Source organism: Acinonyx jubatus, chromosome D1 (assembly GCF_027475565.1).
Source record: "Acinonyx jubatus isolate Ajub_Pintada_27869175 chromosome D1, VMU_Ajub_asm_v1.0, whole genome shotgun sequence".
NCBI classification, from domain to species: domain Eukaryota; kingdom Metazoa; phylum Chordata; class Mammalia; order Carnivora; family Felidae; genus Acinonyx; species Acinonyx jubatus.
In genome coordinates, this window is record NC_069390.1 from 75,067,470 (window position 1) to 75,355,827 (window position 288,358).

At 42.6% G+C, this 288,358-nt stretch overlaps 6 protein-coding genes and 1 long non-coding RNA gene across 12 annotated transcripts; 4 read left to right on the forward strand and 3 right to left on the reverse strand.

Annotated features, from left to right (window-relative positions):
• Window positions 1-327: 327 nt before the first annotated feature.
• CWC15 (CWC15 spliceosome associated protein homolog) lies at window positions 328-11,377 on the reverse strand. Of its 5 annotated transcripts, none has more exons than XM_015085215.3 (7): window positions 11,252-11,377; window positions 9,839-9,977; window positions 9,245-9,357; window positions 8,290-8,378; window positions 6,812-6,925; window positions 2,432-2,550; window positions 328-1,221 (listed from the first exon to the last, which is right to left on the reverse strand). In XM_015085215.3, exons 2-7 carry the CDS (start codon window positions 9,967-9,969, stop codon window positions 1,092-1,094), a joined length of 696 nt encoding a protein of 231 aa, XP_014940701.2. In that variant the 5' UTR covers window positions 9,970-9,977; window positions 11,252-11,377; the 3' UTR covers window positions 328-1,091. The 5 variants fall into 5 exon arrangements, with proteins under 5 accessions (XP_014940701.2, XP_014940689.2, XP_014940684.2 ...); XM_015085203.3 differs by having other exon boundaries at window positions 11,191-11,313; XM_015085198.3 differs by having other exon boundaries at window positions 11,169-11,299.
• Window positions 11,340-45,457, forward strand: KDM4D (lysine demethylase 4D). Of its 2 annotated transcripts, none has more exons than XM_027040057.2 (3): window positions 11,340-11,808; window positions 13,392-13,485; window positions 42,951-45,457. In XM_027040057.2, the coding sequence occupies exon 3, from the start codon at window positions 43,292-43,294 to the stop codon at window positions 44,867-44,869; it is 1,578 nt and encodes a 525-aa protein (XP_026895858.2). In that variant the 5' UTR covers window positions 11,340-11,808; window positions 13,392-13,485; window positions 42,951-43,291; the 3' UTR covers window positions 44,870-45,457. The 2 variants fall into 2 exon arrangements, with proteins under 2 accessions (XP_026895858.2, XP_026895857.2); XM_027040056.2 differs by having other exon boundaries at window positions 11,341-11,769.
• A 12,327-nt stretch (window positions 45,458-57,784) lies between these two features.
• LOC106987083 (lysine-specific demethylase 4D-like) lies at window positions 57,785-60,980 on the forward strand. The gene is made up of 2 exons (XM_053202540.1): window positions 57,785-57,829; window positions 58,483-60,980. The coding sequence occupies exons 1-2, from the start codon at window positions 57,785-57,787 to the stop codon at window positions 60,424-60,426; spliced, it is 1,989 nt and encodes a 662-aa protein (XP_053058515.1). The 3' UTR covers window positions 60,427-60,980.
• On the forward strand, window positions 60,564-69,125 carry LOC128311645 (lysine-specific demethylase 4D-like). Its single transcript, XM_053202541.1, has 2 exons — window positions 60,564-60,626; window positions 68,304-69,125. Exons 1-2 carry the CDS (start codon window positions 60,564-60,566, stop codon window positions 69,123-69,125), a joined length of 885 nt encoding a protein of 294 aa, XP_053058516.1.
• A 19,178-nt stretch (window positions 69,126-88,303) lies between these two features.
• ENDOD1 (endonuclease domain containing 1) lies at window positions 88,304-115,683 on the forward strand. The gene is made up of 2 exons (XM_027040060.2): window positions 88,304-88,733; window positions 111,401-115,683. The coding sequence occupies exons 1-2, from the start codon at window positions 88,434-88,436 to the stop codon at window positions 112,601-112,603; spliced, it is 1,503 nt and encodes a 500-aa protein (XP_026895861.1). The 5' UTR covers window positions 88,304-88,433; the 3' UTR covers window positions 112,604-115,683.
• Window positions 104,801-111,404, reverse strand: LOC113593804 (uncharacterized). The gene is made up of 3 exons (XR_003414167.2): window positions 111,264-111,404; window positions 110,475-110,626; window positions 104,801-105,990 (listed from the first exon to the last, which is right to left on the reverse strand). It is a non-coding gene; the product is annotated as an uncharacterized LOC113593804 (long non-coding RNA).
• Window positions 115,684-154,951: 39,268 nt separating the features above from the next.
• SESN3 (sestrin 3) lies at window positions 154,952-226,854 on the reverse strand. Its single transcript, XM_027040062.2, has 10 exons — window positions 226,496-226,854; window positions 183,472-183,537; window positions 180,442-180,639; window positions 178,805-178,987; window positions 174,682-174,918; window positions 174,016-174,190; window positions 167,919-168,037; window positions 166,901-167,091; window positions 164,115-164,259; window positions 154,952-162,791 (listed from the first exon to the last, which is right to left on the reverse strand). Exons 1-10 carry the CDS (start codon window positions 226,571-226,573, stop codon window positions 162,705-162,707), a joined length of 1,479 nt encoding a protein of 492 aa, XP_026895863.1. The 5' UTR covers window positions 226,574-226,854; the 3' UTR covers window positions 154,952-162,704.
• Window positions 226,855-288,358: the final 61,504 nt, after the last annotated feature.

Genomic DNA, 288,358 nt, shown 5'->3' on the forward strand with positions numbered 1-288,358 from the left:
TACATACAACCCGTGTCCAAGCTTCCACTGGGGAAATGCTGGAGTAGTGAATATGCTCTCAAAGGGTTGGAATAAATAGTCAGTGATAAAAGCATGTTATTTTTGCTTTCTAAGTTTTATCTTTAACCTTATCAAGCTATCAGTTACAACTGAGGAATCTTAGGACGGAGTCTCTGTAAATGGCTCCATTTCTGATCCCAATTTTTCCACCAAAGTGACACCCTTAAATCAGAGCCCAGGCTTAGGGAAACTTAACTTCCCAGCTGTGTAGAGACGTTCCCACTTCCCACGTGCATATCCTCGAAGGTAACAAACAAACAAACAAAATCCTATTTCCAAAGGTTTTATTTCATGTACTGTTTGCTGTTTAGAACTTTCCTACGCTCTGCATCCTAAAGTCGATCAGTGTGCAAACTCTATCTCATTCAAAAGAGACATGGCCGTTGAGTATCCAGGAAAACACAGGTGAGTGCCACATGCTTACTGGGCATGCTTAAGGAGCTGTTTTGGGCCAAGAGAAAAAGAAAGGAGTGCTTGCAGAAGCGAAAGATACCCCATGCACCCTCAGACACACACTCAGGGAGCTTAGAGGTTGAGGACACTCTTCTATACCAACATGTGGGCCAAAACAGAATTCTTTTCATCTTCCATCACGCTTTTAAAAAAGCAGAGAAGACATTACACATTAACTGACCTTAAATCAATGTCAAAGAAATGAGGAGAAAAAATTAATGCACAAAGAAATACAATTCACAAAACAAAATATGCAATGTTTTAAAAGCTGCATACATTTCAACAAAAAAGTTGGGGACACAGATTTGGTTATATAGATTTTTCAAAATATTTATTATAAGAAGGCTCCCTTTCCCATATTAGAAGGAAAACATATGACTGGAAATATTCCAAGAATGGAAACTAGGTTAAACCAATTCCCAAGTCCTTATCAAATAATGGATCCATAAAGAAGAGTATATTTTGGAACTTAAAATTAGGGAAGCCTATGCATAATGTAGATGGGGAAAGAGAAAACAGAACAAAGTCAGAATGATCGTTTACATTTTACAGTCTTTAATTAAGCACATAAAACTGTACTATTTAATATATTTCTCCATGAACTTTTTGTGAAATTCAGATCGCAGTGTATCATTTACAAATCTTTTGTCTTTCTTCTGATCATCTACACCTTTTGCACAGTTCTTGAAAACAACATCATCATCCCACCTAAAGGAAAAAAGCAAACAGAACGCTTACATGTCTGTATCAGGAGACATGAAAAAGTGAGTTGCAAAGCTCAGTCATTACCCAGAAATATGTTCAACATATACATCATCTGATGCAGCAATTACACCCAAAAGAATAAAGTAATTCTTAATAGGTTGTAATTTTGCTTTATTACAGCAGAAAAGGCAATTCCTATTTAGAACATACATTCTTATGACTTCTCCTGTATGAGAAACTCTGAGTGAAAAAGCAGAAATACACCGGCTTAATTGCATAAATATTTAATGTTTTCAGGTCTGAAACAAAGAGGCAGCCCTGGTATTACCCTGGTTACTGTAGATGGTTCTAGATGATAATAACTGGTCAATTTACTATAGTTCGGATTACCAGATTTTATGCTCTTTGATCAGTTACCACTTAGTAATCATCCACTATAGTATGTGCATTTTATGGCAACAAAAGAAGAAACTACTGGGGTATAACCAGTAAGGCTCATGTGCTGGCCCATGTCCACCTGGCACTGCTAGAGTAAAGAATATTCTGGGTGACCCTCAGAAGAGGGACAGAGCATGAGGAAGTGTGCACATGGATTCCTCCTGTAGCTTTCCCCCTTATGACCTGGCTGTGGCTCTGTTAGTACGAGGACAACTATATGCAGAGTCCTCTGTGTCCTTCTGGCAAGCCTCTGAATGTGAAGGGTGAGCTTGGGACTCTTCCCACACAGATGTAAAATGTAACCTCTGTAGGGCCAACGGCTCAATGCACTGCTCCATCCCTAGTGCTTGGAACAGTATCTGGGGGCGCCTGGGTGGCTCAGTTGGTTAAGCAGCCGACTTCAGCTCAGGTCGTGATCTCACGGCTCGGGAGTTCAAGTCCTGCAGCGGGCTCGGTGCTGACACCTCAGAGCCTGGAGCCTGCTTCGAATTCTGTGTCTCCCTTTCTCTCTGCCCCTCCCCAGCTTGCACTCTGTCTCTCTCTCAAAAATAAACAAACACTAAAAAAATTAAAAAACAACAGTATTTGGTACACAGCTAGTTATCAGAAATATCTACTGAAAGTAAGTACACGTTCATTCCTTCTCCTTCTGTCATTCTAATATCTGACGGAGAAGATGACCAGTGAAAAAGGGGTTTTTAGAGGCTTCACATAATATAGCTTGGTATAAAACTCCCAATCTGCAATATATATCCAACTCATTGGTGTAAAGTACCTTCTTTTAACTTTGAAGTTGGCCTGAGGCTGGGATGGGCCAGTGAGATTAAGGAGAGGGTTTCCACTCAATATGTTTTCCATACGTATTCTTTCTTCTTCAGCTTTTTGTTCTTGTTCCTGTCAATGACAGAGGAGGGCTCATTTATTTACATTAATTCTGGGATCAATCTTCTTGCATAACTCCTATTTTAAAAGACTGTTAGGATTTTTATGAGGGAGCTGGAGTAAGAATCAAGGTAGCCTTTTTTTTTTTTTTCTTTTTTAAAGATGTAAGATATACCAGAAAAGTCTCACTTAATCCAAACAATTTGGCTTTTTTACTATAAATATTTCATGCTTGTCATCATACATTCATTAGTCCGACTCTGAAATTCTAGAATGCATATTTAAACCTATTTTCTTTCTTGAAGTACATACAAAATTCATCGCTCATTCTAAGAGAATACACCAATAAATATATTCTAATAATTTCAGAATATGTTAAACATCAAAAAGACACATTTAGCAAAACTATTACCTTTATTTTTAAAGATGGGCTATATATAACCACAATTAAAAAATAATTTTATTTTGAACTATTAACAATGTAAACTTGCAGCTCCAGGATTAGTGACAAGTTATTATTAACCAAGTAGTAGCTCCTAAAATAAAACAAACTATCATGTAAAATCTTATATTCAGTTAACATGCATTTCTACTAATTCACCTCAGGTTTTTCCATTTTGTTCTTATCATTTATTGTTACTAATTCTCCATTTTTACACCTCTCATTTTTCATCAGCTACAAGCTCGTCCTTCTTCACTTTTAATTTAGCATTAACCTCTTTAAACCCAAATCACCCTGTTTCCTTCCTAAAAATATAAAATGCCTAGAATTCTTAGCCATAGTAACTGCTGATCTATCTGTTCAGGCTATTTTAAACCAAAGATAAATCCTACTTTATTGGATTTTAGGGATGACAAAAATTGATCAAGGAAAAAGAGACTTTCAATTTAAAATGAACCTAATAGTGTTTTATATCACTTTAAAAAATAACTTAATTTTTCATACAGGCTAATGATTATTTCATTTTAATATCCAAGTGTGAACAACAGATTTCATTTTTAAGAGGCCAAATAACTGGGAAGTGACAAGATGTAACTTTCAGGGAAATAAACAGGGAAATTACTTTAGGTCACTTTCAGACCTTAAGCAAACAAAATTAAAAGCATCCATCATAGATTAAGAGCAGACAGCTTTCTAAAAACTATGTATTTTTAACAAATTATATTGATGTTGAAAGTGAAAAGATATTTCTCTGAGATGCTATAAAAAAAAGAGCTCAAATATACAATGTATCCAACTTATAATAATAATGTATGTGATATGATAAAGTTATGGACATTTTATATCTGCATTATTTTTTCTTTCACAGTCCTGGCTGATTGCCAAACACAGCACTGGAACAAAGGTGCCCACCCTTTCCATACTCAAGTACCAGGCACATTATGGTTCCCACACATAGGCTAATAATGGGTAACAGCCTGCATATCAAATCCAAACTGCTCCATTTTTATAAATAAAATGTTACTGGAACATGGATAGTCAACCTCATTCATTTTGGTATTGTTTGCAGTGGCTTCTGTGCTACAGAGAGCACTAGAGACTGCATGGTCTGCAAGCCTGAAATGTCCTGAAATATTTATCATCGGGCCCTTTACAGAAAGCTTCCTAACCCCTGACATAGGGTGACTGGTTTGAAAATGTTATTTTGGGACACCTCAAAAACCAGCCACTAGAAAACCAGACAGGCAAACAGGAAAAAAAGAAATAACTGTCATTCAATCCCAAGAAACATCAATACATTTTTGTACAAAGACAGTAGATGAGCCCCACAAAATTCCAAGATCTTTGTCTAAAACGTTTACTCTTGGTGTGCCTGGGTGGCTCAGTTGGTTAAGCGTCCGACTTCAGCTCAGGTCATGATCTCACAGCTCATGAGTTCGAGCCCTGTGTGGGGCTCTGTGCTGACAGCTCGGAGCCTGGAGCCTGCTACGGATTCTGGGTCTCCCTCCCTCTCTGCCCCCCCCCCAGCTCGCATTCTGTTTCTGTCTCTCTCTCAAAAATAAACAAACGTTAAAAAAATAAATGAAATGAAATACATTTATCTTTCCTAACAGTCAACCAAATGCATTTGAATTCTATGTCTCTTTACATATCTAGAGCTGTTAGGCAAGCTGAAAGATTCTGGAATAGAACAACTGCCCTCTAGTGGTGTGCAAGTGATATCAGGAAAGTTCTTATAATTCTTTGATTTTTAAAAATTAGATACAATTATAGGCTATTATGGGAATTATGCCAAACTTTGATGAGAACTATCCTCAAAATATTCTTCTTCCGGGGCGCCTGGGTGGCTCAGTCGGTTAAGCATCCGACTTCGGCTCAGGTCATGATCTCACGGTCCGTGGGTTCGAGCCCTGCATCGGGCTCTGTGCTGACCGCTCAGAGCCTGGAGCCTGTTTCAGATTCTGTGTCTCCCTCTTTCTCTGACCCTCCCCTGTTCATGCTCTCTCTCTGTCTCAAAAATAAATAAATGTTAAAAAAAAAAAAAATTCTTCTTCCAATTTGAAATCCAGCAATGTTCTACTTCCCTAGACTCCTCACATGAACCCATGTCAATCTTTTTCCCCCCTTTAAACAGAACAAATTCTTGGTTCAAGCTTGGTTCAAGCTTGCACAGAGAGAGGCTCATTAAAAAAAGCTGAGTTGTTTTGTTTGAAAGTGGAAGCAGATATCTTCATCTGAATGTCTCGTAATGAATCAAATTCAACCTGTTCCAGAGTTCGTCATCTCTTTTCTCTCCGTCTAAACACGCTCATCCTTCTGCCATCCCCTGTATTAGTGACTGGCAGCAACATCTCCCCAGAAACTGGGGGGTCATCATGGCTGCCACATTTAATCAGCCACTTTATCTGGTCAATTTTTCTTCCTCGACAGCTCTATCAGCATCTACTTGCGTCTCTCAATTCCAATTCCTATTATGCAAAATGATCATAATTGCATGTGAGGATTACTGGAACAGCCTCCTCAATCAGTTCTCTCAATACAACCTCCATACCTCTGCCAGAGTAATCTTTCCAAACTGCGTATCCAATAATTTTATTATTCATGTTTCCCGGTGTTACTGAAATATTTCATAATAAAATAAACAAAAAAATAAAATGCATATCCAACCTTATCAATCTCCTGCTGAAATCAACTAGCTCCTCATGGCCTTCAAAACCCGAGTCCAAACTCCTTTAGCGCTGGCTTGTGAACCACTAAAGCTGTGACCTGTTTGAGCTCACCTGTTTCTTGTCTTATTTTTATTACTATGGCCAATTCATCCAAAGTTTACAAGTATGTACTATGGGGGCGCCTGGGTGGCTCAGTCGGTTAAGCAACGGACTTTGGCTCATGTCATGATCTCACAGTTCGTAGGTTCGAGCCCCACATCAGGCTCTGTGCTGACAGCTTGGAGCCTGGAGCCTGCTTCGGATTTTGTGTCTCCCTCTCTCTCTGCCCCTCCCCCACTTGTGCTCGGTCTCTCTCTCTCTCTCAAAAATAAATAAAATGTAAAAAAAAAATTAAAAAAAAATATGTACTATGGATCCTATGTAATCCTTGTAACTCTCACTGAGACAGACATTCTTTTCTTTCACTGTATAAATGGAGAGAATATGGGGACCCAGAAGTTAGGTAAATTGCCCTAAGTTATATAAAACCTATTGACAGACTATATCAACATATGCCTGGAAAGAAGGCTGCAAAGAGGAGACAAAGATAGCCTCATTATATCCATGGGTTCTCGGTAGGCCATGATTATATATCGTATTCAACTTTGATTCCTCTGACACTTACTAGACAATGACTCAATGTCTGTTGAACATATGAACAAGTATGTGAACGAAGAGCAAACTGGTAGTATTATTAGGCATGTCTGAGCTATTTGGAAAGAATTTTTTTTTTATTTTATTTTTGAGACAGAGAAAGACAGGGCATGAGCAGGGAAGGGGCAGAGAGAGAGGGAGACACAGAATCGGAAGCAGGCTCCAGGCTCTGAGCCATCAGCACAGAGCCCGATGCGGGGCTCAAACTCACAGACTGTGAGATCATGACCTGAGCCGAAGTCAGATGCTCAACCGACTGAGCCACCCAGGCGCCCCTGGAAAGAATTTTTAACACAACCAAGGAAGTTAGGATGTCATAAAAATAATAGGACTTGTAGACCTACAAGTGCTGTAATATCTAGACATGGCACGATTTCTAATACAAGATGATATTACTTACATCAAAAAATATTTCTAGTTTAGCACAGAAGATGGAGAAAGATGTAAATATTTAGTATTTCCATTTTACCTTCCTGGCCTGCTCTTCAGCTCTTTCTTTTTTAATTTTTTCTAGCTCTGCAAGAAGAGCTGCAGTATCATCATCATCACTCTCCTCTTCAAAATCTTCATCTTCATCTTCCTCCTGAAAAAGAATGACAACGGCCCAGGAGATTGGAAAGAAAATGCACATTATTCATTTATTTTTCCATAAAAATCACACTTATCAAATCTCTGGGGCAGTGGTCAGTTTCCCGTTGGGGAAGATAAATGTACTTAAATATAATTAAAATCAACAAGCAACCAAAAAATAAAATAAAACCCCACAAACAAGCTTACAGAATACTTACTAAAATGTCCCTCATATGTTTGAGATTGTAACTTCAAATAGGGTAACAAAATATCTTTCAGATTTACAGGGTCAAAAGAGATTTTACATATGAAAATAGTTCTAAAATCAGAGAAGAAATACTACACTGATACACGCAGTACATATGTACACGGTGTATCACGCTGAGAGTCAAATAATTTTATTAGCTCAAAACAACTTTTAAGCTAGGAAGTAAGGATAATCAAAAGTACAAAAAAGGGCGCTACATTCTCAGAATAATTTCAAACAAATAGTTATTAAATCCCATTTAAAATTGGGTTCCCTTTATTTAATTACTGAGTTCACTACTGAATTCAGTCTGTCAGGTCTGGAATTAATTGTTGACATATACATTTAGTTTGATGCTCCCCACGAAAGGCCACTCATGTTTTCCCACTGTATGTAGAAAATTGCAAGTTAATTACAGACTATAGGGCCCCACTGAATTTTAATGTTAACTGAAGCATTAATTCTAAAAACCTTCCACTTAGATCGCTTCCCTTCCTAAGCAGAGGAAGCCATTAAGTTGAAGTGCACATCTAGAGAGGGCACCTTTGGTATCTAATGTGGAAAGGCCCCTGGGTTCAACTCTTGGGGGTGCTGACAGACACCCTAGGATGAGGAATGCCCTCTGGGGGTACAGAAAACATGGTCAACCTCCAGGATTTAGTACAGAGAATTCTTTTTTAGGGAAGCTTATTCTTTAATAGAACACTTCCCTGGAGATCAAACTTGCCCTTGAAGTTTGATTACTCTTGTGATTAATACTTTTCATTTAAGAATCAACCATGGGGCGCCTGGGTGGATCAATCGGTTAAGTGTCCAACTCCTGATTTTGGCTCAGGTCATGATCTCACGGTTCGTGAGACCAAGCCCCGTGTCCAGCTCTGCACGGAGCCTGCTTGGGATCCTCCCTCTCTCTTTCTGCCTCTCCCCTGCTCACGCTCTCACTCTCTCAAAATAAATAAATACACTTAAAAATCAACCATAAAGCTTAACACTGATGTCAGGGCTACATGTGAATAACAGGAAGTAAATAAATACAGGTCACCTCTCAAAGTCAAAGAACAAAAAAAGCATTTCAGAAAACACAATAAAAAAATGATCACGTGGAGATCAATGGAGGAAATAAAACATACATCTGTTAGAGGATCATCTGCATCAAGGTTGGCAGCAGGAATCTGGTCTAACCGAGGTTTCTTTGACACTGATGAGGAGGTTGTATGTTCTGGGGGAAAACAAACATCATTTAGCTTACTAAAATAAACACTGCGTTTCTTGTAACATTTTAGGGACGTGTGGGCACAAAGAGCTTACAGGAACCACAGTGCCTGGAATGTGCCCTTGGTTAAGTATTTGTTGAATGAATTAATGAAAGTATTGATTTGAATAGGAGAACTATATAGCCTCTCTCGGGAAATTGAGGAAATAGTTTACATATACTGAAAATATAAAAAAGCTACTGTAACTGATGCCTGTAAATGCCTGCCAAAAACTAGCGACAAAACTAAGAGACCCTCACAGACAGAACCTTATGGGGGCTCAAGGAGTGTGGCTATTCTCAACAGTAAAAACCTTTATGTGAGGGGCGCCTGGGTGGCTCAGTCGGTTAAGCGTCCGACTTCAGCTCAGGTCACGATCTCGCAATTTCTGAGTTCGAGCCCTGCATCGGGCTCTGTGCTGACAGCTCGTAGCCTGGAGCCTGCTTCAGATTCTGTGTCTCCCTCTCTCCCTGGCCCTTCCCCTCTCAAGCTCTGTCTCTCTCTCAAAAAATAAACAAACATTAAAAAAAAAGATTAAAAAAAAAAACCAAAACACCTTTATGTGAACTGAAACAACAGCTGCTAGATATCCCCAGGTCATCCTGTTCCTTCTACCACAGAAGCACAGATGGAATTAGAACCCAACCTCATCAGCGCTAATCTAATCGCTTAAGAAAGTGTTACTGACGTCTTAAAGCAAACAATATTTTAAACTGTTCACACCAATATTTTAAAGGCAAACAAAATACTGATCAGTTCCAATTAGAACATGAAATAAAAACCGTTATTGACCTAATTTCAGGAGACAAATGTCTGGGGGTAGTGTTAGTACCTCGTGTTGGACGATCTCTATTTTTTTCTCTGGCGGCAGCTCGCTCTCTCTCCTCCAGCTCTCTCCTGAAGTCACGGTTGCGAACCTCTTCAGGGGCATCCTGAGTGGTTTGTCTAAAGGAGAAACAAATGAGGGCAAAAATGTTACTTAGGCAACATGGATACAAGTTACGTCCTTGTGATGTTTCCAACATTTCAAAAAGCACAAGGTGAGTCACACATATTTTCCCATAAGGCTGCAGATGAATTAAAATGTCTTTACTTTTTGTTAGCCATGTCATCTCAGGGCTCATTACCGTGACACTTTTAATCTCATAATGATTAGTGTAGACCGTGCACAGGCCCTCTGAGGTAACTATTACTGTGCCACCTACATATGGAAATTCCCAGTTAACAGCAATTTCTGCATCAGTAATATACAGTAGTGCATTATAATCAGAGCATAATGTTAATGTCAAATACTCTATTGCATTCTACGCCTATGAAAATAGATGACTTAAGCGATCAATCCTCAAACATGCTACAGTCTCATGACCATGCCATTTAACATTTTTAGTCTTGTTTTCTGAACAAGAAAATAAAAAGTCTTCGTTACCTATATTTTATCTTTGTATGAGAAGGTAGGTCTCTACTTGAATACTGCTTTGAGAGTTGGCTCAAATCACCTTCTCCTTTTCCTCTCCCCCCTCTCGCAGGTTCAAAAGTTGGCCTAGCTGCTGTTGTCATCTTTTATGCTTTAAAGAAAAACAGTATCCAGTTAATTCCAATATGATAAACTCTCATTGCATAAAGTATTCATAAATATCCATCTTTGTGAAATAATTTCCAAAACTCATTCTCCAAAATTTACCTGAAGAATCTCAAACAAAAGTTTTGAAGAAAACAAATTATGAAGCTCAGGGTGTATAAGGAATACAGCTTCTTAGGCAGCTCTTAGTGCAAAAAATCTCTCATGAAGATCTGAGTTTGTGTTCCTGTTCTCCTGTCTCTATGACCTTGGGCAAGTCACCGGGCTTAGGTTTCTGTGAAATGGGCTAGATATCCCTCAAAGGATTATTATATGAGAATTGAAATGTCAAAGTCTTGTGAAATTTAGCACTGCCACGATTAAGTTTTAAAAATTCTCAACTCAACATTACTCCACCAGACACCCTAACTAAACCTCGTACAACAGAAAATAGGCTAGTGACGACAAGAACAAAAATTACTTTAAAATCACTGACAAAGTTAGTGAGTGTTCTGGAGAAACGTGTGCTAAAATTTAATGACGGTTACGTGGGCAAAATTCTCTGACAACCTTTTGTTGATCCAGTTTTCTCCTACAGCCACCGTTGTAAGTCAGATCTTTTGTAGGTTACAAAGCTCAAGACAGGACACTCCCCCCCAAAGGATTCTGATAAGCAAAACTCCGGGACCCATTCCTTGCGTTACTTTTGGTTTTGAGCTGCCAAGAGTGGTGCCTGGCAGATGTGGCTCCTAAAGCCCCGTTAAGGGTCCGAAAAGCATGAGTGTGGGGACGCTGGGGGAACCGGTATACTGTTCCAGATTTTCAAAAAGGGAAAAGGGGTGTATGCAAAGGGAGAAACTGGGTTGTCTGCCGCTGGGGGCGCCGCCGCCTCCCACACACCCCCGGATCATCGTCGCTCCCACCTCCCGGGGGCTCGCCTTCAGGCTGTTACCAGAAACTCGCTGACTCTTCACCCAAGGCCCGACTCGCAGGGGGTTGGGGGGGTTGGAGGGGCGTGGACCCTATTTAACGCCGTCTGCAAAGCTGCCTTCCGCTGCGCGCTCCGCGGCCAGCCTGGGATTCGCCGGGCTCTACCACCGCCCGCTGCTCCGCGGCCTCCTCCGCCCGCGCCCGGTTCTCTACTGCCGACTCCGGCCGCAACCACCCTTTCCCGCCCCTCTCGGACAACAGAGACGACCTGCTACCCTCCTGCCGCTCACGTCGGCCGGGGTCTAATGCTGCAGCCTCCGGAAATCATACAGACACCATTACGACTCGTACCTCCCAGGAGCCTCTGCGCCCAAAGCCAGGGCCCAAGACCCGGAAGCAAACCCTAAGCTCTTTAGTCGCAATTTAGAGGCGGAGGCGGAGACCAATCCGCAGCAGGCAAGGTGGAAGTCGGCGTGACGACAGAAAGGGGCGGGGCCGAAACGGCCCAGGGGGCGGGCGTTTGAAATCAGTGCTTTAGGGTAGACCCTAAACATCATTTTATACCTTCGAGAACCAATTACTTAATGTCTCTTCCGTCTTTCCCTTCCCCGACCCCCTCCCAGACTCCTTCATTCCGGTGCTGCGTGGACGGAAAGCCCCGGGTAGCCGACACCACGTCCCCGGCTAGCGAGAGAGAGCGTAGAGAAGGATTACACCAAACTGTTTAAATCCAACGGCTCCAGCTTCCTCTCTCCTGAGCTAGACCCAACAAGCCTAGAGAGTTGGGCTACGGAAAAACTAGTGTTTTCATTTAATTGGACATGAAGAAAGAACAAATATGTACGGGGGCAACCACGATCTTTATAAAGGTACCATTCCTGCAAAAATATTAGTCTTCAAAAGCAAAGGTTGTATTCGTATTGTTTGTTAAAATTTCTATTTTTTAGAAAAGTCTAAGTTCTAGTGGGAGGGGAGATGTCACTATTCGAGATCCATTTATGAACCCGATTACGAGCGTTTAGAACGGTGGGCCCAACTGCCAGAAGCACGAGATGCAGTTATAAGATGGCTACTCAAGCGTTAGGTGAACTTTTAATGAGACGACGAACGAGGCGGGGGGGCGGGGGGGGGGTGCCTCACCAGTCGTCTTTCCTCCCTTTCCCAAGCAGCACTCTGGGAGCAGGGCTCTCGTTTGCTTAGCCCATATTGGTATCTCCTCACATAGTTTTTGGCCACAGTAGATACTCAATATTTATTAAACAAATGAAAATTCAGCTCCTCCAACTTGGTTTCAAATGTAAAGAGCTCATTAAATTGAACAATTAAAAAGCTTTATGTTCGGAACTCTTTCTTTGAAACTTATAAATGAAAAAAAGTAAAAGAAAAAAAAAAGCCCCTTATAAAGTTCAAGATGAAGATCTTAGTTCTTAATGGAGGTGTTTCTCCCCTAGTTTTGCACATCTCCGTAAAGGACGCTACCATGTAGGAGTTATTAAAACCAAATCTTGAGGATCCTAATTGAATTCCTTTTTCTAAACCCTTCACATTTAGTTCATTTGCAAGACTTGCCAGTTTTACTTCCAAAATGATACCCCACATTCCAGTCCACTGCCACTACCCTAAGTCTAAGACACTATTTTTCACCGACATTTGTAATTGTTCCCTAATGCGTCTTCTTGCTTCCACTTTTGTCCAACGTACAGTTAATTTTGCATATAGCAGTGAGAGTGACCTTTGAAAATTACAAAGCAGGTAGTGTTACTCTCCTGCAGAAAAATCCACTGCACTTAGAGTAAAAGTCAAATTCCTTAATGTGACCTGAGACCTTGTGTAGTCTGGTTCCTGCCTAGCTCCTTGACTTCACTTATAATCAGACACTTCTTACATATTAAACTTTAGCCACAGCCAACAGGGCGTTTCTGTTTCACAAACGAGGATAAGGTTCCTTTGTACTAGGTTTTCTCTGTTGCCTGTGCCCCAAGACGACTGTTAACATCCTTCAAGTCTCTGCTCAGATGTTACTGTGTCAGTGAGGCTTTTCCCTGACATCTTCTTTGTCACCCCCAAGCCCCGAACATGCAAATACCATCACATCGCCCTACTTTATTTTTTTTGTAGTACCAAATGCTGCCAAATTTATTCTGCCATTGTTTTTTCGCCTTGTTTTTTGTCTGAGAGGGAGTATAGCAGAGTCGTTAAGAGATAAGGGATCTATAGCCTATCTTGGTGCTAAATTCCAGGTCTGCCTTTGACTAGCTGTTTAGCCTTGCCCTAAAGGGAAAGTTATTTTCCCTTTTTGTGCCCTCAGTTTCCATTATATAAAATGGGGATAATTCTAGTCTTGACCTCCTATTGTTATGATAAGGATTAAATGAAGTAATACTTGTAAAGTGCTTAAAACAGTCTCAGCAAACAGTACTTGCTAAATTAATGTTAGCTATTATTATTATTAATATTATTTTTATTATTATTGTCTATCTTCCTATATTAGAACGTAAGTTCCAGGAAAGCAGGAACCTTGTCTCTCTTGTTCACTGGTGTATCCTCTGCATGTAGAACAGTGCCTGGCACATAATAGGTGCTGAGTAAGTATTTGTTGAATGAATGAATGATTGATGCACTATGAAGTGGAGGAAAGAAGTAACAATGACAGGGTGGTGACACAATTATAGATAATACCCCTGGTTTCTATATCCCAGCTGCCCTTATCAGCCCTGAGTCCATCACCCTGATTCATTTTGCTCTTAGCCCACCACCATGGGCTAATCTTTGGATCACCATGATTAATAACCACCCCTGTAATTAACACCCACATACAATATCATCAGTCCATGAAGTTAAAAGCTTTGACCTAAATGGTCTGAAAGTAGTAATTAGAAAACACTAAAAAAGTGTTTGCTTAAGTGAGTTTAAAGTACTGATAAATGAAACCAAAAGCTTTTGACTTAAGTGGTTTGAAAGTATTAGAAAAAAAAAAACCTAAAAGCAAGTTTACTAAAAACTTAAAATATACCTTATCAGTTACCTTTGCTGGCAAAAGTCATGTATAACCTCCCAGGAGTTCTCATTTTAAGCCCATTACCACAGAAATCCAGTTGTGCCTCGAATTCTGCCTGCCAAACCTCTTATGCTCTTCTAATTGCTTATTTTTCCACTCTGCAATGATATGATTTCCCACAGTCCCCTCTTTCTTCAAATCTACACACCCTTTCCACCCTCTTTTCCCTTCTCATCCTCTTTCCCAGGAATGGATGACCTTCTGACTTCTTGCAAAAACAAAAGCTCTTAAACAAGGATTTCTCATGTGCCCTCCAGCAGATCTACCAAACTGCCCATGACTGTGCCCATTACCCTCAGCTCTCTATGGGTTAGTAGACATGAGATGACCTAAGCCCCCTTCCTTTGTGGTCTGGATCCTAATCCCTCCAACCTTCTTTGTAACTGACATCCTGCTGTATTTCTTATCTCTCATAATCTATGAATCAATCCATTCCTTGTAGATCATTCTTATCAGGTTTTGGATATATGTAGTAGATCTTAACCTTTAACAATGCTCCTTCATTTTAATATGACAAAGGCAGTATTTTAATTCAATGTGTAAGGGATATTTTACATAATAACTATGACTGTAAAACCGACTCTTGTGGCTGGATGTAATGTGGAGTTCTAGCTTCAGAATTTACACAAATACTATGTCCTATTGAATTGAATAGCCAAAAGGAAAAAAGAAACCATAAATATCTAAGAAGAAACCTTAAGAGACTATTTGCACAACCTAGGGTTTGCAAAGACCTTTTGAGCAAGGCAGAACACCTAAGAGCTGTGCAAAGAGTAAATGTAAAACTTTATCTATATAAAAATTTTATTTTATTAAAGAAGGTGCTTAAAACAAAGTCAAAGATAAATGCTAGATTAACAGGTGAATTTTGTAATACCTATAACATAAAAGGTTACTACTACTATACATAACAAAATACAAACGACCCAATTAAAAAAATGGGCAAAGAATATAAACAGGCCATTCAGAGATAGCAATTCCAAAGAAACAATAAACATAAAAGACACACAACCTCCCTATTAGGAAGATGAAAGTAAACTAATAATTACCACATTATAGTATCAGATTGGCAATAATTTTGACAAATTAACAAGACAATTGGATGGGATTGGGAGAAAAGGGGATCCAGCTAGACAATAGGCATTGGCTCCTGATTTCTCTCACAGTAAAAATAAAAGGTGCTCACAGTGACCTACAAGACTCTCCCCTACATAATTGATTTCCTCTCTTGCTCATGTCTCTCTAGGCTACATCCCTTCCTGGTGTTATGTGATCATATCTCCTGCCTTAGGGTCCTTGCAGTAGCTATTTCCTTGGCCAAGAACACTCTCACTTGTCTTTTTCAGGTGTAGGTTTAAATGAGGTCACCCAAACATGACAGTCCTATTGAAAGTTGCAACCCTCCTCCCCGTTGGTCCCCCAGCATTCTGTTCTCCTTATCTCCCTTATCCTGCTGTCCTTTTCTTTTTTACATAGCATATGTCCTCTTACATGATCCTATATAATTTAGCTATGTTTATTATTTCTTTCTCTACTTATTCCATGCAGTATATAAATTCTACAAGGGCAGAATCTTTGTTCATCCCAATGATGTAAGCCAAGCACCTAGAACAGTGCCTGGCACCAAGAGATGCCCACAATTTTTTTACAAATGAATTAATGAATAGATGGATGGATGAATGAATGAATGAGTGATTGAGTGAGTGAGTTAACAGGGAAAGAAATCACATTTTGGTATAAAAAGCTATTGCCTTAATCTCTTTTATATTTTAAAGGAGAGAAAAGTAATTTAACATTCTGCTAGTCTGGAAATAGATTTGAAATGAAGATACACCAAGACCCAGAAAGATTTCTTTTCAGGAAAGAATCACTAAATGAAAAATCCTGTGACTATCAGGCTCTATAGGCACCATCAAAATTCTAATTCAGTCAGCCCCACCCCCATCCAGTCACAGCTCTAATTTAATCCAACCTTCTTTCAATTCCTCCAATTCTAGTAAACCCTCTCATTTTTACAAAGTTACAAAATGTGAAAATTTTGCTTGAAAATGTTTCTTTGAAGCTTTGAATAAGAAAATGAAGAAAACCCCCCAGTGGTCACAAGTCAGAAATCACGTTAAAACAAACAAACAAACATAAACAATGGCATCTGTTTAAACTGTTTAACTTGAAAATGCCCAATTTTCTAAGATTAAAAAAACAAACTGGTCCTTTGTTTTGACAAGACTAGATGCCCTGAAGCCCAGAGAGATGATTTTCTGGAGACAACTTCAGAATGAAATTTGTGATGGTTCAGGCTAGATTACTGGATAATAGTGTAATTTTAACACCTTTTACTTAATATAAGCACATGGCTACCTCATCAGCTGGCCAGCCCATAATTACCAAGACAATTAAAAACAAACATATTAAAAAAAAAACAGTTAAAACTAAACAAGTGATGTGGGGAAAATAAAGAGACAGACATACTGGGCAAATTCTAAGCAATGCCAACAAAAGAACTGTAGCAACATTATCAAAAGTATTTTGGGGGCACTTGGGTGGCTCAGCTGGTTAGGCATCTGACTCTTGATTTTGGCTGAAATCATGATCTTGCAGTTCACGAGATCAAGCTGTGCATCAGGCTCAGTGCTGACAGCTGGAGACTACTTGGGATTCTCTCTCTCTCCCTCTCTCTCTACCCCTCCCTCACGTGTGTTCTCTCTCTCTCTCCTTCCCTCCCTCCTCAAAAAATAAATATTTAATAAAAAAAGTATTCTTTAAATAGAATAGCATTAAGAAGGACATGAATAGGGCCATCGTATCATATCATAAAGAAAAATACTCTAGGAAAATATTCCAATCATGAACATGCAACTAACTACGTAGTCGGGAAAAATATAAAGCAAAAGTAAAGAATTAAAAGGAAAAACTGACATCCATAATTACAATGAGAATTTTTTTTAACGTAAGTTTTCTCAGATTAATAGATCAAGCAGACAAATTAACAACATTGAAGCATTGAGTACATAGATACATATGCTCATTGCATTTATATATGCATGTGTATTTATATATTATGTTTATATGTGTATAAAATCCTTGAAAACAAGAGAATACACATCATTTTTAATAAACATTGAACATTTACAAATTTTAATCAAATATAAAGCCCTCAAATTTCAATAAATGCTTATGTATTTCTAAATGATAATATTTAGTCTTGCCAATTTTTGAGCTTTATATAATGTTAAAAATGTTATATAAATGAATCATGTGTTCATTGTGTTTTGCTTTTTTCCTTCGACTTAATGTATATTTTGTGTAGCTGTAGTATACTATGTGGAATTCCATCGTGTAAAAATACGCAATATGTGTTATTTTTTCTAATAACTATGCTTTCTGATGTGGGTGTTACAAATAATGCCACTATGAACACTCTTATAAATGTGCAAAGGTGTATGTGTGTACATTTTATTTATATATATCCTGTCAGCAGGGTGAGGGTTCTAGTTCCATACTTTCACCACACTTGATATTGTCCAACTTTTCAATTTTAACTCACCTGATAGATGATAGTAGTATCTTATTGAGGTCTGAATTTGCATTCTCTTGATTACTAAACAACATACATATGTTTAATGTCCATTTGGACTTCTTTTGTGAGGAATTGAGGTCTTTTTTTCTATTGATTCCTCTGAGTTTTTAGTACTTAGGTACCAGCTCTGTTGCTTATTTGTGCTACATGTGTATTTTCCATTTCTTGACTCCTCCTTTTGGTATATTTTGATATACAAAAAGTCTTAGTATTTGGGTAGTTCAGCTGATCAGGCTTTTCCTTTCTGCTTTGTGCATGGTATTTATTGATTGAGAAATTCTTCCCTACTTGAAGTTATAAGAAATTCCTGGATATTATCCAAAAGTTTTATAGTTACAGCTTTCACAGTTCCGCTAGGAATTCATTTTTGTGCATGCTGTGATAGAGAGGTCTTGAAATCTGGTAAAGCAAGCCATCTTATCTTGACCCTCTTTTATGAGTGCTGTACTATTCTTGGCCCTTTGTGCTTCAATATAAAATGTGAAATGTTATATTCTACAAAAATACTTTTGGGATTTTGATTACAATAACATTGAATCTATAGATCAATATAAGAAGAATTGACAATTCTACACTATTGAATCTTTAAATCTATGAACAGTTATGTCTTTCCATTTATTTAGGTCTACTTCACTTGCCTCTAAGTAAATTTATATTATTTTCTTTTTAGAAAACTTGCAAGATTTTGTTATCTTTGGCCTTATGTGCCACTTAATTTTTAATACTATTGTAAATGGCATCTTTCTTAAATTTTGATTTCCTAATTGTTACTGATATATATAAATTTTTTTATATATTGCTATTTTAAATTCAGAGACCTTGCTAAACCTTCTTATTAATTAAAGTAGCTTATTTATAAATCTTTTGGATTTTTCATATGTGCAGTGATATTTGTGAATAATGACGGCTTTGTTTCTTCCTTTCCAATCTTTCCCCTCTCCTCTCTCTTTTTCCTTGCTACCTTATGTTGGCTAGGACATCCTGGGCAGTGTTTAATAAAGGAATCACAGGCATCCTTATCTTTTTCCTGATCAGAAAGGGAAAGCATTCAACTTTTACTAGTAAAGTGAAGGTTTTAGGTAGATGCACTTTACTCAATAAAATTTCCTTAAAATTTTTAGTTTACTAAATGGGTGGTGAATTTTATCAAACACTTCTACATCTAGTGGGGTTCTCTTTTAGTTTGTTAGTGTGTTCCTGTATGTATTTATTTAACTATCAACCTTTCATTCTTAGAATAAACCCACCTTGATCCTGATGAATATATTGCAGGAATCAATTTAGTCAAATTCTATTTAGGACTTTTGCATCTATGTTCATAAGTGAGATTAGCTTGTTATGTTCCTTTCTTATAGTGTCCTCATTAGAGATTTGTGTAATAAAATATGTTGGAAAATATTCTTTTTTCTGTTCTCTGAAAATTTGTCTAAGGTTGACATTGTTTCTTCTTTGAATATTTGATAAAATTTGATGGTTAGACCATCTGGACTTAGAATTTTATTTGTGAAGAGAGTTTTGAACTACTGTTTCGGTTTTCTTGATGTTTATAGATATACTCAGTGCTCTATTTCTTCATGTGTCAATTTTGCTATTATGTTTTTCTAAGAATTTGTTTCATCTGAATTTTAAAATATATTGGCTCAAAGTTATTTATTCTGTCTTTACTTGATGATCTTTTAATCTTTCCTGATATTGGTCACTTGTGCCTTCTATTTTGGGTCTTTGCTATTTTCAACAGAAGCTTTCGATTTTATTTGACTTTTCAAAAAAACAACCTTTGATTTTGTTCATCCTCTCTATTTTATATTGGTTTTCTATTTCATCCATTTCTGGTTGTATTTTTATTATTTTCTTTTTTCTACTTTCCTTGCTTTTTTCCTAAATTTCTGAAATGGATGCTTAGCTCATTTAATTTTTCAGACTTCTTTCTTTTCCTTTCTTAGATATTTATTTAAATATATAAATCTTCTTTTTAATACCTTTTACTACATCCCACAAGATTTGAAATGTAGAATACCCCCCTCTAATTTAAAGTATTTCCTAATTTCCATTTTTATTTCTTTCTGATTAAAAGTTTGTTTAGAAATTTATTTTTAATTTTATAAAATTTGGGATTTTCTAGGTGTCTTTTTAATATTGATTTCTAACTTTGTTGTTTATAATTATGGCCTGCCTGCTTTTAGCCCTTTAACATTTGTTAAAACTTGTTTTCTGGCCACAGGTTTATGGTCAATTTTGTAAGGTTTCCATAGGACTTGAAAAAAAATTCTATTCTGTATTTTTGGGAGTACAAAGTTCAGTATATGACCATTAGGTCAATTTTTATATTTCATTGCTCAAGTATTCTATATTTCTTTACAAATACTTGATCAATTAGTAGAGTCCTGGTCCTGTTTTTCTTGATTCCCTGTCACTCTCAAAAGTGTGTCAGATTGGTGTTAAATGATATGATGTAACTTAAAGTTTAGAACCACTCTTATTAAATTCTGAAATGAATGTAGAATTTCTACTAATCAGTCAACATTCAGTATTTTACTGGAGATCATATCTAATTATATAAGACTTCCATTCCTGCCCAGCTTCCAAAAAAAAAAAAAAAAAAAAAGGAAAAGAAAAGAAAAAAAAAGAAGCAATGACTACTGGAAAGAAGAGATATGAGTTTTGTATTTTTTTCAGAAAATATCTATATGGAAAAGTCTAGAGTCAATGGTCAGGCTGGTTTAACTAATAGGAAAAAGAGGTGTAAAGTTTGAAAAGAGATGTAGATCAATAAATAATGAAAATTAATAGAAAAATGTCTATCATAATACACTCAAAAAATTAAGAAGTTCCTAAGAATATATCTAAGGCAACAGATACATTATCTTTATGGATAAAATTTTGAAGCTTTATTGAAATACATATAAGATCTGAATAAATGGAGGAATACCAGTTAGTGAATGGGAATGCCCCGTATGGGAGTTATGTCCACCTCAAGTTTTTCTTTAACTCATGCAATTTCAGTTGAAATCAATAATATTTTTGTGGAACTTGAAAAATTTATCCTAAAATTAATACTGAAGTTTAACTCTACTAATCTACCCAAATTAATTCTGAAAAAGATGAATAAGCACATAGGGACTTGACTTACCAATTACCAATACTAAGCATAAAGCTATCATAATTAAATAGTATAGATTCAGCACAGAAATGGACAAATCAATGGACTTGAATGTAGAGTTTAGAAAGAGATCCATGTTTATATTGGAACTTGGCATGTGAGAGTGGAAGATTCCAACTCAGTGGGAAAATGGGGATAGACAGATTTCTACAAACAACGACAGCAACAACAACCAAAACGGCAATATAGATCCCTGCTTCCCAACAGCATTCTAAATGGATGAAACAAAGAAAACAAAAGAAAATAAAATCTTTGTGACTTAAAGGAACAGTATGTTACTTAAACAGGACATAAGGGAACAGATCATAATGGAAAAGATAAGTTTGATTACATTTAATTTTCAAAATACCTAAAAAAGACACCATGAACAAATTTAAATGGAGGTGATGGAGTGAAGTGAGCTCTTTACAACACTGTGACAGACATAGAATTAGCATCACAAACATTTAAAGAACTCTTACAAATCAGTAGAAAAAGAAAAACTAATTGAAAAAGCAAAGGATATAACTGGTAATTCATAAATTGAAACCCACATAAAGGCAATAATCAATGAAAAAACCTGCACCTCATTAGGAAACAAGCCACACAATCATATAAAAGGAAATAAATAATTTTGCCAATCAAATAGTTAACTAAAAATTTGACATTCTCAAGTGCATCTAGGGGTATGGAGAAAGAAACTTCTATTCAGTGCATGTGTTAATTAGGAAAATCACTAGGTAAAGCAACTTGACCTTGCGTAATAAAATGCAAAATACAGTTTCTGTATCACCTAAAAATATCTACCCTAGGTAAATTCTCACATATAATTACCAGAACACACATAAAAGTTTTTAGTGTAGCATCGTTCATAAAAAACAAAACAAAACGAAAAACACTTAAGTAATCTAAATACCCACTAATAGAGAAATGCATTGAATAAAGTATATTCTTATAAGAGACTCTTTATGTATATTTTTGTGTATTATGAGTTGAGACAGTGTTGAATTCAAAAACTGAAAAAAATTAGCATATTATAAAATCATTTATATAAAATAAAAGTAGTAGATACACAAAACAATAGTCCATATTTTTAGTGGATACACAACACATAACACACATACAAATGAAAAGACATCCACCAATCAAAAAATGCACCAAATTCATAATAATTGTTTATGAGGCTGGGAAAGAAAAGGAGATTAGGATTTGCAGTTTACATCTAAAAGGGACTTCCACTTCATCTGAAATATTTATTTCTTCTATTTAAAAGTACCTGAAACAGGAACAAGATCCTTCAGGATGTCTGTTCTCACTACTTCTACTCAATATTACACCGAAGATTCTAATCAGGGTAGTTAGGCAAGGAAAAAAAAAAAAAAAAGAACAGCATCCAAATTGGAAAGGAGGGACTAAAACTGTCTTTATTGACCGACAGAGGGCATGATTTTATGTAGAGAAAATCTTAAGGAACCACTAAAGGACGACTAGAACTAGGTAAGTTTGGCAAGATTTCAGAATATAAGACCAGTATACAAAAATCAGTTGATTTCTGTACGTTAGCAATGAGCAATGTGAATTAAAAATGAAGTTAAGAAATCAATTCCATTCTCAATAGCATCAAAAAGAATAAACTGTTTAAGAATAAACTTAACAAAAGAAGTGGAAACTACATTGGAAACTACAAAATGTTGTTAAAGAAGAGCTAAATAAATGCAAAAGCATTCCATATTCATGGATCAGAAGACTTAATTTTGTTAAGATGGCCATACACCCCAAATTGATCTATGGATTCAGTGCAATTCTATTTAATTACTTCTGGCTCACCCCTCCCCCCCCCGGAAAATAAAACTTTATGCTGAAGTTGATATATAAACACAAAGGACCTGGAATACCAAAACAATCTTAAAGAACAAAAAATTTGGAGGACTCACACTTCCTGATTTTAAAACTTACAGCAAAGCTGTAATAATTAATACACTGGTATCAGGATAGCTATATAATTAACTGGAATATAATTGAGAGCCTGAAATAAACCCTGAGATCAACCCAGTTGATTGCAACAAAAGTTTCAAGAAAATTCAACAGTTAAAGAATAGTTTTTTTTTAAACATATGTTGCTGGAACAGTGGATATCCACAAACAAAAGAATGAATTTGGATCCCTACCTCACACCATATACAAAAATTAAGTCAAAATTGACCATGGACCTAAATGTAAGTAAATACTGTAAATGTCTTAGAAGAAAACAGGAATATATCTGCATGACCTTGGACTAGGCAATAATTTCTTAACTACAACAGCAAAAGCACAAGCAATAAAGAATTGATCAGTTGCACTTAATTAAAATTCAAAATTTGTACACTTCCAAAGACATAATTAAGAAAGTGAAATGGTAATGCACAGACTGGCAGAAAATATTTGCAAATGATATACTCAACAAGGGACTTATCACCAGGACATATAAAGACCTCTTGCAACTCCATAATGAGAAGACAAAAGACTCAAAAAATGAGTAAAGAATTTGAATAGAAATTTCTTCAGAAAAGATATGGGCAATGAGATAGGAAAAAAAAAATGCTCAACATCAAATTAGTCATTAAGGAAAGACAAACACAAACTGCAAGATAATTCACACCAACTAGTAGAAATACTATTTTAAAAAAAGGCAATAATAAGTATTGGTGAGAAGGTTGAAACATAAGGATGCTCCTATATTGCTGGTGGAAATTTAAAATTTTGCAGGCACTTCAGAAAATCAGTGTAGCAGTTTCTCTGAACATTAAACATAAGAGTTACCATATGATCCAGCAATTCCACTCCTAGGTATCTACACAAAAATAAAAACACATGTCCCCACAGAGACTTGTACATGAATGTTCATAATAGCCAAAGGATGAAGACAACCTAAATGTTATCAATGGATGAATGGACAACTAAAATGTGGTATATTCATAACAATGGAATATTATTTGACCATAAAAGGAAGCAAAATATTGATACTACAACAGGGACGAACCCCAAAAACATGCTGAGTGAAACAAGCCAGACACACAAAAAACTCATTATATGATCCTATTTATATGAAATTTCCAGACTAGGCAATAGATTAGTGGTTTCTTGGAGCTGAGGGTGGAAATGGGTTGTGACTGAAAATGGGCATGAAGTTTCTTTTTGGAGTGATGGAAATGTTCTAAAACTAGATTATGATGATGGTTGCACAGCTTTGTAAATATACCAAAAATTATTGAATTGTACATTTAAAATGGGTGAAATTTTTGTTATGTAAATTATATCTCAATAAAGCTGTTTTTTTAAAAAAAACACTTGAAGCAAATATGAAAAAATGCTAAGAATGTCAAGTCTGGCTGTTTGGAATGCAGGTTTTTGTTATATATGCAATTTTCTCTATTATTTAATGTTTCTAAAAAACAGAAAATTAAGACACCATAAATTCCTGAGCCCCAATTTCAAATGAAATAGATACACAAATCTAAAGCCTTTTCTTTTTTTTTTTCAATGTTTACTTACTATTTTTGAGAGAGAGAAAGAGACAGAGCATGAGCGGGGGAGGGACAGAGAGAGAGGGAGACACACAGAATTGGAAGCAGGCTTCAGGCTCGGAGCTGTCAGCATAGAGCCTGACATGGGGCTCGAACCCATGAACTGTGAGATCATGACCTGAGCCAAAGTCAGACACCTAACCAATTGAACCACCCAGGCACCCCTAAAGTCTTTTCATTATACTCTCACCCGCAGGTACTGACAGTTGCCCCCAGCCCCAAAGGAAATGACTGGATACTTGTCAGAGCACTCTCAATGAAACTTAACCAGTCATATATAGCAAACAAAACTCTTCAGTGCCTGGCTCTTAAACATAAGCCAAGAATAATAGATATATGAGGAAAGCACTTAACGTGAATGACAGAAACCAAAGCGTCCTGGAAGAGTGAATTCAGGGGAAACAGACACAATGTAGAAAGCAAATGGAACCTTAAAAAAATCCCCAGAATTAATACTTCTAGAGAGAGAAAAAAATCTGAAGCCATGGAAAATATCAGAAATCCATAATGAAAGGAATATTCAGAAAGCAAAAAAGAATTTATGGAAATTAAAAATAATTGCTAAAAGATTTGGAAAATAAAGTGTAACAAAAGAACAAAAAGACGGAAAATAGAGCAAAGATAAGAAAATTAGAGGGTAAGTCCAAGAGGTTTCATAACCAACTAATTGTATTTCTAGAAAGAGAGAACTGAAAATATAGTGGGAAGGAATATATTAAAGAAATGATATCAGCCTCACAGCAACGAAGAACATGAGTTTCTATATCAGAAGGTCTAGCTCAGTAGTTGACAAAAAAGACTTACGGATCATGTCCTAATGAAATCTGTGAAAATCAGGACCAAAGGAATATCCTAAAAGTGTCAAGAGAGTAAAAACAGGATGCACAAAAAGGATCACAAAACACATTGGTTTTGGATTTCTGGAAGCTAGAATTCAATGGAACAATGTCTTCACAGTCCTGAAAGAAAAACGTAAAGGTAGAACAAAGACATTTTCAAACATGCAAACTTTGGTAGTTAATATACTTATGACCAACTTTGAATTTCCTTTTTAATATTTAGGAAAATTCCCATATTAGGTCTCCTGCCTTGCCAAGGTTGAAGCCAGAATTCAATCATCCAGCATCTGTTTTAGCAAAGACATAGACATATGACTTAGGCTCTTCCCATCAGACACTTGATTGGAACACCTCAATTTGAAGAAATGTGAGGAAGTTGGTTTTGTACAGGATTTGTTCCTGGAGGAGGTGGTGAAGGACAGTGAGCTTTCAGAGGCAGCAGTGGCATAGACTCTAGTTGGTAATGTCTGTTGCCCATGGTCTTTAGTACCTTGGACAAAAGAAGGTATAGGAATACTTTAATATAGATTGTTCAATAATTTGGGTGTTGTTCCTAGATGCACAGTCTAAAAACCTATTCTCTGGTCCTTCCAAAGATTCTGTAAACTACTTAATAATCTATAATGTAACCTCCAAGGATGTGCCTGGTGGACATGCTCCATCAACACAAGGGAGTAAACCAGGAAAGAAGACTGAGGTGGGAGGAATCAGGGATCTAACATAATAGAGAAAGGGAATCTCTAGGATTATGATAAGTAGAAACTCTAGCCTGCAGGCTATGCAGCACCCTAAAGACTAACCAGTCCAGATTCAAGAAAGCATATGGAGGGCTCCAGGAAGGATATTTCTGAAGAGAGAAATCTGATTTGGTACCTGATGTGTTTTATGTATCTACAAGATATTTACACTACTGGAAATGAATTTGGGAATGAATTAGTATGTATAAAACCAAGCAAATGAAACAATGAGACAATTATTAACTACCTGATAAATAAAATTTTGTATGTGGAAATGCAGTCATAGTGTACTACGTGACTCAGCTGTAACGAGTTTTGCATGGTAAAAATATAGACTTGGTTTAACCAAAAAATTTGATACAGCTATAGGAGAGGATGGAGTAGGGGAAGTCTGTGTTGGGATGAAGCATAAGAGAACTAAATCTGTATCTTTTATAGTATGACTGTCCACAATATCTAAAACTGAAAAGTCTAGAAATGTTGGAAAAAGAGAACACAAGAAACAGCTAAAATACCTAAGAGTGATTACTCTTGAGGAGTGGAAATGAGGGACAGGAAGTGTATTAGTTATTGGCCAGGGTTTTTTAGCTGCATATTATAGAATTTACTCTAGAATTCACTGTAGTCTAAGGCAAAGGAGTTTTGTGTTTTGTTTCTTTGTTTGTTTGTTTTTAGCATTAAGTAGTTTAGAATCTCTGGAAAAGTCCAAGAACCAGACTTACATGCTACTCAAGAACTGTATTGGCAATTCAAAGAAACACATGTTAGAAGTTGCCTCAATTCAATAGAGTGGCTGTGTCTTGGAGATAATGGAGTTCAAAAAAGACTTCTGGCTCTTGCCTCTCTCTGCTGCTAGATACCACCGTGACTGCCACAGTATCCATGTAACAGAGGAAAGTAAATAGAAAACTCTAATGAGGTTAATATTCCTGTGCTCAGTTTATTATATGTCACAACAAAATCATAATGTGACATTTGAATTGCTGATTTAAAGGCCAAGTCCTCCCTGCAAAACAAAGTAAAACCAAATAAAGGCCAAGTCCCAATCTTTGTTACAATTTAATCTATGCTGTTCATGCCCGACACTAACCACCCAACTCTTGGATGTTCCTAAAAAAGAAACTGACACCAAACATTGGCATTTGAGGCACAAAGTGTACAAGAAAAAAATCACTTTTTTATCTTCTCTTTTCCATGCAGCTAATAAAGAAGAGTATGTTGAAATTTGTGGGGCAGAAACATGCAGATATCTTGGGGAGAGAAGCAAGCACATCTCATGGAAGGGATTTATAGCTTTAGACAAGTACCCATTAGAGGTGAAAGCTAACTGTCAAGTAAAACATTCTGGATAGCTCCCACTTCAACAGTTTCTGCTAAGTACCAAATACGTGGCCCAGACAAATAGTTGGCAGGGAGGCCTAGGGTTGGTGGGGAAGAGTCTCGAGGAGGTTTGTCTGGAAGGTAGGGATTATAACTTAGAGAAGTGAGAGAGGAAGATTATAGAGTCAGGGACAATGACAAAGAATTTGGAGCCCAAGGTTTGGGTTAGGTACTATTGAGAGAGATATTTGAGGAAACAAGATATAAAGATGGTGGTTTAAGTACAATCGCTTACTTTGTTTCCTCCAAAACTCCACTCAAGTAACAATAATAGGATTTTTGGCTTACAAAAAAACAGTAGACAAGTAGAAACTGATTTACCAAACCCTGTAAAGTTGAATCCTAAATTGGCAATGAGGAAAGCCAAGAAGCAATGCAATTGTCTCTACAGAACCCAAAGACTTAGGCTTTCATGGCACTAGATACCTCTGAACGTGGCAGTTAAAAGGAGGCTAAGGAGGATTTCTTGAAAATCTAAGAAGCAGTCAGAGCCTAAGATCCCCTCCCTTCCTAAACTTCTCTGTTGCCCTGATGGAAGACTAAATCTAAGAATCAGTTAGAGCCTCAGATCCCCTCCCTTTCTAAACTCCTCTTTTGCCCTGATGGAAGACTAAGCTTCATTTTCTAGAGTAGGTGAAAAAGATGGCCTCTGGACTGGGAATTTCCAGCACCTCTTGAGAGAGTGGCTGTCATAGGGAAAACAAACTGGCTTAGTGAACTTTATAAGTTGGATATTAGAAATTTCAGGGCCCCTTTTCCATATATTAGGGAAGTCAGGCCTGTCCCCTCCAGGAGGAAGACTAGAAGATCCATCACTATTGAATATGACCAGCCCCAGAGATACATCAGAGGCTCACCCAAGAAACAGCCCAGACAGATCATCATTTAGGGAAACATAATCACCATACACCCTGAGCTTCTAAACAGTTTTTTGTGTTATAGTCCTATATGAACCAACTACTAAGGATCACCAGACATTTGAGGAAAGCCTTAAAGCTGAAAGATAGAAACTGAAACAGAAAATTAATAAAAGGAAATTTCAAAGAAACAGACCATACAGGCGGAAAAGAACCTTCAAAAGCCATTGACATGTTAATATTTTCAGAGAGATAGAAGAAATGTACCCATGAAACAAGAACAGGACAATAAGACACGGGGTGGGGGACAAGGAAGCTACATACACACAAAAAAGCTAAGGGATCAAAAATGCCTTGGAAATTAAAATTTTGATAAAGATGGAAAAGACAACTGAAGGAGTTTGGGAAGGTAAAGATGAGGACGTTTTTCTAGAAGAGCATAGTGATAAAAGGATAGAAAACTGGGAGAAGAAAAGTTACAAAAGTTAAAGGTCCAATCCATGAGGCCTGATATCCAAATAACAGGAGTTAATAAACAGAGGGAAAAAGTAGAGGAAGTCATCAAAGAAGTAAAAAGTTTTTCCTTAAACTAAAGAACCTGAATTTTGAGACTGAAAAAAAAATTTAAGAACACTGGGATAAAGAAAATCTATAAACTTGAGAGGAAGAGAGAAAACACACAACAAACAGGACATATTTAAAGGACCAGGCATTAGATTTACATCTTCCTTATTCCTCACATCATCCCCACAAAACAAAAAACAAGTTAACTTAAAAAAAAAAAAAAAAGAATTATAGGTACAATTAACATATAAAAGGGAAAAAAGCAAGATACTACTTAACCTGCCTCTGAAAGGGAAATAAACTTTTTAAACAGATGTGAAAGACATTACAAAGCAAAAGACTCACCTTAAAACACTGAAATATGTGTCAACATTTTAGATTAAATAAAATTAAGGAACTATAAAGAAGTGGGAAACTGGGAAAAACCTATGAACATATCTAATAAAGGGCTTAATATGTAAAATTTTCATATGGCAATATGTAAAATGGTCATATAAGTAGATGAGAAAAAGCACTAGGACCCTAAAATGGTCCTAGGAAAATGGGCAAAGGTTATGAACCAATACATATGATGAAATGCAAATAGCTCATATTCATGAAAGGAAAAAAAAAAAAAGGCTTAGTGGTACTCCAAGAAATGTAAATTAAAACTTGAGCTCCACTTTTTCGCTTACCAAACAAGTAGTTTGTTTTTCCTTTCCCCTCACCCCCCAAAGTAAAGTTACTTAATGGTGAGGATGTGAAACATTCTTTCTGAAGAGTTTTGGAAATAACAGGTTAAGGACCTTAAGATATTTAAATCCTACAGTGCAATCATTCCATTGCCACATATCTAAGGAACTTTGTTAATTTCACCAGTATTTTACTGTGCATACTGTTCAAGGTACTGAAATTAGGATACATATTTATAAGTAATAACTGTCCAATAGTACAAAGTTCAGTCACTTGTATCATAAACAGAATTTATTCAACCATCAAATCCATTTCAATGAGTGGTCAGTAGAATTTGTAATTCAGGAGGGAATCTTTTATTAAACACAGAATTTAGATACTTCCAGCAGAAACAGTGGCTAATGTGTGAGGCGGACAGTGACTAGGGTAACTGTATTATCATTTGTAGAAATAAAGACATCTAAAGGAGGAAATTAATTTTAGGAGAAAGATGATCAATTTGTACTAAAAAAGTTGATTTTCAGGGGCCCAGTGGGCTGTCCAAGATCAAGAAAAAGGTTAGGAGCAAGTCGGTATGATAGAAAATTATGACAATAAATAATATCTTTGAAGAGTGAGAGTGCAGTGCTAAAGAAAGCCATGAACATAAATGGGGAATTTAAAGAAAGAAAGAAATACACTTACGAGAGTGGAGCTTTGAGGTTAGTTTGCTTGCGTGTGGTAGGAAGAGGAAGTGGAAACAGGGAGGTGAAGAAGAAGAACCAGAGTTAAGAGGAATTAGCAGTGCCTAGAGGTCAGAGTTTTAGGACGAAGAAGGGGGTGCTCCGTGAATCAGTGATGTGGAGAGATAAAGTATAACCCCTGGAATAGCATTTGGGAGGAAGCAATTCGATGATTTACGGAGATCAATTCCAGTGGAGAAGTGGGGGCAGAACCAGAAGATGAGAGAGATGAGGAAGTGGGTTTGTGAACAAAGACTGTTTCTGTTTGTGCTTTTGACATGTTAGGTACTGAAAGGAAAGTGAGAGAAAGGACAATAACTTAAATTAAGAGACAGGTGACTGAGATTTAACAAAGGCAAAGGTGATAGTGATTATGTAATTGACCATCCTGGAACAGTGGGAGGTATTGATTGAAGGGGTTTAAAGGGAGAGATTAGCCAGAGAGGAGTATGTCCTCTTGAGAAAGAAGAGCAGGAATAAAGCATGTGACCAAGAGGAGAGAGGCTGCAGGTGTATACCAAATAGCCTCACTTAATTATTTCTTGAATAAATTTTTGGAGTGCACAATATAGAAATTACAAGATCCCTTGGAAACTATAATAAAGAACAGGACACAGACCATGCTTTCAAAATACTTTTATATGGAAGACAAGTACAAAAATAGCTCTGGAGATTGGGACCACAAGTTCTTGGGTTAAATATGAATTTTTCTCCTCCATAAATTGGGGACAATGATGGCACCAACTTCATACATGGGCCAGTTGTGAGGTTTGAATGAGACTCTATTTAGGAAGTGTTTAATATTTAATAAAAGGCCTGGCAAAATGAGATACTAAATAAAGGTAACTCTTGATGTTCATAGTATATCAAGTATGAAGGATAAGTGCTAAGAGAGAACTATAGGAGATGAGAGAAGAGATGGTGTTTTTTTTGGGGGGGTGGGCATAAAGGAAGAAAAGGGGTCAAGTTCATGTACTTGAGAAGGGGTGGAATTTAAGGACTGAGAAGGAAGGAAGAAAATTTGGGTGAGATAATGTGGGTAGAGGCAGACAGTTTGAAATTTCATAGCGTAAAGTAAAAAGGATTTCAAGACATCAATAAAATGGACACTCAGTTAAAAAATACCTAAGTTAAAAAAAAGTCCATTTCAAGCATCCCCGTTCTCTTTCCAGCTTACATTTCCTAGTGTTCTAACAAGATTGTTTGACCCACTGGAGAAACTGAGCCCACAAGTCAAATACTATTTCATTCTCCATCACCACCCTCATGTTCTCATTTCTTTTTTTAGCCAGGATAGATTTAATGGCCCATGATTATCATCACTCCATCTACCTAATCTAATCCATCAGTGCCCCTCTTTGCATGAGACATACTTGCCTGGAAAAACCTAACCCTGATGGAACCTTACTATTTGCTTTCTTCCCATCTTTTGAATGCCCCTTGTTCATGGGGAAATTTTTTGTCCCGCTGGATAGTCCTTGTGGGGGCTGCCACCAGTTTTTCAAGGCCTGGGGATAAATACTTCAAAGTTACACAGTATGAGTTAAGGAAACACATCAAGTCCAAGGTGCACACAGTCCCCCTTTTTCTTTAGCATTTCCACAGAGAGGCATCTCATGTTCAGGAGGCAGGCTGGATATGACTTTCGTTTTGTTCTTGTGGAGGGGCTCCTTCCCCTGTTCTTCCTTCTTATAGGGCTCCAATGGCAGCAACTTTATCAGGAACAGTACATACAGACTGCTGGGGGAATCAGTCTAGATGTCATACTAGCTATTTGGGGCCTGCCCTTTAGGAGGCAGCTGGGGACCTTGGGTCCATTTAGATGGTACAGTCCTCTAGCCACGGGAAGCAAGCCATTATTCCCGTGGGAAGCTGTACATAACCACTTCCCATCAGCTAGGGGAAGGAGTTTGGACTAGCCTATTGTTGAGGCATTCTAGGGTAAACATCTGGGGTCATTTTTGGACACTGCTTCATAACCATCTATCCCCAAGACTCTTGAGTGCTCTCAGTTATATCTGGAATAAGAAGAGAGAGATGTTATTTGACATCCACCCAGAATTTAGAGTCTAAATTAATTGTATTTGTCATGTTCCCTCAAGGATGAGCCAGGTCGTTATCTGGTCCCCTCATCCACATTTATTAGCAATAAGTTCTGTAAAGACCGAGAGGTTGTTTTACCAGCTATAACCTTCCTTTCGTCCTTGGACACTAAAGTTGGAAAAGGAGAGGAGTGTACTGATCCTTCTTACCCCACCTCTGCAGATTCTTTAGTGCCTTAGGGTCCATCTAAAGCAGAGGTGCCAAGAGCTACCACCGCTTACTCAAAGTGCCTCTGCCATTGGCATTTGAATCTGCAGCATATGTTTGTTTGGGTACTTTTACAGAAGCCACCAGGTCACAGAAAGCAAACCCTTCCTTGGCTATTTTTGCTCCAGATCCCAGACCCAAAGGAAAAAGAGTTTATGTTTAATAAAGAAGCCAAACTATGGTGACCTTGTTGTGGAATGGGATGGCATTGAATTGGGCATGCGTCCTAGCTTCCTCTTGTCTGGATGGACCTTGAATAAGGTGGAAGAACCTAGGGTGCCAAGACTCTCGGGAACCACAGGAGATGTGAGGAGTTTCTATTATTTTGAGGTAATCTTGTGTAGTCTTATTGGGGAGACTGTAGGGTGAGATAAAATGCCTCAATCTCTAACCATAATGTGGTTGACTCTTCCCCAGGAGCTCCTCCTCACCACATTTCTTTGGCAAGGTTTTCTTTTCTTCCCTATAGTTTTTGGGCAGACCCAAATGCTAATATGTTTTGTTCCCTAACAACTGTGCTATTTTTCCTATACTATTTTCTTCCCGTCCTGTCAGTATTCCTAGGGAAATCTTTCTGTTCCTAGGAGGGTTCTACAATTTATATAACCTCCAGACCCCACAAAATGTGCTTGTGCTCTTGGTTTCTGGCAAACTTCCAGGCAATTTGTCCAGAAAAAGTCAGAAATTTCCAATAATTTTCTAAGGTGACTCCAAGTGGAATCAGAATCTCCAGGAGGTCCACTCTGATTTCAAACACCAACTTAAGATAGTAGTAAGCTAGGGGCACCTGGGTGGCTCAGTTGGTTAAGCGCCTGACTCGATTTCAGCTTAGGTCATGATCTGACACTCGTGAAGTTGAGCCCCGCATGGGGCTCCACACTGAGTGTGGATCTTGCCTGGGATTCTCTCTCTCCCTCTCTCTCTGCCCCTCCCCAACTCATGCGCCAATGCTTGTGCTCACGTTTTCTCTCTCTCTCTCAGTAGAAATAAATAAATAAACAGTAAAAAAAAAAAAAAGATAGGAGTAGGCTTACTTGTCCCCCCCATAGGTACATCTAGGTAATTTATCTGGAAAGCCCAGCATTAACTGCTCTATATCATCTTCCACCCATTCCTCCTTACTCAGTCCTTGGCAGTTTCTCCAGTCACAGTAGCTCTGGCTGTGGAGAAAGCTGTTTGACTTTACAAATTGTTTTTATTTTGATTTTTAAACACAATTTCAGATTTGTTGAGGGTTGGCCGTCATTTCCCGTCTTTATTTTCTTGTAAGAAGTCTCCAAGAAAAAAATTCAGGCAAAACACGCATGCTTTGTAGCTGGTAACATTGAAAATGAGGGTGTTTACTAAAACAAAGAACATTGTGAGTTCAGTTGGAAGAGGTGTTTGGATAGCTAATTGGATTCAGTGGTGATTGGACTAGGGATGATGGACTTGGGGTGGGGCCAATGTGATTAGAATTTTGAAAAGACATATAAGTTCATGTTTCGTTGGGAGTTGTTTTCTTGAGAGACTGTTTTCTTGAGAGAAAACCATCTCTAATTTTATCCCAAACAAGGCAATCAGAGAAGGTGATATTTGAACTGAAACTCAAGGGAGGTAAGAGAATTGCTTGTCTGCAAAGACCATCAGGTAGGCGTACTCCAGGCTTTTCTGAGACACAGCCTGGGATGTGGTTGGAAGTGAGAGAGCAAGAGGTAGGTAGAGTAGAAAGCAGTGATACTGAGCATCAAGAGGTAGTGGGGTACCAGATCATGTAGGGACTCTTAGGACATTTGAAGGATTCTAAGTGAATGGAGTAGGCATGCCCAAATTTGAAGACAGGGAAGATAAAATAGAATATTTGGAGAGCAGGTAAACAGAAATTAGGAGAGTATAAAAGGATTAGCAAACAGTATTAAGGGACCTCTTGAGATAATGTCAATGAAGTAGTTAGCATCTTTTTCTCCTTAAGAATGTTTCTTTTATTTCACTGCTAAGAATGATACTTGCTGTTCATTTTTTACATTGAAACCCTTCATCTTACTATAGAAATATTTTTTAATGGTTTACAAGTAAAGAATTTAAAAATCATGAATAAGTGTTGAATTTCATCAAATAGTTTTTCGGTACCTACAAGATGATGATAGTTTTCATTTTCTTTGTTAGTATTCTGAATTACTTCATTAGATTTTCAGATACTGAATCATCCTTATATTCCTGGAATGCATTCTATTTGGTCATGAGATATTATTCTTTTAATATGTGTCTTTATTTGGTTGGATAACATTCTGTTTAAGCTTTCATCTATGTTTATAACTTAAAGATGGCCTATAGCATAATTTTCTGTTGTTTTAATTTTCTGTTGTTTTCTTATTTTGCTATCAGACATTGTAGCCTCATCTGAGTGGCTTTCTAACTTTTTCTCTGAAAGAATTTGCATTAATAAGATCTAACTTTCTTAAAAATTTGCTAGATTCACCTATAATATGATGTATCTCTTGGGCTTTTAGGGGTCATACTTGGAACCAGATTCTTATGCTTCTGTGTTCATGCTTCCTAGTTTTTCTTGGGTCCATTTTGGATATTTTTTCTCTGTAGAAAGTTGATCTCTTTTGAAAATTTTGCTAGCAAGATGCTGATACGATTCTCTTAAATTTTTTCTACTGTATTATTAGATTTGTGGTCTGTTAATTCCTATTACTACTTGTTGTCTTCTCTCTTTTCTTATGATCAGTTATACTCACGGTTTGTTAATCTCTTCAAAGAACATTTTTGGTCTTCATACCGGTTGTATATGTATTATCTTTCATTAATTTCATCTGTATTCCTTGTCATTTCTTTTTTTTTTTTTAATTTTTTTTTTCAACGTTTATTTATTTTTTTTGGGACAGAGAGAGACAGAGCATGAACGGGGGAGGGGCAGAGAGAGAGGGAGACACAGAATTGGAAACAGGCTCCAGGCTCTGAGCCATCAGCCCAGAGCCTGACGCGGGGCTCGAACTCACGGACCCCGAGATCGTGACCTGGCTGAAGTCGGACGCTTAACCGACTGCGCCATCCAGGCGCCCCCCTTGTCATTTCTTTAATCCTCTTCCTTTTGTCTCTATTTTCTAGCCCCTTTAATTAATTCAGTGTTTAGTTCATTTATTTCTGTTAATGTAATGAAATATGTCTCGTAGTCTTTAATGCTAGCATAATGCCTAAACTCTATCTTTATTTTATTTTTATTTTTTCATTGAGGTATAATTAACATACAATGTTATATTAGATTCAGGTATACAATATAATTTGGCAATTCTATATATTACCCAGTGCTCATCATGATAATGTGTAGAAATTGTTGAATCACTATATTGTACATGTGAAACTAATACAACACTGTATGTTAACTATACTGGAATTAAAATAAATTTTAAAAATTAAAAAAAAATTTTAAAGAGTGCTTTGTTTCTTTTATTTGTTCATTTGTTTTGTTTCTTAAATTTCACATTTGAGTGAAATCATATGGTGTTTGTCTTTCTCTGTCTGACTCATTTCACTTTATATCCTCTAGGTCCATCCACATTGTTACAAATGGCAAGATCTCATTCTTTTTATGGCTAAGTAATATTCTATTTCTTCTTTATCCATTTCATTTATTGATGGACACTTGGGTTACTTCCATATCTTAGATATTATAAATAATACTTCAATAAACATTGGGGTGCATATGTCTTTGCAAGTAAGTTTTTTCATATTCTTTGGGTAAGTACCCAGCAGTGGAATGACTGGATAATATGGTAGTTCTATTTTTAATCTTAGAGGAATCTTCACACTGTTTCCTACAGTGGTTGCACCAATTTGCATGCTTACCAACAATGCGCAAAGGGTTTCTTTTTCTCCACATCCTTGCCCATGCTTTTTGATTGTAGCCATTCTGACATAAGTAAAGAGTTATCTCATTGTTGTTTTGATTTTCATTTCCCTGATGATTAGTGATATTGAGAATATTTTCATGTCTGTTGGCCATCTGTATGTTGTCTTTGGAAAAATGTCTATTCAGGTCTTTGTCCATTTTTTAATCAGATTGGTTTTTTTCAGTTTTTGTTTTTGTTTTAGGTGTTGGGTTGTATAAGTTCTCTATGTATTTTGGATATTAACCCCTTATTGCATGTATCATTTACAAATATTTTCTCCCATTTATAGGTTGCCTTTTTATTTTGTCAGTGGTTTCCTTGACTGTGTAAAAGCTTTTTATTTTGATGTAGTCCCAATAGTTTATTTTTGCTTTTGTGTCCCTTGCCTGTGGAGACAGATATAGAAAAATGTTTATATGACTGATGTCAAAGAAACTACTGTCTATGCTTTCTTCTAAGAATTTATGGTTTCAGGTCTCCCCATTTAGGTCCTTAATTCATTCTGAGTTTATTTTGTGTATGGTATAAAAGAGTAGTTCAGTTTCATTCTTTTTTTTTATAGCTATCCAGTTTTCCCAACACCTTTTGTTGAAGAGACTTTTTCCCATTGCATATTCTTGCCTATTTTGTTATAGATTAATTGACCATAGAAACATGGGTTTATTTATGGGATCTCTTTTCTGTTCCATTGATCTATGTGTCTACTTTTGTGCTCATAACATGCTATTTTGATTACTATAGCTTTGTAGTATATCTTGAAATCTGGGATTGTGATACCTCCAGCTTTGTTTTTCTTTCTCAAGATGGCTTTAGATATTCAGTCTCTTGTGGTTCCATACAAATTTGAGGATTATTTGTTTTAGTTCTGTGAAGAATGTTGTTGGTATTTTGATGGGGATTGTATTAAATTTGTAGATTGCTTTGGGTGATGTGCACATTTTAACAACATTGGTTCTTTCAATCCATGAGCATGGAATATCCTTTCATTTGTGACTTCAATTTGTTTTTTTATTTTAAATTTATTTATTTATTTTTGAGAGAGAAAGAGAGAGAGAGTGAGCATGATCAGGGGAGGGGCAGAGAGAGGGGGAGAGAGAGAATCCCAAGCGGGTATCGTGCTGCCAGCATGGATCCCAGTGTTAAGACTCAGTCCCACAAACCGTTAGATCACAACTTGAGCGGAAATTGAGAGTTGCACGCTTAACTGACTGAGCTACCCAGGTGCCCCAGCTCTTCTTTAAATGCTTGGTAGAAAATGAACAAATCAGGAGACTAAAGATGCTGGAGAGGATGTGGAAAAACGGGAACCCTCTTGCACTGTTGGTGGGAATGCAAACTGGTGCAGCCACGCTGGAAAATAGTGGGGGTCCCTTAAAAAATTAAAAATAGACTTACCCTATGATCCAGCAGTAGCACTGCTAGGAATTTACCCAAGGGATACAGGAATACTGATGCATAGGGGCATTTGTACCCCAATGTTTATAGCAGCACTCTCAACAATAGCCAAATTTTGGAAAAAAACCTAAATGTCCATCAACTGATGAATGGATAAAGAAATTGTGGTTATATACACAATGGAGTACTACGTGGCAATGAGAAAGAATGAAATATGGCCCTTTGTAGCAACGTGGATGGAACTGGAGAGTGTGATGCTAAGTGAAATAAGCCATACAGAGAAAGACAGATACCATATGGTTTCATTCTTATGTGGATCCTGAGAAACTTAACAGAAACCCATGGGGGAGGGGAAGGAAAAAAAAAAATGAGGTTAGAGTGGGAGAGAGCCAAAGCATAAGAGACTGTTAAAAACTGAGAACAAACTGAGGGTTGATGGGGGGTGGTGGGAGGGAGGGAAGAGTAGGTGATGGGCATTGAAGAGGCCATCTTTTGGGATGAGCACTGGGTGTTGTATGGAAACCAATTTGACAATAAATTTCATATATTAAAAAAATAAAATAAATGCTTGGTAGAATCTACCTATAAAGCCATCTGGTTCTGGACTTGTGTCTTTTGGAAGTTTTTTGATTACCGATTTAATTTCATTGCTATTAATTGGTGTGTTCCAATTTTCTATTTCTTTCTGATTCAGTTTTGGAAGATTATATATTTCTAAGAATTTATCCATTTTCTTCTAGGTTGTCCAGTTTGTTGGCATATAGTTTTTCATACTATTGTCTTATAATACTTTTCACTTCTGGGGTGTCAGTTGTTATTTCACCTCCTTTACTTCTGATTTTAATTATTGGAGTCCTCTCTCTTTTTTCTTGATGAGTCTGGCTAAAGGTTTATCAATTTTGTTTATCTTATCCTGGTTTCATTGTGCTATTCAGTTTATTTTTTTAGTCTCTGTTTCATTTATTTCTGCTCTAATCTTTACTGTTTCCTTTTTTCCATTGGCTTTGGGCTTTGTTTGTTTTTCTTTTTCTAGCTTCTTTAGGTCTAAGGTTAGGTTGTTTGTTCGAGATTTTTCTTGTTTCTTTAGGTAGGCCTGTATTGCTATAAACTTCCCTCTAAGGACAGCTTTTGCTGAATCCTAAAAATTTTGGGCCATTGTGTTTTCATTATTTGTCTCCATGTAGTTTTTCATTTTTTATTTTTTACTTTTTAATGTTTATTTTTGAAAGAAAGAGAGAGTGAGAGAGCAAGTGAGGGGCAGAGAGAGACAGAGGCAGAATACAAAGCAGGCTCCAGGCTCCGAGCTGTCAGTACAGAGCCCGATGCGAGGCTTGAACTCACAAACTGTGAGATCATGACCTGAGCTGAAGTCAGACACTTAACCAACTGAGCCACTCAGGATCCCCTGTCTCCATGTATTTTTTGATATCCTCTTTGATTTCTTGGTTGACCCATTTATTGTTTAATAGTATGTTATTTAACCTTCATGTATTTTAATTCTTTCCAGATTTTCTTGATTTCTAGTTTCATACTGTTGTGGTCAGAAAAGATGCATGATATGATTACAACTTTTTTAAATTTATCGAGACTTGTTTTGTGGCCTAATGTGATCTCTTCTGGAGAATTTCCATATGCACTTGAAAAGAATGTGTATTCCACTGTTTCAGGATAGAATGCTCTGAATATATCTGTTAGATGTATCTGGTCCAATGTGTCATTCAAACCCACTCTTTCCTTGTTGATTTTCTGTCTGGATGATCCATCCATTGATATAAGTGGGCATTAAAGTCCCCTACTATTATTGTACTAGTGTCAATTTCTTCCTTCATGTCAATCAATAGTTGTTTTATGTACTTAGTTGCTTCCATATTGGGTGTATATTTACAGTCGTTATAGCTTCTTGTTGGATTGTTCCTTTTGTCATTATGTAGTATCCTTCTTTGTCTCTTATTATAGACTTTAAAGTATATTTTGTCCAATGTAAATATTGCTACCACAGCTTTCTTTCCACTTCCATTTGCATGGTAAATGTTTTTCCATCCCTTCAGTTTCAATCTGCATGTGTCTAGATCTGAAGTGAGTCTCTTGTAGCAGCATATAGATGGGTCTTGCTTTTTTATCCATTTAGTCACCCTATGTTTTTTAATTAGAGCATTCAGTTCATTTACATTTAAAGTAATTATGATAGTTATGTACTTATTGCCATTTTGCTACTTATTTTACTTTTGTTTTTGTAGTTCTTCTCTGTTCCTTCTTTCCTTGTTCTGTTCCCTTGTGGTTTGATGGCTTGATGTGATTGGTTTCCTTTCTCTTTATTTTTTATGTATCTATTACACGTTTTGATTTTTGGTTACCATTAGGTTCAGATGTAACATCTTATGCATATAGCAGTCTATATCAGGTCATTTACGTTTGAACTCATTATAAAATTTTTGTTCCCCCACCCCATGTTTTATGTATAAGATGTCATACTTTATATCCTTTCATTTTGTGAATCCCTTGACTGATTTGTATAGATTTTGTTGATTTTACTGCTTTTGTGGTTTAGCCTCCATTATGGTTTTATAAATGATTAATCTACTACTTTATTATATGTTTGCATTTGCCTATGAAAATTTTTCCTTTCATAATATTCTTATTCCTGATGATGGCATTTTCTTTCCATTCAAAGAATTCCCTTTAATGTTTCTCATAAGGCTGCTTTAGTGGTGATGAGCCCTCTAACTTTTGTTTGTCTGGGAAACTCTTTGTCTCTCCTTTTATTCTGAATGATAATAAAGCTGAGTAGAGTATTCTTAGTTGCAGGTTTCTTTCTTTCAGTACTTTGAATATATCTGGCCTGCAAAGTTTCTGCTGAAAAATTAGCTGATAGCCTTATGGGGTTTTCCTTGTAGGTAACTCTTTTCTCTGGCTGCTTTTAAAATTCTCTCTTTATCACTACATTTTCATTTTAATTATTATGTGTCTTGGTGTGGACTTCTTTGGGTTAATTTTGTTGGGGACTCTCCGTGCTTCCTGGATCTACATGTCTGTTCCCTTCCCCAGATTAGGGATGTTTTCACTTATTCAAATTAATTTTCTGCCCCATTCTCTCTCTCTCTTTTTCTGAGATCCCCATAATGCAAATGTTATTACCTTTGAGGATGTCACCAAGTTTCCTTAACTGATTCTCATATTTTATTATGCTTGTTTTCTTTTTTCTATTCAACTTGATTGCTTACCATTACCCTGTCTTCCAAGTGCTAGTCTGTTCTTCCACCTCCTCTAATCTGCTATCGATTTCTTCCAGTGTATTTTTTATTTCAGTTATTGAGTTCTTTATCTCAGATTGGTTCTTTTTTATATTTTCTCTCTTTGTTTAAGGTTTTACTGAGTCCATAAGTATGTTTATGACCATTACTTTGAATTTTTATCAGGCATATTGCTTATCTCAGTTTTATTTAGTTCTCTTGCTATGGTTTTGTCCTGTTCTTTTTTTGAACATATTCCTCTGTCTTCTTATTTTGTCAAGCTCTCAGTGTCTGTTTCTATGTATTAGGAAAGTCAGCTATGTCTCCTGATCTTGGAAAGTTGAGGCTCTATGAAGAAGAGGTCCTTAGGTGCCTTACAGCACAATGCTCCCTGTTCACCAGAACCAAGCACTTCAGAGATGTATACTATGTGGCCTGCATGCACCCCCCCATTATGGCTGAGCTGCACTTAAAGTCTATTTTTTGATAAACATATGGAAATTTGTGAAAATCATCATAGCTTGATGAATTATCACAATTAGCTCTTCTGATGGCTGTGTAACCAGCCCTAGGTTAAGAATATTTCTTCAGAGGCTTCCTTATGCCCCACTCACAATCTCTCTCTTTCTCAAAGGTAACTACTACTCTGACATCTAATATAGCTAACTTTGCCTCATTTTTATCTTTTCTTTAAGTTTTTTTATTTGTTTTGAGAAAGAAAGAGAGAGAGCAAGTGGGGGAGGGCCAGAGAGAGAGGGAGAAAGAGAATCGCAAGCAGGCTCCACACTGACAGCACAGAGTCTGATGTGGGGCTCAAACTCATGAACTGTGAGATCATGACCTGAGCTGAAACCAAGAGTTGGATGGTTAACCGACTGAGCCACCCAGGTGCACCTCATTTTTATCTTTATAAAAATGGAATCATGGATTATGTTGCTCAGTATGATGTTTATAAAATTATTTTTTATGTTTCTATGTGGTTTTGTTTATCGTCATTCTATATTATATTCGACTGTATGAATATACCATAATGTTCATCCATTCACAGTTGATGGGTATTTAGGTTGTTTCCAGTATTTGGCTACTAGAAGTAATTTTGTTATGAACATTCTCAGGTACCTTTTAGTGCAGAGTCATGCATGTTACCTAGGCATGTTTCCACATGTATGCACGTGTATGTGTTCAATTTTACACATGCATATGCTCAGTTTTATTAATACATACTATCCAAATAGTTTTCCAAGGTGAGTGTAATGATTTCCATTATCTTTATTAGAGTATGACAATTCCCATTGTTCCACATCCACACCACCTCTTGTTTTATCATCTTATAAAATTTTAGCCTTTTATGTGGTATATATATATATAATGGAATACTACTCAGCAATGAAAAAGAATGAAATCTTGCCATTTGCAACAACGTGAAAGGACCTGGAGTGTATTATGCTAAGTGAAATAAGTCAGTCAGAGAAAGACAGATATCATATGTTTTCACTCCTATGTGGAAGTTGAGAAACTTAACAGAAGACTGGGGGAAGGGAAAGAAAAAATATATATAGTTATGAAGAGGGAAGAAAAGAGCTTTTAAATACAGAAAACAAACAGGGTGAAAGGGGGTGGGGGTGGGGGTATGGGAAAAATGGGTGATGGGCATTGAGGAGAGCACTCATTGGGATGAGTACTGGGTGTTTTATGTAAGTGATGAATCGTGGGAATCTACTCCCAAGAGCACACCGTATGCACTGTATGTCAGCTAACTTGACAATAAGTTATATAAAAAAATAAAAATAAATAAATAAAAATAAAATAAAATTTTAGCCCTTTGGGTGCCTGGGTGACTCAGTGGGTTAAGCATCTGACTCTTGATTTCAGCTCAGGTCATGATCTCACAGTTCGTGGGATCAAGCCCCGTGTCTGGCTCTGCTCGGACAGAGTGGAGCCTGCTTGGGATTCTCTCTCTCTCCCTCTCTCTTTGCCCCTCCCACTCCCCCCGTCAAAATAAATAAATAAACTTAAAAAAATTTTTAGCCATTCTTTGAGCGTTCAATAATGTTCCATGGTGGTATTTTATCTGTAACTCTCTAATACTTTTCCTACATTAACTTTCAAAATTTTTGTATTTTTTCTTTTAGGCTTTGTCTAAACACTGCCCTGAAGACACTACCTTTAGGATACCCACCCAAGACTGAGTGATTCAACAAACCTCAAGAGGACAGAACCAGGTGCCAACAGAGGAGCATCACAGAATTGCAGGCACGGCCACCCTCATTTCTGGGCAAATATTCTACCACGAGTGCTGTTCCCTGATGAATCAGCAAGCCTAACAAACATTATCCTTTAATTTGCATAGTAATAGTAGTCCACGGTGTTTCCAGCTGACACAGACACTCATTCATTTTTGAAAAAGTAGCATTTTCCAGCATCCTCGAATATCCAGAAGATACCTAAAAAGTTTGGGCTTTGGTGCTTATTAATGAAAACCATGAAGTCTAAGGCCAACTTTGCGCAGAACCCAAATTGTACCATAATGATATTTCATCCAACCAAAGAAGAATTTAATGACTTTGATAAATACATCGCATACATGGAATCCGAAGGCGCACACCGCGCAGGCCTGGCCAAGGTGATTCCCCCCAAGGAATGGAAAGCCAGGCAGACCTATGATGATATCAGTGACATCTTAATTGCAACTCCCCTCCAGCAGGTGGTCTCCGGGCGGGCAGGTGTGTTTACTCAATACCATAAAAAGAAGAAAGCCATGACAGTGGCGGAGTATCGCCAACTGGCAAACAGCGGAAAGTATCGGACTCCGCCACACTCGGATTTTGAGGATTTGGAGCGGAAGTATTGGAAAACCCGGCTGTACGATTCTCCGATTTATGGCGCTGACATCAGCGGCTCCTTGTTTGCGGAAAACACTCAACAGTGGAACCTTGGCCACCTGGGGACCATCCAGGACCTGCTGGAGCAGGAGTGCGGCGTGGTCATCGAGGGCGTCAACACGCCCTACCTGTACTTTGGCATGTGGAAGACCACCTTCGCCTGGCACACGGAGGACATGGACCTTTACAGCATCAACTACCTGCACTTCGGGGAGCCCAAAACCTGGTACGTGGTGCCCCCGGAGCACGGCCGGCGCCTGGAGCGCCTGGCCACCGAGCTGTTCCCGGGCAGTGCCCGCGCCTGTGACGCCTTCCTGCGGCACAAGGTGGCTCTCATCTCGCCCACGGTCCTCAAGGACAACGGGATCCCCTTCAATCGGATCACCCAGGAGGCTGGCGAGTTCATGGTGACGTTTCCCTATGGCTACCACTCTGGCTTCAACCACGGCTTCAACTGCGCAGAAGCCATCAACTTCGCCACCCCGCGATGGATCGATTATGGCAAAGTGGCGTCTCAGTGCAGCTGCGGGGAGGCCAGGGTCACCTTCTCCATGGACGCCTTCGTGCGAATCCTGCAGCCTGAGCGCTATGAGCTATGGAAGCGCGGGCAGGACCGGGCTGTTGTGGACCACACGGAGCCCACCTCGCCAGACGAGGGGGAGCTCAGCGCCTGGAGGGTGGCCCAAGCTCCCCGGAGAGCCCTGCTGGGCCTGAGGCACCTCCCACCCCGCCGGGCCACGCGCACCCCTCGGCCTGTGGCCGCTAGTGGTGGGACTGGCCGTCGCACCCCAATGTGCCTGGCCTCCCCACGCTCCTTGCCGGCCCAGAGTTCTTCCTCTGATGCCCAGTCTGGGCTTGTCCCCGCCTGCACTTCCCAGGAGGCTGGCCCCACCCGACCACCGACCCCGATTCCCTCTGCCCGAGATGTTCATCCCTCAATGGGCAGATGTGGTCCTGGTCGTCGTCCTCGGAAACAAGGGGACCGGGGGCCCAGCATCCAGGCCCGGGCCAAGAGGCGTCTCTCGGTGGGAACAACACACACAGCCCAGTACCCTGAGGCTCTGCCTGGTCCTGTGGATGAACCCTCAGTGGACAACCCTGTACCACTGAGCCCTGGGCTCCAGCAACCTGCGGAGGCTTCTGGGTACAGTTGTGCCCTTTTCCCCTAAGCCCAGGTAATAATGTTGTAACCTACTGCTCTTGTGTGTGGAGGCTCCTTGAGACCCACCACATTTACATCAGAGCTTTGGGCCAGCCTGCAAGTTACTGGTCTTCAGAGGCCAGTGATGTTGCCACTGATGCGTTGAGTCCATGTTCTTTATCATGTTCGCCATAGTTTGTTCTTCCTGCCAGACTCTGGAGTGTCTTTGGACACTGCTAATTCCTGTGTTGCCAACTGAGGTTTCATCCACTAGACACTCTTGTGTCTCTGTAAGCTAGGTCCTGCTGAGGTCATGAGAGCATAATCTTCCCCAGACTCCTCTGGGCCAATGCTTCTGGGTTTTGATTCTCCTCCAATCTCCCTGCCTTTTCTCCAACCCTACCCCTTCCCCCCTTTCTTGCAAAACAAGGCCGTTTTGACCAAATGGGTCAGTAGAGACTCAGAACATAATTTATGATCTTTCTGAGTCTTGGATGTATTCAAAATGTGTTATGGCCAGTATTTGTTCACAAATGTATTAAAGGTAACCACAATGTTAAAATCTAAAATTTGTTTCTAATAAATATTGTGCATTCAAATAATTGAGGGGTTGAGGTTATTCTTTTCTGCACTTGATAATTATATCAGAACATTTCAAGCAAGGCTGATTTTTGTTGGCTGGCTGCATTGCGTGATGTTGATGAGGAAGCAATTTGGCAGATGGTTATTGGGTATGAGCTGACCGGGTGGGTGAGGGGATTCGGCTTGCAGCCCTATCTTAAGGGTGACTTGGTGGAAGTCACCTGGTACTTTTCTGGACAGTAGGACCACAGCTGCTGGGAGGTGAGCATGCAGGGGACCAAAGTGCCCCATCCCCAAGTCTGCACTGCGTTTTCAATACTTTGCATGGCTCATTCATTGACTCATCCCAGGAGACACGTGCACAAAGAAATGGACAAGAGAATTCTACTTGTTAACATGTGCTGTGAAGACAGGAAAGGGGTGGGATGCTGGAACACACTGGGCAGGGCTGGCCTAGGTTGGAGGAATCACGGAGAGTTTCATTGAGCAGGAGACCTCTGCCAAGACCCAACTAACAAAAAGGAAGCTGCATCCAGAGCTGATTTCCACTTAGAGGAAACAGTAAGTGGAATAGACCCAACATGGAACTTCTGTTTTCTCAGGAATGGAGAGGAAGCTCATTTGTGTCTGGGCATACAGAGGAAGAAAGAGAGAGGCAAGGTGTAGGATATGAGGCCCTTGTAGCTCATGTAAAGTATCAGGGTTTTTTCACCTTGAGAGGAGAAGGCATTGGAAGTTTGACACAGCCCTTGACATGCTGGGATTTATGGATTTAAGCAGCAAACTGAGTTGTGGTGTGACGATGTGGGGGCAGGAGTAGTTAGAAAGTCCAAACAATAGTGTTGAGAGTCAATGGTTATTTCAATGTCGGAATTGAAAATACACACAAGTGGAACAACTCAGAATCAGTCTTGGAAATTGCAAGTGAGGGTTGGGTACAGAAGGAAACATTTCAGAGAAGCAAAGCGCCTCTCCCCTCCCTCCAGCTCTCCCCTAAGAACATCACGAAAGCTCTGGCATTGGAAGCCCCACGTACCCCCGAAGGCAACAGTAATGAAAACATAGTGTTGGGTGGGAATTCTGATGCAGGAACGTGTGTCTCATTCTACACCATGCAGCTGGGCACCTTGGTCTTTCCTAATGTGACAGGAGATGGAAGTAGACTCTGGAATGCTGGGCTTGGGAAGCTGAGCTCAGGGACACCTGGTACAGCGGGGGGGGGGGGGGGGTGGGGGGTGGGGGGGGGGGTGGAAGCCCCGGATGGAAGCGGACTGGAAGCATCTGGAAGAGAGCAGCCCTAGAGAGCAACTGGACCCACAGCGTATCTTACATAAGCAACGAAGACACTTCGGTGTAACGCGTTACTGAGAGCTTGAGGGGTTTTTTTTGGTCCTTCAATTGAGATCAGTTGTGGATACAGCAGTGTAGGGGAATGCAAGAATTTCAAGGGCAATCCCTGGCTCATGTTCCTATTTTAAATGTTAGGAATTGAGATTCTCATTACGTTTCAGGAATCTTACAAACTCTTCTCTGGCGGATAGATGTCCCGGGCAGCTTAGCATAAGCTCAAAAAAGGGTTGGGTCTTAAAGGGGAAGAAACAAAGCTGATTTCCAGAAAATATCGTTCCCATTGGCATTCTTCTGTTTTCAGCCAGTTATTTTCACATATTTGTTTTAATTTGTCTTGCTCAATAAGGACAAGAAGTATTAAGAATGTTGTTCAGCATACTCAATAAACCTTTCTAAGCTTTTTAATGTTTGTTTGTTTGTTTGTTTGTTTGAGAGAGAGAGCAAGAGAAGAGAAGGGGCAGAGAGTGAGAGAGAGAATCTCAAGCAGGGTCAAAGCTGTCGGTGCAGAGCGGACACAGGACTCGATCTTATGAACCATGAGATCATGACCTGAGCCAAAATAAACAGACTGACGCTCAACTGACCGAACCACCCAAGTGCCCCTAAACTAGTCTGCTTGAAAGGACTGGGAGCCGAGGGTGGTATTGAAGGGGCTTCAATCCTATTTCATTTCGTGGCGACACCCTCAGTGTAGACACTCAGTGTTGACTACTCTTCTCAGTAAAAGACACCCATCTCCAGCTGTCTCTCATGTCCACTAAGGTTTTCCTATGCTCAATCTTGGTAAAGCAAGGGGCATTTATCATGACAATTATATAAATTGCCACTTTTGTTCTCACTGCCATGATCTCTTCTAGACGTTTCTTAACCTCTGAGAGAGACCAATGGTGAATTCAGTGTATATTCAAGTTTATAGACAAAAGTATATGCGGCCACAGGTAATATGGTGTGCGTGGTCTTACGCACACCATATTACGTTTTTATTTTTTATTTTTTTTAACGTTTATTCATTTTTGAGAGACAGAGGCAGAGCACGAGCGGGCGAGGGGCAGAGAGAGAGGGAGACATGGAATCCGAAGCAGGCTCCAGGCTCTGAGCTGTCAGCACAGAGCCTGAAGCGGGGCTTGAACCCACAGACTGCGAGATCATGACCTGAGCTGAAGTCAGATGTTTAACCCACTGAGCCACCCAGGCACCCCCCATTAGGTTTTAAAAACCCAATATTACATTTACAAGCTCTGAAGACATTGCTTTATATAGGTCTTAGTCCAACAAATTAAACGAGGTCTGTTGTCAATTTTTATCTTATTCACTCCCCTTCTGATGGACAACAGGATTATTTCCAAATCTTTGTGAATTCAAACAACGCTTTCCTGAACAGCTTTGTATAAAGAAATAGAAATACCATGTTGTATTTAATGATCATTTTCAACTTTCCTAGAACAGTCAGATCGGCTTCCAATTTATATCTCCACTAGCAGCGAGGGAGTTCTAGCTTCTCTATATTTTGGCCCATTCTTAAAAATCACATGAATTTATGCCTCCTAATATAAATGAGTAAAAACTAGAATCTCATTGTGTTTGCCTGCACATATTTTCATACTAGCCATTTGGATATAATTTGTTAATATTGCCTAATCTGAGGTTTTGCCCTCTTTTGGGGGGCTAGGGGATTGTTTTGTTTTGTTTTTTTGTAGTTTTTTGTTTGTTTTTTGCCTTTGTGGAGGTTTTGTGATATTCAGGATACTAATTCATTGTGGGGTTGGTGGTTTGTTTTTTTTTTTTTTTTTTTTTTTTGGCATGATGACAATCTCCTAGAATGTAATTTTTAATTGTTTTTATATCATTGAATTAGGGTTCTAAAGGTAAACTGAACCAATAGAATATATAGAGATACATATAAGAGGAGCTCTTATTATAGGAATTGGTTCACATGGTTGCAGAGGCCAAGAAATCCAGTGATTTTCTAGATTAATGTTCTGCAAGCCTGACAACCATAAATATGGTGATGTAACTCAGCATGAGTCCAATGGCCTGAGAATCTGGGAGCCAATGGTAGAAGTCTGAGTCTGGGTCCCATCACACTTAAAAGTAAAAAAAAAACAGTAAGGGCCTCTGGGTGGCTCATTTGGTTAAGCATCTAACTCTTGACTTCTGCTCAGGTCGTGATCTCGCTGTGCTGAGAAGGAGCCCCATGTCTGGCTCTTCGCCGAGAGCACGGAGCCTGCTGGGAATTCTCTCTTTCTCTCTCTCTCTCTCTCTGTTCCCTTCTGTTCATGCTCACTCTTATCTCAAAACAAATTAAAAAATGTTAAAAAATTAAAAAAAAAACAATTTTCCAGCAAAAGATGGGTTTATTCTGGAAAAGGAGAATCACAGGGTGAGACAAAAAAGCTAGGGCAAAACTGTACACGAGTCCGGGGAACAAAGGGCAGATATGCTTTTTTAAGGAGACCAGGGGTAAGTTGGGAAGGCTCTTTTAAATTAAATGTCCACTGCAGTGAAGTGGGAGTTTCAAATGTGCTGGTTTTTCATTGGCTGAGCTGTTGCCCGAGATGAGGAAAGCACCTCTTCCTCCAGCTATTATCCAGTAGTAGCCACCTGCAAGATCAAGTCCACGTAAGGTTGAGTCTGTCGCTTCCTGTTGGGTCCGAAATTGACATGAGAGCTCCCCCTGCCAAAAGCTCCCGGCTCCACTTTGGCGAGGTTCTCCACCACCAATTTTCACAGGCCAAACACCTGGGAACCAGAGGCCCTACGTCTGATGTCCCAGGGCAGGCAAAGACGCTGTGTCAGCTCAAACCGAGAGGCTGCATTGGCCTTTCTTCTTCTTTCATTCTGTTCCAGCACTTGATGACTTGGATCAGCTCACCTGTATGGCTGAAAGTGGTCTTTACTCGGTTTACTGATGCAAATGCTAATCTCTTCCTGAGACACCCACGCAGACACACCCAGGAATAACTTCTTTAGCAGCTACTGTGGGCAGCTCTGAGCCCAATCAAGTCCATGCATAAAACTAACCATCAGAGTCATTACATTGGAATGAGTTAAGTATATCAGACATTGCCACCGTGGTGCTTTTGGTTCTTTAAGGCCTTTTTTTCCACCCTGAGTTCAAAAAGACAAATTCTTCAGTATGTTTTCTGTTAGTCGTCAAGCTCTGTTTTGAATCTTCAGCCTGCAATCCACCTCAAATTTATGTAAGTGGTGTGAGGTAGAGCTCTACTATTTTTTTTTCTCTCAAAAATAGTCCATTCTCCCCCACCCCCAGTTTGGTGTTCCCTCCCCATTATATAGAGATTCCCAGTAACACAGTATGCGTGTCTATCTCGTCTACAGACGTGTTTGTTCATTGCAACTCAACAATCACAGCCTCATAGTGGAGAAGTCAGCCTTCTTTGTCCTCCTTTCAAGGAGTAATCTCGGAGATTCTTTGAATATCTGACTCCACCACTTGCTAGATCTGTAACCTTAAGAAGTTTGCCTAATGTCTCCTTGACTCAGTTTCCTCACCCGGCCAACATGAGGATAAGGAGGAGGACTTCCCTGGAAGGGTCGTTATGAAAATTAAACCAATAATTCTAGGAGCGCCTGGGTGGCTCAGTCAGTTAAGCTTCTGACTGGCTTATGTCATGATCTCACGGTTTGTGGGTTTGAGCCCCGCGTCAGGCTGTGTGCTGACAGCTCAGAGCCTGGGACCTGCTTCAGATTCTGTGTCTCCTCCTCCCCTACTCGTGCTCTGTCTCTTTCTGTATTTCAAAAATAAATAAATGTTAAAAAAATGAATTATTCTATGCAGACTATTTTGAACATGTCTGGCATTGGTAATCTCCCTATGTGTTAGCTAGCTACTTTTTAATAATATATGCCCTATTAGTTGTAAAGAGGGACTGCTATTCATCAAAAGGTATGAAAGAGAGAGTGAAAAGGCAAATCAGGGAGAGGAAACAGATATCGTATTACTTATATCCAATGCAGAGAGAATACCCAGAATATATAAAGAACTACTTCAAAGAAAGACTGACAACCCAGCAGAAAAATGGAGAAAATGCTTGATTAGGCACTTAACCAAAGAGCATATCCAATTGGACAATACACTAAAGAAAAAAATCTCTCACCCTCTTTAGTGATCCCCTGGGAAACACAAATCATAATGGGATACTCCTGCACGGCCATCTGATTAGCTAAAATAAGAAGGCTGATAAATCATCGAAGGTTTGCAAAAGTGAGGAACCACAAGCATCCTCATATGCAGCTAGTGAGTGTGTAAATTGGTAAAAACTCTCCAAAAACAGTTTGGCAGGACAAGGTTTGAATTCACGTTCTGTGACCAAGAAAGTGATTTTTAGGTATGAATGCACGTGTGTGCTTCAATGAACGTGTGTGAGAATTTTCGGAGCAACACTGTAAGAGGCCAAGGGTGGAGGCGACCCAGAGGCCCCTCGACAGTGTAACGTTTATATGGCTGAACCCACGACTGCCCTGAAACAGAACAGAGTCCAGCGATGGGCGACAACATCAAAATGATCAAAAAAATACACAGAAGGGTACATTAAGGCACACAAAGTAGGATTGTATTGATATGAATAAGGTTAAATAAAGTTTTCAAAAATGGGCACAATTTTAATTTTATGTTGTTTACCAAAATTACTACGCCCAGTGTCAGGATAGGATTAGTGTCAAAGGCAGTTGGGGCAGTAATACCAGAAGGGACGGACAAGTCACGTTCCTGGGTGTCTGGTGAGGTTTTATTTTCTTGACCTGGGTGGTGCTTGCTCTATAGTTATTTGTTAACAGAACATATAAGCTTTATACATTTCTGTAAGCACATAGTTCATGGTTTTAAAACGTTAAAAGGAAACCCCCCCTGCTTTCTGTTCTAAAACTATTAAGACCTATAGTGATTCATGAAATCATTTGATTTGTGTGGTGTTTTGTAGACTGTTTGAAAAATCTAGATTATATTTCTAATATTTTTCATTTGAATATCACTTATTGGTGTCTTCTCTTGTTTATGTTATTTGATTATATTTAGTAATGCTTTCCTTTTTTGGAACAGTTTTAGATTTCTGAAAAATCGAGCAGGTAGTTCAAAGACTTCCCATTCCTCCCAACCCCTCCCACTCCCATTTCCCCCTAGTATTAATGGCTTCATTTCAATGATACATTAGTTCAATGAATGAATGAATACCAATGTTATTTACTAGAACTTCCTTGTTTTTCACAAAAATGCTTATATAGAAACTTGACAATTTTGGGGAGTAGCAGTCAGTTATATTGCAGGTTGCCTCTCTGTTGGAATTCGTCTTTATTTATGATTACCCTTGGAGGAAGATTACAGAGTTACAATGCCATTTTTGTCACACTATATCAAGGGCAGATACTATCAACATAAGTTATGACTCTCGGTGTTGACTTGGCTGAAACCATGTTCATTTCACGACCTCCATTGTAAAATGACTACCCCCACCCCACTTGCCACTCTGTACTCCTGAAGGCAGTCAGTATTCACAGCCTGCATTCAGGCAGCAGACTGTTATCCTCACCTCCTTTAGAGTGGAGTATATGCAATGTATCTGGAATCTTCTGCAGGACAGATTTATTGGTCCTTCTCAATTTGTTAATCATTTATACCAGTGTGGACTCATAGATACTCATCTTATACTTTGAGTTGTCATTCAATAGCACTTTCATTATTTTGTTGGCCAGATTGTTTGAGTTCTGGCCATTAGGAGCTCTTTCCTGTGGTTCCTGTGCCCCTTTGCGGTGACTCTCAATGTCTTTATTGGTTTAATGGGTCCTTAATTTCAAGATTTGAAGAAGCTCCAGGCTCAGGTCACCCGTTTGCTGTCCCAGTCCTAGTAACTTCTTTTCCTTCATCAGATTTGCCACTTTTTTTTTTAAATTTTTTCCTAAAAGTATTTGTTTTCTGGGACACCTGGGTGGCTCAGTGAGCTGTGTCCTACCCTTGATTTTGGCTCAGGTCGTGATCTCATTGCTCCCGAAATCCAGCCCCTTTTGAGGCTCTGTGCTGACAACATGAGCCTGCTTGGAATTCTCTCTCCGCCCCTCTCCACTCACACTTCCTTTCTCTTCTCTTTCTCAAAATAAATAAATAAACATCTTAAAAGTATCAGTTTTCCATTTTATTAGTCATCTCTCTTTTTGCAGGTGTTCGTTTTCCCCTTCGTTTATTTATCATGGTATCATTATTCTGATTTTTTTTCCTTTTCTCTTGCATAATACCGTTTTGGTTTTCACTGAGTTGAACATACAAATCAATAGCATTTTATATGGATATTATTGTAGGCGTTATGTGGCTTCTAATTTTCAAATAAATATAGTTGTGTTCAGTTTTTTATTGCTGACTTTCAATTGTCTTTCACTGTGGTCAAGATTATGCTCAATATGTTGGTTCCATGGAAATGTTATTGCTATTTATTTTGTGGTCTTATATCACTAATATTTTAAAAGTTTCATTATTTTTGAGGCAAAGAGAGAGAGGCAGAGAGAGAGAGGGAGAGAGAGAGAATCCCAAACAGAATCCTTGCTGTCAGCACAAAGCCCACCAGTGGGGCTCACACTCACAAAACCGTCAGATCATGACCTGAGCCAAAATCAACAGTGGGTGCTTAACTGACTAAGCCGCCCAGGTACCCCTTATATCAGTAAATTTTTATAAGTATTTTATATGTATTCAAAAGCATTTTCCATTGTTATTCTTTGTGTGTGTGCTTTACTTCCCAGTGCTGTGTGGTTAGGCACATAAAGTACATCACTGTTACATTTTCCTAGTGAGTGTTTCTCTTTGATAACTCTAAACTTTCTTGTATCCTATAAATATATTTGATGTTAATTACAGGTATCTTTTGTTTAATGTTTGCATAGTTTGACTTTCCCACTCTCCATTTTCAGCCTCTTAGTTTGCTTTGTTTAAAGATTGGTTTAAAAAAAACCAAACAAACAAGAGATTACACAAAGTCGGATGATTACTTAAGACCCCAGCCCCAGGATTCCGTTAGATGGGCACTGATACAATTAAAATCAGCTACTGGCTGGGTATAAAGCCAGAGCCATCAGGACGTGAGCTGCATTTGGACGTGAGCTGCTAAGAGTAGTACGAGGTCTCTCCAGGCCCTGGAGTACCTTCAGCTGGAATCAGGATTTTGTTGGTGGAAGGTAGGTCGCTTTATTTGTGCTATTTGCTCTTGTGAGCAAGAGTTATTTTTCTGTTACAAGTTTAAGTTGCTGACTGTAGTTTTATATATATTTACATTTGAGAAATACACATTGGGACCTCATCTCCTTGGGTTAAAAGAAAGCAGTAAAAACAGTTTTATTTTTAGGGGTTCTTGGGTAGCTTAGTGGGTTAAGCATCTGACTCTTGGTTTCAGCTCAAGTCACAACCTCAAGGTTCATGAGATTCAGACCTGCGTCGGGCTCTGCACTGATGGCTTCGGATTCTCTTTCTTTCTCTTTCTCTCAAAATGAATAAATAAACTTAAAAAAAAAACAGTTTTACTTTTAAACTGTGTTTTCAGACTTGTGGAGTTAATATTCTTCTTAATAACTTCTTGGTAAAAATCATAGATTTTCAGGAAAAAGCCCTGCATTCAGCAGGCTGGTATCCACTAGAATTAAGACGGCTTCTAGAACTGGCTACTGGTTTCTAGAATTGGACTACTACCCCTGCATTAACTAGTTGCAGAATGCTATAGATATTTCTCTATGCTAACCTGTGTCTGCAAACTTTGTTGAGCCCATCAGTTTTAATAATTTGTCTTTTAATGCAACATGATTAGGTTTTAATTAGATTGCTTCAAGTGTTTACCCATTAAGGTTGAGAACATCCGGTATAAAATTAACATGAGCATTTATGTTCTGTATTTTGTTGTTTACATAAATCTTTGCTTCTATCATGGCACTTCTTTCCCTTTTTTAAAAAAATTTGCATTTGGGGCGCCTGGGTGGCTCAGTCGGTTGGGCGGCCGACTTCGGCCCAGGTCATGATCTCGCGGTCCCTGAGTTTGAGCCCCGCGTCGGGCTCTGTGCTGACAGCTCAGAGCCTGGAGCCTGTTTCAGATTCTGTGTCTCCCTCTCTCTGACCCTCCCCCGTTCATGCTTTGTCTCTCTCTGTCTCAAAAATAAATAAACGTTAAAAAAATTTTTTTAAAAATATGCATTAAAATAATAAAATAGGTGTTGAGTTATTTCAAATATTTTTCTGCATGCCATCAGATGATAATTGTTCCATTTGATTTGTGAAGGTTTCAGTAATACTGGTAGTGTTTTTAAACCATCCTTGCAACACTTTATCATGATGTGGGTTTTTTTTTTTTTTTAATGCCGTTTCTGGTAAAAATGGGATAAAATTTTATTGGAGACTTTTGCAACTTTTACCCTCAATAATGTTGGCCCTAAAGGGCGCTTATCCATTGTCAGTCCCTCTAGGTTTAGCTCCCAGGTTATGCTGGTAGCCTCACAAACAAACTGAATATCATAGTCTAGAAAATTTGTATGAGGCAAGAGTTAGAATCCACTTGTAAAATGGCGTATTAGGTTTTTATGGGTCATACTTAAACAACTTGTTTTATTTTTATTAAGTTTATTAGTATATATAAATATTCTAGTTTTTTCTTGCACCCATCTAAGATATTTGCACTTTTGAGAAAATTGTCCATTTTTAGTTTTCAAAGTTAGTAGCGCCAAGTTATTTATAAAATTCAATTATAATTTAAAAAATTCTCTACTAGATACTCTGCTGTACGTCCTCTTATCAAAATGTGGGCTATTTGTATTTTTCATGCTTATGTCTTTTCACTGTTAATTGTCTTTATTAGAATCAGGTTTTGGTTTTGGTGATCACTTCTACTTAAGTTTATTTGTTTATTTTGAGAGACAGAGAGACAGAGAGAATCCCAGGTAGGCTCCAAGCTGTCGGTGTGGAGCCGGATGCGGAGCTCGGTCTCATGAATCACGGAATCATAACCTGAACAGAAACAGCGTAGGATACCTACCCCACCAAGCCCTTGGTGATCATTTCTATTGGGTAAAATGTTTCATTCAAAATTGTTTGAGCTCATATCTTTGTTTTCCTTTCCTTAATTTACCTTTGAGGTTAACTCACCCAGGGCTTCACTCATTTATTTACAAACTTGCTGCATTATTCTTGGTTCAGTTAGATGTTTCTCTTTTTTCTGTCTCATGCTGCCCTCAATTCCTTTTTTTTTTAATCTTAACTTTACTGAGGTATAATTGACATTAAGAGTTGTGAAATACTGAAAGTGAACATTGTGGTGATTTGATGTATGTACACACATTGTAAGAGGATTCGCCCATCGAGATGATTAATACAACAATCAGCTCACATATTTACTTTTTTTAAGTGTATTTTTTGGTGAGAACGTTTTAAGTTCTATTCTCATAAAATTTCAATTCTACAGCACAGTTTTATGAACTAGAGTCACCATGGTTTACATTGGATCCTCAGAACTTAGTCGTCTTATACCTGAAATTTTGTAGCTTTTTACCAGCCTCCCCCTATTTTTCTCACCCCCAACCCCCGGGAACTGCTATTACATTCTGTTTCTGTAAGTTTCACTCTTTTTTTTTTTTTTTAATTTGTTGATTCCACACATAAGTGATACCATGCAGTATTTGTCTTTCTCTATCTGGTTTATTTCACTTAGCATAATGCCTTGAGGTCTACGTTGTCCCCAAAGCCAGATTTGCATCTTTCTCAGGACTGAATGGTATACCCTTGTGTGTGTGTGTGTGTGTGTGTGTGTGTGTGTGTGTGTGTATCACATCACATCTTCTTTTTTTTAATAGGGAGGTTGAGAGTTATTTTTTATTAAAGATTAATGACCATATAGTATTATACTGGTTTCAGATGTACATTACAATGACTCAACAATCCTTTTTCAAAATAAGTTTACTGTCAAATCGGCTTACATACAACACCCAGTCCTCATCCCAACAAGTGCCCTCCTCAATGCCCATCACCACTTGCCCCTCTCCCCCACACCCCATCAACCCTCAGTTTGTTCTCTGTATTTAAGAGTCTCTTATGGTTTGCCTCCTTCCCTCTCTGTAACTTCTTTTCCCCCACCCTTCCCCCATACATTATGTTTCTCAAGATCCACATATCAGTGAAAACATATGATATCTGTGTTTCTCTGACTGACTTATTTCATTTAACATAATACCCTCCAGTTCCATTCACATTGCTGCAAATGGCACGATTTTATTCTTTCTCATTGCCAAGTAGTATTCCATTGTGTACTTTATCCATTTGTCAGTTGATGGACATTTAGGCTCTTTCCATAATTTGGCTATTGTTGAAAGTGCTGCTATAAACATTGGGGTACAAGTGCCCCTCTGCATCAGCACTCCTGTATCCCTTGGGTAAATTCCTAGCAGTGTTATTGCTGGGTCATAGGATAGTTCTATTTTTAATTTTTTGAGGAACCTCCACACTGTTTTCCAGAGTGGCCGCACCAGTTCGCTTTCCCACCAAGAGTGCAAGAGGGTTCCTGTTTCTCCACATCCTCGTCAGCATCTACAGTCGCCTGATTTGCTTGTTTTAGCCAATGACTCAACAATTCTATGCATTACTTAGTGCTCATCATGGTAAGTGTGCTCTTTAATCCCCATCACCTATTTCACCCATCTCCCTACTCACCTCCCTTCTGGAGACCACCAGTTTGTTCTCTGTATTTAGGAGTCTGGTTTTTTTGTATATCTCTTTTTCCTTTGCTCGTTTATGTGTTTTGGTTCTTAAATTCCACATGTGAGTGACCTCATATGGTATCTGTCTTTGACTTATTTCATTTTACCACAGTTCACTCACTAGGCCCATACACATGGTTGGAAATGGCAGGATCTCATTCTTTCTTACGGCTGAGTAATATTCCATTGTATATATACCACTTCTTCCTTATCCATTCATTAATGGATATGCACTGGGGAGCGTCCATATCTTGCTATTGTGAATAACGCTGCAGGAAGCATGGGGTACAGACGTATCTTCGATACTGTTTTCAGTTTCCTTCAGGTATATACCAGGAAGTGGATTGCTAGATATCATATGGTAGCTCTATTGAATTTTTTGAGGATCCTCCATACTATTTTCCATAGTGGCTACATCCGTTTACATTCCTACCAACAGTGCAGTTTTTGCACTGAAATTCCAATTTGAAGTTAACGTCGCTACACCGATTTTGTTTATTTTGATGCTACGTTAGTGTTTCTTTTGTCATTCCTTTATTTTCAAATATTTTGTGCTCTTTCCTTTAGATTTAGCCTTCAAACTTTCTCGAAGAGGCTCTCTGCTCCAGTGAGGTGAGGCGCCACGCATGCACTGAGGCACGTGCATCAGGAGAAGCCTCAGAGACGCGCGGCTCCAACTGAGGAAGCCTCAGAACCGCAGGCTGAGCCAGGACTTGGTGCAGAGGGCGTGCGCCACTGGGAAACACTCTATTTCCTTCCAGCGGGAGATGCTGCCGAGAGTGGCATCCCCCACCCCGTGAACAGGCAAGCCTGGAAGAGATATCACTTCATTTGTTTAAAATTTCAAGTCCCAACTACTGCCTCACACACATGACACAGCTTTTTTTTTTTTCTTTTTTTTAAATAAAGAAAGACTAGAGAAGGTATTATATTACCCCCCTGCTTCCTCGGGTATCTAAAACATACCTGAGACCCCAGGAGTCAGTTACTTATTACATTGCAGCCATGAAGCAGCCTAAGAATCCAAGTTATACAATCATGACCTTTCACCCAACCACGGAAGAATTTAAAGATTTCCCTAGATATATTGCGTACATGGAATCCAAAGGGGCACACCGCACAGGCTTGGCCAAGGTGATTCCCCCCAAGGAATGGAAAGCCAGGCAGACCTATGATGATATCAGTGACATCTTAATAGCAACTCCCCTCCAGCAGGTGGTCTCCGGGCGGGCAGGTGTGTTTACTCAATACCATAAAAAGAAGAAAGCCATGACAGTGGCGGAGTATCGCCAACTGGCAAACAGCGGAAAGTATCGGACTCCGCCACACTCGGATTTTGAGGATTTGGAGCGGAAGTATTGGAAAACCCGGCTGTACGATTCTCCGATTTATGGCGCTGACATCAGCGGCTCCTTGTTTGCGGAAAACACTCAACAGTGGAACCTTGGCCACCTGGGGACCATCCAGGACCTGCTGGAGCAGGAGTGCGGCGTGGTCATCGAGGGCGTCAACACGCCCTACCTGTACTTTGGCATGTGGAAGACCACCTTCGCCTGGCACACGGAGGACATGGACCTTTACAGCATCAACTACCTGCACTTCGGGGAGCCCAAAACCTGGTACGCGATGCCCCCGGAGCACGGCCGGCGCCTGGAGCGCCTGGCCACCGAGCTGTTCCCGGGCAGTGCCCGAGCCTGTGACGCCTTCCTGCGGCACAAGGCGGCTCTCATCTCGCCCACGGTCCTCAAGGACAACGGGATCCCCTTCAATCGGATCACCCAGGAGGCTGGCGAGTTCATGGTGACGTTTCCCTATGGCTACCACTCTGGCTTCAACCACGGCTTCAACTGCGCAGAAGCCATCAACTTCGCCACCCCGCGATGGATCGATTATGGCAAAGTGACGTCTCAGTGCAGCTGTGGGGAAGCCAGGGTCACCTTCTCCATGGACGCCTTCCTGCGCATCCTGCAGCCTGAGCGCTATGAGCTATGGAAGCGCCGGCAGGACCGGGCTGTTGTGGACCACACGGAGCCCACCTCGCCAGACAAGGGGGAGCTCAGCGCCTGGAGGGAGGCCCAAGCTCCCCGGAGAGCCTTGCTGGGCCTGAGGCACCTCCCACCCTGCTGGGCCACGCGCACCCCTCGGCCTGTGGCCGCTAGTGGTGGGACTGGCCGTCGCACCCCAATGTGCCTGGCCTCCCCACGCTCCTTGCCGGCCCAGAGTTCTTCCTCTGATGCCCAGTCTGGGCTTGTCCCCGCCTGCACTTCCCAGGAGCCTGGCCCCACCCGACCACCGACCTCGATTCCCTCTGCCCGAGATGTTCATCCCTCAATGGGCAGATGTGGTCCTGGTCGTCGTCCTCGGGAACAAGGGGCCCAGGGGCCCAGCATCCAGGCCCGGGCCAAGAGGCGTCTCTCGGTGGGAACAACACACACAGCCCAGTACCCTGAGGCTCTGCCCCTCCCTATGAATGGACTCTTCATGGTCAATCCTGAACCACTGAGCCCCGGACACCAGTTTTATGCTGAAGCTTCTGGGTGCTGTTGTGCCCCTGATCTTCAACCCTTAGGGCCTCCATTGGATCCTGAGAATGCGATGCACCCTGGCCCTTGCCTGCTATCCCTTGACAATATCACAATCAACTTCTCTGACAATGTCCCACTGACTTTCCCCAATGTCACTGGGACTCAGAGAAGATTCCCCAAGGACTCTGATGGGGATTTCAAGGCCCCAGTGAACCTCTCTGAGGTTGTAATGATGGACCACACTTATGCCTCTATGAATCTGACCCCAGCTCCAGTTGCCAGACCTTCCTGCACCCCTGACTGTGATCCTCTGGGTTCAAGTCTGAGGCAGTTGCCCTCTTTGAGCCCTGGGATGTGTTCACCACCCATAGAAGATCTCCAGCCTTTGAGCTCATGACTATTGAAGATTTTGCCCAGTATGGTTGTATCTGACCCTCAACCCCAGGAACCACAGAAGCTCTCGGGCCCACAACAATTCTGTGCTGGGCCTGTCCCAGGGGTGCTTTATTTTCTAGAAAAGACGCATCCCCAAAGATGCCAGATACTGTCTCCTGCTATGACAACCAGGACGCCCAGGGGCTCCCAACAGCTGTTGTAGTACGTTGTAGTACTTCTCAGGGAATCTCAGCTCACTCCTGAGCATGGAAAGATCTTTGGTCTGTGTGTTGGCCTAGATGTCATGGTGCTGCTTGTTTGTGATATCGCCCTAAGGATATTTCGCCCACAGTAATTTGGGGCAACATTGGGTGATTGCTGAGAATCGGAGCCCTTTCATCCCCATATTGTATCTGGGCCTCTGAATCATGATGCTGGCTTCCACTGGACATGCTTCATGCCACTGCTCATGTTGAAACTAGACCTAATTGAGTCTGTCAGCCAATTCTGCCTCAGGGATCTTTGTAACTTTATTTTCTTAAAGTTGCATCTGCAAAGCAAGGAAAGTCTAAAATCCTTAACATATATTTTCAGTATCAAGATTATTTATGAGATACCTTCTTAAAAACAAGACAACAGGTCCTAAATGGAGTGTCTTATGCTAAACGCCATGTCACTAAACAGAGACTTCATTTGTGTTTAAATGGAGAAATGGAGGTTTCATCCAGTTAATCAGGAATCGTCTGATCAGTATCAGTTAGGTTATCTGCTGATAGACTCCTTCCATCCTCTAAAGGAATGTAACCCCCATAATCAACTCAATTTTTTTTTGCCTAGTATAATTTCCTTCTTCCTCTTGCTTTCTGCCTATAAAAGTCTTTCATTTTGGAGCTCCTTTCTATTGGCTAGATCGGACGCTGCCTGATTCGAATTGATTTTTTGCTCAAATAAACTTTTACAATTTTTACTCTGCCTCCAGTTTTCTTGGAACAGTCTGAAACAAGAGTGTCTAGAAGAGTTAATAGTGAAAGAACAAGCAAAACAATACCAAGTAAAATACAAACAGAAAATAGGGGTCATGGATCTTTGCATCAGACAGATTAGACTCAAGGGCAAAAGGTACACAGAAAGGCTTTTTATGATGCCTATGGCTAAATTTCACCCAGAAAATACAGCAGTCATGAATATCCATGCAACTTTGACAAAGTATAAATTACTTTCTAGATGAAAGGTAAATTTAAAAACATAGCTTAAAAAAAAGTTGAGAGAATCGCATTAAAATACGAGAATTTAAGTTACCATAGTTATAATTTATAATAATAATAATAATAATTTATAATAATAGACATTTGGTCTTCATCCCTGCCTCTGGTATAGAGCTCCTAAAACCCTTGGAATCTCCTAAGAAATACGAGTGATAAGGTGTCTTTTGTTGTGTTAATGATCCAATTTTTGGAAAGTCCCAAGTCATCTTAATGTGACTGACCAGAGGAATCAACCTTGTGAATGGATGGTTGGAACTTTCACTCCCACAGCCTTGACCTCCAAGGGAGGGGAAGAGAGACTGGAGGTTGAGTCAATCGCCAATGGCCAATGATTTAACCATTCAGGCTTATGTAATGAAGCCTCCCTAAAAGCCTGAGCAGAGTGGGTTTGGAGAGCTCCTAAGTCCGTGAACACCTTGGGGTGCTGGGAGAGCCATGCGCCTGGAGAGGGCCAGGAAACTCTGCACACGTTCCCTCTACCTTGCCCTGTGCGTCTTTTCCCTCCGGTTCTTTCTGAGTCCTATCCTTTCATAAAAAATGAAGATCTAGTAAGTAAAATGTTTTCTGAGTTCTGTTAGCCATTCTAGTGAATTAGTCAAACTGAAGAAAGGGGTTGAGGCAGCCTCTGATTTATAGCCAATTGGTCAGAAGTATAGGCAAGTATGGGGTGGGGTGCAAGGGTTGGGGGTGGGGGAGCGTGGCAGTCTTGACTCTTTAACCTGTAGGGTCTGACACTATCTCCAGGTAGATAGTTTCAGAAATGAGCTGAATTCTCCGACATGGTAGTGTTCTGAGCATTGGTGGTGGTGCTGGTGTGGGGAAACTGGAACACATATTGTAATTGGATGTTCAGGACCCCTTACTTAGTGCAAGACAGAAAAAATGGACAAACTTAATGATGTTGAAAACTTAACATTAACAATAAAGGCAGACTTATGAACCTGGTAATAGACAATACTTGCTTTTGTGAAGTGCCAATGGATCAATCGCAAAAACTGACATATATTAGTGTGAAAAAAATCAATAAATTCCCTAAACAAAGAAAAAAAATCAAACAGTAATTATCATGCAATAAAACTAGAAATTAATTAAAAAAAATTTTTTTTAATGTTTATTTATTTTTGAAAGAGAGAGAGACAGAGCACGAGTGGGGTAGTCAGATATAATATATAAATATATATATAAATATATATATTATATATATAAATATATAATATATATTATATATAATATATATAAATATATATGTTATATATTATATAATATATATTATATATATAAATATATATGTTATATATTATATAATATATATTATATATAAATATATATGTTATATATATTATATAATATATATTATATATATAACATATATATAATATATATAATACATATAATATATATAATAGTCAGATGTTATTTATGAACACTTACGCAAAAGTTTTGAATTAAAAATTAGCTAAGACAGTGTAACTATATTATAAAAATAACCCAATGACTAAATGGGATTTATTGCAGGAGGGTAATGACAGTTTAAACTAAGAAAATCTGGTAATATAACTTACCTAATTAATAGATCCAAGAAGAAAAGTTGAATGACAATTTTCATAAATGTTGATATGCATTTGACAAAATTCAACACTCAGTCTTGTTTTATTTATTTATTTGTTTGTTTATTTGTTTATTTATTTTATTTGAGAGACAGTACACATGTCTGTGAGCAGGGAGAATGGGACAAAGGGAGAGAGAGAAACTTAAGCAGGCTCCATGCTCAGCATGGGTCTTGATCCCACAACCCTGGGATCATGACCTGAGCTGAAATCAAGAATCAGATGTTCAACGGACTGAGCCACCCAGGTGCCCCTCAGTCTTGTTCTAAGCACACCCCCATGTAAGAATCAGTGAATAACAATTCCTTAAAATGAAAACATTGTCTCTAGCTAGTTAGCTATTTTAGCCCCAAAGCCAACATTTTACTTAAGGTAGAAATATTCGAGACATTTCCACCAGTAATTAAAATAGAGTTAGAGGTATTAACCAATGCAAAATATTAGAACTGTAAGTGATGGAAGATAAGTGATAAAATTACTTTTTTTTTTAAGTAGGTATGATTAAATACCTGGAAAACCCAAGGAGGAAGCTAGTTAAAGTTTTCTTTTTTTTCCCTCTTACTCTACCCTAGCAGGGCTCTGTGCAGCCCAGATTTTAATTCTTGCAAGAAGTCAATCAAAATTTTGTTGTTCATCTACAATGAGTAGCAAAAAGGAGAGAACTTAGAGAGCCCAACATTTGGGGATTTTCAATTAGGTAAAAAAAAATTGTTGGGTATATATTACACAAACTGAAAGGATAGTCAGCATTGGTTAAGAATTCTTAAAGTCAAGATTTTACAAAAGGTGAGATCTCAGGGTGACTAACTTGGGGTGAGGATAAAGATCATTTAATAAAAGGGAGGAGGTGAAGGAACTGAGTGATCAGTTTGCTGAAGGATGCTAAGGAAACTCTTGTGACCAGGGCACCTGGGTGGCTCAGTGTGTTAAGCTTCTGACCCTTTTTTATGTTTATTTTTATTTTCTTACTGTTTTATTTATTTTTGAGAGACAGAGAGAGACTGAACTGAGCAGGAGAGGAGCATAGAGAGAGGGAGACACAGAATCTGAAGCAGGCTCCAGGCTCTGAGCTGTCAGCACAGAGCCAGACACGGGACTTGAACTCATGAACTGCGAGATCATTGCCTGAGCCAAGGACGGACACTAAACCAACTGAGCCACCCAGGTGCCCCAAACGTCTAACTCTTGATTTCGGCTCCTGTCATGCATGATCTCATAGTTCTGTGAGATCGAGCCTCGAGTCAGGCTCTGCGCTGTCAGCTTGGGATTTTCTCTCTCTCTCTTTCAAAATAAATAAATACACTTAAGAAGAAAAGAAAAGAAAACTGTTGTGACCTTTTATGCTTTTCTTGTTTACTTCAGTGGTTGCCCACATGCAGCCAGTACAATTGCTCCCGAACAACACGGGTTTGAACTTGGAGAGTCCACTAATACATGGATTCGTTCCGAAAAATACAGTACAGTACTGGAAATGAGTTTGCTCTTCCTTTTAACTCTCTTAATAATATTTTCTTTACCCTAGTTTACTTTATTGTAAGAATTCGGTACATAAAACAAACAACACAAAATACGGGTTAATTGGCTGTTTATGTTATCAGTCAGGCTTCTGGTCAACAGTAGGCTATTAGTAGTTGAGTTCTGAGGGAGTCAAAAGTTATACACAGATTTCAACTGTGTGGGGCATTATCACCCCTAACACCCGAATTGTTCAAAGGTCGGCCGTATTTTAAACTTGCAGCTGTTCCCAGAACTTCCATTTTATCATTCCTCTCATTTTTGGCAGATGACCTTAATCCCTACTTACTGATGAAGTTTCCGAAATGATCCCAGACCTCTCTCCTCTGAACTCCTGTAACACTCAATAACACTTTATTGAGCACAGACAATATGCCAGGAGCCGTAGGCACCAAGCATCAAGGTGAGCGGTTCATTTAATGTACAAAATCACCGTATTGTCATTCTCATCACATAGATGAAGAAATAAAATTATGAAAAAGTTGGATACAATGCTTGAGGTCACCATTTAGTAAATATTAGGGTCAGTATTCAAATCGAGCTTGTCAGTTAGTGCTAATTCTACACTTGTCTTACCTTCCCCATGGGAATAAACATCTTTTCAGGAAGGTCTAAGACTTGACTCATTTTTGTGTTCTCCATTAATCCTATCTCAATAACTTCAGCATTGTAGTCACTCAATTCATGTTGATTTGGGTCAAGGATTTGGTGAAATCATCTAGCTAGCTTTCCCTCTTTCCTGACTAAAAGTTTCTCTACATCCTTGTTTCTACCTTTTTTGTGGCTTTCGATTTTAATTCTATCTTGAATTACAGTGAGGAGCCATGGGATTGGATTAGCATATAGCTGATTTAATTAAAACGCTATTATTGGAGGGCACCTGGCTGGCTGAGTCAGCAGAGCATGTGACTCTTGATCTCAGGGTCTTGAGTTCAAGCCCCTCTTTGGGTGTAGAGCTTACTTAAAAAATAAAAATAAAGTAAGTAAAATGTTATTGGCTTATCAGCCCATTCCTTTTCATTTTGAGGATGGCTCCATTAAGAAAGCACTTTATGCGGCTGGGATTGTCTCATTTGAAATCAGGATTTCGGATCAGTGTAAGACAGGTTATATATTATTATGTTCTTTTTTTCTTGTTAAATGTGTGAAATTGGTAGAAAGGAAGAACTTTCTCTGTTACAAGTTTAAAGCTTCTGTTTTTCAGTTGTGGGACCAGCTTTATTTTTACATTGGAAATCTGATAGATAGAGTTTCCATTTCTCCTTGATTAAAAATGAATATATATAGGGGAGCCTGGGTGGCTCAGTCAGTTAAGCATCTGACTCTTGATATGGGCTCAGGTCATGATCTCGCGGTCATGGGATCAAGCCCAACTATGGGCTCAGTGCAGAACGTGCAGGCTGCTTGGGATTCTCTCTCTCCTCCTCTCTCTGCTCCTACCCCATGCATGCTCTTTCTCAAAAAAAAAAAAAAAAAAAAATATATATATATATATATATACACACACACACACACACACACACATATATTTAGTTATTGTCTCATGGGTGGTAACTAGTTTTGCTATATTGTCATGTTCAAAGTTTTAAAGACAGATTTTTATCAGGTAAAGTCTTCATTTTATGGGAAACTAAAGGAATAGACCAGAGTTGGACATGAATGATTTTGGAGGATACTGAAGGAGTAGATAAGAACAGTGCTGAGAAGATTCAATTTTTGATGGCACACGTAGAGCCATCAATCCATGCTGCTTCATTGTGAGGTTGCATTCAAGGGGGAAAACATATTTCTGGATCTTAGAAAATGCTCATGTGAAATCAGGATCACATATTATTGGACAGTTGCCTGTTTACTTCCCCACCCTTGTTCTTAGAAACAAACAAATAAAGGTAAAAGAGATTAAGGCAAGAACTATTTACATTTGAAATAGTTTCAAATTTTTAAATCTTTACTTTTTATTTTAGCGATTAAAAACATTTTGGGGGCGTCTGGGTGGCTCAGTCGGTTAAGAGTCCGACTTCAGCTCAGGTCACGATCTCACCTTTCATGAGTTGGAGCCTTGGGTCGGGCTCTGTGCTGAGAGCTGGGAGCCTGGAGCCTACTTCAGATTCTGTGTCTCTCTTTCTCTGTCCTTCCTCTGTTTGTGCTCTGTCTCTCCCACCATCTCAGAATAAATAAACATTAAAAAACAATTTAAAAAACATTTTAAAAAATTTTATCAAATCTTCAGACTATTGCAGCATGTGGGTTTTTGCATCTTTCCACGTTCAGGTTTCAAACACATATTTTGACCCCAAATAGGTTTTATTTTAGGGGGATGATAACAAACTGAGGTTACTAGCAGTGGAAAAGAACATTTTAGAGTCCGATTGATCTGCTGACAATGGAATTATATTGGAGCTGATTGGATAAAAATGATCTTCTCAATTGCGTCTACCTTCAACAATTGGTTTTGATTGAAATGCCGGTCAAAAAATACCCCATTTCCTTTGTGCAAGAACCTACTGAAAGTAGGGTTTCCATTCCTGAATGAATTGGCAAGCTGGGAGGTATTCTTACAATGCCGGTCAAAAAATACCCCATTTCCTTTGTGCAAGAACCTACTGAAAGTAGGGTTTCCATTCCTGAATGAATTGGCAAGCTGGGAGGTATTCTTACAATTTTAGTTGCTTAAAGAGTTCAAGTGAGAACTGGTGGTGATGTGTGACATATATGAGAGGTTTTATCATTATAGTAATTAATACCAATGTTTATATGATTGTGGTTTCGTGTGGACCCTTCAGCTGTATATATCCAGACAGACCTTGGGATTTGGGACTTCGATGCTTATTAATTTAAAACCATAGTGTCTCAGGACATGGCATATAGAATCTAAGTTCTTTTTTTTTTTTTTTAATGTTTTTATTTATCTTTGAGACAGAGAGAGACAGAGCATGAGGAGGGGAGGGGCAGAGAGAGAGGGAGACACAGAATCCGAAGCAGGCTCCAGGCTCCGAGCTGGCAGCACAGAGCCCACGCGGGGCTCGAACTCACGGACCGTGAGATCATGACCCGAGCTGAAGTCGGACGATTAACCAACTGAGCCACCCAGGCGCCCCTCTAAGTTTTTTTACAATAATGACATTTCATCCTGTAGTGAAAAAAAAAAAAATTAACATTACGGAAATAATGTTGCCTCCATGGAACAAAGACAGGCACAGAACAGGCCTGGCTAAAGAAATGGAAAACCAGGGTATCGGATACCGCTGCAATAGCCACTCCTTTCCAGCAGGGGGCGAGGGGGAGGGGAGCGTGTCTACTAAATTTGCCAAATGAACAGGCCCGGCTGCGGGGGGGGGGGGGGGGGGGGTTGTAGTACCGCCAGCTGGCGGGAAAAGTTCAAGTGTCAGATCCAAGCATAAAATTCGGAGCGAAAATATTTGAAGACACCCTTATACATATGACCAAATTGTGGCATTAGAAATCAATGCTTCTTTACATGATCAAAACGCTGACACCTGGGGACCATCCAGGGCCTGCTGAAGCAGGAGTGCGGCGTGGTCATCGAGGGCGTCAACACGCCCTACCTGTACTTTGGCATGTGGAAGACCACCTTCACCTGGCACACGGAGGACATGGACCTTTACAGCATCAACTACCTGCACTTCGGGGAGCCCAAAACCTGGTACGTGGTGCCCCCAGAGCACGGCCGGCGCCTGGAGCGCCTGGCCACCGAGCTGTTCCCGGGCAGTGCCCGCGCCTGTGACGCCTTCCTGCGGCACAAGGTGGCTCTCATCTCGCCCACGGTCCTCAAGGACAACGGGATCCCCTTCAATCGGATCACCCAGGAGGCTGGCGAGTTCATGGTGACGTTTCCCTATGGCTACCATTCTGGCTTCAACCACGGCCTCAACTGCGCAGAAGCCATCAACTTCGCTACCCCGCGATGGATCGATTATGGCAAAGTGGCGTCTCAGTGCAGCTGCGGGGAGGCCAGGGTCACCTTCTCCATGGACGCCTTCGTGCGAATCCTGCAGCCTGAGCGCTATGAGCTGTGGAAGCGCGGGCAGGACCGGGCTGTTGTGGACCACACGGAGCCCACCTCGCCAGACGAGGGGGAGCTCAGCGCCTGCGGGGGGGGGGGGAGGTCTGCCCGGAATCTCCACCCAGTTGGCAGACATGAGTTGTCATCATCGTCCTCAGGAACAGGAGGCTCAGGAGTCGACTGCCCATGCCTGGGCCAAGACGCGCTGCATACTCCGGACCCGAGGCTAGTCCTGCCCCAGGACAATGCTGGGTATCAGACCCCTGCAACCTGCCATCGTTCTATGGCTTCCGCAGCTCAGAGTCCTTGAACGGACCTTGCTTCCTCCGGTCCCTCCCAGTCCTTCCTGGTTGCCTCAGATATGCCACCACTTGACACTGTTAACAATCGTTGGAGCTCTGGGCCAAGGTGGAGTTTGCAAAACGCTGTTATGTTTCTGGTAGAGCCCTCCCCAAATGCTGCTGAACTCTGAATCTCCGGCAGTAAATAGCATCAGTTCCTTGGTTTCATTTGCGACTTGAGCTTGTGGTGGTTAAGAAGATGAGGTTTGGCATCAACCAGATTCAAATCCTAGCTCTGTCACTCACTAGAGGTTATGGGAATCTAAGCAGGTCAATGCACCCTTTCAGAGCTTCAGAGCCCTCTGGAAAATGGGACACTGCACACTAGGCAGATTGTTGTGAGGACCTTATTAGCTAAGGTGTGAAACCATCTTTTTTTTTTTTTTTTTCTTTTATGTAGGCTCTACACCCAAGTTGGGGCTTGAACTCATCACCCTGACATCAAGAGTCAAATGCTCTACTGACTGAGCCAGCCAGGCACCCTGCATTAAACCATCTCTCTCTCTCTTTTTTTAAGTGTATTTATTTATTTTGAGAGACAGAGTGTGAGTGGGGGAGGAGTAGAGAAAGAGGGAGGATCTCAAGCCAGCTTGGCCCAGACGGGGCTTGAACTCAAGAAACCATGAGATCATGACCTGAGCAGAAATCAGGAGACAGTCGCTTAACCAATTGAGTCACCCAAGTGCCCCGCATTAAACCATCTTTTAACAGTGCCTACCATGAACTACCCTATACTCAACCAACAGTAATTAACATTTTTATCTTGATTGCCTCTTTAGGGGCCACCTGGGAATATGGGCTCTGCCTAATCTTCAGAAAAGACTGGGTCAGAAGAGGAAAGATTTTACATGAGCACTCTCAAAATAAAAATAGAAGAGAAAGTCCAAAGGAGACTTATAATTACTTTTTGGGAAGGGAGCTGAAACTCAGACTAAAGACATTAAGAGGGGAGTCTGTAAGGTGCTAAGAGCGTGTGAGTGTGTGTGTGGGGGGGGGGGTGTGCGTGTTGTTTCCTTCTGTTCTCCTGCAGCTGTAAGGAGTGAAGCCTTTGTTTTCCTGGAGCAGCAAGGAAATAGGGAGGTAGATTTTCTCTTTCTCCAGCGAGGCTTGGGGATAGAAGAAGGAGATAGGTGTGGCCATAAAGAAGCCGGGAAGATGGGCCCTAGTCCCCAGGATCCACGGTAGACAAGAAAGGAGACTTGGGGAAGCCTGCCTGGGCCTAGAGAGGTCTGGGGAACTCAGCTACAGCAAGGCTCGTTGCTACTGCTCATCAAATGCTGGCCAGGACATTCCGAGAGGGACTTGTTTCTCTATCCGGGACAACCGGAACTGTGGAGGGAGGTTCTGATGCCTGGAAATGCCCATTGTAGGGAGCTGTGTGGGCTCTGCCTGCCTCCTCACGGACCTTCTGATGGAAGATGTGCCTCAGGACAGTGGGTCATGTGACATCATGAGATTTGCTGCTAGCCAAGGAAGAACAGTCCGTCCTGTGGGTGAAGAAACCTGTAGTTATTGGGAGTTGTGTGGGACCTCTTGCAACACGTGAGACACAACTTGAAAAGATGAAAGTCACCGCAGCGAGGGCGCCAAGAAGTTAGAGCTGCTGGACGGGGGTCCTCAGCCGGGCCGCTGTCAAATAGAGGCGCTGCGGTTAAGCCCTAGTTCTGGAGAGCGCCGAGCTTTCTCTCTGGCTTCTCCCGGCTGCTGGCCTCTCCTGCCCCTGTGCATCTCTGCACCTCGTGGCCTCTCCAGCCCTCCCGTCAGTAAACCCAGCTGATGGGGCCTGCTGCACAGTAGCAGCTGTAACCACCATCGAGCCAGATTTCCCGGGGCCCCGGCCACTCCCCACAGTGTCGCTCGGCTGTGAGGCAATCTCCCGTGGCCTGACTCCAGAACGTTGGAGGCTTTCCTTTCTCACCTTCACAGAGCCAGTGACTGACTCCCCAGGGTGACTCCCGGGAGAGTCTGACTCTGCTTATCTGCTACAAATGGCCTTCTGTCCTCAGTATGGGAAATTCTAGGAAGGCCGTCAGTCTGGATGGTGATCGTGATTCCCTGTTGATTCTTCTTCCCCCCCTCCTCCCCTCAAGCTTCTTACTTTGAATGGTCAGGCAAAGAAACAATCATGCTGTTTGACGTGGTTTTATGTTTTCCCTCTACCCACAGACTCGGTTCCTCGATACGTCCGCCCTGCATGCTGATGCGCAAAGTTGATTCCGGGGCATGATATAGTTAGCAAAGCAAACCTTTCTGTGATCACTGTTTTTGCCTTTCCGGGCGCTGTTTTCGCCCTTACTCAGAGACGAGAAGTGGACTTATGGGAGAATAGCATTTGAACCTGCGCTTTGCCACTTTCTAGTCGCAGCAAAAAATCGTTGATTTTCTCCGAGCCAAAATTACGGTGCAAGAGTTCTGGGCAGTGCTGTGGGTTGTCATTGTGACAGGCACGTAGGAGGTGCTCAGTTCATCTGGATGTGCCTCTCTGCACCCTAGCTGCCTCGAGGGCAAGCACGAGGCCAGGGACACGCTCTTGGATTCTCTCTTTCTACACTGCTCAGTTCTACGACAGCCCTCATCACCACCCTCACGGGCTTCCCCGTGCCTTTTTCTTTGTAATTAATGGACTTTATTTGTTGGAGTAGTTCACAGCAAAATTAAGCAGAAAGTATGGGGACTCCCACATCCCCCTCCCCAGCCTCCTCCACCAGCATCCACACCTATGTGGTACAGTTGGTAGAGTTGATGACTCCACACTGACCCATCATTATCACCCAACGTCCCTAGTGACACGAGGGTTCATTCTTGCAGGTGTTCCTTCTGCGGGCCTGCCAAATGTATAAGGACACGTACCTACCCCTATAGTTCTGCGCAGAACGGGTTCGCCCTGACCCCTCCCAAACCCCGGGCAACCTCTGATCTTTGCACTGCCCTCATAGTTTCGCCATTTCCAGAATATCGTATAGTTGGCCTCATACAGCAGGTTGTCTTTTCAGATGGGCTGCTTTCACTTAGTGATATGCATTGAAGTTTCCTCCATGCCTCGTGGCTTTAGAGCTCATTTCTTTTTATTGCTGAATAATATCCCATTGGATGAATATACCGTTGCCTATTTATCCTCTCTCCTACGGAAGGACATCTTGGCTGCTTCCGAGTTTCGGCAGTTATGAATACAACTACTATAAACCTTCGGGGGCAGGTTTGTGCATAGATGGAAATTTTCAGCGCATTGGGGTAAATACCAAGGAGTATGGTTTTGCTGTATCACATGGCAAAAGTATATTTAGTTTTGCAAGAAAATGCCCAACTGTGCCTCACCCATTATTTTTACTGGTAGAAAACTTATTTTTTTTTCCTCCTGATCTACCACATATTTGTACAAAAGGTCACATAGGCTTGTTTGCAAATTCCACTCCTGGTCGTGTTTGGCCTTGTTGTAATGTTACCAAGGCAAGGTCAAGATTTCATACAGAGTCAGGAACCAGAAGATCCAACCTTTATGCAGCCTCCTACACTGATTTGTTGAGTAATCGTTCAATAAATCCGCTCTTCCCTCTGGCCCTCCACTTCCCTGTTTGGGCAAACAGAGCCCTTAGCACATCGCACCTGTTAGAGTTTGCACACAACGAGTTCAGACCAGGGCAAACATAATGTGTGCCAAATAAATATTAGCTATTATCATTATGACTTAAAAGCCAGAACTTGTGAGACGGTCATAAGAAACCGTACTTGACTGCTACTTGTAGAGGTTGGCGTTTGGGTCTCGGGACTCCTGTAAGAGTTATAATAAAATGTTTCAGTTAGGGATTCGGCTATCTGGCCACTCTGAATTATTCAGAACCATGACACCATTTCAGTTTCTGTGTGTGTGAGGAGTCCTTTCCAGATATTTAGAAAGAACTTCAGCATGATAGTTATATCACTGGACTGTGGCTATCTATGGACTTGAAGTTGCTTCCCCCCCCCCCCCATAAGTTTGTGTTACCTTTCGTCATTTTAAGTAGGAAACCACAAACAGTTGGAAGGAATTGGTGACAGAGATAAGCCGAAAGGAAACCGATCTGAGTCGAGCAGAACCCTGGTGAGGCTCAGCCCTTCAGTCCAGCTGCCTTTCCCATCCCACACTGCACACCAGCCTGTCCCCCTGAAATTCCTCACACGCTCTTGTCCCTCAGTGCCCCTCACAGCGGGGTAATAGTGATGCCCTTCTCACGTTAGTGGTGGGTATTGCAGGGATAAGCAATTTCAGGGAGGACAGAGGGAGGCAGCACTGAGCACTGCGGGGGAAGTTATCACTCGAAGCGCCAGTCTACAAAAACTTAACATTTGCGTGGTGGTCGAGTTTCTGCGTTTTCTTCTTCTTCTTTTTTTAGTGTTTAAGGTGGGGGGTGGGGCAGAGAGAGAAGGAGATACAGAATCTGAAGCAGGCTTCAGGCTCTGAGCTCTCAGCACAGAGCCTAATGCAGGGCTTGAACTCACAAACCACGAGTTCATGACCTGAGCTGAAGTCGGAGGCTTAACCGGCTGAGCCACCCAGGCGCCCTGGGTTTCTGGATTTTCATACCTCACCTGTGGTATCCTGGCATCCTGTGTCCTAATTGTTCAGCCCTCAACCCCCACCCTAACAAGCTCTATATCCAGGCCTGTAGACCTCAGACAACATCTTTTCTCTGTCCCATCTCCCAGAGCCTCTTTTCAAAAGATTCACATCCTATCTGTGCATTTCAGGGCTCCTTCACTCATTCATTCAGCATGTTTACTGGGCACTTACTATGTACCAGGCACCGTTCTTGGAATCAGGGAAACAACAGTGAAAAGGGAAAACTTTCAACTCTCCTGGAGCTCAGATTCTCATCATCAAGAGTGACATATAGTAACATGTCAAGTAGTCACAAGGGCTATGAGGAAAAATAAGCAGAGTAAAGGGTTACAGGGTGACAGGGCTGCTATATTTGATAGGGTGGCCTTTTTAGGGATGTGGGAAGAGACTTTGAGAAGACTGCTTGGGGATGTGCCGTGAGGACAGGGGAAAGGGGGTATTGTTATGGGCAGAGGGACAACAGGTGCAAATGTCCTGAGGTGGGAGCATCCTTAATGCACTTGCAGATTAGCGAAGTGGGTGGAAGGCAGAAGTATGAGAGGGGGTGCCTAGTCAGGGATCTGGACTGGGGGAGAGGCACAAAATACAGTAACTCAGTTAATGAACGCTGCTCTGTACAGCCACTGAGTGGTTGTGGTGGTTGGTGTTTTAGGTAAGCTGAGGAAAGAGGAATTTGGGGACCAGAGAGCCTTTGAAATCACACATAGTTCACAGCCAACCCTGGAAGTGGCTCTGTCTTTCCTACGAAATGCAAATGCTGAGAGCAGGAGTTCTATATATTTTGGTTCCCTGCTGCATCCGCTAACATGGCGTGTGTTGGACACACAGTAGGTACTTTAGACTTGTACTGAATCAGCTGAGACTCCAGCAGACACAGCAGGTTCCTGGCACTCACCAAGTTAACAGCTATTTCAGCTATTTATGAGCAACTCAGATCAACTGTGTGCAGTCGATACTTTATGAGGCCAAATAATGCAGAAGGCTATGAACCTAGTGTGAAGGAAGGAGACCTCTTGCTCCTGGGAAGTCTGCAGTAGGAATTCTCTAGCAAAACAGCTATCAGGCGAATGATCAGGTGTGAGATGAACAGGCAGTAGATTTAGAGTGAGACTGTGCAGGGGCACCTGGGTGGCTCAGTCGGTTACGCATCTGACTTCGGCTCACGTCACGATCTCACGGTTCGTGAGTTCAAGCCCCACGTCGGGCTCTGTGCTGACAGCTCGGAGCCTCGAGCCTGCTTCAGATTCTGTGTCTCCCTCTCTCTCTCTCTCTCTGCCCCTACCCCACTCATACTCTGTCTCAAAAGTAATTAAACATTAAAAAAAATTAGAATGACACTATGCACAGGTAAATCCCAGGTCCAGATAATAATATTCAGGAAAGTGTCATTAGGAATTGACAAAGATGTCAGGATCCCCTGTGAATGTCAAAGGTCTAATGAGTTTCTCCTTGCTGAGAAACTCCTGGGAACCAACTGGCCTAACCTTACTCCTCTTGTGATTATATCACCTGGACTGTCGTTCCCCATGACCCTCTGGGACCCTAAGCACTTTATCTTACCTCTGGTTTAGCTTGTGGATTACACCAGGTTAATACAATTGATATATATCTCTCTTGGTTTTCTGTGTGTGGTGACAACTCAATGCATATTGTTGGTTGAATGAATAAATGACTTGCAACCATCAACAGAGTTGAAAAAAGGATTAGCATCATAAGAAACAGCTAAAATAAGTCAACAGTCTCTATTATAGCATTATCGCTTTTGCATTAATTGTTTTAAAATAAGATATCCAGGGGTGCCTGTGGCTCAGTCAGTTAAGCATCTGACTTCCCCTCAGGTCATGATCTCACGGTTTGTGGGTTTGAACCCTGTGTCTGGCTCTGTGCTGACTGCTCAGAGCCTGGAGCCTGTTTCAGATTCTGTGTCTCTCTCTCTGTCCCTCCCCGCTCGTGCTCTGTTTCTCTCTCTCTCTCTCTCAAAAATAAACATTAAAAAATTTTTTTAAATAAATAAATAAATAAATAAATAAATAAATAAATAAATAAATAAAATAAGATATCCAGCTCTAAGCTGAGGGGTTGAAATAACTTGCAGGGGGTGCCTCCGTGGCCCAGTCAGTTAAACATCTGACTTCGGCTCAGGTCATGATCTCACAGTTCGTGAGTTCAAGCCCCACGTCAGGCTCTTCGCTGACAGCTTGGAGCCTGGAGCCTGCTGTAGATTCTGTGTCTCCCTCTCTCTCTGCCCTTCCCCCACTCACCCTCTCTCTCTCTCTCAAAAATAAATAAACATTAAATTTTTTTTAAAAAAAGAAAGAAAGAAATGACTTGCAGAACCAGAGGAACACTCTGTTTCTCACATTCCAAATGCGATTCATTCATTCACTCAATGAACATCATTAGGCACCCTCACAGCCCAGCACTGTACTAGGTGCTTGGAATATGACATAATATGGAGTTTATGATCTGCTTGGAGACACAGATAAGCTGTTAGGCAATTTCACCATGCCACAGCTTTTCAGCAACCATAACAATACCCAGGCTCTCCCCAAGCCACTGGTTTTAGAGCCCCTAGAGAAATGTATCGTTTTGGGGGAGCACTCAGCCTTAAGTTCAAGGCCCAAGCCCCATGGGGCTCTCAGAGCTGTTACTGGCTATAACTGGGCTCATGGCAGCCTTCTTGCTTGCTTTTTTCTCTATGGTGGCTGAGAAATGGATACGTGCCATTTTTCGGGGAGAATGATGACTGTTCCAGACATCTCTATTCCTTCCTCGCCAGTTCCGCAGGGGGAAGGGGGCTGGCTTTGAGTTCCCCCAATGGCTGTTTCACTCTGGAAAGTGAGTGTACCGTACTGTCAGATCCCTCCCTTGACCTCTGCCCATGGCATTGACGTTCCATGGCTCCTTTAGGGAGCATTTGAATTCCATTTCCTGTGTTCCATTCTGTCTTCCCGCTATCTGCCCCCCTCCCCTCAGCTGTGGACTGAATGTGTTCCCTCAAAATTCATACACTGAAACCCTAATCCTCAGTATGATGATGTTTGCAGGTGGGGCCTTGGGAATTGGATTGGTCATGAGGATTAATGCCCTTCTAAGAAGAGATCTGAGACCAACGATTTCTCTCTCCACCATCGGAGGTTACAGCAGGGTCTGTAAACCAGGCAGTGGCTCTCACTAAGAACATGACCGTGTTCGTACCCTGATCTCAGACTTCCAGCCTCTAGAACCATGAGAAATAAACGTTCAGACAGCCAGTGTATAGTATTTTGTTAGAGGAGCCTTAATGGACATAGAAACCCTCCACCCTGCTTGTCTAGAGTTCCCACCGGTTACTCCAGGAGAAAGGTGAAAGAAAGAGCTAAAGAGACGGGGAAACACAGCTGCCGTATCGAGTGTGTGCGGCGTGCCAAGAACGCTGACTTGCAATTTATACACAGCATTCATTTTGCCTTCCCAGAGGTTGGTCTGGAGAGTCAAGCAGATGGAGATTTGAAGCCCAGCTCTGCCATTTGTTAGCGTGGCCGTGGGCAGGTGACTCCCATCGCAGAGGCCCAGCTCCCTGGAAAGACGGTGTAGAAGAGTGGTTACCCACACACATTCTGTGTTCAAACCCCAGCACCCCGCTCACAAACCGTGACCTTGGTGAGCTGCCTCGTCTCAGCTTCAGCTTCCTCTTCCCTACAAGGGAAACGATAATAACAGTACCCACAACAACAAGGTGGTTGTAAAGCTCAAGTAAGTTAATATAAGTGAAACACCAAGTAGTAACCAGCTCAAAGTGAAAAACAGGCCATTCGTTCACAGCTGCTTGTTGACTATTTTTTTAAAAAGTGTAATTTCAGCACAGTGTTTGGCAAAAAGCACACAACAGAGTCGCGCCATGACCGATGTTTTTATTATTATTATTTTGTGTTGCTTTGATAACATTATTGTTACCTTTATTCGGTTTTTGGTTATTAACTATTATTTCAGACGTCAAGGTGACAGACCTCCAGTCTTCCTTGCTAAAGTGCTTGAAAAAAAAAGAATGACAAAGGAAAAGGACTGTAGCTGTCTGTCACTCAAAGCGTGGTCTGGATCGGCAGTATGGACATGGCCTTCGAGCTTGCTAGAAATGCAAAAGCTCAGCGTCCAGCCCAGACCTATAGCTCAGGAAGCCCTGCTCCAGGACACCGGCTCTCAATGCATTGGAAGCACATTTGTAACATACTGATGTCTGGATGCCCTGCCCCCACGCTCCCCACCTCATTTTAATGGCAGGAGTACAAAATCCGGAAAGTTCCCTGGGTGACGCCCACGTGCAGCCAAGTTGAGGACCACCCATCTAGCATGTGGCCCATGGGGAGTTAGGCCGCAGGGGTGGATGGGAGCTTAGTTTTTTCAGCAAGTGCCAGTGAGAGTTCTGGTTTGTTTTCTTGCTCTTCGGGCCCAGTGGAAATAGGAAGGGACACAGAGAGGACACATTCCTCTCTCCCCGCCCCCGCCCCCCCCCGCCCCGGCCATTCCCGCCTTCATTCCAGGGAACAGGACACGTGACAAGGCTCTGTGCAGGCTTCTTGGCCAACATTTCTGCTTCTCTTTATTGTGGATCACGGTGTCCAGGCTGTGTTGGCTCCCACTGTCTCTTTCACTCAGGTCACTGTGCACATGGGGCTTGGCTTTCCAGCTGTGGGAGTTTGTATTTCTTTGAAGTGGGGTCCTTCTCTTTCCATCCATTCCTGTCCACTGCTCATGTCACTCAGAGGCTGCTTGGTTGGAGAAAACCTGGCCAGAGACTTCCTGACCTTTCCTGTGAGACCTTTGACCCCTGGTGGAAAATTCACATTCCCACCGGGCTCAGGCGAGTTATCTAAGTGAGTGTTACCGTCGAGATGTTGGTTTATGCCCCACAGTAAGACCAAGGACTCTCCCTGGGGCCAGCCTGCTGTCTCGCTTTGTGGGAATGAGGGTCACAAGGAGGCTGTCGTTTTCTGCATTTTCCAGAGAAGTTGGCAACTTACAATTTTAGGAAGAAAACCTCCAGATTTTGAAATGTTGGCAGCTAACTGAAAAACTTAAAAACCCTATCAAACACTTCTGGAGACCAAATTCAACATTTCTGGCGGCCAGAGTTGGCCCATTGTTCTCTGAGACATGCCCCCTGTTGTAAACAGCCAGTTTGGGTTGCCAAGATGCCACAGTCATGGAGACCAACTTATATGATCTCATTCTACCTTTGGAGCCAGTAAAAAAGGGAAGATACTCGGAGTCCTCTAAGTCACGTGACCAAAGGTTTACAGTCCAGGCGGCTTGTTAGTTCAGTAGACCCCCTACATGCCTTCCGTAAGCAGGCTAAGTGTGGCTATTTCTGACTCACACCCTCACATGTCCTCCTATGGTTGCAGGGCACCTCCCTGCCTGACCTGGGGCCAGATGGCGTAGGAGTTGTGCCAAGAAAAAGGCCTCAAATGTCCAGGGACTATAATAGCAGAACTTGCTGGAAGAGCAGGGGGCACACACAGTGGTGGGCAAGGTGAAGAGGACAGGCCTGTGGGAGACCCAGGAACTGAGTCCATAGTCTAAATGTCATTGGAAATGTAGTCAGAGCTCTTGGGGGAAGGAGGCAGGGGCATAAAGCATCAAGAGGGGGCATCTTCATGGGGAGATAAGCATAATACTGTCTGGTAAAAATGACGTCATCTAATCACCACTGGTGGCCCAAATCAGGAACCAGCTAACAAGTCAAGGGAGAAAGTTCAATGAATATGGCCAATGTCATGGTTTCTTCTGATCCTTTCCATTTTCTTCAGTAAAGCCTTTTTAGACAAATCAGAGGGTGGTTTCATACCATGAACCTCTTGGGTTTTAGCATGAATATGCAATGACTTAATTGCCTTCGTGGCATGTAAAATAGTGGTGCATCTTACAATCAGTGGTATCTTAGGGGCACCTGGGTGGCTCAGCAGGTTAAGTGTCCGACTTTAGCTCAGGTCATGATCAGGGTTCACGAGTTCCAGGCCTGCATCGGGCTCTCAGCTCTCAGGGCAGAGCCCACTTTAAATCCTCTGCACCTCCTGCCCCTCTCTCACTCTCAAGCACATGCACTCTCTCTCTTTCTTGAAAACAAATGAACATTGAGAAAAAAATCAATGGTGTCTTAGAGGTGATGAAACTCGTCCACCGAACCTCTTGGCACCTTGATCTTGGACTTCCGAGCCTGCAGAACTGTGAAAAGCAAATGTTTGGTGTTTCTACCACCTTTTGGTGGTATTTTGTTATAGCGCCCGGACAGATCACTGCAAATACTAAATAGTATTAATAGGGGTTAGGCAACACAACCAAGCCAAGCAGTTTATCCGTATCTATAGAAAGCAGATTTAGGTCTTCTGTCTCCATCAAAGCCTCCCCATCATGTTTGTATTATAAGGAAGAACGACTAAGTGCCTGGTGTTCTATGAACAACTAATGGAAAGGAAATCCTCTTGAGAGTTTTTCTAAAATTTATACTTACTAAATTTAGTGGTTTCTAAACTTCAACTCAATTTAATATTATTTGCTTTAAAAAAGGTGTGCCCCTGGGGCGCCTGGGTGGCTCAGTCGGTTAAGCGTCCGAGTTCAGCTCAGGTCATGATATTGCGGTCCGTGAGTTCGAGCCCCGAGTCGGGCTCTGGGCTGATGGCTCAGAACCTGGAGCCTGCTTCGATTCTGTGTCTTCCTCTCTCTCTGCCCCTCCCCCGTTCATGCTCTGTCTCTTTCTGTCTCAAAAATAAATAAACGTTAAAAAAAAATTAAAAAAAAATAAAACAGACAAGCATAGAATGAAAAAATGTTACTTATCCTGTCACGCAGAGATAATTACTGAACTCTCCTCAGTCTTTTATGGTTTGCATACGTTCACACAGTGTGGTCATGCCAGGTGTATGATTGTTTATTCTAGGTTTCTAATTTTTCTTGCTCTAATAAACATGTTAATAGCACTGCAGTTTCTTTTTTTCCTGCAAAGTTTTTTTTTGTTTTGTTTTTGTTTTTTTTGTTTTTTTTTTTAACTATAGTGTCGTTAACCTACAATTAGTTTCAGGTAGACAATCTAGTGATTTAACACTTCCATACAACACCCGATGCTCATCAGAAGTGCCCTCCTTAATCCCCATCACTTATTTCACCCATCGCCCGCCCACCTCCCCTTCAGTAACCATCACTGTGTCCTCTATAGTTAAGTCTGTTTCTTGCTTGTCCCCCTCTCTCTTTTTTCCTTCCTGTCTTCATTTGTTTTGTTTCTTAAAGTACACATATGAGTGAAATCATATAGTATTTGTCTTTCTCTGATGAATTTCACTTAGCATAATTAATACTCTCTAGCTCCATCCATGTCACTGCAAATGGCAAGATTTCACTCTTTTTTGTAGTGACTTTTTTGTATTGACTGAATAATATTCCATTATAAGTATCTATCTATCTATTTATCTACCTATCACATCTTCTTTATCCGCTCACTTGATAGGCCGCTTCCATAACTTGGCTCTTGTAAATAATGCTGCAATAAACATAGGGGTGCATGTATCCCTTCAAATTAGTGTTAGGGTAAATACCCAGTAGTGTGATTACTGGATTATACGTTGGTTCTATTTTTAATTTTTTTCTTTTCATTTTTTGAGGAACCTTAGTACTGTTTTCCACGGGGGTTGCACCAGTTTGCATTCCCATCAACAGTGCATACACAAGGGTTCCTTTTTCTTTGCATCTTTGCCAACGCTTGTTTTTTGTGTTTTGATTTTAGCCATTCTGACAGGTAGGAAGTAACATCTCTTTGTGGTTTTGATTTGCATTTCCCTGACAATGAATGATGTTGAGCATCTTTTCATGTATCTATCAGCCATCTGGATGTCTTGTTTGGAGAAATGTCTTTTCGTGTCTTCTGACCATTTAAAAAGCTTTGTTTTTAATGTTTATTTATTTTTGAGAGACAGACAGACAGACGCTGAGCGGGGGAAGGGCAGAGAGAGAGGGAGACACAGAATCTGAAGCAGGCTCCAGGCTCTGAGCTGTCAGCACAGAGCCCGAGGTGGGGCTTGAACCCACAAATCGTGAGATCATGACCTGAGCTGAAGTCAGATGCTTAACTGACTGAGCCACCCAGGTGCCCCTTTTGCCCAATTTTTAATTGGATTATTTGGTTTCTTTTGGTGTTGAGTTGTAGAAGTTCTTTATATATTTTGGCTACTAACCCTTTATTGGTTATGTCATTTGGTTATGTCATTGTCATTCAGTAGGTTTGTTAGTGTTTTCTTTTGCTATGCAGAAGCTTTTTATTTTGATGTAGTCCCAATAGTTGATTTTTGCTGTTGTTTCTCAGGGGACATGTCTAGAAAGATGGCATTATGGCCAGTGTCAGAGAAGTTACTGCCTGTGCTCCCTTCTAGGATTTTTATAGTTTCCTGTCTCACATGTAGGTCCTCAATCCATTTTAAGTTTATTTTTGTGTATGGTGAAAGAAAGTGGTGCAGTTTCAGTCTTTTCTATGTTGCTGTCCAGTTTTCTCAACACCATTTGTTGAAGAGATGTTTTCCAATTGCCTATTCTGCCTCCTTGTTTGAAGATTAGTCAACCATGTAATTGTGGCCTTATCTGAGCTTTTTCTCTGGTCCATTCTTTTTCTCTGGTCGATTTTTTTTTAATTTTTTTAACGTTTATTTATTTTTGAGACAGAGAGAGACAGAGCATGAACGGGGAAGGGTCAGAGAGAGGAAGACACAGAATCCGAAACAGGCTCCAGGCTCTGAGCTGTCAGCACAGAGCCTGACGCGGGGCTCAAACTCACGGACCGTGAGATCATGACCTGAGCCGAAGTCGGCTGCCTAACCGACTGAGCCACCCAGGCGCCCCTATGTGTCTATTTTTGTGCCAGTATCATGCTTGTTTGATTACCGGAGCTTTGTAATATAACTTCACATCTGGAATCGTGCTATCTCTAGGTTTGTTTTTCATTCTCAAGATTGCTTTGGCTCTTCAGTGCCTTCTGTGGTTCCATACAAATTTTAGGATTGTTTGTTCTAATTCTGTGAAAATTGCCATTGGTATTTTGCTAGGAATTGCATCAAATCTGTGATTGCTTTGGGGAGTATGGATATTTGAACAATATTGGTTCTTCCAATCCATGAGCATGGAATGTTTTTTTTCCATTTCTTTGTGTCATCTTCAATTTCTTCCATCAATGTTTCATAGTTTTCAGAATATAGGTCTTTCACCTCCTCAGTTAATTTTATTTCTAGATACTCTATTCTTTTTGATGCAACTGTAAATGGGATTATTTTCTTAATTTCTCTTCGTGACTCTTCATTATTAGCGAGTAGAAACACAATAAGTTTTTTACATTGATTTTGTATCCTGTGACCTTATCGAATTCATTTATCAATTCTAGTAGTCTTTGGGTGGAGTCTTTAGGGTTTGCTATATAAAGTATCACATCATCTGCAAATAGTCTGAGTTTTACTTCTTCCTTACCCATTTGGATGCCTTTTATTTCTTCTTCTTGACTGATTCCTGTTGGAAAGTGTTTTGTTTGTTTGTTTTACTTTCTTAATACAAAGGCAATATACATTTTTTTCTAGATAAGTCGAAATATATAAATTATTCAAACTGAAGAAAATTTAAAATATCAAAGTTTAATACAGAATGTTCCGCATTCTCACATTGACAGTGGAATCAATATTAAAAGGGAACATGTAATCGGCAAGAAACAAAAAGCCAGAGAAGCTGCTTCTGGTCCCCTCTCTAAATATACAACACCTACTTCTGTCTGCATGCCTGTCTGGGCCTTTTGGGGCCCAGAAGTTGAGCTAAATTACAGCTGGTACAAAGAGGTCTGGGAGTCACTCATGAGATGAGCCTCCAAGGTTCACTAAAGCATTACCAGAAATGTGATGATATTTTAAACATTTTATTTATTGAATCTTCTCTTGGGGAGAGTGATTGGAAGACAATACTTTGATTAGCTACTTGGGGAGGGGTGTAAAGTCTCCAAAGGGCCCTCTTGAGTAGCCAGATGGTCACTATCCTTCTAAAAGTGGTAGGTTAGCTGCACAGTTTTGGTTTGCTCCCTGGCGGATGGAGGTTTGGGGCAAGAGCCAGATTGCTGAGCCCCATTGTCAGAGATCCTACTTCTCTGCTGTGTCTCAGAGCACCCAGACTTTCTGATAAATAATCAAAGAATATTGATCCAGAGGGACACCATATTATTAGCCCATCCAAGGTACCTGTCTCAGCAGCTCTCAGTTATATATTTTTCTGAGATCTTGCTGAGATACAGGGACGGATACCAGATGTCTCCTCCAACCTCAAGCCAGGTGTTGAGAGCGGCTTCTTTCTTTCTTGGCAAACGGGTCAGTCATGTCATTAGCTGCCATTGTCAACATAGAAACATAGACAGTTGTTTAAAACTGAGCAATATTGGGACGCCTGGGTGGCTCAGTCGGTGAAGCAGCCGACTTCGGCTCAGGTCATGATCTCGCGGTCCGTGAGTTCGAGCCCCGCGTCGGGCTCTGTGCTGACAGCTCAGAGCCTGGAGCCTGTTTCGGATTCTGTGTCTCCCTCTCTCTGACTCTCCCCTGTTCATGCTCTGTCTCTCCCTGTCTCAAAAATAAATAAAACGTTAAAAAAATTTAAAAAAAAAAACTGAGTGACACTGATTGGCTCTGATGAAGTTAGAGGAGTTATATTTGTATTTTATGTCTATATAATCTATTAAATACCTATGTAGTACTTTTTATGTGCCAAGGATATTTCCAAGCTCTTTTTTTTGTATCCTGAATTTCACCACATCTAAGACAATGCTGATTATAAGATGCACCATTATTTTACATACCACTGAGACAATTAAACTATCCCACATTATGAATTGTAAAATGCATCTCAACTCTGGAGATGTTACATGTGAAAAGTGTGTGTCTTAGACTCAATGAAACATGGCATATTAACGCATTTACCACTTAACACTAGGAGGTTGGGGCTATCATTATCCTCATTTATACACGAGAAAATTGAGGCACAGAGAGGTTCAACAATTTGCCCAAGATCACAAAGCCAGTAAGAGGATCCAGCATTTGAACTCAGACAGTCTAACTCCAGAGTGCAAGCTCATAACCACGACACTCTTCTCCCTATAGATAGGGAGAGCCAAAAAAAGTTTCAGAAACATTTATCTTCATTTTTATTTCTTTACTTTTTATGGAGGTTTATCAGAAAAATTATTTGAAATATTTCTCCACACGAGGGATTCCAAGTTATTCCTGCCTGAAGTAATCCTCTAACATCTGGACAAATATCCAGAGGCAGCTGAACGATCCAGAAGTGCCCAGCGGCTCCGTGGGCCAGGTGCATTTTTTTAGTGCAGGCTAACGGGCAGGGCGTGTGTGCACACACGGATGCTGCTTCTATGAGAACAGAAGTTGTCTAGTTATTACTTTTAGACATCATCCAAAGTTTAGCTTTGCTAGAAACAAGACAGCTCTGCCCCAAGTTTAGGTGAACATGACTCAGCCTCCCGTTGGCATGGGTGTCCACAGCCCGGTTGACTCAGATGCCTTCTGCCACTCACCGGAGTAGCGAGCCAGGCATGCTTTCTTAGAGTTAGTCATTATTAGGAAAATAAACCGGGCATTCTAACCCTCATGATTTGTCAATTTTGTACAAGTGCTAGATGATCCACAGACAAAAGTGCCAAAAAGTTGGCTGGGAATGAATTATTCTGGTGTGCGAGCCATTGTTTCAACGTGCTTCATCATCGAGTATGGTTTTCCACTGTACTCATTGTTTTTCCAGAGCTTCTCCTCCCGATTAGCCTTCTCTGCCCTTAGAGCATGTAATGCTTCCCCTAAAGAACACATCTCCCACTGTATTATAATTACTTGTCTTTCTTCCCTGCCTATTTTAAGTTCTGTGGTGCAAAGGTCTGCGTCAGTCTTGCATTGGGATGAAGTCCATGTTACAGAAAGTTCCCAGCATTGCCTTCCCTGGTCTGAGGCAGAGCAGGTGTCTGGGATCCATTACCTTCTGCTTTCCATCCTGACTACCCGTGTAGCACTTCAAGGTGGTAGATGTTTTAAAAACATTTGAAAATGGGGGCGCCTGGGTGGTGCAGTCGGTTAAGCGTCCGACTTCAGCCAGGTCACGATCTCGCGGTCCGTGAGTTCAAGCCCCGCATCAGGCTCTGGGCTGATGGCTCAGAGCCTGGAGCCTGTTTCCGATTCTGTGTCTCCCTCTCTCTCTGCCCCTCCCCCGTTCATGCTCTGTCTCTCTCTGTCCCAAAAAAATAAATAAACGTTGAAAAAAAAATTTAAAAAAAACATTTGAAAATGAATGAACTAGAGCAATGAGAATCCAAATAAAGTTTCATGAAAGAAGGGTTTTTTTTTTCCTTTCATTCATTCATTCACTGATTGTATTAAATCATCACCCTACAACAGGCACTAGGTGTTTCTTTTCTAGTATTTTATTTTACTTTTGAGAGAGAGTACGTGCACGTGTGCACACACAAGCAGGAGAGGGGCAGAGCGAGAGGGAGACAGAGGATCCAAAGCAGGCCCTGTGCTGCCAGCAGAGAGCCCAACAACGCCAGGCTTGAACTCGCCAACCATGAAGTCATGACCTGAGCCAAAGTCAGACGCTTAACTGAGCCACCCAGGGGCCCCGCACTATGTGTGTTTCTAAGGGGGGGAGATAGCAATTACATACAGGGGAAATACTGGGCTTACCAGGCACAATCAGATGGGGCCCTTAACCTCATGTAGGGCAGCAGCAGGGAGAGCAAGCTTGTTCATATTTGTGGAATGTTTAGCCAGATCACAGTGGATGGGGTGGGGAGCGTTGGTAAATGAAAGGCGTGAAGGAACTGGAATGCGTGAGGTGTGAGTGGTGAGAATTCCAGGCCAACAGAAGTAGTTTATGATGCAAAGGCTCAGGGACAAAAGGCTCCTCATTGTCATTCGAGGAACTGCAAAGAACACCGCATAGCGCTTAGGGGTCACTGCGAGACTAGAGCTGAGGGAGCACAGGGGCCAGATCTCAGTGGTCATCGGGTCCAGCAGGGAAAGGAGTCAGGCTGCATCCTCAGGCAAGTGGAGAGCAACTAAACAGCTGTCTGAGTTGAGTGACATCATCAGATTTATTTTAGGAAGTCACTCCAGATGGAGAATGGATCAGAGGGGATGAAGGGATCAAAGTTGGGTGTGCAACTAGGCTAACTTGGTCTAAGGTGGTGATGTGGGGGTGAATTGTCATCAGAGCATGGAGATGGGGGCAGGGGTGTGGAGAAGTGTCTAGTCTGGCTCCTATTTTCAAATTGGGAAAAAAACAACCAGATGGCAGAAGTGTAGGTAGCATGCCATTTTATTCCACATCAGCCATCAATTTTCCTCTTTAAGTTTTTGCTGAAGGCTATCAACTGAAGCCCCACTGATGTGGGGATGGGTGCAGAAGTCTAAGAGGATCTGATGTGAAGTCTCCTACCCTGGGAGAAGAGAGTCAGTGGAAAGAAGGACCAGAGGCGATCCAAACGGGGAGACAGCAGTGACCAGCGGATGCACCGTGCGTCACACGTAGAGCTGCTCCTGACAATGGCCATGCCCTGGAATGAGCAGTCAGCAAAAACCTCAGTTAGATCAAGCCACTTCCACCCTGTAGTATGTTCCAGAATCTTGGGGTCAGGATATGTGTCATTTACAAAAGTAAGCACAATATTATAATTTTATCTTTGGAGGGCAAGCAAGCAAATCGGGAGCAGCCAGTTTCTCAAAGTTCCATATTCCGTTTTTAATTATTCCTTTACTAACACGCTTCTTTGATTAATGAGCAGGCTCCCTGCCGCAGGGACCCCGTTCTTGCTTACCCTTGGGCCCAACCTAGGTTGGCGTGTACGCACTCAGTGCGATGAATGAAGCAGTGAATCAAAGAAACCCATCAACCAACGATGTCGGTTGGTGTCCTTTCTAGGCTTTGGTTTTGTTTCTAAGCCTTGCATCAAGTAAACCACAGCAGGGCTGCACTGTCTGCCTAGGTTAGGAACTTGCTATAACAGGATTTCTCAGTTTGAGTCTCGGGGCTTCTGATCCGCTAAAATGACATCAAAGTTTTACAGGTGCGCGCGCGGTTGGGCCTTCCGCTTTGCCTCGGATTTCAGAGGGGGGTCTGCCCGTACGCCCCCAAGGAGCCACAGTTCCGCGCGCATCGCACGCCGCGTCTCTGCATCGCCGGAGGCTCCCGCAGCGCGCCGGCTCCGGAGGCTTCTCGGCGCCCCGCCCAGGGGACCGTCCCTTCCCAGCCCCTCGGATCGGGCCGACCCGACGCTGCTCTCTCACCCGTGGGGCGCGTCCCCGCGGCCCGCAGAGGCGAGGCGAGGCGGTGCGGCGGCAGGCCGGGGAGCGAGCCGGGGACACCGCCGCACCCCCGGAGCCCCGGCCCCCCGGGCCTCCGCGGCCATCTTCCGCGCGGGCAGGCGGGCGGGCGCGTGGGAGGGAGGGAGGCGCGGCCTCGGGACTCGGGCCCGCCCCCGCCGCCCCGCCCCGCCGCCCCGCCGCCCAGCCCGGCCCCGCCGAGCGCTCGCCCCGCCGCGCCCGGGTCCCGACTTCCCCTCCGGCCCGGCCCGCAAAGCCCGCGCGCCCCCCCCGGCCGGCCGCCGCTCGGCCCCGCCGCGCTCGCAGAGGCCGCCATGCGGCCCGCGCGCTGGCTCGCGCTGGGCAGCCTCCTCGCCCTGGCCGCGCTGCTGGAAGGCCGGCTGGTGGGCGAGGAGGAAGCCGGCTTCGGCGAATGTGACCGCTTCTTCTACGCCGGGACCCCGCCAGCGGGGCTGGCGGCCGAGGCCCACGTGAAGATCTGTCAGCGCTCCGCGGGCGCGGAGCGCTTCGCCACCCTGTACAGCAGCCGGGACCGCATCCCCGTGTACTCGGCGTTCCGCGCGGCGCGCCCCGCGGCTGGCGGCGCGGAGCCCCGCTGGCTGGTGGAGCCGCAGGTGAGCGAGCTGTGCCCGAGCCCGGGCGCGGGGCTGGCCCCCGAGGGCGCTTTGCAGCCGCGGCGAGGGCGAGCGCGCGGGCGGGGGCGCGGGCGGGGATGGGCGGCCCCGCGTCTTCGCCGCTAGGTCAGGAACCCCGGGTTTCCGAGCCTCCTCGCCGCACCCCACCCCCACCCCTAAGCCACGGCAAGAGCCTGGCCACCCGCGAGCCTCCGGAGAAGCCGCGCCGCCGCCCTCGTCCACCCCGAGGCCCCCAGTGGGAAGTGGTTCTCCCCTACAGTTCGGGGTAGACATCTGCAGTGTCTCATTCATTTCCTGACCAGTGAGGAGCGTGAGACTGACCATTTCGGATCAGCCGAAAGCCTCGGCTGGGAGCTCCCAGGCCTTGGCGCAGGTCGTTGCCACAGTTCTTTGGGCCTGGGTAGGTGGGTGGGCATTTTCATGCCCATTTTGCAGAAGAGGAGATCAAGGCCCAGGGAGTGAAGAGACTTGTGGAAGTCTGCCCAGCCGGGAAGATGGGGCAGGTGTTCACTGCCCTTTCTACTATGGAAAAGCTTCTCTTTTGCAGAGGCCACCTGAGCCTAAAAACCCCTTGTGCACACGACATCGAGCACATTCGGTCTGAAGTTGCGTTGAGTTAGGACCATAAAGGCACATATCTGTAGAAATGCAATGGGAGAATTACAAATCGTAGGGAAACTGTCCCACTATTGGGAAGGGCAGACAAGTTTTACCTGACTCTTCCTAGCTACGTTATCAGACCACGTGGAAATCATGTCATGAGTGTTCTGTACTGTCGGGTGAGGGTGACCGAACACTGTAAAAGGTTCCCAGAGGTCCTGCTGAACTGCCTTAATACATCCTGCCCCAGGTCTGCCTAGCCACCCCCCTCCCTGCACACCCAGCCAGGCTCCCCTTTGGTCAGTTCTCACCGTCCTTCCACCTTGTCTCCTGCACCTGCCCCAGCTACCAAGACCACCCCCCCACCCCAGCTGGGAGCAGAGCTACCCACTCAGCCCACTCATTCCTGATAGTCACAGCTGGCCAAAACCACATGGGCGAACAGATTGGCTTTCAGGTGCTTCATTCAGAGCCCTGGGTTGTAATCCCTGCAATGTCATTCAGATATTTCTAGCTCTGAGAGCTTGGCCGGGTCTCCTGCACTCTTGCACCTCAGTCTTCTTACCTTCCTCTCCGTGTCCATTCCATAGCCTATGATGTCAGGGCCTATGAGATCAGGCAAACCTTTCTCAGTTGTACACACCTAAGATATATATTGATCTAAACTTAGTTTGCCCTCAGCTGCACCCACTCGAGCTCTCTGCATATCCCCCAGATCATTATGCGTCACGATTGTGCCCCTGTCAAGAAACAGATGATCTAGTCCTTTCTCCTTGAGGGTCTCGTGGACAGCTTAAGGAGACCATACACATGGCGAGGAGGACACAGGGAGGCACGCTAAACAAATTTCATTTCAATTCAGAGCACATTTAGTCATCAGTCACCTGCTGGGTGCCAGGCTCTTAGGGTACCAGGAGAACAGAGGATGCCCCTTGAGCTGTAAGGTTTCCTAGTGTGCAGGTGAAGAATCAGCTGATGAGAGCTGGGCTGCGTGGGTTCGAGAATCAGCTCCTCTCAGCTAGCTGTAAACTTGGCCAGGTTATTTTAGAGCTAATGACGGGGTGGTGTTGAGGATTAAATGAGTTACTATATAAAGTTCCCTAAGAGATGCCTGGCATATAAGTACCAGCTGTTTTTAGGACATAAGCGAAACCCATAAAGGTAAACAAAATCCTACTAGATTTCACTTGTCTCCAGGGTGATAGGGGAAAGCCTTAGGGTCAGCGTGACATTGGTGCTGTGCCTGGAAGGATGAGGCAGAGTTCAGAAGAGAGACAGAAAGGAGGAGGAACATCAAGAGTGAGAGTGGCGGCTCCAGGGGTTAGTGCGTGGGGAGGGGTTGGGATTACTAAACCAGTAGAAGTACGCAGGTGCCAGTCTGCTCAAGTGTTCAGAGTAAAGGGGAATAATGGAAGGGAGAGGTCGGGTGTGAAGGAGTGATTAAGGAAGGTGTAGTGAGGCAGAGCCATTTATGCAGTTACAGAAGGAGTCACAAAGGAGCAGGTTTCGTGGGCAGAACTGAGTCATCCAGGCAGTGGAGCCCCCGGGGCAGGAAATGAGGAAGGGGATGGGAGAGGAGGGGGGAAATTGTTCCAAATGGCATCTCGAAGCGTTGAGATGAACAGTGGTTTGGAAACAGTACAGGAGGCCGGAGGTCCCAGCCGGGGAGCTCAGAACGGTGGCAGTGGCTGATGTTTTCCCCTGCAAGACGGGCTTGGGTCCCCTTCCCACCCGGCCTCGATGAAGTGGGCCAGGAGCCAGAGGGTATGAGGAAGCAGGGAAGGAAGGAGGGAGGGAGGGAGGAGGAGCCTCAGGCGGCTGGGGACACACTGCCGCAGACCTGACTGCTGCCTGCTCCCGGAGGCCTGCCTCCCCGCCCCGGGTCCCGGCTGCAGAACCATGCTCAGGGCTCGCTGTGGGCCTCTGGCTGCTTCAGAGCACTTGGTAATGCTGAGTTGCCCTGTGCCCACATCACCTTTTTATGAGGTCAGCTTTGCCAAGAGCAGACTGGCGAGGGAGAGGCAAGAGGCCAAAGGAGCGCGGTGCTTGCCTTGGGTAATGAGTCAGTCAGGGCGGCCCTGGCCCCGAGGCTCCCAAAGCCCAATTCAGCACCTTTCCTAGCTGTCCTGCAGTTTCCCTTGGGAAAAACAAGCTCCTAACTTGAAGATCATAGAAACTTGGGCACTCTTGTGCTTAAAACCTTCAAGGTGTTGGCTGCCCTGCACCTACAGGACAAAGTTCATTCTGCAGGATGCAGTTTTACAAGGCCGTCCGTGCCCTGGCTCCTGTCTCCGGCTCCAGCCTTGTTCTCACTCCTCCACACCCTCACATTCTATGTTCTAGTATTATCCGGCCGCCTGGCCTGCCTCTCATAAAACTGTACTGTCTGTACTTCTGCTTCTGTACTGTTTGTCACTTCTGCTCATTCCTTTTTTTTTTTTTAATTTTTAAATTTATTCATTTTTGAGAGAGAGCATACGTGAGCATGAGCAGGGGAGGGGGAGAGAGAGAGAGAGAGAGAGAGAGAGAGAGAATCCCAAGCAGGCTCTGCCCTGAGCCTGACATGAGGCTCCAACTCATGAACCATGAGATCATGACCTGAGCTGAAATCGAGAGTCAGATGCTTAAGGGGAGCCTGGGTGGCTCAGTTGGTTAAGCGCCGACTACAGCTCAGTTTGTGTGTTCACAGCTCACAGTTTGTGTGTTCGAGCCCCGCGATGGGCTCTGTGCTGACAGTTCAGAGCCTGGAGCCTGCTTCGGATTCTGTGTCTCCCTCTCTCTCTGCCCCGACCCCACTCACGCTCTATCTCTCTCTCTCTCTCAAAAATAAACAAACATTAAACAAAAAAAAAAAAAGAGAGAGATGCTTAAATGACTGAGGCACCCAGGGACCCCATGCTCCTTTCCTGTGCCCAGAATCCTTTCTTTACTACCCCCATCTGGCCCCTCACTTCTTCCTCTCCTCCGTCCTTTAAGATTTCTCAGGTGTCATCCCTTCCAGAAAGAATTGTCCACCTGATTTTGGTCCATTGCTCGGTGCTCCAATAATTTATGTCTTTTTTGTACTTCCCACATTGTTTTAGAATTGCCTACTTATGTGTCTGTCTCAGTGGCCCTTGAGAAGTGAATGCTGCACCCTTATTCATCATGCTTATGTTCCTAAGTGCCTGGGACACAGACAGTCTTAATAAGTGTTGAATAAAATAATTCACTGTTAGGCTCAATCAGGCAGCAGTCAGGGAGACGCTCTGCTTGAGCCTTCTTGGGGGGACATGTATGGCTTCAGAGGCTTGCCCCATAGCTGGCCAGCAGCCGCTAATACAAACATGTCCATAAGGAGAGCTGGAACCCTCTTCTAAGTCCACCCCATTAGTCCTTGCTCTGGCCTTTGGAACGCAAATGACTTGGATCTCTTGTCTAGACAGCAGCTCCTTGGTGTCAGATATAGGATCCCCATATCCGCCCACACTGGAAGAATTTAAATGGGATCTTCTGAGGCACAGAAGGAGAACTTTAAAAGGAAGCCGAGAAAACAGAGAGTTGTTGTCGGTTTTATGTGGAATGTGGTTTAAATTGAGAAGGGGGAAAAGGCAAAAAAGAGATGAGAAAATCCCATTAGCGTGATGAGGATGGTTTGGAAGGCTTCCAGTCAAGACCCCAGAGACTTGAGAACTGGTTTCTGGTATGGTACCAGGAGCCTCACACCTTTTAGTCTCTCAATTCCTTGCCATTTAATGGAAGACATTTTGGATAAGGTATCGGTGATGCCTTTCAAGCACATTGTCAATTCATGCTGGAGACCGACATTTAAGATCCTACCAGTTTTTGAACATGAATACTGAATGGATCTGACTTTATATTCAGCTTACACTTTTTTAATCGTACAAAAATACTCTGATGTCATTGTCTTAGTTGGAGAGATGAAGAGAGGTTAATTGATGTGCCCAATGTCACACAGTTTGGATTTGAACTCATGACCCTTTGCTCTTAGTTCAATGCTCTTTCGGTACGTCGTGGAGATCCTTTGACCTCACAGTGAATCCACTGCGTTAATGGTCATGGGGCTTTCCTCCTCCTCTTTTATATGGGGATCTTCATTTCTACTCCATTTCTCTTTCCCAATGGTCGTAGGACCAGTGGGAGCACATATTTGGCCACATAAATGTTGCTTAGATGTCGGTGGCTCTGGAGTGAAGGGTATGTTCTGGTGAACTACACAAGCGTTTTCCTAAAGGGTCCGATAAGGTCGTATTTCAAATCTTAGTAAATGTGAACAGTCATCACAACTTAGAATCTTGATTAAGTTCTGGATCTTTCATTTCTAACAGCAAACAGGACAATTCCGATACCTACTTTCTAGTTAAGAGACTTGAATTCAGACCCCTGCTCTGCCACTTATAAGCTATGGGACCTTAAATTCTTCCAGTCCTGTTTTTCTGATCTGTACATTAAAGGCAATGATAGTGTTTTTCATAGAGTGGTTGTGACAAATGCACAAGGTAACACACACAGACATGTAGCACGGTACCCAGAGTACGGTAAGGTCTTAGTAAATATTAGTGTGTATACTTTATTAAGTTCTTACTCTAATGGGTGTTATTAATTGAAAAACTTCATTTGTGTAAGCTCTGTGCCCAACCTGAGGCTTGAACTCACAACCCTGAGATCGAATCACATGCTCTGCCAACTGAGCCCGCCCCCTTTTTTTATTACTGTTTTTGAGAGAGGGAGAGTGCAAGCAGGGGAGGGGCAAAAGGAGGGGGGAGAGAGAGAGAAAGAGAAAGAAAGAGAGAGGAAGGAAGGGTGGAAGGATGGCTATCCCAAGCAGGCTCCGTGCCCAGTGCGGAGCCCGCCATGGGGCTCAATCTCACGACTGTGAGATCATGACCTGAGCTGAAGTTAAGTGTCAGATGCTTCACCGACAGCCACCCAGGTGCCCCTATTACATTTTTAAGATTATTTTCTTAAGGAAGCTCTACACCCAGTGTGGGGCTTGAACCCACGCCTCTGAGATCCTCCCTGTCCTGAGTAACCAAGAGGTGTGTTGTCACAAAACAAACAGTGAGCAATCGCATTGCAATCTATTGTGCTGAGCCCGGGTGAGAAGTCTGGGAAGCGCCTACTCAGAGGGATGCTTCCCAAGTCAGTCACTCGCGATGTCTTTCTTACCGAGGCGCAGATAGCAAAAGCCAGAGTCACACAGGCTACCTTGCCTTGCATTTTTTTCCTTTTCTGGGTTTTTCCTCATCTTTGAATTCAGCGTTCCCATCTGATTTGTGGTCATCCTCAGGGGCAAGTTAAGGTACTTGCCCTACATTGGCGGAACATTTCAGGGATATTTTGTCCTCAAACAGCCCAGTGGACACCGTTCGTCAAGTGTTCACACTTAAATCTGGATAGGTCAGAAAGGAGCTATCATTTACTGATCCCTCACCGTGTACAAGCCGCTAGATGCAGAGCCTGGATTAAAGTTTATGGCTGTCGGATTCCCAAGCTCTTACTACCCTTTCCACTCTGTTGTACCGTCTCCCAAATCCAGTGTTTGTATTTTCTCTCCAGATTCCAAATGGACTGACTGGGGCTGTTCCTTTACTGAATTCATCTAGGTCTCCGGATGCTTTGTGGCTTTGCTTCTAATGGACCATTCTGAAAATCCCTGTGTCAGCCTGTCAGTAGCTCAATTATTAGCTCCTGGTGATTCAATGGATCGTTCCTTGACTAAGGATTGTATTCTTTGGGTTTCAAACGTCTTTTCCTTTTAACTGTCAGTGAAACTTTTAAAGTACAAGTGAGAATATGAGAAAAGAGATCCTCCCATTTGCCAGTGGTTTTGCTTCCCGTGATCTGGCCGTGCTCTTGGAATCACTGTTAGTTCAAGAATGGTTTCCCCTTCAAGGTGTAGATCGTGTCTCCTGGGTGGCCACGTACCCTTTTGATTCTGTAGAACTTGACATCTGATGGCAGCAATGATCTGTTGCCTGCTGATATATCTGGCCACTGAAAGGAAGGAAAAGTAAAAAAGAAACGACTCATGGGGCGAACCAAAAATAGAAGCGCCATTAGTATTCCAGCCATGCTTCTATTGACCCAGTGCCGGACAGAAGTGTGGCTCAATCAAAAGAGGTCAGGCTGAGGACATTCTATACTTTCAGTCAGAAGGAGAAATATGGTACATTTCATTTTGGAGAGTAAACAGATGGCTGACATAGTATTTGAAAATATAAGTTAAATTACATGTTCCAGTTGACTTGTACCTTAATTTTAGGGATGATTGGTCTTGAGTTTTGATTGATTTTCAGTTGGCAGGGACACCTAATGCTTTAACAAAGCCCTGGGCCCTTTGTCACTTAATTCACTAAATCGACAAATATTTATTCGAGCATCTGCTATGTGTGAGGCACTCTTCTAGGCCCTGGGCATAGAGCAGTGAATCAAACAGACAAAAATACCTTCTCTCGTGGAGCTTAATATCTACTGGAGAGCACAGGTGATTATAAAATAAATAAATAAAAGACAGGGCATGTTAAATAGTGAAAGGGCGAAGAAAAATACAGCAAGGTGGGAGGATTTGACCTATCCGGGAAAAGGTGAAGTTTTTAAAGGGCTTTCAGGGGAGACATCACTGCGGAGGTGACTTTGTATACACACCTGAAGGAAGTGACAAAGCCAGTCATGCAGGTATCTGGGGAAAGGATGTTCCAGGCAGAGAACAGTAAGTACAAAGGCCCTGAGGCAAGAGTGTTCCTCACGTTTGAGAAAGAGGCCAATGTGTCGAGAGAAGGAGAAATGAGGAGGGTAGCAGGAGATGAGGTCAGAGAGGTGGTGTGGGAGATAGCAGATCACTTCGGGCCTTGTGGGCTATTTGTAAGAAACCTGCCTTTGGTTTCTTAGTGAGATGGGATGAGATGGGATACCATGGTGCCCACTTTGAGCGGAGGGTTTTTGACGTGCTCTGTCTTACATTTTAATAGGGTCATTTTGGCTGCTGCATTGAGAACAGACCGTAAGGGTTCAAAGGCAGAGCAGAGAGACTAGCTAGGTGGTTTCAATAATCGGGGCAAGAGATGGTGGTGGCTTGGACCACCGGGGCTGGCATTCTTTCTAGCTCAGAGTATTTTTTAAAGGAAGAGCCGAGAGCAAGAGAAAGGGAGGAGTCACAGATAACCCCCAGGACTTTGGCCAGAACAACTGGAAGAATGGAGGTGCCTGTGAATAAGGTGAGGATACTAAGGGAGGAGCTGGTGTGTTAGATGTGCTAAGGGTGAGATGCCTTTGGGTGTTGAGCAGAGCTTCATGTGGGGGCCTAGAACTCTGAGTACTTTCTCACACAGGGCACTTTTCTAGGTGTGTTTTCACACGTAATCTCACTTAATCTGAGGATCCAAAGCAGGTGCTGCGCTAACAGCACAGAGCCCGATGCGGGGCTCAAACTCACGAACCGCGAGCTCACGACCTGAGCTTAACTGAGCTTAATGCTTAACTGACTGAGCCACCCAGGCCCCCCCCCCCCCTCCCCCATCAGGATTTTTTACAACAGAGCATGTTCCCAGCCCCACTGCCACATGCCAATGAACATCAGTGCCCGCAGCCTCCAGGAGCACCCTCGTGCCTATAGCCACGGCAGGTCCCAGGATCTGTAAGTGCCTCATTGGGCTGAGGGCGCTGTTGCCTCCTTTTGCAGTCTTGCTCCGTTCTAATCCGTCCTGGGAATTCCTATGGCCGTTATGCAAGCAGACATTCTCTATAAGGTGATTCCCCAGTGGATCACCTAAAAACTCCTTCAAACCACAAGGATCGTCCCGAGTCTCGGTGAGCGTGGCCAGGATACGGGCAGGGTCTTGGGTCTTGTCGGGGCGTGGAGCTGTTGGCTGCTGGAGGTGGGCTGGGTGCCACGCATGAGCCTGACAGCCCAGCTCCGGACCAGGTGCCAGTTGCCTGAGGGAAAAGGTGCCAGCAAACTACACCCTGCAGAGCCCCACCTCTGGAACAGAGAGAGAGAACCCACTCATCCATCCGTCGGTCCTAGGGAGTGCGAGAATCCCTCCGGTGCACCCAACCTGGCTCCCCAGAGAAGGAAAGCCAGGCTGAGCCCAGCACATTCTGAAACTGCATAGCCCAGTAATGTATTACACCCTGCTTTGGGACCAGGAGAGGGACTTTGCTCCAACTCCGCACACCCCACCTCTTTAAAAGTACAGAAATTCCTTTTTTGCCTTTAGGACTGTTAGTAAACTGGAGTCCTTCCGCTGTGCAAGTTCTCACCTTTGCCCTTACGTCCTAGGTAACCTGGTTTTAACGCAGCTTGGCCAACGAGCCTTCCCGCTGTGTCTGGGCAATGGCAACATTGGTTTCCGGAAGTCCCCTTGTCATAACGTTCATAACTGAGGGAAGAAGCCAACCCATATCACATCAGCTTTTTGAGTGGATTGGCCAGGATGCATGCTAGAACTGGGCCATGTAAGGAAATGGCCACTGTTGATGTTTCTGAAAGACTGGGCATCCACTGTAGTCTCCAGATACATGGAAGCCGGGGAAGGGAAAGCCGGGTTTGTGAACCTTGGTACGCCTTTACTTGTTCTGGAGCGTCTCCACTGTATCTGGAGCCATGACACCCATGACAACAGAGGCCTCCTTCATGGCCAAGCGCACCGTTTGGTGTGGTTTGTGACCTTGCTCTTGCACCTCAGCCGGACAGACCTCAATCCTGTGACCCCTGCCTTCTGCACTTTGGAGGCCCAAGTCTGCTCACCTTCCTCTAGGGCTCTGCAAAGCAGCTTCCCCATTGGTTAACCCTTTCTACCCACATCTCTGAATTTACTGCACTCAGAAGCCAGAGAAATACTCTCAGATCATTAATCCCATCGTGCCTCCAACAGCCTCAGCGGAAACTCTCCAAGGCTCCCCATTTCTCCTCAGATAAAGATAAGGCCTTATCGTGGTCTCCAGAGTCCGGCACGCGTGGCTCCTGTTCCCCGCCCGGCCTTATCTGGTGTCACACACATTGCCAGGCCTTTACTTCTAGCCACTTTGGCTTACTTCTGTGGGGTGTGGTGCTGCTGTTTTTTCACGCCCATCATAGGGCCTCCGTACCCGCTGTTTTGGTTTTGTTTTTCATCTTCCGGGATATTCCCAAACAGGTCAGCTGCCCAGAATACTCTCTAGTAGTACCAAACATACCTTTCTTTGCTAGCGTGTCACAGTTGCACAGTTATTTGTGGAACTAACTGAGCGCCACCCAGCTAGACTCTAAGGTCTGTGAGGGCAGGGTACAGGGCTATTGTTGCTGTCAAATCCTCGCCCTCTAACGCAGGGACCGGCAAACTGTTGCTATAAATGGCCAAATAGTAAATACTAAAGGCTTTGTTCGCCGTGTAGTCTCTGATGCACCGATTCAGCTGGGCTGTTACAGCACAAAGACAGCCACAGACAATACATACGTGAACGAGCACGGCTGTGTTCCAAGGGAACTTTATTTACGAAAACTGGTGGTGGGCTGGATTTGGCTCACAGGCTGTAGTTTGCCAGCCCCACCGTCTAGCCCAATGCCAGCACTTGGGCGGTAATTAAGGAGTGTCGCTGAATGCTGAGCGCTTTGCGAATATGGATTGAACAGCAACAGTGAAATTCGAACGCTGGGCGGGCCGTCCTATTCCTATTATAGCCCGGCAGCCCGAGATACATCTCAGCTGTGTGTGGTGATGGCCCCTATTTGTCATGTTAAGGGTTTTTAGGATTATAAACATAACATACGCTTATGGTAAAAATATTTTTCGAACATTCTAGAAGTATATAAGGAAAAGGGTCTCATTTCACTCAGATAACGAACTAAGCTTTACAATTTGCGTGTGTGTGTGCTAACATTCCAGAGATTTCTGTTACACATAGAGACGCATGGAGGCACCTCTACTCTTTATTCTAGTCAACAAGGTTCAGGGCCCTTTTGGACTCTAGCACGCCCCTCAAACAACCATCATACCCATGGAGTGGGAGAGTGGAGGGGCTCTGGATGAGTGAATTTGCACATACATAAAAATAATTTATTGCATTTAGAAATAGAAGGCCTGGGGCCTCCACATGCAAAGTCTATTTCTTTCAAGTCGGCATCCAGGTAACTCACGGACAGCCTGAAATAATCTTACCTTCTTCTCCCTTCCTGTGCTCCTGAGCAGCGGTGATCCTTCTCCTCTTAGAGGAGACTTGCTGGCCTGCCCAAAGTCACAAGGCAAGGAGGTGACAGAGCTGACAGCTCTCCTCATGTCTCACCTGGTGTTCTGTCACTCAGCCATGCTGCCGTGTAGTCTCACATCGAGAGGAACTCGAAGAAGAGCGATGTTCCTAAAACCCAGGAGGAAAGGTCCAACACATGGAAATGATCTTGCCCGAGAGCAGATTTACTAGCCTTAAATCATATTTATTACACAGCGTTGAGAAGCACATGCTGTCTCTTTTGTGCTTAAAACACAAGGATAAGATTTAATAGTTTGAGGAGGGTTTAGGTTGAATGCAAATAAGCCTGTCTCTCCTGACAGCGAGAGTTATGACACCGTGGGGAAGGGTCCGAGGGCTGTGAAGTCCTCTTCTCTAGTGATCTTTAAAGTGAAGGGTGGATTTTGCCAGTTGGCTTTGGAGAAAGGCTATTTTTTATAGCTGTAATCTTTTTTTTTTTTTTTTCTAAAATTTATTTTTTGGGGGGCGGGGGTGAAGGGCAGAGAGAGAGGGAGACAGAGGATCTGAAGCAGGTTCTGTGCTGACAGCAGAGTCCAGTGTGGGGCTCGAACTCATGAACCTCAAGCCCATGACCTGGGCTGAAGATGGACGCCCAGCTGAGCCCCTCTTATAGCCGTAATCTTGCGTGGAGACAGGCTTTGAGCCTTTCCCGGTTTTCTGAGGAGGGTGACTCTGAAATTGGTTGACAGTGGTGATATCTCAGCCTCAGTTCCATGCCTGAGTGGCTCACTGACCAGACCCATTACTGTTGCTTTTGCTGCTCTCAGTATTAGGTACCATTCTGCTCCCCTGTTCTTGCCACAGGCCAGTGCTTGACTTTTCCCTCTCTTCTTGTACGTAATAAATGTGGTCACAGCCAGTCAGACAGAGACAAGAGTTTATCACACATTTGTTCTCTGACAGCGAATTGGGGTTTAAGAGGTAGGCATGGAATTACAGGGGTTTTTGGTGATTGAAACAAGCCCACGCCGTTTCTTATCTGCTCATTCACTTACTCATTCCTGATCAGCGGGTCTAGAATTTTAGCACTGCAGAGTATGAGTAGTCAGGTACCCAGCTCCTGGTTGACCCTTTGATTAGTGTTGTCATTCTCTCTTTTTTTTTTTTTTAATTTTTTTAACGTTTATTTATTTTTGAGACAGAGAGAGACAGAGCATGAATGGGGGAGGGGCAGAGAGAGAGGGAGACACAGAATCGGAAGCAGCCTCTAGGCTCTGAGCCATCAGCCCAGAGCCCGTCGCAGGGCTCGAACCCATGGACCGCGAGATCGTGACCTGAGCTGAAGTCGGATGCTTAACCGACTGAGCCACCCAGGCGCCCCGGTGTTGTCATTCTCTTCCACGCCAAAACCATTTATTCAATTACCAGTACTAAGCCACAAACTAGGAATCTAAGACGTGGTCATGGAACAAGCCCCAGCCCCTGTCCGCAGGTAACTTGTTACTTAAGGTAGGAAGGCAGATCGTGACCCCAGCTTAATTCTCTCCTAGTAGACTGTTAGCCCTGAAAGGGCAAAGACTGAGCGAGCATACAGAGTGGTTCAGAAAATGGGTCTTATAGGGAGACAAAATTGGGCTGTGTCCCAGCTCTGTCATTTATCAGCTGTGTGACCTTGGAAATGTTACTGAATCTCAGGGAGTTCAAGTTCAGTCCCTATCTGTGGCACGGGGCTAATTGTCCCAATTCCATGGGGGAGTGATACAGATTTGGTGTGACAGTGTGTATAAAGGCCACTCTGCATTGTGTCCAAGCCCTCACTACATATATGTTAAGCATGTTGAATGAACAAGTCACCTTTGCTTCCCAGACCATGCCTGCCTTGGAGACAACCGGGATGAGGCTGACCATACTCCTAGGTTTGACCCAGTATTATTTCTGAAATGGTTTCCTGGCCTGTGATGGGAAAGTGAGAGGTCAGACTCCTAAGGTGGCCAAATGGAAGAGGAAGATAGGTCGGGCCAAGCAGCAGATGCAATAAAACCAACAAAACTGGGGCTTTGTCAGTGTTGTACCCACCTTCGGTAAAAAGAAGGGTCCAAAGGTCAACTCTAAAGTCCTTTGTAATCCTGGATTTCTCTAATAAAATACAAGCTGGCCAAAAACAAAAACCAAAAATCCATACTCCTGCTCCAATGCTACCTTTCTTGTGACTGGTCTCAGCCTTTTCTGTGGCTCCTATGCTGTCCTCCATGTTACTTAGCCCATTGATGCATTCTTTCTTGAAGAATTTAGTAGAAGTTCCTTCTCTCTGGTCTGTGGGGTGCCCCCTCTGGTCTGTTCCGAGACTTCTGGAACCAGGACAGCCTTGTCTCTTTCCTTTGTTCCTGAGATTTAATCCAGGTGTCTGGAAAGTTCCATGTCTGTAAGGTTCTTGCCCCAATTCCCACAGGGGGCTTGCTGGGTTCTCCTGATGCTTCAGGCTAGTTGGTACATGAATCATAAACTTACCCAAGCTTATTCAGGTGAAGGGTAGGGCTGTTGTAACAGATGACTGGTAGATTCACAGACATAGCAACGGAGGTACACACAGGCCTCAAAGGAACCAGAGCTCAGAAACTTCTAGAAACCAAATGGTCCCACAGACTTTAGGGTCTTTATCCTACTCTCCTCTTTTAACTAGTTTTCCTGCTTTCCCATGGGTCAGCCTGACTACCAACTCTAAACTGCATGTAGCAGCCTTCATACTCTAATTGTTGTCTGTCTCTGAGTTTCTTGGATTATGTTGGATTAAAAACCTAAGAGAGCCATCTGATTGGTTGCTGGCCAGATTGGCCATCCCTTGGTTGTGACTGGCAAGGGGGTGAGGGGGAGGAGGTCATGTGGTAAGAAATGCTGTTTTTAGAGATAGTATCTGAAATACTCAGTTAATTTAGAAACAGAAGTTGACTGTGGCATGTTGACGAGGGCTGATACACCTGGTGGTTGCAGGGAGCCTGGTTTGGGCGGCCATATTAGATTACCCGAGGGACCTTCACTACTCAACAGAACTGGTTCTGTGTACCAACTGTGTGTGTAATTCATGCCACAGAGGCCCTGAGGTGGAATTGATCCTCCCAGGACTAGGTGAGCTGTGATCTTGGGAAAGCACTCACAGAGGCTGTCTCAACCCAGGGTCCTGGCAGGAAACAGATGGAACTCTCAAAGTAGTTTAACCGACAGAATTGAATGAAGAAACGATTTACAGAGAACTAAGGGAGTCAACAAGACGGGGTAAAGCGCCTGGGGCCTAGCCATTGCAGGGACCTGTTACCATCCCAAGCCCGTGGGGTCAGGCGGGAGCCTGGTGAGAGCCATGACTGCCCAGAAACTCAGCCAGAGCCACAGCTGCAGCAGCCAGATGCAGGGGAGCCAAGGAATAAATACTCTGGTCTCTCTCTTCCCACCCTTCCGTTGGCTGCTCCAGGCAGAAGCCAGAGGGCATGAGAGCTCAGATGATGTGAGCCAGCCTCCTGGGGCACAGAGCAGGGCAGAGAGGAGTGGAGAAAGGATCAGGGAGGCCAAAAGACACCCCCGGCATGGGGGCTGTGAGGCTGGGGCTGGGCCTGAGCGCCCAGGAGGAGTTCAAGCAGCAGAGAGGAATGGTGAGGCACCCCCACCACTGAAGTCATGGGTGCCCATACAGGGGGAAGCAGGGAAACACTCATGTTACATCCAGATAACTGACGTTGTTGGGAACGGATTGGCCTGTTTGGGCTGAATGAAAGGGAAGATTTGAGAGAAGAGATTGGAGGGGGTGGGGAGGCCTTCTGAATATACCTGTTTGCCATTTAACCAGGCAATATAGGATACTGTTGAAGATGTTAGAATAGTGAGATCTGCTCAAAAGAGTGTAAGTAGCAAAAAAGGACTTCTTATTCTGTGGATGGATAAGGTAGGAAATCCATGTTTACACATTTTGATGATCAGAATATTCACTGCTCCAACAGGTGGAGGATTTAAATGGCCCTATAATACTTTATTCTCTCCCTTGGTATTGTCATCATAGCTCTTGCAATTTGTGAATAATACTCTCACAAATCGCAAGGATCATGTGGATCTTTTTTTATTTTAATTTTTTTTAATGTTTTATTTATTTTTGAGAACAAGAGAGACAGAGTACGAGCGGGGGAGGGGCAGAGAGAGAGGGAGACACAGAAACCCAAGCAGGCTCCAGGCTCTGAGCTGTCAGCACAGAGCCTGACACGGGGCTCGAACTCACAGACTGCGAGATCATGACCTGAGCCGAAGTCAGACACTTAACCGATTGAGCCACCCAGGCGCCCCTCATGTGAATCTTTAAGCCCAGCTAGGCACTACCCAAGGGTGACTTAAACATTTGTTTTTTGGTGTGGGGTTCATGGACCCCCTGCATCAGCATCACCTGGGGTGGTGGTTAAAAATGCACTTCTGAACCCCACTCCAGTCCTGCTGAATATACCTCTGGTGTGAAACACAAGAATCTGCATTTTTAACAGGGACCAAGGTGCTTCTAACACAAACTAAATTCTGAAAACTACTGATTTAAGGAGACAGCACTCATTTCTTGTAGTGGCTATCTGGGCAGGAGTGAATGCCACCAGGGACCCATATGATGAATGAGAATCTGATAAAGATCTAGCCCAGCGGGTTCTCAATTTAGAATCATCTGGAGAACTTTAAAAACATCCTAGATGCCCAGCCCTCTCGCTACTCCAGAATTCTCATTTAATTGGTCTGGGGCGAGGCCTGGACATATTTTATGTAAAACTTCCAGGTGATTCTGACAGGCAGCCAGACCCAAGAACCTCTAATCTTGTCTGAACTCGGAAGGTGGAAAAAGTTAGAAACGGAAGAAATGTCTCAACTTAACAGACTTTTTGGAATTCCGTACCCCACGGTCAAGTGCTAAGAATAATTGCTCTGGAAAAGAAAGCAGAGAACAGAGTGGAAAACAGGCTGCAGTGAGTAATGAGGAAGGAAACCAAAGAAGACCAGGGATGATGTAACCTGAGAAGGTACTGCAGTTCTGGAAAGGTCTTAAAGGACTCGGGCACTTTTGTAGACTCCCAGCAGGAGTTTGAAAGTTGGAGTTAGGCATGAGAAGGTGGAGCCAGAGGAGTCCCACGGGAGCTTGTCTGTCCCTGAGGCCACCCATGGGCCTCCCCTCAGGCGTCCTTTGCTGGCCCGGCTGTGTATTGCCAGTTTAGGGTTGGTGCATTTTTTAATCCCCCCCCCCTTTTTTTTTCATTTTTTTAAATTTTCAAGAAAAGGTTGAAATGGAAGTGGAACATCCTTTGATTCTTTCTTTTCCATCATCTTCTGACTCGGGGGGAGAGAACCCTTCACGCAGCTTATCTTTGTACCTCCACACCCTGGACACGGGCTGAACACCTACTGTGTGCACAGCACCAGGAGAGCTGGAAGGCCTGCTCCTCCCCAGGCAGGAAGGTGTGTGAGTGGCCCTGGGGGCCCAGAGGAAGGGTGATTCACAGGGAGGAAGGCGGAGGGCACCCCAAGGCCTGCCTGAGTGCAAAAGGGCTGGTCAGGAAATGAAAAGCCCTGTGTTTCTCTTTCAAAAGAAAAAAAGAAAAAAGAAAAAAATCCTAGTAGGTCTTCTAAAGCTGTTTCTGTTCCCAAGGGGATAGAGAATATTTTGGATGCCAAATAGGGAGGATTTTTTTTTTCTTCTTAAATGGGTGGGCCGGAACTGTTTATTCCCTTCCTGAGAGCTGAAAGGTCTTACGGTTTGTCCTTCCTCAAACGCCCCTCATTTGCTATGGAGGCTTCACCAGCCTCCTGCTACTTTTCTGAAAGGCAGCTCTTTCCTCGAGCTGCATATTTTCCATGGCAAGTACATTGTCTCAGACTTCACCCAAGGCCTCAGATCTAGTTCATTCTGATGCGCGTGACTGTGCAGAGGCCCTGTTTGCGCATCCAGCTCCAGGTCTGATAAGATCATCCGATGTCACCGCTGTCAGCTGCACTCATGTTCCTTGTAAGGAGGGGCCCTCTTACCCACTTCGTGGTGGGCAGCGGGATGATAGCATCTTTTTAATGTCCCTGTGTGTGTGTGTGTGTGTATGTGTGTGTGTATCATAGTTCAGCGCAGAAGCAAAATCGGAATACCAGCTGTTCTGCTCATTCAATTACTTAACTCTTGTTGAAAATAAAACAACTCCCAAAAGAACAGCCTGTTTGTCCCCACAGAGTAGGTAGGCGCTCACGGGGGGTCTCTCCTGATCACAGGATCTTATCTGAATCAGCCCAGCCGAGAGCTTATCTAGCCTCAGGCTAAGATTCTCCAGGGGGAGGAAACACCACCCCTTTCGGAATCATCGCAAAGTTCCAGAACCGTTTTGATGATCCTTCTAGATGACCACCTTTTCCATGCGGCGGATCGTGGAGCAGAACCAGAGGACGAGCTGACCTCTCTGGAGCCTCTCTTTCTCATCTGCAAATTGCAAGAGATGATGTGCATCAGAAGATTGTTGTAGAGGTCAAATGAGGTCACTCTTGCAACAACTGCCAGTCACTCCCCGAGGGCAAAGGGCCGCTGTGCTGGCTGCAGGAGCACAGAGGTGATCGGGCACTGTCTCGTACCCTTCAGTGTAGTGGGATGGACAGATGGAGAAACATAGTTTCAGTGCCTGCCAGCTGTCCCCCCACTTTGTCTCTGCTTGCCTAAATCGACCATCCACTTGTGTCCCGTCCCCCTCAGCCACACCTGGCTGCCACTCCCCAGCCCCCCCAGTCCACGTCCCCTGAGCCCGTCTTGCTCGTCACCTGCGCTCGCACCCACGCAAGTCTCTCCATCAGCAGTGCCAGTGGCTGCCACCTGCCGCCCTCTTGTCCCTGCCCACCTGGACTCTGAGGTGCTTCAATTCTGTTTGCAGTGCCAAGGCCGCCCCACTTCAATCCCACCAGTTCTTTCTCTGCACCTGTCCCTGACCTGTGGGTCATGGCTGTGCACAAAAGCAGTATAAAAACTGTAACTCTGGCCTAAGCACAGCTGGTCTGTCCCCATCCTGGTTGGCTTCCACGGAGCCTTCCCTTCTTTCCAGCGTCTTTCCTGCCCTCTCTCATGAATTCCCTGGCACGGTGACCACCACAGGCTGGCAGACCTTCCCTGCCCTCCTGACGCTCTGCCTCCATGTCCCCACTTACGGCAGAGAACTGACCCATACCAATTCCCCATGTCCCCTCCCCTTCCCGCCATGTTCTCAGGAGAGGTCCCCTCACCCCCGGCTGACTCTTCTCCATGTGCTCCCAGTATCATTCCCTTTGCTGTCCCATCCCCCTGTGGCATTGGTGTCCTCACCACCAGAATACTAATAAGCAACACCCACCAAGAACCTAAATACGCAGAGTCTCCATTATGCTTTATGCAGACGAAGTACAAGAGATGGTCCTGGGGGCACCTGGGCTACTCAGTTGATTGAGCATCTGACTCAGGTCATGATATAACGGTTCATGGGATCGAGCCCCGCATCAGGCTCTGTGCTGATGGCGTGGAGTCTGCTTAGGATTCTCTCTCTCCCTCTCCCTCGGTCCCTCCCCTGGTTTCTCTCTCCCTCTCTCTCAAAATAAATAAACTTGAAGAGAGATGATCCCAGTATTCGTGCTCCTTACAGTCTGTAAAAATACATGAAACAAATGCCCAAGAGCCTGTTCTCCTGCATATGCAGACACCGCCCCCTCTCCAATCCCAGTATCTTCTTCTGTTGGATCCATTGTGTGTGTGCTCTTTAAAAGCAATCTTGGTGACTAGTGATGAGCTTCTCCCACATTCCCATCCTCCCCACCTGGGCATCCCAGCCCTCTTGCAAAGCCTCCGTGCCACTGTGCTTCTGGGACATTCCGGGACCCTGTGCACACTCTCAGGGCTGCAGCCACTCTCTTGCCCCATGGCACAGCCCCGTGACTGGTCTTGGAGGTCTTGACCGGGACCCTCACTGACCTCCTGGTCTTCTGGCCCTGTGGGACCCTGTGTCTCGTCAAAGCCCTTGTGCAGGCTTGCTGCTGGGAAGGGGGTTAAGGGAACTCCCCCGTACCTGCCAGGCCTCTGAACTGTTGCAGAGAAGGTGCTTGTGAACTTGGTATGATTGCAACCTTGGAGGAGTTGAGAAGAGAGAGCAAGAGGAAGGGGGAAGGAGGGGGGCAGAGTACGGCTGCCGAGCCTCCATGTTTGTGTTCTCCTCCTGCGGACCGTTGTCACTGTCGACAAATAGCTCTTCTTCCCCACTCAGTGACAGACTCCCCTGTGGCAAATCTGTACCAGGTGACTCATGTCCCTGATGTTTGCATGGACCTCGCAGCCCAGAAACCCTCAGGGACCGGGCTCTGCTCAGTGACACTGTGCCCCTGAGATAGATGCCTTTGAGCCCCCAAGTGCTCCCTTGCACAGAGACCTGAGCAGCCCCACCCTCCCAATGCCCCTTTCCCTCGGTGGTGTGTGGGGGCCGGAAGACCATCTTTGCTTATCTCCGTGACCTGCTCCTCAGCAAAGGGCCTGCTCGTCCCCCGCCTTTTCCTGAAGCTTCTCAAACAAGTGGTCTGCAGTCCGCTCTCGCTCTGTCCAGTCACCTCCACCACCTGTCTTCCTTCCCCAGTCCTCTGTGGACATCACCCTTTGAAGTCTCACTAAGGATTCTGGAATCATCGAAGGCCTTGATTTTCGTCCCCATCCTTCCATTTCCCCTCTGGCAGGTGCCACACTGTTGATCTTCTGTAGCCAAAGCTTTCTCCTTCCTTGACTCTTGATGTGACACTAGATGACTGATTCTCCTGCGGCTCCATCTGTGTTTCCCAGTTGTCTCTTGTCCTCTGCCTGTCCTCCAGCATGGCCGCCCTGCGGCTCTCCTGATCCCTTCCTTACCCAGAGGCGTGGACTGCTGCTGGCGCAGAGCTGGGGTTTTGGAGTCTGAGAAGCTGGGTGTAAGCCTTGGCCCTGCCACTTACATATTGGATGACCTTGTACCTGCTGCTTAACTTTTCGTGTTCCTGCGAGTAAAACGAAGATGATGGTAACACCTTGCTGGGAGGGTTATGTGAGGAGTCAACGCAGCAGCTCAGTGCTTTCCAAAGGGTAGTCATTGGCAAACCTGCTTTACAATTTTGGCCACATCCGAGGTAATGGGGATCCTATCAGGATTAAAAAAGATGCTTCGTACTGGGCCCCTGGGTGGCTCAGTGGGTTGAGCGTCCCACTTCGGCTCAGGTCATGATCTCACAGTTCGTGAGTTCGAGTCCCACGTCAGGCTCTGTGCTGACTGCTCGGAGCCTGGAGCCTGCCTTGCATTCTGTCTCTCTCTCTCTCTGCTCTTTCCCTGCTCACACACTGTCTCTCTCTCAAAAATAAATAAGGACTTTAAAAAAAATTTACAAGATGCTTTGTATGGAGCTTTCCACGGTGCCTGGTATGCAGTGAGCAGTCACTAGGTGGTAGTGATAATTATCCTGTGATGAGTTATCTGTATATCAGACCATTTATAATCTGCTTCCTGCCACCGGTTCCAATCCATCCTTTCACTTTTCCTTAGTCAGAATCCGATTTTCGCCGGCTGCTGCTCTCTGCCCCGACGCCTTGGTGTAGAAGTCTTGTTAAGCCTTGCTGACCTTTCTGTTTCTCTGAATTTATCCAAGTCTTGCACATCCTCCTAATACCACCTCAGCTTCTGCCTTCTTCAGGAAGAAGTCATCGTTGACTGCATTCATTGTGCCTTTCCTTCCTTTCAAATTGGTCTGTTCTTTTTCTTCATAGCATGTATTTGGCATTTAACATAAACCACACTGCACTGTTGTTTTTCTCTTGGTTTCCTATTTCACTTTGCACCTATGTCTTGTTTTCCTAAGTAGATGGTGAATTTCTTAATGTGAAGGCCTGTTTCGAGGCAAATAAGGCAGTGATTAAGGACACCAGCCATGAGGCTGGACTTTCTGCATTCACATGGTAATGCCACCACTCACGGTGTGGCCTTGAGCAAGCTTCTTAATCTTGATGTGCCTCAGTTTCTTCATCTGTCAAAAGGTGATCATGGTACCTAGTTTTTTTGTAAGTTTAAATGAGTGAGTACTTAGCATAGCCACTCACTGATGTAATACATGTAAAGTTCTTTGAATTGTGCCGTGTAGGGCTCATTAAGTGTTGATGGCCGTGGTGGTGGTTTTTGTTACCAGTCCTAACGCTTCCTTCTATAGTACTGGTCCCACATGATATACGCTTAATAAATATTACTGAATGGGTGAATATTTCCCCTCCGGTGCTCCTCTGCAATTTTCTATCGGTCTATTTTTCTTACATGCATGTTGGCAAGAAAATTGAAACTCTCCTGTCATTTAATTCCAACACATACACAAAAAAATCCCATGGGTTTTAAGAGCTTTTACTGTCTGGCATAAAGGCCAACTCATTGAGAGAAACAATTTTTTTTTCCTTGTACTAAATTTGAAAAAGGAATTTATTATAAGATTATTTATGGGGCAGGATGCTGGTGGAGGGGGAGAGTTCATTTTTCTAAAACCTCTTAACATGTGATTAGGAAAAAAATTTTCCACTAAACACAGGAACTATATCAAATGACGTGGGTGGCCCAGGGGGACCAGGTCAGCCGGGAGGTGGATTACAGAGAGAGCTTTGTACCTGCTCCTCCATCCACAGGTTCCACTGGGAAACCAAAGAGTAAGATGAAGTGGTGCGTGCAAAAGGACAAGTGTCACCCAGAAATGTAATCTGAAATCACCTCTTACATCATAGGCGTATTTTTGTCTTCAGCGAGCAGTGTTGTCAGTAATTTATAATCATGGCAATAACCAGATCATTAAACTATGCAGAGAGAGTGGAAAAATACATCTGCCCTTTGCATGACAGCGCGTCAAAGAATATATTAGACTTTCTCAATCAAATACTCTTACTATTTCTAGTACGGCTTTCCATACCTGAGTTAGGTATTTTAATTCCATACACACTTGACATTCCTTCAGAAAGTGGAGCCTCCCAAGACATACTTGATTGTTCTGCAGAGTTAAGCAAGCATGGAGATGCTGGGAAGCTGTTTTGCTGCCTTTACTCGATAGAGTTTCAGATGATGCTGTAACAGATGACATTAAAATACTCGTCACCTTGGGATCAGAAGAGTTTTGTCATAGGTTAAAAAATTGGTTTTAAGGGGCGCCTGGGTGGCGCAGTCGGTTAAGCGTCCGACTTCAGCCAGGTCACGATCTTGCGGTCCGTGAGTTCGAGCCCCGCGTCGGGCTCTGGGCTGATGGCTCAGAGCGTGGAGCCTGTTTCCAATTCTGTGTCTCCCTCTCTCTCTGCCCCTCCCCCGTTCATGCTCTGTCTCTCTCTGTCCCCAAAATAAATCAAAACGTTGAAAAAAAAATTAAAAAAAAATTGGTTTTAAGACAAGACATAGGAATCATAATGGGGATTTCTGTCAGTGGAGGTCAGCTAGCAGACCATCATAAGACCCTGGGATTTAATGTTTTATAAATGGTATGGTAAAGTGACTTCATAATGTAATACCCAATGTGTGTGTGGGGGGGGGGGGGCGCGCGTGCGCAAGCGCAGGCATGTGCGGGTGCGTGGGTGTGCGTGTGAGAAGGTGTTATCACAGAGCAGTTCTACCCAGGTGGAGTGTACGCAGGACAGAAAACAGTAAACAGTCTAGTTAGAAGCCACTTTCAAACACCAGTGTCACGGGATATTAGGATGAAGCGTGTGTGCACCAGAGGACCAAGCGCTCCCGAACCCCAGCTCGAGGAGGGTTCTCCCCGTAGGGACTCTAGAGCCTTGGCGGAAGGGTGCCAGCGCACCGTCGTCGCTGTGAACAGCACGCATCTCAGTCCTTGCTCTCTTCTTTCAGATTGACGATCCCGCCAGCAACCTGGAGGAGGGGACTGATGAGACTGATGCCATCGCCTCCGTGAACAACCTGGGGAGCAAGCAGGCCCTGAGTGCAGATTACGTGGATTCTGATTACCAAAGAGGACAGCTGTTCCCGTTCTCCCTTGGCAGTGATTTCCACGTGGCCACGTTCGCTCTCACAAATGCAGCTCCCATGACCCCGTCCTTCCGGGAGCGGTGGCACATGAATCTCAACAGCCTAATGGACCGCGCCCTGGGCCCTCAGTGTGGCGGTGGGGAAGACCTGTATATCCTCACAGGCGCTGTGCCCTCAGACCAGAGAGTTCATGGCAAAGTGACCGTCCCTGCGTTTGTTTGGCTGGCAGCCTGTTGTGCCGTCCCTGGCAGCGGCTGGGCCATGGGCTTTGTCAAGCACACCCGGGACGGTGACGTCATAGAGGACGTGATGGTGAAAGAATTGGAGAAACTGCTTCCGTTTAACCCTCAGCTGTTCCGGGACAACTGCGGCGAAACCGAGCAAGACACGGAGAGAATGAAAAAAATCCTGGAAATGGTTAACCAGGTCCAGGACGAAGAGCGAGCGGTGCAATCGGAAGAGGGCGCTAGTGCCCGCTCTAGCGCAAAGAGCGAGAGATCTGCTCTGCTACCCCCAGAGGCCTCTGAGGAGAGGAGTAGCTTTTGGGGCAAGTTTATGGGCCTGCTCGTGACCCCCGTCATCAAGCTTTTCCAGTTACTTTATTATCTTGCAGTGGGGATCTTGAAGAACATTATGTACCTCCTGTGGTTTGTTACCAAGCAAGTGATTAATGGCATAGAAAGTTGCCTTTACCGCCTGGGTTCGGCCACCATCTCCTACTTCTTGGCCATTGGGGAAGAGCTGGCCAGCATTCCCTGGAAGGTACTCAAAGTCATGGTCAAAATCATCAGGGCCGTTCTGCGGATCCTTTGTTGCCTGCTCAAGGCCGTTTGCCGCGTCCTGGGCATTCCCGTCCGAGTCCTTGTGGATGTGGCCGCTTTCCCTGTGCACACCATAGGCGCGGTTCCGATTGTGTGCAGGGACATTGCAGTGGGCCTCGGTGGCACTATCTCTTTGCTCTTTGACGCCGCTTTTGGTACTATGGGTGGCCTGTTCCAGGTTTTTTTTAGTATCTGCAAGAGGATTGGCTATAAGGTTACTTTTGACAATTCTGGGGAGTTCTAGAACTCAAAAAAAAACCAGTCATGTCCAGTTACAGTGAATTTGATTTTTTTTTTTTTTTAAGTAGAGAAAGCTGGAATATTTTGTCTTTGCAATGGGTTTCTGTTCACTGTCAATTACCACTCTATTTTGAGCGTTGGTAGGGGTATTTGCATGTTTTTGCAAAGGAAGATGGTATAATTTAGACTTGACCTAAGGGAAAGGTTGAGGCTGGGATTATGTGTAGGACATCTGTGTGGTGTGGGCAGACTTCCAAAGCATTAGAATCTTTATTCACTCTGCTATGGGTGGACCACCTGAGATTCTCTGGTGTTCATTTGTGATAACTAAGAATTACAGAGGAGGGAAGAATTAGAAGGCAACTTGAATCCAAAGAGTTTTGAAGCAAAGGAGAAAGGAATCTTGTTTCCGTTCTTCTCTGAGACTTGAGGGCAAACCGCTAGAGATGCTGTGGATTGATTTCGTTTTCATTTGCTTCTCTTTCTCTCTAACTCGGCTGACCTCGGGAATGTGCAGACATGGTCCCCTGCTGAAATCACTTTCTTAGGGCTAAAGAATTTGCTCTATCCCTTAGCTTTCCATGGCTTCCAAGGACCCGTAAGGTTGTTTGTGTGTTTTTTTTTTTTTCTTCCAAAGATGAATTTTGCTGCATTTTTCTTTTAGGTAACGGTAAGCATGTTATGTTAAATGTGGCATAACAGAGTTTGAATGTAAGGGCGAAATTTTTTCGCCCTTTGAACAGTGTAGTACAGTCCTCTCAGGTGTGAAGAAGAGAATGCAAGGGTCGGAGCCCTGCTCTGAGTAGGTGCCACAGGTCTGAGAACATCCTTAGCCAGGCTTGGATTAACTTGATGTAGATTAAATTTCTGGCTGACAAGAATGGGCCCAAAGACTGACATGTTAAGCTAATATGAAAATCTGTATTCCTTAATATTCTAGATCAGGCTTTGTTATATATCAGGCAAGTACCCCATTACCATAAAGCACTCAGACCTCTGTCCTTAAATGATTGTTTTGGTTGAAGTGTATATAAAAGAGCCACAAAAGAAAAACTATTCTAGCTATAATTCCATATCCGTATATATCTAAGTTTATATACATATAAACTTGAATAAGAATCACTATGTCTTAGGAAATAATTTTTTAGTGTGTTTGAGGCTAGAAAAGTCTCCCATTAATGCAAGTTTGGTTTGAGAGCTAATCCCTATTTTTTTTTTTTTTTAATCAAGCACTTGTCATTTTAAATCATGCCCTGAAAGAGAAAGCAGTATCTTCCAAACTTTGCTCTGCCATCCACAGCTGAGCTGGAACCATCTGGATTTTTCTGAATGTTCTAAAGAGTTGCCGTGAGGTAGAAAGGGGCCAAGTGTAAAATGCTGATCTTGGGAGTGCAGGGTACCATTCATCTGAAAGTTAGTTGCAAACACCTGGGATCCAGAAAGGCAACAAGGAGAGAATAATGGGCTAGCTGGTCAGTAGACAAGAAATGTGAGTGTAGTGACTTACACTTTGCTGAAAAATAATTGAATTGCACCCAGTAGAAGCGTAGCTCTCCTGACCAGTTGGCGGTACAATGTTGGGGATTACGAACACCGGACTAGTCCATGATAGGGGGATATGCACTAGATTTATCCAAGAATCTTGAGCAGTAGTTTACCAACACTTCTGTTCGTGAATGTGAACATCTGTAGTTGGGCTCCCCTTTATTTCAGCGGCGTGGAGGTGCACGCCTTGGTAGTAAGGGGTGAGGGTTTGCCTTGGTACTATGGGATCAAGAATCCTGCTGGCAGAAGGGAAGGGAATCTACGAAGTAACAAGAGAGATGGTCTGGCCAAACCCCGAACTGATGAAGAAACCCAGGCACAGGGAGGGGCCAGGTTTGCCTTTAGTTTCTTTGCTAGCTGATGAGAGACCAGGAGCCAAGGTCTTTTGTACCTGTCTTGCCACACCTGGGATGTCAGATAATGTGTGCGTGTGTGTTACTACTCAGCTGCCTCCTTGGACCATTGGCAGGGCTTTCTCCGTCATCCATCAACCAGAGTCTAGGCCCTGACTCATCAACGGGATTCAGCCTATGTGATGAAATGATTAGCCGTCCATGCACAGCCTCATGCTTACTGCCTCCCGCAGAATCTGTATTCCCTCACGGTATATATTTGCATACCGACAAGGCCCAAAGGGGGCATCCGTGGCAGCTTGAGCCTCTTGGCACCATGCAAGGAACAGGGCATCCAAACTGCTTCTTGAGAGCCATTTGGAAATGGCTCCTTTCTCATCTGTAGTTGTTTAGTGTCTTATTTATTTATTCTTGTGTGGCCTTTTGTGAAATCTGGGAATGAATAATAAAGCGAAATACATCCTTAAGGTTAGGTGGCCGAGACCCTCCAGTCTGGACCGCGAGGGTTGGCTGTGCCTCTCGTTTACCGGAGCTGGCTCTAGCAGGTGGTTGGATTGCTGACCTTGCCAACCAAGCTACTTTGGGCTTTGAGATGAGAATTTGAGGGGTGACTCCGGATCGATGAACCCTGTCTCTGGCTTGAAGACTTTTCTGTGGCTCTGTTATATTCTCAGGCCCACGAGAGGTCAGCCAACTCTTCCTCATTATGGAGCTAATTTTCTAGTCTGTGGATCAGCCACGCCTTTGGACACCCCTGTTTTCCATTGTGCCTTTTGAATGTTGGCTTCTCACTCACCATCAGCCCTTCCACCTCCATGCAGACCAGCGAGTTGGGAGAAGGAACTAGAATGAAGCACTCGTCATTCAGTCAGCCGTTCATGTGTCAAACATGCATTTTTGAACATCGAGGTTGCAGAGTTGCAGAGATCAGCGATACACGGATCCCATCTTGGAGGAGTTCAGGAATCTAGTGGAGGAGAATACACGGTACAATGGATAACCTGTAACATATCATGGCTGGTGCTGCAGTGAACGTGCCCCCTGGAGCACAGGAAGAAAGCCCCCAAAACCATGGAAATTAGGGAAGCCTTTCTGGAGGGTGTGACAAAAGCCAATTGGACATTTTCAAGCTATGTACAATGCTGTGCACCTTGCAATGCTCAATAAAGTAATTACTGACAACTCATTAGCTGTTCTGTCGATCTGTGTCATTCTATCTTATTAACCATAAAATAACTAAAGGAGGAGAATCGTAATGGTTGAGATGAGCTTTGGGGATTATCTGTGATTTTTATTTTTTCCTGTTTTCTTCTTTATCCCCACCAACCCAAGCAGTTTCTGCTCTCATCTAGCTTTGTTGAAAAATTTTTTTCAATCATACAAGAGGGTTAGATCAGTGAAAGAGGGCTTACAACTACTGTTCAGTGTTCTTTTCTCCGAAAAGCTGTCTGGGATACCAGGTATTTGCGATTTGTCCTTCAGAAATAAGCACCAAGGGCTTACGCCTTCACTGATTCTGGATCACATAGAAAATTACAAAAACACTTGTTTATTCATTAGGAATCCCCACAGCATGAAAAATAACAAGCAGTCTCTGAGCAGAACCAGTCTTCTCTGTGGCCTTAGGTGGGGCACCCCATCTGGGATGGAGGTGATTCTTGGCTGCCTTCCCATTTGGGCAGGATCTGATAACGTGAGTCTGTGTCTCATTCAGCATGTCACCCGAGCTCACCACATAATACATGTGTTTTCAAAATGTTACACCAGGAACAAAACAGTGTGGACTGCTTGACTTACATGGGTTCTCAGAATTCCTCCTCATCTCTTTCTGTAGGTATTTCCCCCAGATCGTGGCTTGATTTCTAATAATTATGCTCCAAGCCAATTGTTGTTAAGCTGGAATTTCAACAAAGAAAGCCCTCATGACCACTTGTCTTTGTTGGCTGTGCTCAGTGTACAGGAGTCTACTGTGAGACACTCTTGGGAGGTGGTAGGTCAAGGTCACTCCTAGGGAGAGCATGGCCTAACGGTGGCGCCCAGGCTCTGGAGTCAAAATGACTTCAGCTCGAATCCTGGCTTCAACATTTAGCAACTATGTGATATTGGACAAGTTACCGCCTAAATCCACGGCTTCCTCATCCGTGAGAGGGGGCTAATTAGTAGTTCTAAACTCAGAGGGTTGTTAGGAGAACTCATTGAGTTAATGAAGATACAACCTTCATTACATGGCTGCCATGTGGTAAGTGCTCAGGAAATGTTAATTCTTGTTGATACAGCTACTGCTGATAATATCCTTGCATCTTGGATGAAATTGCCTGGAAGTTGCCTTAGAGCCCAGGATAGTTCTAGATCAGAGCTGGAAAGGCTGGGGTTAAAGTGCAGTCTGGGAGTTGAGGCCATCAGTGAAGGTGAAGGAATCCAAAGCCTCATCCAAAGCCTGTCAACGTGTCTGAGGAAATAGGTGAGGGTTGGACCTAAAGTTTAGACGAAGGAGGCTCTGAGACGGGGAACTGGCATATTTCCAGCACTATTCAGGAAGGGAGGTATGGAGCGTTTCTGATCTCTGGAATAGAGTTTTCCCTCCAGGCCCCTTCCTTGCTGAGTCCGCAGGCTGATAACAGATTCAGCTCCCCAGGAACCCTGAAATTGGAAGAGCGGTAACTAGACAGAGTGTGTATATTTTAGCGACCGGGAGGAATGATGGCTCTTACTATAAATAGTCATTCTGCTTTATTCCTCAGCCTCTTGTGAGTTAAAAAGACGTCATGAATTAGTGCCCAAAGGCTAATCTTTTTTTTAATGTTTATTTATTTTTGAGAGAGAGGGAGAGTGAGTGTGCACACACACACAAGCGGGGGAGGGGAAGAGAGAGGGGGACAGAGGATCTCAAGTGGGCTCAGAGCTCAATGCTGGGCTCAAACTCACAAACCCTGAGATCATGACCTGACCAGATGCTCAAGACTGAGCCACCTGGAGGCCCCACTAATTGATCTTTAATACCTATATCCACAGGCGATGCTGACAATGTGTTTGGATTTGGGAGGCTTGAGTCTGATAGAAAACTGCATGCTATCTCTGAAGATTGCACACTAACTTTCAAAATAAGAGATTATTTTTATAAAGAATCCATACTACGTAGATGAACCGAAAGATAATTTTGATGATTAATTGGGAAATTATAAGAGGTCTGCTTATTCTGTGTGTTCTGAGTTGGCCCACTTAATGGATCACCCTTGGTTCAAATGTTAAAAAAAAGTGTCACGTTGGGGGCACCTGGGTGGCTCAGTTGGTTAAGCATCTGACTTCTGCTCAGGTCACGATCTCACAGTTTGTGAGTTCGAGCCCCACATCGGGTTCTGTGCTGACAGCTCAGAGCCTGGAGCCTGCTTTGGATTCTGTGTCTCCCTCGCTCTCTGCCCTCCCCCACCCCCCACCTCGTGCTCTCTCTCAAAAATAAATAAAACATTAAAAAAAAAAAAGAGTCACGTTGGCAGATGTTCAGAGCTTGTGGACTTGGCTCCTGAACTACCCTTTTCATTAGTGATTCCCATCCCTCCTCTTGACCACCTAACTGCACATCTTTCCATCCCTCCCTGCCTCCTGCTCCACATGATGCATGTATTAAGTGCTTTCTAGGTTTCTGAGATTTGACTCTTCAGGATCACTCTTGCTTCTTTTTATCTTGATATAGTTATACCTCCTGAAAGATGACTTTTCCAACCCAGAGCCCCTTCCCAATGGAGACCTGCTCAGACAGCCCCAGCCAGGACGAGTCCTGTTTTGTGAGCATCTTAAAAACACCAGAAGGCTCCTGGGTCGTAGGGGGGAGAAGTTTACAAGAGTACGAAGGGGACTTTGGCTCACGCATCCATCCAGAGTTAAACTTACATGACTTTAAAAGTATAGAAAAAATGTAATTCATGCTTAATGAAAAGAGCCTCGAGAATAAATACAGTAACTTGGTGGTGGGACAAGGTGATACCTTGAATCAGCACTCATAAGGACTCTCATACATGTCTATAAGCCCTTCCTAACTACATGCATAATTTTGTACATTTTTTGCCCATCCGGAAAAGTTTATTGGCTTTGTTTTCATCTGAAAATGGTAGATTCACCTATTAGAACCCTAGAGTTTACAGAAGTACTTTTCACCCGATCTTCCTCAACACCATGTATTGGCAGGTACAACCACGGTTATCTAGACTTTGATGGTAGGAGTCTAGGGCTGCTGTCCTTTTAGGGAGTATTTGATTCTTTTTTGGGTAGGGAAAGGGCACACTCGCTAAGATGGACCAACACACCATAAAAAAAGATCATTTATTTTTTTTTTAATTTTGTTTTTCAACGTTTTTATTTATTTTTGGGACAGAGAGAGACAGAGCATGAACGGGGGAGGGGCAGAGAGAGAGGGAGACACAGAATCGGAAACAGGCTCCAGGCTCCGAGCCATCAGCCCAGAGCCTGACGCGGGGCTCAAACTCACGGACCGCGAGATCGTGACCTGGCTGAAGTCGGACGCTTCACCGACTGCGCCACCCAGGCGCCCCGATCATTTATTTATTTATTTTACTTTATGGGTGTACAGAGAAGTCCCATGCAGTACTGTATTGAACAATGCTGTTTTTATCTGGAACAGCACTATCTAGAACCATCCTAAAGACTCAGTGTTATAGGAAAGGCCACGTCCTAACAGGAGCTCTCAGGATCTCTAGCATCTTTAGAAGGCAGAAAGGAGCTCGAGATCAAATCTGCCATGAGTTGTGCGCTCACACGCTTCTCTAAAGAGCTATGGCGTTGGTTCTTTGGTGGTGTTTTGTTTTGTTTGTTTGTTAGCCTGCGCCCTGGATTCCACAGGCCTGGGTTCAAGTCTTTGTTCTCCTATGACATTTTTGGCAAAGTCCCCAAATAAAAGTATCAACCTCATAGGGTTTCTGTAAAGATCAAATGAGATAATAAGCTTTGTAAACTATAAAGTATCGTATAAATATGAAGATTTATAGGAGGCTCCAAAGTTGGTCCTATTTCGTCAAAAATTGGTGCATGGTTCATTTTTTATTTATTTGTTTTTTAAGATTTTTCAAATTTGTGCAAGTATGTTATGTATGTATTTAGTGAGAGGGCACATGAGTGAGCAAGGGGCAGAGAGAGAGGGAGGGAGAATCCCATGCAGGCTGCGCACGGTCAGGGATCGAGCTCACCCGATGTGGGCCTTGAACTCAGGAACCATGAGGTCATGGCCTGAGCCAAAGTCGGGTACCTAACCAGCTGAGCCACCCAGGTAACCCTGGTTCAGGTTTGTTTTTTTTTTTAATGTGAGTAGATACAAATGAAAATTAAAGCAGTTCTCTAGAAAGTATAAATGGTTTAGCCAAAGACTGGGTTTGGCTCTGGATTGAAGGTCCTCAGAATTCTGCCTGTCATCTACCCTTAAGTCTATTTTCTCAAAACTCGATAAATCCTGTCTTCAATAGACTGGTCTGCACACTCCTCAGGCACATCCCTCATATACAAGTCGGCTGAGTCCCTGGGATATTAGGTGTCGAAAAGAAGACACCGTATGAGTCATATAACAACAGAGCTGAGCAAGAAACACATCAGAATGAAAAGCCACGGGGGTTCCTCTGAGAACCGAAGGTAGCCGCCCAGACAAGCCTGCAAACTGAAGGCCAGCCCTGGCCTGCTGCGGAGTCCTCTGTTTCAAAGAACACCAGACAGCCAACTTCCAGGACTATGTGTCTCGGGGATCTCTTAAGTGTGTATTTCCCTAAGATGCTTGTTGACTGGGCCCATCCAGGTGTATCCTGTTCACTGTGTCTGGAAGTAGACGCTCAGGGAAATGGAAGTTCCAGAAGTGAGGAATGAGCAGGCTGGTCAAAGGGGAGGGTGCTCGTTGGGACACAGGAGTCCTGAACTTACTTCCTTTGAGTTACTGTTCTTTTTCTGGATGTCCTCGTGGGTGCATTTGCAAAACAAGAAGGGCTGGATGGGAAGGACCCTCCTTAGGGCCTTGCCAAATTGCATGCAATACATCTCTGCTTTGCAACGGGTAATTTTCTATCACCGAATCACAGATGTTTCTGATCAAGTTTTATGAATCTCTCTCTTCTATTTGAGGGTCACCAAAAGTCAGGGAAATTCTCTGAGGTATTACCGGGAGGGATGGTGAAACTGTCTCACTATCGTTGTCGTCTCATCATCGTTGTCCGCGTTTCTTCTTCCCAGACTCGCGAAATTAATTAGCGGGGTTACTCTTAGGTGGTAGCCAACCTGAGAGCGTTTCAGAAACGTCACGAAGCTCCGGGAAGGCAACGAACTCCCCAGCGGCCCGCAAACTTACCCCTTGGCTCTTTTCCCTTGGGCTGTCTCTGTCGCCTGTGAAAATACAAAGAGTCTGAGAACAGCTAGCACGCTGCGTCCCTGCTAGCGAGTTAGAATAAATGATCTCCTGCCATCCTTCCCCCCCAGCTGGAGAAACGGCCACACAAGGGAATTGTTTAGGTAGGCGAGGGGCATGATGGAAGGCACTGTGCCGAGGGCCAGGAGGTCCCGCCTTGGAGCAGCCTCTCATGGGGCCAGCGCCTTGCCCCGGTGAGCCCTTTCCTGTGAGGGCTGGGGCCAAAGCAAGGTGCCCTCTAAGATCTTGGAAATAATGCCAGCAAATTGCTCTCTAGGTGTCAAATAGAAGATCAGCCCCTCGTAGATCAAAGTAGAAATATACACGTGGAAGACATAACCAGGCTGCAGGGCCCGTGGCGCTCATGACCGGTGGTGCGCTGGCTGACGCTGAACAACCAGCTCTCTGGGGTGGGGGGGGACAAACCTGATTTGTAACGTTGGCCCGTTTCTCTGGTATAAATCCTCGCACCGTGGCTAATTTCAAGCTGCCGGTGTGATGTCACTGAAAGCAGAATGGAGAAGAGATGTGTCTAATCAGGGCTTCTGGTTCAAGTCACCGGGGCCACTCTACCACACCACAACTTTCTAACCCAGTCGAATGCACTAGAACAGATAGAGAAAAGGTGTTCCCAGCAGAGAGGGAGTTGATCAGCCATTGTATGGCAGAGAAAGAAAGGTCACTGTGACAGATACTGACGACAAGGGACGAAGGCTTGGCAACTTGAATTTTGAGTATTTCCAAACCCAGATCCATCACCTGCCCCGTAAAATGAATGCATCAGGTTGTTTTAGCTCAATGCCATTGAACCTCAACTTACCTAATGCCTCTTTTCAATCCCATTGCAACCATACAAACTTCTGGTCATGACCCGGCTTCCCAGGTTGACTTGCCTCTGTGACGAGACGGGGGACGCAAGATAAACATCTAAGATACTCCCTCACGGACAGACCCACAGCTCAAGTTAAGCCTCATACATTAGGTGACTTAGAATTTATAAAGCCCTTTCACAGTCACCAGCAGACTACGTTTGACCACAGATATTTTGGGTTTTGACTTCTTTTAACAAACAGAAGCTCTGGTAAGTGTGCCAGCATTTTTACAAGGCCATCATCAGCTAGAGCTAAATAGACGGTTTGTCGTGAGCCCCATCATTTCCTTGTCACCTCTCTGACCCGACCCACGTTGCTCAGTTAAGTTACTTGCTTAGCTCCCATAGCCACTTGGGTTTGCCTGTCCCTAAACAGTCATATCCATCCTGTGAGCACTGATTACCCCAATTTTATAGATTTTTAAGCTAAGATTCAGAGATTCAACTGACTTTCCCATCATTGCACAATTAGGTGAGACCCAGAACTTAGAGTTCAAGGCTGTTCAGGATCACTATATAAGGTTGTACAGATTGTGCACTGCACAACTCCAGGAATGCCTTTCACCCCATAGTCTGTGTGAATGGAGCCCTCTAGAGTTAGAGTCCACACTATATGTAGAAGCCATGAGACCATTTTCCCTTCCATTTCACCATAGTTCTAATACGGTCACACACTTAGTCATTTCCTTCAACTTTTTATTATAGAACAATTACTCAGATGAGGAAGTGGAACAGAGAATGATCAGGTTGAAACAGGCACCAGTAAGTCTGAACACAGTAAGTCTTACGCAGATAGATATTGTCCAACTTACGGAAACAAGGTAGGTCTGCAAAGAAGAATTGCTCTATAATGGCCACAATCATTTTATTTTACTTTATTTTATTTTATTTTATTTTTTATTTTATTTTTTGAGACAGGGAGAGTGATCAGGGGAGGGACAGAAGGGGAGAGAGAGAGAGACAGACAGAATATATTGTTTTTAATTTTTATTTAATTTATTTTTTAAATTTACATCCAAGTTAGTTAGCATATAGTGCAACAATGATTGCAGGAGTAGATTCCTTAAAGCCCCTTACCCATTAGGCCCATCCCCTCTCCTACAACCCCTCCAGTAACCCTCTGTTTGTTCTCCATATTTAAGAGTCTCTTATGTTTTTGTCCCCCTCTTTGGTTTTATATTATTTTTGCTTCCCTTCCCTTATGTTCATCTGCTTTGTATCTTAAAGTCCTCATATGAGTGAAGTCGTATGATATTTGTCTTTCTCTGACTGACTAATTTTGCTTAGCATAATACCCTCCAGTTCCAACCACGTAGTTGCAAATGGCAAGATTCCATTCTTTTTGATTGCCCAGTAATACTCCATTGTGTGTGTATATATATATATATATATATATATATATATATATACACATATATATACACACCACATCTTCTTTATTCATTCATCCATCAACGGACATTTGGGCTCCTTCCATACTTTGGCTATTGTTGATAGTGCTGCTGTAAACATGGGGGTGCGTGTGCCCCTTTGAAACAGCACACCTGTATCCCTTGGATCAATACCTAGTAGCACAATTGCTAGGTCATAGAGTAGTTCTATTTTTAACTTTTTGAGGCACCTCCATACTGTTTTCCAGGGTGGCTGTACCAGTTTGCATTCCCACCAGCAGTGCAAAAGAGATCCTCGAGAAAGAGAGAATCTTCAGCAGGCTCCATGCTCAGCGAGAGCCCGATGTGGGGCTCAATCCCATGACCCTGAGTTCATGACCTGAACCGAAACCAAGAGTCGGACTCTTAACCCACTGAGCCACCCAGGTGCCCGAAATGGCCACAATCATTTTAAGGGTGATTTTGTTGTCTTGAAATTTTCCTTGCTCTATACGTAACCCAGTACCTTTCTAGATTTCAGTTTCCACGTGACTAAATGGGAGGTTTGCACTCAAGTTTTCAGTGAGACGGTAGTGCTTAATCCTAGGTAAATATTTAGAATCACCAGGGAGATTTTATTTACTTTTAATTGATTCTTAGGTCCCATCTTTAAAGATCTGAACTAAAATGTCACCACAAGACATACACATAATGTCAAAGAAGGCGGGGGGTGGGGGAGATAAAGCACATGAAAAGATGCTCAACATCATCAGTCATTAGGGAAATGCAAATTAAATGTACTGCACACCTACACCCATAGAATGGAGAGGGCATGGAGCCACAGGAACTCTCATGTGCTGCTGGTGGAAATGTAAAAGGGAACAACCACTTTGGAAAGGCATCTGGACGCTTCTTCAAGTGCTAGATATATACCTGCCATGTGATTCAGTGCTTCCACTCCGTGCTGTTTATCTAGGAAAAAAGAAAGCATACATCCAGACAAAGACCTGCTCATGTGTGTTCGGAGTAGCTTTATTTGCAATAGTCCCAAACTGGGAAGAACTCAAATGTCTGGTGACAGGTGAATTGATCAACAGGTGGTGGTATATCCCACAATGGAATACTACTCAGCGATAAAAAGGAATTAGCACATAACCACGTGGTAAATCTCAAAATAACTCTGAGTTAATGAAGCCAGATAAAAGAAAAGGAATGCACTATATGATTCCATTTACATAAAATTCTAGAAAATATAAGTATAAATATAAATCTATAGCAACAGAAAGCAGATCGACTTCTGCCTTGTTGTGGGGATGGGGGAGGTAGGGAAGAATTACAAAAGGTGTGAAGAAACTTTAGGAGGTGATGTTCATGTTCATCATCTTGATTCTAGTGATGGATCAGAATATATACTTAAGTCAAAACTCATCAAATTGTTTAAATATGTGCAGTTTATTGTATTCCAATTACACAGTTTATATAATACAACATATTTCAGTACAGCTATTAAAAAAATCTGGTGCCTGGATCTCAGGCTCAAAGATTCTGATTGAATTGGTCTGGGCATCAGTATTTGTGTAAAGTTTCATCTAGGGGTACCTGGGTGGCTCAGTGGTTAAGTGTCAGACTTTGGCTCAGGTCATGATCTCGTAGTTTGTGGGTTAGAGCCCCATGTTGGGCTCTGTGCCGACAGCTCAGAACCTGGAGCCTGCTTCGGATTCTGTGTCTCCCTGTCTCTCTGCCCCTCCCTCTGCTTACACTCTGTCTCTCTCTCTCTATAAAAAATAAATAACATTAAAAAAAATTTTAATTTCACCTATGATTCTGTTGCACAGCCAGGGTTGATTCTACAATTTTAGATCATTTCAGCTGCCCTGGGCCCTGGGTATTTTGGGAGAGCCCTTCCCCACTTTGTGCACTAGAGCAGAAGGGATGGTCCCCCGAAAGCTGTTGTTCGTGCAAAAGAGAACGCAAAGTGCTCAAATCTATTGCCTCAGTGCCCGGGGTCCAGCCTGGCTGCTTGGAAGCTGGAGCTACTCTGGCCTTTCACAGAACAGAAACACCCTTCCACCTCCAATATCTATCCATTTATTCCAGCCTGATGTCTTCCTGTGACATTTTTTTTTTTTTTTTTTCAAATCTGCTCTTGGTGAGCCTGTTGATACTTAGGGTAGATGTTAGAAAGGTTTGTATGTGTAGAAACAATGCGACTCGCCCCAGCCAGGTACCTCCTAGTAACACCTGCCGGTACAACCTGGGGCCTAAGAAGCTGGTACCAGATGCTTACGAATCAGAGCTAAGGCAGCTGGACTGAGGGTCCAGAATGCCAAGAAGGGGAGGAGAAGTGTTCCCTGTCCTGATGCTCCCAGCGAGGGCAGCAAAACTTGACCACTGGCCTAGACCAGGGAACATGGCAATCGGGAGCTGGAATTAGGGGAATGACCCTTTTTACCAAGGCCCTTTCTACTCATCCCTGAGACGCAGGGAGAAAGACAAAGTGAGTATATTGGGCTTTCGATACAAATTGCTTCAAGTCCCATTCTACTTTTTATTAGTCTGGGCAGGGCACCTAACCTGTCTTTTGCCTTCAGTTCCTTCCCTGTAAAATAGAGATAACAAGATCTTTCTCATTCGCTTTGACAGGGTTATTGCGGAGATCAAATGAGAAACTGAGTGTGAGCAGGCCTTGTAAACATAAAGGCATTATTATTTACCATGATCATCCCAGTGTTTTATAGAAGGGAGAAGCAAAAGTGTAGACTCAATTGGTAGAAAAATTGGATGAGCCTGAGGAATAACATCACTACACGGCCCCTGAAACTTGACTTGCTGTTTCCATGACTTGGGTGGCACCATAATCATAATAACAGTAACAGCTGGATTTTGTTGAGCACTTATGTTCTCAACACTCCACTAAAGGGCATCTATATTTCACAAAGGATTTTTACAAAAGAAGGCAGAAGGGCCAGTAGGGAGGTTAACAAGTTGTCCAAGATCACACGGCCAGCAAGTAGACTCGGGTCTTGATATGCAACAGTCCAGCTCCAAAGCACATCATGATAAGCAGCAAAACTTTCTCATGCAAAGGGATGTCTCAGCTCAAAATTTTAATGAATGACTTAGGTGCTCTCTGTAGACCTTCTCTCTCAATCCCAAAGCAGGCAGGCAGGGCTCTGTTAAGAATCAGGAAATAGGAATCTTTGTTCTAGAATTTTCTGTGCTATCTGGAGATGAGAGTGGGCGTTTATGATTGGGCTTTCCATACAAGTACTTTTCCTTAGCTTCTGAAAATAAACTCACTGAGATAAGATTAGGTTATCAGATAGGCTGCAAAACGTGACATGGTATGCCTTTTGAGTTTCTAGTTACTCTTCGTTTGTTGGACACTTCATGTCTACTATGCTGTTTATTAGGCACAAGGGTTGACCAAAAATACGGTTGCGAACTTGTACTGTACAACTTACAGACTAAGGTTGGCGAGAAGGGGAGAAAACTGATAAATATAACACCCAGACAGACAGCAAACATCCTTAATATGTACGGATCTCACAGAAGTGCCTAAGAAGAATACTCTCACCGATCTTGTAGTTGTTCTGTTAAGTCAGAGTTTACCTTTTTGAAGGGAATAAATTGAGTTTATAGAAGGGCATATCAGGAATGCAATCTTTCCCACATGATATATTCTATTTATATGTATTTTTAAATGTTTATTTATTTTGAGAGAGAGTGCACCTGTGTCCCCAGGCATGTGTGCGTGCAAGCGGGGGAGGGGCAGAGAGAGAGGGAGAGAAACAATCCCAAGCAGGCTCCGTACTGTCAGCCCAGAGCCCACTTGGGGCTGGATCTCATGAACCGTGAGATCATGACCTGAGCTGAACCTATTTATATGTATTTTAACTGTCAAAAATGGTTTTAAATGGGCACAGGATTTCAAAATAAGTTTCCATCTTGAGAAGGGAAAATGCAAACTCATTACAGGAAAAAAAAAAAAACAACTTAACTTTAAGAAGGGACTCAGGTTTACAAATACATTCAACCGCTCGGATTAGAGGTGAGGTTGTAAAACAGGGGTCTATCTATTGTGTCCCCTTATGAGAAACCTCCATCATAGTGGACAGGTGCTTAAAGACTCCTGGCTTCCCTGAGTAATTCCAGCCTGCTTTGGGTCACTTGATTTCAAAGGACTGGGAAGAGTTATCTCCAGAAAAATGAAGATTGAGCAGTACTGATCATAAACATCGTGGGGACCCTGCAAATGTTAGAGCTGGGTTCCTTCGAAGAAGGAGTCTGCCCAGGCAGCCTTGCACAGTCTCACAGCCCTGCCGGTTTGACGGCAAAATAGTCCAGAGGGAAACAGTCCCTTGTTCAGACTCATCTCTCAGCAAATCCAATTTTTATTTGAAGAGGACCAAGGACTTTGGCTCCAATGGCAGCCCGAACTGCCTCTTGCTCCCTTCAGCCTTGAAGTCTGTTTAACCACGGCCCAGAGCCGTCAGTGAGGGGTCCAGCGCCTCGGTCCGCAGAGATAAAATTGAGATGCGGTTGAGGAACCCATCTCAAGGAACTCATGGTCAAGTCGACCCTCTGATTGATCGGTTCTCCAAGGGCTCCTAGCTTGGTTGCTGACATGGTCCCGGAACAACATAACCTGGAGAATTATGTATTCGTCACCAGCTGGTAAGCTGGTATTGTGGTTGGAGAGCAAGAATATGGATGAGGTATGCTTAGCCCATTGCAGGGCACAAAGAAAGTACTTCCTAACCTCTGTCATGCCAGCCCTGCTGTGAGCGATGCACCCTCCTTTCCAAATTCCACTGTCAGGCAGTTGAGGCAAGGTGTCAAGTTCAGGGGCAGATTTCTGATACTACCACAAAGTGCTCCCAGGCAACAGCCCCCCTGAGCCACGCTCTTCCCTGGGGAAGCATTTCACGCTGCTCTACACGGGCCTCCATCTCCAAGCCGCTGTTTTGGGCAAAGAAGATAAGGAAGGGGATCTGATCGTTATTAACACACATCTCTCCTCAGCACACTTACAATAGGGACCGAGTCTCAGAATTGCTCATTTCAAGCAATTAGATATTATATAGGCATTTCTCCAAATGCTAGCGTTGTATAAGGACATGACCTTTCTTTCTTCGTGAGACAGAGTAAAAGCAATTTTAGGGCGTTGGCTTAGACCGAGTCAGTGAAAAGATCAAAGAAGAAATGAACTGCTCAAGAATGAGAAATGAAGTCCCTTCCCCCTGAGGGAGAGAGAGCTGTGACCATAATGAAAATGCAATTGATCAGGAAAGAGACTCAGGATCGATTTCGTGTCCTTTTTTTTTTTTTAATTACTGAAAAATGTAGCCGGAGCGCATCACTGAAAGCTATTTTTGTTTCTAACCTTCACACAAATACTCTTTCCCTGAATGAGTACCTGATCCACCACCTGGACGAGGCCCGAGTATCCAGGCAGGCTTCGCTGGCTGCAGGTAAACAGTGTGCTGGTGGCAGATCTTAATCCCACCCACTGCTTTGCTTGAAAAGTTGGAGGTGCCCCTCTTAGGAACTGAATAAGGAGTCTCCGGAAGCCATGAAGCCCCCCCACCCTGGTGTGTGGGGGGGGGCTGTTAAGGGGGCTGCATTTCTCTCAGACTCTCTAATGGCACCATCTGGCCCCGGCACCTGAGAAACTGGATGCACCCTCTGCTGTGGTTTCCTCTCCCTGCCCTTTAAAGCACAGAAGCCCCACGACGTGCTGCGGCCCTGGTAATGGCTCCACCTCTCTTGGCGGTCATGCATTTGAAGCATCACTTGCCACTGGGGCCGCCGTGAACATTCGATTCAGTTGCAGGTGCTGCAGAAAGCACCTGCAGCTTGCCAGCGTCAGTTGCGGGAGGAGGATGGAGGCTGTGGACCAGGACACGCGCTCTCTTCACCCCCGAGCAGGAAAGGAGAAAGAGGAAGGTGATGGAGATTTGCTTGTGGGGTGTGGCCCAGTTGGAGGCCTGTGGGACCAATGCCGAATGGAAGAATGAAGGTCTGTCTTGCCACAGGCATTGTCGTTATGACTCCACAGATCCCTCTGTCTTCAGGAGAGGTGTCATGAATTCCCACGTCCTTCTTATCCTAGGAAGGCTCAGCAGAACATCTCAGACTCGCCTCCCCAGAGGAGGGTCCGTCATGACTCCCTAGACACATCTCAATCCAGGAGGGGCTATCATGATTCCCTGGTTTTGGCTCTGAAGGTCCATCACTTCCTGCCCAGAACCCAAAGCAATGAGCTATCAGAAAGGGCCTCCAGCTAGTCTTTTACACGTGGGAAGGGCCGAGGACCCAGCATTAGTTACTCCCAAAGAACAGCAAATGTAAGTACGTGGGGGGAGGTGGGGAAAGCAAGCGAAAATCCTATTCTGGAAATAAGAAGCAGCGTGACTTCAAAAGACCTTCCCGGCTCTGTAGCCCAGCCAGGGCTGAACGGGGTCAAAGTGGAGATGAAGAAGTTGATGAAAATCGGCGCTCTGGGCTATAAAATATCAAGCAGAGAAATTAAGCGGTGGGCTGGAGCTGCCTTCTCTTCTAGACTGATTACCCAGAGATTGCCAAGGGCACCATGCCCTCTGCCACTGACTCATTTCTGCTCGGGAACAGAGGATTGAACTCCCAGGGAGGCACTGGAAGTATGTAGGAAAGTTCTGGTGATTTTGTGAAGGGGACTGCGCTCTCTCCAGAGATGATGAAACAGATTCTGCCCCCACCCCATGGTATGAATACATCATAGCAGCAAAAACTAGGATAAACTGCCAAATAAAAGAGCCCTGTGTTCTGTTGTACATAAACTACCATTACGGCTCTGCAGGGAAACAGTAGAACAAGCAAGGGATGACATTTTCAAATGAGGAGGAAGAGATTGAGGAGAGGGATCTGACTGAAGAGTAAGGGACAGTGAAACTGCTCCGTTCCCAGCACCCGTGAGGGGGGACGAAGCTCTCAGCAGGTGAGGCAGGGGAGGAGGAAGGCTGGCTTCGGAGGGCTCTGGTGGGTTGCATTCTCTGTGTCTCAAGAGAAGACAAAGGCTTTCTCAGCTGTGGCACAGAACTCACATTTATCGTTTAAAATAAAAAGTCTAGCCCTATATTTGTGTGAAGCTCGTGGGGCATGAAATGTTTTTATAGGTAATTTTAGGAAGCCATAAAACATGGCTGTGTGTGGGTTACAGTGACGGCTCATACACCGTAGCATGTTCTAACTACTCGGCTGTAATGAACTCTTCTGGGTTTTTTTGCTTTTTTTTTTAAACTGGTTTCCCCTGTCTCTTAAAACTCCAGCCTATTAAAAACTTAGTGTCATTTGTGAAGCTTGAGAAAGCAGCCTATGCTGTCTTTCTTTGAAATGAACATGAAATGTGAAATGTGAACTCCTTTGGTAGCACATATACTCAAACAGACATGAAGGAAGGGAATCTCTCTTATGTTTCCAGACCCACACATAACTGGCTGTGTTGTTCAGTCGTTCTTGTTTCTTTTCTTCTTTTCGTTTTTCTTGTTTACCGTTTGTTTGGTTTTGGTTGTTCTAGGAGCTGAGGCCCCAGTGACAACAGATCCAGGGACTGTCCTCGAAGAGCCCACGGGCTGGTGTTCCAGGGCCAGGCAGAGCCCGCCTTCCTTGATAAGGGTGAGCATGGGCCCAGGTGGGTAAGTGGACGTGTCAGTCGCCTTCAGGATACGGAGCAAGACAGCGAAGAGCCTGAGAACTGCCACTCAAAATACAAGTTGGTACACAAAAAATACATCAGCAGGAGCCCAAGCACAGGGAAGGGAAGGTGTATAACCAGAGCTGGCCAGCAATGAAATGGCCACTCGGTGCTGGGGAAATGCAGATACCACACGGGGCCACCACGGTCTGGTCCGTGGGCTTGCCCCTGGTGCTGGCCTTGGTCTCAGTCACCTTCATTATCCCACTTCCCATCCTCACCAGCGACCACAGAGCAGGGGTTAATAAGTAACAGTTGGATTAAACAAGCATTCACGAAGGAATGTCCTTTCTGGGTGGGAAGTTGAACTAGAAGAATTCCAAGATTCCTTTCTACTCCGCGATTTTATGATTCTATAGAGAGCCTGAATTGTGACAGACCATGCCTGCTTGGGGCTGGGTTTATTTGTCCCCATGTTCTATCTCCCCATATAAATCAGCTTACCCATTTTTTCCAAGTGTAGTAATCAGTTACCAATCAATTTGTACGCATTATCTCATCGCATTTCGCAACAGGCCTAGGAGGTAGTGTTTGGGTTTCTGTTGCTGCAGAACAAAGCAGCCCATCACTTCATGGTTTAAAACAACAGTTTATTATTACCTGCCATAGTCCGCGGTTTGACTGGGCTCAGTGGGACCGTTCTTTGGGTGGCCTCTCGGGATTACAGTTATATGTTGGCTGGGGCACAGGCATCTGAAGGCCCAATGGGGCCTGACATCCAAGGTGGCTCACTCCGTCGGCTGGCAGGTGATGCTGGCTGTCAGCTGGGGCTGTTAAGGAGATACCTTTGCCAGAACCTCTCCAAGTGTTTGGGCTTCTGACCGCATGCCGGCTGGGCTCCAACAGGGATGCTACAAGAAACCCAGATGAAGTGACTTGGTCTCCTGTAATCTAGCCTCGGAGGTCCCAGAATCTTGTTTCTGCAACATTCTATGGTCAAGTAAGTCACTGAGGTCAGCCTGGATGCAAGGGGATGGGAATTAGGCTCCATCTGTTGATGGAGGAATGTCAAGGTCATTTTAGAAGAGCAGCTGGGATGAGAAATACTATCAGAGGCATTCAAGGAAAATACCATCTGTCATAAGTATGTACTATTAATGTCCCATTCTACAGATGAGGACATTTTGCAATGATTCGCTAGGTCATAAGGTTAGTTTGCTCATTTAAGGGCAACCAAATCCACACTCCCTCTGATTTCTTAACCACTATTGCTTCATTTAAGACAGAGTTCTAAAACTTTAATAATGAAAGACTTATCCCTTTTGGGGTGCTTGGGTGGCTCAGTGAGTTAAGCATCCGACTTCGGCTCAGGTCATGATCTCAAGGTTCATGGATTCGAGCCCAGCATCGGGCTCTGTGCTGACAGCTCAGAGCCTGGACCCTGCTTCAGATTCTGTGTCTCCCTCCCTCTATGCCCCTCCCCAGCTCATACTCTGTCTCTCTGTCTCTCTCAAAAGTAAATAAAAACATTTAAAAATTTTTTTTAAAGAGTTATCCCTTTCAAGGATGCAGTATTATTTTCAAGAATATAAAAACGTAAATTCTAGCAAAATGTATAAACTTGAAAGACAAGTTCCAGTAGGATCGGGGATGTCATGTTTGACAAGTATTATTAAAGAAAGAAGTCCCATTTGTTTCCCATCCAAATACTAACCAGGCCCGGCCCTGCTTAGCTTCCGAGATCAGGCACATTCGGGGTGGTACGGCCATAGACAGAAGTCAGAAGTCACGTTTGTTAAGCTGCTTCAGTGACCCAGGTACTTACACACTGTATATAAACTCATTTAATCTTTCCCATCATCTGTTTCCCCCAGATGGAAAAAGAAGTTTCCAGAGGTTAAAGAGCTTGCCCAAAGTCACATAGCCACTGAGTGATAGAGGCAGGATGGAAACACAGGTGCGTCTCAGGCCACTTTCCATGCAGCTCCATGTTGCAGGTCGGGCCCCCAGGAATTCTGATTCCTGAGATGAGACCAGCATGATGGAAGGTAACTGATGAGTGCTCAGGGAGCACCCCTGAAAGAGGACACAGTGTCCAGCAGAGGAAGAGGTGGGCTGTGGCCGTCATACCAAAGGACTCAGCAGGCCCTTGGAGAGCTTTGAAGCTGGAAGAGCTCTCCAGAGTTGTCCCGAATAGAGGGCAAGGCGTGGGGGCTTTATTACCACCCCCTCCCCCACAGCAGGGATCACAGTAAGTGGTTGCCCAATAAACAACTGCATCAAGCGATCAATCCGGATTGAACTGTATAAGGAAGCGGCACCACAGAGGGGAGGACCGGCTGACGGGTAAGGGGCTGAGCCCTGGACCAGGACAGTCTTTCCTGTTGGACACAAGGACATTGAGGCCGTGACTTCCGGATAATCCTCAAAAGGAGCAGCCAGATCGCTAAGCCCAAACGAAGCACTAAAATGAACACTGCAAGTCCTTTCAACGAAGCTGCCCAAGGAGCCCTCAGCACAGGCTGGTACATTTTTAATGTTGCTGAGTTCAGGCATGGCCCCAAATGGAATCAGCTTACGGTATTGAATTTATTTATTGTAGCGTTCCACGTTGTGACCACACACCCAGTGAAAAGTTCCTAAAAGTAAATAATTCAGAGGCTGTTTACTCCTAGAGGCTGCTGCTGCTGGTGGTGGGAGCTCGTTAGGTGACAAGATAGTAAGAGCCACTCACAATGGCGGTCATCTTCAAACAGTAGCGGCCAGACAGGGTGGAATGGTATAAAGGAAGCACACATTTCCCAGATGCACCCTTCGTCTCTGCGGCTGATCCAGCCTCACCTTCCATCTCTTTGGAGAAGGGGAAGAAGGAGAAGGAGGGAAAATTAGAAGTCAACAGGGAAGAGGAAAATATGAGGCAGCTGAAGGGAGATAGGGCTGACTTATTGAATATGTTATCTCTCTTGACCCTTCTTGCGACCCTCTGAATTCATTACTCTGATTGCCAGCTTTCAGATGAGGACATTGAGATTCAAAAGGACTAATTGAGATCCAGTGGGTGTGGGAGAAACAGGGGAGAGAAGGAAAAGGGGGTGAAGGGAGGAGGGCAGGGGGGAGACTAGACTTGGGCCCATTTAGCAAAAAGGGGAGACAATTTTTAAGATGTTGCCAAAACACTGTCATGCTGCCAGAAAACCACGCTTCCTCCCCCTAGCACTCAAACTGAGAATCCAAGAAGGAAATACGGCCCTGAACCCTCCAGTCTTCATTCCGGCTTCTTTTCCCCCTTTCTAAATATCTCCAGCTCCTGCTTGAGGTGCCCAAAGACCTCTGAAGGACTGTCTTTCCAGAGACTGATGACAGAAATCATCTTTGGCCTCATTTTGAATAGAATTTTCAACAATGAAATTAACACTCAACTGAGCATTTGCCGCACATGAGACACTTTCAAATAGGTTAGTTCATTTACTCTTCACAAAAACCCCGCCAAGATAAAGGATTGTGGTTTCTATTTTTTGTGGAAGATGAATCTGAAGCTCAGAGAGGTTGAATAGCCGATCCAAGATGGCACGGCCAGTGTCAGAACCAGGATTCTAAGCCAGGTTAGAGCCTGTGTGTTTTTCACTTGTTCCTCCTGCCTCAAGGTTACTGGGGGGTCCTTGAGCCCCACATGGATGACCCTGGTCTTGCTTTTGGTTGATCCAAACATTCAGCATCCGTCAAGGATCACAAGTGTGCCAGGGATCAGTTACCCAGTCCTGGGCATTTTGTTTTTATTTATTTAATTCAACCTTTTTGCGTGTGACTCTTGGTACCCATGTAGTATACAGGCCTCTCTCAAATAAGCAAAACTTCCCAACTGTACTGAGTCATCTGGCAAGACGAAGTGAGCCACAGCCAATGCAAACAGAGGAGGAGCACAGGCAGGGAAAGGGTGGGGGTGGGAGGAGAATTCGGTCACATATGGAGCTGTGACTTCAAGCACCTCATTTTCGCCTCCCGCAAAATAACCAACACCCCCATGTGAATATTCTCCCCAAGGAGTCACTCAGTCTGTACTTTCGGTCTGTGGTCCCTTAGTGGCCCCACAGCCAGCACCTACTGCCCTCTGCCTTTGGCAATCATCCTGGGTCTGGGACTGGCTCTAGCTTGCGTGGACGCCTGTGGATGCTGCCAACGGGTCCCCAAGGTGGGGCAGGGGTGTGACCACCCCTGAGGCTCTGCCCTTCTGCAGAGCGGATGGGAGAGACCAGGTCCTTCCAGGTCTTGGCAGGGTGCTGAGACACTGGCAGGAGCATTGTGGGGGGCTGACAAGCCAGAGCCGGAAGGGAGAGGACCATTCTGGGGGCACAGCCAGCAGAAGGCACCACCTCTCAGATCTAAATGAGGAGGCAGGGGGGGTGGTCTGTGAGGGGGGACCTCCAAAGCAGTGACACTGTGACCCTAAGTGCTACTAAGCAACCAAGGAAGCAGGGCAGGTAAAAGGGAGGTGGGTGAAGGAGGGAGTGAGGGTGTTATTTGCTGGGGCACATGGAAGGCCTGGACGCAAGTACACACCAGCCACAGTTCTGGAGATGGAAAGGGGACAACGTCGAAATGGCATTCGTTCTCAGCCCTGGGTGGCGGAAAGGAAAAAAATGCACATGTATAAATTCGTATGTGTATATATTCATGTGTGTGTGCGTGTGTGTACGTAATTTCTCTGAAACAGTGCTGGGTTTGAGACCCTCTGCCATTCACCAACTCTGGGACCTCGCACAAGGTGCAGGACCCGAAAGAACTAATTCCTGGGGTCAAGGCTGTCAGGGAGGAGACAAGGGCGCCCACACTCAAAGCGCAGGAAATGTTCTCTTCCCTTGCAGTCCCCCGGAGCGATGAGGAAGGCTGCTTTGTTTTCTTCCCAGGCAGGGGACCTGGAAGAACGGTGGTGAGGCTCCTGGCCGGCTTTGGAGTCCTCGAAGGGGAGGGAGCCCCGGGCGTGGCGGGGCAGCCTCGGCCCCGGGAAGGCGGGCGACAAAGGGGCTTTGTTCCTGGGAGGGCAGGCCGGGGCGGGCGCCGACTTCGCCGCTGGCCTGGGAATGGGCGGGTTTGCTCCGCCCGAGGGGAAGTTCTCCATCCCCGGCCCACAGTGGCCAATCTGAACAATAGTTTGGTTGAAAATCAGGAATGCAGGAAAATGCCAGAGACTGTTTACTTTCCCCTGGGGTAGTTGGGGGAGAAAGCCACTCCTTCTCTTGGGTTGGACCGAGTCTGTCCACCCCCCCCCCCCCACCTCTGCGTGTGGCTGCACCAAGTTCCGAAGTCGTCGGGGAGGCGGCCAGGTGACAGCACTGTCCCTTCCTCCGGGCGACCGCGCGCCTTTCCGAGGCCGCTCGGCCTGTTTCCTGCTGGGCAAAAGGACAGGCCGATGCTTAGGACACAAGGCCCAAACCGGGATGCAACCCCCTTCCCTATCCCAATCCAGTACCGGGAGACTGAGCGGAGACTCAGTTCTGAAAGCTGGCGGTCCTGCAGCCGTCACTGGGCAACTGACTTAGACATTTCGTGCCCAGCTGCAGGGAAAGCCGGCGCCGCCTCTGACAGCCCCTGGGCCCTCGAGGGCAGCGGTGGGGCGGACTCTCGGGGAGGAGGGCGGCGGGGCGCCCGTCTCCGCTCGGGGCTGTCGGCCGCCTGGGCGGGGGTCCGGAGGCGCCGCGGCGAGAACCGTTCTCCACCAGGGTCGCCGTGGGCCCCGCGGCCTCCAGGTGGCGCGCCCTGCGACTGCAGCCGGCCCAGTCCGACGACGGCGGCACAAGGTGGGGTGGGGTTCTGTCGGCGCAGGGTCCTGCGTGTCCGAGGGCGGCGGCTCCACCAATCTCCCGACACCCACCCGCTCCCTGCATCCCTGGTGACGGCCGCCGCCGCGGGGAAGGTGGGCCCAAGGGAAAGGGCTGAGACGAGTCGGACAGCCAGGGGGCTCGCTGGCGGGACCTCCCTTCCTTCCGGCGCGGGGTCTTCCCCGGCCTCCGGCTGCGAAGGAAGGAGGCCTTAGACTCCCAGGAAAGGGCACCCTCATCCACCCAATTCCGCACTGTCGCCTGGGTCTCCCTGTAGCCGCCGAGGGTCCCGCTGGGGCTCGAGCCCATCCCGCAAAGGGCGGAGCACGCGGGAGGCCAGCGCTCGGCTCCGGGGTCTGGGCCCCGGCCCGCCCCAGGGTGACCCTACCCGGCCAGCGTTGGCGGCTCCGGCAGAGCTGGGCGCCCCCGACCGCCAACGGCCTCACCTGGTGACCCGACTGGTAAGGACCGGGAGGCGCTGACCCGGCTGAGGGTCACTTATGACCTTACACCGAGAAGGGGCTGCGGAGGGTCCACACCTGTGAATCCGCCTATGCAGCGTCTCTCCCTGGAGGCGAGCTCCAAGGGAGGCCCGAACAAGCGAAGTTGCTGGAAGACCGTGAACTCAGAGCAGGGGAGTTAGGTGAATCAAAGGTACACTTGCATCAGGCTCGGACAGTCTGTTAACCCACCTCAGTGGGGCCCGTAGGGCCCACCCTTCCCTAACCCGTGTGCCCTTTTGTGTGTGTGTGTGACGCGCCGCATCTGAGATGTGCTAACAAGCGCATCGGGTTTCAGCTGAGTCCGGCAGGTATTTGCTCCCATTCTCCCTGCGCTCTTCCTCTGTGCGCTGATTTCATAGGTTTGCCAGCAGGGGGCAGTCTTATCCCAAGTTCCCTCCCTAACGGGTGAGGCGGGACTAGGTGACTTCCTTCACAGCCATCGCGGTCCCCTTGCAGGAAGGCTTCCGGGGAGGGTCTCCTGCGCCTCTTGTCTCTGGCAGAGCCAGCGTGAGTCCAGTTGATTGTACCTGTATTCGTCCTCTTGAGAGCTGTTTGCATTTTAAGGAGCCACAAAGTCTCCACACAGAAAGAAAGCGGGTCAGGGAGGGCAGGGCATATGGAATCCCTCAGATTCCAAGTCAGGTCGCATGGGAAAGCGCCTACTCTGTGCACACCGTCTGGGCGGAAGAAGCCCTGGCTGGGGAGCTGTTACATCCAGCTGGAGTTCCCCTTCCCTCCCTGTGAATTTCCTCTTACCAAAGTGCATCTTCTTTCTAGCACTTACCACTCTACGATTCAGTGCTTGAATAGTCACTTTAACCATTCAACACATATTTATAGAGTGCCCACTCTGTGCCAGTTAATGGTTCCTTGCTGAGCTTGCAGTCAGACAATAGACAATACATGTAATAGCGAAATCGTTTCTGTTGGAAGGGGGCCGATTATACGGGGCTTGGCAGTTTATGACTTTGGCCTTCACGTGAAAGAAATGGGGAGCCACTCCTGGGGTTTTGAGCAGCAGGTGGACATTTGCTTTTCACAAGGTTCACCTTGGTTGCTGTGTTGAGAATAGACGGTGGGAGACAATGAAGCAAAATGGAGGCCACAGTAATGAGCCAGGTGAGAAGGATGTTCTCTCAGGCCAGTGGGGGGTGCTGGAGGTGGAGAGAAGTGGTCACATGGTGGGTGTGCATTTCCAACTAGAGTAAAAAAGATTCTGGGGGCTCCTGGGGGGCTCAGCCAGTTGAACGTCCAACTCTTGATTTCAGCTCCCTTTATGATCCCAGGGTCGTGGGATCGAGCCCCATGACAGGCTCCGCACTGAGTGTGGAGCCTGCTTGGGATTCTCTCTTGAGCTTCCTCTGCTCCTCTCCCCTGCTCACTTTCTCTCTCTCTCTCTAAAATAAAGTTTTTGGGTTTTTTTTTTAAGTCTTAAAAAAAAAAAAAAAAGATTCTTGTCTGATTGTGGACATAGAGCCGCCACCGACCGAGACTGGAAGACTGTGGAGAAAGGCAAAGAAAAGCTTAAGTTTGGGACATTTCAAGTTTGAGGTGTCTACTAGAAGAACTATTGGAGAGGTTGTCTGGAGAGGGCCGGGCTGGAGATAGAAGTGTGGGGCTGTCAGGGTACATAGAGGTGGCACTGAAAGGCATGAGTTTGGAATGATCCAGAAAGAGTGAGTAGGATGTAGGCGTGTAAGCACTGTGCCCGGGGCTGCCAATAGGCACGCCGCGGCTGTTCCCTTTGCTCGGTTGTAGTTCCCGTGATCCTCTCTTCTTCACGGCTCCATCGGTACCTGCTCACAGAACATCTGATTCTTACATGTAAGATCCACCTAAACGTGTTTCCTACTTTATAAGATTGTTGTCAGGAAGAGTTAGATGAGGTAATGAAAGTGAAAATGCCTTACGAAACAGTAGGCACTTAGTAGACACTTTTTAAATGTCAGCCTGATTATCTGATTCTTATTTACAACTCAGGTTTGTTTTTTTTTTAATTTTTTTTTTTTATGTTTATTTATTTTTGAGACAGAGAGAGACAGAGCATGAACGGGGGAGGGTCACAGAGAGAGGGAGACACAGAATCTGAAACAGGCTCCGGGCTCTGAGCTGTCAGCACAGAGCCCGATGTGGGGCTTGAACTCACGGACCGCGAGATCGTGACCTGAGCCGAAGTCAGCCGCTCAACCGACTGAACCACCCAGGCGCCCCACAACTCAGGTTTTATGAACTTCACGGTCTGTGTTACTTGGTGGTATCTTCGCAGTTCCTAATACGTGCAGGGAAAACACTGTTATTCTCAGTTTTATAGATGAGGAAAGTAGGCTTGGTGAGGTAAAAGAACTTCCTGAAGGCGGACACATAATAGTAACACCAGTGGCTAATTATGTGGCGGGCACTGTTTAACTCTTTTGCGTACATCTTGCAACGGTGCTCTGAGGTGGGTATTATTCCCCTTGTTTGCAAATGAGGAACCTGAAGCATAGAAAGGGTGGTTAACTCAGCCAAGGTCACATGCTGAGTGGGTGGCAGAGCCTGGGTCATGAAGCACACACCTCCTGACCCTGAAGTGAATGTTCTTTTCCCCACCTCGCGGCTCCCTTTCCTCCACATCCTAGCGTTCTGCCAGGGCTGAGCCTCACCACAGGCAAAGTGAGTGGCTACCTCCTGGCTTTGAAGTTAGCAAAATTCTCTCTCCTTAAGCTTCTTTCCTACCAGGCCCACTGCGGAATCTGAACGTTCAGTCGCTCCTTGGGAACTTTCTAGAGCAAGAGAGGTCAAAGCATTTGGGTTCAGGGCTCCCTCCCTCTGGAATGTCCTTTCCCGGGCTCTCTTCATGGGGAGCATTTCCTGTGTGTTTCTCCAAATTCCGGTGAACCCCTATGTGTTTTTCCAAACCCAACGCATATGTCTCTTCCACTGTGAGTTCTTGCCTGCTTGCTGCCGACAGAGTTAGTCACGACTTAGTTCACGTGACGCTTTGTTCATACCTCTGTTGCAGCAAGTGTCACAACGAACGGACAGTTTCCTGTGGATTTGACTGATGCCGCTGTAAGATGATGATTTCCTCTAGGGAAGACCTATTTTTTGTGCGTCTTTGTATTGACGTGGTGTTTACTTCATGAACACAGAAGGGAATGAATGACCCATCAACAATCACTATCACAAAGCAATTTTACGCATATTACATACTGTTTTAGAGATAAGGAAACAGGCCCAAAGCAGTGACCGGCCCAAAGTCCCTCAGCTAATTAAATGTTGGAGGGTGAGCTCCAGAGGGATGATGATGTTACGTTGTGCCTCACGAAGTCTCCGACAGCGAGGGAAGCCCAAAGACTTCACGCTGCTGTTAACCTGCTTTTTCCACTGCCGTCCAAGGTCACTGAACTCTCCCCCAAATGATCCTGCAGGTGGCAACAGAGGCCAAGGAAAGGTGCGGTGTCCTGGAAGGGGCCCCTGTTTAGGGGTGTGTGTGTGAGGCAGGCAGAGCCCCCCTCCCGCTCCCCAGGGCGAGGTGACCTGAGGAAATCCAGGCAGGGGAGAGCATCTGATGCCCCGATCCTTTGTAACCCAGAGAGAAGTTGTTTAGACTCATGAAATTGACATGAAGAAAAAAAAAACAAGTAAAAGGACATCAAAAGGCGAAATGGAACTTTATCTCTGGATGGAAAAGCCGCATGACCTGTCCCGAGTGACAGAGGTGGAAAGTGGCAGAGAAGAGGGTTGGACTCCGAACCCACCGGCATTTGTCATCTCCAGAGCAAGCTTCTGCCTGATGGCTGAGCACAGAGAAGCCAGGTGTGGGTACAGGCACATTAGATGGGCCCCGCAGGGTGTTTGGTCATGGACTGAGGGCCAGAATTTATAGCCTGTGGGGCTCTGTCCCTAACTCTGCCCTCAGAAACATTTTTACCCAGGCTCACTAACAAAGCGGAGGAAACCTCATCAAGTTTGCCAAGGGAAAGAACCTCTGAGCACGTGGGAGTGCCCACGTGGGAGAGCAGGGAATTGCACAAGTCCAAGGGGCACGGGCCAGGGGGAAATGGGACAAGGTGACATTTCACCCTTGCGTTCAAAATAACCGGGCACAGGGGCGCCTGGGTGGCTCAGTCGGTTGAGCGTCCGACTGACTTCGGCTCAGGTCACGGTCTCTTGGTCTGTGAGTTTGAGCCCCGCGTCGGGCTCTGCGCTGACAGCTCGGAGCCTGCTTCGGATTCTGTGTCTCCCTCTCTCTCTGCCCCTCCCCCCACTCACGCTCTGTCTCTCTCTCTGTCAAAAATAAATAAAAAATTAAAAAAAAATAATCGGGCACAGACAGCGTGGAAGACACATGGCTTTAGCAGCCGTGGATGTGGAGAAGAACAGGGCTGGGCTGGGGCCTTGTGATAACAATTCATGTTTGTGCAGTGCCTGTAAGGCATTTCCACCACCTCTTTACTCCTCGTGACACATTTTGAGGTGCTAATGGGGAAACTGAGGCGGGGAGAATCCTGCCTAATTAAGTGGCAGAGCGACAGTGTGAATTGTCCTTGTCTAACTCTTAGGTAACTTCTCTGTCTTTGCTCCGCATCTCTGACCAGACTGTGGGTTCTTTTTTTTTTGTTTTTTTTTCTTAAGTTTATTTTAAGAGAGAGAGTGTGTGCACACGCACGCAAGTGGGGGAGGGGCAGAGAGAGGGAGAGACTCCCAAGCAGGATCTACACCGTCCGACCCCACAAACTGAGATTGTGACCTGAGCCGAAACCAAGAGTCGGACCCTGAACCCGCTGAGCCACCCAGGTGCCCCTGGATGTTCTGCCTGTTCCTTCTTCAGAACCTCTGTCCCCTCCTGTCCAGCCACCTGCCCAGGAAGGGGGATTATCGATCTCTTTTGGGGGATCCTGTACAACCTCCACATTTGATCTCATCCTCTTTTCCTCCCAATAATCTGATATACACCACATGAGTACAGTTGCCAGATTCAGCCAAAACCAAAACCACAATGCTCAGTTAAGTTTGAATTTTAGAAAAGCAGTGAAAACTTTTTATTGTATGGGACATACTCGCATTAAAAATATTTTTGTTGTTTCCCTGAAATTCAAATTTTTTTAAAAATATTTTTAGTGTTTATTTATTTCTGAGACAGAAACAGACAGAGCATGAGTGGGGGAGGGACAGAGAGAGAAGGAAACACAGAATCAGAAGCAGGCTCCAGGCTCTGTGCTGTCAGCACAGAGCCCGACGCGGGGCTCGAACTCACAAACCGTGAGATCATGACCTGAGCCAAAGTCAGTCGCTCAACTGACTGAGCCACCCAGGCGCTCCCTGAAATTCAAATTTAACTGGGCATCTGTATTTGATCTGCCAACCCTACGTGCGAGTGATAGTTCTGAAACACCATTTCCATCCTTCTGAAAACATCCCATTTTCCCTTTGCCCATCGGGTTAGGATCCACAAACTCAAGTTCCTACAGGACCTGGGGGAGGGTAACAGAAATGTATGAATCCGGTGATCAGCAGGAGGAATGGGGCCTGGAGCGAAATTGAAAATTGGAGAGCAAATTTTCCCCCACCCCAGACATTCAAATTCAGATTTTGAAAATCTATAAGAAATCCCTAGTAAAGCAAAAGCAAACACACACACACACACACACACACACACACACACACAGCTGTCAGAGTCTGGCACCCCAATCTCGAAGCCAGGATAATCCAAACCAGTTGGCCTGGCGGTGGGGGCCCCTGACTGAACGTTCTGTGCCCCTCTCCCATCTCCCTTCCAGCACCAGCTAGAGCTCACTCATCATGGCCCACCTCACCCCTGGCCGTGTCTCCCGTGCCGATCCTGCTGGCCACTCAGGCCCACCCAGATCTTTCCCTTTCCATGGTCAAAGTGCACCTCTCTGCCCCAGGACATCTCTAGTGGTCACCTCACTTCCTCTCCAACAGCCCAAAGAGAAGACAGGAAGTGACTTGGAGAGGCCCTGCCACGGGCCACGTCCTTTATACACCGATCTTCGCTTATTTCAGGCCCCGAACTCCGTGGTGAGGTGATGAATCACTCGGAGGGTGGCGCCCTGTGGCTGACACCTTCGGATTCCACACTAAGTTTTAGTTCCAGGACGTGCTCAGTATATACTTGCCAATGGGGCCAAGAGTGTGCAAGCTCATGAACTCAGTCATCGCAGACTGGAAGCCAAACCCTACACCAGTGTTTCCCCCGCCCCCACATTTCCTTACCACCTCCCATGTCCTCTCCCAGTTCTGGTTGTAAACATTTTTCAAATCTGGGGCTTCAGCACATGTTTAAGCTTTGGCTGAAAAATCCATTTTTTTCAGAGCTGACGAGGACCTGAAGTTGAAAGATGTCTGTTCTTTTTCTGGCCTCGGTCCTGCTGGGTAGTTTTGCGTTATTAGAAAAATTAGCTGTAGCACCTTCAAAGGCCTCTTCTTGTGTGCGTTGAACTGAGCCAGACTTGGGAGTTTTGAAAGACTGGCCATTTAATCTTGGCAAAGCCACACCTTTTGTTTCTAAGTGTGTGTGTCTGGGGGGGGGGGGGGGGCGGTGCGCAAGAACGTGGAACACTCAGGGCAAAGGACCATTTGGCCCCAGACCTGATCCATGTCTGATGGGAAAGGAAAGAATCCTGGAGATGTGCAATTTAGACCATAAACTGGGAGGCAAGAAAAGGGACAATCACCAGCCGGGCAGCCTTTCAGTCTTGCTAACTCCAAGGATTTTGCCCAAATCCTCTGTCTCTCAGGACTGCTTATCTTCGTGCTACATTCTGGCTGAGAGACGAGCACGGGGCTGTGCAGCCTTCACAGTGCTCCCCCTGTGGCTCTCCAGCGGCCTCCAGGAGCTGCCCTGCCAGAGAGTGACCTTTCTGGAAGCCCCATTGCCATTTGAATTCTGCTATTACTCTTTTCTTTAAAAACAGAATCCCTTGGGGTGCCTGGGTGGCTCAGTCGGTTAGGCGGCCGACTTCGGCTCAGGTCAGTCATGATCTCGCGGTCCGTGAGTTCTAGTCCCGCGTTGGGCTCTGTGCTGACAGCTCAGAGCCTGGAGCCTGCTTCACATTCTGTGTCTCCCTCTCTCTGACCCTCCCCCGTTCATGCTCTGTCTCTCCCTGTCTCAAAAATAAATAAACGTTAAAAAAAAATTTTTTTTTTTTAAATAAAAACAGAATCCCTCTCTTTCAATGGGAAAAGGTGTCACTACAAATGCTATGTCTCTGTTTATAATTAGGCTCCAGGCTTCTCTCCATGGGGAAAAATAAAAGCTGTTTTAAAAAGCATTGGATGAACTAGAAGTTCTTTATTAGACATCAACTTCAAAGAGACTGTACTTGGCCCCTTGCACAGGAGTCAGAGCGGAATTTCCCAATCAGAAATCAGGGACAGAAAGAAAAGGAGAGCAGGACACATGGGTGAGTTTTCTTGGATTAGTGGTTTTTCCTTCAATAATCTGTTTATGGTCTTGGGGGCAGGAGGTTGCATAAGCTTGTGTGCCGGGTACTGTGCTGAGATCCTGGGGTGGTGGGGGGGGGGCAGGAATGATGGAACACAGTCCCCTGGCTCTCCCCGCCTGACACGGAAGAGAAGGGCCCAGGCACCCTGCACCAAGAGAAGCAGCATAGTGTGGTGACCACGGTCCTAGCTCTGCAGTTTGTGCCCTGGCCCTGCTGCTTCTGGGCTGTGTGGCACTGGGCAAGTTACTTAGCATCTCCATGCTTCACGTTTTGTATCTAAAGCAGAGTCAATTATAAAACCTGCATTATAGGGTCCCTGCGGTTATTTGATGGGTTTAGAAAGCTAAGGGACTTCAGCGCATTGCTCAGCGCTTGTGTTTATCAGTCTTAGGTGTGGAGGAAGTGTGTGGGAGCTCTGAGGAAGGTGCAGCTGACTGCGGCCTGCCTGCAGCCCCCGGAGGCTTCAAAGAAAAGGGGACGTTTGATTTGCACCTGAAAAGCGAGTAGGAGTTGGGGAGACAGAGGTGGTGGGAGGGAGCCCAGTTGGAGCCTGGGGTCAGAGGCAGGAGAGAAGGTGGGGGCTGTAAGAAGGAGCGGAGGCCAGTGTGGCTGCAGTCAAGGCCCCGTATTGGGCTTAAGGAGGGAGGAAGGGCACAAGGAAGAATGTGGAGAGGCGGGACCAGGCAAAAAGGCCTGGAGTTCTGGGAAATAGGTCATTCATTCACTCGTTCATTCATGTAAACTGCTTTGACCACATCAGGTGTACTGGAAGTGTTCAATCAACATTAGCATCATAATTACTCCTATTATCTTCAAGTCCTTTACAGGCATTATCTCACTGAATTCTCAAAACATCCCTGGGAAGGAAGTTCTGCCCAAGGAATCTGCCCAAGGTCACAGAACCAGTTGGGGCGGAGCCGGTTGGTGGCAGACCTGGGCTTTGAATCTGGGTCTGAGTCCCGGGAGGGCGCCTGGGTGGCTCAGTCAGGTCAGCATCCAACTTGGGCTCAGGTCGAACTTGGAGAGTTCGAGCCCCACATTGGGCTTGCTGCTGTCGGGGCGGGGCGGCTTCGGATCCTCTGTCCCTTCTCTCTCTGCCCCTCCCCCGCGCTCTCTCTCTCAAAAAGAAATAAACATTTAAATCTGGATCTGAGGCCAGAGCCTAAGGACTCCCTTCACAGTGACTTGGTGCTTTCTCACAGTGTTTAAGGCTGCCGCCTTACAAGGGTGCTTCTCATTTGCCTTGGTTAAATGGGATTGTGTATGAATAATACCACACCGTTTACTTTGCAAAGAATTAAATTAAAGGAATCCAATAAAGCAGTCCGACAGGGACCTGGGGTGGAGAAATGCACCTTTAGTCTGGGGTGTATTTCAGGCAGCCTGGGCAGGGAAAGTCTTGGGCAGTATCTCCAAGGCCATCCGAATCCCTGGTGCCCTCGCCACAAAAATCACCATGGCAACCCCAGTTAGCATTTCTTTGCAGACTGCTTGGCAGGGCTGAGTGGTACCTGACACCCTCTCTGTCACTTTACTTTGAACAAGGGCTTGGCTCCCTCACGGGTCAGTGCAGGCCAGGTTGTACATGTCCCTAGGCTGTGGACAAGAGCCCAAACATCTTCCAACTGGACCAGGGCCTGTGGTACCTTCTCTCCACCTATTGATGGCCGGCCATTCATCCTGGGCCAATCCCGCCAGTCCTGTCCCCTTCTTTTGGGAGACACTCACTGGTCAAAAATAGTCAGTGGGTCCCCATGGGTCCTCAGCACCTCCTGGCAGTTGCTGGGGAGGGAAGAATGGGCTCCAGTGGGGAGGCAGACAATGGGCGCCAGGAGCACCCCTCCTCCCCAAACACGTCCCTGTTCCCTGTGCACTGGTGTCTTCAATCCAGGAGTTTAAGAAATCAACGTGGATCCTGGGGCGTATTTACCTGGGACCAGCGGCCCCCCCATTAGCATCCCCAGTGGAGAGGAGCTGATCTGCAGAACGTCCCCTCCTCCAACAACCCTTCCCTGCCCCACAATTCACCCTTATTCCCCCTGTCTTTCCCTTTACAACACTTACTGCGATTTGTAGTTCTATTGTTTTGTGGATTGCAAAGTCCCCGTGGGCAGGAGCATTTGTATTTATCCCCTGTTGTGTGGCTCCCACTGAGAACAGGTGGGGCACGCAGCCTTTCTGCCTGGTCTCTGGGAGTCCCTTTGCTACCTCCTAACCTGGCACAGTGCCTTCTCCTCATCCTGGCCTCCAGGCTGGCTTTCAGGTCACCTTCATCCCTCACTCTTCATCCTAAGCCATCCCATCCAGGAGCAGAGCTTCGGCTCACCTACGTGACATTTTTGTGTGTCTTAAAGGCACCCCAGATCCCCAGGGACCAAGGCAAAAGACACATGGTCTCTTCCCTATGACTTGGCCCCCTCCCGTGTTCTCTAAGTGGCTCCAGCAGGTGGCGACTTGGGCCAGGCAAGAACCTGGGAGTTGTCCTGACACCTTCTTACTGTTTTCGCCTGTCCCCCCATCCGTGTGCTTGCGGCTACTCCTCACGTGTCCTGGAATCCATCTACTCTCACCCTCTGTGCAGCGCCCACCCCAGTGGGTGCCACCTGCACCTCTTACTGCTCTGCCTGCCTCCTTAAACCAGCCTTCACACTTCTATTCTGGGCCCCTCCGTTCTCTGTGCCCCCTCCAGAATGTTCTTGAAATGCAAATCCCATCATGTCCCTATCCTTCCTCCCTCCTCCACACACAGTTTTAAACTCTGCTGTAGCTTTTGTTGCTCTTATAATAAAAGCCAACAGCGCAGGCCACAGTGGATGCACTCGGAAGACGTACTCTGTGGGGGGGGTCTCTTGCTGACCCTCTCCCCATTCTGGCCTTTGTTTGTGTTTGGGGGTGGGGTGGGGCGGGCAACCTTACTCTGCAGATCCTCTTCCTCTTTTATTTTTTTAATGCTTATTTTTTTATTTTTGAGAGAGCATGAGCAGGGGAGGGGAAGGGGGGGACAGAGCATCCAAGGCAGGCTCAGTGCAGACATTTTAATGTTTATTTTTTATTTTTGAGAGAGCACGGGCGGGGGAGGGGAAGGGGGGGAGACAGAAGATCCGAGGCAGGCTCAGTGCTGACAGCAGTGACCCAACACAGGGCTTGAACTCAAGAACCACGAGATCATGACCTGAGCCGGAGTCAGATGCTCAACCGACTGAGCCACCCAGGCGCCCCAAGGGTTTTCCACTGTTTTCCTAAACAGTGTCCCTTCAAATGCTGCAGCCTGGTTACCCCTCCTGGCCTCCGTAAGGGGAGCGGACATCCTTGCCATGGCAGGTGCTGGGCGGGTAGTTGTGTCTGCCCCTTGCCCTCTCTCCCGGGCTGGCCTGCCCACCAGGGAAGCCCAGGCCACAGTTTCGCTGTGTGCTTCCTTTTAGAGTGGAGTTGAATAGCAATCTGTAAGTTTCCCTAAACTCCCCAAGACATGTATAAATTCCTCAGAGTGGTCTCTTGTGAAGGGAGCTGGGACTCGAGCCCAGTTCTTTCTAAAGAAAGAACTCTTCTCTCTCGGCTCTTTCATAGCCAGTAGCGGGGCTGGAGGAAGGGTCACCGAGAGGATTGGGGTCACCTCTGTTGCCAGTCCCGAATACATGGGGCATCATTCCACTTTGGAATACGGGGGCACTTTACCTTCTCCTGAATCCTTTTGGGGGCCACAGGCAGAATTGGTAGAAAGAGTTACAGAATCCTGTATTACGTAGCAGGGTTCAGTGGAAGGAGTTGGTTAGAATCTACTATTCTGAGATGAGAAGGGGCATATTCCTTTCGGAAAAGGCATGCCAGTACAGCTCTGAGCAGCTAGAGGCCCCACGAGAGCCCAGGAAGTAGGCTGTACCAGCTATCTTGCCTCCATCACCACCATGCCTGGTGCCCGCAGTCAGGGTGGAGGGGCTTCTGAAGCCCACAACCTCCCTCTCCCCTACTCACCTCCCAGCCTCCCAGTCAGCTCCTGGACCCCATCTGGTTTCCCAGTCCAATACTGAACACAGAGAGAGTATAGGCAGTCAAGGTGCATTTAAGGGCATGTAACTCTGTGGATAATGTGGTCTAAGGAGATTTGCTCCCAAAAACTACATGGTTCTCAAAAGCAGAACTTCGAGGGATGGTGCTGAATGCATAAAAATTTGTGTGCAGAGCTCATAGAAAGGGAAACCGTCTGAGCCCTTACCTTCCAGTCTAATCCAGTAAATCTGAGTGTTTCCAGGAATGTTTATTTTTAAGGAACTTTCCTGTAGATTTTGATGCTCCGAGGGAAGGTTTGAGAACCACAATTTAGACTGCAATCTAGCATAGTCCATTTAGTTTTGTTTTGTTTTTTTTTTTAATTTCCACCCAAGTTAGTTAGCGTATGGTACAACAATGATTTCGGGAGTAGATTCCTTAGTGGCCCTTACCCCTTTAGCCCATCCCCCCTCCCACACCCCCTCCAGTAACCCTCTGTTTATTCTGCATATTTAAGAGTCTCTTATGTTTTGTCGCCCTCCCTGTTTTTATATTATTTTTGCTTCCCTTCCCTTATGTTCATCTGTTGTGTATCTTAAAGTCCTCGTATGAGTGAAGTCATATGATATTCGTCTTCCTCTGACTAATTTCGCTCCAGTTCCATCCACGTGGTTGCAAATGGCAAGATTTCATTCTTTTTGACTGCCGAGTGATACTCCATTGCGCACATATACCACATCTTCTTTATCCATTCATCCACCAAAAGCAGAGTCCGTTTAATTTTTAGATTCCCCCTGTGTCTTATTTTCATGGGTGTATTTCATTCTTACCACAAAGTTACAGGGAGCAGAGTGATGACAGAAGACACAATGTAGCTCATGCACCATCCTGGTAAGTACACATATAGGCACGGAAATGTAGATACATAGAAATACAGATATAAAAATGTAGAGAAATCTAGAATGACTTCAGTGTGCACTGGTGCTCTGCTCAGAAGCGGGCATGGGCGCTTGTCTTCTTTTCCTAGGGGTCCCGTGAGATGGGTGTGTGTTTCCCTGTTCACCTTCCCAGCACTTCTGAGATCCCACCGTGAGGACGCCGTCTTAGAAGTGGCTGGGAATTCTTTTTCGTTTCTGCCTAATCTTTCTTCTCCGCATTCTGCCTGCAGGTCAGTGTGGTAAATCAGGGCTGCAATTTTTTCCACTGTTAGAAAGATATCTCTTCAAGCGGGATGTGTTCTAATTCTGCCCACTGGTTCTCAAAATGGGCCGGGCATTGGAATCACCAGGAGAGATTTCAAAACCAATTGACTAGACGCAACTCAAACTAATTCCATCAAAGTCTCAAGGTGGGGGATCGTTTTCAGATATCAGTATTTTTAAAGTCCCCAGGGTTGAGAACTATTAATTTGGCCTACACTCCACCTGAGAGAGCAATAAAAGTATAGCAGGAACCTTCAAAGTTGTTTTTAAAATTTTTTAATGTTTTTTATTTTGAAAGTGAGAGAGAGAGAGAGAGAGAGAGCACAAGCAGGGGAGGGAGGGAGAGAGAGAGAGAGAGAAGAGAGAGGGAATCCCAAACCGGCTCCACGCTGTCAGCATAGAGCCCGACATGGGGCTCGATCCCGTGACCCTGGGATCATGACCTGAGCCGAGATCAAGAGTCAGATGCTTACCCGACTGAGCCACCCAGGCGCCCCAGAACTGTAAAGTTCTTATAACCCAACCATTTTCCTTCCAGGTCTGACTATGTGGCCCCCGGTTACTTGAGATTTTAAAAATGGAGGCCTGTACTCGCTCAGTCAGAATTGCTGCGGGTGGTTCCCTGAATCTGGATTTTTAAAAAGCCCCTCAGTGATTCTTACCCTCTGAAGTTTGGATACTTCGGCCCTGACCTCACCAGGCCAGGTATGGGTACAGTCATGCTTAAGGGCCCCGAGTATAGAGGGTGAAGACCTAAGAACAAGCTTAGTAGGAATGTGACATATCAACCTCGCGTAGATGGACATTCTGAGGACAGGGCTGACAAAGGGCTGATTGGTAAGTTCCTAACTGCATTGACTCTGGAGATACAAATGAAAATCCCCAAGACTATTCTTCAGGCTATCCTTCATAAACTGCGATCTGAGCAAGAAATTTCCCAGTGCAGATTCTGTACGGGGTGCAGTACTGACCGCATCCAGCACGTACACGACCCCAGCTACCTGTTGCCACGACAATGCTGTCTACTATTCAAGCAGAGAACCTCAGTAGGAATAATGAGGTATGCTCATGTGTCTGGGTCGCCTGGGTGATTATGCTTATCTGCACTGAGCTCGGTGAGCTATCAGTCAGGTGGAAGTCAGCTAATGACTACTGATCTTGGGTGAGCTTCTCTACCCAAGGCCTTGGCCAGAGTGTCTGGATCAACTCAACTCGTTGCAGGTGTCCTATCCTCTGGCAGGCTGGCCCCAGGCACGGCAGGATTCCGAGAGAGGGCAGACGCATGCGAGGTTTCTTAGAACCTAGGTCTGCAACTTATACAATGTCACTTCTGCCATACTGTGGGCCACACCAAGTCACAAGACGAACCAAGAAAAATAGGCTCTACCCCTTGATGAGAGAAGTTGTTAAAGTCACATTTCAAAGGTTGTAGCTGCTTGGAAAGGACAATAATTGTTGCATTTATGCAAACAATCTACCTGAACTTTAGGTAATGCACAGCCAGAAGGCACAAAGTTCCCTTCTGACAGCTCTCGGGTTGGTCCCAGGCATCAGAAGGGTCTTGGGTGGGAAGGGAAGGCCTTGCATGTCCACAGTATGGCTTCCAGGATCTCATTCCGGTACAGTGAGAGTGTGCCATACATCACCGTCAGGGATGTGCAAAAATATTCAGGAAATTATTCAAGATACTCAGGACACCTCCCGAAGATGGCATCCCAGCTACCTGCTTCCACGAGGCCCTGAAATTCTAGTCAGGCTCTGGTTGTCAAGGAGATGCTGTGGTTTCAAAGCGGGACATGTCCATTCCCGCGCTCAAGACCTATTGAAAATGGCTTTCATCCATTTTCATCCATGAATAAGTACACGTATTTTAGCCTAACCCTTAAGACCCTGCACAGTCTGAGCAAATTACACTTTCCAAATTCATCTTCTAATGCAAAGTGCCACACCCATGGCCTGAGGATGGCGCTCGGGGGCTTGCTCCCTCTGGCTTCTCTACCTAAATGTGCCCTTCTGCAGTCTGCAAATCCAAATCGTAGCAATTCTACAAGCGCCCGTTAGACCTTCACTCAGAACACCAAGCAGAATGTGATACTTTCCTCTTTATTTGGCGTAGAAGAAACAGAAGAGCAACTCAAGCTAGACAAACCTGAGGGTGGTTCTACCATCCACCTGTTTGACCTTAGACTAGTCACTTCATTTTGCTCAGCCTATTTTTTTTTAACTCTTTAAACTGGAGGAAATACCCACTTGCAGATTATAATAAAATGTCTTCAAAGTTCCTAACACTGAGAGAAGGTTCTTGGTAAATGATAGCTATTTTTATGACCCCGGGCTACAAACGATTACTTTATTCTTTTCTATGTTGTCTGATGTCGCTATATTACCTTCTTCCTACCCATACTTCCCCTTTCTTAAGGACAGGGGCTATGTCCTTCTTAATACTGTGATCTGCAGTTTACAGTTGAGGAAACAGAGAAACCACAGCATTAAGTTACTTGTTCAAGGCCAGATAGCTAGCAATGGTGGCACTGAGATTTGAATTTATTCTAGGATGTGTTTTCTAAACTCCTATCTCGTACTGCCTTGTCAATGTGCTGGTCAGTACTGGTTATACACGCCTCGTGCAAAGGCGGTTGGCTCTGGCATCCTGCCACGAGCACTCACTCGGAGCATCCCCAGGGCCAGAAGCCAGAAGCCAGCTGCCCACGGCCCATCGAACATTCTCCCCCATCCAACCTGGCCAGTGCCTCCAACCTGGCCAGAGGCCTACAACTGGCCTCAGCAGCAAGGCGGGAGGGAGTTAGCAAGAAGCCACCGTGACTGTGCAATGGTGTACAAGAGACATGCACTAGTGCATCTGACCAAGTGAAGGAGAGAATTAACGGGTGGTGGAAAGTTGTGTAACCAGGGCCGTTTTCCGAAATTCCCCCTTGAAACGAAGATGACGGATTTGTTAATGTTTATTTTAGGAGCAGGCTGATGCCAAACAGGGAGCATAAGTCTAGCCTCAACTTCCTTTGAAAGAGTTCTATGGAAAGGTTTGGCTCACCTGTGTTTTGACACAGGTCAAGGATGTGAGATTAGGGAGAAGAGACATTTTCTGCCACTGACTTCTCTTCTCCATCCATAGTGAGAAAGTTAGGTGCATTAGAAACTATGACTTTGAATTGGTAACTTCCACCCAATAGTAGAGTGCTCCTAAGAATAAAAATGCAATACATTAAAAAAAATTTTTTTTTAATTTATTTATTTAGAGAGAGTGAGCAGGGGAGGGGCAGAGAGAGAGGGGGAGAAAGAACCCCAAGCAGGCTCCACACTGTCAGCGTGAAACCTGATGTGGGGCTTGAACTCATGAACCGTGATATCATGACCTGAGCCGAAACCAAGAGTCTGGACGCTTGACCAGCTGAGCCGCCCAGGCACCCTGGAAATGCAATACATTCTTAAATTTTCCTGAGTCTTCTTTAGGATCAGGCTTGTTCTCTTGGGAAAAATTTTTAGCTTTTAAATTTACAGCTACTGATTTGATATAATTGGTCTGGGAACCTTTCCCCTGGGGACTGTCTTTTAAATAGAAGTGCCCCTACAGGACTGGAAGAAAAAACAAACAAAAAAACCCCTATTTTTTAAAACTCAAAAAAGTTGCAAGTTACCCAGAGAGGAAAATTCTCTAACTTCTTGTTTGGAGCATGGACTAGCCTTTCATTTTTTAGTAAAATATCATGCTGATGGTACTTACATCATCAAGAAGCATAGGCTGAATAAAGGTGGGGAAGTTTAGTATAAAAAGTGATATTAGAAAGACGACTTCAGGTCCTCAGTGTGACTCTTCTGGGTGCCAACTCTTAGGCAGACAAAGCTCTCTAAGGCTCAACTTCCTCGTCTGCAAAATGGACACAGTGGCTCTTTTCAAAGTTACCATGAGACATAAATGAGATCGTGTATGTGACCCGACCAAGCATACACGTAAACATCAACTTCTATTTCACTTTAAAAAATGGTTCAGGGTTGTTAACAAATTCTCAGGGAACCAGTGTTCAAAAGGGGGATTTTGAGTTGAGGGAGGCCGTGGGGAAGGGCCAGGCTGCTGGCTGAGTTGGCCGGATGTGCCCTCCCCTAATTCTCCCCCGGACGTTGCATATTATTGAAAGAGACAGACTCTCATCAGCAAGGAGGTGGTTTCTGCCGATCCTCCCTTACAGCTGGACAGGCGGCACAAAGGGAAAGCTCTCGCCTTTGATAGGAATTCTTATGTAATCAGCATAAATCAAAATTAGGACTTGGCTTAGAAAACCCTACATGAAAGACTTTACACATCCTCTGTAGCTTTCCGAAAGCCTAGCTTACATTGCTACTTGGGACTTTACCATCACTTCCCATTACACATTATAACCTCCCTTTCCCCATCTGTTCTTATCTGTTTCAATTAGCCACAACACTGCTTTCAGGCTTTCTCATTTAGCTGCTCAAACTCACCACTGTATGTATATTTCGAATACATGGCTACATTTTACCTAATTCTCAAATAACCACGTCAAGGAGGTATTACTCCCCTCAGACTGTGGTGTGGAAATCATGGATCACAGAGATTAAATTACTTCTAGGGTCACAAAGTTTAACACTGGAATACAAAGAGAAAGTTTTGAAGCCAGGCTCTGACCCCAGGTTCAATGCTCCATTCCCATTCTACATTACTGTTTTGGCTCACAAGAGACAATGGTGAAATTAATTTGCCTCTTGCTGTGATCACAACTGACATTTTATGCTTTTGGGGGGGCGGGCACGGAGGGGGAGGCAGAGGATCTGAAGCGGGCTCCGCACTGACAGCAATGAGCCTGATGGGGCTTGAACTCATGAACCGGGAGATCATGAGCTGAGCGGAAATCAGACGCTCAACTGAATGAGCCACCCAGGTGCCCCTCACAAATGACATTTAAAAAGGTAACAGGATTTATATATTTTGCACAACTTAACACTATTGCAATATTCCATTAATACAATATATAGTGATACTTTAATAAGAACTGTCACCAGAAATCTTTGGGTCAGGAATTCTGGGAAAAAATGACTTACTGTGGTGATGTCTTTCCGAACGCATGTCTCAATAATTGAGCAGAAACAAACCTATGCAAGAATGCTACTCCAATAAAAATGTAAATACATAAAAGCAAATAATCAGGGATCAGTTTTGCCAATTTTATTGAACCAATAAAATTCCTACTAATAACAATGAAATAAATTTCTGCAGGTATAAATGTGATACAGTTTAACAAAACCCATTGTTCTGTACCTATAAATAGATTTTCAAAATGTCATAAAAAGTGCAGTTATGAATTGTTAACATGTTAATACACAGTTCCTTTATTTCAAATGTGTTTGTCTTGACTCACTAACAGTTCCTTCTGCATCTGTTCAAATAATATTACCCATCCCTCCAAAAAAAAAAAAAGCCATTAAAGCACTAGAATATTACACATAAACTGATCCATTCAGGTCAGCTTTAGTCAGAATTGTAAAATCAGCAACATAAGAAAAATAAAACCTACTTATACATACAAAAAACTTTCATGGGTTCTACAATCTCCTTAACTGCTGACTCTGTGGAGGGCATAATAGTTGAAAAGGCTTATATGGTTAACTACCTTAGACTACTACATCTAGAGCAGGGTCTGGTTTGCCAGAACAAGTTTAAAGTGGCTGTTTATCAAGTTTGCTATCTTCAGAATTGAAACTATAAATATAAGACCGCCATTGGACGCTGAAAACTGCGTGAATCCTAAATTGCATCAATGATCTATTTGATAAAAGCTTATTCTAATTGAAAACCTTATATAGTAAGAGACTGATATATATAGCAGTCTTAAAGATCATGTCATCTGCCTCACATTAGTCCAAAGTCACGTGCTTCGTAAAAAAAAAAAATTACAGTAACAAAGCACAGGACTACAAAGGCAAAACATCACAGCTTCTGATTACACTGAATAAAAAGTACCAAGGAACGCAAAAGATAATTCTGTATTAATACTGATGAATTAAAGAACTATAATAGACGTTTCACAGCATGCTACATATATCGCTCACAACTTAAGGATAAAATGATGTCTAAAATTGAAAGTCAAGAAGTTGGCAATCTGATTTCATGTGCAATTCAGCTACAAAGTCTTAATATATACATTCATTATGTAGCTGCCCTGCAGAATCAGGATTTAAAAAAAAAAAAAAAAGATTTCAAGTTCAAATCCTATTTCATAAGCTAAAGGATACATCCAGTTCTTCCATGACCAGGAAAGTTATTTTCAGGTTCGAAGGAGCTAATCCAAGAAGCAAGGCCATGTTCCGAGTTGACCTGACAAGGTTCTTTTTTACCTTGCTCAAACTGTGCATGTGGATGGGACTATTCTATTAGCATGGAGATGATGCCGAACTGGCTTGATTTGCTTCCTGTGTCTGTCTTATTTTGAGTTGAAAAGAGTACATATGAAGAGAAAGAGGAAGGGAAAAATCGTATTTTCTTTCCAGAGAAGATATGCGGATGCAAAGAAAATATGTGCACGAGAGAGAGAGTTTGGATCGCTTGCCTTGATGAACAAGGGTACCGGTGAACTCTTACCTTTCATTTTAGAGAACCAGTGAAATTCAGAAAGGAGAAAATAGTCTCTCAATGTTACAAAGGAAACGACTTGGCTACCCAACTGATAGGTTTCCTTCATCCTACCTTTGGGTCCTTCCTTCTAAGATTTGGAAGTCGGTGGAAAATGTGTAAAGACTGATTAAGAAAGATATCTGCTAAATGTCATGGTGCATACACTTAGCTAATCAGAATTCATGAACAATACTTTAGCATTACATACCAGAGATTCTCTGTCCCTTTGATAATCTTTCTGTGGAAATTATACATTCATTTCTAAGAGGTGAAGCTGAGGGGTGCAAGAAAATAGACGGTTTTAGCAAAATTTATATACCAAAAATTATATTTATCGTACTTAGACTCACTAATGTTTGATGTTGTCCTATAAGCTAGAAGTAAAATGGGGTGTTTGTTCTAAAGGCTATTTTATAGTATGCATATCGTTACCTCAAAGATTTCCACAAGCACTGAAAAAAATCAGATATTCCTTCTTCCCCCACCCCTGTATTTTTCCTTTGTTAGTTCTGTACTTCATGGTGGTGCAGCCAGAATTAATTGAAGCTAGAATGAACCCTTCACGACATACGATTTTGCGAGAACCATCCCTTCGGTCTCCATTATTAAGTGTCACTTCTCAATGAGGCATCGATTCACTCCTGGGAACCTTAAAGGCATCTATGAGACTCTGCCGTCGGGTTGGGTTGTTCACGAATGGAACGTAAAGCATTCAAATGCCACCACAGATCGTATTAAGCTACACTTCCAAACAGGGTGGTTCATCACCGGGTCAGCCAGCCATCTGTAGATGAACATGCCCCGTGTTAGAAACCGGACAGAGTCGTCAGCCATGAACAGGGTGCACACTGGCTGTAGAGGAAGAACTCTTGTTGCTTCTTCTGTGCACTTGTTCCTTAAGGACAGTCTGGATATACCCGAACTGCAGCCAGGGGAATAAAGACTACAAAGTCAGTGCATTCCCTTCTCACCCCATAGTACTTTTCTCCCCCGTGGAGAACACAAGGTAGGAACGGGGGCTAGAAGCCTAGTCTAACCCAGGAAAGCTTGTTCAAAAACCCTTATGTACCCAATTGTGTGGTATTTTATCTATGTTATATATCAAATGGGCTTCTGCGATCCAATGGGACCACCTCAACACTCTTTATCATACGTCCTTCTCTTAGAAGCGTGTTTCAAGGCCCAAGTAACGACACCCAGGGATATGCCAGAAATTGCCTGTTTCCCCGAGGGGTTACACATCAGTCTGGATTGCTAGAGAATTGTTCATTTACATTCAAACAACTTGCACTAACACCAGTATTTATTACCTAATATAGATCCAGGTTAGGGTGGTAACTCAATCAATCACTTTACAGTCCTGCTAAATGCTAAATTCTGCATGGTAGAAATAGTTCCATTTCTGTATCGTGTATAAATATAAAGACTTCTACTTTGATAGAAGGCAAAAATCTTCTAAGATTTATTAAAATATGGAAGTAGCATTACTGAACAACAGAGAGTGAATCCATGAAAAGGTTGGATACTCTGAATTTATAGGCTCTTTGGGGATGAGGTAGAGGCAGCCGGGAAAGGGTATTCGAGTATGGGATGGACAGGATTACACTCGGTGCTGCATAACATCTGCTAGGGTGTCTATGGAGAAGGTTAGCCGACATGTCGCTGGATGACTGGGGGGATGTAGAGGAGCGGGGACAAAGTCCTATTCTTAACGAGTGGAGAAAAAGGAACTCAGAAAAGTAAATGCTGGTGACTATCAGCAGGTGGCTGGTGATGTTTGGTTTGGATTGTGAAGAGGCCTTCAGACCAAGATGGGCTGAGGGAAGGGGAAGATGGCGAGCATGTAGAGGTTGAGGCACTTGGGGGAAGAAAGCAGGCAGGAAAGGGGGGACTGAATGCAGATAGGAACTCCCACATGGGAATGTTCCTTAATATCAGGCGCACGATGCTGAGGATGGCCACACTCGAACGTGCCACGCGTTCACTGAAAACCTTCTCCTTCCTCGCAGGGCTCTGCCTCCACCTCTAGGATCCGTTTCACCCCAGCGATGTTTGTTCTACTTCTCACCTGAGCAGACACTACTAACTAAGCCAAATCAGCGTGGACGTAGGCTCCACACACAGGGGGGCGTTGCAGTTCTGTGGACTGAGAGGGATACATTCATGTTACAGTACTGCTCTGAGGAAAGACGACGTCATTTGATTCTCTGTCTCCGGAGGGATACGATAGGGAGACAGATTAAAATGACGGCCACCGAGAATCGGTTCTGATTATACAAATTAGGTGACTTAACACTCGATCCGAACTGTGGGGCCCCGTGTCTTTCAGGGTGCTGTTGCATTATACTACTAAGAAAATTTCATATACTATTTATACAACGTTACTGTTGCATACTTTTTACTCCATGCAAGACCGTCTATTTGCATAAAAGAAGAAAAAGTCCATTAGGTAAAGAGAAGAGTTTAAGGTCTTGCTTTCCAGAGGGATGATTTAGAATTGTCTTCAAAACACAACACAAAACGAAAACCTCATTTTACTATCACAGTGCAAATCATTCTTATAACATGCACTGAAATTAATTTTTGTCCCCGATGAACCGGATTTACGAGTTTAAAAGAATCTTACCTTCACACATGCATGCACTCTGCACTAAAGTGGTGAACTACTTTTAAGTATAGATCTTTGATTGTTTGCTGATCATTTTATTTTGCTGCGGCCTAAGAATCTAGGATTTTGGATTAAAAAAAAAAAAAACAACTCTGTAAGGTGGAAAAGGAAAAAGCTGCTGTAGAATAATGTGATTTAGTTTTTAGAAGAAGTTAAAACCCTTAGGGGACTTCCTAACAATTAAAATAGGGGCTCTGGTTCAAATATGATTTTAATATAAAGCTTCCACTGAGTTTTCTGTTTGAAAACAGCCCTGTGTTGCTCTGCCATTGTTTGGGTTTAAAGCCATAACTAAAGGCCAAGGCCATGGCCCAGATTCCACATTAGCCATCTTTTATTGTAAAAGTACCCCGGATGGGACAAAGATTCTTCCTGAGACTGAGACAACATACTTGGTTCAAAAAGGTAAAGAAGGTAATGAGTGGTCTCATCTCAGCAAGCCTCGTTTCCTCTGATTATCAAGGATCCATCTGAGGAGACGGAAGCTGAAGGATCCAGGGGGCCAGCTGCCTGGCCAACCCCACAGCCAAGGGATCGGTTTACAGATCAGATTGACGTTCAGGTGGGAGAGTCTTTATTTAGGTATTTCCTAAGGTGATCTGAGAAATTAAGAATTACAAGGGAAGCCGGGAAGTAAATAGACATCAACCAGGCAGATTATCAGTGGCTTGTTAGACTAATTTCAACGTAATAAGCAACGAAGTTAGAGAATTCACAGTCACATGTGCTGTTTTTCCAAGTACACTTGCACATTTAAGTTTGGCACAATGTGAGCCCCAAGGTGGAGGTTAGCGTATCGTATAATCATATCGTTACACTAACTGAACCAGATATCTCTTTGAAAAATATCACATTTTAATATAAAAAGCTATACTATAAATTACTACATAGTAAATTCAATACTCTGAAAAAATACCACCCTGGAAAACCGCATCAGAATTTCAAGTCTGCATTAGAGAAAGTTCACAGCAACCTTGCTGTAAAATGGTACTCATGTTGTGCGTGCTGCGTCTCAGTAGGTGCCCCAGCACCTTCGGAAGTCAATTTTTCTAGGCTGGTTCACTGAGGTTCATAAATATATTGTTTTGTTTTTGTTTATAGTTCCAAGTCAATTTACGTTCCTGATTACTGATGAGTAGAGCAATGCTGAGCTAAAAAGAAACTCTGCTAGAAAAGAGATCTAGTAAAGGCACTAATATTTCCAAAACCCAAACTCCAACTACTTCCATTTCTGGGGTAAAAAAAAAAAAAAAAAAAAAAGACAAAAACTAAGTGGCCATTTTCGTTACTTACACCTTGTTTCCCCTTTTGGTCTAAAGCTCATAATGGTTTTTCTGTGACAATTTCTCCTTTTCCATTTTATAAAGATCCTTTTTTATCCTGTAATACAGGTCACCTGCACAATAATACAGGGTTATTAACTGAAAGGATTGTAGTTAAAAAACGAAACAAAATAAAAAACCGTCAAGAATAAAAGATATCCTCAACTCGAAAGTTCTAAGGTTAGGGAAGTCAAATATGCATTGATGTTATCATCCGTGTTTTATCATCTTCCTAAATACTTTCCTTGCAGTTAACAGACATTTCTACATGATGTGATGCCGAATGAAGTCAACATATGGCATATGCAATAAACAGAAGAGATCTGGCATGAATTCTCTGAATGATATCTTTAAATAAACCACCCTGTCTTAAAAAATATTAGTAATTTTTTCCTCACGTGGAAGATTTCAAATGAGATCCCGGAATCTAAAAATGCAGAACCACCTGGCGTTAGTAGGTTTACAGTCATCCTTCTATTTTCTTATCTGGGACAAACTCTAAAAGAAAGCAACCTAATGTATTGTACCAGAAAAGGATAGTGAACGGAAGGGGAAAATGACTTAACAAAACCCAAGATTCTTTCGTGAGAGAAAAAGTCCTATACAACAAATAAGTCAGTCTTCGATGAAATCTTTGTGGGAACTCTAATGGAGAATTTTGACTCTATTATTTACCATGAGAAAATGGAGTTGTTTTTAAAAAATTAGCAGATTTGTGAAAATTCAAGTCACCCTTAGTTAACCAAAAAGCGTTTAAGCAGTGTGGTCGTGTCCTACTGGATAGTTGTAAGCATCTCTTAGGCACTTCACTGGTTCATTAACACAATACAAATTAAAGCTAGAAACACATAATGTTGTGCTCTGTAAGGACAGTCTAATCAGGCAACACAAACCGATGCAAAAGTGTGACTTTTTGGATGCTTCTTCCTCCCCTAAGACTTGATAGCTTTTTTAAACCAGTTGTCCAAAGAGATTTTTTTTTTTTTCTGGGGAAGGGGGTGCTTTGGCATTAGGAAAACAATATTGTTCAACCCCAGTAAGGCAAAAGCCTTGTGCAATAAAGAAATTTGAACAAAATTTCTTTATGGCTCTGTTTACAAGGACACTTCTGCAATGACATAATGGGGGGAAAGTTCAGCTGAGTATTTTTTTCCCGACATATTGCACTTTTTTTTGTTGTTGTTGTTGCTGTTCAATCACATTAATGCATAGAAACACAATTGTCACCTCTGAATATTCAACTCCTCAGCCTATTAGAAGAAAAATCATGGGAAAGAAGTTCTAAAAGCTACCAGGAAAAAATACAAGTATATTAACCTTCCTCTGCTTACTGCGATATAGAAAACGCTATGAGAAAAGAAAAACGTGCAAAGAAACTTTTTTGGTCAGTCTTGGGTGGGTACAGGCTTGCGTGTGCCAACTGAATGAGCGGTGAGCAGCTCTGTGAGCGCTGATGACTTACATGACTGAGGAGGACTGTTAGTGATAGAAAGGATTGTGCATAATTCTGCTTTTAATATATACATCTGATATGGGAAACGGAAAGTTCTGTTTCAGAAGAGAAAGAAAAGAGCTGAATTTGGCATTTCAGTAGCATGCTATAGAATTCATCATGATTAATTTCACATTAAATTATGGACAATGGCTGTATCACATTTCACGTTATCGCCAATAGCAGTAAAAAAAAAAAAACCCAAAAAACAAAAACAAACAAACAAACAAAAACCACAAACAGTGCCTGACAAATAATCTCCTGGGGACACAGATATGTGTCCTGTGAGCAGCTTAGTTCAACAGCGCATGCTTCTCCTCCACCAGATTTAGGACACAACGTTAAAAGTTTAGAATGGCCAGAAGAGGTCATTCTTTGCTGAATTCCAATATCTGAAAAACAATCACTTGAGCAGATTGTAAGCGCTTTTCCTTATTCCAAAAAAAAAAAAAAAAAATAATGATAATAAAAAAAAAGAAGGAAATAAAAGGATACACATACATACAAACCCAAAAGCGCTGAAGTTAAGCATTAATAAACCAGGTTTGTGATTTGTGATCAGTATCCAAAACTCCAACTATAAAACAATGCAAAGTAGTGCTCCTCAGTATTATTTTTGCAATTGTTAGTAATGTTAAGCATCAAGAAAAATAAAACACATCATTGCACATTACAGCCGCCAAAGAGAACGGCTAAACTTTGACACTAGAGAATTGAATAACTTTTGATGCCCATCACAAACAGCTTCTGATGTATGTTCTTGTGTGAAAAGGTCTTTACACACATATGACATTTTCGCTGGGTGATGCTTCAGGTCAAATGCCGTGTTATGGCACGAAGGGCATAAAGAAGTTCAGCTTGCATCCGTGCTTCCATTAAAAGCAAATTTACGTGAACCTAGAAACGACAACGTTAGCAACTTAGTGACAAACAACTGGAAAAACTTCCTTTTTTTTTTTTTTTTTAACAGACATTCACAAGGGTTTGTCTTGTGTACACAGACCCACGTACAAACACACATGCCTCGGCATATCTACGCGTGTAAATGATGGAACGCTCATAACAAAAACTGTGTCTATAAAAGAGAAAGGGATCTTGTGAGTGGCAAAAATGACCTCTAAAAGTCTTGAAAGTACCAAGCATTATGTCAGAATGTACACGATGTGTATAAAGCCAATCAATCTTCTGGATTACGAAATCACATATTTTTCAATTTTTTAATAAATTGCAACTTTCTCTTCTTCCAGTTGTATGTGGCTAAAAATCAGCTCTACATTTCTCAGAGCCTATGTTCAGTCCTCGGAAAGCTTTTAAGAACATTTCTTCCTGTTTACTTGGAAAGGTACGGAAGTGAAAACCTGAAGCTTACAGCAGTTTGCAATTACTGTCTGGTCCTTGTTAGATATGTGTACCTTCCCTGGAGTCTTTCGGATACAAGCCCCTAAGTGTTGGGGGAGACACACATCAGCTGATAGATTAAAATTAATACCAATGCATTTTTCAAAACAGACTACAAAGAAATGTGTTTTGATATTGCATTTATTTTGATAATGTTCTACAGGTTAGGGATAGTCTCTTGACGAATAAAGGGAATTTCTAGATACAAGCCAGTAAAGTAATGCAAACATATAAATAGGGCATAAAGATCTGTCAAGAAGAGATGCAGGCAGTAAAATGGGTTATTTATCGTATGTGTGACTGGCCCAAAGACTTCATAAAATCCATCAGGTATGGAGGCCATAACATTTTCTGTCAAGGCCACAGAGTTAATTAGTGAATATTAGGACCCTAAATGGATTTTCTTACTCTCAAAAGCTGGGAACCTGTGGTGTAAATGGAAGATTCTTGGACTTACAGGTCAAAACGATCTAGGATTTAAGGCCAGTTCTTCTACTACAATGTTGGTAAAGATCCTTAACATTTATTAGACCTTACATAATGATTCCTATGTATTTCATCCAAAGAAATATTCTTTTTTTTTTTTTTAATTTTTTTTTAACGCTTATTTATTATTGAGAGACAGAGCACGAGCATGGGAGGGGCAGAGAGAGAGGGAGACACAGAATCTGAAGCAGGTTCCAGGCTCTGAGCTGGAGCACAGAGAGTCTAACACGGGGCTCGAACTTGTATTAACACTTTCACGTGCAATTTTTCACAGTCCTTCCTAATGACAGTGGACACGTGTCTAAGGCACACAGAACGTGCAGTCATGCAACGCACCTTTTCTGAGTGCTTGAACTGACGCCAGTAACTATCATACATGCGCTTGGTAGTTCTCTCAGGATAGCAGGTCACTGTCTTAATGTAAACCTTCAGGCTTCGTTCAAGTAGTTGATTAACTTCTCCGTAATCATAGTCATCATACCTACGAGCAGGAGGACAACAGTTTTATAATGACAAAATCAAACTTCTGGTTTCTCGATTTTCCTCAAGAGAGGTTTATGGTCTAGCAGTTAAATGCCAACAGCTCATCAACTAACTGTTCTAACAGATATTCACTGAGTGCCTCTTATGTGCCGTGCGCTTTGCGTGTCCTCTTCCAGGTACTGGTGATACACTGATGAACAGACTGAACAAAAAAATCCTTGGTCTCATGGAACTGAAATCCTGTTGGAGAGAAAAGAGGGAAAAAAAAAAAAAGACCAGCACATAATATGTCAGGTGGTGCTAACCGCTTCGGAGAGAAAAGGAAATTGGAGCCTGTGGTAGGAGGAGCTGCTGATTTTAGGTAGGGTGGCTGACATCTGAGCAAAGGCTAGGAGGAACAGGGCACACGTAAAGCCCCAAGGCAGGAGCCGGGGTTCCAAGGCGGAGGGAGTTAATCCACTGTGTCAGATGCCGCCGGCTGATCGGATCAGATAGGAGCTGAGCACCGAGCACTGGGAGGAGCCAAGGAAAAGTAGGATGAAGAAAGGATTTTGTTTTTAAAGATCAGAGAAGGAACAGCATTGTTTACATACTAACGGGAACGATCCAATAAACAGGGTAAAGTTGATTTTGCAGGAGAGAGAAGGAAGAATTTTTACTTTTTTTTTTTTTTGTTTTAATGTTTGTTTCTGAGACAGAGAGACAGAGTGTGAGCAGGGGAGCAGAGAGAGAGGGAGACACAGAATCCGAAGCAGGCTCCAGGCTCTGAGCTGTCAGCACAGAGCCCAACGTAGGGCTTGAACCCACGAACTGCGAGATCATGACCTGAGCTGAAGTCAGACGCTCAACTGTCTGAGCCACCCAGGCACCCCGAAGTTTTACTTTTAATTACAGTTGACAACCAACTGTATTGGTTATAGGTGTATGACACAGTGATTCAACATTAATGTATTTTACAAAATGCTCACCACAAATGTAGTTACCACCTGCTACCATACAAAGTTATTACCATCTTACTGACTGGATTCCTTGTGCTGAACATTACATCATCATGACTTACTTATTTTATAACTTTAAGTTTTACCTCTTGATTCCCTTCACCAATTCTGGCCTTCCCTCCACACACACACACACACACACACACACACACACCCGCCCCCCTCCCACCATCAGTTTGTTCTCTTTAACTGTCCGTTTCTGTTTCTTTGCTTTGTTTTTTAGATTCCACATATAAGTGAAATCATATGGTATTTGTCTCTCTCTGACTTATTTCACTTATCATCATACCCTCTAAGTCTATCCCTGTTGTCACAAATGGCAAGATCTGATTATTTTTTATGGCTGAGTAATATTCCATTGTATGTATATACCACATCTCCTTTATCCTAGAATAGGGATCCTAAATGAGAGGAGATGAGATTTTTGTGCCCAAGTGCACAGGGGGACAGTTCATCCATAATACGAGGGAGGAGACAGCAGAGTAAAGGGACACAGAGGCAGACAGGAGGGTAAAGGCAATAGTGGGAGGTTGTGGGATTTCTCTTCTATGTTTTCAGTTCATTTTTAACCTCAAAATATGCTTAGTTAAACATATGTATTCAAAGATTTTTATCTGAGCTTTTTTGGGTAGTATCCAACAGGTAAATATAATCACCATAACATGTTATTTAGTGTCTTGAATACAGTTTATCATAATTGAATTAAATTGTTAGTATTTATTTTTCTTAATTAGGTAGATATAATGTGTGTGTTTCAAAATGTGATGGTTCTGTGATAATTTATTGTCTGGACTGGTAAATGAGCAAAGAGCACAGTTATTATTTACCATCACAATAGTGTCTTCTAGGTGGAATGCTTTACTCTTAGATGTTTCAGGAAAATTTCTGTAAATTAAAACTACAGAAGATACTTTGCTCAACAAATTGCAGTCTAACTCCATTCCATAAAGGTTTTCTGATACTATATCAGAAAGGATACAGTAGAGTCAAGTTGAATGTATTCATGACGGCGAATCTTCTCTTTTTGCAAATCTATCTCCATAAACGCCTTCAAAACCCAGCTCAAAAAGGCACATTCTCCCAAAAAAGCTTTCCTGATTAGACCATTCAATCTCATTCGCTCATGTACTCACTGTTCTCTCAATGCCAATTTTCTAAAGTTAGAGGCCATTAATTTATATTGACTGATGGTTTCATTTCAGTGTTCTCCTATGATCTTTATGAGAACACAATCTATCCTACTTTTATTTAGACCCTAATTACTATTCTTTTAAAAATAAACAAACAAACCAACATTTATGACAGTGAGCTAAAGGGACATAATAGATGGTTTTTTAACTCCCTGATTCTTACAGGAAGGATTCTTAAAATGAGTCTGAGCCCATCCTATCCCCAATGATTACTGATTTTTTTCCCTCCTCAATAAATTCTTATTATTGTATTTACAGGTACATGCTAAGATTCCCCACAGTTAAACAAAGAAAAATGTTCTTCTCTAAAATGGAAGGAATTTTTAAAAATCAGAAGTCCACAGGTAATATTCTCTCCCTAGTACTATATAGCGTTGAAGAAGACAGAAGCGAGGCTCAGGCCAGAATTTTCATTTAGAAATGTTCCAAACTGTCTTGACAACGAACATACCTGATTCCAAACATACAGTGAACATAGTTGAATAAAGCTCTGCGCAGCATGGTGGTATCAACGTCCTCGTGGGTGGCCATAGTGTTATAGGTGAGATTGTAGACCATGCGAAACTTCTCATCAAGAAGGTGTCCAATGTCAGAATAAAGTCTGTTCACCAGGGAGAACCCATGATTTTCCCAGGTATAGTCCTAAAAGGAGAAGTTGTATCCAGTTGCAAAATGGTCACTCTCCATTTACACTGTGTATTTTTATTAAATATAATTACTGAAGCAAGTACGTGAACGTATTTCAACTCTAATTCTAAGCTGATAGCTCTACGAAGAACCTTTCACATCGGTCTGTAGACGAGAGTGCCTCCTCAGTGGGGACCACGGTTTGACATGTTGGGATGAACTCTGGCCACCTCCTGTAGTCAGGTAGGATGCAAACGACACCCTTATCTGGAAGAACACCTTCCAGAATGCTGGAATATTCCTACGTGACCAAAGCTGCTCAGTGACACAATCAGCAGATCACGTGGACAAGTGCCAAGGAGTCTGTCTTAATTCAAACTTACACTCTTGTTAGGAGCCATATCGCTATGGTGGCTCCGTTTTGTAGGGGTGGGAGTAGGGTGGTACTTGAGCCCAGAGCTACCGGTGGGTGGGTGATCTTATTACAAAATGCCATTTTATTATAAATGGAACTTTAATCGCTTGATTTCCTCCCTGCTCCTCTCCAAGAAAAAAAAATGGTATGAACATTATACAATTACCATGTAATAATGCAAGTAACTGAACAAGACAGATTCCTTTTGCTTTCTTAGAGGGGGAAACATAGAAATAATAAAATAATAAGCTGTCTACTGGGAGATCAAATTAGACTAGGCTAAAAACAAGGTTACGTAAAAGGATTTACGGACTCTATCAAAATGACCATTAATTTCTTTAGAAGTCAATGGATTTACATTTCAACATTTCACAGTTAGAGGACAGTATTTATTCTCTAGTTCCTCTGAACGAAAGGCATCTTCTACCTGAGCTCGGAATGTTGGCAAATGCTCTTCTCCTCGTCTGGCAAAGTCCTCATACCCAAAACCAGGGTCTTCAATGTATCGGGAGACATCAGATGTTATAACCATGTCATCTTCAAAATCTAAGGGCAACAATGAACATTCTAGTATAAAGGAAACTATACAGATCAATGCAACTGTTCCATTTCCCTCCACTTTTTAGCTTTTCCATGGATTTCTGAAGTGACAATATTGACTTTACGGCTTAAGTTTTGAATACAATTTCATTACCAAAACAGAGGCAATCAGCATGTAAGTGTAGTTGTCTGGGCGAGAAAATGACTACACTGAAATATCTAAGCAGCAGTGGCAAAGGATCAATACACTAGTTTTACTAGCGCATATAAATGGAGTATAAAGCTTAAACGTTATTTGAACTCAACGCGGGATGAAGAGGGAAAGAGAGGAGGTGAAGGGAAAAGACCACTTCAGTGGAACTTAAAGTTAAGGTAGATTTTGTTAAAATTTGATGGTGTTTCATCTGGATGTGTTCGTGGTAAAAATTAGTGCAGTGTAGTTCATGATTAGCTCACCAGCCGGCATTTATGGAGAGGGCCTGGGAAGGGAACTCAGCAGGGAGGAAAGTGGCCTTTTTGGGTACCACTGTTATAATTCTTAGTTGACTTGGGTGCTAAAATAGGAAGATTCAGTTTGGGAAAATTCACTGAGTTTTACACCTAACCTATGTGTGCTTTCCTGTGCATGTGGAGATAAAAAAAAAAGCTTGCATGCATCATAGGAAGTAAACAATGTGTTGATGAGATTGTGATTAAAATATTATAAACGTGGCATTCAGGAAGATAGACTACAAGAATCTTTAAGACAGCTGGCTTCTGCATACTTGATAAGAGTAAAAATTTACCACTGAAAAATTTTATTTCATTTTTTAAAGTTTATTTATTTTGAGACAGAGAGAGAGAGAGAGAGAGAGAGAAGCAAGAGAGAATCCCAAGCAAGCTCCACACCATGAGCATGGAGCCTGATGTGGGGCTCGAACTCACAAACCAGGAGATCATGACCTGAGCCGAAGTCAAGAGTTAGATGCCCAACCAACTGAGTGCTACCCAGGAGCCCACCACTGAAAAATTTTAAATGCTCAGTGCATGTTCATTTGGTGTAAAAACAATTCTCTTCTAACTCACTTTTTTTTTAGGTTAGTCTGTCTTCATACTTTTTTCCGATTTCAACCACTAAAAGGGAATGAGCTACCTTTATTTACTACTTTCTACTCTAGAAAGTGAACATGCTCTTTTCAAAATAAGAGAAAAAATACTCCTTCCATGCAAAGACCAATGTTTTCTTATTAAGTTATTTTAATCAGTATCAAATAAATCTAATACTTAATAAGTAACTAATAAACAAATATTAAATAGCTCCTAAAACAATTTGATGGCATAAAAAAACTAATTCTTAACCAGACAGTCTTGAGAAGCTTAAATAAACAAGGGCAATTATAGTAATGCATCCAGAAGATGTGGTCAATTAGTACTGCCTTCATTATCTTTAATCTCTGTTCTTTTGTGAAAATCCTAGCAATAATTATTCTTTCCTTACAAGCTTTAACCTTTCCTTAGGTCACTGCCATGGCCTAATGGGTGCTTGATAATGTCAGGAGAGATCAAGCATCCAGGCTACCCAACTTTGGAAATATTAAAATTCTTACCTAACTTCTTTATTATACCAAATGAGAAGAGACTGGCATTTGTTGAGGACTTACTATATACAAGGTACTATGCTATGTACTTAGTATCTATTTTTTTTTGTTTGTTTCATTAATGCAAAAAGAAGTACCTCCTTAAGAAAAAAGTAAACTAAGTGTCAGTTACACCACTGTCAGTAAGAAATACCATGCGGATTCATTTAGGAGGATGTGGAAAACTTGGAAACCCTGGACTACGTAATCTGATCTGAAGCTTTCAAGTGACTTTCCGTTTTCTAAAACAAAATCTCAGACTTATCCCTCGCCCAACCCACAACCACTGCACTGTCTCCTCCTGTTGCACAACTCTCTTCGGGTAAATGGAAACACTTTGAAAATGGCATTTTCGATCCTTTATCTCTTAACATTTACGATTGACGTTAGGCTTTCCTTAATTCAGTCCATCACAGACTAATCAATAGAAACGAGGCAAAAAATTAAAAATTTGCAGCGATCACTGCAGTGCTAGGCAAACGAGAAGTTTTGTGGGTTGTGAAGTAAAATCAAACCAAGAACTGTGAGTGATAACTAAAGTGTGTAAAACAGTTTCTCTCCTGACGTGATCCTTCCACCCACACTGCACAACCAGTTGGGTTTCATTTGGCAAATACCGATACCGGGGTTGACCATTACACAACTGGTTCATTTGATGGTGATGTTAGTTTTTGTTTTGCTCATATGCATTTTCAAAGTTGTCGTATGCCTTTCAACGTTTTTAAATAAACAACGAGTAACTAAACAAATAAGATAGAATTTATCCTACGAATAATATCCCTTTATTCATTTTAAAATTAGGAGTTAGGATGCCAGGGTGGCTCAGTCAGTTAAGCATCTGACTCTTGACTTCAGCTCAGGTCATGATCTCACGGTTGGTGGGTTCAAGCCCTGCATCAGGCTCTGCATTGACAGTGCGAAGCCCGCTTGGAGTTCTCTCTCTCTCTCTGCGTCTCTCCCTCTCTGCCCTTCCCCTACTTGCTCTCTTTCTCTCTCACTCTCACTCTCAAAATAAATAAACTTAAAACAATAAAAAATTTAAAAAAATAAATAAAATTAAGAGTCAATCAAAACCTGTTTGCCGATTTCATCCACGGAAAGAAATGTACAAAGGTCTCTCAAAATACAAATGCTTTTTCTCTAAACTTATTTCGAGAAGTTAAAATTAGTACTCTGATCAACAAATCTAAAACTCCAATTTTAACTCTATCTAAAACAAATATTTCAGTCTAGACTCAAAGGAAATAGTATGTTGCACACAGGCTGGATTCATCTGCCCCTAACAGAACACAGAAAACACTCTATTACAGTAGTGGGATGGCTTTCTAACTTGAGAAACAAAAAAAGAATAAAAGCTAGTTAACTCGGTTACCAAGCTATAGAATACCACCTCTGTAGAACATTTTAAACATTTTCTTCAAAAGGCTTGAAAAGCTATTCTTAGAATCTCCACATGGAATCTGGAATGCTTTATCACACTGGTCAAACCAAGAAATTCATTACAGAAAAAATATAAATTTCTATTTCCATTTTACAACATGGTTAAGGTTATAAAAATGACTCCATAAGCCATTGTACAGAGTCCTTTTGCTGTTACCTTTGTGGGACTAGCAAATGTGGTATTGGGAATGGTTAAGAGTAAACAACAAAATGATTTCTTTCCCTGAATGATTTACAAATGATACAGCCTCTCTTGTCAAAACTAGAACATAATTTCTGGCTAGGATTTAAGACTTGCTAGTAAAAATTCACTGCAGAAGGCAGAAGTCCCTGCTCAAGGGTCCAAGAAGGCAGAGGCTGGGGTCCAGAATGTATTTTCAATATTAAAAACAAAACCGACTAAAAGAAATAAAATATTTTTATCCTTCAGGCTCTAGTGATGTTAGAGAAGCTCTTAAAAGTTAATGTCTGGGGGCCCATGGGTGGCTCAGTTGGTTAGGCAACCGACTTCGGCTCAGGTCATGATCTCACAGTTCGTGAGTTTGAGCCCTGCATCGGGCTCTGTGCTGACAGCTCAGAGCCTGGAGCCTACTTCAGATTCTGTGGCTCCCCTCTCTCTACCCCTCCCCTGCTCACGCTCTGTATCTCCCAGTCTCTCAATAATAAATAAACGTTAAAAAATTAAAAAAAAAGTTAATGTCTGAAAGCAAATAGATATTACTAACCTTAATAAAAATGTTTACATTTTAAAATATTGGTTTACCTAGAAGGTTCACCCTAAGTTTATAATTTTCCTTTGTCCCATGTATTCTCTCTGGATGGTTTTTATAAATAACTCTTTTGATTTTAACTCCCAATTACATGCCTATAACTTCCAAAATTTCATCCTAAGTTGTTTTTAAAACCCTCTCCTGGGGGCACCTGGGTGGCTCAGTCGGTTAAGCATCTGACTCTTGATTTCTGCTCAGGTCATGATCTCATGGTTTGTGGGTTCAAGCCCTGCCTTAGGCTCTGTGCTGACAGTGGGAGCCTGCTTGGGATTCTCTCTCTATCTCTCCCCCACTTGTGTGCACGCACACGCTCTATCAAAATAAATAAACTTAAAAAATTAAAAAAACAAACACACAAATCAAACCCTTTCCTGACCCTCAGACTATCTGTGAGCCCCTTCCTACTCAGGTGTGGTTTGCAGACTGGCAGCACTGACAGGACTTGGGGGAATTTTAGAAATGTGGCCTCTCAGGTCCTAGCCCAGACTCACTGAATCAAAATCGGCATTTCAACAAGATTCCCCCAGGGAGTCACATGCAGTGAAAGTCTGAGAAGCAGTGTACTAGACATCTCCAGACCCCTTAGCTCAAAATGTCCCAAATATGGCAGACTGCATGCTCCTGAAGGTTAGAAAGGTCATCACGATAAGGCCTCTGTTTACCTACCCGGCTTATGTGATGACATTACCTACATCATCACCTCTGCCCTAACAACACAGAACCACTTGTTCCTGTGCCCGGCATCCTGTTTCCTTACCATCATGCCTTGGCTCAGTTGACTGTTTGCCACCAACCCCCTTGCACTCAAGTCTCTTAGAGCCAAATGGCTGGAGGAAGTCTTGTAGGGCCCCTTCTGTGCATGTTCCTCTCCCACCAACAGTGGATTCAGGGCCCTCTTCTAGGCTCCTATACTGTTCACATTCTGCTACATATTGAAATTGTTTCTTTCCCATCAGCACTGGGAGCTCCCAAAGGGTAGGAGTTGTGTCCTATTTAGCCTGAAAGCCTTAGCTCCCACTACAGTGCCAAGACCATCTAGGGAACTCAAGGCATGTTTGTAGAATGGATATTAAGCTAATACCTAAAACACCATGTTTCTTTACTTGGGATTTCCTGCTGCTTAGAAGCTCTGAGAAACTAGAACTTAACATACTCAATTTGGTGGATAAAATCTATCATAAAAAAGATCGTCAGGGGAGATGATAAAAGGGGTTTTTGTTCTTTCTGGCAAAACTTCTGAGAACTACTGGTCAGTGCTATGTTTAACAAGCAAGTTATGTTTAACAAACAAGTTATGGCCAAATCAGTTACCCTTGGAATTTATGAGACTGGGCTTAAGACTAAAAATTTTTTAAATCAATGGAACTCTTATTTTTAAAATGTGATGTAGATTGATGACTTTGAAGGGTTTTGGCTTTCTACCAAGTCGATGCTATTTTAATAACATTTACTATGTGGTATTCAACATCTTTTTTAGTCATAACTGAAAAGTCTCCTAATTCAATGTCTCTGAGAGTATTAGAAAAAAGAGTACATTTTTAAGACTAGAGCAAAGAAGCCTAGCTTTTAATACAGAATGAATTCCTCCTTTTAAAAGAGAATGAATTCCTCCAAATCCCATATAAGAAAATGACCTAAATAATACATTTTTATTAAATTCTGAAGATTTCTCCAAAGAAATCTTGCAAACGCAAGTACAATGTAATTTTAGAACTAATGTGGAAAAGTAACAGTGTGAGAACAATCCTCCCACATGCTCCCCACACGCACACGAAAAAGGCAGAGATGTATTATAAGAATGTAATCTATTGAAACAGGATTTCACTTATCACTTGAAAACATCACAAAAGTAGAATGAATCAGGTATCTCTTAACTTTCTAAGCAACTGTTCTGCTTTGAATAACATTTTCTGCAGGACAGAACACGTCCTGCAAAGCTGCAAGTTCCTGTCAGCTGGACCTGGGGTGCATTGAAAGACGCACGAACCTAACGGGAGAGCACCAGCATTCGGGCAAGGTGGAGGAGGAGGCCTACATAAGAGGAACATGGTGGTCGCAGAGTCACTTCTACATGTCTATATGAAAAATACCGAAGGTGGTCTGTCAGGGATACAGGAGGTCAAGGGCAAAGACAGTGGGGGCTTGGGCAGAAGCACACCTGAATGAGGAAATGAATGAAAAGTATCTCCAGAGACCACAAAAAGACTTTCTTTCTTCTCCTTCTCAAAGCGAGTGGTCATTTCTTCCTGAGATGCCTCTTCATCTTCCCTTTCTTCATGAAGCCTTTTCATTCTTTCCATTAAGGCCTCTAGCTCGCTTAGAGAATCTACAATCTGGAGCCAGGAAAGATCATGTTGGGTGTTATTAAGAATTATTCTAGTACATGTCTCTGTCTCCCAATGTCACCTTACTATGTACAGTGGCACGGGCACAGTTTAGGCGGGTTTTAACTCCAAAGGGAATCAAATGACAGATTTCAGACATTTTCAGAAGTATGATGTTTCTGCTTCAGTTGCAAACACAGAAAATTGATAAGTATAGATATATTTAATCTAGAATTCTAGCATTTGGTATATATTATAGTTTATTTTAAAAAATGAGGCAGCCTTATGATTTGTAATAATATCTATTTGCTTTAAAAGCCTCTTAAGACAATTCAGAACTTCGTGTACAGGTTGCATTTTTACAGTAAGAGAAACTGTACAAAAATATTTCAAGTATATGATATCCTGTAGAGTCCGACCATGATTTCTTTCTAGATATTTTTAACATTGGGAAATTTAAAGGCAAAATAGTAAAGAAAAACAAAGTTCAGAAAACTGACCCCGAAGTTGCTGCCTGTAAGGGATGCGTTCTCTATGCTGTTGTCATTAGCGAGATCGCAAACACAGAAATTGTTGACTGATATTAGCCTGAATCCATTGGAGATTTCTGGATCTCTCTCTGGATTGATGCCACTACCAAAAACAAAGCTTGCCAAAGCATGATAATGTGCCAGTAGGACCACCGCATGTACCAGTTCGGGCAGAGACCAATTATTTTCTCCAGTTTTGACAAGTTTCTGAAACGAGAAAAGCAAATCAGAGTAAAAATGAAAATCACAGAATGCCACAAAGCAATTTTGGAAAGCATGAAAAATCCGCCAGTTTTATGTCCATTTATAGTAATCAAACATAAAACTCCCTTTTGAAAATGTTTCACATAATAAAGATATGGCTTTGGCCAAACAATATTGCATTAAACTGTCAAACCTAACAATATAATTCTGTGGCAGATTCTTCTAAATCCCTTATACACTCAATGGAACTTCTGCTTCCAAAGCACTTTTACATGTTATGTGGTTTTCATAAGATATTTCAGAGAATCAAAGAACACGGAAGCTAGAAGGGACTTTAGAGATGATCTTGCAAAACCATTCATTTTAAGGTTTTTAGGTAAAGACTTTTACCTTAAAAGTCACACAAAAAAACCCAATTCAGTAAGGCAACTTTGTTAGTCGTTTTTTAGATATCTTTCCTGATGGAGAAAGAGCCTATGGCAGATGATAGAAACCATACCTCACCTTTGAATAAGAACTTCAAAAGTTTCAGAGCACTGTTTCGTATGTTATTTTACTTCATCCTCCAGCTGAATGATGCAATCACAAGTGAAGCCATTAAAAACAGTGATGCTTCCATCCCCATTTTCTCCGAGAGCCAATTCCATCTGGCAATCCACTGGGGATTCTTTCCCATCAGTGTTCTTGCTCTCTTGTTTGGGGTACATGTCTGTGTCCTGCTGCTCCCCACGAACCTAAACTTTTATTTAATTTTGCTCACTTCACAGCCAACCCCCCACAAAGCCTCTTTTGATTTACTCTCCATTAACCACACACACACACGTACTCACACACACACGCTCACTCACACACACACTCACACACATGAAATTTAATATATTACCAAAGGCTCAGGAAAAAGGAAAAATTAATCACAACCTACCATCCTCATACAGTTTTTATGTATTTTATTTTATTTTTATAAGCATAATTATGTCATCAGAGGATACCTCTATTTTGGGGGGGCCTCACATTTTGACATGTTCAATTTTCACGAGGCTCCACGGTCTTACGTTAAGCGTGGGCCATCTATCTCATGGCAGTGGAAATATGGAACTACTTTTCCATCTTGGAATACCCTGTCAGATCCTCAAATTGCTTCCATTTTTTTGTGTACCTGTTATTATAAATAGCACTTCATGCTACAGCTGTGTTCATATTCTAGAAACAACTCCCAATAGGACTTTTAGGGCAATTATGATGTGAAGACTTTTGCTAATGCTGCCAAAGAGACTTCCAAAAGGATTGGTAGAATTTACAATGCCTTTGTCAGTCTTCTCCAAGAGTATTAAACCTGAGAGGACAGACAGCCAACACTCATCACCTCGAAATTCGCATCTCACATTCATTTCTGTATCTTTAGTTCATTAGAACCTGCTTTTTGAAGGAAGCTCCAGAAGCTACTTTCACTAAGGGCACATATGACCTCCAACAGGGCAGATCTATTTCTTTTTTAGCACGTGTCCTATTTGATCTCTGTAGAATTTATGTTTTCCTTACTTCCTCCCTTGAAATTAACCTCCCTTGCCTTCAGCACTTTCACTAATTTGTTCTGCACCCTGTCTACCCTGCGATGCATGTCTCCCCATCTCCCTCCCAGCCCCCTTCTTCTTCTGCTTGCCTCTGAAATGCTCTCTTCTACCCATGATCTCCTTTCCTTGTGCAGTATCTCCCCGGAAGGATCAGCCATTCATTCAACTTGATCTTTGCTTATCTGTAAATAACTGTCTGATTTTATTTCTAATCTATCCTTTATCTTCAGTCACAGACCTGTGTTCTGGACTTCGGTAACTGGACATCACTAAACGGATGTCACAATCTTCCATTCTCTGGGCTGCGTGTATGCCGTCCCGCTCATGGCACTGCCTCTTGCCCGGTCAGGAAGGTAGAAACCTTACTGATTCTCCTGTCTCACCCAGCCCCTCCACCCTCACATTCTATGAGTCAGCAAGCCCTGCTTTTTCTCATGCAGACTGCTTACATACAGTCTGATCGCTCCTCTTTATCTCTCCAGGGCTTAAAAAAAGGTCATCTCTCAAGTGGACTGCGGCAATGGCTTTATGACTGGCTCCCCTGTGTCTAGCCTGTACCATTTGTGATTTGTCTTCTGCACCACCACATACACTCATATTACAACTCAGCTCAAGAACCTTTAATGGTTCGTCATTCTTTATCCTAGGGATTCCCTAGGATCAGCATCTTTTGATCACATATACTTCTGACAGTGCCAGTGGGAGGGGCCCAACCCCTGAGAGCACGTACATTTACGTATAAATTAAGACATACTAAAAAAAAATACTCATAAAGTACATTTTATATAGTTAGTTATAAAAATATACTGTACTACTAATATTGTAAAATATACAAGTAGAGAAACTGATTAAGGAGAGAATACATGTGCACACATGCGTGCATATACATGATTTGCTAACATTTTGAAGAACTGCCTTGTGTACCCCTGAGGTGACATAACATGACTTTGGAGAACACAGCTTTCTAAGGATAGGACATAAATTCTTTAGTACAGTATCTGCCGTGTCATAACAACATGCTCTCAATTCTTCCCATCTCTTACCCCCACCTCACATAACCTGCCCTTGATTCAGTCACCCAAAGCTATTGGCTACTTTCCCAACATAAAATGTTTCCATTGTCTGCCTGGAATACCTTCTGCTACCTGAAAATTCCCACTTACTCTTCAAGACCTCTCTCAAATGTTACCTCTTTCATGCAACTTCCTGGTCCCATTCTTTTTATTCATACCTTCATACACTACGGTGCGGTGATCATCGTCATTACCTCTCTTTCTTTCTTCCCCTAGATTCCAAGCATGGGTAAGGGCAGGGTCTCCCTTTTTAGACCCACCAAACCACAGAGCACCAAGTTATTAACATATGGCATAAAAATAATGATTACTTCTTCTATCTAAGTTACACATTATCAAATCAGAACATAAACTTCAGGACAGCATTATGTTTTCACGTGTTCCCAGACAGATATTCAAAAGCTACGAGTATAAAGAATAACCAAAGCTCCGCTTGGTTTAACTGGGGAAATAATTAACAAAAATGTAGTCTAATAAGAGTATCAAAAAAACCAAGAACATTTATATACGTTAGAAGCAGAGATTTTAAATACCTAAGACTTCTCTGATAGTAATTTCGATGACAGCTGCTAGGTACTGAATAGTTACCAAATGCCAAGCACAGTGCCGGGATATTGCATAATGGCCTCACTGAAGCTCTTTTCTGCTACCAAGTGCTCTAGTCAATTGCAACTCTGTTTCTGTTTCTCCTTTAAGCTGGCGGGTCCAGGGAGCATTTCAGTGTTCACACCACTTGGCAAATCACTTTGTATTTGCAAAACTGTATCTTGCAAATCTCAAAATTATGAAATGTTAAGAACCAGAAAAGGGTTTAGAACTCATTTAATCCAGGCCCCTCATTTTACAGATGGGGGAACTGAGGCCCACAGAAGTGAATTCACTAAAGGTCACAAACATGTGAGAACCCAGGTATCCTAAACTGCCAGTTTATTTTCTTTGTTCCACCTCCTGCCTGAAAACAGAAATCAACTTTTCTCTTGGCCACTCACTAAAGTACCCATAGAGCTAATTACTGATTACCTAAGGAGGCATATTCATCTGCACCTAAATTACAGACTTTCTACGTTTATCTCTTCTACATGCTGATATACTATGTTTAAATTTCTAATATGCAAGTATTTAAAACTAAGTCTTAAGCAAAAACAAAAACAAAAAAACCAACACCAAACAAACAAAAAAACCCAAAACAAAAAAGCTCTTAGTTAGAATCATTAGTAAACCTTCTTACAACCCAGCACTTGGTACCTGAATGTGCTCTTTTGTGATGAGCCAGGGTCGGTGTGCTAGCAGCTTATTTATTTCATTAAGATTCTTCAGTCTTTGTGGTACGTATTCCAAGCCATTCAACCACTCAGCAATCCCTCCTGTCTTTAAAAATTCATCCACATGCATGTTTATTAAGTAAGAACACTGATGTCTAGCTGCAGCCTAAAAGACAAAAAGAGTTCGGTGACAGAACCATCATGGTAAAAGTCTTAGTCTGCTATTTCTAAACAAATCATTTATTTGGCATTTAATAATTTTAACACCAGTAAATTCTTTTCTTACAGATTCCTCTTCCTTCTGAAACTTCTATCACAATACTGCCATGGATTCCTAACTCAATACACGTGGCTGGTGTCTGTAGAAGCAAACACTTGTCACATGAAGGCAGTTCCTTCCTCATCCAGAAGCTGGCACAGATCAACCTAGAATCCACTTTCTAGCTGTGTCAAGAAAGTACATGTCCGTTTCATTATGGTAAGTGATATAAACTATATTCTACCTGAGACACAGTAAAAGCTCACTAACTTGTATTCTCCCCACTCAAGAAGGCCGGCTAATTTGGCCGTTTCTCTTACCCCGGCAAGATAACTGTGATTTCAGAATTATCTGTGCACATCAGCCCTCCTGAGATAAGACTAAAGCCGGCGGACACTGTTCCTTCCTATGCAGTCAAAACCGCCAACCTGGGAAATCCATGCAAAGCAGACTTTTCACAGCTCTCTTCCCCAGGACTGCCTCTCAGCGAAATAGCACTGTTTGCTCGTTCTGTTTTCTGTATCTTGTTTATCTCTTAGTTTGTGATCATTCTAAGTGTGCCTTCGGCCTGACTGTCGTCAACACTGTAAGCCGGAATTACGGTCTCGGGCGTGTCCATCAGTCGACAGAACACAGAACGCTGCCCTTCTCTTGTTTAAAACCGCAGGGAGTACATAAACAGGACCATCACGTTAAACTAGCCTGCTAACTCCCCAGCTGTTCTACACTCTCAACACATGGCACTTGGGCCATGTCCCTCCTCTTTTTCTCCACTAACAGTCCAACTGTAACACTGTTTCTTTCTATCCTTCTCGCTCCTGCTGCCTACCATCCCGATTTATAAGTCTCTCCCTACCCCCAGCGAAACATTAACTAGTTTGTACCAAGTACGATACTTGGTAGTGTGATCATCCATTTAAGAATTCTCTCATCCAGAGTCTCCACTGGTGCTGATACTTTCCTCTTCTTTGGCCAAATTAGTGATGCACTTCACGTATTAAACGGCTAAACAAGAGGTCACAACCAACCTGTTTCATATTCATAATAAAAACAAGGTGCCAGTAGCAAACCCCAAACTTGTGGGATATTAGGGCTATCGCTTTGGACCCTAGACGCATCATTAACAAGCGAAGAGACTGACACACTTAAATGAGAAATATTCAGTGCCTTAAGGAATCTGAAAGCAGTCAAAATGTATCCAAGAGACGGTGTCCGAAAAGCCACGGGCTTCTTCAATTCTTAGTTCTACAAAATGATACGCAGCTCTACACACACGAACACACACACACACACTAGAAGGGCGGAGAGAGAGCGCGCGAGGACGACGTCCCGCGAATCAGGAGACGGGGAACCCAGCGCACCATTATTGCGATGTAGTGCCGGTGCGGCAGAGGAAGGGGGCCGTCCATGCGCAGCATGTAGAACTGGCTCCGCAGGAAAGACTCCAGGTACTGAGCGTGCAAACTCATGACCTGTGTGATGTTGTCCAGGCGACCGGATGTAGAGTATTCTTCCACGAGAAAGTTAGTACGTTCATCCACTGTGTTTGCTTGGACAACCTAAACAGTCAAGAAACGCACAAAATGATTACCGAGAACTAACGTATCTTCCGTTGACCGAAATTATGCCACCATCGAAGCAAATGAATGTTCTTTTCATATGAACAGACACTGAAATTACGCAGTTGCTCAGGCTAGAAACAGAAATAAAAAAAAAAAAAAAGCACCACTCTTTCTTGGCTCTGGGACCACCATTTATTAGACAACAAATGTCGAGTTATCAAACACTATACACACAGCTACGAGTCTGGAGAAAAGAAGCTTCCATCTGCTGCACCAGGCACATAAGGCAAAATTTTCAGGGCCCACTTGCCTGGCCGTTATTACACCAGTTCGTGGTGAGGCGAAAGCAGTGGCGTTTGGTTCATGTATTTACAATTTTATCGCAACGGCCCACGAAGATACTTAATCACATAATCTTAAGGCAAATATTTTCGGTCTGATCTTTTGCTTGTTTTCGTTCAACATTAAATAAAAAGCTTTCTGAAGTTCTTTTAGGGACAAAGGAAAATATGATAATTTGTAGAAAGTGTTCATTGAAAAAATTAGTAAGGACACTAGAATACGGTCATTCCTATTTTCAGCCTATTGTATTAATGATTACAAACAAGGTTAGTTATTAAAATGAACGTCCTCCATCCCAGGGAATCAAAAGAGCTTTCTCAAGAATAGATGAGTCCATATAGCTTTATACGCAATGACAGCTTGGGCATCACACCAACAATTGGCCTTGAAGGTGCTAAGAGCTTAGCACCTTGTAGAAGAGAGCTGGCTCTGTGGGAATTAATGGACATGAGATGAATATTTCTCTGATTGGTTCATTACTTACTGATACTTTAGAATTAGAATTCCAGACTTAAGAATGTTTTCCCCACTTTAGATTCAGAATGCAATTCGAGCTCATGCATCGAGTTAACAGCACAGCCTGGTCTAGAATCCAGATTTTCTGAAGTCCAGGCTAATGGTCTTTCTAAAGACCCATACTGCTATCAGAAACTCTGTTTACTCTTTAGGGCTGGCTTCACAGTCTCTTCTGAAAAAATAAGTACAAATTACACAAAGGCACTATTGACTGAGGAAAATGTAATCCCAAAGGAAATACAATGTTTGAAAAGTGTGAACTGTGAGGAAATGTTAATTTCAATGGTGTAAAAAAGCAATTTCAGTTCAGCTAGTTAAAAAGCCACATACACTTTCATTTGCCCATTTCCCCACATTTTGTCAACTACAGGGACCAAGTGATGTGAACAGCAGTAAGATCTGGGTCAACCACGTGTCATTAAAGAGATTTGTTGGTTTGGTTTTGTTTTCCCCAGCAGTTTCTTTTGTTTAACTGATGTGGAAGACATTAATAGATGCAAGAGGTCCCGAAAACAGTGGTGGCTTCTGCAAACCAGATGACCTTCAGACACACAGCGTGAACACAGCTGTTTCTGGACGTCTTTATGTATATGAGGCAATCACTCCGCCAAGAGCGGCCCCTACCCTGTCTGAGGAAGATGGGCATCGGCACAGCTGTCTTTCTAATGACTGGTCACCACCAAGATCAGCTAGAGATGCCGAGTTCTCCAAACATTACTGTTAACTTTCCTTTAACCTTTCCATTCAAATGGTAAGGTCACTAAAAAAGCAAAATGAAGATGAAGAAAAACTGACACTGGCCACGACCTGTAGACATTCTTCAAATTCTATTCTTCCCTTCTGTTCAGAAAATGCCCCGCAGATAAGAGCTGCTCTGTAAACAATCTTTTTTGACTACTTTCAGAGCAGTATAGGAATGATGCTGATGCTCTAAGATGAATGTCTTTGCAGTAAATAGTCAATCAGCATATACAATCATATTCAGTAAGTTAATAACTCCTTCAAGCAGAGAAAAACTCCTCAATCAGGGGTTCTTAAACTTTTCTTAGCTCAAGTTTCTATCTGAGAGGCACCTAGGAATCTAGGAAGTCCTGCACATTGCTATGATCTTTCATAGAGATGTATATCCACAAAACAGGCACAAATCTTCTATTGGTTATAATTTCCTTTGCATTATGTTTTACAACCTCTCTTTCTTGCATTTACCATCTTGACTCCCCACCTTCACCAAAGGTACAGATTATACAGATTATATTGTCATTCTGCCCGGAGACTTAGAACCAAAACAAAAGAGTAATTGCTAATGATGTAACAGCATGTTTTGTTTAATAGGTTTAGTTGGGAAACTCCTATTTGCATTTCAAAATATTTATTTTCTTAACATTTATATAGCCTATATTCACCATGAAATGGTGGCTATTTAAAAACCCAAAAACCTTCAAGTTAATATTAAACTTAATTAAAAAAAAAAAAACTTCATTACTGTTAGCAGCTTTGTTCAGAAAGTTATATTTGAAATCAAATAGGGTAAAATTTAATTTTTCTAACCGCATAGGACAACTAACTCTAAAATAAAAAGGCAGATTCTTATACACATAAACTTGTAAGTGACATTCAAAAGAAAATATCTCTGTGGTTCTCTGACATATAAATAAGAAACAAGAGCAAAACACAGGTTTACTTCCATATTAAAAATGGAGAGGGGAACCTGGGTGACTCATTCGGTTGAGCGTCCACCTCTTAATCTTGGCTCAGGTCATGATCTCACAGTTAGTGAGATCGAGCCTCATGTCGGGCTCTGTGCTTGCTGACAGTGTGGAGCCTGCTTAGGATTCTCTCTATCTGCCCCTCCCCTCCCTGCAAAATAAATAAACTTAAAAAAATATTTTAAAAAATGGAAATATTCTTTGATATAATGAAGTTGCTTTTTTGTGAGTCACACTTAATGTATTTTAACACAGATAAACTTACTTCCTTCTCTGGAATAAAGGCACTTGGTCCTCTTGTCAAGGGTTGAGACACTCTGATTCTTTTATCCTGTTTTTAAAATAAAAGTTTTATGTATTAATGATGACTTTCTAAGGAAAGTTAAATTGGTACAGATTTATTGCTGAGGTACTCAACCAAATTGAATAAATAAATAGAATTATATAAAATCAAAATAAAGTTTAAATCTCAGATCCCAGAAAATCCAGCAATTGCACTACTGGGTATTTACCCAGAGAATACAAGAACACTAATTCAAAGGGATGCACGCATCCCTATGTTTATAGCACCATTACTTAACAATAGCCAAGATATGGAAGCAGCCCCAGTGTCCATCCATTGATGGAAGGACAAAAAAGAAGTGAGATATTTCACTGTGTGTATGTATATATATGTATACATACACACAGTGGAATATCATTCAGGCATAAAAAAGAACGAAGTCTTGGGGCACCAGGGTGGCTCAGTCGGTTGAGTGTCCGACTTCGGCTCAGGTCATGATCTCGCGGTTAGTGAGTTTGAGCCCCGCGTCGGGCTCTGTGCTGACAGCTCAGAGCCTGGAGCCTGCTTCGGATTCTGTGCCTGCCTCCCTCTCTCCCTGCCCCACCCCTGCTTGTGCTCTGTCTCTCTCTGTCTTTCAAAAAATGAATAAACATTAAAAAAAAATTTAAAAAAAAAAAAGAACGAAGTGTTGCCATTTGCAACAACATGAATGTACCTAGAGAGTATAAATAAATCAGTTAGAGAAAGACAAATAGCATATGGTTTCACTCATATGTGGAATTTAAGAAACAAAACAAACATACAAGGGGGAAAAAATAAGAGAGAGAGAGACAAAACAAGAAACACTCTTAACTGCAGAGGACAAACCGATGGTTGCCAGAGCGGGGTGGGGGGTGGGGGAATGGGTGAAACAGGTGATGGGGATTAAGGAGTGCACTTGAGACAAGCTCCGGGTGATGTAAGGGAAGTGCTGAATCGCTACAGTGTATATACCTGAAGCTAATAGGAAAACCGTATTTAACTAACTGGAATCAAAATAAAACTTAAAAACAAAAACAGGTAATGGGGCAAGCTCCTATCCCAGCGCGGGATACACAGTAGGCTTCTGAAATTTCATTTCCCTTGGTCATATTCTGTAGCACCAGAGATTTTTAGCCCGTTTTTGACATGACTGAAAACGGTCGGTCTCCCTAATAAAATCGTATCTGATATTATACTAGCGGACTGTTACACCTCAATCTGAGCTACAACGAAAGGTGGAATTCAGAGGATTGCTTGCGACTCCTCAGAGCAAAGACCTGACCTGTGGGGGTTTTTCCTGAATAAGGCAGGAATAAACATGCCCAAGATAAAGTTTAAGAAAAAATGTGAAACATGGAGAAGTGGAGGTTCACTTAATCCAAGAAACGGAGAGCACAGTGATGCTTAGTGCAACTCTTGCCACACTGAGAAGGAATTGGTAGACCGCCAATGGCGTGTCTGAGGGTTAGAGTTTTTCAAGTTAGAAAATTTTTGTTAGGAAATTTTTAATTAAAAATATATTTGGTATCCCTATTTAAGTGTGATATCCACAAAGCCAGAAATATTTCAATCAGGTAATAATAACTTCTCTGCAGGCATGTTGAAGAGCAGAAATGGTCAGAGGGAGGCTCTCAAGTCTTTGAAGTCCTTCTTAGCCAGAAGGAGAGAGAGGAGAGCCACTTAATTTTCTATAATAAAAGCAATATTCTAAAGTTCTAAAAAAGAAGCCCTATGAAACCGCAACACAAAAATAGGGACTATGCTTACCCCACACACAAAAATTGTCTCAAAATGGATTAAAGACTTGAATGGAGGGGTACCCACTCTTGATTTTGACTCAGGTCATGATCCCAGGGTTGGGGGATCGAGCTCAGCGTTGGGCTCCCTCTTTCTCTGCCCCTCCCCCACCTGCATGGGCGTTCTCGCTCTCTCAAAAATGAATAATAAACTTAAAAAAAATTAAAAATAGAACTACTATATGATCTAGCCATCCTACTGCTAGGAACTTATCTGAAGAAAATGAAAACACTAATTTGGAAAGATATAAATACACCTGTATGTTTATTGCAGCATTATTTACAATAATCAAGACGTGGAAATAATCTAAGTATTCATGAATGGATGAATGGATAAAGATGTAGTATACTGTATATGACAATGGAATACCTTTCAGCCATAAAAAAGAAAGGAATCTTTCCATCTGTGACAACACGAATAGACCTTGAGGACATTATGCCAAATGACGGAAGTTAGACAAAGGTAAATACCGTGTGATTTCACTACATGTGGAATCTAAATGATAAAACAAATGAACACACAAAACCAAACCAAATTCCTAGACACAGAAAACCGATGGCTGACTCCCAGAGGGGAGAAGGGTGGAGAGGTGGGCAAAGTGGTGAGGAAGACAAAGAGGCACCAACTTCCAGTTATAAAACGAGTAAGTCACGGGGATCGATGTGCAGCACGGCGACTACGGTCAATAATATTGCATAGCAAATTTGAAAGTTGCTAAGAAAGTAATTCTTAAAAAGTTCTCATCACAAGACCAAAAAATGTGGAACTCTGCATGGTGACAGACGGTAACTCGACTTTTGCAATGTAGGTGAGCGTCGGATCATTATGTTGTACACCTGAAACTAACACAATGTATGTCAATGTCACTGTTGACAAAGATTATAAAGACTGCGTGGGAAATCAAACATGAGAACAGAGGTCTACTGGAAAAGAGTGTACTAAGTTTCAGATGCCACTAAGTCCTCCTCAGGAAACCTGTAAACTGAGGAAGCCACTCTAAACGGTTCCTTATGCAAGGATGGCAGTATCTAGTTCACGTGACCTCGTCTCCTGGCCACAGCAGACTAGACCAATCAACACAGAGGCTCATCTGCAGCCTACAGGTGCCTTGATGCAAAAGTTCTGCCCAAACAGAATTGAGGGTACTCAGCTGGACCACTAAGATCTAGAGTTGCGAGACTTGTATGAAAGGAATGCACTGTGACAGAGAGAAGAGCAACAAAATAGCACTCAGAAGCAGAGCAGAGAACACAAGAAGGAAGCCTTAGAGGAGGCAACAATAGTACCTGCTTCCAAGGAGAACAGCACTAGAGTTTCTATGGAGTCACTAGAGGAAGTCAAGTCTAACCGTGGGCTCTCCTGTGTCTTTTTCTCCCTTCCTCCTGCCCCTTTCTCCCTCCGTGAGGTAGCCAGAATCTTTTTTATTCTTCACAATCAGAAAGCCTACCAAACACAAAATAGCTAATCAAAACCCTTACTTCAATCGCAGTTACAAAACAAACTGACAAAAGTAGGCGGCCAGGCATTCAATGAGTTTTTGAGAACCTAATCAGATACTGCGTCAGACTCGGGGCATACAGAGGAAGTGAAACAGAAAGGGTCCCTGCCCTCATGAGCCTGGCACACGATCCCCATCAATTTTCGGAATCGTATCAGGATAAATACATTGAGTAATGATCACCTAAACCTGCTCAAGTTTCAGAAAGGCATCTAGGCTGTATTCACCAAGTAATGATAAGCATATCGCAGCCTACTGGTCAAATACACTAGAGGTCTCCATGTAAAAAGGAGTGATTTAGAATTTCTAATATTGGTATTTCCGGTCTACATCAACCACAATCTAGTTTTACCCAGAAAAATAATTTAAAAGAAAATAACAGCTTTCTTCCCTCTGCTAGCCTCTGTAAGTTATAGCAAACAAAATTTCAAATATTCTCTTTATAGTACAGCCTAATGCAGTCATACATGAAAAGTAATTTCCTTGATGACTAATCATTTCAAATGAAAAAAGCAGTTAAGAGACTGTGAGGACCAATCACAGGTGTGAGGAGGAAAATGCCAATGGGGACATGAGTGGACGTTTTTATGTCCTTTAGAAATAATAAATAAAATTCAAAGAAAATATAGGGAAGGAAAAATAAACTAAAAGTGTACAAAGGGACTGTGGGAGACAAAGAATGATTTACTACTAATATGACTGGTTTCTAAAAATCACTATGTAATTCAGTTAATAAATCAGGTCATGATTTCAGGGTTCGTAGGACTGAGCCCCACAACTGGCTCTGCGCTCACAAGGCAGAGCCTGCTTGGGATTCTCTCCCCCCACTCTGCCCCTCCCCTGCTCACGCTCTCCCTCTTTGTGTGTCAGAAATCAAGAAACTTTATATAACAACAACAACAAGCATCCAGGACTGATTTCCTACCTCATTCATACCCTGATTAACTTTTCTGAAGTCCCTAGACCTGTGTTGCCTTGTAAGGTAGCCATCAGCCACATGTGACTACATCTAGATTAATTAAAGCTAAATAAAGTTAAAAGTACAGTTCCTCAGTCACACTAGTCACACTTCACACACTCACCAGCCACATGCGCCCATGGCTACCGCAAAGGACAGTGCAGACATTCCCGTGTGCCAAGGCAGAAGGTTCTGCCAGACAGCACCGCTCTAGACTCTTCATTTACTTTTTTAAAATCACATCTTAGGCATTTTTAATGCCTTTTTGACACGAGAAATGATTTCTCTGCTGAGCTATCAGTTTGATGATCACAGCTCCTCAATCCCATAACCAAGCATTTTAACGTAATTGCAGAAATGCTCTCAAATTAAGAGTGAATCCAGAGAAGGACAATTCAGGAAAAACACACAAAATCGGCCAGTTCCAAGAATTGTTATCTCCGTTTCTGTTTGTGTCACAGATCGTCTCCAGAAAAATAAAAACTGTTTCTCCCTTTCAAAAAATTATGCTAAGAAACACATAACATGAGACCTACCCTCGGGACAAGTCAGGTAGTACGGTACAGTATTGTTAACTGTTAAGTACAATGTTATACAACAGATGTCTAGGACTTTTTCTCTTGCATAACTGAAATTTTATACCCACTGAACAACAACTCTGCTTTTCCCTCACCCCCCTCCCCAGCCCTTGGCAACCAACTACTTTTGTGGTTTTCACACAAGCGTGCTCTTCAGATCCCAGCTGAGATGCTCCTTACACAATGGCCAGTTTTCTGGCCTCCTTGCATGATTCAGATGTGTCTCCTGTGCAATTCTACCCCTGGTTGCTTCCATAACGCCGGACCACCTGATCTACCTAGTCTTTGACCATTTTTACACTTTTCCTAGACATCCTCTGCTTTTGTTTCATGAATAGTCGTTCTCTCAAGTGAGTATTTTCTTCCAGGGCTTCCATCTTCCTTACATGAAACCACATTTACTGAATGGTGCGACAGTCACTGTCCTGGGGAGAGGAGGGCGGAGAGAAAAGGGCAGGTGAATGCAAATGAGCAAGCCATGCAATGGACTCCTTGTATCTGGCTCTTCTCTGCCCTTCAGTCTGGCTTTGGGGCGTTTTGATTGGCCTGTGACATCACCTGTTTGTACTCTTTGCACCTTAAAACCAAGCTTAAAACTAACCTTCTATCCCAGAGCCACTGTCCCATCTCACCTTCCTGTCTGAGTTATGAAATCACTGCAACGCACCAGTAGCCCTGGTTCCGATTCAGAGTTCTCTTTGACTCTGCATCCTACGAGTCTGCGTTCAAACACTCGACAAATCCTGTAACTGCCTTTTCCCAACTAAAGCTTTAAGTCATCCTCTCCACAGATCCTCCCCAGCCACAGGAGTTGAGAAATATTTTCCTCTCACAAATAAGAATAATTTTCACTTGGAGGTCTTAGCTTTCCCTCTTTTCAGGAGGCTTTGAGAACATAACACACACAAAAATGCAAAGCACCTGGGGGGCTCAGCCGGTTAAGCATCTGACTCTTGATTTCAGGTCAGGTCATGATCTCACAGTTCATGAGTTCGGGCCCCGCGTCCAGCCCCAGGTCCAGCCTGGCGTCGAGCCCCACACTGATACTACCAGCATGGAGCCTGCTTGGGATCTTCTCTCTCAAAAATAAACATTTAAAAAAAAATGCAAAGCACAATACAAAATAAGGTCTTAGTTTTATTTTTCTTCTGCCAATTTTCCCTAATGCAAAACAAAACAAAACACCCAAACTAGAAGAGCTATATTTTCTCAACAGATGCTGCTCTAATTCAAGAATTCAAGGGTTGTTTTAGAAGTGAAAGTCACCTGCAGCTGCATTAGTTTTGAGAAGAATAGTGCCATATTTTCCTCTTTCTAAGTATAAAACTAATATCTTATTCTGCAGAAACAAATGGTTTTGTTCGTACTAGCGACTCTCGCACAATGGCCTTGTTTTATTCCTACAAATGTCTAAAATCCCAGGGCGCCGGTCTGGCTCAGTTGGTAGAGCATGTGACTCTTGATCTTCGGGGTTGTGGGTTCAAGCCCCACGTTGGGTTTAGAAAAATTAAAAAATGTAAAGTCATCTAAAATCCCAAAATTAGCCCTTAAGGTTTTTGAAGCTACACTGTCCATTACAGTAGCCACTAGTCACAATGTGGCAATTGAAATTTAAGTTAACATTAAATAAAGTTAAAAATTTGGTGCCTTAATTACACTTGTCATGTCTGATGGTCTGCAATAGTCACATGTTGCTAATGAGTGTCATGCTGTATACAATGCCAATCTAGACTTTTCGAATCATTGCCAAAGGATCTATGGTACAGCATTGCTCCATAACATCAATCAGTCCTGACTTTAGCAACTGGGATGTTGCAAAAATACAGAATGGTTAAAATTTCAGGGATGAATATAAGCATAATAAACATGTATCACGTATTACAGTCACTTTATGGAAATCAAATCAAAGTTAATTGCATATTAAAACTGGAAAACCAACAAATTAACTGTAATGGCAGAAAAGCCGGAAGATCCCATTCTTTGGAGTCTTAATTTGATGACAATGTTCAGATTACTAATGAAAAAGAAGAAAGTCTCTAAAATGTTGACTTTAGTGTTAAAAAATCAAAGGGTATAGAAAATTTCAAGAAACTTTAGACAACAGTAAATGTAATTGTGCTTTGTTTTCAAATGTCTTCGCAGTCACAGGATTTGTTTACATTTTTTTCCCACAAAACTCTGTAATTTCAATCAAGAAAAAAAATAGTTATAGGAACTGATATTCTGTCAGTTCTATGTGTTTTAAGATTGTTTTACAAGGGTTTTAAGGTCAAGAATGCTACCATAAGGAAAGTTTCTTTTTTTCAGATATGTCATTATAGCTGAAAGAAATTGTGCTTGAAATTCATCAGCAGAGATTATGCTTATTAAGTAATAATCTGCTAGAAAACACTGAAAGGATGAAGATTAATTATATTTAAAAAGTTGCTTCTTTTGACAGGCAACAGCCAAGCAGTTTTCCAGATAACTTTATATAAATTAATCCCAATAGGAAATTAAGATACTTGGAAGTTAGGAATTCTTAAAATTATGAGTTTTTAGAGGTAATCAACAAATTACTTGGCTCTAAAAAGCTGACTGCTCAGCGGAATTAATTTCTGCACTTCCTGCTCCTAAATACTTTTAATTAAATTTAATTTTTACCCATCTCACCAGTTTACAATGGAAAAGCAAAACACATACACATTCTATTTATTAAAATGTAAAAACCGCTTATGAATTTATCTCTATAGGACAGAAAAATACTGAGTAATATGTACAATTAATTTTTTACATAGAGACACTTACAAGAAGAGGTTTTTTTTTCTTTTTATATCTTCAACATATAAAAATTATGGCAAGAACACCTGGGTGGTTCAGTCGATTAAGCGTCTGACTCTTGATCTTGGCTCAGGTCATGATCTCCCAGTCTGTGAGATCGAGCCCCACATCAGGCTCACACTGACAGCCAGAGTCTGCTAGGGATTCTGTCTCCCTCTCTCTCTGCCCTCCCTTGTTCTCTCTCTCTCTCTCTCTCTCAAAATAAATAAATAAACTTAATAAAAATTTTTCAAAATGATGGCAAAACAGAGATTTGACTCTACGGAGCATACTAATCCCACAGTTTTGAAAGATATCCTGAGAAGACAGTTTTATAGCTTCAACGTTCTTTTTTTTTTTTTTTAACACATGACAGTGACAAAACATCTGACATATGAAACACATGCCCCAAACAGAGTTTTTACGTGTGACTATAAGAAAGCCAACTGCAATTATCAACACGAATAGTACATTTCGGTTGTTGAATCTCCTTTTTTTACAGACGTTTCACTTTGGCACAAACCACTGCAAAAAGGGCAGAGATGGACAGGTGGCTCTATGCTATGAAATAATGCTGATGCCATTTTTTTATTCCTTGGCAGACAATTTCAGGAATAATGGCTGGCTTTATAAAAATTGATGACATTACATATTTCAGAGGAAACGGGCAAACGGAGAGGAACAGAGATATAAACTCTTTCTATCCATACCTTAATGAGAAAAGAACAGGCTTCACGATGAACTACAACAGAGGTAATTTTACGGTAAATTCACATTTAAATTTCTGTAATGACCTTATGTTCCCACCACCCCAAAATGGCCTAAAAGACAATTTAACAAAATTGTGACTTCTCTCTCCTACACTAGATTATAATACGTATTAGCCTGCCTGATATTATAATAATGGAGATCTAAGGTTATTTTGCGAGAAAAGATACGGGAGCAGAAAATGGCAATTGTACCCAGAGGGAAATCTCACCAACATCTCTCCTATTCCTTAGAGTGAAGGGTGGTGCAAAGAACCACTGGGCCTCAGAAGCCCAGCCAGGCATCGGAGGGTGTGGCAGAAATGCACTGACACTCCAAAGAACACTTCAAATTCCCCTTCACAGGTAGGGGATCCTGCCTCATTCTCAGGGCCTGGGCCCAGGAGTGGACTCCTTTGAACTGACCTAGTAAAAGAAAGCCTATCGAGTCCTTCCTACGACAGTAGCTCCAACCCTGGGTAGAATCACCGGAAGAACAATGCAAAGGCCTTGTTGACTGTGAACTTCAGCATTAACAACACACACTGATGAAAATTTTAACTTGCGATCTCATAACACTTCCACCGAAAGCAATGCACTCATCAAGTGTATTTGTTTCAGTGATGTCTTTACCTCCTCATTCCCTTACTAGGCTGCCCAGTCCAGGTGGGCTCAGAAAGTGCTTTGTTCATCTTTGAGGATTTCATCTTAATACAGTATACAGTGTGAGGGAAACGGCTCGTCCATTTCTGGAAGTTTTATGTAATCGTCATTTAAATAATAGTGTTTATTGGTTTCATTTTTCAAAAAAGGAGCTCCAAGAAATAACGAGACATCATGATTAAGCAACTCTCATTAAAAAAATTAAAAACCTTGGTGTGCCAAAGTAGTAGGAACCATCTGGGAAATTTGTTTTACCAACTGTGGGCCTAAAGATAGACAAACTCACCTATGAAGAAGTATTCTTTGTCACTAGCAGGAATCAGTAATCGTAGTTGTTGCAGTAGGTGTATTTAAGTATGCAAAGATGAATACGTCTCATCCCACCAATAATTAAACTTAAGTCCATATATTTAAGTATGCAAAGGTGAATACGTCTCATCCCACCAATAATTAAACATGTATATCCATAGAGCAAAGGGTAGCTACTGAGTTAAATTTGCACTGCAGAATAGCTGAATTTCTAAATGAAAAAATTTCTAAATGACTTTCTAAATGTTGGCTAGTGCAAAATCTCTTAAATTTTACTCATTAGAACACACGGTGAACACCTGTGCAAAGTGCAGGCAAGTGCTTCCATTTTCATACTGACTACAGGATAGCAAACTTGCAAAAACGAAAGGACCACTAGCACCCTGTACAGCCACAGAGTGGCACAAATTTACAAAGGTGGAAACATTAAAAACAAATCGGAAGCCAGGATAGTCTTTAAACAGCACAAGTAATATCATACTGCTAGCTAGGTAACCCTTCAGACTGGAGTCAATCTAAAATCGTGTTCGTGTCCAAGGTCACCCGAGAGGCGAGCAGCAAAGAACACACCTCCCTTTCTACGTTCCATGTAATGCCACAGAGTAGCATGAATCCATCAAGTTAGATTCACCTATAAATTGAAAGTTGGTAGTTCTAATACGGCAGTCTTTTCTGTATTCTGTGGAATTCAGATATATTTGAACCAGCATTCCCCAAGACTCTGTTTTCCCTTTTTTATGTCTATTGAAATTCTCCCCATTCCTTGAGGTGCTAAGATCCAGCTCCAATACTGTCTCTTTTGGGCTCCCCTCCCCCATTCCTGCCAATTCCCAAGCTCTGCTATGAATTTAAAGCTATTCTTCTTAAGAGTCACAGTTTTGTTTCTCTTATAGCTATTAATGTGTATCATTATCTTATTACTCCTCTCAAACAATAAATAAGCACCTTAAAGAGCATGATCGATTTCTGATGCAGTATCTGTAGTATTGCGTAACACGAAATAGCTAACATAGTAGTAGCTAACATGAAAATAATAGCTACTCGTATATTTGTTGCACTGAACTTAGGAGACAGGAGTCTGGTACAGGCTCTTCCATCCTTTTACTCTTCTTTCAGCACGGCAAGAGCATCCTATGGACTTGAGGTCATTCTCTGTATTCTTATTGAGAAACAAGAAGTTAAACTAATAAACACAGTCCTGGATATCAATCCATTACCTTCCTCGTACCCTCTGAGTTCCCTATGTGACACTTTTTCCCACTTATTTATTTTTTTATATTGATAAAACAAGCAATATCTGCAATTTCCTATAATCTGTAGTATCTTCTAGAAATCAGTAATAATGTTATAACATGCTGTGACACTAATCTTGAGCCACAACGGCTCCTATATAAGTTTTTCAGCATTGAGCACTTTTTTTTAAGAGATGCAGAAGTACAAAATATATGTGCTGACTATGCTATTAAAATTTTGGGCTAAAGCCCAAGAAAATGAGGAGAGAGAGGCGCCTGGGTGGCTCAATCAGTTGAGCGTCCAACTCTTGATTTAGGCTCAGGTCATGATCCCAGAGTCATGGGATTGAGCTCTGTGTGGAGCCTGCTTGAGATCCTCTCTCTCTCAAAAAAAAAAAAAAAAAAAAGAAGAGAGAACTATTACTCTTTGTATCTGAGATTACGCAAATCTGTAATAACTACCTAACTCAATACTTCCCTATTAACATAGACAATATACTTTTCTACCACCAATTATAGGATCTCTCCCCAAGTTCCCCAAAAGTATTAACAAGAGCCTTACATCCCTATAAACAGTTTTTAAAGTTTTGTATTCTGTAATAATAAAAACTCTCCTTGATTTTACAAAGATTTACTATTAAAATTATGTACTCGTTAGATTCAAAGAAATTAAAATTGTGAGTTTTAGAAAGTAAGACTCCTATTAGAGACAAATACAGTTACATAATATTCTGATGATAATCAGTATATGATCGATAGTACAAGTCTTTTGGAGAAACAAAAAAAGTGCTGTGAATGTAGTTCCCTTGGTATATAGGGAAACATAGTCTTTTTCTTTTTAAATGTTCACTTACTGATTTGAGAGAGAGAGGTAGCAAGCAAGCAAGCAGGGGAGGGGCAGAGAGAGAAGAGAGAATCCCGAGCGGGCTCTATGCTGTCAGCACCGAGTTGAACTCTGGGCTCAATCCCACAAACCATGAGATCATGACCTGAGTTGAAACTAAGAGTCAGATGCTTAATCCACTGAGCCGCCCAGGTGCCCCAATGGAAACACAGTTTTAAATCAAACTTCTATAACTCAGCATCTACTGACTAGGTTGTAAGAAAATCAAAAGGCCTTTATGTCACCCTACTGGAACACAAAACGCCAGGCCAGTTTCCAGATCTTTCAAGTCACAGTGATTAACAAAATACAGATTGCTTGCTTAGCTTAGAGGACGCAAAGGAAGAAAACATTAAATACAGTTGATTTCTAGAGATTCGCAAAATGTAAGCATTTTCACCACTTGAAGACCAATACTTCTTTACACACTGAGTATTCAAAAATAACAAGAACTCATGCTCTTCTTTGAATGGAGAAAATACCTTTCACACAGACTTCCAGGAACACAACGGCTGAGCCAATTAAAGTATGCTTGATTTTACGTTGAATTATACTCAACCTCAGTTTTTGTGAAATTAAAAAAAAAAAATGGAAGTTTTTGCGTAGTTTTGAAAAGAACCATTGTGTTTTAATTTTTGCCCGGAATAGAAAAATCTGATCTGTAAATTCTCATTAACTTCATTTCTGTTCTAAATTGTCAAAGTCTATAAACAGAGGACTACAAAATTGTGCTTTAATATTCACAAGGGAAGCTTAGCACCTATTGTAATTACAATGAAAACCATTAATGGTTATGCTCATTTAAATGGATGGTTCACAAACTTCCTGATGTCAGGACATCTTTATGTTAAAATTATTGACCCCAGATGTAAGTAACATCTCTCAATAATCACCGTTTAAGGAATTAAACCAACGAACATTTCAAAAATTTGTTTACATTTAAAAGTAAAAAAACCCATTACATGTTAACACAAATGAGTTTTTTGGAAACTATAAACAACAACAACAAATTACCGAGAAGAGAAGCATTATTTTACATTTGTGCAAATATCTGGCTTAATTAAAAAGAACTGGAGTCTTGCAGCACCTGGGTGGCTCAGTTGGTTGGGCGTCTGACTTCGGCCCAGGTCATGATCTCACAGTCTGTGAGTTTGAGCCCCGCATCGGGCTCTGTGCTGACAGCTCGGAGCCTGGAGCCTGCTTTGGATTCTGTGTCTCCCTCTCTCTCTGCACCTCCCTCGTTCATGCTGACTCTCTCTCACAAATAAATAAGTGTTAAAAAATTAAAAAAAAAAAAAAGAAAAAGAGCTGGAGTCTTATATTTCTTTCTTCATTCAAAATGTTGTTATCTGGTGCAGTGATTATACACCATGAGTAAAATCTGGCCTCACAAAGGTGTAGCTGTGAAAATCAGGCATATTTTAATAGCCTTTTCACATAATTTTGCACATCCTTTGGTACTACACTAAAACCGGACAAACGGTAGTTTTTAAAAGTTTGTTGCACTGTGGCATCTGAAGCCTTATCAATAAACTCTTTACTCTGTCACATTAAAAGCCACTGGCTTATCTTGTACTTTGAATCGATCATTTACCCACTTGTGCTTCTGTAATGTTAACCACTGGTCATTTAGAAAGTATTGGTTCCCTGAGCTTTGCGGGTTTTTTAAATATTGACACATTTAACATAAAATTAAAAATAAGATTTGTTACTACCACCACTGATCACATCAGAAACAGCCGCAAGTACTGAGAAGTGCCATAAAATGAACAGTTTGACTCACAACTCAACACACTTGCTTTGCCTTGAGACAACCACCATGTTTGGCGAGCAGAAGAGCTTTGCCCATATTCTCTATTCTGAAACAGACTCAAAAAGGTAAGTATTCAATGGTCGAGATGTAATAAAATGTACAATCTCTACTGTCTCATCAACATCAAGATTATTCTTGAGTGAAATTGACTTGTTTACTGTGAATACAGGGCGGTGAGGAAAACAGGGGTTACCATTACCGTGTGATGCCTCTGCTCTGACTTGAGTCACTAAGGTCTAGAGATCCACAGACTGCACTTTGGGAACCACTGATTGAAATAAATGTTTCCAATACGCTCTTGTCCCTCTTTTAGTTATGTATCCTTATAAATGGTTTCAGTCATCCGCAAAAGGATTGCTACATTTAACCTTCATATTAAGACAAAGTATTAAGAAACTCTTAAGAACAATTATGATGGTTTGTTTTTCTCATTACTGCATGGTCACAGAACTTCTATGGAAGCGCTCATTTTCTTATTTGTAAAATAAACATTCAATTACAAATGACCAAGCAAACCCTGTGGAAGAAGCACAATTTGGGAGTGGGGGGCTACCTGTTCCATATAGTAAAATATATTTCTGTAAGTAAGAGTTGTGTTGACATATGAACACATGCACAAACCGATGAACTTTCTTAATTATGACTCGAAATCCAGAAACAATAAAAAAAAAAAAACCCTGGTAATTCAACCACACATGCACACACACATATGCATGTGCGCATACACACACATACACAATTTGCACGCTACAAAAATACCGTAAACAAAATCAGATGGTAAATACTTGCAACTTAACACAGATAATAGTTAATTCTCTAATTTTATAGTGAGCTCCTAAAAATCAAGAGGAAAAAACCAAAACCAAATCAAAAAACTAGATAAAGAATGGGCATTAAGAGAAGAAATTACTCATAAAAGAGAAGAGCAAATATATTTCTTATATCAGATTGGCAAAAATCCAAGTTAGGCAACATATTATTTATTGACAACACTGTAAGGGAACAGACACTCTCAAAACTTGTGGGAATGCCAAAATCAAAGAACTCTCATGGACAGAAATTTGACAACTCCTGGAAAAATTACATATGCATTTATCCTTTGACCCAGCAAGGTCACTTCTAAGAATCTATCCCATTGATACAGCCATAAAAAAGGATTAGGAAAATGTCTATGTACAAAAAGTAACTTGAACCTGAATCCAATCAAGCTTTGAGTCCAAACTTCAAGTTAACAGGAAACAGAGGGTTAGAGGCACACTTAAAAGACAACACGAGGAAACGCAGAAAAATATCCAGATGAAGAAATATTCTGTAGGACAACTAGCCAACTGTTTAAAGCCCTGAGAAACAACAACAGCAGCAAAACAGGAGAGACTACTCTTAAGTGAGACTTCCAAGACGTAGCTTTGGTGGACCTAATTCAGAAAAGGTCAACCCGAAAGACAGAAGCAATGGGAGGAAATTGAGTACGGTGAAATATTACATGGTATTAAGCAATTACTGCAAATTTTGTTAGGTGTGGTGTTTACCACTGTAGTTATACAGGAATGTATTCGCGTATTTTAGAAATGCATACTAACGAAGCAAGGGTAAAAGAAAATGGGTTTACGGGGCGCCTGGGTGGCTCAGTTGGTTAAGCGGCCGACTTCGGCTCAGGTCATGATCTCGCGGTCCGTGAGTTCGAGCCCCGCGTCGGGCTCTGTGCGGACAGCTCGGAGCCTGGAGCCTGTTTCAGATTCTGTGTCTCCCTCTCTCTGACCCTCCCCCGTTCATGCTCTGTCTCTCCTTGTCTCAAAAATAAATGTTAAACAAAAATTAAAAAAAAGAAAATGGGTTTTGAGATCGAATTTAAATTACTTCAGCAACAATGACAATACCAGATCGAAGAAGTAAAAGTGGCAAAGTCTTAACCAATACTGAATTTGGCGATGGCTTTTGGAGGTTCAGTGTGCTATGTTTTCTGCTTTTGTACAGCTAGACATGTTTATGGTAATTTTTTTAATAGTGCCTATCAGTGCACCTGCCACATAACAGGCACTTATTACATGGCAATTATTAAAATAAAGTTGTGGTAACTTATAATACAACTAGAAGATGAAAAAATGTGTTATGTGTGTTTAAACCTTACTGAGATTAAAGTGAAACACTGCGACTTTTATAAAGAACTATTAATTTGTTCAACAGATGTTTTGTTTTTAAAAGGCTGTTTTTTGGAAGGGCTTGGGCTGAGTACTGGGAGTATGAAGATAAAGCGTAAGTGCTGACCTCCAGGCAACATCAGGTAAATAAAAATGGATGTACAATTACAATAGACGTTAGGAGCTATAGCCGAGATGACCAAAGGAGGAATACTTAGCTCTGCCTGCAAGGCGGATCAAAAAAGCTTTCCCAATGGGATACATCTCTAGGAAGGGACAGAAGTGTTTCAGGCCACCTAGAAAATAGATGGGTATATGTGGGTACAACATCCCAGGTAAAAGGAATAGAAAATGTAAAGCTGTGGCACAGCTGGGGAACTACATGCTGTTCTACATTATCCCTGAGGGATTCTCTGAGGGAATAAGGCTAGAGACACAATAAGGCAAGAGTCATACCCTGAATGCCATACCAAAGAGTTTAGGACTTCATATAAATAACAGACAATATTAAACAGATTCTATTTATCTTTTAAGAAAACATTTCTGACATCGACTAGAAAATGGACTGGTGTGGGGGAGGCTGGAGAACAGAACACGTGTTAGAGGGCTACTATGATTTCTAGGAGAGAAGGCTTGTTAACTAACCCGTAAGGATTAAGAAAAGGCATTTTGGGGAGAGCTACTTAGGAGACAGAATAAATGGAATGGACTGGCTGACTGGATACGAGAGGAGGTAGTGAGAGAAGTCTAGGCTGCCTCACAGAATGCTGAATTGGAAGCGTGGATAGATGGATAATGGTGACACCAACGGATAAAAAAGAAATAAGAGAAGGAGGCATCTCGGATTTAGGTGGACTCTCACGATCCTGAGATAGAAGTTTACAAGGTAGGTATACAGAAGGATATGCATTTCATGGAGATGAGACTGCTGGCAAGAGTGAAGTGTTTGATTATTTTCATCCACATTTAAAGACCCACACTTCCAGGGTGCCTGGGTGGCACAGTCGGCTGAGCATCGGACACTTGATCTGGGTTCAGGTCATGATCCCAGGGTCTTGAGATCAAGCCCCAGATCGGCTCTGTGGTGAGGGTGGAGTCTGCTTAAGATTCTCTCTCCCTCTGCCCCTCTCCCCCTGCTCATGTGCCCTCTCTCTCTCTAAAACAAAAAAATTAAAAACAAAACAAAACAAAACTTTGAAGGCATGCACTTCCTACCATTCAGGACACTCTTAACATTTAATAGCAACCTCACACTAGGTTATCTTACTACCAGCTCACAAAGTCTCTTTTCGGGATGAATATGTGTTCCATTTCCACCACCACTATCCCATTTTAATACATCATTATATCCCCAGCTATGGGGGTGCGGTGGGGGGAGGAAGGGGACAGTAGAAAGAAGAAGGTAAAGTTTTCAACCTTCTGCCCCTTGCATAGCTTTCTAGTATGTGTTTTCCACGTGTTCTGACATGAGCACTTCATGTCAGCTACCCTGGTGTGCTGACTCCCAAAAACTCTTTGGCATATTTCTGTTTTAAAATTTTTTTTTTAATTTAAAAATTTATTCACTTTTGAGAGACAGAACATGAGTGGGGGAGGGACAGAGAGAGAAGGAGACACAGAATCCGAGGCAGACTCCAGGCTCTGAGCTGTCAGCACAGAGCCCGACACGGGGCTCGAACTCACAGACTGCAAGATCATGGCCCCTGAACTGAAGTTGGATGCTCAACCGACTGAGCCACCCAGGTGCCACTGCATATTCCTGTGCCTTTTGTTCCTTTGTCCTTGAACGTCTAGGTGGAATGCCACATTCCTTCTTCATATTAAAAATTCTTTTAAGGTTTATTTATTTTTGAGAGAGAGAGAGAGAAAGAGCATAAGTGGGGGAGGAAAAGAGAGAGAAGGGAACAGAGGATCCCAAGCTGGCTCGGGGCTGACAGTAGAGAGCCCAATGCAGGGCCGAACTCACGAACCGCGAGATCATGGTCTGAGCTGAAGTCAGATGCCTAACCAACTGAGCCACCCAGGTGCCCCTTCATATTTTTTAAAAGTTCATTTATTTATTTTGAGAGACAGAGAAAGTACAAACAGGGAAAGGTCAGAGAGAGAGAAAGAATCCCAAGCAGGCTCTGCACTGTCAGTGGGGGATGATCCCATGAACTGTGAGATCACAACCCGAGCCGAAACCAAGAGTTGACGCTTAACTGACTGAGCCACAGAGGTGCCCCTCTTCTTCGTATTTATTAAAGTGTTGCCAACTCCTCTCACAAGACCTCACTCAGTTCCTACATTCTCTACATTGAGTCTTTCAAACCGATCCTCTTCTGGGTTCTCACTTAAATGACACCTGATCATACCTTTAAATGGATTTTCCCTCTGTTTCACTAACACAATTCTAAAAGAAGTGTTCTAGGGGTGCCCAGGTGGCTCGGTTAGTTAAACGTCTGACTACTGACTTCAGCTCAGGTCATGATCTCACATTTGTGGGATTGAGCCCCATGTTGGGCTCTGCACTGACAGTGCAGAAGGATTCTCTCTCTCTCTCTCTCTCTCTCTGCCCTCCACTTGTGTGCTCTTTCTCTCTCAAAATAAATAAAATAAACTTAAAAAAAAACTAAAAAAATAAAAGAAGGGTTCCATCTTACTTGATAATAAATTTAAACGTTTTGCTCAATAAATGTTGACTGGTCATATAACATCTCTATACATTACTAAGACTGTTATACATTTAATGATATTAGGTAGCTACTTTTGGACAACAAGCATCTTAAGCAATTATCATCATCACAGACTCATGCTACTTCTAACACATACACACAACACACACACACACACACACACACACACACACACACACACAACGCTGAATAGAATTATTCCACATCCAAATATTTTGAATTTGTTTTGGCAACAAAATTCTCAGTGTAGTTTTGATTGAAAGAGCTGTAATTATGTTACAATTAAATTCTCTGAAAGTTATCTTCTAATTATCAAAAAGACTTTCTCCAATTTGTTATTCTTCTGATATCTCCTCCCATTTTCCAGATTAGCTTGTATACAGATGCTATTCATGCACCCTTCTCTTCTTTATCCTTCTATGTAACTAATTTAACTTAAAAACTAAGGACAGCCTCTTCTTAAGGCTTGAGTGTTAGTAGACTAAATCCCTAGTATTTTAGTTAAACTCAAAATAAAGATGATTCATATGATCTAAGCTTTACTAATTTTTAAGCACTAAAAAGACATAGACTAGGAACCAGAGTATTGCACTGGACATTCCAAGTTAAAAACACACATTCAAATCAACCAACCAATCAATCAGTATGCACTACCTGAATTCTTCACTGTTCAATAGCTTACATAATTGCTCTTTCAAGACTATAAAAAGTAGAAAAGCTACCTAAAGGAATTTACAACTAGTTGGTGCAATTAGATGTAGGTACCTCAAACAATAATAAACAGAATACTGTGTAACTAAATGCTACAGGCAAAATGATATAATGAAAAAGGTACCAACAACCTGAGTTCTCTTCCCTTCTTAAGCACTGAGAGACCTTGATCAGTTTCCAGGGCATCAATTTTCTCATTTGAAAAATGAAAGAGATGATCTCTAAGGGCCTTTTTGTATTCACATTCTCTGGTTTTACAGAATGCTGTGAGCAACCCTAAATGCCGAAACAGAGTTTTCAGAAGCAAAATAACCAAAATGCTTTCAAATTACCTTCTCATTGTCTTTATTAGTTTAAAACAAACATTATATTTTAGATAGCCATTTTACTTAATCTATTAATAAGCTGATAAACTCAGATTTTGAATTTTTGGTAAACTGTTATAAAACATTTTATAGAAATATAAATAGAAAATAACCCATTATAGATATACTATATAATTTACATATTTTTATAACGGAATGACTTTCACTTTAAACATATCTAAAAACCTTTTTAGTGTTCTACACTCTATGTCCTGTATAAATGATCCAGTTAAGAAAACATACTATACTCTAAAAAAAAACTTAAAATAAAACAAAATCTATTTCTTATAAAGATCCATGCTGCTTTATAAGATTAAAAATCTTTATAATCTAGTATTGTAAATGATCTTTCAAAGTCCTCACAATGATGTATGGTCTTGTTCTCAGATATTTCTATTTAAAAATGTATTGTAGGGGCGCCTGGGTGGCTCAGAAGGTTCAGCACCCAACTTCGGCTCAGGTCACGATCTCACGGTTCGTGAGTTCGAGCCTCGCATCAGGCCCTCTGCCGTCAGCACACTGCCTACTTCATATCCTCTGTCCCCCTCTCTCTCTGCCCCTCCCTCATGCACACGCACACACACACACACACACACACACACACACACACACACTCTCTCTCTCTCACACACACACACATACACACACACACACACAAATAAGCATTTCAAAAAATAAATAATGTAGAATTTTAGCTTCACCATTAAGGATGACTCAGTGAGTCCATTTTCCATAACTTATTTTTTAGGGAATTCACATAATCTTAACCAGTCTTCAAATTCAGCTATTTCTTCACTAGAATGCAATTTCCCCAAATACATTTTCTTCTCTTCTAAAAGAAGAGTCATGTGATCATCAGTATGTCAAACAGATACACAACTATCAGAGTGTGTAGGTTGGCTACTAGGTCAAGGTGCCTCCCTCAAATGGCTGGCAGGTGCTAGCTACTGGCTGGGGTGTCATGCTTCTCCTCCACATGGGCTGCTTTGGCCTCCTTCCAGTATGGCAGCTGGGTTCCAAATAGCAGCGTCCAAATGGCAAAGGCTGAAGCTATAGATCTTCCCCATGAGTTTTTATTGATAGCCCTTCAAAGCCTAGTTTTACTTTCTAAAGAAAAGACTTTTAGTCTTCTTAGTTGCACCCCAGACTATCTTCGCTCCAAGATCGGTGTATTAGAGTGGGAACAATTCAGTTCCTTCAGCACAAGTGGTACCAAGACCTAAAGACTAAGTTCACAAAGTACATTTCTAAGCCAATAGAACTAGTCCAGTGATAATTTTTAGAGGATTTAAAGACTAATCAAATGCTGGGGCACCTGGCTGGCTCAGTAGGTTAAGTGTCCAACTTCAGCTCAGGTCATGATCTTGCAGCTCATGGCTCATGAGTTCAAACCCTGTGTCAGGCTCCGTGCTGATAGCTCAGGGCCTGAAGATTGCTTTGGATTCTCTCTCTCCCTCTCTCTCTGCCCTTCCCCCTGCTTGTGCTCTCTCTCTCTCTCTCTCTCTCTCTCTCTCTCTCTCTCAAAAATAAACATTTAAAACTAAAGATGAATCAAATGGTGATTTTAAATTATGATCAAGAGCAGAAGTGAACTTAGCCAAAGTTAAATCACTCTTGCCCATAATGTGACTAAAATTATTTTTAATAACAGTCTGATTAGACATGTGATTATTTAACCAGCAAGACTTAGTTGGTAAATATTTTTACATACTTTAACACACTAAACAGGCTCTTGCATTTCAGATAGCCAATAATTTCTTTTGTATTTTGTTAATGTTATTACTTGATCTTAGAGAAAAGCATGGAAGTTTCAAATAAGAATGTTACATGGAACTGAGGGCATGGTTTAAGTTCCTTCAGAAGTACCGAAGTCACATTTATTTCTATAGTGGCAAAACACAAAATACAGATTCTTCAGTCTTGAATGGTAATATTCTACAACATTATAAGGCTTTGGTGTCCTTCTCCACAAAAGCTAACAAACTCTTTTCTCCAGAAAATGTGTTTTGTCTAATTTGGAGAACGATAGTGCTTTGCTTATTACAAAAAGATAAACCAGTGTTTCAAAAAATACACATTTCCCCAGAGAAAAAGAAAAGTAATACATTATAACGGTAACACGGTAGCATCCAAGTAGCAGGTAAATATTTAATCTCTTCAAGGCTCAATTTATTCTTCATAAAGTGAGGATGGTATCTCAACTTTGTGAGATTGTTATGAAAATGGAATGAGATAAGGTATGAAGAAAAAGCCCAGTACTGGGTCAGGAATATAGTGGGCATAAAATGAAAAGCAGCCCTATATTCAAATTTTAGATAGAATTTCTGATACGATTTACTAATTTCCCTTCATTCTGGATTATGTTTTCCTAAGACCTTCCTGCATTAAGAAATGCATTAGCTTATTGTTAGTACTATATCCTCCCACCCCATTTTTGAGTTACAAAGAAGTGGAAAGAGGATGATGGGAAATCGGATGGAAAGCTCTAACACCAGATGAGTATGGGTGGAACTCATAACACTGGTTATGAGCACTGAGGAAAAGGGCAGATGTTCGAGGTACGTGTGTGTCCAGTATTCCTAGGTAGGTCAGATCAGATGGGTGTACTTTTCTGAATTTACCTCGTGTTTCTCACAGATGAAACTGCACAAAGCAAATACAAAATTCACCGTTATGCTCAAATCCTTCCCTAACCCATCAATTGGAACAGATTTGCAGAAGTGTTCTAGAAGAACTGACAGCATGTTGCATTCTAACACTATATCACTTAAACACAAGTCTTATTGGGGCGCTTGGGTAGCTCAGTCAGTTAAGCGGCTGACTGTTGGTTTTAGTTCAGGTCATGATCTCACAGTTCCTCAGTTCAAGCCCCGCAAGGGATTCTCTCTTCCTCTCCCTCTGCCCCTTCCCCCCTACCCACACCCCCCTCTCAAAAGTAAACTTAAAAAAAAAAAACAAAAACAAGGAAGACTAAAGAAATTTATTATCATCATCCCACTATCCCAGACTCAAGACTCTTTAACACATCGAAGTTAAATTGTTTCATGTAAAAAAAGTTAACTTGACAAAGTTCACAGGCAAGATGAAGGGAATGAGAGGAACTCAAATGTGGAAAATTTGCCTTTAAATATGTCATATAGTTTATTATAAATAATACTCTATAAAAATACTTATCTTCCTTACATCAAAGATTTGGTCCTATTTTTTTTAAGAACAAAAACACTTAATTTAGGCAATTTATAATTAGATTTGCATTATTTGAAAACCAAACTCACAGGAAAAGATGACCAATTGTATCAAGAATATTGAGATGCCCTGACACCAGTAGGGTAAAAAAATACGATATATATCTCAGATAATAACCAATTACTTCTTGGCGTATAATAAAGTATGTTTATAAAACAACAGGGACAATCAAGTGACAAATCAAGTCTGTAAATTCTAAGGTTGTAATCAAGCAAACCAGCAAAATTTCTATCAACCAAAAGGTATCTTACCTATTTATCAAAAATATAACTTACTCATAGAAATACTAGCCTTTAGAAATGAAGACCAGTAGACCATTCCCTCTATGCTAGATAAAATAAAATCTAAATTATCTTACTATTTTTCTGCTTTCAAAGGCTCTCTGAAGAAGAAACCAAAACTATCACCTCTCTTCATAAGAACTACGTGTAGCAATTCTCAATCAAGAAATGCAAATATTGAAGTATACTAGAGTTTATAGACTTGTGAAAAGAAATGAAATAAAATCATCAGGGCACTTAGATGAAAACTCGTTGGCAATTAGTAATAAAAATGCCGAGTTAGTTCATTTCTATACGCTTTTCTTTTCGGATACTGAGAATTTCCATCTAGGTTGAGGGAAAGCAAACGTACAAGAAAATAGTTGAGGGCATGGTTGTCATAGTTTTAAGCAAGTTACCTGGTGTACCTGGTAACTTCATCCCATGAAATGGGGCTAATAATAGTACCTACCTGAAAGGGTAGTATGGCGTGAACTCTAAAATTAAGGCTCAATATCATGTGCTGCCTTGACATCTAATAAAACGAGGAGGATCTCAAATAGCCTAACTACAAAGCCCTATCCTTACACTGTTCACCATGGATAAGGTCCCCAGGCCAAACAACTCTCCTCACCAATGGACCAGGTACAATTCCTGCTTATTCCCGAGTAGAAGGTTTCAGTTCCCTATCAGCCAATGGAATTATTCAAATAAGCCAATCACAGATTCCCACAGGAGCCAGGGGGTGAGAAAAATTGTATGAGTGAATGAATGAATACCTGTAAACTGCTTAAAACAGTGCCATATTACCAACTACATATTTGCTGTTATTGGAATTAGGCAACACTGAGTTCTCAGAGCACCATGTAACTAGTCAAAATGTTTCAACATTATCAAACAAGTTAAAGGAGAGATTTATAGCATAGACTGGATTTACAAAACTATTAATTGGCTCACAGTAGTCCTTTAACTCAATATTTTGCTCAACAAATGACCCAGACAATTAAGAATGGAAAACAGAATTGGAAAATACGGCCACTTAAGTGAGAAACCCTCATTAACAAAATAATTGGTTATAGATACTCCTTACTGAGTGATGATCATTTTCAAAAATTAAAATTTAGATTAAAAAAATCATTAAAAATAGTCACCAAGATCACATCACTCTGCCTTGAAAATTTTTAAAAAGTATTTAATATTTAACTATCCTTTTCCACACATTGTATTTAGATGATCGACATTTTATTCATGCCTTCGCAATTGCTAAAGACAAGTAATAATCGATGAATACCTATAAAACGCCAAAATAATGTTTTCCTTCTTTCATATATATATGACTATATATATGAATATACATATTCATATATATAGTCATATATATATATATTTTTTTACCTTCTTTCATAGTTATCTAGAAAATATATTTCTCTCCAACCACACAGTAAGCTCTCTGAAACCTAGGTTATACTATGCATACCCTCTTATTCTTCAAAAATGCTGGAATATAATTATTAATTAACTAAATTATTTCATAAAGTAACCACCTATTCCTATCTTCAGGTCCTAATAAGTAACACCTCTAGATTAATAGATGGTGTTCAAATTAAAAATTAATAAATTCCTGGAATTTATACAGTAAGTCTTATCTACCACATGGTATAAAGGTAAAACAATACAACTATAGCTATCTTTTGAATTCAAAATTAAAGAGAAAAACTAATTTTCTGTTTAAATATTAGTAAGGACATCAGGTTCCTCAAGAGAAATCCTGGAATAACTAATATGATAATGGAGAGCTACAATACCTTCATTCCTTTCCAGATTGTGTACATCTATGCCTACATATCTGAGTCCTTATTAACCACCTACACACACATTATTATTCCCTTGGCAATTTTACCCACAGCTACTATGGATATCTATTAAATCTATGAGCTTTTGTTTTTGTCTCAATGGGCCTTTAATTTACCATCTCATTTGGATTTACTCTCGGCACTATCCTTCCATTAAATTATTTGTTCAACTTATTATTTCAAAATAGTAATAGCTCTTAAAATTTTGTGAAATATGTGTTTACTGTTAAAACAAACAAAAGACAATGAAGGGAAGTAAAAGATAAAAAAAGAATTTCCAGTAATCCCATCACAGAGGAATTAATACTATTAATTTTGGAGTCTAACTCTTCTGTATCTCTTTACCTTTTTGAAAATGAAAATGAAAAATAAATAAATAAATATGAAAAACTTCACATCCTGGAAAAAAAAAAAAAGCCTTTTCCACTCAACAACCTGTTATAGACATCAGTTCACTTCAATACATAGATCTAATCCTAAGAGCTGCCCAGTATTCCACTGCATTTATGTCGCATGTTTGTTTCATGAATTCCCTTGTTAAAAGTAACCTTAGACTATTAAGCATTTAATGATGATACTTTAAAGGTAAGACATGATTCAAGTGGAAATTAACCCTATACTGAGATAAGGCTTAGTCAAGAAGGAAATATAGAAAAGACGAAAGATTACAAATGATAACGTGGTCTCATTCTTTAGCCCCTAGGATACAGTACGCTCACTGACCTTTACTGAAAGCTCGGTGGCCCAACCAAAGTTTTGCCTCTTAAGTGGGTATAGATGTGAGAAGGAACAAGGAAGGCAGGCAGGTTGCCAGGACAGTCTTTTAAACAGAACTGATCCAGAGACTCATAATTATAGGAAGCAGTTAGGGGGGAAACATAAGCATAAAGTGTTGATTTGTAATCTTGTCATTGCTTCCAGTGTTCCCCAGAGAACTCTATTTCAATATAATGAAGAACGACCCATAACTCAGTATTTTTATTCTTCATGAGAATAAAATTACAACTAAAGCTAGGCAACCCCCCCCCCTTTCTTTTTTCACAGACAGGGGTCCCGATCCTAAACATACATCTGAGCTTCTCAAGTTTTCCATTAATCTGAAGATAATGATTATCACTCATTAATTAAGAGAAGGAATTGTGTAGCATTTTGAAATGCTCAGATAAAAAGTGCTATGTAAAAAAAAGAGATATGCTAGCTTAATCAGACATGCAATAACTGACAGGAAATATTCTCATACCTCACTTTCGCTGCACTGCTATTTTAGACCATGAAAATGCCTCTCTAAATTTCCTTTTTTATGAGTCTCAAAGTCAAAAGCTGACTGCCCATTGCCATGGAGACAGTTCTATTTAAGGTACTATATTAGTCCTTTCCTCACAGAAGGATAGAAAAGTGGTCAATACAAACGCATCACTCTCCATGGGTTAGAATCAAGTAATTACATATGCTTCTGGGGCAGCTAACACATAAGGGAATTTGGGAGTGGGGGGCAATTTAGTACAATCCATTATTTTTCCTCAGTTAGATCAACACAGGTTAGATTTTCCTACTCAGCGAGAGACAATAAGAGAAAAATTCCCATGACCTCGAAATTATATGCAACCAAATAAGAAAATAAAATTATTCATATTCACTATCCTGGACAGAGCTGCAACTAGCCAAAACACTGTTTCCTTTCAACGAGCAATTTTTTATCCTTTTGATTTATATAGAGCCCACATATAATAAATAGTGCTTAAGTTTCCTTTGTGTTACTTTCCAGACTTCCTGATTCAGCTTTCTGACACCCTGTGTGTAACTGAACAGTAAAGCTATCAGTTTACAGGTAAAAAAGAATATCCGTAGTTTACATGCATATTTAAATTTGCCTAAAAGACTCAAAACAATACACAAACAAGTAAACAAACAAAAAAACCCCATCTTTCGATCCTAAACCTGTCTTCAGGACAAAAAATGTCACTTCTTCTGTTTAAGAAAAACAAAATGTCCAGTATAATCTTCTCCACAAAAGCTTAAAACATCAATCTTCTGTGAAATAAAAATAATCTAAGATGGTGAGGCCCAGCAAAGTCTATCAATGCTGGTGCTAAAACACTTGTTTCTATGTAAACAAGCAATTCCAAAAGATATTTTCATTTGATTTCAGTCATAAAATAGCTTCCAAAACCCAACTCTCTTTTTTTCCTGAAGCTAAACTTCAGAATCCAGCAACAATAGAATATGACATTAGATTTCTTCAGGTGAGAGCATATTGTACCAGATGGTCTCAAATCTGCAACTATATTTTTTAAACAGGCAAAGGAATCCTTCTGATTCTGGAGCTGGTCCTACTTTTACTACCTATAAAGGGTAGGGATTTAGTATTGATTTAATCTGAAACAATCTCCTCTTTTCACCGTATTTCTCAATTAATAATACATACTGAAAATAAAAGGGACACACACAATTCTGATTTGTATAAGCATTAGGTTAATGACCACAGACCAGAGGTTCGCAATCCTTAAGAGTACATCAGGATCACCTGGAGGGATTGCTAAACCACAGATGGACAGACCTCACCTCCAACGTTCCTGACTCAGCAGCTCTGGAGTGGGTTCCAAAATAGTGCATTTCTAGCAATCTCCCAGGTGATGCTGATGCTGCTGGTTCCAGGACCACACTTCAAGAACCATTGTCCTAGACATTAAACAAACTTACTAACTTACAGACTTGTTATTCTGTTAATAAATGACTTCAACCCAAGTGAACCATTTTAAATAAAACAATAGCTTCAGTCTGGGGGTGGAAGGGGAGAATCAATCCTAGCAATTTGGAAAGGATATTACTTCAATCAAAACCAAATTAATTCCTAAAATTTGCTATCCAGTGGTTAGGTCACTGCTGGGGTTGCAATGACATTCAGGAAAACACACCCTTGCCCATCAGAAAATGGCTTGTGTCTCCCGTGAATCAACTAACTGGTCTTGAAAAGCAACTATCTGCTCTAAACTTGTGCAAAGGTACTTAATTAGTATTTGAATGTAAATTTCTTTTAGCAACAACTGTAAACCAATTATGCATTACATATGTTCCAGAAAAGGTATGTAGCAAGTTTCTGTGAGTCCAGTCTAGCCTTCCCACGGACTTCCATTTTCATTTTAGAAATCCTTTACCTTGAATTGACCAATCTACAACTGGCAGCACACTGCATTTTGGTTTTCAAGTGTTCCACGGCTCTGTAAAATAGTTAATCATCCAGAAACACTAAAAGGCATTAAAATGACTATAACGATGGAATAAAAAGAAACGGACTTTTACAGTCACAATATCCTCCTCTACTATTTTATGGTCATGAAATGCATACCTGTTACTGACAAAGTGAGGGACAAGCCAGAAGTATGAGAGGACAAACTACTTCATTTTTTCACATCAGAGTACCTTTCATAAATGGGAACACGGTGGTTTATTAAAAGCTACAATTGTTGAATGAAGTCACGACAGGTTCAAATTTTAGTGGCCCTCGGCAACAAAAGATGCAACACCTGCCAGCGCTTTGATGGCAGGATTCTGAGTTTCTTACTCAGTTTTTAAAAAATTCAACTGCTGCTATAAATATCTGCAGTGAAATGGAGTTATCATCAAGGTACTCGTTAGTTATCAATTCTTTCCATTTGCCGTTGTGACAAATATGTTCTCTGCAATAGCTTTAATAAAGGCCATTCGTAAAGGAAACAAAAGAAAAAGGCACTGATGTACTTACCTTTAAAAGCTTACCATCAATTAAAAGTAAAATATTTTCCATTAATGGCTGCTTTTACATCACAGGATTAGTTTTTTACTTTTTTATTAAAAAAAATTTTTTTAATGTTTTTATTTATTCTTGAAGGAGAGAGACAGACAGAGCATGAGTGGGGGAGGAGCAGAGAGAGAGGGAGACACAGAATTCGAAGCAGGCTCCAGGCTCTAAGCTATCAGCACAGAGCCCGATGCGGGGCTCGAACACACAAACTGAGATCATGACCTGAGCCGAAGCTGGACGCTCAACTGACTGAGCCACCCAGGAGCCCCAGACAGGATTTGTTTTTTAAAAAAAACAAGTGCATCAGTCCTAAAATGTATATGGAACCACAAAAGATTCCAAACAGCCAAAGCTATCTTGAGAAAAAAAGCAAAGATCATACTCCCTGACATCATACATTACAAAGCTATAGTAATCAAAATAGTACAGTACTGGCAAACAAACAAACAAACAAAAAACCAGATACATAGGTCAACAGAACAGAATAGAGGACCCAGAAATAAAGCCAAGCATATATGGTCAATTAATTTAAGACAAAGGAGGCAAGAACATTCAACAGGGAAGGGCAATCTCTTCAATAATTTGTTGGGAAAATTGGACGGTCACATACAAAAGAATGAAACTGATCACTATCTTAACCCATATACAAAAGTTGGCTCAAAATTAAGACTTGAATGTAAAATGAGAAACATGTAATTCCTAGAAGAAAACAAGGGTGGTAAGCTGCTGGACATCATTCTTGGTGTTTTTGTGTTTGTTTGTTTGTTTGTTTATCTGACTCCAAAGGCAAAGGGAACAAGAGCAAAAATGGTACTACATCAAACTAAAAAGCTTCTGCACAGCAAGGAAACCATCAATAAAATAAAAAAGCAACTACCAAATGGGAGAAAATATTTGCAAATCATATATCTGAGAAGGAGTTAATATTGAAAACATATAAAGAACTCATATGATGACAAAAAAAAAAAAAACACCAAAAAATCCAAATTAAAAAATGGGCAGAGGATCTAAATAGACATTTTTCCAAAGACATCCAGATGGCCAATACGCACATGAAAAGATGCTAAACATCACTAATCATCAGGGAAATGCAAATCAAAACCGCAATGAGATATCTCACACCTGTCAGAATGGCTATTATCAAAAGGACAAGGAATAACAAGTGTCAGTGAGGATGTGAAGAAAAGGGAGGCTTTGTATCCTACTGGTGGGAATGTAAAGTGGTAACAGCCACCATGGATGAAAAAGTATGGAGGCTCTTCAATTAAAAATAGAACTACCATACGATTCAGCAATTCCACTTCTGGGTATTTATCATAAGAGAACAGAAAGACTAATCTAAAAAGATATATACACCTCTATGTTCACTGCAGCATTATTTACAACAGCCAAGATATGGAAACAACCTAAACGCCCATCAACGGATGAATGGACAAAGATGTGATATATACACACAATGGAATACCATTCAGCCATGGGGAAAAAAAAAAATGAAATCTTGTCATTTACAACGATAGACCTTGATGGTATTATGCTATGTGAAATAAGTCAGACAGGGAAAGACAAAAACTGTATGGTTTCACTTACCTGTGAAAATCTAAAAAAATAAAGGAATGCACAGGACAAAATCAAACTCATTGATACCAAGAATGGATTGGTGGAAAGGGGAGATACAGAGGGAAGGAAAGATAGAGAGGGGTGGGCAAAACTGGTGAAGGGGATCAAGAGGCACAAATTTCCAGGTATAAAATAAATAAGTAGTGAGGATGTAATTAATATACAGCATGGTGACTACAGTCAACAACATTCTATAGCAAAATTGAAAGTTTCAAAGAAAGTAAATCTTAAAGGTTCTCATCACAAGAGAAAAACTTTGAAACTCCGTATGGTGCCAGGTGGTAACTAGACATATTGTGGTCATCATTTTGCAATGCATATAAACATCTAATCATTATGCTGTATACCTGAAACTAACATAATGTATGTCAATTATATTTAAAACCAACTGCATCAGATTAGTGGTTACTTGATAACATAAAATAGTCAACCATATCAATACTTGGGTTATGCACATTTATTTCTCCCATGTATAACCATAACAATATGCAATCATAACAAGAGTTGGTCAAAAGAACTCCCTATCAGATCTCGTTTGAAGTACACAATATTAACATGCATAGCTGTCGATCTTCATTTCAATGAAAATTCTGGACTGAACAGGGTCTAAATCTTGTACTTTGTACCAACTGCGTCATTGCTTTGGATATCATTAGATCTCAACCACGGAAAAACATCATATACTCATGCTTTTACGAATGTTCAACCCTGATAAACGGTGCCACATTTTACTCACTGACTAAATGCTCAGTGTGAAATTTTTAAAGCTCACTGTCCTAAAAACTATTCTGGATAATTAATGGTTTTCTGTTTTTATAAAGTATTGACAGCCATCACGTCTGCTCGCCGGAGGTGGGGTTTGTCTCCACTGCATCACCCTCCCCTCACACACACTGCCCACATCAACGCTCATACATCTCTGCATTCAGGTACTACCCCTGTCGGCTCTGGAGTGTGTGTTTTTTTCCTTTACCAGATGACACATTTCTTGACTGCCACTGTGATAATGTTGGTGGAGGAAGGTAGTTAGGGAATTAGGACTTTAATGGAATAAGACAATGAGTTCAACAGTTTAAAACTTACTACAGAAAAAGTACTAAGCTTCTTGCCTTGCCTAGCTGCAGTCCTAAGAAATATCTATGGAACTATCATATGCCCGCTCCACCCAAGACCTCAAAGACAATATGGACCTCTGCAGTCCTAACTGGGGACTCTGACCAGCACAAAATACATTCGGACTCTTAAGAAACTAGTTTTGCACTATGGCCTATCAATCCAAACCAGTCGTATAAATTAGGTTTTGCAAAACTCTCAAAAAAGTAACCATAATTACAATGTAAAGCTCTGTAATACATACCGGTTCTGCTACTGAAAATCAAACAAGGTGTGAAAAGGTGTTACTTCCAAAGAGGTGAAAAAACACTCTGTGTTTATAAGTGCTCAATGGCCTGACACGTGGGCTTTCTAGGGTGTTTAGTAACTACAGATTTTTAGAAGTTTTACTTTGGATCCGTCCTAACTTATCCAGGTACTAAATAGACAGGTCATTCCAATTAGATGTTTTTGGGACAGTGAGAGACAGAGCATGAACGGGGGAGGGGCAGAGAGAGAGGGAGACACAGAATCGGAAACAGGCTCCAGGCTCTGAGCCATCAGCCCAGAGCCCGACACGGGGCTCGAACTCACGGACCGCGAGATCGTGACCTGGCTGAAGTCGGACGCTTAACCGACTGCGCCACCCAGGCGCCCCATCAATTAGATGTTTTTATAAATGCAGTGTTTATTACAGAGTGGCATTTGATTAGTTTTATACAGTTAGAATGACACAGACATTTTTTTAAAATAGGTACTATTACCTATTACATATTACCTATGTTAGTATGAGCTGGCACACCTCAGAAGATGCCAAATTCCTTGCGCCGTCTTTTACACCTGGAGGTCAGCAAGCTAGCCTGCGGGCTAAACCCAGCCCGCTGTCTCTTTTTGTACTGCCTGGGTTTTACATTTTTAAATAATTGAAAAAAAAAACCCACAAAAGAATATTCATGACGTGAAAATAATATAAAGTTAAAACTGCAGTGTCCATAAACAAAGTTTCATTGGTACAAAACCATCCATTCTGTAATGGGTTATCTACTGCTCTCGCAACACCGGGACAGAGCTGAGTAGCTGTCACACAGACAACTACTTTAGGCCTTACTTTAGGCTCGCAAACCTAAACTGTTTACTAGCTAGTCCTTTACAGAAAAAAACAATCTGCCAAACACTGTTCTATACCATCTGTCAAATGAGGAGCATAATCTTGAAGTTTTCTTTATGAGATCCAGATGTATGCTGCAACTCATGACACTGCTTAGGCAAGAGTCCTGATGTCCTTGCTGTCGGTGCGTTCAGTACCTAAGAGGTAGGAGCTGAATTAATAAATATAACAGACATTCATATAGTATGCAAGTGGTTTATAAATGCTAACAGCCTTTACATTCCTTGACTGCTTAAGAGTATGAAGGCCATGAAGGGGTAATAACATTGAGATGTAGAATAAGCATAAAAGGGCAATGTATATACTTTTGCCAAAAGAGAGAATTGTTTCTACATTCTTATTTACCTAAACATGTACTGTCCCTCACTCTAAGGGCACCAAATACTAAGTAGTTCTCTTGCATAAAAGAACACTTGCAAATTCATGCTAATCTTGGGTGTTCAAGCATGCACTTTGCCTCAAGAATATTAAAACCTGGACCTTGTAGTTATCTTAATAGTTACATAATACAAAACAATATCTTAGAAGATTATTAACTATATAGGTCATACTGTATTTCAAAAACTAAGACTACAACAAATATTCTTTACCCCACCTGAGAATTCACTAATTTCAACTAATACACAAAAATGTTTATGTAAAATAAAAGAATTTGAATATTACTTGGGGTTTAGTGCTAAGGTACCATTAGCTTAGGTGATTTTTGTTTTAATTCTCTTTTGGTGAAGTAAATTGGCTGGGTTTGTGTTCTTTATCGTTTTATACCCCAAAAAATAAGATATGCAAGTTAAATTCCTAACTTCATATAAAAAGGAAACTCGCTGAGGAATTAATATTGATTTTCTTGGGGCACCTGGGTTGTTCAGTTGGTTAAGTGCCCAACTCTTGGTTTTGGCTCAGGTCATGATCTCACCGTTTGTGGTTTTGAGACCCACGTCTGGCTCTGTGCTGACAGTGCGGAGCCTGCTTGGGATTCTCTCTCTCCCTCTCTCTACCTCTCTCCTGATCATGCTCTCTCTCTCAAAATAAATAAACTTTAAAAAAATAATAAAAATAAAATAAAATTGATTTTCATTTATATTACCTTAAAGACAAAATGGGTAGTAAAAAATATGCCACCCAGCTTAAAATGCACCAAGCTGGGGCAGAGCCTTAGTAAACACAAAGCACCCAAGGATAAGCCAGCCTGATGCTGGGCCTTTGGTTATCCCAACACCTGATTATCACCCAATTTTTATCCCCTTCTTTTCAACCATTACGTGAATATTGGATAGAGCTGCATTAACAGAATTTTCTGTTGGATAGAGATGCATTAACAGAATTAGACACAATAACCAAACATATTCCCAGAATGAACATACTAAAAACTATTTTTTTGTCAAAATCGCTTACCCTTTTTTTAGTGTTAAGCATACCAAAGTTAGGGAAGCCTCCAGTGAAGCAGTTACTTAGATTTTGGAGTGTATTTTCCCTTGGGAACAATGTTCCACCTAGTGGCTAGGTTTCCAAGATAATCAGTAAATGCCTATTGAGTATACCTGTAATATTCATAGTGCTTAACTAGGAATCTTTTTGTGTTGCTATGGAAAACTCTCAAGAGTTCTAATTTACGAATAGCAGAGCTGCCATCTTCCCGCAAACTCTTCTCCCTAACACACACCTTTGGTAAGACTGGAAACTCTTCTGTAAGTCTTCTGTGGACGTAGAACACAGAATGCAGGTGAGGAAGCCAGTGGAAGGACAGCAGTCCCAGGGGCTCTTTGTTTCCTTTTACCATCATTTTTGCCTTACCACAGAAAGCCAAAATGAATGGTGGAAATGAGCATTCACATGATCTCTTATCTTCATAAATAACTCTTTTTTACCCAAAGAGATTACCGAAAGCTGAGAACATTTCTTAGGGGTCCTATTCAAAAGACAAAACACTTAAAATATTTTTAGACAGTGTCCCTTGTCAGATATTTCAACAGTACTGAGTGAATCGATGTTACCGAACTAATGAATGACTGATTGGCGAAAGAAATAGGTCACAGTTTGCTGGAAAATTAGGAAAAATGTATCCTGGGATTAGGAAGACTGGTAAGATAATTAACAACAGATTTATAGAGAGAAGAGAGCTAACTAGATGGGGCAAAACTGTCAATGAGAACTTCAATTTATTTCTCAATCAATTTAATCTTTTAGAGAAATTTGCATTTCTAATGTAAAAATAAACTAGTAGAAAATATCTGAATTTGAAATCACTCTTATTAATCTCTTAAGTAATCAAGTCCTGTTAAGTTTCATTAATTTTATGTCTTGTACGAGTCGTTCACATAAAGAAAACGTGGAATGTAAGGAAATACAGTGCTTATACATGTATGATGAGCCAGGCTTTGGAGTTAGACCTGTTTTGGTACTATGATCTTAATCGAGTAACTAAAGCTCTCTGAGCCCTAATCTCTTCATCCATAAAATGTGAGTAATAATTCTTTATAGGTTCATTGTGATGATTAAATAGGATACATATGCAGGGTTTCAATATTTAGCACAGTCTATGGCACATAGGTGGTATTCAAAAGAAGCTAGTATCGTTATTGATTTTATAAAATGCATTTCAAAACTAAGAGTTACAATCTCAGATAATTACAATGATCTTCCACAAAATCCAGCTCTAGTTAGCCATGAGGTTAATTTCAGTCTTCTCAATATTCAGCCTCTAGCTACTAGAAAGAGAGATTTCATTTCTTCAGGTGACTAGTTTCATCTTTGCGATAAGGGAGAGGTAAAAATAAAATGTTATCTAGAAATGAGAACATATGCCTCCATTACAAGTTGCTATTAATTAGGAAAAAAAGTAAGTCTTACTCAAATAGGTATTTTATACCTTAAGAAATCTCTGATGCAAGAAAGAATATGGCCCTAAATCAGCCATTTTTATACTTGGTCATACTTATGTATATTTGGTATGTTCAATATATTCTTCATGAAATGTAAGGTAGAATGCCTGTTACTCCTTATTAGAAGCTTTGAGCAACAAAATGTAGACCCACCATTAAATATCCGATAATATTGAGGTGCCCCTCAGGAGGCAGTCAATAACCTGGCCCACGGACCAGCAAGTGACTCACTTTTGGGTGGATCTGAAAAGTGAAGGCTAACTAAGGGGCAGTCCAGGCCTAGGACCAATTCTCTGGTTCAGTTACCAAGGGAGTGCGTGCTGGCCAAGAAGATCACAGCTGGCTTGGGAGATTTCCAAAATAGAGGACTTGGGGGAAGTAGAAGAGGAAAAGCCTCAGCCAGAATAATATGTGGAAAGAACCTTAGGAGGTGGCCTACAAAGAATCTTGTAAGTTTGAAGGTATGTCCTAAGTACTCCAAAACTGCCATCCCTTACAAAACACTAGCACATTCCAGGAGACAGAACAGGTGTCCATATGAAAGCAATGGACATTTTATGTTTCTCAGAAGGACCAATAGCTAACATCAGTGTCCTGACCCTCTTAGTGAACTGACGTGTGTGCTCCCTATCAGAACTCCCTACAGGGGCGCCTGGGTGGCTCAGTCGGTTAAGTGTCCAACTTCAGCTCAGGTCGTGATCTCACACTCCGTGAGTTCGAGCCCCACGTCGGGCTCTGTGCTGACGGCTCAGAGCCTGGAGCCTGCTGCTGGAGCCTGCTTCAGATTCTGTGTCTCCCTCTCTCTCTCTCTCTCTCTCTCTGCCCCTCCCCTGCTTATGCTCTCTCTCTGTCTCAAAAATAAATAAAAACATTAAAAAAAAAAAGAAAAAAAAAAGAACCTTTTACAAAAAGTAGATACTTCATTGAAACATTTCTGTGGTTGCAAAGATGATTTTATCACTAAAATCATCTTTGTTCTGAACTTCTCAATGTGTTCCTCATAAATAGAACAAAATATGACCACAAAGAACAGATATATCAGACAAATATCAAACATCTCTTGGAAAAAGAGAAAAGTCTTCATTTTATCAGATTGTACGTATCCAATATAGGTACACTGCCAGTAGTTATAAGAATAATAGATCTTTAAATCAAAATTCTACTTTGCTAAAAATAAACTTTCTATTAACCAGATCCCAAAGAACAGGCAACCTAGTAGCAGAAAGATCTATGTAAATTGTTCATCATAATTTAACGTGTGAAGTGTGATAAATGGACAGCATGGCAGTCTTGAGATAGAAGGAAAATGGTTCAAAGATTAGGAAACGCTTTTGAGACGTCCTAAGAGTTTTGAAGAAGAATTTCCAAAGACAAGCAGGAATTCTACATGTTAACTATAGATTTTGATGGTATGGGATATGTATTTTTAAACAGTTTATACCACATCTACTTCTTTGTTTAATGTAACTGTGGGACACAGGACTAAACATTTTGGCTTTGCTGTGTATTTACTATATATGGTGAATCCCACCTCCTCCCCCATTCGCACCCCCCCACCCCGTGATATCTAAGGACAGTTCAGATACTGGTAGTCATTTATAGGTGTCATCAGATCTAATCAGATAAATAGATCCTTATGCGGGTGCCTTGGGGACCACATTGAACAGATTGTCTGCCATAGCTTGTGTGGACAGGGTAACTGCACCCCCTACACACAAAATAGAAAATGTGCTGTATCCTTGGGGATTGCAGTATTTAGGAACTCCTACATTCAGGGTCGTCCTATCTTCTGTCTACAGTGGTGGTTTTCATTTCTTTATTCTACCCGTGCTTGTTATCAGCAGCCTGCACTGATACTTTTCTGATTCTTTCTTGTCTCTTCTTTGGTTGCTTCTCCCACATGTCTCATATTTCAAGAAAAAAAGGCTAACCCGGCTACTCAGAGCCTTTCTTTCCTTTTCAGCCCCAAACAAACCAATTAGAGCACAATGGACATAATCTTTGGATCTGACCATTCTTCAGTCATTGTGTAGAACTTAGGAGAATATTCCTTCAGAGCCAGAGATGTGTGTTTTCCCCCTCCCTGGTTTCTGCCAGATGCTCACAAAAAGTAAAGATCACTTCTAGTCAGCCTCAGTCTCACTATGGTAGTAGAGAAGCTTTTAGAATGTCACTGAAAAGGTGCCAGGCAGCATATGTAAGTCATCCCCACACAAAATAGAGGTGATGAGATGGCCTTATCCACATTTTCTGTCAGTGGTATTAGCCTCTTATTTTCCCCCATAGACTCCTGAGAATTACATTTATATGTACCATACATTTATATGAACTCTGACTCAGCAGTTCTCAAATGTTTTGGTCTCAGAATTCCTTCACTCTTAAAAATTACTGAGAATGCCGAACAGCTTTTGTTGACGTGTGGGTTATAACTGTCAATATTTACTGTATTAGAAGTTAAAACTGAGAAAATGTTAAATGTTAGTTCCCTTAAAATAATAAAACCATTACATGTTAACATAAGGCACGTATTTTTATGAAAATAACTTTATTTTCCAAAACAAAAAAACAGCGAGCAGAGTGACATTTACGTTTGTGCAAATCTCTTTAGTGTCTGTTTAATATAAGACAGCTGAATTTCATGGCTGATTCTGCATGCAATCTGTTGCAATGTTTTGACTGAAGTATGTGAGGAAAATCTGGCCTGACACAGATAAGAAGTTGAGAAATGCAAGAGTTAACTGTGAGTCGTCTTCTTTGATAGCACACCAAAACTCCACAAGCAGAGCTCCTTGTTAGTTACAATGTGGGATCTGAAACCCTATCAGTAAACTTAACTTTCTATACCCTCATATAGGAAAATCCATTCGTCTAGCTTGCACTTTTAATGGCTCTATTACCCAGGCATGATGTTGATAAATATTTGCTCCAAAATACGAAAAGCGATCCTGAAAATTCAGGAACACCTGACAACATTCATTTCTAGGAATAAAAAGAATGGTCAGACGGAGAGTTTGTGGGGACCTACAGGCACTCACAGAGGCGGAGGCTGGAAGTGAGGACACTCCCTGGCAGCTTCAATACTGCAGGGGACAATTAGAATACAGTTTTATTATAGAAGCAGTTCTAAGAATTAAATGGACTTTTTATGACAGAGGTCATGGCACTTAAATTTTCTGTTTGTGAGAAACAGCTGACATCATGTGAAAGCACTCTAAAAACTGTGAAAGTCTAGGCAAACTGAAGTTATAACCCAATAGTTTCAAAAGGGAAAAAAAGGGAGAAGGGAGAAGATGAAAAGACTAAGACACCTTTACTCCCGTAACTCTTCTCCTAAATTAGAATTATTAAACATTCTTTGCTTAACCCAGCTGGATTTTCCCCAGCTTGTATTAAATATGATCATCTCTGACTCGTAGTCTTTTCAAACTAAATGCTAATTCCCCTCATCTGCTGAAGTGCCCAAAAGGCAATTTCATTTTATTTAATTATTGGAAAAAATGAAAGCAGCGCTCACCGGCTCGCTCTGTTTAAGAGGGGGTGGGGTAGGTACAAATAGAAATATGCAAATCAAAAATCAGTATGTTGCAGAGTATCTTTACTTCTCATTTATAGACCATAATTAAAAAGGACGGAAAAGTGAAGACTAACCAAATCACTCAGTATGTATTGAAATAGATTGCCACGACTCACAAAGGACTACAGTCTTCTGGGAACATGTTTTTCTTAGATTTATAGTTGTACTTTATGGTTTACAAAGTACTCGAACGCACATTACCTCTCCTGAGCTACCCAGCAACCCCTAAGTCAAGTAGAGATTATCTACATTTTGCAGAGGAAGCTAGCCTTCCAGGAATTTAATTTGCCCCACATTACAAGACCTACCTATGAGTACATCTTGTGGCTTCCAGCATCACTACTTTAGCAGTTATGTTTTGGCAGTTTACTTATTGGGTGGTGGGGAGGTGGGGAGGTGGGAGAAAGCAGCAGAATCCCTTTAACAAATGAACTTTCAATTGAAACTGAACTATGAAACGTATAAACATACAAAACAATGGATTTTAATATGCTTCAGCTATAAAGTAACAACTAGTGATAACAATACCTTTGCGTTCTCACAAGTAAGAGTATGAACACATATTTGCAGGGAGGATTTTTTTTTTTTTTTGAAGGCCAAAGCCTTCGTAATCAATGACAATCTTTCCTATCAATATCATATTAACAAAAAAGTTCAAATACGTGCACAAAGGTAGCGGAACAAGTTTTAATTCAAGGCCTGCACAAGAATAATCCTGTAACAAAAGATAACTTTGATAACAACTTGTTAAAATTTGGGAAGACATATTTTTGGGTAGCTGTATTTTTAAGTTCTAACTTAAAAATAATTTTAAAGGTACAGAAAAATGTAATCCAACTCATGCATTTATGAACACTGATGCCTCTTAGGGCTCCCTGAAAAGCAGTGTGAAAACCACTGCATAATGGTTTGCTGTCATAAATTCACTGCTTAATCTCCACCTAGTTCAGTTAAGATAAAATAAAAACTGTTATTTTTTTATCAAAAATATATATGCAAGAAACCAGATTAACCGAGGTAGACTATAGCTACTAAATCAGTCAAAGCGATTATATTCTATTGGTTGGACCTGAAAAAATTGCTATTAATTGACAATTTTAATTATAAAAGTGGTTCATATGGTTCCATCTAATAGTCCCCATTTTATTTTCGGTCTTCTCACTTAAAAACCCACCAAAAGCTGTCAAAATAAGTGGTTATATAAACAAAGCAGAAAAATGTAATAACCAATAAAGATCTATCACTAGAACTACCTAAACACATGAAGAATTTTCAAATGTTAAATCTTCCAACTTACATGCAGTTCCACTCACCTCGGTAGCACTAGCTGCTCAATACTCAAAAAAACATTGTCATATGCCCCCTTTTATTCATCAGAAAATGAGTGGACTGACAGTTACCTACCTTAATGCAGTTTGGTACTTCGCTTTAAAATTTATCTAGGCGTCACTGGAATTTCTTCAAGTAAAGTGTATGACACTTCAAGACTCATTAACTTTCCCAAAGTAAGTAGAAGCAATTCCTCTTTTATTAGAAGCTTTATTGAATTGTTTCACTGATAACAGAGCAAGTTCAACTTTATATAGAGTTATAGATGGGAGGATAGTTTTTTGTTTGCTCATTTGTTCTCCTATCTGGGAAATATATTGTTGTTCCTGACCTAAGATACCAAATTAGGTATATTCAATATTTTAAAAAGTGTTTCTACTTTTGATGGCCCTGAATCCAAATTGTAAAGGCACTTCTAATTATAAATGTTGACTCTCATATAATATACAGCTCAATTTTCAGACATCGGGTTAAATAAACCAAGTTATTCCATTTGAAGAATCCAGTTCCTTTTGAAGTTCCCCCCAAACTCAACACATTGCAACAGATTAAGCTACATAAAGATATAGCTTCATGCCACATAAAAGGTGACTCTTTCCCCATCATTAATGAGGATTATAACAGCAAAGAGTAATATACCCGAGCTTCATTCCTCATTATGGACTACGCTGAACTAAAATTCAGTATGCTGTGACTCACTTGGTTAGTACTGAACACTTTATTAAGTAGAAAACACAAGATCAATTCAAAGAATCGCATTTTGAGAGTTACAGATGAATTTTAAAGTCATATACTTTCTAGCAAAAAGAAAATCATCTATTAGAAATAAACTCTTCCCTGCTATTTTTAGAATGACAAAGAATTTAAAATGCTGAGCACTTGATCTCTTTTAAGAGCACTGAAGAATAGCACTCTTTAAAGCTACAAATGTTGCCAAGTCATGTCATAACTGGCTCAAACAATCCCATTTCCATCTAAAGTTATTTCATGCTACTGCATGAATCAATATTAAATACCTTGGAGTTACTAAAAACTGGAATACTGGCAGAGGTACATAGCAATTATAAAATATGAAAATGGTGAATATCCATTTTCCATATACCTCTTTCTTTTAATAATGACTAGAAATGAGGATGTTCTTTCTAGGTAAATAGAAATAGTTTCTCAAAAGCTAAGAGGAAAATATAAAGAATGCTAGCAAAGTGTGATGGATCCATAACCATGGTTCTCCTAAAAGAAAAACTAGATTTTGAAGCCTAATATCACCTCCAAACAAATTTATTAGCGTACCAAATTGCCAGAGGCATTAAAAAAAGTCAAAGTCAATATAGTTCCTTATTCAGTCAAAAAAAAAATAACTAACTGTTATTTTAACCAGGCTTGTGTTTAAGCAAATGTGTCTCAACAATGTGTTTTGTGTTAAAAACATAACTAACCACTTTTGAAGTTAGCAAATAATAATTTTTTTAAAGCTAGGTTCCAATGACATCTAACCCTGAAGTGAAAGAGTTAACATTCAACTAAGCTGATCTGCACTTCTGATCCATTACATTTCTCACAAGCTGCCCTACAATGAGCTGAGCAAGTATCAACTGTAATTCGATCCCAGAGTTTATGGAAAAAAATAACTGCACATACTCAACATGCACATTTAATAAAAATCTGTTTCAAGAGAAACATATCCAATAAATACAATTTAAGCCATATTTAACTGTTCGATTAACTTCAAATCTAAAATCTCTTTGCTTTCTTCATGATCTCAAATAAAATAGTGGAGGGGGGGGAAGCAGCAGCCCTACTGCAGGGAAAAGAGGCTTGAAAAACAACTTTGATTGGCACTTGGCCTGACCCACAGAGGAAGAAAAACAGTTTTTGGACAAAGAGCGCAAATATTTGAGCTTGCTTACTTATATGCTTTCTTTATATTTTTAATATATAAATAACAATCCCAATTGAACTGTATTTGGGGAAATTGACTAAAAACGGTGCCGTATTCATCCTAGTCTTTCAGTCCCGATGTATTTGCACAGCTCAGCAATTTTAATTCATTTGTACTGGACAAACAGAAGCACCCCAACTAACGTTTCCACTTGATGAAATGTAATAATAGAGTTTGGAGAAAAATAAACTGATCATAATATTACCCAGTGGAGGCTGTTAAAGTCTGATTAAAAGCTTTTCTCGTTCTAAAGCAACATCTTTTCACTTCCCTCCCCCAACCCCTCAACGGAGTGATTAAGCCAAGTAAACTAAACAATTCTGGAGTAAACTTTCTATCAGTCACTCTGGAGTAATAAACTGATTGTACTTCTGATTTTTCTGGACCTACAAAGGGCGGCGGGGGGGGGGTGCTGCTAAGGAGTGATAACCTACGTCCACCTCCGTCTCCTCCTCCCCCAACCCCAAAGGAACTGTAAGGTCGAACAGCATTTCCCATGGGCATAAAGTTCAAGCTGCTTTACCAGTTCTTTTCAACACTGAACTACAGACACAAGACTACCGTCAAAAGAATGTAAAAAGGGGGGGGGGTATTAAGGGAGAGCAGGCAAGGAAGGCAGAAGCGACCGAATAAACAAAAACAATCCCCGCCGAGAGTTAGCCACAGCAAAGACGCAGCCAGGTTCCTCAAGCCCAGACCAGGCTGTTCAGATTTCACACCGACCTCCATCAACAGCACCGGGAGGAGGATCGAACCGCTCCCCCCCTCCCTCCGCCCGCGGAGCAGGCCGGAGGTGGCAAGGCAGGGAGGTGAGCCGAAAAAGACTACCGGCAGCAAAAAGAAAATCGGAAGAAAAAAAAAATCCCCAACCCCTCGGGACTAGCATCTGTCCCGGCGGAGATAAAAAGCAGCAGTGCAAACCTCCACCCTCAACCCACGCCCCCTTCTTCGGTCTCGGCGTGGGGAAGGTGCCCCGGGATGGCTTTGAGCCTCGCCCCAACAGTGCGCCCCCGGGCCGAGCTGCCCGAGCCCCGCCGGCAGGAAGCGCCCCTCTCGGGCTGGACCCCAGGCCGAGCCCGTACCTTCCGCAGCACTTTCCGGCAGTTGGTACAGAGCAGGTAGTTGGCGGCGGCCGACGGGCTGCTGCCGCCCCGGTTCATCTTGGCTGCGGGCGCCGAGGGCGAAGACGGACGGCGGGCCGGGGCTGGGTATCACTGCGGCCGCCCGCGCCGCTGCGGGGCCGGGGCCGGACCGTCCCCCTGCCGCCGGCCGCGCTTCAGCCTCAGACTCCCCCGGGCGAGATGTCGGGATGGCAGGCGCCGGCCCGAGAGTGAACGGCGCTGACCGAGGCGACCACCGCGGCGGCTGCCGAAGCGCCGGCGGAGACGGCGGCGGCTGCTCCTCACCGGCCCGTTGTTCCTCCCGCCCCCATCCTCCAGACCCCCGCCCCCGCCAGGCTAGGACGAGCAGCCGCCACCGCTGCCGCCGCCTCCGCCGCCGCCGCAGCGCCTCAGTGCAGCCCCGCCCCCGCCTCCCCACCACCTTCACCACCTCCACGCTCCGGTACCGCCCCCTCCCGCCATTCGGACAGCCCCGGCCACGCCCCTGGGCCGCTAGCCCGCAGCCAATGAGCAACTAGAGCCCGGTTGGGAGCTGCGCCGGCCAATCACAGACGCCGAGGACGCCTTGAATCTCCGGGCAAGTTAAGTTTATCTCCGAGGCTTGGAACTGGAGAGAGATGGCGGGTTAGTTAGGTAGTGGGGTGGGTGGGAATACAGCTTGTGCGGTCCGCCAATAGGAGGAAGAGGGTGTGTCGGATGCAAATTATCCCTGGAGGCCCGGCCCCTCCCCCGAAGACTGGCCACGCCCCCTTCTCTAGGTCCCTGCAAAAATGGTAAGGAGAGTGAGATAAATAGCTGGGAGCTAGAGCCTCACTAGAGGGTCTAAAACTGAGCTAAATATTTCCTGGTTTCTTGAGAGATGTTGGGGACGGGAGAGGGGCGGTCGCTAAAACGTTCACATTGTCAGGACAGTTAGTAGGCTTTCTCCCAGCCAAAATCTTAGCTTAGCTGTGAAGAAGACTGCAGTCACGTAGCACTTGGCACCCAGGGATCTCAAAAAACTTTATGCATCATTTATCTTGAGCCTTGTTTTGCAAAAGACCAATTACCTAAGGCTTGGGCTGGGGGTAGAGGTAGATGTTTGAGCCAGATTTACACCATTAATCGAGGTAGGGGGAGAAAGACACAAAGCCTCCGGTTTAGCGGTTTCCTCCTCCCTCTGAAGCACCTTCTCGCAGTCCTCTCAGCAATGAAAGTTCCTTTATTCGTCCAGCACGAAAAGGCCAAAGAAACAGGGTTATCCTTTCACCTAACAGCCCTTTCTGGGGCAGTTGATCAGAAACATGCAGAGCATAGAGCCTTGGCTTGGAAGGAAGGTTTGGAAGGAAGAACAAATCGTCTGTAAACTATTGGGCTGGACTTGCCTCTTCCAAAGCTAAAAATGGTGAGTCAGGATTTTGGCGTCCACGCTCTAGGGAGAGAAGCCACATGTAAATGGGGAAAGCTCTGGCTGGCAGAGCGAGGGGGAACAGGCAAAGGGGGAGCCAGGTCTCTTGAGGAGGCCAGCAACGCGCGTGCGGGTCGAATGCGGGTTCCCGACGCAAGACGCCCGGAAACCTGCTCCCCAGTGAGAACAAAGGCAGGCGCCAAGCGAGAACCTGATTGGTGCCGGGTCCTCACGGGTGTCCTCTGGGCCCCGGAGACAACTTGCTTCACCCACTGGCGCGGAGCTCCGTGCTCACTGGAGCCCAGGCTCCCCACCCGGCCTTGGCCGTGACCACACAGGACTGTGCGTTATGACATCACCTGTTTTCGCTCTTTAGAACATGATCTGTAGTCTCAGCTTCTCCTTTTTTAGAGGTCTCTAGTGTACCGGGATTTGGGAAGGCCTGCAGTCCGCAGAATGAATCTGGAGATGATGTAAGAAGAACGGTTTCACTGGTTTGCATTTCTTTCTTTTCTTCCTTTTCTTTTTAATTAAAAAACACACGGACACACACACACACACACACACACACACACACACACACAGCCTGGTTTCCTTAGGGATTCAGAGTGGTGTTGTAATGCAAAATCAGAAAGGTACACTTGGAGGAGCTAGCAAGTTTAGCATATCAAAGCTATTAGACCAAACTGTGTGGTTAAAACTGTCAATCTTATTTTTTCAACAGCTGCCTCCTCTGCCCCTTTTAGAGACCAACACACATAAACCAAGTCTACACAAGGAACAAAGGAAGTGGAAATCTGCCAGTGTCAGGTTGAAATACATTAAAATTGACTGGAAAACCCCTGAAGGGCCTGAGTTATGCGGTTGGGTAAATGTGTTGATCCACTTAACTAGTAATAGCTAAAGGTCACTTGATGCTGTTGTAGACATGTATAGCCTAGAATAGCAATGGTGTGGGGAAGGTGCTTGACAATCAGAAAAAACTGTAAAAGCAAGAACATTAAGGAGAGAAATTACCATAGGCTCGTCAATGCAGAGAACCAAGAAATCCAGGGAGAAAGTTAGCAAGGCACAGTTTTCCTAGGAACTGAAACACATATGTGTCCCTGTTTAGTGGTAAATTTCTTGGGCTATATTCCTGGCTGGTTCTCCCTTGTAAAGCAGATTTTATGTGAATGCATTTTAAAGGATAGGAGATATTGAAGGCTGAAGTGAATTTTTGTGCAGAGATTGAATTTTCTCAAATAGTACTTTAGATTCAAATTGTTTTCCATCGTATTCTTATAACCGTTCCTTTTACTTAGTAGTTAAAATCCTTTCACAATGGTTCTTTAAGCTCTTCAGTAACTAAATTCCCCAGAAAAGATGGCCAAGGAGTGGAGCCTACACAATTACACCCTCTGACAAAGATTGCTAAAGGGAGGTTTTAAAGGAATAGCTTGACCGATACATAGATTCATGTATGTGACCAAATAATGGTGGTCTCCACCAAACTCCTCCAAACTTTTATAACATTAATTGTCCATAGGGCCATTTATTTGGCATTTAACCATGTACTGCATTGGGACATTTCTTACATGGAACCCTTACGTATGAGTCTATGTTTCACCCCTGAAATCTTCAATCCGGCAACTCCTCAGCACACAACCCCCACCTTTTCTTCTAGTCCTCACCTCACACACTCTCATCATACTTGTTCTTTTCTGTTCTCATGTTAACATTCGACTTCTGGATCCTTCCTTGCTCTTCCATTCCTTACGTGGTCTCCCTTCCTTTTCTAGTCAGCCTGGTTATTATAAAGAGAATGCGACTCAGAGGCTAATTGACTTGTGAATCCTGGATCACACTTTTAAGAGGGAAGAAAACAAAAGTCACTTCTTCAGATTTCGCACAGAACAAGGAGAAACTCCCTTGTTGTGTGGTATGTATGGAATAAAAGAAAAACCTCGGAAAAGTTAAGATATTGGTGAAAATTACCAACACTGGGAAGTACTTTTCAACTTTTTATTATAAAATTAGGATAATACTTTATTAAATGTTTTACATTGTTCTTTCTTTTTTTTCTTTCTTTCTTTTTTTTTTTTTTTAGTTTATTTATTTATTTTGAGAGAGTGCACAGGATGGGGAGGGAGAGAGAGAGAGAGAGCGAGAATCCCAGGCAGGCTCTGCACCATCAGCACAGAGCTGGAACCCAGAAACCACAAGATCATGACCTGAGCCGAAACCAAGAGTCGGACGCGTAACCCCCTGAGCCACCCAGGCACCCTTGTTTTACATTGTTTTTTAAAATAACTTTTGCCTGTTTTGAAATACTCTTTTAAGATGTGATTTTTTTTTCCATTTAGTGCTTAAAATCACATGGTTTGAATGTTCCATAACTTATTTAACCATTACTCCATTATTGAACATGGAGGCTGTTTCCAGTTTTTCACGGTTATAAATAATGCTGTGATAAGCTTCCTCATACATACGTTTCTGGCAGTCCCTCTGATTCCTGGAAATGGAATTTCTAACTGAAAGGATGTGAATATGTTTTAAGGGTCCTGTTAATGATTTGCTAAAATATTTTGTGGGAAGGTTCAACCAATTTGCACTCCTCTTATAGTGAATGAGAACACAGGGGAAAGAATATTTGAAAAGCACGAATCTGAACCGTCATTCTCCAACATAAGGCCCATAAATAGTCCACTTACCTCTATCTCTAATGCTTTCCACGCCCTTCTGCCTGGCGATTTTCATCGCCTGTTGAAAGATCTCCTGGTAGAGTCAAGCACTTGTCAAAGTGTCCACGCGCTCACCCTCATATCTCTTCTTTAGCACCCATCTCTGCATTGAGATGTTTGGCTTAAATTTTATTTTCTCATTAGACTGTGAACACCTTCAGGGTAAGGATGAAGTTACGTTTACTTTATTCTCAATTCCTAGCTCAACCCAAAGAGAAGTGATTCAAAACTCTTGGGCAAAAATAATGAGTTTTCACTGTTACTTTCCTAAATACACCAGACACTCTTCCAGGGCACCTTGTGAATCTCTAATAACAGCTTAGCATTTTATAAAAGGGCCTCCATAAATCTCTGTGAATTGAACGGTTCACAAAATTATTGCTATGGAACAGATAGACCAGATCCATGTCCTGAACTGTCACCAATTCCTTCTCTGACATTGAACATAATGGTTGTTATGGCCAGGGCTTGCTATCTCTTTTTATAAATTGGAAGTTCTAGCCACAAACCAAGAGCATAGGAAGAGTTGGGGGCAACTTTTTATGTTCAGAAATTTTGAAACAAGTTACCCTGTAAATAACATGCTGTGACTTTTGGATGTGCGATTGTTTACTTCTCTAGATATTCTCCTACTGACCTAAGAACTGGGCCCCTTTATAGTTCCTAAATAAGGATTCAATTGAAAAAATCAATTACTAAAGATGTTTTTAAAATTCCATTTCGTGAGACAATAGGTCATTTTCTAACATTTTGCCTCCTCAGACTTCTGTTTCCTTCTCCCTGGGGGCATCCAAAGCATTTGGATAGCCGAAAGTGCTGCATTATTTACAAATTTGCAAATACTGTAATTTGTTTCCTGCGCAAAGGAATTTGCACTTCACACAATTGTAAATTGATTGCTCCCTTTGAGCTGTTAATTAGATTTCTGCTATTTTTTCCTTGGGCCCAAGACCAATACTACACCAGAGGAGAAATTAAGAGGATCTGATCCAAAAAGTCCACTGCTTTAGTGCCCACACTATCCATCCCACACCCTGAAACACCCACCTCCACCAAGAGAATTCTTACCAAAGCTCATTTTTCAAAAAACAAATATTCCACCAAGATCCAAATTTCTGTCAGTCCTCTCTTGTCATTTCCCATTTCGGAGTTTCCTGCATTTAACCCCCTTTGGAGCAGACTGCCAGGGAGAGGACTACTGATGTGGGGTTTGTTGTTGTGTGTTTGGCCTGCACAATGTTAGCGAGCACAGTGCTTTAAAAACAAAAAAATTTTTTTTTGAATTAGTTTAAAATTTTTACAGTTTAGGAGATTTTACACCAAAAATCTAGATTTCTAGTTTCTCTTGAAGAATGGTCAGATATGGTCACACTAGGCTTATATTGCCACGTGGCAACCGTTTATGGGAGGCCGGTATCTGCTATTCGAGTTTGGACATGTGCTCTCTACTTTATTTACCAAGGTCTCTGTCACTCCCTAGGGATTACATTTTGCCATTTAATTTACATTATCTTATTGACATTTGTAGGGACTTGCCACCTCGATAGACCTTCTGCAGCATCTAAATCACTGATCCGCTGGTTGTCATTCTTAACTTTATCACAGGATATGAGTCACAAATAAAGTGGCCATCTCTAAGGGACAGCAAAAGTTGAGGGCAGGATCAGATGCAGGGAGTATTATGATGTACGGCCTTGACTCTCTCTCTGTCTCTCACACGCACACACACACACACACACACACACACACACACACACACATAATCACCCATCACCACCAAGATAATTCTTTTCAAAGCTCATTTTTCAAAGAACAAATATTCCACTAAGATCCAAACGTGTGTGTGTGTGTGTGTGTGTGTGTGTGTGTGTGTGTGTGTGTACCGTGAGATTATATATAAATCTCACAAGGTGGAGAACAGTCATCAAAGAAGGGGTTACTATATCCTTTAGGCTGCTAACCCCACTCCTTATTCTAATTCTGCCCACATACCCATTCTAATTGTAACTTTAGGGGAAAGGAACCACAGGAATTGTGGCAATGGTAGGTCATTGAAGGTATTTCCTTGATGGGCAGTATCATGCAGCAACTCAAAGCCCTGACCCTGGAGCCAAGCTTGGATTTGAGTCCTGGCTTTGCCCCTCACCAGACATATGACCTTGGGCACAAATTGTTTAATTTCTCTGTACTTCAGTTTCTCAAGCATGAGATGAAGTAATAATGCTACTTATCTTAACAGGTGATTTTAAAGATTGAACGAGATAATGCACTAACTATAGTGCTTAACAAAGTGCCTAGAACATCGTAAGCCCTTAAAAAATGTTTGCTGCTGGATCCACAGTACAAAGGATGTTATATTCTCTGCAAACTGTGACCTTACTTTAGTTACGTAACCATTCTTTGTACAAATTTTTGTTCTGAAAATGAGGGTATCAATATTAGCTTAATCATAGAGTTGTTTTAAGGATTAAATGAGCTACATGTGAAACACTTTAAAACAATGCCTAACATATAAGAAATGCTATGTAAGGGTTTACTATTATTACATACTGTGGTCAGGAGATTTTCTTTTTTTACTTGATTCTTTTTTTTTTTTTTTTTTTTTTAGTAGAGATATTTAATTTTTTAGGTACTTCTCAAAAGTAAGATGATGTGGGTAAAGATAACAATAGACAAAAAGTCAGGAGACCTAGGGTTTAGTTCAGTACTGCTTGGAACTATGTGGTATGGTTAGGCCTCAGTTTCCCCATCTGTTAAATGTGGAGAGGTGATTAAGTAGGGCTGGGGCCAAATCCAGGTGGGGAGACTGAAGCTTATATAATAAGAATCTTTTTTATGAAAAGAATATAAAATTATAGATCCAAAATTAGCTATGAAAGTGAACAGCTACTTAAAATCAGTAACAAAATTACAACAAATTTTTAGGGTGAAATACCATAAATATCACAAAATCCAATAACTGTTTATCAATTAACGATCTGATACCACCCTTTCTTACTTTTTTTCCCACATTTTGAGGGCTGATTTCCTCTTCATATGACAATGGTTTTTGCAATATTATCTTCTCAGGGAGGATAGAAAGATAATTTATCTTTTCCCTAGCTTACATTGCCAGTGCTGAATGCCCTAAGACAGATATGCATCAGGAAACAGCCTCTAATCCTACATCTTTGTGACATGATGCCAGTTAATTAGCCCACTGGGCACTGGAACTATTCCTAGAATCCATCCTTACACTGGAACAACTCAAAAGAACAACCACCCCCTGAAACAACTGTGATCCACATATAGTGGATATAACCCAGTATACCCGGGCTAAGGGTATCTCCATCTCAACTGCTCCTTAGCCAGATCAACAAAAATACCCATGGCTGCCCCAGTTCCTCCAGCACAAGGGGGAAGTTTGAGGGAAGTAAATCAGGCTGCAGAGACTATAATCTTTACCAATAATGGTTAAAATAGCTTACTTTGGGGGCACCTGGATGGCTCAGTCTGCTGAATGTCTGACTCTTGATTTTGGCTCAGGTCATGATCTCATGGTTCGTGAGATCAAGCCCCACTTAGGGCTCTGCACTGACAGTGTGGAGCCTGCTTGGGATTCTCTCCCTCTACCTCTTTCTCTCCCTCTTTCTGCCCCTTCCCTGCTTGCGCTCTCTCTTTCTCTCAAAATAAATAAATAAACTTAAAAAACCCTTATTTTTGATATTTAATTAGAAATATAACAATGTGCACACATTGCTTGGACCTCTCCCAGGGCCTTGGACCCTAAGGCATAAACTTTATTTTATTCGTGGTTAACTCATGTTGGAGTACAGAGACCTTTTCAAGCTCTAAAATTCTGTGGACCTGCTTTATCTTAGGATTTCCATGAGAATCTAGTGTAAGAAGGATAAAGGAGAAGCAGAAGTTCTTCAAGTAGGCAGAGAGAAAGTAAAAGTTCTATTCTTAAAAATTGCCAGAGTTGTGCTGGTTTATACTTTGTTCACTCAGGGATTATTTCTCCATGTTAACCTGTTTGTCTCCTTGATATTCCAAAATCGTGGTCCCAAATTCTCAATGTCCTTCTTTCAGAGATGAGAAAACTCAGACAGAGGAATATTTTATATATTTTAAAGCAAGATGATTGTAAAATATGCTGTCTAAAAGGGAAAGTAGATGGATAAAACAGAAAAATCTACATGACAGTAAGGAAGTTTGGGAGTAGGATCTAATTCATAGAGAAGAAGTATGATCTATAGACTCAGAAGTCTTAAATGCCATGGTAGTCTGTTGTGAGGGATTTGTAGGAGTCAACATGCAGGACAGAGGTGAGAGTGAAGGGGCCCTTAGAAAGGAATAGTCTACACTTCAACTTTCAGGCCCTCTGAAGGTGACTATGATACATAAAGACTTGGAGCATCTTTAGGGGCCAGTCTTATTGATCTGAGTAATTCAAGTGCTTGGAACCTAGGAGGTGTTCAAAAAAGCTTGTTGGATGAACTGATGGGATGTATTAGAGTTCGCTAACTAGGAAGCAACTGAGCATGTTACTTTTACCAACAAAAGTTCTCAAGTTATCTTAAAATTGTAAAAATATTTTCATGCAACGGTAAAATGTTCCTTGTTAACAAGAGAAGAAACATTCAACATTTGTGTGAATGGTAACAACAAAGACAGGAATTTCAACCCAAAATGTTGGCTTGAGGTGATGCATTCCTGCATGATCCATAAGCCTGAAATCACAACAGCAATGTGTGAGGTTCTAGAAGTCTGCAAGTTTGGATAGTGTGCTCTGAAATATGTACTGTCCAGATATTCCCTTAGTCACTTACTTATTTACAGGGACTTTACCAAGTGGTAAGTCCTGGTGAGAAAAATAACAAAAGACATGTTTATACCGTAATAGTGAGACAGAGGTATAATTTCTGCATTGGTATAAAAAGAATAGAAAATGGAGACTAGAGGGTAAAAAGGATTATTAGTAGAGAGCTCAGAAAGACCTTTGACCATTTATGCCTGTAACTGGATATCTCATAGTGGTGGAGACATATGATGCAGAATTTTTGCTGTGTCTCAACGCAATTTATAATGTCAACAGGAAGGTAGGACTAATCCTTATAAATATTAGAGAACAATGCAGACCAGTATATGATGCAATCACCTCTGAATTCCATGTTCATTACTTAATTCATTCTTGCATTCATGCGTTCATTCACTCAGCATGTTTGTGGAATACCTACCACGTGCCAGGAACTTGGCCAGTTGCGGAAACAAGGCGATAAACGGAGAGTCAGGGTCAAACAGAGCTTATAAGCAGAAGATAGACCTCAAACAAGTAATACCACTGTGTAGTGAGTATTTTAGTAGGGAAAACACAGGAAGAGAATATACAGCAGGGGACACTGACCCGGGAGGTTTAAGCCTCCCCAGGGAAGTGAAATGTACACCCAAGCAGTGGGCTGTCCCTAGTTTCTGACAATGACTTCCATGTCTTCCATCCAGTAGGTCCTTTCCATTTGCAATGCTCGATGCTCTAATTCCCCCTTTTAATAGGGTTCAGGTTCCAGTTATGAAACTCCTAGGCATCCTGTTACATTACAGCAGATACACTTTCACACTGGAAGCGATCTCTCCTTTCTTTTTGCAGAGGCATTATCCCTATTAAAAATTCACCAGAATTTGAACCTCCTTTTCCCGATTAAAGACTATCGCTTAACATTGTTTCACACATAACATTTCCCACTTAGTCCACCATTTTTCTGAGTCCCGCTTGTGTATGTGCAAATTCTATGCATGCCCACTTCTAATAAGTACGTCTGTGTCATCTCTCCTAAGGTGTCTCGTTTTTGAAGATAATCCTCACATCTCTCATCCACATTCTGCAATCCCCATAACACCCATGTGAATGATAATAGTGAGAGCAATAGAAACCATTACTATCACCTACTGAGTGCTTATTATGTGCCAGGCATGTTGCAATAACCTATGCAGGTTTATCTTGCCTAAATTATCTTGCCTAAATATTTATTTATCTTAAATGATATTATAAATATTATCTTGCCTAGATATTTACAAAACCCCTGTGAAGTGGTTCTTATTACATCCACGTAACAAGTGATTCACAGAGACTGGCAATTTTGTCAAAGTCACACAGATATTGCAAGACAGAGCTGTGATTTGAATCCATATTTGCTTGATGCCAGAGTTTAATAGTCTTAATGCAATCATGTCTTGGCATTGTACAATCGGTCATTATTGTAAATATTCTTTGAACCAATTCTCTGTATTAGGTTACCAAATGGTGAGGTCAGCTGACTTAGATCTCCCAACCCTCACCAAATATAGTTTGGGCGCTTCTGTTGATTGAATTCCTATTGCAATAAATGCCATGGGAGTGGGCCAAGGGGTATCTCTGATCCCTATTCTAATATTTTATTGTCTACCAGCATGATACTCTAAAATAAAACAATTGAGTGACCCTAGAAAATGAGAAATACTTTTGTTGGCGCTCTAAGTTGAAATTCCGAATACTTTGATACAGAAGTCTGCAGATTCCTCGGCATTTGGTCAGTTATGGCGATAGAGTGGTAGATGTAATGGAGATAAAGGTGATAAAGTTGAGGGCAAGGGAGAGGAAAGAAGATGGCGCTGTCATGCTCCCATGCCACTCCAAAAAATAGTCCAGGTCTGCTGTGATTAGTTAAGATTAGCTCCACTCAGAAGGAAGATGGATAAACTGGTTTCCCGTAATTTGCCAGCAAACTAGAGATACTTTTCTCAGCCTGTCCCATCCATATCTTTCACTTTCCACGGGGGCCTCATTCTAAATAGTCATGCTCTTATGCCATGCCTTTGCCCCTCTTCTCAGATGAGTGGACCAAAGGGTAGACACTTGGTTTGAAGGCAACCGTTCTGTAACCCAGCCAGCCATCTGTATAGACTAGCTTAAAATGATAACCAGGGCCAATCAGATGCCTCTCTTGCAGATTTGGCAATGGGAAGCTAAGATGTTAAGCCAGTTGGCAGCAGTCAGATTGTAAGAGGATGCCGTGAACCATATGCAAGCTCAAACTTTGAAGGATCAGAACAGATAGAGAGTGAATGTTGAGGCAGCCATAGTAACACACGGGAAGAAAGCAAAGGCACTAAGACACTCGTAGTTAGAGATGCCTTCAGTGCTGATGTGTTTCCTGTTCAGTCCTTGCTGCATATTCTTGTAATAATTCCCTTCCCCCATCTAATCTCCTCCCGCCACCAATTTTATGGAGTAACTTGAATGCACCTTTGTTTCTTTCAAGCAAAAAAGACGGACTGAAACAGTCTTCCTTCGTTTCCATGTCAAGCACTTACAAATATGACATATTACTTTTAGTTCTCATTAGTAAATGGATGTGAAAGTCAGACAGCCCAGAAGAAAGAACTAGAACTCACTGGGCCAGAAAACCCCAGGTTAGTTTTTGCACATAAAAAATTCTTACAGCCCACGTTTCATGAAGAAAGTCTGCTCTGCACGAACCTCAAACTTTTTAGAAACTTTTTGTGTTCCTAGTTGCACAATGGATATCAGTAATCTATTACCCAAACTGCTTTTCCCCTTCAGGTTAAATGCCAAAGTGATTCCAAAGTGCCCATGCCAGCAACTGCCTGTGAAGAAAACTTTGGGAGACAAAAGGTTTTCTCCCTGCTCACTCTTTATTCTTCATTCAGACTTAATGCCTGCTGGCCCGGTTTAATGATTTTCTAGGGTTTTTGAACCAAAAAGATTTTTTAAAAAAGTAAAACCCAACAGAAATCAAAGTTCAATTTCCTCAAATGTCCTTAGTTCCAAGAACTAAGTAGTCGAGAAAAAGATAAAGTGAGTGAGCGTGACTTTGTGTCAGCCTGCAGGTTAAAGATCACTTTGGTGGTCTTCATGGGGTACAAAGGGGACCAGGCATATACGAGGAGGTCATTTTGGTTTGGAAATATAAGCACATAGAAGTGTTTTAATTTGATTCAACTTGCCAGATGTGGAATGTTCCTAACTAACTGAGCTGTTTGTGTAGAGCCAATCACTAGCCTTAGTAGATGTGGGCTTTTCTTGGTTTCCATTCCTGTGCCTCATATGCCTTGCCTGTGCGGGAGACACTGCTCCTTTCTCTTTCTAAGGTCTCTCTCTTTCTCTCTCTTGCCACTGCTCCTTTGTGTTTCTAAGGCCTCTCGCTCTGTCTCTTTTACATTGGGCTCGTTCTGAGATCAGCAAGCCTTGAACTGTTCTCTATCTCCTAGGTAAATAGTTCTTAGGCTAGGCTAAGCCCTTGGAAAATGAGGGAGGTACTTCACCTCATCAGTGAGGATCATCATTGCAGGTGTGCCTTGCCACACCTTTGAAAACTTTATGGATGGGGAAGAGAAGGAAATGGCTCTTCCCCTGGGCCATAAGGGAAGGGTTGTGGTTGTGTTGGACTTGCTATTGATGACATCACTCTGCCATTATTTCCGTGTGTCTGAGACTTGTCACTTTGCATTTCCTATGTCTCTGAGAAAGCCTGAACCTCCAGAGATTCACACATCTATGGGGAGCTAGAATGTCGAGGAATGGAAGCAAATGAAAAACCTTCATATAATTCTATACATATACATCTTTATAAATGTAAATATAAAGATACAAATTTAGCAGTGACCTGAAATATGTTGCCTAAGAGCTCTGTAAGGGCAACGCATGAAAAAATGCTCAACATCTCTCATCATCAGGCAAATACAAATCAAAACCACAATGAGATACCACTCACACCAGTCAGGATGATTAAAAATAACAACTCAGACAACAACAGATGTTGGCGAGGATGCGGAGGAAGAGGAACTTTTTGCACTGCTGGGGAGAGTGCAAACTGGTGCAGCCACTCTGGAAAACAGTATGGAGGTTCCTCAAAAAATTAAAAATAGAACTACCCTATGACCCAGCAATTACACTACTAGGTATTTGTCCAAGGGATACAGGTGTGCTGTTTTGAAGGGGCACATGCATCCCAATGTTTATAGCAGCGCTATCGACAATAGCCAACATTGAATGAGCCCAAATGTCCATCAACTGATGAATGGATAAAGAAGATGTGGTATATATATATACAATGGAATATTCCTCGGCAATCAAAAAGAATGAAATCTTGCCATTTGCAACAACGTGGATGGAGCTAGAGGGTATTATGCTAAGTGAAATAAGTCAGGCGGAGAAAGACAAATATATGACTTCACTCATATGTGGAATTTAAGATACAAAACAGATGAACAGAACGGAAGGGAAGCAAAAATAATATAAAAAAGGGAGGGGGACAGAACGTGAAAGACTCTTAAATACAGAGAATAATGGTTACTGGAGCGGTTGTAGCTGGAGGGTTGGGTTAAATAGGCAAGGAACATTCAGGAGAACACTTGTTGGAATCAATACTGGGTGTTATATGTAGGGGATGAATCACTGGATTCTACTCCTGAAATCATTATTGCACTACATGCTAACTAACTTGGATGTAAATTTAAAAAATTAAAAAATTTAAAAAAAGAGCTCTGTAAGGGCAAAATTGAAAACTTTTTGTTCTATCGTAATATTGTGTATTCTAGTCACTGTTCATGTTTCTTCAAATTTCGTTTTTAAGTATTGAACTTTAGAGGGTGTTTGAGGGTTAAATAAAAAAAATATATGCCAAGTGCATAGAACAGTGTTCCTCCTATCATGAGCACTCGACAGATGTTCGCTGTTGTTATTTTTAAAGGTTTCATACAACAATCGTACTTTTTTCCAAGAGGCATTGAAGTTTACTTCAATTTTAATGTTCTGGGTTCCCTCATACCATTTGCCACGGTTTGTTTTGATTTAAAAGGGCCTCAAGTGCTTGATGACATGCAAGGTTTATCATTAAGCATCTTTATTGCACTCGTGTTTGCAAAGAACATTTTTGCTTTCCATTAGCCTATCCAATCGCGTTCCAAGATAGAGAACTCCCTGTCAGAGATAACGTCGAATAATGAAGAACATAAGTGCTTGGAGAAATGAGGTGACGACAATGTATTCCTCGTTCTAACCTCTCTCTGGGTGCAGAAGGATGATCTTCTCTGGAACTTGGGCTTGTACATGTACACACGTGAGTGTGCGCGCACACACACGTATGTGTATGTACCTTTATGTGTCTTGTGCTCAATGCATTATTTTTGCTAAACTAGAGATAGCCAGTCAGGATTATTACTTAAGGTTTTAACTGAAGAATGGCAGTTTGCCAGCTCAGGAAAAGGAAATATTATATCCATTTAAAAGCTAGAATTCTGAGATAGAGTGGCTTGGAATACTTTAAGAGTTTTGCCTACTAGCCAATAGCTGAGGATCCCCAGTTTTAGTCTGCGGGAGGCAATTACCTTTTGTGACATGAACAAAATCATGAAAGATAATATACCTGATGGATTCTGTATGACTCAAGCAAGGGCTTAACCATATTCATAGGTCTGTTTTTTTTTTTTTTTTTTTTAAACATAGGTCTGGGCTGTGAGGGTACTCTGAGTGGTGTAATGGGCAAGATAAATATAAAGCATGGACCAAACCATCGGTTTTGTCTTTGCCTTTTACAATTGCCCTCTGTTTATAGGAGCCTATTTGTGAGTCTGCCTTGGTCATCAGGCAAAATATCTTATTTCCTGGCTGTTTACAAAACCAAGGACCCAGGCTACAGGATATTTATACTGTCGTCTATCAAAGTGTTCACTGGGAGAGGAGATAAGAAAGTCTTCTGCCAAAAATACTGTGGCTTGCACATTACGGGTGCACGTAAGAAAGGTCACTGCATTACCAGGTCAAAAGCAAATGATTTTGTTCTCTTGAGCAAACGACACAACTCACTTAATTTCACCTTCTTCGGATGTGACGAACATGATTTTTGCTTTTTCGCTATGGTTCTTAGGCTATTGCGCAGTCACGTCTCAGGTAAAAAAGGGCTGAAGTGAAGGCTGAGTTAGATCCTCCTGATAACGTCAAGAAGAGTGTTTCCCCTTTTCCGAAGAACTGTGGAGTATATTTAGCCAGACAAGGATGAGGCTGTAGGTATGGAGGGCAACAAAAATGGATGAGATTGTTCTAGGTAAGAAAGCAAAGAAGGGAAGGAGATACTTGGGTGTGTTGGTGCCATAGTTTCTGTAGACCTGGTGCTACCCAAAGTAGCTTCAGGATGAAAGCCAGTAGTCCGTTCCACTAGACAGGACAGGAAGCTGAGGTCAGTGGAGGCTCTAGCCCCAACTGTCAGCTCCTGAGCCAGGTCAGCACCACCTCGACTCTGTTGTCTCTGCCCTGTGTCTTCAGGGCTACAGCAACATCATTCTACCTGTATTCTGAGTGAGATCAGGTGAATTGCCCAGAGCCCATGGATCCCAGTGACGTGTTAGCTACACTGACTTTGTGTCATTACTGCTTCTGGGGCTCCAGGAGTAGATTGAACAAGATTCCATGATTTCAAAGCCTTTAGTGTCTCTTTGGCCTTTGGCCCAGTCCCTTATCTGACCTACTTCCAATTTTTCACGTTCCAGTCTCCTGTTCCTTATATGAATCAGCATCTTCTCCACATTGGCAGCCATATTCCCTGCTCCATTCTAACTATAAACAGCTAAGAGGCCTTTGCTCTCCTGTTCACATTTTCCTCAAAAGTCACCCAAAACATCCTGGAAGCAAAGTAGAAGTGTTTAAAAGCATTTTGCAATGAAAAACCAAGGGATGACTTATCTAAACATGTCCTATTTACCCCTTGATATATAGTTCTTGCTCCTGCCAGAGGGAAGTTATGGGTGGGATTATGCCCAGACACACTTTGGCTTTTCTGTGTTTAGTGCTGTCCATGCTGTCAACTATTGTTTAAGCAAATGAAGGCATGTGTCCTTGGGGAATGGTAATGGAGGCTTTGGTGACATTCACTTGGCTGGAAACTTGCAGGTTACCTCTGTTCCTGTCCACGTATAGAATCTCAACCCTAGCCATGTTTGTCGAAAAGAAAAGATCGTTTTCACTGTGAGCTCCATGGGGAGAAAACATCTCTGTCTATTCATCCATGTATCCTAGGAGGAGAGAATGGAGCCTATCCCAGTCTCGGTGCTCAATAACTCTGTTCATACAGATTCCTACTTGATGAAGTTATACTCCAGCAATATAGTTCAACAAATAGTGCAATATCAAATGGGTACAGCAGATGTGCCGATCAAAATACACAGAATTAATGGTCATTGTGTCCATCGTGGGGCTTTGAATGGACATGAGCTGAGCACTGTAAATGTGTCTCAGAGTACAGAGTTAGGAACAGAGTGGACATACAATAGATCTTAAGGAATATCTCAAAATGAAGAGTAGTTGATAAAAGGAAAATTTATCTTTTAAATTATGTAAAGGTGAAATTGATAGAGTTCCCTGACACCAAGTGTTTTCTTAGGATCTTAATATTTTGTTATTCCAAACAAAGGGGAGGGGATTTAGACTAGGTAAAATCCCTTCCTAATCTAAAAAGTTATGAAATTCTGATCATAAATGATCAAAACTTATACAAAATAAAACTGAGGACTTTTCTCTCTTTTTGGAATGGACTTAGCCCTAGAACAAAGACTCTTAACCTTGCTGTACAGCCTTGTGTCTTTGAACTCCCTAAAGCTGTGTGCAAACATTTTGTATGTGTGCATTTTTTCCCCCTGAGGAACGAGGACCAATAGTTTTCAGTAGGTTTCCAGAAAGGCTTGAGACCCCAAAAGCCTTATAAGCCACTGGATTCATATAATGTTTTAGATCGTCTGATAATGAGCCTTGTCAGAACGCTTTCCAGCGGTCAGGCACTATGCTAAACATTTTGTATGTATTACCTAATTTGACCCTAACTTCGCAATACGGTTGCTCTTCTGAGAAGAAGTTCACTTTCTCAGAGTCTGACAGCCAACAAGTGGGGAAGCTGGGGTACCAACCCAGGCTGAACCAGGATGCCACGCTTTGGTTTATCGCATAGAGCTACCTTTGCTTTCAATAGACAGAACAGTTACCAAAAAGCAGAGCCCTTTCGTCCTTAACCATCACTTCCCCTTTAAATCATCTTTTATATCTGGATAGCAACTGCTTTCTAAGCATCTACAAGCTTCTCCACATGTGAGCAGCATACCTCTATGGAACCTTCTGAAGTCTTCTAAACACAGAGGCAACCCTCTCCAGACTGCTCCCTTGGTTTTTTTCCATTGTACAGCAAGGCTGCAGTAAACATCATTTTGTCTTAATTGTCTACTCTAGACTCAAGTCTGGCCACATGGCACAAATGGACAACCCATACATTTGGAGTGACTCCAAGGAATCCATCCCAAGCACTGAATGGTCCTGGCACTGTTCCAAAGTTTTACTAGCCTTTCCACAAATTGTGATTCCAGACACGTTTATACCTTGGTCCCCAGGATAATGGAAGCCACAAAAGAAACAAATTAAAATGTCAGCCCAGCTGGGCCCACAGTGTGGGCCAGCAATGACAATGGAACCCCTTGCCTCTTAGATCACCTAAGTGTAGCACATCTGTGCTTCCTGTAAAAGGGGATAACAAAATAATCCCGAGTCTTTCCTAGATGTTCCTTAACTCAGGATAAGTACAGCGTGCTACTTAAGAGCAGCTAGGATTTCAATAGGCAACAGGAAACATTTTTTTAAACCAGGTGAAAAGCAGAGAACAGAATTCTGGTAAGCTTTGTAAATTCAGCCACCACTGCTATCATGCGGGACCCAACGAACTTGAAATATATGATCAAGGCTAGAGAGACAAGTAAAATAGCATTGTTATTCTCTGCCTGAGGTTTGTTATTCTCAAACCTTCTCACTTACGGCAGGTTCTGAAGGACGCGGAGCAGGCCATGTTACTACAGACAAAGAAAAGAATGTCTACAGCGAAGGGGGACACCTGAGAGGTCGCACGCTTAGTGGGATCATGGTAGAAGTTCAAAACATCAACCTGAGAAAAATCAGTGAAACTGAGGACTAAAGTCGGAAGTATGGGTGACGCAAGGAATTAAAGGGTTTGCGAATCAAGACATTGCTTATCTCCTCCCTTTCTCCTTTTTTATTCTTTATAGACACAGTGGCCCATAGGAGCTGCTCGTCTCATTGAAAGTAAGCTGTTGTTTTCTGCGCTCTGAAGGTGGGGGATTGCAATACCCGCGATGTGACGTCTGTGAGGCTTTGCTAGGTTTGGAACTGATGGCCCCAAGCCAGGGGGTAGCGTTTCTTCTTCCCATACGCCAGGGAAACACTGAGATTCCTTCAGCAAAAATAACTTTTCTGCCAATCTGTATCACCGCTCAGAGAGGCAGCTGGTCACGTTAACCAAGAAAACTGATATTTAGTGGTGAAGAAGCTTGATTAAACTTTCGCTTTATCTTTTTAGATTTTGATGTGATAATATGGATATAGGTGATTTCCTCATGCTACTGGGCACCTGCTTGGCAATTGTTTTTGTTCCTGTTTGCCTGCTCCATGAGATTATTGGCTTCATGAGGAGAGTTCTCCTCATCATTATATCCTCAATATTATAAACATTTTTTGAAGAGGTGAATAAAGAAAGTCAATGTTACAGGGGCGCCTGAGAGGCTCAGTCGGTTAAGCGTCGGACTCTCGGTTTCCTCTCAGGTCACAATCTCATGGTTTCATGAGTTCGAGCTCTGCGTCTGGCTCTGGGCTGACAACTCAGAGCCTGCTTGAGATTCTCTCTCTCCCTCTCTCTCTGCCCCTCCCCCACTCATGCTGTTGCTGTCTCTCTCAAAATAAATAAATAAACTTTAAAATAAATAAATTAAAAAAAAAAGTCAATATACAAAAGTCCTCTGGTCTAGTGAATTCTCACCAGGTTAGTAACATGTGCGTTGAATTGCTTGGGAGTTTTTAATAACCAGTGGTGGTCAACCAAATGTATATTATGTGCACATCAACTATTGAACGCAATTACACATTTTATGGTAGGAACAAAGAAAGATTTGGGCCGTGGTGGCTAACTGTGGTTTTTGTCTCCCTGCTCTTATTTTTCTGTTGGGTAACTCTTTTTTTTATTTTTTAAAAAAACATTTTTTTTTTAATGTTTATTTCTGAGACAGAGAGAGAGCATGAGTGGGGGAGGGGCAGAGAGCGAGGGAGACCCAGAATCCGAAGCAGGCTCCAGGCTCCGAGCTGTCAGCGCAGAGCCGGATGCGGGGGTCGAACTCACGAACCATGAGATCGTGACCTGAGCCGAAGTCAGTTGCTCAACCGACTGAGCCACCCAGGTGCCCCTCTGTTGGGTAACTCTTATGCTGTCTTGGTCTGAGAAATCGTCCTCTCCTTCACTCTCAGCCCTGTCCCCGTCCTTCTCCCTCAACTGCCCTGGGCCCAACATTGGCAGGTGATACTCTGTTCCACCAGAGAACTGCCTTCCTGGGGCCATGGGTTTTGTTCAGCCACCATCCCAGCTGGACCTGTCACAGGAGTGTGGAGCAGGAGGATGTCCTTCCCTTGCATTGGGACAAGTGAGCTGGAGCTGTGGGGGACTTTGCACTGAAGCCAGCACAGGGGCAGTGGTGGTGGGAGGAAAAGAGGGGCGCCTAGTGACACCGTCAGAGGCAATAAATCACCCACGACTTAATTTTTTTCTGTCATTTGTCACAAACATAACTCTTACTGGTCCAGAGACTTAGTCGTGTCACTTAAAAGAAAGAGATGGCTTAGATGGCTCCTAGAGTAGAGAGAGAGCAATTTGGTACATCTTGGTCTTGTTAGGAAATTCATCATTTTATTGGACTGAGATCTGTGCCTTTGGTATAATGTTCAAGCTCCTGGAACGACAGATGACTCAGAACGCAGGTAATCTCTCTTCTAGTTGAGAGCTCCAGATGGAGAGAGCTATTCTGACTCATTTGTTCATTCAATAAATATTTATTGAGCACCTACTAAACGCAGGCACATCTTTTCTCCACGCTTTATGTTTAGGCCATTTCTTGAACTGTTTCTCATATCATGTGGGTTTTGGACCAATGTTGGTGTTCCTTAGGAGGGCTCCACTGTGGCAAAGGATCCCCCTTAAAATATGGCATTTGGAGCAGAGAATAGTAACACCCATTCATTTGTGTTCTACATTCTTCAAGTGCCAGCCATGTGCCAGACATAAATGGAACAGGGATAAATGAGACACAATTCTGTGCTCAGAGGACTCACTGACAGGAAGGAGACAGCTGTCCTGCAAATAATCTAGAACAGCACAAGGAGCTGCAGCAGAGCCCAAACGAGGCAGAGGCCAGTTCTCCTTGAGAGGGGAATCCTGGAAATGTTCCTCACACAGCATAAGAGTGTGGATTTCTTTCTTCCTTTCTTTCTTTCTTTTTCTTTCTTTCTTTCAAGTTTATTTATTTTTGAGACAGCGTGAGCGGGGGAGGGGCAGAGAGAGAGGAGGACAGAGGATCTGAAGCAGGCTCTGCACAGAGCCCGATGCAGGGCTCAAACCCAGGAAACCAGGAGATCATGACCTGAGCCAAAGTCAGGCACTCAACTGATTGAGCCACCCAAGAGTGTGGCTTTCTGACAGGCAGATGGAGCTGGAGACGGTATTCCAAGGGAAGTCAGTGGCCTGAGCAAAGGTAGAGAGGGGTCAAATAGCCTAGTGATCTGCAAGGGCTTCGAGAGGGCAGGAGTCTGGGATGTAAGATGGTGATGCAGAAGAGGTAGGGCCCGAAAAGTAGGCAGGGTTAAGCCTTGAATGCCATACCCAGAAGCTTGTTTTGTTTGTTTGTTTGTTTTTCCTACAAGGTGGCAAGGAGTCTCTAAAGTTTTGAAAAGAAGGGGGGAAGCATGATTGGGTTCACACTGCATAAAGACACTTTGAAGGTGTACGGCCTAGGGGCTGGACCGCTAGGAACCCGAGAGGCTGGCTCGGGGGGACTAGATCATCTGAGTGATCTGGGAAGAAGAGGGTGTTGCATAGGCTGTGCTGCGGAACTTGCCTTCTCAAAGTGGATCAGAAGACCAGTAATGTCAGCATCGTCTGGAAGAAATGCAGGGTCTCGGGCCCCACCCCAGACCTCCTGAATCAGAATTTGCAGGTTAACAGGATCCCTGAGGCCATTCACAGGCACTAAAGTTTAAGAAACACTGGCCTGAGTACGTGGGATCCAGTAGCAAAGACACAGGACAGCCAATGCCCCTGCCCTCATGGAGTGCACACTGTAGCAGGGGAGGCAGATTTTCAACAATAATTCCCTGGCTAACGTTGAAAGAGGCCTGTAGAAAGTGCTAGCAAGGGGATGCATTGGGAGCTGGAAGAATGTACAATAGAGGGGTCGGGCCTGGGCTGCGGTTCAGGGAGGGTTCCCTGAGCAAGTTCAAGCAATGTGCCATAGTGAACCGGGAGAAGCAGGTGGAAAACCTGTGGGTGAGGTGGGGCAAGGGTGGGGTGGGGAGGAGTCTCCTGTGCAGAGCCCAGCACTTTTTCTTGGCTTCGGAGGAACCGAAAAAGCTGGAACAGTGTGTGAACAAAAAGAACCCTGTCAAATGGGACTGGAGATGAGGTGGGCATCGAGTCAGACTTCTAAGTCTTGCAAAGGATTCTGATTTTGGTTATCAGCTTAAGAAACAGGAGGAGAAAGCCCAGGGCAGTATCAGGAAAGTTGTACGTAAAAGAAGAGTTTATAGCTTTCCCCGGTGGTTCTGACCACAACCCATTGTTTAGTGGAGTTTATTACTTGAGGCTTTTTCGCTTCTGACCCCGTTTAAGAAAGTCCTACAGAGCTCATACTCTGTGTTGGGCTCTATGGTAGGCAAAGGAGGGATATTAAAAATATTTAAGGTGTGATCCCTGCCCTTAAGGTTATTACGGTTTAATAATGACATTTTGTTTCGTTAAAGAAGCTTGTTAGTCAAACCAAGAAGAACTTCCAGTTCATCGTTCCCTATGTCTTCTCACATAGGCTGCTTCTGAGCCAGTTCTCTCTCCTCCTGTTTTTATGTATTTGGTTTTTTAATACAAATTTTTACATTTTTCTTGGTTTCAGGCCATCCTCCCAGGCTGCTAGATCTTTTCGAATCTTGCTTTTTAAGTCGTCAATTTACTAGCGCTCTCTCCCAACTTTATGCCATATGCAGATCTGATAAACATGTCTTCTTTTTGCTAATTTGAGATCCTACTTTTAAAATTGGGTGACAGGTCTCAGGGGGACCTTAAGCCCCCTAGCATGGCAGTATTTAGAGATTCCGTTCTGGGTGATTATTGATTGATTAATCAATGCATGTTGGAGACCATATGGTACTGTTATCCTGGGAAGTGTCTCCCTGTCTTGTAGCCTGAGATAAGTGCAGTACTGATGGGAACCCAGGGTCCCTGTGAATCCCCACGTCACAGTACTTGTGACATTGTATTTTGCTTTTGCTGCCTACCTGACTGTCCGTATGGGGCGGCTGTTTTTCTCATCAGGGGATTCCGCACACCGAGCACAGGTGCATTACATGTGGTGGACACTCAGTACACATTTGTTCAGGAACTTAGCCTGCGTGATTTTTCATAGGCTTGAAGAAATTGTACAGAACATCCCGGATATTTGAGACATTTCCAGGACAGAAATGTAAAGTTTAGTCCTTCAGACGTTTCCCAGGTCTCCATGATGATTGAGTAACGCGGGCTCACGTTCATTCCCCAGAGTTGGCGCCACAGCCTCATGCGCTTTGCTCTCCAGAGACGTTTTCTGATATTTTGTGAAAGTTTTTGGTCTCTGGAGTTTCTTCCACAGAGCCTGCAAGTGATGCAGTGAGACCAGGAGAAAAGAAATGTGCAACTCCTTCTATGTATCACTGATCCCCAGTTTCATCCACAGAGTACATCAAAAGGGCTGGATTTTGCCCCCAGGACTCTAATTAACAAACATACCAAATGTAATAAAAGCCCCGGTTTTATTTGGCAAAGCTCAGGAACAACAGCAAAAGTCCTTCTTTTTGATGTTAAGCTTCTAGATGTATTTGTAGTTTTTCGTCTTATCCCCGCATATTTCACATTTTTTTTTCTTTAATGAGACTGTGGGTACCACAGGCACTCATTCTTGAAATCTGCTTTCCTGAATCCCTCATCGCCTTTGTTTGTTTCCTTATTGCATCTGAATTTTTGTCCGTTTGGCAAAAATACGCAGGGATGTTTTTTGGGACTTTTTTACACCCTACATCCCAGGTCTGCGATACGGACTTCATGGGCCTCGTGCTCTTTAATCCTCATCTATGAGAAGTACATCCATGACTGTCCTTGACTGATAAAAAGAAGAAGAAGAAAAAAGAAACAGATGGGGGAGGTTAAATTATCCGCACGTTTACATTGGTTTCTGTCCCTCCTCTCAGTCTGCTGATGTGTTGTAGAGCTGAGGTTTGAATGAGGCCTGATTCCGGGGCCTGAATTCTCAACCTAGCCCACGTGATTTTGCATAAGGCCGGAAGACCTAGGATGCCATGCAGAAGTGTCCTTTGAGGTCATCTAGCTCAGAGCATGATGTATGTTCCGTGATCTGGTTTGCTCTGTCACCTTCTAGGCAAAATGAATCTTCCAAGAGAGAGTGGGAGTCAGGGAGGGGAAGTTGTTGATGGATTAAGAGGAAGGGGTGATCCAGCTCCGGGGATCCCAGGAGAGAGCTGTCATGCCTGGGGTTTTGGAACAAGATGGATTCCGTACACATTTCTTAACCTACGTGAATGTGTTTCTTCCTCAAAAAAATATTTGTTTAAGTGAGGTCAGGATCTAATTTTAATCTCAAGTGCCACCAACTAGCTATGTGGCCGTAGGATTTTTTTTTTTTTTCTTGAACATTTACTGAGAGCTAACTGTGCTTTTTGTAAGATACACATTTCCGGCAAGGGACGGTAGGAGCAAAGGTATAGTGTGTTCACTCAACAGAGAGGAGAGGATTGGCTGTGAAGACTGCCTGGGGTCCCTCTGGAGAGTTCATGAGACCAAGATTCTGGCTTTCAATGTGAAAAATGATTTGTTGGCTTGAAATAACACAGAAAGACAAGAATCAGTATGTTTGTACTTCCACAGGCAGTGAAAACACGGACATCTGAGCAGTGTCAGCAGTTTCAGACAGAGCGTTTTGCTGCAATTGAGAGTGGCCTGTGAATACGTCAGTCGCACACAGGAGTCATGAAACATGAGGACCGAGAGGGACACGCAGCCCCACAATGTCCCCAAAGGGGGAAAAGGTAACTATTGAGAGAACGACAGAAACATGTAAAGTACCTGAGATCAGCTACGTAAATTGTGATGTGTAAGTCACAGTACTGTGTTTTGGGGCTGCAGTCACAAAGGTCAAGACAGAAAATAAACACCTACAATTCCATGAGGCATCGGTGCCCCTCACTCCCTCATTCCCTCCTCCAACATTTTAGCCTCCAAAGTCGTTGCGGAGGGATTTTTGTCCCATTTTAAAATGAAGCTGAGTGAGGGCGTATTGTTTTCGTCTAAGCAAACCAGATGTGGTGGGTTCCAAGGAGTAACTCCTTGGGTTTTGCTCTGCGTATGTACAAATTACTTAGGGAGGCTGAAATATTCCAAATGTGTCTTAAAAGTTGAAGAGCAACTTAGAAGTTTGGAGCAACGAACAAGATGAAAGCCAAGCAAATGGTGGTTCATCAGCCCAGCCGGAGATCAACAAGAGAAATCCAGGGTCTCCTCAGGGACGAGGAGGAGCCCGGCTTTCCATGGCAGAAATGCCTCTGCCATCTAAGTTACTGAGCTGGGTAAGGAGCCTGCGATTTCTGCTCTGTCAAAGTCATTCCATTGGAACTTAAAATAAGCCTGCAACTAGAGAATCCTACCTCTTATAGAAGCCTTATGTAACGTATGCAAATGTGCATCTGAATTATTAGCCTTCTATTTTTTCCCCTGAAAGCTTCACTTAATAAGTAAAAGCTTGTGAAAGCCTAGAGATTTCTAAAATAAATGTGTATCTAAGAACATCCCTAAAGAAAACCTGAAGAATGCTGTCTTGAGAGCTCACAAGAGGTTTAGAAGAAAAGACCCTGTACTGAGAATGAGATGTGCTGGATCCTGGCACTGGGTTAGCCATTTACTTTGGACCGACCCTTGCAAGCCACTTAAGTCCCCCTGGGCTACAGATGCTGCGTCGGAATAAGAAACATTCAGACAGGAGAGTCAGAAAGCCTGGGTGTGAATCCCAGCTCTGTCATTTTCGATTATGTGGCTGGCAAACAATGTAATATTGGGCCGGGGGGGGCGGGGGGGACTTGTTTCCTCACCTATAACATGGAAGAAGTAATATACTCAGTTCATGGCATTGTCGTGAGGGGCAAATGAGAAGGAGCATAGAAAGTGCTTCGCAAACTGTAAAGGGCAATAAATAGCTCAGCTGGCCTTTGCCATTCACCTCCCCCGTTTATCAATGCCTCATAGAATACCGTGAGAATAAATGAGAGCTGGGAAGGCATTTATTGCAGAAAGTCCGAAGTGCTACTTCACAATTCACAGTAGCAAGTAAGAACATACTTCAATTCTGTTGATAAAGGCGAACATAAGCTAATCGGCAAGCCAGCCTCATCTGGGAGGTGTAGAAAACATCTACCACCGACACTCAAAGAAGAAAGGTATTCTAGACGGGGTTGCGGTTGGGTGGCTTGGAGGAGAGTGCCACACAAAAGCTTTTGCCACATTATGAGGTGGGGGTGGGGGGAGGCACACAAAAGAGGCGTAAAATGATTGAAACTATCACCCACGAAGGAGAGCATTCCATTTGAGCTACAATCTGATTTCGCTGTTGATTACAATGTCCCCTTCACAAGAATCTGAAGTCGGGATCCAGGGCTCCGCAGCAGTTTTCCACCCAGCAACAGGATGACGTCAGCGGCCAGGAGAGCGGCCAATCAGCAGGCAGAATGAATCAGAGCGTGCTGGGATTTTGCTCAACGGTTTCCTAGCAAAGCAAACTCAGCTCTGAAGTGCAGAGGCTATTTGCACTTCCTCTGCACTTGAAGCTGAGACTGAATGGCTCCTTAGCTGAAAGGGTACCAATGGGTGTGCAAGCAGTTAAGATTATTTGCATCCAAACAGTGGGTCCTGTGGGTAATAAGAGTCATATCTATGCAAGTGTTTTTTTTTTTTTTTGCCTCAAAAATTGCAACGTTAATAAATACTTTAAATGCTTGATTTATATGTTGTGCCTTATAACTGTTGGAAACCTGTTTAGTTGCATGCACTATGTGCTGCTGGGCAGCTCTTGGCACATGAACTATATACAAAGTTCAATACTGTACCTTATAGAGTTTGAACTTGCATCTGAAGGTTCAAGCCTTCTCTCTAATGACGAGCAGTCTAGAAGCCAACAGCTGTTTCATTTCTGGGTCAAAGGCTCCAGTTCTCTAATTTCACTGTAATGTGTTTTGTGTATGCTTTAAAAATAAGTCTAAGTGGGAAGGTTATGATGTGACTTGTAGATATCGCTTCACGGTGAGGGAGGGTAGACCTCTGTAGTTGTTCTAAGAACATGATGTTACCGCCTGCCATTTTGTCAGGTTTTCTGACCTTAGCAGACAGTGCCTGCAGTACCGGAAAAGGGCTCAAAGGGTTAACCCCACCTAACTGGCATCCCAGGCTATTACACTTCCCAGCAGGTTTCTCACCTATCTGGCCTGCACCCAGAGACCACAGGAAGTCTGTCTCTGCTGAGAGTGGGGAAAACACATCTTTCCAGAAGAGGAAAAGATGTAACAAAGAGGGAGTGATTTTCCATCGTGTCTTCCTGCAGAGTGGTTGGTAGAGCTGAGGAAGGCACACAGACCACCAGGTAGTAGCCCAGACCTGCCTCTCCCCGACCCCTTGCTTCGCGGCCGGATGCCCCATTTTCCTTGTGCCTGAAATGAAAACAGAGTTTCCGAAAGCCAGCAAATTTGGGCTTAGAGACAGCCCGTTCTGAAATACTGAGGACACTGAGTTTGGGAATATACTTTGGAAGGAAGCAGACTTTGTTCAAACGTTGATAACATGCTGGAGCAGGGCGTTCAGGCTCCCCCGTTTTGCATCCGGCTTCGCAACCTACCTACTACCTAGGCTCCCGGTGCCTTGGGCTAAACCTCCATTCCCCAGGTGCAACCCCGGGGGCACTGCTTAGCTCCGAGGATGGCTGTGAAGATAAAGATAAGCAACCTCTCCTCCCGCACAGGCAAAACACTGTGTAGCCGCTCAATAATTCATAGACCCTTCACTCCCTTTACCCTGGAAATAAACAACTTGTTGGCAAATAGAAATCCCAGAGGGACCCGCTTTCACAAACACCGAAGGGTTTGTAATTAGCATGTAAAAGGATTGCTTCCAAGCCTTGAAAGCAGGCTGTCCTTTACTGGCTCTTAGGCGGACTCAAGAAGCCTTGTTTACACTCCTGCATTAATTTGCTCAGCAAATCCTTACTGCTAGGGCAAAATTAAATTTTGTTCGCACTCTGTTTGACCCCAAGCTCCAAATGAAGGTGCTTTAATGTGATCTAAGTTTTACCTTTCTGGGGGAGCTTGGAGGGAATGCAGTGAGCCTTTGAATGCTTCTCTAAAGTCCTGGCACTCTTTACAAGAAAGGTGTAGCCGTGAGGTATCTGAAGCTATCCTGTTCTTAGTCTTCCCCTTCTTCGTCTGAACATCCTTCAAGGGGACATGCTCCCTGGTGCCGGGAAGAGTTGAGAAAGGCTTTCTGCAGACTGGTCAGACTGGGAGTCCAAGGGGATGTGAAAGCCCCAGGGCAGGTTAGAGGTCAGAGCTGCTGCCCAGGGGAGGAAATAGGAGGAAGTGGGGGGAGAGCATTTCCTGGGCGAGACCAAATCAGCTATTTTAGACTCTGGTTTCTCATTAGTCAGCAGTCAAGAAAACTACAGAGTGGTAATATTCTATTATTTCCACCAGGCATTTCCTCTGAAAAATGCATTTGCTATGGAAGATGAAATGTTGTCGATTCTCTGTTCATCCAAGGCTTATTGTACCAGGGAGAAGGAATTGCGAAGCTGCTATCTTCCCACTTTACGACCAGATAAACTGATAGCTTGTGGGCAAGCTCGGGAACTGTGAAAGGCCACACTGGAGGCAAAATGCAGAGGCTGGCTGGGGAAACACTGCAGGAGGGTGAGATCCCCTCACACTGCCTCCCTTAATCCAATCACTTCAAATCCAAGTGGATTTACCTTGACTGGAGTCAAGATTGCCTGTTTTTGAGCACTTGACCTCCACGTATAGGTCCTCGCGGAACTTTACATGTATTTAAGGCAAAGGAAGCCAAAGTATTCCAAGAGAGGCACTTGTACCCCAATGTTTATAGCAGCACTTTCAACAATGGCCAAATTATGGAAAGAACCTAAATGTCCATCAACTGATGAATGGAGAAAGAAATTGTGGTTTATAGACACAATGGAATACTACGTGGCAATGAGAAAGTATGAAATCTGGCCTTTTGTAGCAACGTGGATAGAACTGGAGAGTGTTATGCTAAGTGAAATAAGTCATACAGAGAAAGACAGACACCATATGTTTTCACTCTTATGTGGATCCTGAGAAACTTAGCAGAAGACCATGGAGGAGGGAAAGGGGAAAAAAAAGTTAGAGAGGGAGAGAGCCAAGCCGCAAGAGACACTTAAAAACTGAAAGTAAACTGAGGGTTCATGGGGGGGGGGGGGTGGTGGGAGGGAGGGGAAAGTGGGTGATGGGCATTGAGGAGGGCACCTGTTGGGATGAGCACTGGGTGTTGTATGGAAACCAATTTGACGATAAATTTCATATTAAAAAAAAAAAAGTATTTCAAGAGAATGCTGTTTTGTTTCAAGACAACTTGATACGGTGTCATGGGTTGAGTTGAATTTTGGCCTCCCCGCCCCACCCTCCCCACTGAGAATAAAAAAAAAGAGAGAGAGAGATTGAAGTCCTAAGTACCTCAGAATGTGAACTTCTTTGACAATAGATTTGCTGCAGATGTTATTAGTTAAGATGGAGTGGTACTGGAGTAGTGTGGGTCCCTCTCACCAAGTATAACTGGGGCCTTATTATTCTGTCACACAGAAGGTGACAGCGTGGAGACAGACACAAAGAAGGAGAATGCCATGTGAAGAGAATTGGAATGATGCAGCCACAGGCCAAGGAACACCAAAGACTGGCAGCAAACCACCGGAAGCTAGGAGGACACGAGGAAGGTTTCCCCCAGAAGGCTCAGGGGAGACACGGTCCCGCTGGCACCTTGATTTCAGATGTTAGCCTCCAAGCCTGTAAGGCCCTACACTTCTGTTGTTTTAAGCAGCCACCTAATTTGTGGTGTTTTGTTACAAGCAGCCCGAGCTAACCGGTAGGTATGGCGATAACCACAATTACCAGTGTCGCTTCAGCCCCGGTGAGGTTGGCAATTGTGTGATCTTGGGCAGGTTACTTGACCTCTCTGGTAGGAAGTTCTCCTATCTGTGAAATAGGGGTAACGTAGGTGACTCCAAAGAGTCCAAAACTCCTTTCAGACTCTGCAGTTATCTCCCCATATTTCAGTTTTTCTTCCTCCCATCTAGCTCTTGAATCCTTCCCCATCTTTCCATCTGCTCTTGCCTTCGTGGTTCAGGGCCCAGTTATTTCTTGCCCGGGAAATGGCAAAACCATCCTCCCCTTCAACTATGTATGATACAAAGGGCCCCGAGGGATCTTGGGAGACACAGAACTGATAACATCAGCCCCCTATGTGCCCCATCTACCCCCTGATGCTGCCCACAGAATACTGTTGGAACTTTTTGGCCTGGCATGAGGTTTTTCGTGTCAGAACCAAGCCTCACCCTTCAGGCCTGCCTCCCACCACCCCCTGCCAAGTTCCCCTCATCCCCACGCTTTATGTATTGTAGCCACACTGCTGTCTCCTAACCAAGCCTTGAACTTCCCTCTTCCAAAATCCGATAGCCGTCTATTCCCCCGGAGAGTTCCCCCTACCCTTTTGTTTCCCATAAGACCATGAACAATTTGAAGGCAGGAACTGCGGGTTTTTCACTGTTATTTTTTTCTCCACCACATCACCTAGCACTTTCCTTAGTATAGGGTTTCAGAGCTTGATAAGTATGAATTGAAGCAAGGAATCTTTTATTCTTCCAAACTCATTTCGAAGTTTTTGTGGTTGTCGTTGGTGTTTTTACCTACGTGAAAACCTGAGTTAGGAGCTCCCTTGCAGTCCCCGTTGCACAGCCACAAGGTTATTACAGCCGACCCCCTTCCCCCCAGGTTCTCTTTCCACAGTTTCAGTTATCTGTGCTCACACCGCCCTCTGGAAGCCGATGATCCTGCCGACCTATTGCCGACGGTAGCCTAATGCTATGTCACGGAGCCTACGTCACTCACTTCCACTCCTCACTAGGCATCTTATCATCTCTCATCATCTCAAAACATTCTATTTTATTATTAGTTATTGTTGTTCATCTCTTACTGCATCTAATTTATAAATTAAACTTTATGACAGGTATGTATGTACAGGAAGAAACATAGCGTATATAGGTTTTGTTACCATCCGTGTTTCAGGCATCCACCGGGGGGTCGCAGATCGCATCCTTTGCCCCTAAGGGGGGACTACTGTATATCAGTTCTCTATGAATCCTCTTGTACCATACATGGTGCTTGGCCCACAAATACTAAATAAATGACTGTGGAGTAAATGGACAGACAAGTAATGGACATATTATTTACTATGAGTGTTTGCGTGCATTTTTATTTAGCGTGAAACCGTCTGCCGAAGTAGAAAAGTTTCACCCTCATTCGATGGACTTTTCTTATCTCGGCTGATTGTGACCCCAGCAGTTCAGTTCAGTTGGTCAGTACATGTGCTGATGGTTGGCTTCCTAAACAGTCCTGCCCTTATTTGGGGTTAGGCACAGTTAGCTCCCAAGCCCCAGAAGGCACCAGGGAAGTTCTGTGGGGCAGGGCCTCCCCTCGGTTATGGGGGGGGGACAGAGTGAAAGAGTGCGAGGGCTTGGCACAAACTCACCATGAGAGCGGTTGGGGCTGGATGGTAACTAGAAATGAGCTGCTTGCAGTGCGTGCCTGACCTTTGGTACGCGTTTCTGCTTCGGTACCCCCCCCCTTTCCCTCTTCTCTATGGTTAAGTTTGGCCACACAAGGCCCAGGGTGGGTGTGGAGGGAGTGAAGCCTCCTGGGAAGTGACTCACACACTCTTCTCCAGGTTGGTCTTTATAGCCAAGGGGTCTCAGTGCACAGCGTCAGCTGCCAGGCTTAGTTGTACTCCCAGGTTAGGAGAGTCATCCTCTGAATTGTAATGATAGATAGATAGATAGATAGATAGATATGAAATGAAATGCATATGTATGATATCTATCTATCCATCCATCTATGATTAAAATGAATTGTAATAACTCTGCAAGGTAGATATTATTATCCCCATTTCCCAGATGTGGACACTGAATATGTTCAGGTCACACAGCTAGCATGTGGCAAAGGCATAAATTCAAGTCAGGTCTGTTTGACTTGACAGACTTAGCTCTTTCCTTGTCCGTTGTAGTCTATCAGATCAATAAATTAATTAAGTAACTAAACAGTATTTATTTAACACCTACTGTATGCCAGTTCCAGTTGAGGTTCTAACGGTGATGTGGCAAACAAGATAGATCAAGTCCCTCACAAGACAGGTAAAGGATAGAGCCCCTGAGACAGCCCCTAACGACCTTCACCTTCTGGTGTATACGTCCTGTGTGATCAGTTGAGTGGGAACGACCCAGTGACTCGCTTCTAACTAATAGAATATGGCAAAGGTGAACGGATGTCATTTCTGAGAATGACAAAATTACAAAAATACATTTTAAAGGGCTTTGAAGTATTTTATGCATATGGGATTCAGTGAGATGCACGTTACTTAAGTAACATTACTACATTAATTTACGTTAAGTTCTGTTAACTAGCAATTAGCCTTAGAGACAAAGCTTGGATTAAAAAAAATTTTGTAAAAAGAAGAACTCCAACTGTTGATACAGCATGTGTTTAACTTCCTTGAGCCAAAAGACCAACAGATTTTATACCTTCTGCCCAATTTTGTTTAATGTCCCTGTCCAGGTCATTCCAAGTCCTCAATTCATACAGTGGGCCCATTTTGATGTTCTCCAATAACCCAGACTCCTGAAAGCTGGATGTATTAAAAGCCTGACCTTGACTTTCATGGGTACTAAAAAGCAACATTAAGGCTTTCAGGGAGCATTTTTGCATTTTCTCAAGCTATAAAGAAATATGAGATGAGAAATTTCTTCAATTAGACCAGGCCGGAACAAGAGTTTAAAAATTAAACATTTATGAATAATAAATATACAAAAGAAGTATAACCTCACTAGAAATTAAAAAAAAAAAGTACAAAGGCAATGATGAGATATAATTTTTCACCTTTCAAATTGGAAAATCTGATTCTTGGTCCATATGGGATTCAGTAAAATGCATTCTCAAGCAGCTTCTGTAGGATAAAATATTGGAACAGCCTTTCAAGTGAAACAGTTGCCCACATGTGTCAAGATTCTTTCCTTTTTAAAATTTTTTTGGAATATTTATTTATTTTTGAGAGAGAGTAAGAGAGAGACAGAGTGCGAACAGGGGAGGGGCAGAGAGAGAGAGGGAGACCCCAAATCCAAAGCAGGCTCCAGGCTCCGAGCTGTCAGCACAGATTCCGATGCGGGGCTGGATCTCACGGACTGTGAGGTCATGCCCCGAGTCGAAGTCAGACGCTTAACTGACTGAGCCACCCAGGTGCCCCCACGTGTCAAGGTTCTTAACCACATTCCATCCTTTTGACCCAGTAACACAGTAGTACGGTAGCCCCTCAGCTGCAGCTCGTACATCATACGTATTGAGTAAGTATTTGTGGAATTAACTAATTAATGAAGTCTGATACAATCCTAATAGAGCCTAAAAAGAAATACTGTTGAAAAAAATGTATAAAGATGTTTATGGAAGCATTAATTTTATTTATTTTATTTTATTTTATTTTATTTTATTTTATTTTATTTTATTTTATTTTTTACAGAGAGAGAGAGCATGAAGAGAAGAGGGCCAGAGGCAGAGAGAGAGAGAGAGAGAGAGAGAACCCTAAGTGGGCTCCATGCCCAGCACAGAGCCTGACGTGGAGATCGACCCCGTGACCCTGGGATCATGACCTGAGCTGAAATCAAGAGTCGGATGCTCAACCAACTGAGCCACCCAGCACCCCTGGAAGCATTTATTTCAGTGAGGGAAATGGTGACAACCCGAATGGCTAAAATAGTGATTTGATTAAATAAATTATAGAATACACATTTGGTGGCATGTATTTCTGCCCTTATGATGAGATTTTAGAAGAAATTTTTGTAAAAAAGTACAACACAGACAAAGATTGAGACACTGAACTGAATATACCATGATCCTCAATCTGCCTATCTAGAACGCAAATACATACCCTGGAAAGAATAATTGACATGAAATACTCCAAAATGCAAATAGTGGTTGTCTCAGTGACTTGTTTCTCTCTTTATCTGTTCTATATTTAACATTTTTTCTACAGTGACCTTGATTTACATTACAGTTAGGAAAATAACAATACAAATATTTTAACAATAATTTTTCAAATCTAAGCCTACAAAATTTGGACTGCTAAACTATGGCTATGCATCGAACCAAAAGTTTACAGTAAAACAAGCCAACTAACACTTTTGGCTTCCCCAAACGTTTAGAATCATCTCTCCCTCCTTTGGTTGCTTGTAACCAGGTAAATCAGTTTGGATAAGCATACCATGTGGAACAATGGTAATGAGCATATTCTGTAGAACTAGGCTTTGTTCGTTTATACCCAGGCTCTGACATTTGACAGCTGAGTGATCTTTGGCAAATTATTTAACCTCTTGAAGTCTGTTTCCTCATCTGTAAAAGGTAAATACTAATAGTATCAATCTCATAGGAAGGTTGCATGTATTGAATGAAAATAATATATAGAGAGCACCTAGGAGCGACCAGGTAGTTCAGTTGGTTAAGTGTCCGACTTCAGCTCAGGTCATGATCTCATGGTTTGTGGGTTCGAGCCCCGCATCAGGCTCTCTGCTGGCAGCACGGAACCTGCTTTGGATCCTCCGTCTTCTCTCTGCCTCTCTCAGTCGCTCTCTCTCAAAAATGAATAAACATTAAAAAAATAGAAAATACGTATATATATATAAAGCACTTGGAACCACGCCTGGCACATGGTGAGTGGTACTCATGTTTACTATTGTCATATGATTTCTAACCAAGTGGAGTTCTTTTTATTGTCAAAGATCTGGAATCTAAGCTCTCTCCCTTCTCTCCACAAACCAAAAGGAGCATCTTGACAGTAAGACTTTGGCATTACTTGGATATCCATGTATTCATGATTTATAGAAGAAATGACAAAGATGATGAATTGAAAGAATTTAGATGAGCGGAACCTTAAATGTCGTGGCCTTTTAAAGCAAGCACTTGGGAAGGTACTTTATTATGGGCACTTGGAGTTCTCTTGCCTTTGAATTGTCCAAAATAGTATGAAGCTTTCCATTCACAGAGGAGTTCTCTCAACATTAATGGATAAACAGAAAAAGCTTGGGAGTTTCGGCTTCTGGGAAATAGAAGGATTTTTGAACACTGAGTGGACATTTGAGGTCTAGATCCTGTTCCTCAGGAAGTCTCTCTTGGTTTGCTCAGCATAACTAATTCCTCTGTCCATTAAAGTCCCTGAGCCCTTTTTCTAGAGCCCCTTGGTTCTATCTTACATCATGATTATTGTTTGTGTATCAACATAGATCTTAAATTTCATGTTTATTTTTCAGCTACACCTAGCATAGTAGAACCTCAAGTTTTTTTGAATAAATTAAATAATGAATCACACAGATACTTAGAGCTGGGACAAGACCTTAAGGATGCCACGTTAGGGCCAAAGACCAGGAGGTATGGAGGGAAGAACCATAATTTGTAGTCAAGGAGACCTCGGGTTTTAATCAAGCTTTAACACTCATAAGCTGTATGATCTTGGGAACTTTCTAACCTTTCTGATAACCACTGTCCTTATTTGTAATCATGACGATAATGATACCTATCTCACGGAACTGATGATCGGGTATAGAAATATAACTAACTTGTGAGTGGTTGTCACTCAGTAACACAAGTAAAAAATATTGCTCAAAGCCACGTAGCTTGGCAGCTGCTGAAGGCACTGCACTGTAGTCTCTGGTTTCTCTTTCTTTGATCAACTTTTAGGTTTGCCCAAATACTGTGGCTGTATTTGAGGATCTCTTATAGGAGGAGAGTGAGGAGAGGAAGTAAGATTTGTTGAGAGTCTGCTATGTACTGGACAACACCACCCAGAGACTTACCTACAGCTTTTCAAGCCACTCTTGATGGCAGAGCCCATGGGTGGAAAAGCCAAGTGAGCCGACTTTCCATTCTTATGTTTCACGCACTCTTGAGTGTTTCTTGAAATCTTGCTCACTTTGTGCCCCTTTATTCAGACCCCAAGATATCTGGAGATAGCAGATCCGATCACGGGACGAAAAGCTCTAGGAAATGAGAGTAACATTCACCTATGTGGGATGATTGGAACTCCTGGATACTTGAAACTCCCTCCATTATGAAGTTTTCAGAGATCAAGGGCTAAAATGGCTTACGGTCTTTCTGTGAATCCTGCACATGTTTCAAGGAGCACAATGACCTATAGTGCTAGATCATGTACCACCACCAACTTCCTGGAAAGTGGAGCAACTCAGCCCTATGACTGGCCCATCAGTAGCTTTTAAAAATTATAGACAACCGCCGCCTCCACAAAGCAAGAGTTTTCAAGCAAGAATAACGATGCATCCCCAGATGTAATCTAACTCTTTTGATCTCTTGTTTCACAAAAAAGTGTAACCCAACAAGTGGATTTTCTGTTTTGGATGAAAGAAACCTTAGTGGGGACCTACCATGTATCAACACTGTTCGGCGCTCCACCACGGTATCCTATTTTTTCGTCACAGAGTCAAACAAAGTAGCATCATTCCCATGATACCGCAACTATAGAGCTGTTAATTTACTAGCAAGAAGCCACACGCAATGCAGGTCTTAAGTTGGAAGGAATCAAACTTTTTTGTTATTGAAACCCGCAGGGTCAGTGTTCTTTTGGCAACACTGTACATCTCGTATTCAGTTATTTTCAGAGTGATTTAAAAAAAAAATAAATTGTTTACTTGTTTATTTTATTCAACGGACATTTGTTGAACACGGAGTGTGTTCAAGACATAGAGTAGTCAGTAGAGAGAGACACACATTTGAAAGACGGTCCTTTTTTTCCTCAGGGAGTTTACTCTACAGCACCTTATTTTAAGGACTGTCGGAATCCGTCTCTAAGGTCAACTGATTCCATTAGGATCTGGTTACAAAAGGGATGATATTGAATAAATCACACCAAATCTCCGTAGAAATGTCTATGCTGAAATACTGAGAATTTTTAAAATGTAATTTATAAGCTAATCACTGACTCAGTGTGCAGAGAATGGAACCATTGTGAGTAGTTTGAAGTGTTAGGTACGTGGGGTGTGGCAATCTTGCCAAGAGGTTAAGCTGTCCCTGCAAGTGACATTGTGAACCCCGAGTTAACAATGGCTGCTCTTCTAATTACATGACCTTTGGAGAAAGGAACTGCTGGAATCATGTTTTTCTAAACGCAGCAATGGAACTTGTTGAAATTCGTGGAGAAAATGTTGGTAACGTCTATCGAAAGAGGCGTGCAAAGTTTTGGCCGGGAAGTCTGGTGTCAGGGATATTGTACCTAATAGAAGCCCAGCAAAATGCAAACTGTGGGTTATGTGGTTTACTCTTGTTGGCCTTGAGATGCTTGCCCCAAAGCTCATGGTGGCCTAACACAGTGGTGGATAGAAAGTATGTTTTGGAGACATACCTATCTCTGGGTTCACATTCCAGCTTTCTCATTAATTTATGCTCTTGTGCTCATCTAGGTTATTTAGATCTCATGAGCCATGGTTTCCTCAAATGTAGTAATAGTCCTGACTTCCTAGCATTGTTGTGAGGATAAAATGAAGTGTTTTCTGGTAAACACTTAGCAGAGTTCCCAACAAAGAAGAAATAATAAATCGTAGTCATTTTAAATAAATATTAGTTATTAATGGGGAAAGTTGGTTTAGGAATAATCAAGAGTTGAAATATTTGCAATACTTTCTTGTCTTGTGCTAACAATGGATTAATATATATAATATATAATATTATATATATTATAAAAATTATGATATATATGTACATATATATATCTCTCCTGAGTCTTTCCTTTTTTAAAATTATTTTATTTTGTTTATTTGAGAGAGAGAGAGAGAGAGAGAGAGAGAGAATTGCAAGCAGGCTCCATGCACAGTGTGGAGCCCAACACAGGGCTCAGTCCTATGACCCCAGGATCGTGACCTGCACAGAAATCAAAACAGTAGGTTGCTCAACTGACTGAACCACCCAGGTGCCCCTGTGTCTTTCCTTTTAAACAATTCTGGAAATTATTCCTATAGAATGTGAGCTCCACGAGGACAAGGACTTTGTCTAAGCACCTCTCTATCTCCTGTACCTAGAACTGTATCCAGCCCATAGCGAACAGTCAATAAATATTTGTTGAATGAATGAATTCGCTCAATCAGTCACTCATCCTGTAGTGTTTATTGTTAAGTTCTGTGAGCATTTGGAGAGACACAAAGACGAGTAGCACAGGTTTCTCTCCCGAGTATATTGTACTGAACTAGGGGAGAGAAATGTATACACAGGAAGCAGCACTGCAAGTTGAATAAAGTGACTCTAAGCTTGGAAATGAGAGGAGGAAGAGGGATATGGGAGCATAAGAGAAATGCTGCCGGGGGGAGCAGTATTTGAACTGAGCTTACGTCGATATGGGGCATTTTGAAAAACAGAGGTAATGGGCATGGGGAGAGAAAGTAGGGAATGGAGGTGGTATTTCTGGGAATGAAACATCACAGTCAAAGTCTCGGAGGCAGGAAAGCACCAGGTATGTTTGGGGACAAGGGGAAGTACAATTTTAGTAAAAAATAGACTTGAAGGGAACTTAAGGACAGGCGCTATGTTTCTGGAACACTTTGCACAGAGCCCAGAAGCCCATCCAAGGTTCAGTAAACAAGCTGTGAGTCACGGCAATGGAGGGTGGGAAATGAGCAGCCAGAAGGCCCAGGGAGAAGATTTTTAGCCACAGGAAGGAGAAGACTCGGCTTTGGAATTCGCTACAGACAAGGATGAAGCATGGGATTGATTAGAGTGTTGTTTCCAAACCTACCCACCAGCACTGTCTGGGAGGATTTCACCAGATTCTAGGAAATTAGAAATTTGGAACCTTGCGTTTATTGGCTCGGGACTTTGACTCTAAATAAAGGATGTTGGTGTTTCCATTACATGAGTCCCTTTATTAGGAGGAGTGCACAGTCCTGAAGAACATGTGTGTAACACAGAGTTGCATCTGGCAGGTGGCATTCAGCCCCATCCATACCTCCAAATTTTGGCTGTTAGAACTGATGGAAATCCTGTCTCACTTGTGCACACCAAAGAATGCACAGCACTGAGCTGCAGCATACAAACTTCGGATCTCTTTCAGTGTCTGAAATTTCTACATGAGATCAACTTCCAGACGATCCCCTCCTGCCTGGATTAGGGGAAGGCAATAGTAACAGTTAATCTTTATTGACCAGACACTGCATCATCTCATTTTTTTTTTTTAAAGGTTATATATTTTTAAGGAGTCTCCACGCCCAACGCGGGGCTTGAACTTACAACCCTGAGATCAAGAGTCGCACGCGAACTACCCACTGAACCAGCCAGGCACCCCTGCATTATCTCACTTAATTGAATCTTCAAAACAACCCAGTGAGGTGACTTTTATTACCCCCACCATTATCTACTTGAGAAAATAAAGTTCTACGAGGTGTAGATTACTGAAGTAGTGAAACACAGAGCTTGGGCTCAAAGCCAGATCTGTTTGCTAAGTTAATTGCATTTCGATACAATCATAGAAAACTTTTTTTTTTTAAAAGATCAAAGAAAACTTGGCTTGATAGGCACAAAGAATTGAGGGAAAATGCAAAACTTCCTAGAATTTAGGGAGAGTCTCAGAATGCATAGGGGGCAGAGATCCAAAGTTAGCAAGTGGCGTGGAGAGAATTACAAACCTGACCAGCTCCACAGTGAAGTGACCACAGCTCCCTCCCCCCCACAGTCGGGTGGAGGTGGTGGCTTTGGAGGTGGGAGCTTCATGGCCTCCCTGACGAAGGGCAGGTATTTTAAATAAAATCCACACCGTGCATCAGTCCCTTGTCCGTGGCCACAGGGGCAAGTGTGGTCAGGCCTTCCTCAGTCCAAGCAAGCAGTGCTAGAATCCTGGGCGGCCACCTTGCGCAGGACTCTGTTCTCATTCTAGTTAATCATTAAGCCTGGAGATTTGCAGTGACAGGAGCCTGAGCCCGGTGCAGGACACCGGAGCTTACACTTGCCACACCCAGCCTGGTACACTTCCCGCAGTCGGTTTTGCACACCAGCTCCGATCCGCAGGCACCTCTGGAGCTGAGGGGAGGGAAGCAAGCTGTTCCCGTGGATTCCGAGGCTCCCAGGCAACAGGAAACCCAGAAGGAAACTGAGAAGGCAAAATGGACTTCATTCCAAGATTTCCCCCTCTGGAATAAAGTCAGTATTGTTGAGTCGGGTGGAGGCAAAACCCTCCACTCTGACAAAGGGAAATACACCCGTACCGTTCTATGTTGTGAAGTGGAAATTCAAGCTGGCCTCCAAACTCTTCCTGAGGGTCCGGTGGTATCTGCTTCACAAACCCCGGGCTCTTCCTAATGTAAATTTCCCCCCAGAGACTGTGTCTCCATTTGGCCTGAGAGTTGGAGCGCGTAGAAGCAGAAGGGGCCCCCAGACAGTGAAAGTGAAACGTGAGGGTGGAAGGGAAGTGGCTCAGCAGACCCTGCTCAGCCAACACTTGCATTTGGGGCAAAAGCAAAACAAAGTAAAACGGAAAGCGGATCTCGGACCAATCTGCCAGCTGAGAGATGCCTCACTAGGATAAACAATTGGATAAGCGCTCAGACTCCGAGGTGCATCCAGGAATGGCAATCTGTTCATCATTCCCCTCTCTAAAATGGCTTCCCTTTGCTCTTAGGAGGGAGATGAGTATCTCTGAAGTGCCTACAAGGCCCGCAATCTGGGCCTGTCCTCTCTGTCGTTGGGCTGTAGCCACACTGGCTCTATCTCAGTTCCGGGAACGTGCCAGCACCAAGCTCCATGTTACACCCAGCCTTAGTTTCGCGGGTGCCGTCCTCCCTTCCTGCACGGTTATTGTCTGCCCCATCCTGACCCCGCCCCACCAAAACAAAACAAAACAAAACAAAAAACACAACAAAACAAATCTCCCCTTCGCTCTGAAAGAGAATGTTAGCTCCTTGAGTGCAGGGACCGTGTCGTTCTTTTTTCACACTCCATCCCCATGCCTAGAATAGTGCCTGGCATGTAGTCAGTGCTCAATAAATATTTGAATGAATGAATGGAGCCAGATTGTGTCAAGTAGTCACAGTTTCATCGCATAGTATTGTTCTGTTGGACAAACAGTATAAACACAAAGGCTGGTTATATAGCATACTTCCACAATATATTGCAAACTAGGTGCCAATCAATAAACAATTTGCACCTACAGGGTGCCAAGTGCCATGTTGAGTGCTTTCAACTTGACAGTTGAACAATTCTCTGAGTGCAGAAAAAGCTTCTGAGGACAGCCTTAATGGGGGGTGCTGGTGGGGAGGCGAATCTAAGGAAAGTGCCTGTATCTTCTCTGCACATGAGAGAGGAATTGAAACGGTCCGTGTGACATTTTTAACTCAGGCACTGAACTAGCTCATGTACATAGAATATCTTTGAGTCGACATTCATTCAGTTAACTATTTGTTGGGAAATTACTAGATTCTCTCGTGAAAGAGTAGTAAGTGAGACAAGTCTGGAGGAACTGAGAGTCTGATCGCCAGAACCATCGAAGCTCAGGCTGCAATAAACTCTGTGTTTCTGGCTTCCATGGGCCCCCAGTGCTGCTGGGCGGCCTGTCCCTTCTGGGGGCAGAGCATCCCCTTTCATTCGCCTCAGTGTCTTTCCCAAATCTTCACCCTTCTCGTTATGCCCTCTACCAGTGGAGGGTGTACCTCCACTCCCTGACTCCATTTTCCCCATCTTCCACCCATGGCCTCAGCTCCTACTTGAAGAAACGTGAGGCCGGAAGGCCTGAAATGCCTCAGCGACCTCTGTATCCCTACAGATTTATCCTCATTTTTTTTCCAATTTTACTTTCTTCTAATTTTGGAAGATTCAGAGACTGAAGTTTTAGAGACTGAAAGCAATTTCTCTCATTCCAGGGTCCTTTCAGACGTTAGGCCCTGATCAGTTAGTAGGGCATGAAATCAACTTGGTGGGCTGTGACCAGCAATGGTTCAAGAAATAAACCAGAGCAGAAGCGAGAATCTCAGGGTATGTAACATGCAGTAAGGACGTATATTGTCTCCTAAACTTTCTTTTACATCTATGATTGGGTGTATATCTTTGTGTGTGTACTGAGTCTTGAGTGAGATGCATTTTTTATAGTGTGTTGTGCTTAGTAAGAGCATTATCCTATTCAAGGCCATGGTCCCCACATTTTTATGTTTCCACAGCCCTCCCATTTCTTCCGCCATTTTCTATTTTTTCTACATAGCCAACCTCTTACTTTCTAGTGACTTATTTTTTTAAGGATTTTATTTTTAATTGATCTCCACATCCAACATGGGGCTTGAACCCACAACCTGGGGATCGAGAGCCACAGGCTCCACCCATTGAGCCAGCCAGGTGCCCCACTTTCTTGTGATTCTTAACCTTTATCTTGTAATGCCTTCTAATTTCTCCAGCTTAAAATCGTGCCTTTCTTTGACCTAAAGTTCCTTTATCTTTCTCTTCTTGGTCAAGAAACACAACCTAAACTCACTGCCTTTTCTTCCAAACCCCACACCATTGAAACTGCTTTTGAAGAGCTTTTAAATGCTCTTTACATTGCTAACAGAATGAATATAATTTTAGGCTGATACTGGTTGCATTTTTGTGTACTTGTGATTGCTGGCCATTGCCTTGAAACTGTCGACATTGTAGCTTTCTTTCCTGCCATTCTGCTCCCTTTGAGAATTTTTCTCTTTCCTGCTCCTTAAGCTTGAGTGTTCCTCGGGGTGCCAACTCAACTTCTGATCTTTTCCCTTGATATGTTTTTCTGGCTACCTCTCCTTCCCTTCAGTTGATGACTCCCAAATCTATATGCCCTGTCCGTCACTCTCCTCTGAGATTTATTTGTTTGTTATCAAGGTGCCTGCTAGGTTTACTTCATTCTCCCACAACATATCCCATGCTGAGCTCATCATTGCCTCTACGTCTGCCAGCTCCTACTTTTCTTTTGATCAGGCTGTCCCCTGTGTCTGAAATGCTCTTCCCTGCCTTATTCACCTGGTTAACCCTCCTGTGTCTTGGAAAGTCAGCTCAGGTGTCATCTCTTTGAAGAAGCCATGGTGTGCTGAAAGTTCTGTGTCACTGATACATTTCTACACATTTACTACACTGTGTCAATATGATTTGGGTGTCTCTCTTTCTCATTAGACCCTAAGTACTTTAAGGGCAGGGAAGTTTAAATCACGTTTGCATTCTTGGTACCTAACATTATGCATCTGGCATGTTATAAGTGTCCAATAACTACTGTCATAATGGGGAATCAGAAATGATCATGTGAATTCATACTGCAAACAGGTCCTCAGGTCATTTTCAATGAAGCAGGTAGAGTCTGATGTGCCCTATCCATTAACTTTGCCATATTGGCTATATAGTTGTTCTGTCTTTTTTCTTTTAATTAGTTTATCTTATTTTAGAGAGAGAGAGAGAGAGCAAGTGCATGCATATGCGGGGGTGGAGGGGCAGAGCGAGCGGGAGAGAGAGAATCTTAAGCAGGCTCCACACTCAGCGCAGAGCCCCAGTTGGGGCTTGATCCCACGACCATGAGATCATGACCTGAGCCCAAATCAAAAGTCAGATGCCTTCCAGATGGCCAACAGACACATGAACAGATGCTCCACATCACTCATCATCAGGGAAACACAAATCAAAACCACAATGAGAAGTCGCCTCACACCAGTCAGAATGGCCAACATTAACAACTCAGGCAACAACAGATGTTGGTGAGGATGCGGAGAAAGAGGAACCTTCTTGCACTGCTGGTGGGGATGCCAACTGGTGCAGCCACTCTGGAAAACAGTATGGAGGTTCCTCAAAAAGTTAAAAATAGAACTGCCCCACAATCCAACAATTGCACTATTAGGTATTTATCCAAAGGAGGCAGGTGTGCTGCTTCAAAGGGGCACATGCACCCCAATGTGTATAGCGGCACTATCAACAATAGCCAAAGCATGGAAGGAGCCCAAATGTCCATCGACTGATGAATGAATAAAGAAGATATACATATACAATGGAATATTACTCGGTGATCAAAAAGAATGAAATGTTGCCATTTGCAACAACAGTGGCTGGAACTAGAGTGTATTATGCTAAGCGAAGTTAATCAGGCAGAGAAAGACAAATATCATATGACATCACTCATATGTGGAATTTAAGATATAAAACAGACGAACAGAAGGGAAGGGAAGACAAGACATAAGAGACTTAAATCCAGAAAACAAACTGGGGGTTGCCAGAGGGGTTGTGGGTGGAGGGATGGACTAAACGGGCGATGGGCATTAAGGAGGGCACTTGCTGGGATGAGCACTGGGTGTTATAGGTAGGGGATGAATCACTGGATTCTACTCCTGAAGTCATTTTTGCGCTACATGCTAAATTGGATGTAAATAAAAAAAAAACAAAACAAAACAATCAGATGCTTAACTGACTGAGCCATCCAGAAACCCCGTATAACTGTTCTGCTTTTTAAATTGCTTTGTGATGTGTAAACCTGGAGATAGATGCAAAGAGGAAATTTGATATAAGAAACTAGGACTCCCTGGGATTTGATATAAGAGACTAAAACAAACGACTTAGAGAATTAGACATTACACACCTCATCTAAGTTATTGAATATCCCAAGGAGAAGGAAGTCAAGATGTGGTCAAATGTGCTCAGAACCGAATTAGAGAAACTCTTTAAAACTGTATCGCACCCATTATTGGATATAATCACGTTCCTAAATTGTGACTGAGCCTAGTTCATGCTATTTTTCACAGCAGCCTTGTAACAGAGCTATCTCACCTCTCATCTAAGCTTATAACCAAATTGCTGTCGTGTACTTGTGTTAACCTGAAAAGCCACTCACAGATTCTTTTTGGTGGGCTCTTCTTCTTGCGTTAATACCTTTGCATCTTTGGTGTTCATCTGCCACTCATTGTGAAAATCCAGGGAATTGAGAAATTGGGGTGTTAGGGTGAGTTTGGGAACCAGGTTCAGCTATATTTCTTCTCTCAGCTTCTTAGAATTAGGGTTTGCTGGGAGTGGGGAGAATGCCACTAAGATTCGTCTATGTGATTATTACTATAAACTGCTTCACAAATACTTGAATTGATGAGCGCACGCTCTACTGATTTCATTCGTTCTAATAATGTGCACAGTGAATAGTGATTCAATTTCTCCCACATGAGTTGATATGTGGGATCAGAAGGCCCTTGGTATATTGAAAATGCCATTGTGTCATGATTTGAATCTGTGGTGATTTAAACCTTCATGTTTCCTCTGTAGCCTCATCATGGTTATATGTGGGCTCAAAAATAAGAGAAAGAAAACCCCTCTGTAGTCCAGTCCTGAAAAATATTAATATTTTTGCATTTCTGGCTAGCCCTATGTAATGTACAAAGAGTTTTATACACATTATTTCATTTAATTTTCAAAACTACCCTATTGATTACTCTAGATTTATAAATGACCAAATTAACACTCAGAGACATTAGGGGTGTCTGGGTGGCTCACTCGATTAGGCATCTGACCCTTGATTTCAGCTCAGGTCACGAGCTCATGGTTCATGGGATTGAGCCTCGTGTTAGCTCTGTGCTGACTGCACGGGGCTTGGTTGAGATTCTTTCTCTCCTTCTTTCTCTGCCCCTTGCTCTCTGGCTTTCTCTCTCATAAAATAAATAAATGAGCTTAAAGAAAATAAATCTGTAAACAAAACAAAACAAAACAAAATAAAACCACCTCAGAGAGGTTAGAGTGACTTGTCCAAAGTCATGCAACCTATGTCAGAACCACAATCCCGTTTGAAAGCAAGAGTTTTCAGCAAAGGGCTTTGGCAATTCCCTTCAAATCGAATCCAATCAAATGCTAGTTTTAGAGTAAAGTATTTTGAACTCCTAACTCTCCTGACAACTATTATCTAACAATAGGTAGTTCTTTTCTTTCTGAGTTCTGGTTATCATAAAATATTTCTTGAAGTAGATTTCTCCTAATGCTTCAGTTATTTCCTGACTTTCTCTGTAGATAACGATCATGTAGAAAGGTCCTCAGTTTTACCTTTTGGGGAGGTTGAAGTGAATTTGGTTGTGTTCACTTTGTCCCAACCCAATGATAAGAATTTCTAATCATCTGTCTCTAAGTCTCTCATAGAGTCAAAAACTGTTAGAACTAGAAGATGCTAGAAACCCTACGATTCCAGCTATGGTAAGCTATATCATCTATCTCTTCTTACTCTAGTACATTTCAGGGCACTGTGTTCACAAGGATTGAGAGACTGTGCTGAGCTCAGTTGGAATGAGAGCCATAACTGATTTGCAATGCCAGCTATGAGCTCATAGTTGTACTGTGCTTATGCTTGATTTTTCTTTCTTTTGCCACTTATCTGTAATCTGTCAGAAAGTCCTATCGGTCAAGCCTCTGAACTGTATCCCAAATCTGATTGCATTTCACCATGTCTGCTGTTAGTACCTCTATTGGTTAGGATGTGCTAAGTTATGCTGTGGTGACAAATAACTCCCCAGATCTCTGTGGCTTGAACAACAAACGTCTCCCTCTCACTTGGACACGTGTTCATTGCAGATCCGCAGGGAGACCTGCTCTGCTTCCTCCTCATTCCAGGCCCCACACTGAAAAGTATCCACAATCTAGAATGTTACCAGCCACAGTTACAGAGGCTAAGAGAGCACAGGAAGTTCTCACCCAGCAATCAACTCTCCCGCCTGGAAGTGATACACACCATTGCAGCCCCAAATCCATTGGCCAGAACTAGTCACGTGGTGCCAGCCAACTGCAAAGGGGACAAGGAAGTAGAATTCTTCCACGTGTGTGGAAGGCGAAGAAAGTAGGTATAGGTGATCATTAGAATTTTAAGTCACTACCATCCTTCATTCAGATTCCTAAAAAATCACCCTGAATAGTTTCTTTGCTTCCATTCCTGCCCCCCTGAAGTACACTCTCCATAGGGCAACTAGAAGATTTATTTAAAACGTAAATGAGAGGGGCACCTGGGTGGCTCAGTCAGTTGAGCACTGGACTCTTGATTTCAGCTCAGGTTATGATCCCAGGGTCGTGGGTTTGAGCCCAACGTCGGGCTCTGTGCTGAGAGTGGAGCCTGCCTGGGATTCTTTCTCTTTCCCTCTGCCCCTTCTCCCCTACTCCTGCTCTCTCTCTCCCTATCTATAAATAAATAAATAAATAAATAAATAAATCCCCCTCCAATTAATTGATTGGTACAGAAGAATTCTCTTTTAGAAAAGCAACATCTATGATGTTCACAGCACCTTCTACGTTGCCATGTACTTCTTAGAACAACTGCTGTCTTAAGCCTTTCTTTTTGAATGAGGAAAGGGTCAGAGCGTTTTCACACAGAGCCAGATGGAGATGGCAAGGGAGAGTCCTTATACAGGGTGGCCTTCTGCTCTACTCTGCTGGCATGTCTAAGAAGGCCCATGAAAGAAGCAAAGAGTCTGACAGCTACTGTGTGGCGCCTCAACAAGGGTGGGGATTGTGACCTTGCCTTCATGACCCAGATCATGTTCCCTGGTGTTAGGGCCACTGGTTCAGCTCTGCACGAGAGTGAAAGGGAAGTAGGGAGTGGCTTATTCTCCTTCCAAACAGGACCAGGACAAAATAAGTGTCTAAGGCATATTGATTGCTTTCCCCTTTCTTATCACGTCTCTTACCTCCCGTATCTCTAAATCGGCTTATTTTTTCTGATGCTCTTTGATAGAAAGCAATCCTTCAAAAATTTTGTCAGTATCTTACTGGAGGCGGTATCTTACTTCCTCAGTATCCTTTTCACATTATTCTGACTACAATGAGCACCATAGGGACATAATTACCCATAGATATAAACAGCTTAGAGAGGAAATAAACTGTAAATAAATAAGCCCTAAAATCGGATCCCTCCTTGATGTTTTCTGTTTTTCAGTGCTATTAATATCCATTCTCTGATCTCAGACTCTGGACTCTGTCTACTCTGACCGACAGCCCTTACTCTACCCTTCCTGCCTTGGCTGATTGGTTTGGACCTGACATCCAACTTCTCTAGACTTATGTTGTCTGTGCAACCTTTTTAGTCTTGAGTACTTCTCCAGAGTCACCACCCAGATATTTGGTCTTGTATAATTTCCTTTCATTATGTCCATCATATTTTCCTTTTTCACATATCTGGCCTCAACATGCTTTCAAGAACAATACCAATATATTTCATATGAGCAGAACTCAGCATGACATAGGTTTCTAGGGGAGAAAGTTCTGTTTTGTCAAATCACCACAGCCTAAAAAGAAATGTTCTGGGAAATAGAACCCACTTAATTTGGAAAAATTATTACAGAGGTTGTGACATCTTTCTCCAAAGTGCTTAAGCTAATTTCATACGTGTGAATTCACATAAAGATAGAGCTGGAAGATACTCTAGGGATTGTCTAGCTCGGTCCTCTCAAAATGCCATTGAAGAAACTGAAACCAAGAAAGATTAAGTAAGATGCCAAATATCACAAAATTAGTTTGTGTTGGGCCGGAAGCCAGGTCCCCCAGGCCCAGGGCACTGAGCCCTCCACTCTACAGCACCATCTTTGAGTATCACGTTATAATCATTCTTTGAGATATTGATAGCCAAATGTCCTTTACTGAAACAAAAATATGTGTTTGGGAATCTTTGTTTTGGGTGATACAACTTAAGAGAATGGAATTCCTTAAAATAAAGCAAAAAATCCACACCTATTAAGAGGACATAGTTATAAATTTTATTTTTTATATGCCAGGATCACATTGTGTAATTCTCCTTTTTATACTAGTCCCACAACCCCGGGACTGAGAATCATATGCTCTGCCAATTAAACCAGCCAGGCACCCCTGTATTTTCTCTATTATATTCCCTGTCTATTGTTGCCTACTGCAAATCAAATCTATTTGCTTAATGTTTCATTTATTTATTTATTTATTCTGAGAGAGAGAGCACTCACACATGTGCGTGCATGCACATGAGTGGGGTAAGGGCAGAGGGAGAGGGAGAGAGAATCTCAAGCAGTCTCTACACGGTCAGCACAGAGCCCACTGTGAGACTTGATCTCATGAACCGTGAAATCATGATGAGCCAAAATCGAGAGTCGGATGCTGAACCAATTGAGCCACCCAGGTGCCCCAAATGCAAATCAAATCTAGATAGGGTCTGAAAATCTATAGCATTGGTTTGATAGACACAAAAAATACCAGTGATAGAGAGAATACAGACATCCATGATTCAGCTTGTATTTCTTTTTATTAATTCCATTGAAAGGATCAGAAACATCTATGAGCCACAATTTCAATATAATTTCCCATTCTGTGGGTATTATCTTTATGTTTTATCATTCTAACCCACAATTAGTCTGTAATATATCTACCTACTATTAACCCTTTCTTGCTCAGACTAGCAAAACATTGTTAAAAGTGTTTAGAAGTTCAAAGTCTCCTTTATGAAAATACAATACACCTCCAGAGGAGATGTGCTCCAGAAGCAAAGTAGTCCAAGTATCTCAGGTAAAAATAAATGCCCAAATGGTCCATTTCTCCTAATTTTAAATACTTTAAAGATTGTAATTATACATATTATCCACTCCAAATTCCATTTTAATCTGGTCTATAAGGCTGCAAACAAAGATGATCATTCCCTACATATACATATTTTTGTCCCATTCTTGACCAGTAGAATCAGACAAGAGTCAAAATAAGGTTTCTATCAGGGGTTCATCTCTCCCAGTAATGATGAAAACTGTGGATCCATGCAAGATAGCAATCTGAAAGTCTGAGGCATGGGTAAGGAATTTGAAATGCTTGGTTCTGATGAAAATGTATTATGTGGCCTTCATCAACAGAAATCTGCTTTCCCAAGGTGTTAAGAATTTACTTGAAAGTCTGGTGCAATAAAATACACTGAAAGATTTTTTTAATGTGTCAACTCCGAAGTCTGGCTCTCATCAGAATGTGAAGGAATAGCCAGCTTGGGAAAGGAGAGACTACCTGGTTATCTTGAACTTAAAGATTGGGCAACATATTAATTGCATATTTTGGTTAACTGAGGGTCAGCCACAAACTCTCACTTATTTCTTTTTTTGTCATCAAAAATGTTTCTGAAACATATGAATGAACTCCTGCACTAATGTAGTATAATATGAGGCACAGAGATTCTGGACCTAGGTAGACGAGGGTTTAAATCCCACCTTAACCACATGGAATGTATGTAAGCAAATTATCTAGCCTCTATTAATTAGCTTGACTAATTTACAGATGATAATAACTGTCATGAAAATTGGTTGTGAGGGTACAATGAAATCAAATTAAATTTCAAGACGGGCACAATGTCTCAAAAATAGTGTACGATACGTAGTAGATAATAAAAAAAAATGCCTGTCTCAGGGTCTGCAGTAGTTCCTTTCATTAATTAATTAATTTTTAAAATTTAAATCCAAGTTAGTTTACATATAGTGTAATCGTGATTTCTGGAATACAATTTAGTGATTCATCACTTCCATATGACACCCAGTGCTCATCCCAACAAGCACCCTCCTTAATGCCCATCACCCACTTAGCTCATTTCCTACCCACCTCCCCTCCAGCAACCCTCAGTTTGTTCTCTGTATTTTAGAGTCTCTTAATGGTTCGTCTCCCTCTCTGTTTTTATCTTATTTTTGCTTCCCTTCCCCCGTGTTCATCTGTTTTGTTTTTTACATTCCACATATGAGTGAAATCATGATACTTGTCTTTCTCTGACTGATTTATTTCACTTAGCATAATACTAGTTCCATCCACGTTGTTGCAGATAGCAAGATTTCATTCTTTTTGATTGCTGAGTAATATTCCATTATATGTATATATATATATATTTATATATGTGTGTGTATATGTATATGTATATGTATGTATATATATATGTGCATATGTATATATGTATATATATGTATATGTATATATATACATACAAACAAACCACATCTTCTTTATCCATTCATCAGTTGATGAACATTGGGCTCTTTCCATACTGTGGCTGTTCTGCATTTGTTCTTGAGATGCAGAGTCTGAGACAGGGATTTTTTGTGGCAGTGATTTATTGATGGAATGCTCTCAGGTAAAGGCTGTGAGGAGTGAGTGAAAGAAGCAGGATGAGCAAGAATGGATTAAGACATGTATTCAGCTGCAGGCTGGCTTTCACTAGAGTTCCCAGGAGGAACTCTAGATGGTGAATGATACCACAGAGCTTTCCCCACACCGAAGCAAGGGAGATAGTTTTTGGATCCCTTTATTAGTCAGCCATTGGCTATAGGCCACCTCTGGAGTTAGTGTTCAGCCTCCTAGGGCTTTCTGGAGAGATGTCCTCATCCGCTAAGGGAAACTCTTAGGAGAAGGGGGCGGCTGCCAGCTGTTTACCTCACTTAAATGGCTGGGGGTAGGGGGCACTGGTTGACAAAGGAGATCTGGGCGGGGCATGAAGATGTCTTCTACACTAAAGACAAGCAGAGGTTCCATCTTATCTGTTTTTATATATCCTATTCATTCATCATTCAATCATCCATTCAAGAATTACTTACTGTGTGGCCAAACAGTATTATAGGCACATGGGCTATACTAGTGAGTGAAATAAAGATCATTCCCTAATGCAGTGGGATTCCCGATTGCAGTGGGAGAGAGATAATGAGCAAACAGATACAAGAAATAATTAATTACATATCATGTCATATGGTGATAAATACTATGCTGAATGGATAAGAAGATGGTCTCTCTGTCTCTCTTTCTTGCCAAGTAAAATTTAATTCTTTGATCCCAGTATTTCTTAACTAGATTGTATTTTAGTCACTAAAAATGTATGGCATCTCAGCGCTGGATTCCTCACCTCAGGTCTCCCTGTGGAGTATTATAGGTGCATATAGTATAGAATCACATAGGCATAGATTATTTTGTAGCAAGAAACCTTAGAGATTATGTTCAAGATTTGAGTGAACTTGCAGTGCTCCCTGAAATACTATATGTTTGCTATAATCTAACTTACCTATTCGTCTTTTTTTTCCCTCCAAAATTAGAGCAATGACACTTTTTTTAGCTGACTATGCCTTGGTAAATTTGACTTCATTCATTTATTCGCTAATTCTATAAACAGCATTTGAGTGCCAACTGTGTGCTACACCCTGATGAAGTGTGGGAAGGATAAGACTCTACCCCCAGAAGCTTACAATCCCTTAGGAAAGATAAGATGGGTGCACTAACAGCTCTACCCCAAGGAAGAGAGCACTGGGGCCAGGAAACTACGTACAAGGCCCGCTGAAGGAGTGAGCGATCACTTGTAACCAGGAGGGTTCCAAGGAGCCGTATGGAGGAAATTTCCAGCGGGGGCTCAAAAGCTGGCTGGGATGTGGACACTTGGGCATGCAGGTGTTGAGAGTTCTGAGTGGAGAGAACCTATCAACCAAGGCGTAGAGGCAGCAAAAGGCTAAATGCATTTGTGGGATAATGAATAGCTCTGGTTGGGTCTGGTTCCTGAGGCAAAATGATAAGTTAAAAAGGTAAGTTTATGACTCATTAAAGAAGGATTTGGAGGTATCCTTCCTACCCAAGGGTCTTGTGGTAGGAAAAAACAGAAACCCACTCCAGCTAAAACACATGGGAGGATTTATTAGCCTAAAATAGGGACACTGCACAGAATTCAAGAAGGAAAGTTTCTCTGGGTCCCACTGGATTTCAAGGGCTCGACTTCTATCTCGCAGGAGCCGTGAGGTCCCAGCTCTAGTTTTCGTTGTTGGGCCACTTAGCTCTTCTGTTTCCCTTCCTGGTTTCCTCTATTTGCTCATTTTTCTCATGGCCCAGCCCAGCCTGGCCACTCGCCTCTCAAATCTGCTCATGAGCGAGGACAGTCATCCCCGGGTCTCGTCGTACAAAGTTTTGAGGGAGAGACTCTTAACGGCTGTCTGTAGGCTATGTGTCCACCCTAGTCAAGTCACCGGGGGCAGGAAGAGAGGCCTCACAACATGGCTGCCTGTGCAGCAAACTGTGCCGGTGTCCATGGAAGGGAATCCAGGGGCAGGCAGGGTGACGGTTTGTGGTGCAGATGGCCTGGCTGAGGAGCGAGCTCCGTTCTGCAGGAGGCAGTGGGGGAGCCTGAGAAACTTTCTGAGTAGGAAGTTACAGTTCACTGATTTTTTATTTTTTTTATTTTTTTGCTACCGTTGCTCTGTTCCTCAGTTTCATGAACTGCTAACAACGTTGTCCTCTAAAATTGTGTTAACTGAGCGAACTTGAGCATTTGAAAACAATGAGCATGTGATCCCAAGGACTCCCAGAGCCTCAGTGGCAGTACAGGCCCCTCTGGTCTGGGAATGTGTTCTACAGCCCCGCGCTACGCTCCCTCCATTCTGTTGAAAGGGTTTGTCTCAGAGTCTCTCTCTCTGTGATACCATGGGTTCCTTTGAATGCTAGTATTCCTAGAGCCCAACATTTTGCCTGACATCTGGCACAAGTTCAGTAAATGCTTGTTTCTCATTTCTGAAACATGTATCTTTCCACATTTGCTTATCCTGTGTGTTGGATGCATGAATCTGTATATTAGAAATGAGGTGCTGACACTCACATGGTGATAATTGGAAAATCGTCAACCAGCTATGCTCCTCGTGGGCTCTTTTCCTGAGAAAACAACAACCAAAAAAAATGGAACAGGCTCTAGGAAGTTTTTAGGGCTTCGGAATCAGCCGATTTGGGTTTGAATTCCAGTGTGCCACTTACTGGTTGTATGACCTGTGGTGAGTTACTTACTCAAAAAAATCCCATCTCTGTTCTCTCATCAGTAGAGTGGGAATAATATGTATTATTAGTTACATACATGCACGTTCGTGTGAGCATTAAGTGAGATACTGCGTGTAAAGCTCCGAGTGTTGTGTCTGATAGGCAAGGTTACGAACAACGAACAATCGCAGCCTTTATCGTTACCCTTGTTGTTCTCAGGACCTGTTACTGTGGAAAAGCAATGATGCAGTTATCTTCTTATAAAACAGAATTCTGAGAAGATGACGGGGGAGGATGCTATTGATAGGCATTATCACATCATGATTAGGCATGATTAGGCAGTTTTTGTGCCTGGGTTCATGTCTGGAGCCAATTAGGCCTCAATTTTCTCATCTGTAAAATGGGGATAGTAATAGCCCCCGTGTCTGTAAGCTTTGAAGATAATTAAAGAAGTCATGTAAAGTGCTTAGCACTGTGCCCAGTACATAGAAAGTTCTCAATAAATGGTAGCTGTTATTTATTAGAGCTGTTGCTATTATTAGTTTCTCTCTCTCTCTCTCTCTCTCTGTGTCTCTCTCATGTACACCACGACCACCACTACCAAATCTGTCAGGTGTTTTGTCCTTCCTCCAGCTGATCTTTATTCCATAGGGGCCAATACAATTCTACACTCATCAATAAACATTACACGGAAGGGGGTGAGTGTGTGTGCATGTGTGTGTGCACCTGTGCGCATGCACGCAGCGTACTGTTTGCATATGCATATAGGGTTGTCACATTTAAGGCTGTCTTAAGGTTTGAAAAATTGTTCTGGAGGCCCTGGGTAAAGACAGCAAGAAAACCACAGCAGCTAAATCGCCTCGCTCCCAAGCCAAGTGTTTACCTCCCCAGCAAAACAAAGCCACTGAAAGAGAATCACCAGAACAAAAGCAGAGACTTGGAAAGTAACTTTGAGAGATATTGGAGGGAATTGTAAAGAACCCGTCCCTTCTAATCCCAGGGCTGCTGAAACCACAGAAAAGCTGGTGGAAATTAACCATTTGTGTCACAGGCAACACACCATATGCTGCCTGCCTTCCTTCCCTGGAGAAAGAACAACCAGAAATAGCTTCCCACTCCCCGGCGAGCTGCTGAGCTCAGCCTGCACTCACTTGTGCTCTCAGATGAAATGCAATTCACCCAGCCAGGCCCCAGCATGCTTAACCTTTGGACCACGAATGCCAACGTTCCTCTGGAGAAAGAGTCAGTTGTGCTCCTCTTGGTGACAATGATGTAACCACTGGAGGGAAAAAAAAAGGCTTATAGCCACTCTGATTTTGCAATGGCTCCAACAAAAGGCTTAAAGGATTTCAGATGCATTTGGAAATTAAACTCTGCTGGCCCTCCTGAGCCAGCATCTCTTCTAAATACCAGAGGGACTCACAATGACAAAACCCAGACCTAATTGCTGATGCAGGCTTGATGGTATTTGGGTTGTCTAGTCATGACAAGGCATAAACAAATCCCTTTGCCACTGTTCGCATGTGAGAAAATGGCATCTCATCTGGCTACTTTCTACCCAGATCCATTGGCAGGTTGCCCCGATGCCCCCCTCCCCCCAATTCCCAAGTGAACCTTTGGGAAACTGACCTTGAACACAGAACACGGAATTTTTTAAAGAGATAAATGCTCTCATTCCCTCCCTGCTTATATAGATATTTCCAGTCAAAGGCAAACTGACGGTAGGGATCTGGGACAGCTCAACAAGAGGTGAGTTCCTGTTGACATCCATGAACAAGACGCAGATCTCAGAGGTGGCCTCTGACATAGAGGGAAATGAAAAAGACGAGCTTGCTACAAAGACAGGAATTTTTATGCTCAAGTATGGTTCTCGGCATAGTACTTTCTTTTGGTGTGTGCGCAATGGACCATGAGAAAGGAACTGGGTGTCTGTAAGCTGGATACGAGAGAGTAAGGGACGGGCTGCGGTGGGGGGCTGGGTTGGAGCAGTGGTGGAGTTTAGTCACTACGTGTTAGAGCATGGAGATTTATACATGGAGAACACTGGCCTGTACTTTCATTTGTCTTACTCCGAGTTCTGGGGTATGGGTTCTCTGCATAACCAAAAAGGTCTGCGATTTTCCTTCGATGAGTCTGAGTAGGCAGCGTAAGGTGGTATTGCTCAATAAGCATTTGCTGCATGGTCGTGTTTCCACATTCATATTTTTGCCACTGTGACTTTACTACGTGACGCGGTGCCTCATTGCAGCACAACGTGCTAACAGACAACGTCTTACACTGCTGCAGCCCCCTTCCCCATTCCAATCAGTAGTGCACGGGCCTCTGATGCAGGGAGGTCCAGGGTGCCTCCACCTGCCACCGGCCTAGAGACCTCGTCCGTAGCCAGTGGGTACAGAAGAAAATCGACTCATGGTTGCCTTCCACAAGAACCTAGAGAGTAGTCTTTGGTAAACCCAAACAGTCAGAAGGTGCTAGCAAATCACCCCGCCAAATGATGGATTATCTTTACTCTTGCCTTCCCATCTTCCGTAAAAATGTACTTCTTTGTTCTCTCTCTCTCTATGCAAATTTGGTTCCGTTAGAATTTTACTTCAGCAGATGAAAGTGGATCATGGGATGTGAGTGAAAAAGAAAGACTTGTGGGGACAAAGGGAATAGAGTGAGGAGGAAGAGTGAGGTAAGAGTGACATAGAAATGAAAGAAGAGAGAAAACAGTCTTAAGGAAGCCAGAGCTACCGTGGAACCAGCTACTCACAAACCAGAGCCATGGGGCACCTGGGTGGCTCAGTCGGTTGGGCGTCTGACTTCGGCAGGTCATGATCTCGCGGTTCATGGATTCGAGCCCCGCATCGGGCTCTGTGCTGACAGCTCAGAGCGTGGAGCCTGCTTTGGAGTCTGTGTTTCCCTCTCTCTCTGCTCCTCCCCTGCTCACACTCTGTCCATCTCTAACATAGACATTAAAAAAAATTAAAAAAACAAAAAACAAAAAACAAAACAGAGCCAGACTCCAGCCATGTGAGAACGAACAGAGAATAAGAGGGTGTGTGCTTGTGTGTGCATGTTGGCAATGGACACAGTCACATCGGATGGCCCCAACACGTGCCAGCTCTGTCACCCATGATAGAAACTCCAGCCATCTTAGAATCTTCTCCTTCCCGGGAGCCCAATGTCGTGTGAGTTATCAGGTTCTGTGACTGCCTGCCTTGGCCTGGTTTCCATCAAAAACAAAACCTGAGACAAGGCCTGTCTGCAGTGGTTGATTTTGGGGGTGACCCAGGGAGCAATGAGAGAGAGAGGGGAGTGACTAGGGAAGAGCAGGAGCCAACCCAAGTTTCTATTACTGGATTGGCCAGTGCCTTGAATCCCTGATGCTGCAAGATCTTTTGAGGAGCCTCATGAAACGCATCTCAGAACTTTCCTTTTGGGGGACTCCTGTCCACCATCATTCAAGCCAGGTTCATGGGCATTAATACCCTCACACTTCTGGGCTGTGCATGGAAGACTGCAGAGTGCATTCTTGGGGCGCTTCACCCAGCAACGTCAGAGAAGACTCTCGTTGGGAAGCAAGGGGTACATGGTCTTTGGCTGGGAGATACACTCTCAGTTTGCACTGCCCAGAGTTAGTTGAAGTCTGCCCAGTAATGGTGAGCAAATCAGTGGTCAGAGTAAAGGGTGGGGGAGGGCAGATGTGAAATAGTACACAAGACGTGACCTTTGCCCGCAGTCACTGCCTTAGTTTAGGGTGTCTCTTGCCTGAATAACACAGTAGCCTCCTAACTGTGCTCCCTGTCTGCAAATCTCTCTTCAAATTCACTATTCAGATATTGCCAGAATCATCTTTCCGAAACCCAGATCTGAGTATATCACTCCCTTCCTTAGAAACCTTCTTTCCTTCACTCCTTTCTTCTTTTACATCTCTTGGCCCTCCTCTGAATTTTTGGTATGGCATAAGAAGTAGTTTTCAAAATCTGCTTCCCTGGCCCCATTTCTCACTCCCCCACCCCCAAACAAGTACCCTTCATGCTAACCCTGACGTTTCCAACTGGTGTACTCTGGGGTCCTATGGAATTATTTCAGAAGATCAGAAAAACCATATGTACATCAAGAAATCTGTAGCCTGAATAAGTAATGTGCCTTAAGCATATGTTGTAGGTTCACAAAACTTAACTCACTCTTCTCTCTGGATTTGCAGAAAAAAATGGAGTTTCTTAATTTTGCCTACACTGAATCTGGTTTCTTGTGTGATCTCCCCTCTGTTTCCTTCCCCATCTGCTCGCAGCAGGTATACATACTAGCTTGTGGAGGAAGTGACTTTATTTCATGGTCATGTTGTGGTGGGGGGAAGGGTCGATCCCAGGAGACCCACTGAGGGGACATCAAGGAATTGTCCTGCCAATGACATGCTCTCAAGCTTGGAGCATTGGTCTTTCTGTTAACCCGCAAAGTGGCTCTGGTTCAGAGATCATGCTTGTGTTTGAGTATCCCCATGTCAGTCTTCGCCAGAAATAAGCCTCCACAAACTTTGAGGGAGGGGCAAACATTTCTTTTACTCAAGATTTAATTAAGCATCCCTGAGTAGCATGGAGCCTGGTGGTTGGGGAGCTGGGACTTTTCTGCTAACTCGTTCCAATGCACCATACTAAGGTGCCTCATTTTCTGGCTTCTCAGGGTAGCTCCCTCATCCTTTGACTTCATCTCCCTTATCTTGTGCTTTTACTGAAGCTCCCCTCTTTATTTCTATGCTTTATTTTGAGAGGGGGTAGGAGGGGCAGAGAGAGAGGAAGACAGAGAATCCCAAGCAGGCTCCTCAGTATCAGCACAGAGACCCATGTGGGGCTCGAACTCATGAACCATGAGATCTTGACCTGAACTGAAATCAAGAGTCGCATGTTTCACCGAATGAATCCCCCAGGCGCCCCACTCCCCTCTTTAAACTCTTCACATCTCGTGGCCTCTCTTGGGAAGATCTCTTCTTGGGGTAGAATTGGGGGAGGGCAGTGGGTTCCAGTAGAATTTACCTAACAATAAACACACCTCATCATTGTGACATATTTATTTTTTTCTGAAGATAATATAGTCTGTTTTCACCTGAGAAACACATTCTTCTCAGAATGTTGAAATGTGATGAAATGACATTTGACTCTTGTAAATTGCAAAGTAATAACCCTGGCACTATTGTGCTGAAGGGAAGAACGTAAGCTTTGTGAAGGCAAAAGTTTTTGTTGTTTATTCAGTGCTTATCTGGAGCCCCTGACACATAGCAGGCATTCATTTCATGCTTGTCGAATGACTGAATGAGTAAATAAATGGAATATGCTATTTTTTCTGGGGCTTCCTTTTGTTACAAAGGACCCCCCCCCACATTGGCAGAGCATACGTTTCTTATTTAGCCAATGGGTTATCATTTTTAAGGACAGCGTTATGAAAAATATTAGATGCAATGTATCCCCATGTAGTAACTTTTTCTTTTTCCCAACATAACAGGAGTCCACAAAAGGAACTCTTCTGTCCCAGAAGCAGTTTCCTCAACCCAGTTTCATGTGCCAGAGGCAATTCTTGTTGACAGGCTGTGTTTTTGGTTCTACTGGTAACCATATGACCTTAAATCCTTTATATTTAAGACTGTCATTCTTGTTATTATCAGCTGAAGGGAATTAGTGACTCTGTGATGAAAGATCTTCGTTATGAAATGAACAACACATCACTGCCTCCTCATATTCCCCTTTCCCCTTGTCTCCTGTTTTTTCCCTCATTTTGCATATTATGATTTTTTAAATATTTATTTTTGAGAGAAAGAGAGAGAGAGAGAGAGAGACAGACAGAGACAGAGAGAGAGAGGGAGAGAGAATCCGAAGCAGGCTCCAGGCTCTGTGCTGACAGCTCAGCACATGTGGGACTCGAATCCACGAACTATGAGATCATGACCTGAGCTGCAGTCGGACGCTTAACCGACTGAAGCACCCAGGTGCCCCTCATTTTGCAAATTTTTAATTTTATTGATATAAATTTTGTGAAGCCTCCTTGACTTCATTTTCTGAGTATCCAGTTTGCTTGTCTACTGTATTCAGTCTAGTATTTCAGGCCACTTACTGACTTTCTTGTCATTTTTTTAAGTTTATTTATTATTTATTTTGAGAGACAGAGAGAGGGAGAATGAGTGGGGGAGGGGCAGAGAGAGAGAGAGAGAATCCTAAGCAGGCCCTGCACTGTCAGCGCAGAGCCCAACTCAGGGCTTGATCCCATGAACTGTGAGATCATGCCCTAAGCTGAACCCAAGAGTCAGAAGCTTAACCGATTGAGCCACTCAGGTGCCCCCCTCCACCCCCCACCTTGGTCTTTTTAATTTCTAAGAACTATTTTCTGGTTTTGGCTGATTGTTCCTTTTTATATAACATCCTGCTCTTGTTTAATTGATGCAAAACCTTAAATGTTTGAGGATTCTAATTAAAAAATTTTCTGTGTAAGAGCTCTTTTCTATTCCCTGGATTGCCTCTGTTTTCTCTGGGGTCAGTGGGTTTTCTTCCAATATCTGTGGATAATTCCCAGGTTGTCTTTGTGGGTGAGGGTTAGTTAGGCTGTTGGATATGTTTTTTATATTATTTTACTTTTAAAGTATAATTTACTGTCAAATTGGCTTCCATACAACACCCAGTGCTCATCCCAACAAGTGCCCTCCTCAATGCCCATCACCCACTTTCCCCTCTCTCCCACCTCCCATCAACCTTCAGTTTGTTCTCTGTGTTGAAGACTCACTTATTGTTTGCCTCCCTCCCTCTCTGATTGTAACTTTTCCCCCTTCCCCTCCCCCATGGTCTTCTGTTAAGTTTCTCAAGATCCTCATATGAGTGAAAACATATGGTATCTGTCCTTCTCTGACTGACTTTTTCACTTAGTGTAATACCCTCGAGTTCCATCCACGTTGCTGCAAATGGCATGATTTTATTCTTTCTTATTGCCAAGTAGTATTCTATTGTATATATAAACCATATCTTCTTTATCCATTCATCAGTTAATGGACATTTAGGCTCTTTCCATAATTTGGCTATTGTTGAAAGTGCTGCTATAAACATTGGGGTGCATGTGCCCCTATGTATCAGCACTCCTGTGTCCTTTGGTTAAATTCCTAGTAGTGCTATTGCTGGGTCATAGGATAGTTCTATTTTTAATTTTTTGAGGAACCTCCACACTGTTTTCCAGAGCGGCTGCACCAGTTTGCATTCCCACCAACAGTGCAAGAGGGTTCCCATTTCTCCACATCCTCGCCAGCATCTATAGTCTCCTGATTTGTTCATTTTAGCCACTTAGACTGGTGTGAGGTAGTATCTCAGTGTGGCTTTGATTTGTATTTCCCTGATGAGGAGTGACATTCAGCATCTTTTCATGTGTCTGTTGGCCATCCAGATGTCTTCTTTGGAAAAGTGTCTATTCATGTCTTCTGCCCATCTCTTCACTGGATTATTTGTTTCTTGGGTGTGGAGTTTGGTGAGTTCTTTATAGATTTTGGAAACTAGCCCTTTATCTGATATGTCATTTGCAAATATCTTTTCCCATTCTGTTGGTCGCCTTTCAGTTTTGTTGATTATTTCCTTTGCAGTGCAGACGATTTTTATCTTGATGAGGTCCCAATAGTTCATTTTTGCTTTTAATTCCCTTGCCTTTAGAGATCTGTCGAGCAAGAAATCGCTACTGCTGAGGTCAAAGAGGTTGTTGCCTATTTTGTCCTGTAGGGTTTTGATGGTTTCCTGTCTCACATTTAGGTCTTTCATCCATTTTGAGTTTATTTTCGTGTATGGTGTAAGAAAGTGGTCTAGTTTCATTCTTCTGCATGTTGCTGTCCAGTTCTCCCAGCACCATTTGCTGAAGACACTGTCTTTTTTCCATTGGATATTCTTTCCTGCTTTGTCAAAGATTAGTTGGCCATACATCTGTGGGTCCAATTCTGGAGTCTCTATTCTATTCCATTGGTCTATGTGTCTTTTTTTGTTCCCACACCATACTGTATTGATGATTACAGCTTTGTACTAGAGGCTAAAGTCTAGGATTGTGATGCATCTTGCTTTGGTTTTCTTTTTCAATATTACTTTGGCTATTTGGGGTCTTTTTTGGTTCCATACAAATTTGAGGATTGTTGTTCTAGCTTCTAGAAGAATGCTGATGCCATTTTGATTGGGATTGCATTGAATGTGTAGATAGGTCTGGGTAGTATTGACATTTTAACAATATTTATTCTTGTTGGATATGTCTTTAATGAAGTTATAGAGTTCTCTGGATTAAAGGGCTGCTTGTGGGCTCTTTGTAAGTAGAATTTCCTCTTGAAGGCAGCTGAGGGACCCCGGTACTTGCAAAGGAAGATGGCTTTACTTTGGTGATAGAGAACTTGGGAAGACTATATCTCACTCCTGGGCAGAGTTGCCATTCCTTCTATACTTATTCCCCTCCTCCTGCCTCTCTGACCCCTTACCCCCCACCCCTGCACTACTGTGCATGTGCAG

What these genes read in the sequence shown, in the direction of transcription:
- CWC15 (XM_015085215.3), bottom strand. Translation starts at nt 9,969, where the DNA reads ATGACAACAGCAGCTAGGCCAACTTTTGAACCTGCGAGAGGGGGGAGA. An exon ending in CATACAAAGATAAAATATAG is followed by an intron (nt 9,358 to 9,838) that starts GTAACGAAGACT and finishes TTTCTCCTTTAG; the next exon opens with ACAAACCACTCAGGATGCCC. An exon ending in CAGATGATCCTCTAACAGAT is followed by an intron (nt 6,926 to 8,289) that starts GTATGTTTTATT and finishes ATTCTTTTTCAG; the next exon opens with GAGGAAGATGAAGATGAAGA.
- KDM4D (XM_027040057.2), top strand. Translation starts at nt 43,292, where the DNA reads ATGAAAACCATGAAGTCTAAGGCCAACTTTGCGCAGAACCCAAATTGT.
- LOC106987083 (XM_053202540.1), top strand. Translation starts at nt 57,785, where the DNA reads ATGGGGTACAGACGTATCTTCGATACTGTTTTCAGTTTCCTTCAG. An exon ending in CTGTTTTCAGTTTCCTTCAG is followed by an intron (nt 57,830 to 58,482) that starts GTATATACCAGG and finishes CTGAGACCCCAG; the next exon opens with GAGTCAGTTACTTATTACAT.
- LOC128311645 (XM_053202541.1), top strand. Translation starts at nt 60,564, where the DNA reads ATGCCAGATACTGTCTCCTGCTATGACAACCAGGACGCCCAGGGGCTC. An exon ending in GGCTCCCAACAGCTGTTGTA is followed by an intron (nt 60,627 to 68,303) that starts GTACGTTGTAGT and finishes GGGACCATCCAG; the next exon opens with GGCCTGCTGAAGCAGGAGTG.
- ENDOD1 (XM_027040060.2), top strand. Translation starts at nt 88,434, where the DNA reads ATGCGGCCCGCGCGCTGGCTCGCGCTGGGCAGCCTCCTCGCCCTGGCC. An exon ending in GCTGGCTGGTGGAGCCGCAG is followed by an intron (nt 88,734 to 111,400) that starts GTGAGCGAGCTG and finishes CTCTTCTTTCAG; the next exon opens with ATTGACGATCCCGCCAGCAA.
- SESN3 (XM_027040062.2), bottom strand. Translation starts at nt 226,573, where the DNA reads ATGAACCGGGGCGGCAGCAGCCCGTCGGCCGCCGCCAACTACCTGCTC. An exon ending in CCTTTATTCCAGAGAAGGAA is followed by an intron (nt 180,640 to 183,471) that starts GTAAGTTTATCT and finishes TTGACTGTTTAG; the next exon opens with GTTGTCCAAGCAAACACAGT. An exon ending in CACTGTATGTTTGGAATCAG is followed by an intron (nt 164,260 to 166,900) that starts GTATGTTCGTTG and finishes TCCTGCTCGTAG; the next exon opens with GTATGATGACTATGATTACG.